Here is a 206938-nt window from a genome sequence, read left to right on the forward strand (position 1 = left end):
GTAAGTGACAAGGTGGGCCATGTTACAACAGCTATTACCTAAGGGAAATGTTGAACTTATCACTTGGACCCTCCTTGGGGTTCACCTGTGAGGTGCTTTCCTGAAAATAATGAGACCGGCTCTGCCCATTTCTGGTATCAGCGTGAGCTCCGAATTCAGACACTGCGCTCTAACAAAGGGCTTGCTGCATAAATCTCGCCACTAACCAGCATTGCCTGCGGTGCTGCAGCTTGCGTGAAGAGATGAATGCATAGGTAATTGAGCTTGACATTTCTGACAAATCTTCTATAAAAAATTCGTAAAGAAATCTCAGCAAAACTAAGAGCATATGCAATACCTTGACTTTCACTCTGAGATGCTTGATTTGTTCTTATCTCTTAGAAAAATCCCACAGTAAGTTCACACTGAAATTTACAGAAAATATTTTCTATTTTTGAAGTGCCATTTTATTTAAACATTACCCTCTACCAGAGCTGCTATCTGTAGACCACTCAGTTCCAAAGCCATATTCAAATGTACGTTGCAATTAATTAGCTGATAGCCCATAAGCCTAAATATAGGGTAGATGAAGGATTTAGCTGAATCAGAGTTTCTCAGATATTTTCGGAAGAATTCAGTCAGCATTAAGATAGGTAAACATAGGGATGTAAAAATGCAGGTGTCTATGTGTGAGCTAGGTTTAACGTGCCTGTTAAAGTCAGTGAAGCTTAGACAGCCAAGCACCTCACCCGACAGTAGACACCTATTAACTGAAATCACACCTTTGCTCCACTGTCTGTAGGGAGTTGAGCTTGATTCAGATGCTTGCTCCTAAATCTCTGCTGCCCTTTCAGATGCTCTAAAGCATCCCACGAGACCTCCACTGGCAGCTGCGTGAGTATCTCCCAGACTTGCACCATATCCCCCCTCCAGCCCTGGGCAGATGTCCTAGACACTCGATAACATCCCAAGCAGCACCAGACATCCAAGAGTAAAGAACGGAGCTGAGCCTTAAATCCACCCAGCTTTTAATAGCAGTGCAGAGGCCTAGCTCACCTTTAGACACCTGCATTTGAGAGTTTTAACCTTAAACAGAGTGTCTGAAGCTGATGAATGGAGGGAGAGCAATTGGATCTTCTTCCTTGAACAGCATCTTAAAAAAAAAAAAAAATCAATCCAGCAAAATACACCAAAAGCCTCCGCTAGAAATCATCTAGTTTATTTTTATTCCTGGGAGGTGTTCTTTTTACTTCTCTCCCCACTCAGTATTGGTTTAAGTAGCAGTTAATCAATCAACCAGCAGGCAAAAATCAAACGAGACTGCTAAGATTCAGTTGCACATCGCACCTCCACGATGCCAGGTGGGGAGAGAGGCCCAAGATTAAGAGAAAGTTCTCTCTACAACTCTCATTACATTGCAACTTTAGTATCATTTAGCAAACGTGATCCTTTTTATATAAGATTACAACCACAGAAAGGGCTTTTTATTGTGTGAGTTGCACTTACACACTGCCATCTTGTGTTGCTAGCGGATAATTGGTTTTGCTGAACTTCAGAGCCCAACACGCTCCAAATACTTTAGCAAGGATCAAAACACACAGAACAACATTCGTAAGGTGGGTTTCTCTGCCTGGTCCCCTCCAGGGGAAGGAGCGGAGGAAGGAGTTTTCGTTGCTCAGATTTGCCAACTCGAATTAGCAAATGCAGGTTTGAAAGAGCCTTGTTAAACCAGGCCTTTAACAAGGGTGAGAAACTCAGCTTCAACTCTGCAAGATTTCCAACTTCAGCTCTTTGAGCCCCACTAAACCTGAAGTTCCACTCGCTGTTTGCTCACAGGCAAGCAATTTGGTACAAGCTGACGAAATAACCCAGTTTTTCGCAGACATGTTGTGGGAAAATGAAATTGGAGCCCGCATGGAAGTACCTGACACCATTTAGGAAAAGCCAGCCTGGCTCAGAGCATATCACTCCAGGCTGCGGGACAGTCAGGCAGCTCTAGCAGCATCGCAGACTGCAGGTTGCCGAGTTTCCTTCTCTCCCTCCATTCTTCACACCCAGGCGATTTCCGTGCCCAAATGATTCCCAGGGACAGGGCAAGACGACTGGGCTCAAGATGCAAAAGATGGCATGGCCATCCCTGACTTTTCCCACAGCTTTGCTGCATAACACAATGCTGGGAGAGGGGAAATCATGGATAGGCTAGGATAAATTCATTGATGCCTTGGAGGTTGAGAAAATTTGTCTCTCAGTGTATTTCAGGGCTGGTGATGGAGATTGTGAGGATCCAGAATTTATTCGGGGGGGGGGGGCAGTTGTTCATAGTCTGATGCTGCCTACCATAAAAGGCAACTGAAAACTAGACAGTGTAGAGGGGCATCCGCACCATCTCCGTTAGGTATGTGCCTTAACCGAGAGACAGATCTGCACAGCACCTAATTTGGGTTCCTACTCTGAATAGCTCTCAGAGAGGCAATCTTCTTCCACAAGCAGCAGAGAGGACCCCAGGCTCCCAGAGAGCTGTGTGAGCAGGTGGTGCGAATACCCCTCCATAGTCTGTATTTGAGGACTAGGGTCTTCATAACCCAGAGTTCTCACCTGCCGTCTACCGTGTCATCACTTACCACAATAGTGGAAACCAAATGAAGTATCTTTACCAGTCCACTTCATAGGAGACACTTCAACTGAATATCAAAAGCCAGGGCCAAGTCACAAAGGTGGCTGAACAAGGAGCTTGGCAACTTAGGGTTGATGAGGCATTTTAGATTTTTTTTTTTTAAAGCAAAATTTGAAAATAATGTTTGGCACTTTATAATTCAGCATTTACTAGCAGGGAGTTCCTTGGCGCAAGGCAGAACCCATCTGTTCTGATCAATAAACCAAAGCAAAACAGGAGACAGGAGGAGTTACAAGCAGAAGTTACAGGAGGCCCGCACAGGTGAAGTTCTCCCACTACACTGAAACAGCATGATCTTCCCTTGCTGCTCCCAGCTATCACAGCCGCGATCTCTCTCCCCAATCTGCTCGCTCTCCTATCTGTCCCTGAGATCCCCTGAGAGGAAGGAGCACCCTAAGCAGCTTTGGCACCCTCATTGCGTCTCCTCATGATGCCACGTACAAGCTCAAACTCAGAGCCTCACCACCTTCCTACACCTACCAGCTGTCCTCTTCCTCGGTTTCATCCACAAAATGCTCCCCCAAATTCCTCTAATCCACATCCCATGTTTTCTTCGCTGCCTCCAAGGACGCAGACACAGAAGGGTGTATAACTGGGCACGAAAGGATTTGGGGAAGCCACTGACCAAAGCAATTTGGGAGCCACCGCTGAAAAACACATAGCACACATTCCAGCTGTGTTTTCAGAAGAAGCAGAACCTAACTCAAAATATTTTCAGCACCTCATTTCCAGCCACAGCAGAGAAGTTTTGGGGAACTTCCACCTCTTCCGATTGTCGTGCTTCAGGGATGAGCACACAGCACAAAGAATCAGTCTCGCCACTTGTATTAAATGCTGAGGGGAAAGTGCATGAGGAGCTTGATGGGAGAACTATATACAAAATTTGACATCTACTGTAAAGGAAAAGAGAAAAGCAAGAACTATTGTTCTTGCACATATTTAGGTGGACAACTTAATCCTTTCATAAAAAATATTTTCCCAAGATGAAATTCAAACAATTTTATATTTCAGCAAATCACCTCAGACACATTTAGCTGGATAGAAAGAAAAAAAGCCTTCTAATAAATGCAACATCAGAAATTTTATTTACAAATATACTGTAATTCAACAACCATTCTCCACTCAGTTTGTGGAAGAAAAAGTGATAGTTACATTTTCCAAACGGGAAAAGAGAACTCTTCCCCTTAAATGGATTCCACAGAATATTATGCCAACACCACTGAGCAAACAGATTATTCTTTGTATTTAAGTTTCAAAAAAGCACATAATTTTAGAAACCAGCATATGGAAAGCAAACACATTTGTGTGCATTTAAATGCAGCTTCATATTAACCTAGAGAATTCACTTTCAGTATATGTCAAAAATAAAGACAGCAATTGCAAATATATATTTATATTAGCTATTTCTCTAATGCTCATTTCAAGAGCTTAGAAACAAAATACCCTCTTCATATACCATTGGAAAGTCAACTAATTGATTATAAGCCTCAAAAATATTTTGAAGTTATTACTGAAAATATACTTATTCTCCCTTGTGCTCTCAGTACTTGAAGCTGAAAAAGTGAAAGCATTTTCCCCAGATATTTCCTTACTGCAATTACTTTCTTATAAATAAAAATAGTTATATGAAGAATACAATGCATTGCTATAAAGACTAGACAAGCAAGAGTTACTCTTAGAAAAAAACACACATACACACAATATATATATTTATAGATCTACATCAGCAGCAATCATCTCTTCTTTCATCTGCAACAGTGGTTTCATATCTTCATTTGCTTCACATGGAGGTTGGTTGTCCAGCTGTTAGAGACAGAAGGAATTCTAATTAAAGTCTAGCTACTGAAGAATCTCATCGACAAAAATTTAAATTTCCAAGTTAAAAATAGTCAGATAACGGTATTTCCAATACCTATTGGAAATGGTAACACAAACTAAGGTATAAATTCTGAATCTAGCAATCCAAATTTAATGAACAATGCAAATTTGAGTTTAATCCGATTATAGCACTGCAAGTATTTCAGGCCAAGTAATATTCCACAGAACATGCACCTTACCAAGTTTTTAAGAATTATTTTTAGTATGAGCATAGAGACAGGGTGACAGTTTTTCTAAATTTACCCTTCAATAATCAAATTGAAATTTGCTAAATAACTGTAACAATATTAAAAAAGAACTTTTTTATCCTCTCTCTGCATGTATTCGTGGGCATCTGCCAATACACTGGTGTTTCATTACAGTGTTTCAGGTTTAAACCAGAAAATTAACATAAAAATGTGCAAAAACATCACACCATAAAATTACACAGTGAATATTAATAATCCTACAGTTTGTCAAACCTTTTAGCCAATATGTCCATGTTCCAAACTAACGAATAATTAGCCAGGCTGATGTCAAATGCCAACTGCAAACAAAGTAATCTACATTACAGACCAGTGCTGTGCTGTCAGTATATTTTCATTGCAGTAATTGCATAGCTGGTTTTTGTATTATTCAAATAGCTAATTTCAATTACTAATCATTAATTTGAAAACTTTAGTCTGTTCCTACAAGTTCTTACAATTCCTGATTTACTCGTATCTCATACAATTATGTTTTGAGGTGCCCACTGGCCCAAGTAGACGCAGTCTGAAGGGAAGGGAATAGTACCGTTTCTCACAGATCAACTCTGCTTCTGAAAGGCACTGCTGTGATTTTATGGGCTGTAATGTCAAAGAGAGACTAAACAGCAATTTATCCATGATAAAGTTTTTGGTTACTTCCATCACCAAATTCTTGAATACTGTCTTGGCAGGGAATAATAAAAACAGATTTTTTTTTTTTTTTTATTCGGTACCATACTTATCCAACTCATCCAGCAATTTTGCCCCCAAAAGAAAAAATAAAGATAAAATAACATGAGCAGGCTCCAGATTGAATCTCCCACACATTTGGGTGCTTCAAATAGGAACACGGTCACTTCGGTGTAGTCTCGTCATCAACGAGGAGATAAATTCTCCGAACATTAACTCGGAGAGATATGACCCAGTGCTCCAGATCACCTCCGGATGGAAGGGGGTGATTCTCTTCCTCCTTCCACTGATCACTGTGGCGTCCTTGCACCTAACATTAGCCTCTGTGAATGCACTGTTAGCATCAAGGAGAGGTGTGGGGTTTTCTGGTTTTAGCTCGGGCACCACACAATCATTTCTGTGGTGCAGGCAGCTTTTCCTCTTCCTGGAAGCCAAAAAGAGCCTGAAAACAGCAATAGCATCAGATGCAGAGCTGCTCTTTTTTTCCTGAGCTAGGCTTCTCAGCCAGCAGATGCCCAAGTCCTGCTCAAGTGTTGTAGCATGAGTATCCTGTTCCCCTCACTGCCTTCTGGTCCACCATGAGAAAAAAGTGCTGGGCTCATGAAGAAACGTGGACATGTTTCCCAGGAAGTAATTCAGAAATGCTTTCTCTTAGCTGATTTTTATCATTCTAGAGAATTCCGTATTTGCTACATAAAAAAACCACAGCCATAAAAAACTCCTGAGACTTGTCAAAATTAGGAGGTTGTCTACTATCACCTATGACAGCAGAAAAAAACAACTCAGCACCATTATTCAAAGCCTTAACATCATGCTCCAGTACATCAGAATTCTGCAAACCATAATAAAGGAAAAAAATTATACTGCACCTTTTAATTAAGATCTGTAAGTAAATCAATTCCTCCTGAACTTGTACCTAAATGAATAACCAATCACAGACCTATAATTCAAATAATAATAGCATTGCAAAAAGAAACCAGCATTTGTGCCACCTGCACAGGATAAACTAATAGCTTTCCAGGTATGCGTTAGGATTGAATTAAATACAAATTCAGATTACTTTTTTAAAAAATGTAGACAATTTTTCAAAAGGACTTATCTGCTATCAAGACAAGCCTGTTCAGCAACTGACAACTCCTTGACACCACTTTCTCAGATCTATGAAGAAAGCAGGATGACTATACCGTGTCGTCTGCTTGAAGCTGCTTAATAACAAGGTGGCAAAATCAGCTACCAGCAAGTTAAAAGTTAGGAGTGACTACCCTACAAGAGACAGAAACTGGCAATCGAACCTTGCTGAACCTATTCTCTAAGATACCAACTTAAAGCTAAACGTGAAAGCTATCGAGTGGCTCAGCTGCGCAAACACTTGAGGTTTTACAGCACAAAGAAGAACTACAGGTCATGCATACTGCAGTTGGATTGCCTTACTTTTAAATCTGATATAGCAGTCGTTGCAGAAGAGTTTGTTGTTTCGGATCCTAACTTCAGCTCCAGAGCGGGATCCCCCAAGGTCACATCCACAGGCAACACACTGTATGACAGATGAATAATTAGCAACTCCTTACAAAATATTAAGAAACAAAAATGCTGTTCAAAAGCAGCTTGGATTAAGCTCAACAAAGCTTGAACCATAAACCCACAATCACTAGAAGCAAATATATAACGATTAGTAGATCAAAATGCAACCAACCCTGAGAAAGTATTATAAGGCGACGACTGGACAACGAATAGCAGACACACCAAGTAAGCAAACATGGAGCAGACGGTTTTTAGAGGTTAGTTCATTAAATCTAATTTGAACTTCAGTTTCTCTGAAAACTAAAACTGGCTCGACACGAAAAAAATTTGTTCTCTAGATGGCAACAGCAATTTTGGCACAGAACACCTGGGTGTGCTACTTGCAGATTTCCATGCGGCACTATACGCTGCTGGTGTCCTCTGCCCTTTGGCACTCAAAGCTGCAAACACTCAGGTACCCCCGATTTCCTGGGTTTGCATCATAGAAACAAGTTCTTATTTGGAGAGAAGGGGCCAATTTCATTTTTCTTGAATAAACACATGAATAAAGGGCTTGATGGCTTTCATGCTAACATTAAACTGTTTAACTACGGTGGCTAAACACAACTTTGCTATGAATGTGAACACTTCTGGAAGGACTGTAACCCAATGCATAACACTCTCCTTACTGAATTTACAAAGCAAAGCAAAGTACTCAGCTGACTACAGAAGGACAGATTGTTGCCTGCTTAAATGAGTAATGAATTTTTTGGATGGCAGTCTGTTCAACAGCTCATTAATCTTCAGAAATTTGGTATTTTCTTATGTAGGTTAGGAGCTACAGGTGGACTCCCTTGCACTGAATACACATTATGCAGAAAGGGAATGACAACCAGCCCCCCATGGATTACTCCAGTCCCTCCTGCTTAGGCAGGCAGGACTAGTAAGGGCTTAGAGTATTACAAGGGATTGACTCAAGGCGATGCATTTGAGCTGGGCGCAGAGGGCAACAGAGGGTTCTGTTCTGAACCAGACACAGAAGTCTTTTTCTTAAAGCCACGGAAGAAGCAGGGTCCAACGGCACCTCCAAATCAGTCTAATTCCTCATCTGGTCCTAGGACAGGGGAACTAGGAGTGCTTTTAACATCTTTTGCAGGCAGGCATTTATTCTTTCAGCTCTGCATATGCCCCAAGCTGACTGGAAATCATGTAACTATGTCTCGGTGCTGAACATGAGCTAATATACCTAGCTTCTGACCAGGGCTCAGTAGCACTAATATACCTAGCTCCTGACCAGGGTCGGTTTGCACTAAACGCAGCTTCTGGTTTAGTGCCGGGCTTTATCCTGCCAGTTTGAACACTGACAACATGCCTTTGCCCGGAAAACACCGTGTGAACACTGTCTGCTAGGATTAGCTTAGAAGCGATGGATCATCTTCAATGATTCAATTGCCAAGGTCCAGGCTGAGATTTTTTTTTTTTAAGGACCTAATTTCTCTGGGAGAGGTGGCTCAGCACCTTCTGACTTTTTGCTGTCTATTCGAAGAAGGAAGAACTTTGATCTCACAGTCAACGTGTCCATTTTACTTGTCAGAGTCCTACTTGTCAGCTCTGGCATTTAAGAAATAGTCCTAGAGTTGAGTGCTAAATGCCTGCAGATAGGACTGCCTCATGGAAATATGCATGCACCACGTTGTCAAGAATAGAAGGCAAAGCAGGTGATTAGTAGAGCCCCTGTGAGCATAACACGGAGTAGCCATGCGTGCTCCTGATTAGTTCCTGTTCCTTCATGATGTGACTCCCAGCTCTCACCTTAAAGCAATGTAAATGATAACAAAGACCAAGAGACTCAATGATCATGGCTGCTCCTTTGCCCAGAACGTTATTACAGTATGAACAGATTTTCTTCCCACTGACTGACCTAGATACAGAATGAAAATCCTTAAAACCAGCTTGAAAAGGTTTAAAAGACAAAGAGAAGTTATCAAAGACTTTTTAAGATTAAAAATAAAAACATACTAGTAAAAAGTGGACTATTAGGCTGCTTGGGGAAAATAAACTGAAAATTAATATTATTTACAGTAGATCTGAAAGCTAGGGAAAGCTGAAGTGTTATAATTTAGATCAAAAGTTATATAGGAACAAATGAAGAAATTCTGTCCCATGCTTGGGAGATATTTCATTGTATAAAATGCCTTCTACAAATAAACATAAAAAGTATATTGTAAAGTTTGGGGAGTAAGAATACAGGTTTTGTTCTCCTGTCTTATTTGCAGGGAATTATCCTGAAGGCTAAGTTTTAGTAAGCACCCCTGCCAAGTGCCACCATCTGCACCTTGTTAGATAACAGAAGGCTAGTCCTGGACATATAACATTATGTTAACTCTTTGAACATAAGCCATACAGAGGTCAGTTTCCATACATCTACCAAGATGTTAGCAAATGGAAGTGAGAACAAGATAAGCAAACATGGTTAAAGGTAATTTTCTTACATTATAAAGAATGTAGTAACCTAGCTTTTAAAAAAAAAAAAAAAAAAAAAGGGTCAATTTATCACAAAGTGCCTGATAGTGTAAGAGCTAGCATTCACACTGTTGTTATATATAATACATGTAATTGTGTGGGGATGATTCTCCATAGTCTTATTCCAAGGTATTTTTAAAATGTTTCAAGTGCATAAAACAGCAGAGTTATCTACCCTACCACAACAGAATTCCATTTTTGTTTCAAAGTATGTTGCAATTCTTGCTTTCTCCTCCTAGATTAAAACCAACATCCTACTCTGTAATTCTCCAGGGTCACGGGTTATAAGCATTCCTGAGTGCTCCTTGAGATGATATTGACCACATGCCAGGAAAGGGGGAGGAGAGACCAAGATGAGGGCCATAAAGCGTGGGTTCCAGGAATCTTTTGTTAAAACAAACCTAAGAAAATAAATGTCAGAAATGCCATCTGGAGTAGCCTTTTACTAATCATTTTGGTAACCAACATAGAGCTTGGAGACTGGAGATTTATTATTCCAGTTCCTTTGTTTTTTTAACCAATGTCAAGCAATGATGACAAACCTGAGGAATTTTCTGAATAACCGGAGCAGGGAGGTAATACCAGCCCGTATTTCCACCACCCCAGCCAGCCAGAAAACTCCAAGTACTTTTCAGTCTTGTTAATCAACATTATAGGCGAGAACACTGCTGTATAGACCACCGTGTCTACAAAGTCTGCTCTTTAGTGCGGCCCGACATATAGACCTTCCCAGCAGAAGGGCACCTGCTCACCTGCTGCGTGTCTGGGGCCCTGGCTGGGAAGCAGAGAGGGGAGACTGAGCCCGGGGGGCTGCCTGGGACACGGAGGGGGCTCTTGCAGAGGTGGCCGCAGGAGGGGCTTTGCTGGAGGAAGGAGTGCACATGTAGGCTCGGTTTGAAGTAGACACCGGGCGACTGAAATCTTGACTAGAGGACACAGATGAAGAGGAGGCAGACTGGTTCAGCCACGAGTGGTGCCTCCACGAGCTCGTTCTTGAAGAATCAAGATTGTCCAAAGACTCCCCTCTGTAACAGAGGTACACATACAAGTGTAAATGGCAGTACGGATGGAGCAGAAGAGCTATATTCTGATTTTTGAAAAAAGGAAAACATTATCCTAGCATTTTTAAGGTTTTCTAGCATGAATATGCTTGTCTGATCACCCTGTGCGCTATTCTTCACATACCGATTTAAAATGTTTGAGCCGCAAATTATCCTTTGTGTCCAGTCCTAGTCTCACGGGAAAAAGCAGGTGAGGCAAAAGAGAGGTGGCACTTAACCACTACAAAATAAAGGCAAAACACTCTTCATTGCAGCCTTATCAGGGTGAACTGTATCAAAATCCGCTGTACAGCAACGGACCTCAGATACCACGTTTGTTTTTGTTTTCTCCAAGGGATACCAGATCAAAACAGCAATCCACCCAGACTGGATAGCCTCATCCAGGTACAAGGTGTTGGCCCAATAGCCAAACACTCTCCTGACTGGTAACTCGGCTGTTTCCTAAGTGACAAATCCAACATTCATACGTTACTTAAAGCAAGAAACAAACTCCAGACCTTCTGATACGTTTCTATGTCAGAGAGATATACTCCTTAGCTGTAATAATCGATTTCCACAATAAATTGTCATACTGAAATTCTTAAGCACATCCATCAATGACAAGGCACACGATTGATTTCCATTGCTGGTATACCGACCAAGGAATAAGCAGCTGAGTTATTTACAGGTCACATCCACATTCTTTACTTTTTTTTTTTTTTACATTTAATCCCAGCTGTGATACTGCTACTTTCTTCTATCTGTGCTGCTATTCAGTTTACCTTACAGCGTGTCACAGACTCAATTTGTTTCTGTGCTCTGTAATACAAGCTGAAGTTTAGAATAACCAAACAAAAATATCTGATGAGAGACAAAGTTAATTTTTAACGTGATTCCTACCTCCTCATACTGTTGCTGTACAGACTAATGGGCTCCTTATGTACACTGGAACTGCGCTGCCTAATCCAGCTGCTGTCCGTGTGTAGAGATGTTTTCTTTCTCATTTCCTGAAGGATTTGCTGTCTCTCCAACTCTGCCACAGACAGGTTGTGCTCCTTCTGAGACTTCTTCTGCAAGTCACCTGTGTTCCAGGACCTCTCCGAATACTTGCCCTGCATACCTGTTTGGACAACATGCGCAAACTTCAGCTAGGCACCTTAAGGCGCAAAAGCAGTTATCATGCATTCAGCACTCTGGCTGTAACTCCAAAAGCAGTCGCTCATCACCACATTCACAAGTATCTCTGGTTCCTTTTCACAGTGGGGTGACCAGTATCAAACTTGGCAATACACCATTATTATTACAAAATGTTTTATTCACATTTCCATTAATGTGTCCTTTCACATGATGTTTAACTTATCTACAAATAGATATTTCCTTCACTTCCCAAGTGCATACATGTGTATACACACACATATATTTTAAAAAGGGCATGATCTCTTTTAGTGCCACAAGTTGAACTCTTCCTCCAATACAAACTGAAGCATGTATAGAATATATAATTGAATGGTGGCATACCGTCTTTCCCTTTAGGAGTTCATACTCTCTTTTTCTGTAAGTTGTCCCTCTTTTCAAGAATTCTTTCCTTATTCAAGGCACTAAACACATTGCTTTATCTTCCTTTATATAAGTGTGTGTGTGTGTATTAATCTTACAGGGTCTCTCTCTATTATTTGATGTTAACTAGCCAGTTGAAATGAGATTTATGGTATAGAAGGCCTTTGAAATTTTGAAAGGGGAAACAAACAAGCCACGTTTCTCCAATATGTGTTGACATGTTAGAAGGCAACAATTTATTATTTCCTGGATTCAGTAACTATTCTTTACAATAAGACTAATTAAGAAAATGATTCAGCAATAAGTCATTCAACTGAAATTTCAATCCCTTTAAATACTGCTCTGACTACACATTTGCTCTTGGTTTTATTGCTACAGATTACCATTATAAAATATTGTGGAAGTTTACTCCACATTAGTAACTTGCTCATTAGTTTCAGTGACCAAGCTTTAATGTGTGAAAGCAATGTTGTCAATCTGCAGTATTCCTCTAATACACCATTTACTTTTCTATGATTACTTGTGATTACTTTTTTAACCATGTTTTAGACACAGCAATAGCTTTCTGGCATTTTCTACTGTAAGATATTTGTAACTCTGGGGTGGGTTTTTTTTTTTGTTTGTTTTATACGCTTTCCTCTCAAAAAAGCAGTAATGTAACTGAAGGACAATTCAAGGAAGGCAGCAACAAAGTAGAGTCCGGGAGACAAGCCACTGTGACAGTATGGAGAGCTGACTTCTAGCTATGTTATTCCTACACCAAAAGAAGTTAAAAAGAGCAAGCAGTTGTATTAAATACATTATCATCTTGGTATGTGCAGCTTTTTTTATTGACAGAGTCAACATATCAAGAGCACATACATCTTTGATGATATACCTACGCGACTGGTTTAATCTCATACAAATATCACTCATCTAAAATTTAGGCATCTAAGATCCGTCTGTAATCACTGCTACGGCACTTCAAGAGAACAGTTAATCGTATTTGTCCTAGGCTTACATGTCGACTGTATGTACTTCCTCTTGCTGTTGAAATTTCATTAAATTTTGGCATAGTATGAATTTGAATTACAATGCAGCTATCAAAAGGCACTTGGACAATTAATTTTCTTAGAACTACTTCCAATACATCTGTTTTCAAAAAAATGCATTTTAAAAATAATGGAAATTAAACAGTACTTACCATTTCTGATTGTGTTGAATTCATTCAGTTCTGAAGTCGACTTGGACTTATTCCTAAGGATGTAGAAAACACTCATTTCTCTACCTCAACTAGGAGACCTCATCAGGAACAAAGTTCTTATCATTGCAGATCACAGATACACAGCCCCTTTTTTCACCATCCCTCCCGTCAACAACTTATGCTGTACTTAAAACAAGAGGCAAAAATACCCAAACGAAGACCAACAGGATATTAAGGGGAAAAAAAGATGTCAATACATAGATGTCAATAGGTAATCACTGATTAAAAGTTAAAATTATGTATTAAAAGTTCCCAGTGCTTCCGGTATAAGGAACTGATCATTGGTTTTGCTTCAACAAAAATACGTGAAAAACAAAGTCCTTCCCTGTGGAAGCTTTGCGAAGACTACAGTCAGACTGTCAAAGAAGTGATAACCTTCAAAGCAGGTTTATAAATGGGTTAACTTTGCGAGAAACTTAAATCATACTTCAGCACCGTTACTAGACTGTAAGCAAAACACCTCCTCAACCACTGCATGCAGATGGTTCTTGGGAAATTCATTATTCACTGATTATACCCCGCAACATAATTTTTTAATGAGTTTTAGCCAAGAAATGTCATTCAATATACAGGAAGAAAAATGGCAAAAAGCTGGTTTTCTGACAGTACAGAGCAGGAGCTTCAGCAACACCTCTGTGCTGTGTTATTAGTCTCAAGTAATACAGCCAGTTTCTTAGTTTAAAACACTTTGGAAAAGAACAGAAACCCTTTGCTGGGTCACAACTCAAAGCTGCTACAGCAATGTGTTTACACACACAGCATTGGCTGCATAACAGCGTTTTGAGGGAGTCTTATCCTTTGTAAATAAATGATGCATAAACTGCATCACATTTCTTGCTCCCTCAAGTTCTGATTGTCTGTCCTATGGTGCAGACCTATTTTATTATCTGTTTGAGAAGACGCAACAATTTCACAGTTGCTTGTAGTAAACAGGAGCTCCAAAGAGCAGGTCAGCCTTGCCTGGGATGCTTTTAGCACCTGAATGTCCTCCTCACACATATATCCAAGATGTAACTATTTAGTGCAGGCACCTTCTGAAGTTAGATTTAGATCTTCCATTAGTAACAGGTCCATTAGTTGCACCCTGTAAGTTTTGGGGTTCCTCTTAATATAAGAACAACAAAGGTATGCTCACTCCAACTTCAAGAACTGACTAAATATGCAGCAGAGGTGATCTTTCAGAACTACTGTGGGATGCCATCTAAGAAAAAGGCTTGATACAAACATTCTGGATTTAGGTTACTTCAGCATTTTTTAACTACAGCCCAGTTATTAAAAGGGAGAAGAAAAAGCTATCTATTCAAAGAGCCCAAATTTGCAGTGGCTAATATATTCTATTGAAATAAAAACAAAGCAAACCCAAAAAAACAACCATAAAACCCCCAAACCACTAAGCAAAACAAAATAGAAAACAGCCAAGGCAAGAGAGCGTAACTTAACAAGTGGCACATCTACTATCTTCCTCATAAATATGCTGCTGCTACCTCTCACTTCCCTCCCTGTTTACTCCCTCTTAAGTTGCACAATCCTGATTGGGATGACTGCACCTTAGTTTGTATAGCACGTTATGACACAACCACAATATTATCTGAAATTGTTTTCCAGCCAGAGAAGTCTAGTACCACCCACATATTTACTTGTTATAGTTCTGCTTCTCCCAGTAAAATCCTACTGACTGGCTAACTGTTGTTTACAGCACAGCGTATCATTTGCCAAAAGTTTGGCTGCTTGTTTTCTTAATATGAAAACATGCCATAAAAACTGAAAAATACAGCAGCAATACAAAGTATACACTTAGCTCCATGGCTAAAGTTTATTGGAAGTTTCAAAGCTTTCTGACACAGAAACGGTGATGTTACTGAATCTCAGTGTAGACTGTATCACACGTACCTGTCAGCAAATGACTGGCCAGGTTGCTCCTCAATGGTTTTAGAAACTTCATAACGCTCATAATGCCTATTAAAAAAAACCCAAAAAAACAAAAAAACAACAAACCAAGAGATACATTATGGTCATACACAGAAAAAGACATACATAGACATAAGTATTTCCTACTAAAAATATTCAAAACGGATCCTTAAGGGGAAAGAAAAGGAAAAAAACCCAAACAGTTAAAGTTCTAAGGAGGCTTAATTTTATCAGTCAGAAACACAGCTAACAAAAGAAGGCAGAAAAAGAAACGTTGTCAGAAAAACTGCCTGTAATCACATTTTTGTAAGTGACAAGGAATCCAAACCTGAGTATGCCAAAATGGTTAATACTTATTGCTGAAGATGCTTCAACCTACCTATCGATTCAATTTCTTATTACCTGTCAATGAGAGGATGGCCAGCTCGATCCTCTATTGTTTTAGATACTTCATAGCGCTCGTAATGTCTAGAAGCAAAATACAGATAAAAGAAAACACGTATTAAACAAAAATACATTTTCTAGAAATTGAACAAACAGTAAGTATACAGAGAGAAAAATTAGAAAGTTCAGATGTGCTGGTTAGAAACATGAAAATACATGAGAAAAAAAAACCCTGAAGACGTTTTAAGATGCTGCAAAAATTACAAGTATCAGTACATAACAGTAATTATCTCATCCGTTTCAAAGCCAGGAGGTAAGCTTTGTCCATACACAGCTTATGTTACATAATACACAGCTGTCCACACACAGCTCTAAAAGTTACGTGTATATTTTAGCAAATTGTGTAGGTGCAGTTGGTAACCCATAGAGAAGCACTCACTAACTTCCATAGACAAAGCTCTTCCAGCTGCCTGTCCCCAGCCTCGGTGCTCTTTGTAGCAAGTATCATACCTTCACAGATGTTTGTGTAACATTTCAGATTTCAAGACATATCTTTGGATATCATCGTAAAGCAAACATTTAACACTAGATATTTTAAACCCCAGTTTCACTGAACTTGTTCCTTTACTATTAAGCAAAGCCATCCTTGTTTAGCAAAACACATCCTTTGGCAGCAATGTCAGAAGCGATGAAATCCCCTGAGACTAAAGCATATATCAAGGATTTAGATATGCAGATATTGCAGCAGCTTAATAAGTTACCACACAAAGTCCTATTATCTTGCAATTGGGGCAAGCTAAAACTGTAGTGATACCCTGGCTCAGCTGCCAAGAAGAACCTGTTTAGCCATTGTAACAACTGTGCCTCTGCTTTGCTCAGCAGGGATCTCAAGCAGCAGTCATTTACAATGAGCTAAAGTAACTCCAGGTCTCGCAATCTCCCCTGCAAATATGTGCAACTTTATAATCATATTTTCTTCTCCTAGGACTTAACTTGATACCACTTCAGTCATCTCTTATTACTTATATAAGAAAAAAGGAAAATCCTCAAGAGAAACAGCAAAGCTAGTCATACACAATGCAGTAAGCTAAATGCACAAGAAATAAGGAAAAGTTACTGGTTTAATTCATTTCAGACAGATTAATCTCCCATGATGCCTGCAAAAGCAGTCTGAAAGCTTCTGGGCAAGAACATGCACTTGTAAACTAATAGTTGGGGGGTTTTTGGGGTGCTTTTTTGTTCTAGGGGTTTTTTTTGTTGGGGTTTGGTGTTTTTTTTGTTTTTGTTTTTTTTTACAACAAGCTGCTGAAGAAGGGAATGGAAGAAACTTTTTCATGCTCTAGAATAAATATATCCACAGTGGGTACTTCTAACAGGCTATGATATCTAAGCCAGTATCTGTTCACTCATATACCATGATACCCCTCATCAACAAATTAACCCAGTAGTGCAATTAAACTTTATTGTTGCATTGTCGAACTAAAATGAAAGAGGAGTCTGGGAAATCAGTCACACGTTTGTTGGAAAAGAGTTAACTTGGTGTTTCTTCTGAAAGCACTGTACGTTGAGCCACGGGCTCTCAATTTACAAGCTTATGCAGGGTTCTTACAAAACCTTCACGTTAAGTGCTTCAGGTCATCTTTGATTTGGCTGTAATTACTTTATTTACACTTCCTATTTAAAAAATGAGCTGAAGTGGGTTAACAGAGCACTTGATTCATGGGGAAAGACTTTATCTTATGCCTGATTCTTCTACCTTTAGAAAGAAAGGCTATCCTGTAGTATCTTGCACTGACTGATTTATCTACAGTACGAGTCTTACATGAATACACTTATATATTCAGGACATACGCACTCCCTTTAGAAATGTATTTGAACTTTTAATGCAGAAGGATGAGAGAGTACATCCCATCACAAGCGCACACCTTTGGTACTGAGGAGTCTCCACTGACACCTCCCTCTGCCTTTCAGCCTGTCGCCTCTGCTCCTCCACCTCTGCCCGCCGCCTCTGCTCCTCAGCATGCTGCTGTTCCCTCTCTTTACGTTGTCTCTCAAGCTCCAGTTCTTGGAGTTCCCTTTCTTGCTCAAAACGCAGGGCTGCTTCTTCCTGCATCCTCCGTTCCTCCTGAAGCCTCCTCTTTTCTTCTTCCTGGCTCAGCAAGCGTGCCGCCAGCTCGCTTCCTCCATCTCCTTCTGGCTCCTCAGGAGTATTCGCTTCAGGGCTTGCTCTCCAGCTGGACACAGACGGAGCCCGTGCAGGGACAGACATTGTGTTTAAGGTTAGAACAGTCTGCTCCTGTAGCAAAGAAAAAAATATGTTTTAGGCGAGGGAGCTGTTTTTTAAACAGGTTGCTCACTCAGAAAAAGGTTCGTTTATTCTATGAAGGAAGACTGTGTAAAAAGCATCCCGAACACTTAAAATGTAAGACCTAGGGTGTACTTTGGTTTCATTTTTTGAGTGCCTGCTAGCACATTCTCCTAATGCAAGAGCTTCATTCCACACGGCAGCCTTAGCGAGCACCACAGGCAGCGTGGCCACAACTATGTGAAACATTCTGCTTTCTAAGGTATCACATTTCAAGCCATCCCATCCCTGCTTAAATCGCCATGGAAAGCAAACTCTTCCATGATACCCAGCATTTCTCCCTACTGTTTTGACTTAGAAACCTGAGACCTACCTAAGAGTGTATACACTAAAGATATACACTGCACGTGTACATCAGACCAACAAATTTCACATGAATCATCTTGTGGAGGCAGCCCCCACCCTCCTCCATTCTCCTACCATTTGAAAGTCAAGCCTCAGACCTACCACCCTATGACTCTTCTCTCAGACATGAAAAAAGGTCTTTCAGTGGTCAAATATGTTTTAATTTCAGAGAACAAATACTGTTTGTCAATTAAGGACTGGTCCATCCAAACTTCTAATGATAAAAAAAAAAAAATATGAAATGGTTTACATTCTTGTACAAAGTCCTCTAACAGCTCAAAGAGCTTTATTATTAAATTACAGTCTACTTATTTGTGACTGTATAAACACAACTGATCTAGCTAGGATGCCTGAAGCAGCACTCGCATAGCAATAGACAAGAGATATCTCAGACACCTCCCACGCTCAGGAAAAAGCCTGTTCGTCTTCCCATAAGCACCAGCCACAAAAGTCAACATCTACAGAAACTACAGGCATTCAATATTTTGAAACATATGATAGCAAATCTGAAGTGATTTGACATGTAAATTTATCAGAGATAGGATGAACTGGTTGCCAGTAACAAGCCAGGCACTTACGAACATGCCTCATGATGAAATATTGAAGCAGAATTCCAACAAGTAGCATCAGGAGGTAAACATACAGCAAAAGTGACCATTTCATTCTGGTCACAATAATTAATATATGTTTTAACTTTTTGCCAACATATTTCTGGTGTTAGTTACCTAACCAATCCATAAGGAAAAAAGTCAAATTCAACAGGTCTCAAAACATCCCATTTACTCTTTCCTTCCCATTTTTGCAACCTCTTTCTATCAAGTCATAGACAACAATTTATTTTCCAAAATGAGAAGATAAATGACATAGCAAAATAAATTATTTGCCTTCTTGCATGCATCTACTATTAGGGGAAAAAGCCATCATGAAACTAAACAGTCAAAGGTGAAGCCATATTCATAGCCTACCTCATCAAAATACTTGGAGCTCTCTTTTTCAGCTTCTTGCTTAGCTCGTAGCCATTCTTCCCTCAGTTTTTCTTGTTCCCGTTGGTATTTCTCCTGTTAGGTTAGATTGAAGTTAAACATGCAAATAAGAAACATGGTATTTTTTGTTTGCATTAAAATGTACTACTGCTATTTAATGTGTTTTTTAACAGACCAGCGTGGTAAAAACATGCTTGAGCTACACTAGGACATAAGGTCTGCCACGAGTGAATGAAATCCTGGCTCAAATACAATCCAAAGGAGTTCTGCAATTGATTTTGGAGAATCCAGGCTTATTACACGCTAAGTCTCATAACAACTGACCTCACATCTGTTGTATTCCCCATCTTACAGTTTAGTTCCCATTTGAACAAAAATCAGCTAACTAAGGTATTTCTTGAAAGATGGAGTGATTATATTTAACTTGGAATTAAGCACATTAATATGGTAAATATAAAGTGATCACCAAGTGAAATATGAGACAGTAATTTGGCTTGAGCAAGAACTCTTGGTCTTTTGGAAGCTTATCTAAACAAAAAACCAACTTCTGGATCTCCAAGTTTGTTCTATGACTGGATTTGGTATGAAACCAATGTAATGTCTTAAGGCATTACTCAAGGTACACAATAAGTGTTTTGGTGGTTTTTTCAGTCACCACTTAGGTCTTGCGAAAAGCAAAATATTTAATGATGTCAAAAGTATTCCTTCTAAGATGTTGGAAATAAGCAAAGAAAGACTTTGCTTCCTTTCTCTGTTATTTGAAAAATTCATTCCTGGGATCACAGGGAAGAGAACATTATTACTCTGGCCAAATTTACTACTTCAGGGACTAAAAAAGCAGAAGCAAAGAAAAGAAAAATTATGGCAGAGGGCTGAGATTGCTCTCGAGAAAGGGGAGCCAAGGTTTACATTCTTTAAAGCCATCTCTTCAGGCATCAAATGGAGCACCCAAACGATAACAGAGACCACAAATATGTTTAGGAAGGCACAGCTCTTGCCTTGCACAGTTTGTAAGCTGAAAGGAATGACAGAAGCGAAAACATCCAAAAAGCAACAGAGTTGCTAAGCTGTACTTTGTCATCACCGTTGTCTGCTGAACGCACCAAACTTATTAAGAGGGCTTGCTTGTGCAGAGTAAATGACATTCACTGACGCCTCTCCTAGCCAACAGACTTTAGATAACTAACTTTAATTTCATTTGCAGAGATGTGTGCTTGTTTTTTTTGTGCTATCCTAAGATGACAAACATTGCCCCTTCCCTCTGCAACACTCCCCTCCATCTCTAGCAACTGGTTATCAAGGTGGTTTTGCGTTAGTAGGTTCAGCTTCCTGAATCACAGAGGTCCTGGGAACCAGGCTGATTCCAACTGATTAGCTGATTGCTAAACGACAGGATGCTGGCAGGCATCTAACTATGGCACTGGCTGCCTTCTCTTCATCTCTGGATGTAAGGCAGTATCGCTAATTGAAGGTAAAACTCATTCTAGAGACAATTTTCTTAAGGGGAAAAAATAAAACTCATATTCAAAAGTGAAGACTACTGCCCCTTAGGTCTTCGCTTCTCCTTTAAATTCTGTTACCAGTAAGAGCATACTAGCCTTGTGATGACTGAACGCTTCTGGCTGTAGTGAATACTCAGTCTGGGTTTGATTTCTTGTAACTCACTAATGCATTGTCCTCTTCTTGCTGAATAAAAGCTAGTGTGTGTAACTGTACAGCCCAGCAAACGTATCTGAAAGGCCTCTTAGGCCATCAGTAAGAAGAGTTGCAGGAGTCATGTGTTACTTTTCTTCCCTAACAGTTGCTGCACCCAAGGGATTGCCAGCCGATGATTATGAAGATTAATTATACCTGCAATAAACGGTCCTGCTCCTTTTGCCATTTTTCCTGTCGTTTTCGTTCTTCCTCTTGATCCCAAACCCGACGACTAGGAGCACTAATGGATGGGACTGGGAGCTAATAGAGCACAGAAATGAAATAATGTTATCTTCTTCCATGTAATCAACACTCTACATTTTAAAACGTATTTTTTTAAAGTGAGAAATAAAAGCCATTACAAACACTACAGCTTTGTAGTGACAAGGACCCTAAATTAGCCTTTTCTTCAAAGGGACAGAAAGCAACCATTCCATTACACATTGGAAAAATCTTAGTCAGTACTCTCAGATTTGATCACAACTTTAAAGCAGTATAAAAAGCAATAGAAAGCAGTGAGCTTCTTGAAAAGACCAGGACTATACAACTAAATAGTAGTTTGTAAATAGTACTTACATCAGGCATTGCAGGCTCTGGGCCTCCTGTGAGATTTGGAAGACAAAAACCAGAAATCATTAGGACCATACATACTCACTACGGCAAGACTTGTGTAAATGTGGAAAGTCTGAGCTTCAGACTAATTTTTGCTTCCCTAGTAAGCCATGCTTGCATTTTGCCCTACTGAACTTACTTGAGGTCAGAATTCATTAGGTGCTTTCAACTAATGTGCGCAATTGTTTAAAAGCTTTACATGCTTACAAGTGCCATCAGCAATTGCTTGAATTAGCAATACATCTCCCACTGTGGCAATACAGAGGTTCTTTGCTACACCTCTCCTATTATTATTATGAAACCCAACTGTTTAGCATGACCAATAACCAGAACGCTGCTCCAGGGTAGAGCAGATACTCACCTACAGCCCTTGACGTGAATTAAGAGCAATAGACATCCACAGGCAACTTCTCTACCACAAAACCATGTATTTTCCCTTTCCAACTGTCCTCCTTTCCTACTTCCAAAAGCACACTTGAATTTGGCGAGCATGTCACCGTTCATCACAAACTTTATGCTATTTGAGGCTATCACGCTTGGTCTTAGCTTGTACCAAGATGATTATTAGAGAGACATCAATTATGCTAATATATTAAAAGTCAAGAAAATGTGGAGAAGCACAAATTTAAGTATGATCCTTTCCCAAGCATCATCACTATTTTTGTTTGTTGCTAGTGTACTTGTTACTTAGCTGTCTAAATTTCAGTTGAAAAAAAATGCATAAAAGCAACAAGTTGCAACAGTTTTCTGAAGTATGACCACATGAAGTGGAGAAAAGGTCAAATTTAGAATACAAAAGACATCTAATGAGTCACAGACTAGTGTCCAATCTATATATGCACAATTTTGTCTACATTATCAGATCACAACAGCCACAGTGACTTGATCTCCTGCAATTGCGCCAGGAGATGCTAAAGGGAGGCACAGGTAGAACCTATCTTTGATCCTCTCTTTTCTCACCCCTGTAAGCTTATGCTGGCCTGTACAGGTTTAGAAAGAAGAATCTTTCATATCATTGTAAAGCTAAAGTGTCAAAAGTTTAAAATTAACAAAACTGTACTGAGCGTACACTCTAGAAATACGCCCTTCTCCCCCCATCCCCAAGCACGAGTGAAATACTTCAATGTTGCTATAAAATTTATTAAAATAAACCCCAAACTTCATAGCCAGCCTTTAAAAAAAACCAAAAACCCAACAACAAAACCCCCAACAAAACAAAAAAACACCTAACAACAAAATACCACCATATTGCAGATACAATGCAGCAGAAGTATTTAAAAGCAAACAGAACCACAAACACAGATTTATGCTGTGGCACTTCACATATCACTTCTGGAAAAAACAGAAGCCATCACGACTGAAGGGAAAGTCCTGGCTCCACTAAAATTGCTGGCAAAATTCACACTGAACTTCCAGTGGGCCAGAATTTCACTCTTTCAGGCTACAGCACAACAGCAAAGCATACATAGTCTGAAGACAGCATTAGACATACAACATTAGTGGAAGTATGTGAGTTGTGACATGCAAAACACCCAAAAGCAACCTACAAAACCAAAATTGAGTGCCTCATTTTTTGCCTTTAAAAGCTAGCATATTCAATTCAAAATTTATATTGGTCGTCTGGGGATCTTGTGACATCACCACATAGTGGAAAGCCAGCAGCTGCTTTTCTCCACCAATTTAGATGAAAGCACAGAGCTGCAACTCAAGATAAACTCAAATCCAGAGTTAAGTATTTTATCAACAGCTCTTTGAGATCTGCGCTAAGCCTCTGCTGGAATATTCAACGTTATTCTTGTTTTGTAGGTAGTAGCGAACCTGAACGGAGAGTGCTATCCTTCTTACTCCTACCCAGTGAAAAAAAAGTATGAACAACATAGAAGATACTTAAACAGCTATAGATATAAGAGAACACACAAAGACCCATTACCACAAAGGTAGACCCATGAATTGTAAGAATAACCTGATGACCCTGGGGAAAGAAGGGAAATTAATTATGTTGCTTTGTTGTAATTGCAACAAACAATTCTGAAGAGGTATAGTACCCAGCACCAGACTTGTTAGGAAGAGTGTGCAGCAGGAACAATTTCATGGAAGTACATGAAATGTTAGCTCTTTGGTTTACCTTGTTCAAAAAACTGTGACCGTCTTTTTAAGTTTTTCAAAGAAATAGGTTCAGATGCTATTTGAAAAATACAAAGAATACAAACAAGTCAATGAGGTGCTGCTTTTTTCTTTTTTTTTAAATGACTATCACCACTGGATAACAAACATTTGTTAGACCTCCAATCTGCAGCAACATCACTTCAGAAAAATAAAAAGCCCCCAAAACACAAAGGAGATCTAATCTTTCATAGCAACAAATGCAGTTTTTAGTAGGTTACATCATATACTGATTAGTATGTCACTTTATCACTAACGATGTCCAACTATAACAGCAGTACAAGCGTCAAACTTGGACTCAAGATTCTCCCTGTCTAATTTAAGCCACCTTGACCGAGATGCCAAATTGGATTAAGGAGCCTAATCACCATTTAATGTCATCAGAAAGGCATCTCCAGAGGGCAAATGATCTCTTGGGGGAACTCTTTTATAAATCCCCATGCACATTAAAGATAAAATGAAATACAAAGTTCCCATTTAAGGATTACTGTTCCATTAGGAAGTCTACGTACCTGGTTTCTCTCACTGTCATCAAGTAAGGCTATTAACGGTTCATAGCATTGTAAGTAATTATTATTCATACCAGAACCATCAACATCGTTCTCCAGGAATAAAAGTAAAATAATAATAGTAAAACAACCACTACCCCCAAAACCTCATAACCGAAATAGGAAAAAAAAAAAATTTGCATACTCTTTACACTCTTCCTGGGCAGTGAAATAAATTGATACTCATACTGACTCAGTCTCCACACAATGCAGTGGCAATTACAATAAATTGTGTGCCTTCTCCTTCTCTTTCACCCCTACTACACACTGAATTTACAACCCCTAATGCCAAGGCCGGGGGGCAGGGTGTCACTGCTTTGTTGTCAGTTCTCCAACTGCCTAACACGTCGTGGAAGCAAACTACACTCAGCTTGGATGCAACTAGGCCTCTGTGATACCTGTCCAGCTTTCAGTTCATTAAGGTCTCACTTCGCCCACTGTATAAAGCTTGCGATGATTACAGGTTTAGTGTCTGCTTGTTCCAAACCCACACAAATAGCGGATGAAAAGCAACGGTAGTTTACCTCTTTGCTCACTAGAGCCAAGATCTCCTTGCATTCCATTTGTCAACTTTGTTTCTGTATCCTGAAAAAATATAAAATAAAGAGCTTAGGTTCATTAGATTTGTGGAATTTTATCCAATTACACGTCTCCCCTGACAAGAACTGTGTATCATGAAACACTTCGGAACACTTTCCACAGAAAGATACAAAACTACCTAAAACTTCCTGAGTGTATTATAGACTAAAACGACTGCAGGCGTTTGAGGGGATCAATAACCAGCTGTGAATTGGTGGCTGAAATAAAAACCATTAGTTTGCAAGAAAATGCCAGAAGCCGAGATCTTCCTGTTTCAGCTCCTTGGCAGGCAGGGAGTTATTTGCAAGTGATTTGAAAGCACGTATACCCTTGTTCTTCAGAGCTGCAACTTTCATTTACACTAATAATGGAGGTAGAAGTCTTTTCTAAAGAATAAACACTCCATACATGTTAGTTAAAACATAGTCTGCAAGTATTTTAATACTTATCACTTAGCAGTGCCCACTCATGAATGGACAGTAGCAAGTCTTTAAAACATCTTATTTACCTTAATAAGTACATAGCTACATCTCCGTATTTGCAGTATCTTATATGTCCCTTAAGCAATACAAGCAAAGGAAGATTTCCAAGGTCTTTTCTCCATCCTCCCCCCATCAAGGCGTTACATTTTTACTTTCTTCCTCCCCCCAAATCCCATGACCCTTCAAAAACATACTCACAGAATTTTGAAGGCTGCTGGAGAAATCTCTTTTTGTTGATATGGTGGAAACATTTGAAACGTGTTCTCCAGAAGTTGCATCAATCCATTTATTTTCAGATGTACCTATAATGTTGGTAGCCATACTGGTGAGATTGAGGATTTTATGCCTTACATGTGGCAGGGAAGGCTGGTCTTTGCCCCAATCTTTTTGGTATGTGGAGGATCAAGAAATTAATGTAGACAGTAATGTCAAAGAACAGAACAAGAGTTAGTGAAAACACATTAAAACAACACAAAAAAAGCACATAACAGAAGAGGGAGAGACACAAATCAGGTGGAATTTGTGAAGACAGGAAAAAGGGCTTTTATGAGCAGACCGCCTTCCCCAAAAATGCAAGTGTTAGTCATAAGCCAGGTAAAAGTTTACCAGATGTTTTGCTAATACGGACTATAGCAGCTCAACATTACAGAGCAATTAGTATTCATTGGAAACTATTTCATTAGCATTAGTAAGAATCGAGAAAATCCTTCCATCTTCACTCACGCAAGGTACAATTTGACTCATACACTATCCAGGAAGCGTCACTGTCATGTCCGTGCTTGTCTGGAAGCACAGAGGGCAAAAAAGAAAAAGGCAGTCTAAACTAGCAAAATTGATGAGGCGAATACAAATGATCATCTTCTCTCAGACTCCATCGTTTCTTCCCACTACCTAAAATTTATTCAGTGAGTTTTTCTCCACTAATCTCACTCTTCATTTGTGCTAGGCCCTGTAGCAGTTGTGATTTGTTCTTGTCTCTTCCTCACCTCACTATTTTTTTCCCACTTGCTAGTAACTTATTCTACCTAGCTTCCCACTAAAACAATGTTTTGTATTTATACTGTGAAGGAAGTCATTGGTCACACTTCCAACTCTGGAAATTCTTTTGGAACTTTGAAAGGGTATCCTGATTAAACCCATGGCAAGTCTAGAGACGCTACAAAGCCTTCGGCCAGGATGGAAACCCTCACTAGCCAGAACGGGTAGTACCATTCTGGAGAGATTACAGCATCACAATATTTGGATCAATGGCCAAAATCATAGCAGAGAGGTGCTACATCACCCACAAGCTCATATGCCACCTGAAACACTCCCTGAAGAAAGGAACACAAGACCCTCCTTCCCTGAAGAAAGGGAGTTGCTGATTGAGGGAGAGAGGCTCTAAAAATTACTACCCTCTAGAGACCAGCCCCTCTTCATTTTTGTGGTATGGCAGGAAAGAAAATGTTATATCCCCTTGTGTGGTGGTTGCACACCTTTTTACCTGTGCATCCTCTCAGAAACAGGCCAGAGCACAAGAGAGAGGTCAGTAGTTCAATGCTTTGTAGACTTGCTTGTCAAGACATTTCTAATGCACGAGTAGTTAAAAAAAGCGAAGTTGTGTTAAAATGCAACAGACACGCTGGCAAACTACTTAGCTTAGATACATATTACTACTGTAAGGGTAATAAGGACTCTCAGCTGTCAGGTACAGCAGAGACAAAGCTTATTTGCCTTACAGAGCATACTGTATCTGCCCGACGAAAACAACTCACCATTCTTTCCATATCGTCTGACATCCATGACCAGGTTTCCAGTTTCTAGTGCTCTGCCGATGGCTTCCTCCCACTGACTATAGTCCATACGTGAAACCTTTGTGCCGTTGATAGCAATGATCTCATCATCTGCATGCAGCTGACAAAATGCTGCAGGGCTACCTGCAGAAAACAGGAGAAAAATAAAATTATGTCTCCGTTCACAATTACATTTTTACCACAGTTTATATTTGGGGAGGGGGATATCATTCAAAGAAATGCTTATTGGTGGATACTCAGAAAGTCTTAAAAAAAATCTACTACACTGTAATATAAGGTCAGTAAACTCAGTTAATATCAAAGTAATGTTTCAATTTGAAACTTATGAAAACGACAAACATCATCAGTCTTTTGGACTTGCAAGTGTTCACATTCTGCCTAGCCTATTTAATAAACAACCTCTGGGCCCACTCTTGCCTTCACTAACTCACCTTTATAATCTGCAACAGTGAGAGAGAGGCAGCACCACAGTGTCTGTAGCCAACGATTAGCTGAAATCCAGCCAATGTTTGGGTAATCCTCTTATTTGCCAAAAAAACCAGCCTCCACTTTGTTAATTCCAGTAGAACCTGGCTTTCTCATATTCTTATTTACATTTTCTGGGCTCTACTGACAAGAACATGCTGCTTTACTGCTTTGCTAAAATAGTTTCTTAGCTCTGAATTGACTGGTGATTGGACTCAAGATATTGCTGGGTGCTGTCCCATTTCACTTCTCTGGATTCTACTTATTTTGTCAATTAAGAGCAAATTTTATTGCAGTTTGGACTTTGAATTCTACTGATACTTTGCAAGACAGGCTGCACTTTATACTCTTTCATCTACGACTAAACATTGGCAAGTGATCTCACTAGCCTAAGGACAGAGAGTATACAGGACCAGTCAATAAACTTTTTTCTATTTAATTCAGAAAATGGACAAGCTGAGAAACTCAGACTTGCCTAAGTAAGATTTTATGAATTACATCCGAATGGTTCTTCCATTAACAATTATTCCCTTGGCAGAATATAAAATGGAAAAGCTAAGTGAAAACGTAGATAAAGATTGCATAATAAATCCTCACATTAATAAAACAAATTTGAGTTACACAATGGAAGTGTTTTTCAAAGTAAGTAGTGAAATCTACACATCATGTTTAAAATGTACCAAGAACAATGCTATATTACATTATCAGAAACAAATGTAGACAAGCATGACTGTAGAATTTTAGACACCGTATGCTTCATCCTGACCTTCTTCTGACTCACTAGTAAAATGCTGCTAGAAGTCTGGATCATCCACTAAGGATTCAAATAGCTTTTAATATTCCTGGCACCCCAGGAAGTTAAGAAATGAAGAAATATTATGTTTCCTAATACTGCACCAAACAGTGATCCATCATAGCTCACTAAAAACCAACACTAACTACTACGTTAGAAGAGCATAGCTCCATAGTCTATTTTTCTGCATTCTTCGTAAAGTATGGACTAAAAACTCCATTAGCAGTTATCAGTAAAATTTTCAAAACACTCCAATTACTTTTAAGCAGTATCATAGAAGAAAAGGTAGGGTTTTCATCTGGAGAAAGAAAACATGGGCGATAAACTGGAAAAAATGTGCATCTCCTTAGAGCCAGGAAGATGTTAAAGAATTAATGGATTTTCAAATCTATTAATGGAAGGTACTACCAAGGATACTATTGAAGATACTACCACTGAAGTTACTTTTTTCAACATCATCATATAACATTTGGAATTGTGTCTGATTTCAAAATCTAAGATCTTTAGTACCATATAGTTTGACTACATGTAGTCTGAACTTTATGCTCATGGTACAGGGAATGCTTTAGGCTCAAGGACAGACATCAGAACTGATAATTTCCCTGTTATGTGTTGTGACAGAACGAGCCCTAGGAACCAAAAAAGGTGGTGTTCATTTTACTCAGATAATTTGATTGGGATGAGACCCAGTTCAGAGGCGAGAACAGTACCTCAGCTCAGTTACGGTAAGCACATGAGGGAAAAAGTGGGTTACCAATTCAGATTTTAGGAAAGGAAGGAAATTTAAGATTGCATAGTTCCTCCTACAATATCACCAGAAAAACACATCCAGACCATACAGATTTGAATGAATAGCAGAAGTCTCTGGATTGCACATGTAGACCTAACACAGCCAGGACAACTTACACCACTCAATTTTTGGCACATAACTTTGCCAGCTACTCTTCCTTTACTGCCTCCACAGTCTGTGATTAGAAGGGCTTCTCAAGAGTGCAAACCAGGGTGCCTAAACCAGGGCACCTAAATTCACCTCCAGAGAAGTCTACAGAGACTAACTGGCAATTCAGGTGCCAAAAGTTGTATGGTGCCAGTTGCCTTTCTCTGTCCAGTTCCTCCAAGACTACAGTATTTACTGACACTTTCTTTATACCTATATATCCTCTCTGTATAGAGGATTTAGTTTACATTACATAACACAGGTATTGCTGTTTTTCATAAATTTCCGTGAAGGTAAAAGATTTTTCTTTCTTACTACTCCTCAATGAAAACAAAACCAATCAAATTCACACATTTTCCATGCGTATTTAGTTATCTTAACCTATCCCCATCTGTTGTTATTACAACAGATAAATATTAGCTCAGAGTCATATAAAAAAATTAAAACTTGAAGCAAGTGGGTCAAATTTACTTTGTCCTACTTGCCTGCAAGCATTTGATCGCAGACGTGTACTCCTACATCAACACCATCTCAAAAAATGATTGCAGATAGGGTGGGTGAAAGGGAAAGGACTGAAACAATAAAGATTATATGGCATTGGGGAAGCTGGCAGAACAATGTCTAGATTAATGACTTTAAGGCTTTCTGTTTACCTAATTTTTAGCGTAAAGGTTGAAAATTCCTGTAAAAAAAATGAGTGCTATCTTCTTTTATATGTAGTAAATGAGTCGCACCGAAACATGTGTTACGAGCTTAACTCTTATTAAGCTTTTTGAGAACACTTATAAGAAGTTAATTTTGCTTACCAAGTAGTTTTCTTAACAATTTTTTGAAGGAAAAGCATACGTAGAACATAGAGTCATTTATAAGTAGTAAAAAGATAAATGCGGATTATCACCTGAAGAAAATCATATAGCTAGTTAGGATGACAAGTATATCAAGACAATCAGAGAAAGTCTTCCTGGAAGCTATTTCTGGTCTCACGAAAGAAAAAAAGGTGACTGGGAACAGTTGGTACGGATTTGCCAAACCTAAATCACGCTTGTTCAACCTGGTTGTCTTCAAGGACGAACTGACTAGATCTGTGGATGAAGGGAGACTGGTGGATACCATCCACCTTGTCTTTAATAATGCTTTTGACACGATCTTCCACAGTATCCTGGTATCAAAGTTGGGGTGGTATTGTCTACAGGGCAGAATGACCAGATGGGTGAAAAACTGGCTGGGCTGTCAGGCTCTATGGGTAGCGGTTAATGGTTCATACTCAGCCTGGAGGCTGGTTACAAGTGGAGCTCCCTAGGGATGTATCCTGGGACCTGTCCTCTCTAACATGTTCACCAATAACCAGGAGGAGGAGGTGAAACACACCCTCATCAAGTTTGCAAACAACACCAAAAGGGAGGGGGTGGCTGATACCCTGGAGGGCAGGGCTGCCGTTCAGAGCAGGAACCTGACATTCAACAAGGGCAAATGCAGAGTCCTGCTCCTGGGATGGACTAACCCCAGTGATGGTACAGGCTGGGCCTGTTCACTCAGTACTTGTTAGGACACATCAACAATACTGTGTCCAGTTTTGGTGTTCGACTGCAAGAGAGACATCAATAAACCGGGGCAAGTTTCATGGGAGGCCACTGGGATGGTCAGGGCTGGAGCACTTGCCCTGTGAGAAGGGGCTGAGGGGTACGGGCTTGTTCAGCCTGGAGAATGGAGGCTGCAGGGGGACCTAATAGCAGTCCCCCAATACCTACCAGGAGGTCACTGAGAAGGGAAAGCCTGCTCTTTATTGAAATTCATGGCAGGAGAACACAGCACAGTGGTTATAATCCGAGACAAAGGTTGGTCTGACTGGCTATGTGGGGAAAACTTTCTCTGAGAGGATAATTATGCAATGCCCAGAGAGGCTGTGCAGTTTCCATCCTTGGAGGGTCTCAAACCCACCTGGGTAAGACCCTAGGCAGCCTGGTCTGAATTCAGTCTTGACACTTTTTTGAGCAGGGGTTTGCTCTAGGTGATCTTCCAGGGTCCCTTGTGTCCTATGACTTATCCTTAAAAATAGGAAACGCAACATTCAGAAGCGCCTAGCTGAAAGCACACCTTACTCTTTCAACAGGCTGTCCACCTCTTTCATCCTTCTTTACTTTAAAGGAAGCTACAGCTTTTGAATAAGGATACGACATGAGTCAGTTGTTGAAAAAAAAAAAAGATGTTAAACACATGCTATAAACAAGAATACCAAGATACAGTCCATTCTCCATTCAGTCTTTATACTTTGCGCCCTTCCTTGCGAGAATGGTAATGAAGCATAACCAAGATAACAGCCACGAGGCCTTCACCTTCTCCTTGCCTACAGAGTTGGGGATAGAGCCCACGCGGACCTTCGTGAATGGCCAGCAGGAACATTCACTGCCCTCAGGTTTCTCATTTACAGCTGGCAGCGCAAAGAGACAGACCTCTGCCTCCAAGTAACAGAATTAAACCAGAAGCTTAGCAGCAGGGAAAGCAAATGGGAAGTTATTCTTCATGCAAAGCAAATATTAATGGTTACAATCTAATTATGAGAAGCTATAGTGAAGAGAGGTTTAAAAATTGAATTTGAAATAAAAATATATAAATAAATAAAATAAGGCTGCTCAGTAAGTGCTGTTAAATGGTATTTTTTCCTCTCTGGAAAGCATAATGAAGGGCTAACTAAATGAGAAGTTTCCAGTTATTTCTCCTTTCTCAGGATGATCTTGTGTTAGCTAGAAGAAAGGGCACAATTCAATATTCCTCAAGTGTTACTGGCAATGGGAAAGATCACTGTTCAGAAAACAAGCATTACATACGATTTGCTTGGGGTTTTTGTTCTGTTTTGTTGTGGTTTTTTAAATTAAGAAAACTGAGCTTGTTCTCTGCAGAAGACTACTAAAGCTTAGAAATAAATTTTGTGTATGTTTCATTTCAAGACAAAAATGTTCGCTTTTCCTCAGTATTAACACATCTGAAAAAAACTGCACTGGAAATCAATTTAGAAGTTGCAACTGCTTAAAAATATTAACTGTCTCCAAAATTCAACATGACTAAGAAAGGGAAAATTGAAATAAAAATACTAACTCCTAACTAAGTTTCCTCCGCATGTGTTTACAAACCATATGAAGTGAAATCTTTTAAACTTAGCTGAAAGGAACAATCTGGATATTAGAAGTCTGCATGTGCCCCTTACTGCTGTTCTGTAAGGGGCTTGGTGAATGTTTGAGTAATCACGTTTATGCCTTTTCAGCAGTTATAGAAGTGTCCTTGATTAGGAAAATATGGTTTTGTTATTTCTGAATTCAACCTGTTTCAAGAGATGAGGATTCACAGAAAAACATTCACAAACTAAATATTGATTTTTCAATTCTCCACCTGATTTTTAAAAATATTTGCAGCATTCTTAACAGCAAATGCCTTAATTTAGAAGCCTCTGCAAACTAAACATAAGAACAAAAATTTGTGCAGTTAATACGCATTTACCTTCTTCAACTGTCTGTACAAAGGCCCCTGAAGAACTCCAAATTGTTGTAAACCCAAAGCTGCGACTGTGGCCAGGTCTCTGGTTTATACTGATTCTCATTTCACTGTACTGTTCCTGAAAAATAAAACATGACACTACAGTATCTGGTATCACAGGAATCTAAATGAGGGAAAGTTTATCTTCTAAATAAGTGAGGCTGCTCACAATGTGCACTTTAATCATCTATTATTAGCATCATAGACAAAGGAAACAGTATTGAAGCAGTTAACTAACATTTTTTTTTTATTCAAACAGGTATGTTTTCAGTTTACAGTTATATTTTCTCTACACATATATTTAGCTGTGCATTTCTCTTATTTTAAATGTTTTGTAACACAATGCTACAAAATGTAAGAAATTTGAAGGATCTAAAAAACCCCTAAATGGGTCTTCATGGATTATCTTGTGAATTTGTGGAATGCACTGCCTCCTGAGAGAGCATCAGTCAAACAGAGATGTGAAAAAACTAGATAACAGTAATTCATCTTATTTTTTTCTTGCACATCCTACAGTGGGCATCATCAGTTTCCTTTAGGCTCAATGCTGCAACTTGGTTTACTTGGGTGAACAATCATCTTTTCAATTTTGTGTGAAATACTACTAGCTTGCTACGGATTTTGTAATGGAGGCCTTAGATAATAAAACTAATCCCAGAATGAGCTAGAATCCAGATCTTCCATTCTAGTGGACTTTCAAGATGCTTTCAAAATCTGAATCAAAACCTAACGTTACCATTTTAAACTACAGAAATATTGGATTGGGAAAAACATTTTGGAGCACTTGCTTTCAATCCCACACTACGTTATGAACATGTGTTGCATACATTAACGTTTTAACGTGAACTCATTAAAAAACAAATACCTAAATGCATGCTATTCACTTCATTATCATAGAACTGACATTGTTATAAAAGGAAAAAAAGAAATTATAGACTTTTTCTATCAAATGCTTAAAATAGATATATTCCAGCAACGCGTGCATGGAGACCTCCGCATGTGCACTAAATTTGGTGTACTAAACGTACACCTACATTTCAGCTGCCTAGCAAACCAGCTTTCCTGAAGGGTGGGATTCATTTTCCCTAACTTAAAATATTTAGTAGCCTAGGTATCTAAGACAATTCCCCAAAGCTCCGATGTTGGTAGGATGCAACAGGCAGCTGCGGGGAGCACTGCACAAGGAGATGCAGTCAGCCAGTCTCCAGGCAGGACGCTTCAGCAGTACCCGAGCACTGGGTGCAGAAGACAACACTGCAAGGCAACATCCTGAGGTTTCGCCTCGTGTTACAGGAATGTTACTGGCAAAACACTCCCCGTTACAGCCCAGGGTAGAAATTAAGTCCTTTCTTCACAACCCAGCTACTAGCTTGCAAATGCTCCCATACAACCCAAGTCCTTAGGTGAGTAACAGTAGATTAAAAGTGAATCTACTAATAGGCAGGTTAGCACACTGGGCTAGAGCACATATGAAGCTTTTGAATTTGAGTGCGCTCCTGGAAATTACTGTTGTTGTTATTTTTATTGCCGCCATCCCAACCCGGCTCTTCTTCAAACCTACCTCCTTCACAGGAGTACTGCGACTTTGTACACTGAACTTCACCATTTGGACAGGTTGTCTCCAAAACACTTAGTACTCCACAAACCTGGTGTTATTGCCCTGATGACTAGTGAACTGTATCAATCTCTCAAGTCTCGCAATGATTTACAAACATGCCAAATGGAACTTGCATTCCTTAAGTTATAGCTTGTTTGAGGCACAACACAAGTTGTTTGGTTTTTCTAAATTTTTTTTATTTAAAAAACCCACATTACTCATTTGCAGGAAGGACAATTTATAATCTTGTGACTAATGACAGGAAAAAAAAAATGGACCTAATACATTTTGTTCTCATTTGGCTTGCTTAAAGTGATACAAAGAACCTGTATCTAATCCATCTTTTCACTGATTAGAACGGCAATTCCTCTGCCTGGTTTTGCTACAACACAGAAAAAAATATAATGATCGTGATCGCTTTCCTTATACAACAATCACAGTTTCAAAAAATTATGATAATTTCATTGCGATGGCCAAGGGGTATCAAGAGTATTGAACTGAAATGTGTTCCTTTTCCGCAAGTGATTAGAAGAAGAATCAAAGTGACTGAATTTATAAAAAGCTGGTGTGGGAAGTGATTTCATAGATCAGCATCCAAGGTCTTATGATCCTCACCCAAGCAACTGGCACAATTAACTTTTACAGCAGCATCAGGAATGCAAAGAATTAACCTCTCATCTGTCAACAAGTATGAACCACATCATTAGATATTACAGAAAGGTTTTAACAATTAAAGCTATTGCTGGTCATTTTTTACATGTGAAACATGCGGTCAATTGGAGGAAACACCATTTGAAGATACATATTCCAAAAAAACACTGAAAGACCCAACTCCTGGATAAGCACATACACAAAGAGATGGTGATTTGCTTTACAATTCATTAATGTGAATGTTAATTAGATTAATTTCAAGTAATTAACTATTTAAAAAAAAGGGGGGGGGCTCAAGCCACAACAGCTGGAAAAAAGTATAGTATGATACTAATGTTTAAGGCTGGCCTTTGAAAAGCTGATCTTTATTTTCCACCACCAGTTTAGAAGTGCAAATGAATGCTACAGCAGCTCAGATCATTCATCTAACTGACATACCTGACTCTGCACACAAAGTACTAATTTGGAGAATAACAAAAAACTTTGCAAGCATCAAACAATATTTAGGATAACTATTTTGAATCAGAAAGGGAAATAAAATTAAGAACAGGACACAAAGGGTAGGGGAAAATGCAGCAAAAGAACCAATTATTTTCTTTCCAAATATTCTCTTTCCCGAGTTAAATCAAAGGAAGTAGTAGTTCTTTGAGCTGTTTTCTTACTACCAAAATATACTTGCATTAGATGTTATTTTATTTATTCTTTATTTTACTCTGCTGTAGCATTCAGTTACACTAAGTAATCACATTATTTCCACACTTACCAGGGATTTTGAATCCTCAGGCTCTGGCAGACTCACATTTTCTGCAGAAGATGCAAGTGAAAGAGAATCAGGGGGAGAGCAATACTCTGGTTTAAGAATACTGCTTCCAGCATCTTGGTCTTGGGATTTTACAGGTAATGCCAAACTAGGAGGAGGTGTTGACTGAACACCTTCTTTTTCCTCCTCCTCCTCCTCCTCCTCACCTCTGCTTCTGAATGCACTAGCGGAGAGAGAGTGTGCAGAGTCTGGTTGTGAAAACGAACTGCTAGTGAACAAAGTCTGAGTTCTTTTAGCTTTTTCTACTTCTCCATTGTATTTCTGGGTATCATCCATCTAGGACAAAAATGACAGCTTGGTAAATACGTGCTTTAAAAAAAAAAATCCCTAATCTTTCAGCAATGTATATATTTAACAAAAAAACCTCTCCCTTTCATGCAAATTCTGGTTACTGTACCCATTACTAATTACCCACTTTAAAGAAGAGCAACATATTTTTTTCTCTTGAAGTGCTTGCAGAATACATAGTCCAGACTTTTTAAGACAAACTTGTTAAAAGCAGCTGCTTAGAATGATTTGCATTCTTACCATTTTTTAAATTGAGACAAATAGGGATTTAGGAGAAAGCTATGAAAATTGACATAGCAATTGGGGGGGTGGGGGGAATTTCTGTGTTTCAGTGCTCTACTGAGCAGGCAAATTTTAGGCTAGCATAAAATTTCACTTTCAACAAAGTCAGCAGAGCAGAGGAAACTTACATCACCTGAAAAATTTGTCTTTAACACTTAGTATAATTAACTTAGCTTCAGACAATTACACCCGACAAAGGCAGGTTTTTTGATAAGGAACACTAAGGAGACTTACTAGAAGTAATAAAAAGGTTATTCCACCAAATACATTTATCAGCCTTATTTCTAGGAGTGCCTTTAAGTACAGAAACATGAGCAAACATCTAAAGCCACAACAGAATTGCCTGCTCTATTAACACAGTCTTCATCAAAACAGCAGACGATTTTTTAGAAAACAGCAAATGTTAAAACTCTACTGTTCCCCCAGCTATCCAAGACCCCAACATTTACAAATATTGGGAATGAAGCGGAATTTTACCGTGAATGACCGTGGAAGTGATGAGATTCCTCTTGAGTAGACACCAAAAGGTCTTGGTGTAACCACAGATGTTAACCTAGAGGTATCAGTTTTCTGGTAACTTCTCGGGAGAGAAGCTGAAACCTGAGCTGACCCAGTTTGAGCATTCACGGAGTAGCGGGTAGACAAAAGAGCCGAGCTCTGCTCCTCTGCCAGGCTCTTCGGCGGAGCGCGAGCTTCCCGAGCGGCCAAGCTCTCCGGCAGGTTCTCCTTGCGCAGTTGGGCAGCATGCGCACTTTTGCTGTCCTTAGTGCTGTAGGAGGTAACTTCTTCCAAAAGGTAATCTTTTGCTGCTGACTGTCTGGAAGGTGCTTTTTCTTCACTAAACACATCGTCATTCAGTGAATACATCCATCTGCGTTCATGTTTTCGCTGCTCGTAGGAGTCTTGATCTCTGTCCTCCCTATGGGGACAGAACGCATTAAAATACCAGACAAAGTGACCTGACAAACAGGCGGGCCCTAAGTCTTTCGACTACTGAATGTTCAAGGCAGAGCATAAACCGAGAAACATGTCTCCAGTAAATGAAAATTAACGTCATCATTTAAAAATATTAGTATTTTAATATATATAAAATATATTTGATATATTTTTAAAATCTACCTTCTTCCCCCTCCTCCCCGTTTCAACACTCCCGTAACACTCAGGCATACTACTGTCAAATTGTCAGGTTGCCACCATGACAGAAATCTCTTTGCCAAGAAAATGATATAGCTGTTCAAGTTACATATCGTCAGAAATTTATAATTTATTGAGGAAAGAATGGGGAGGAGGTAGTCCCGTAACACTGCCTGAACTGTATAGCTCTGCTGATGTCTCTGCTCTATGAAAATGCTATACTGAACTTTAGATAACAAAATAAGACGGTATCCTGAAGGTCAGATTTTATTTTTTTTCCTGCTATTCATTCCTTTGTCATAAAGGAACAAGCACCACATTCAATACAATTAGCATCTGTATTTTTATTCAAGAGACTAATTTTTGTCCTCACAAATAAGTAAAAAAATACAGAAGACTCAAAACATTCTGTTTTAAGACTTATTTAAATTCCTTTTATGAATACATGCCATGTGCATATTCCCTTCATCTCAGCTATACATGCATTTAACAAAAAAACAGAAAAACAAACAAAAAAACCCCGCAAAAACCAAAAAGACTGTCACCAGTAGAAGTGGTACTGTGCTACTCAGTTTACACTTTTTATTCTTTGGAGAGAATCTTGTTCTGTAAATACCCAGAGGAACAATTGGGGATAGAGGGGGAATCAAGTAAAAGTTTACAGCTCTGTGATATACATTAAAATTCTGGCTATATTTATCCACAGTGGCTAAAAGAATAGCAAATGCAGTGGCAGAGGAAAGAGAAACAGTTAAGCTGATTCAAGAATAAAAAGGGCAATTATCCAGTTCAACACTATTGTTTTAATCTCTTTAAAGTGGATGCAAATACTGACTTCTCAATACATTTATTTATGGATAGCAGAGTAAAACAACATTTATAGAGCAAAGCTGTTTAACATTCTGTGAAAACAATGCATTAGCGGACCATGTTCCGCCCTTCAATTGCCTAGATTTCTACACTGTAATTTGCCACTAAAATTGTAGAGATCTCTGCAGAATCAATTGCAACTTGCCAGTAGAAGCTGCTCAAGAATTCAAGGGAATAAAAATGCTCAGATTTAAGTTCTTCAACATAATACTCCCATTAGGGCCATTACCTCTCCTGTTGCATTTGTTTCAGTGATTTGGTACTCCTTTCAGACACCTCAGAGGCTCTCCTTTCTATTTCTTCTCTCTCTTCCTTTTTCTTTTGTAATTCGGAAGTGAAGCTCTTTCTGCGATTCTTCCATTTTGCTAGATCCTGTAAGATTAACATGAACATATACAATCAGATTTTCTCAAGACCTCGTAAATCTACAGAAGCATCCCATCACATGCTACCTACTGTCCTGATTTTATTTGCATGTCTGCATCGCGGCCACATTTTCATGCACCTTCCCCCTAAATGATAAAAGGGTTTCTCATATTTCAGTTAGGGTTACAGGCTCACTGCCTGTTAAAGTTAACGGTTGTAATTACTGGACTACAAGTGGAAAAGTACATGTTTTGCCCTTTTTCCCCTCCCTTAACATTTTCAATTTTATTCTAGAATACTTCACCCAATGAGACATAGTTGAAAACTAATGCAAATGCCATCTGTATTTCTTTGTTGTAGGCTTTGGAGTTTGGAATTTTTATTTTTTTTTTCCAAATCACTACTATGTTAGACTGATACATTAGCTTGAGAATAAACATGCCTTAAATTCTAAATTGAAAACATATACTTCTATATTTTCTTCATTTCTGTAAAACCACAATGTGAACTGGTAATATTCTCCATGAAATACCAGAGCTGAGTTAAGAGACATACTGAATATTAGAACTGAGATGGCTGAGACGCATTAAACAAACAACTACGAACTTCTTGCTTGGTGCTCTGTTCTTAATTTCAGCTTCTTGTTGGTGATCACTGTCAAGCAGAGATTTTTAAAAAAAAAAAAGAAGAGGTCTTCAGATACCCTTATGATGCTGTGCAAAGCTACCACATCAGTTTACAAGCTGGATTTAAGACAGAATTATTAGGGGATAGAAGCCTCAAGAACTTGCACAAGGAAATATTATTTCCCTCCTTTCTCCCAAAGGATCAAATACTCAGACATTCCAACCGTTTCACAAAAAAAGTATTCACAAATTTCAGATAACACATGAAACTGTGCCCTAACTTCTCTTTATGTCCACAGAAATCAAGCCTGAAGCCTTTATTACAATACATACAAGTCTTAACCTGAAGCTTTAATCAGATACTTATGATGATATTTAAAGTAATTTCAGTTCTGCATTAAACAGACATCCCCAAAACCACTAGTAGTTGCATGAGATGGTTCATTTTAGAAGACAGCCCCATAGATTGCTGCACACATGCCAAAGCCTGTTTTCTAGGGACACTGAAGGGAGGCGGCACCCAGCCCTTCAGCAGGACACGTGTGGAGGGGTGAAAAGGAGCACGCACTTCTTGCCATTTTAGATCTTGTTCTTGTAACTGTTCTTTTATCCTTTGTAGCTCTTCGTAACGGATTTTGCGCAATGACTGCAGCTCCTCTGCGCTGACATCATTCAAAGATTTACTCCTAGAAAGAAAAAGAGTACTCGGCTTTATCACATCTTAGACATCATTTATGCAAGCGAAACCTTCAAGAGAGAGAGAGATTTGTATTAGTACAACTGAGCGCTCTTGAGTGTTATTTCGAATAGAGCAGAAAACACACGGGCAGCTGAACGAGCAAGGCTGGGACGTGCTCTAGTGCCGGCACTCAAGTCAGTAGTTGCGGATTTGAGCAAATAAAATCAGGTTAAGGGAATAAGCAGCTCTGCGGCAGCTCCACACTGATCACTGACATTGAGCTCCTCGTACTCGACTGCTACTTCTGTTTAAACTTGTTACTCTCTTTATTGACCTTGCTCCTTTCTTTGATCTTTGAAAGATGTCCCCCCTCCTCAAGTCCAAATTCCCATCCTTCCACTTCTTCTCTCCAGTAACAGCCCCAGAATCACCTCCCATTCTTTCCTTCCTTAGGCTAATCATAAAATCAAGTTAGTTATTGATGCACGTTTCTAAAAGATAAAAGTCATTCACTGCTAAATGCTCAGTTCTTGCATGTCATAGGCCCCACTAGCCTACGTTACTCCTCCCCACGCCTCCCTGATGCTTCCCATCCAAGTCGGGATGGCTAACACAGCCATTTTCTCACTAATTTCTTCAAACACAGCTACAAGTTTCCCCCATGAACTCCTACTCATTAGTTCCCTGTAATCTAAATTCCTCAAAGCTCACCTTTCATGCTTTTTTCCCCTCTCTCCAATACTATTTTCTCCTTTATTCTTTCACACTGCAGTGACAAACATAACAGGACTTTTAATTTAGGTATAGGACAAGACTCCTGCTCAGAGCTGACCACAAGCTTCTGAGACACCAAGCAAAATGCAGGTGTTTCATCACAGGGTTCAATGCTGTAATATAAAAGGAAAGCTAGGCTTCTGGTTTTTTATTTTGTGGTTTGTTTGCTTTTTTTTCCCCAAAAAATACTTTTGTTTGCATTTACCCAAACAAAATCTGAATGACAGAGGGGTGTAACCAAGTTCTAGGTCACTAGACTGGAAAATGTGTTACAAGGACTTGAAAATGTGGCACTTCTCTGATACAATGGAAAATCAGGTTAAAAGCAAAACTGATTCAGCACAGGGCCTTGCTATAATCTGTTACATACCAAGAGAACTCTGAACTAACAAACCAGACTCTCTCACTTCCTCCCAAGAGGCCCAACTCACTTTCATTGGTAACATAAAACCTTGGACTTTGGCCTCTAGAAATAAAGGCTAGGGCATTAACTCATTATACCTGCTTGCTTGTCTATTTTCTGAATGTGAAGAATGCCCAATTTAACAAAAATCTCCTGATCACTCTTGCAGAAACTCTTTTCTTGTACAGTTCTTTTCCTCATCTTTTTAATGGTTAAGTTATATCACATGTAGAAACGGTTTTGGGTAACCAAACTGTACGTAAGTATCAAAATTGTTCCAGATGAGTTCAAGAAAACTTACATGACTACGGTTTCCTTTTCTCTCTCTCAAGTTTCTATATCTGCCTGCAACAAAATAGGAAAATCTAAACCTAAATACAATATACCCTAAATACGGATATATTCATACCAAAGAACAGGATGTTAGTTTCAATTCTAGTCTTAACTTCAAAATCTAACTAGTGACTTGAGCCTTCTGAGTCTCCCTCCCCTAACATCTGACTTCTTCTGAAACATTTCCTGCTGCTTCTGAAAATGTTTAGTCATTTACCAGGTTTTGCCTCAGGGTAAAAATAAATAAGTAAATAAATAAATGTGCATTTAAAAAAAAAAAATCAGAATACCATGCATAGCCAAATACTTAACATGTCATCACACGGTAAGTGGAAAAATATTTCTCTTTGAGTCACAGTACATTGTAAACAATGCCTAAGTTCACATGGCACTAACCAATACGTTTACCACTGAGGATTCAATAACCTGGAGTATATAAAATAACCACAGAACATCCATCAATCCCATGATAAATACCATGTCGTTAGTTATTTTCAGATTCTAGCTGTACAGCGTTCGAAATAAAATATTTACTAATCTTCCTTTAGATTTCTGAATGTTTTAAAGCCTAATTAAAATACAGAACACCAAGTACTTCACTTCAGCAGGAATAAAATATTAGAGCTGATTTTCAAAGTGCCTGATAACCATAACATGGATACCCTAGACGCCAGAAAGAACTTTTGCCAGACCCATAGCTTTTAGTCTCTTACATTCATTACGTAAATTGCCCAAGCACAGAACAACAAAGCAGCATGCACAAGTTGTTTTCAGCATGAGTTTTTAGCTACTGTGCATGCATGAAAATTTAAAGAGGCAAAAATACCGTTACACTCTTTCAAGCTTTTATAAAACTTACCCTTGCTCATCAGAAAGCTTTTGAAACAGTCTGAGAAATCAGAAACCAAAAAAGAAAAGATTCAATGTCTTGATATTTGTAACAACATTAACACCACCAGTACACCAGCACTCTCACTAAGTGAAGGGGAAACTAAAAGCTTGAGGACCAGCCGGCATCGAATAGCACATCGGAGATCTGACACTAGTCAAAAAACACATCAGGACTTGAATGATGTGTAAGTCGGGCAGAAAACTGACAGAACAAGGCTGCCCACAAGTTTCCAACGCTTCCGATTTAGCAATACTGCATGAATAGAGCCCTGTATTAATTCTGCATCACATTCCAGTGCTGCTGACCAGCATGATGCTCAAAAGATACTCATTTCAAGAAATGAAAATTAATGCCAACTTAAGTCCCAACAAGAAGCCTAGCTTACAGAGGCTGTTTTCTTGTTACTTCAACCATCTCTGATACTAAATGAAAGTAATACTTGGAACGGATAAGAGTAAAAGGCTATATATAGAAGTTCAGTACATTAAATGGAGAACCAAATTCATCCAGTGTGATTCAAGAGGATTTTTAGTATTCTTGAATATGAGTATTTTATTCTATTGAATGAATTCTCAAAACGTGAAATATTTTCAAGCACTTCAGAAATATTCCTCAGTGAAGCTCGCACTCTGTTAACAGTATTAAGCTTAAAAATTAAACGCAGCAACGTCAAAATATCAACTGGAACATGGAAGTGTCTTAGTCACAAAGTAATGATGCACAGCTGAGAGAACTGCAACTTGCAATGCCGTATTTTCAGAGCTAAGGAAATATTCGAAACCCCACTCTCCCCCGGTAAGTACCAAATCCAAAGGAGAGCTAGGAAGTAATTAAAAACAGTATTCAGTCAGAGAAGAGAAATTTTGGAGTATACCAGGAAAGGATTAGGGGAAAGTATTAATCGGGACTGTATGAAAGCAGGGGGGAAATACTGGCAGAATAAAATATGTCACAGTGAAATTTAATATTACACGGACACACACCTTGCATGCACCGTGACTTTGGGCAGGCAAAACAACACTAATACTTTTTTTCAGCTCATCTGATCATCTCAAAACTGTGGTAGGACAGTTTACAAGCATTTTCAAACTTAGGTGCAAGCAAGAATATCAGAATGCCCATTTCCAGAATTCATGTGTTTCAGAAATGTTTTTACCAATTATATTGGGGGAAAAAAGACAGTATTTCTAGCCTCCAGTCTTTTGAATAATCACTATTCCTGTTCAACCATGGAAAGAAACTTATGCAGAACTTTGAGCCTGAAGGAATGATAAAATATTTTTTCTCTAAAAGAGCAGCCTAAAACTAGAAAACGTTGTGATTTTTTTTTGTTGAAAATATGGTATTGCAGTCATGAGCTTATATTCAAAGCAAATAAAAAGCTTGTCCAGGACGCCACGAACAAATAGCAGATTGGCACTCTACAAATGGTTCAGCACAAGACGATGCTTTTCTGAATGGAAAGGGTTCAACGGCACTCAAGCGCAATCCGTGCAGGACACAACCTGACCTCTCCACCATCTGCCGTTTCTTGTGTCTAACTTTGCTGGCCTCCCTGATCGCTTCCCACTTCTTCCAGTCTTCTTCACTGCACGGACCCGGGATGAAATTTACTGGCTGGACATTGCTTCCCACCTTCCAAGATTCAATCTTGCGGGTCAGCATATCATCCTTCTTATGGCGGGAAGATGGTGACAGCACTCTGCCGTTGCTCTTTCTTTCTTCCGGCGTCGTGTTTTTTTCCAGTAAACACAGAAATTTGGACCGGATCTCCTCTGGAAGACTCCACGGATCAGGAAAGAGTGCCGGGTGATACTTGTCTGGAGCGCCCGATAAAGGCACCTCTTTTTTCTGAGAGAGGATTTTACGGAAAATCATGTCATCCTTTTCCAAATCTGGAATCACAGGTTGGCCCTCTCTGGGTTGCAGAATTATCTCACCCTCTAGGGGAGGCTCCTGCTCAGAGAATTTTTTTAAATACCGGGGGTCTTGGAGAACAACTTGATTCACATGGAAAGCCCCAGTTTTCCGAACAAACAAGTCATCGTTTTCTAAATCTGGATACAGATATCCATTTTCCGCGTCTCCTTGCTTGCATCCTGGTACAAAGGAAATATTCTTTCTACATTTTATGAGCCTAGGGCCAGAAGTAGGATCAATTTTGGTCTTCGTTTCAGAAGACAAGTAGTCAGAGTATTTTTGCAGGGCCTGAAGTAATGAAAACTGACTGAAGCATATAAAACAAAAGGAGGGAAGTAAAAATATTATTAACTAGCAAGAGACAAGCAGATCACAATGTATTGTGATACACATTTGGTTTAGACTTGCAGTATCCCGAGCAGTACAACTACACCGCTTGGCATTCACCACCACTAACCGTAGCACAGCACACGTCAACCAACGTAAAGGTATCACAGCATACTAACCTGCTCAGAAACAGCACTCTTACATGCTCACACACAAAGGCAGTAACCCTATACAGCATGTTACGCTTTTGCATTTACATCTTTCAGAACACCGGCAACTTACGGCTACATTTAAAAACAAAACCAAAAAACCAACAAAATAGTAATAACCAAAAAAAAAAGCGCGACATCACAGGACATGGTTTAATTTCATTTAGCTGTTGCATATCCAGCCATTTCTTTTTGATGCAGCAAGAGTACAGCTCATGCAGCAATATCAACCTGGGCTGATCAGAAGCCTCCAAGATTTTTCCTTCTGCAATCTGTGACAATGAGCTTCCCACATATTCAGCAGTTGGCTTATAGCTCTGATCCCTTCTGCAACTGCTGTTCCAGTCAAAACTTGGTCTTGGTTGATTAGCAACAATGGAAGAGCTTTGTTTGTAAGCAAATTCCTTGTCCTCGGAATCTGATTTCTTTCTACTGTGCGGCAGCACAAAGAATGAGCAGAGGGAAAGAAAAAAAAAAACAAACCACAAAGTGTACTCATTGAGTAAAATGCACAGTGCCAATGGTGCAACAGTGTAATGGAAATAATATTTCAACTATTTTCTCAAAAAAAAAAAAAAAAGAGAGAGAAAACATATCCTGCTGCTACACTGGCAATAAAAATGAAAAATAAAAATAAAGTCATACAACTACACTTTATTTGTAAGTTTCGCACACAGAAGAGAAACAGGGGCATGCATGAAAACGCACCTGAACCCTTGAATCTCTTTATACCAGGGTTTGAAAGAGGATTTCTTGATTTTTTTCCATAGCAATTCTTCTTCTGGAGTCCAAAACTTAGGAAGAAATTTGTCAAAAGCACCCACTGTATTTGCCGCTGAAGAACTTAGCTTGCGAAAATAGAGATCATCTTTTTCAATGTTTGGGATGCCTATTTCTTCTTCCTCGTCCTCATCAAAATACCCAGATAATTCTGAAGGAATGTTAACTCTTGGTTTGTTTTCCTCTTTAGTATCCAACTGCCTCTGCCTCCTCTGGTTACTGTTCAAAATACCCAATCAGTTAAGATATTTTTAGGAGAAACTTGACATAAAGAATGCAAAAAGACATGCTTTTTGGCTCAGGAGTTCAACCTTGTGAATGAAGCAAATTAGTTCTCAATTCCATCACTGCAGCACCAGAAACAATAATATATATTAAAAAAAAAAAGTTAAATGGTTATATCAGCATCCTACCGCCTCCGACAAAAATACGAAGTTGGACAGAAAAGGCATAAAGAATTATCAGCTGTGTTAAAATGCCAATTAGAAGACTAACATTACGGAGTTATTATGGACTGCAACTTGGGTAATACAATAGTTACTGGATCTTGGATTAGTATCTCTGACCTCAGTGGTTCAAGCATTGCAGCTAGTGGACCAGCTGGATAACTTTCTTGTGAGCAAGATTTAGGAGAGTCATTGCGCAACACGAAATGATGTCCAGGTGCAGCAGAGCTTACAGGGCTCTTTTTGACTAGAAATCTACGTTTTGCTAAGTCATCCATAACCACGTCGGGCAGCCTTCTTTCAGCTTCTGAATCAGAGCCACTGTCATACTCATAGATCATCTGGAGGGAAGCTGGATTTGTGAGCCCACGTTCTGCTCTGCTATTTTGGCAGGAAGCTACGGGATTCCTTTCACGTCCACTGAGGTTGACCAAAACAGGAACAGAATGAAGACAGTGAAGTCATGAAGGCAATGATGAGACCCAAGAACTGCCCACTAATCTCATCTGTACGCACCAAGAAGCCGGACAACCGAAATTCATCACCATGTTTTGGAAGGTTTTAATGAGAACCTAAAACCGTATGTCTAGCTCTCGTGAAGTTGCATTTAAGATCATTTAAATACCCTCTATCTGGAGTCTGACCAGCCTCAAAACAATACTCAAACACCAGAAAACTAGTTATGTAGAAGAAAGTAAAAAAATAAAACCAAAACAAAAAACCAACCACACAACCACACCAAAACAAGCCCCCCATTAAAATATGGAAACTCAAATACTTTACTTTGTAATTGCAGCAACAGCAGCTTTTCTTTAACTAATAAAGAAATCATTTATTTAAGAAGTCCTAAATCAAAGTCTGCTTTACTAAGACCACACTCCAGTACCTTGAAAATGTTCCATCTGACTCGGTGAAGACGGGACTTGCCCAGCTCCTCCTGTTGTCCTCATTCTTCTCTGTCCTCTTCTTCCTTAAGGGTGCCGGCACATACGCCACCTGCTTGTTTTTGTTGGGTAAGAAGCGATTGAAGTCAGTGGTAGGTTTTGGTTCAATCACAGAAATCCTACGGTAAGACCTGTCATCTTTATGGGAGTCATGCATTTTGAAAGGCAGTTCCGAGTCTGTGTCACTGTCGCAACCTTAGAAGAAAGGGGAGAAAAGGGAAGGCACAAACATTATTCTCCAGACACAAGCTTCTAGCTAGAACTTGCACCAAAACGTTCTAAAATCAATTTAACTCCACATTCAAGACGATTCGGCTGCAAACTTGCTGAGCTACTGATAGGACAGCAGGAGAGGTATTTTTAGAAGTTTGTGGCAAAGCTGCGATAAGGTCCATTAAGCTGAGTTTGGTTTGCATACCCCTGCTACATTTGTTCCATTCTTTCACTGTCACTGCTCCCTGCAGGAAACAAAGTGCTAACCTCTAGATTGAAGACGTAAAACAGCACAAAAGGTTTTTAATTAAAAATATACTTGCCACTCAAATTTACTAACAAAGCCAAGTTACCAGCAAATAGCACAGCAACATGCTCATCTCACCAGATTAATGCCCAGTAGAAGCCCAGGGTATGTCACATATGTAGCATGGCTACATGTTGCTTTGCTCAGATCAGAAATGCTCCACGTGGCCTCGGCCCAATGGTTTTATGTTATTCACATGGAACAAAATCCAAAAGCTCACAATTTTTATAACTTCAAGTTAGACTACAAGCTTTTGCATTTTAAAACTGGGAGAGAAACACAGGTTAGAGTACAGCTATAGGGATCCAATGTCACAAACTTTCTTCTTGTTACCTTTCTTTCCATGACAAACTATCAAAGTAACAACTACTATTCAGTTTTTAACCTAGACGAGAAAAACCTTATTGAATATTGAATATTCACAAATGGAGTGAAGACATAGAGGTTTGACATATCCACACTAGGAACAAGGCAAGAGACTTTTGCAACTGTTGAATTTTAGGTGATCCCCTCAGGATCCGAATTCTAGCAATTTCCCTTCCTGAACTATGAGAAAATACCCCGCACATTAACACAACCTAATGTGGCTGTGAGAGCAAGACTCCCAACAACCCTTCCTGGGAAAATTCATGTGCGTGTTGTTTTGTTTCTACCAACTGTTAAAGGTCAATATTTGCTTAAGCAAAATGCAACTGTGGCAGTTGCAAAACTGGAGTTGCTTTTCAAGCCAATTTATGTACTGGGCACCCAACGTACTAGGTCCGTACATTGTCTTCTCTCACATTCGTAAGACGTACGTCAACAAAAGATTTAAAAGAGGAAAAAACATACCTTCACTGCCACCTTTCAAGGTTATATCTGATGAAAAGCTTGCGGAGGATCGTGAACCAAGAGAGTCCAAGCTATCAAAGGAATCGTCTCTTTTATGGCTAGCAGAAGACAAAAAGGGCTCTCCCCGGTCAATGTACCAAATATCACCGTACCCACTATCCCTGCCACTTCTGTTCAGGTGGCTGGACTCTTCAAGTGCCTATGAGAGTAAGTTTTGAAAGGTCTTTTGCAATAATATAAGGTGCAAGTGCTACTTGTGAGCTTTTGCTCAAAAATTTTTAAAATGCATTTTGAGTGCGCAAATGGACTTTACCAAAGACTACTGCAAACCCCTAGAAACGACATACACAAAAGCTTGGATAGGAAATTCAACACAAGGTCTTAAATTTCTCTTATTCTTAGCCAAAGGGAATCAAGACAAGGCTTTTCACAATCTACCACACCAGTAAGAGCAGGTGGATTCTGAATTTCATGATTATAAGGGTAAGCAGAACCACCAGTGTAAGGTAAAAATCATTCCTTTCACATGGACTTTGACAGCAAGCAAAACAAACAAAACAAATGACCATGTTCTCCAAACTAAGAATAAAATTAAACCCCCAAGAGATTGTTTAGAGTTGATGCTGTAATGTATAGGAAACGATAAAATTCAGGCTATTATGTTTACTGTTCTTTTTGGATTCCTTACCTTAGTCAATGCTTGCCCTAATAACTTCTCAAATGCTTTAAGATTGAGGTAAGGACCACTATAATGAGGGTTACTTTGAGCTTTTCTCCCAAGCCAATATAGCGTAATCAAAACCTAAAAACAAACAAATAAAAAAAAAATCAAATATAAACTGCGTTACTTTCTTCTCAAACCATGTACCAGTATAAAAGCATCTCAGCATGTTGTTAGAGATGTTTTCCACAATGAAGTGTAAAATCTTGTCTACAGCATTAGCTAGGATCTCCACTAAAACCAATTAAAGAGTGTTACGATGCATCTCATCTATCTCAAGTAAGCAGATATAAGTACTGTTTCTAATTACTGTATTTATTTGGGAAAGTAAGCTGTGTAGAGATCATCGTAAGATGGCATTAATTTGCATCAGATAAATGAACAGCTGAAGAAAAAGGTAAACATGATAGTGCCATAAACAGAAATGTCTTAAAAATATTTAATCAGAATTAGTGTGAAATTGTTTCAGAAAGCATTGAAGTAAGTGTGTCTTACATTTTTCACTCTTCTGTTGGTCTCCTCCGGTCTGAAGCAGGGCAGGGAATGAGAAAAACAAAACAAAACAACTTTTAAAATCTCTGACTTAAAATTTAATTATTATTCAAGATTTAAAAGGTTTCAGGCCCAATTAGAGGCTAGTATAAAATATGCAACTATGAGTGTTCCAAAAGAAATAAAAAGCAATTCACTTTGAATTCACAGGCATAACTCCGTACTATTTCAATCACTGCATATAAAGCAAGAAACTAGCTGATCTATTATCGTTTCTGATTCGAGAAGAACTCAGAAAGGCTCTAGGCTTTTTTAATTAGCTAAGGTTTTTAGTTACCAACAAAATAAAAGTGGAAAACAAGCTAATGACTTTAGGAAATATAGCCTCTATTAGCCAGGAAGATCTTCAGTTCCATATGAAAGCAGATTAAACTGTTACTTTTTTTCCCTGATTGTATTATATTTTCCAAAATATTTGACTCAGACAGAGAACGTTTCAGCCTAAAGAGAATTTTTCAGACAAAAAATGAGCAACTGAAACTGAGACATCTGGAGAGAGATGTTGTAGGGCTGGAAGGAGGGGTTTGGTTTGCTTTTATGTAAGACACCCGTTTCTCAAAAAAAATTAAATAAACACGCAATCACTAACATTAGTAAATTTTTAATATATATAGCCAATTTGTGGCACACCTTGGAAGTGCACCAACGCACACACTCACAGTCGTCCTCTTCTCCTCCCGCTCATTTTAAAAACAAGAAGAAACTTTTCGGATAGGAGCCTCCCAAACGTGGGGTACCACAGCCTCAGTCCTCAGGTGTACATATTCAGGGCTGGACTGCAGTCAGTAGCTGCACAACACTCCCGCCCGCACTGCCAGTGGCTATGGAAGGGCAAATGGCTTAAATACACCAAAACGATTTTTCGGCACACTGTTGGTTTGGGGTGGCTCAGTGGCAAGCTTCACACACAGCACCGTGAGGGGGTTCAAACAAAAAACCCCCATGAATTAACATACGGCGGCAGAAAGACCTACTCAGAACCCCCTAACAGGTCAGACCAACGATGTATCGGGGCACTTATCCTGTTTCTGGCTCTCTAGGAACAAGCTAGTCAAAGATTGCAGGGAAAAGGTAAAATAAACTGTTCAGGGCACAGGTAAGAGGTAGCAAAATGATGACAGGGCCCGGTCAGCATAGACGGCACTCTTCACGGAAATACGAAATTCGATGCAACGTGACAACCAGCAGGAACACAGACCACCCCTCCTTCTCTTTGCTCCTAGTTTGAGAGTGCCCGCTCCCACTCGGTGCAGCTGTAATTGCCTTGCCTGTCCCCCACACCATAAAGAAATCAGGCTGCCAGGAACACAAAGTCCTGAGATGGATCAATCCCCACCTGCAGCTTTCTTAATATCACATGCCAAAAGCACAACTGGTATTGTAGTCAGCAACCTCTTTCTCATGGATAAGGAGGAATCCTTCTCCTTCAATGTAAAATATTTACACTTTTTTTTTTTTTTTAAAAAAAAAACCCTTCCGAAACACATTGTTCTTTTGTCACTGGGCATGATATTGGAGAATTTTTTCTTCTTCTTCAGTACAGGGATTTCGTTGCTGGTGTCCATGCTGCAGGACACACCATGGCCATGACCTACTGTGCTGACCAGAGACAGGTTGGTTTCCCAAGAGGATGGAAAATTATTCTTGTGGTGGTGTCATTAGACTTCCTACACCTGACAGAGATCATTTTAAAGGTTTACACTCTCTAGCTTCAAGGTCTAAGAGCCTTTCATTAGGGCAGAATTTCTTCCGTTATTTGCAATTATAAAAGCAGAGGCCATGCATGCCCTTGTTAAGGATGCCTTAAAGTTTGCTTCCAAACTTTAGCAGTCTAGCAAGCAATGAAAAATTCTGCCCTTCGTCAGCTGGAGCCTGTATCCAAGATGTTGCCGGCCTTCATGCAGAGCAAAGCTACACGACTGAACATGATGGTGTCCACTTCTGCTTTCCCTGAGTTCTCTGGGATCATTTAGGTCAACCATCTGCAACAGGAGCAACATTCAGCCGTCTTTATATTTTAATATATTTTCTCTACTGGAATAAACATAAATACACTAGGCCTGCGTACTTGGGCTATAAACACTGCAAAACTTAGGACATTCAGGTAAACCAATGAGCATAGCTGAGACCCAAGGTGCAGGCAGCGAGATGTTTCACACACTCAAATGAGAGACCGTACTCCATTCACACGTTTGCTCGGCTAACAACGGAAGCAAACGGACAAGTTGTTTACTCTTTGTGAGCAAAGTGTCTTCACTTGCATTACTACTCTCCTTCTCTGAACTACGCCTATTGGTCTCTAAACCTTTTAAGCAACTTGTCATGATTGACATAGTCCAAGCAGAAGAAAAATCAAACCAAGAAAACCCTGGCTAATCTAGAGCAATCAGTTCCTCATTTGTATAGGCATATATTAATTCTTTGATGGCGCTTAACCAAAGAAAAGAAGGAGGATTCTGGATGGTTAGTGTATTGTCTTAAAATCTGTGTAAAACAATAGGTGTATAATTTTTTGCCAAAAGAAAATCCCGAATAAAGAAGCAATGCTGTTATCTTACTGCAAGGCCTTAAAAGTCATTTGTCACCTACAAACTTCACAGTTGCTTCTCCTCTGAGGCATGCAACTTGCAGAAGATGCAGTTTGGATCCACTTGCTATCATTCTCCGAGTGAAATAAGAGCCTTTTATATGTACAACCTGGCCAAGCTCACAATGGACGTCTGAGCTTATGCGCACAAGCCATTGCCCAGTTACCCTCCAGTATGTTGCATTTAAAATAGCTGGGCAAATGTCTATTGGATGGAAGTGTGATACAAACTTAAGAGCTTTGAGGAATTACTTTTTCCTGTGAGCATCAAAACAAAAAAAGCAAGATTTTAACTCAATTGCAGTAAATGAAAATACAAAATGAAATAATTACATTAAATAGAAGTTCTCCTTCATAAAGTGTTACCAAAATGTAATTACTATGCAGTACTATGCAAAGAATTCAACTGAGGTCTTGTGTATAGCTCTGAACAGCTACAGTTCACGGCAGGGGACAAGACAGAGGCACCAACTTCAAGCATAGCAAATTCTTTGCTGCTGTGAGAGGAGGCATGAACCTACCTTCTCTGACAACCTGTTGCTACCCAACAGTGAGCTCCTGCTCCCACCTCCACTCCCCTTCTCAAGTCTGGCTCTAAACACACAGGGCTGAAAACCTCAGTTTCTCACACGGTATTTGAAGCAATCACTTAGAAGATGGAATGCACGAACTTCAGCAATGTAGCCTTTAAGCTCTTTAAACACTCATTTTGAACACGCGTATAGCATTGAAGAGCACACACAGCACTGCTTGTAGAGACATTTGTCCTGTGAAAGCTATTCTAGGAACTGAAGGGGTATCCCACTTGCTGAAGTATCTTCATCAATGCAAATAAATGCCAATCCTACATTGGGCAACTGTGAAAGAAGTCTGTTTTTTGATGTTTTCATCCAAAATCGTCACAGAGCCCAGCTGGCGCAGACTATATTCTTTATGAAAATATTATTCTGTGTAACCTAATTTCTGGCTTGAATAAATGAATGCCATTACGCTGAAAGTTATAAGCAGGCTGCTGCTTTGCTCAGAAGGGCACAGCCAAGGCTGCATCTAAAAACAATCTGCTGAAAGAAGTGGGTTCCTGTCCAAATGACGATGCAACACCGCTTACCAAAACACTTCGTGTCATTTCAAACATTAAACTTCTCTGTCTTCCCAGAGGTTTTTACATCTCCTTTTACTAACAATGCAACTTTGCTAAAGATGCCTGAACTAAGCGAAGGAAGCTGCTAAGGAGAGCGGTTAAGATCTTGCAGAAAGAATGTTATTCCAAATACTTCATCTGCTCTTGCTGCAGTCTCAGCATTTTAGCATTCATTCTGAAGTTTAAAAGAAAAGCAACGCTGATCCTCTGTGTTACCCAATCTAAGCCCAATGTCAAACCCCAACCCAAAATTGTCAAAATTTTAAAACTACAACTTTAATTCACAAAGCGTGAACCTTAATTGTTGGCAGTGGTGTCAATAAAAGTTTATGTACAACTTCAAGATTAGCCATCCTGGAAAATATCTATCAAACACAGCATGAAAGTCTAAAGGCCACAAGATAACAATATGTGGGAGTTATTATAATAATTATGAAGCACAACTGCATAATTCCAAGTTGAACACTGATGCAAAAAGATGTGAAATAACCACCTGTAGAGAAATAATACCTTCTGTGTATATCATCTCATCTACGCCAATCCTTTAGCAAACAGAAAAAATACAAATGGGACAGAAATAGCTCTCACTTGTTAGAAGATGATACACTTAGAGACCAAATACCTCCGTTATGTTTGAATGCAATGCATATTCAGAAACATCACTTACGCCCAGCCAGCACGAATTGACGGATGTTTCTCTAATGAGGACCACTCTACAAGAATAAAGCAAAGTGACACGACAGATCAGCAGGCTCAGCCACAGCTCAAGGAATTTATTGCCAGCTCTGCTGTTTGCTCAAGGTTAAATAGCAAAATTAGTCAACCAAGGCCCTAGCCTGATAATACAAAGGCTTTGGCAGCAGCTCTAGCTTAAAGATTTCCTGGTCTCCCTTTCCCTTCCAGCTGCTCCTGTTTGCTGCCCCTGTGGTTATGCCAACACGACTCTGAATCACGCTGCGGTTCCATGTCATGCATCAGGACCAAAGGGCTGTGCCCATTTCTTTGTTTGGATTTTTCCTAACACACATTTTCAAACCCCAAATTAACTTGCTCATCTGTTTTACAGCACGCTCATACAAGCGACTGCATCAGCACCGCAGCAGAGGCAACGTGTTGCCGCAGAGGAGCGGGCAGGGGGCTTGGTGGAGGAGGACCCTGCTCCGCACACTAGTACCGTCAGAGTCCCTGCGTGACAGAACCCCAGCCAGAGGCACTCTGTGCTTCCCCTTCATCTGCTGACGCTTAGCTTTGAGGAGTGAGGGAAGCTTGCTAGTATTATTTTAATGCACTTTGAGGCACTTTAAAAATTAAAAAAAAAAAAAATAAAAAAAATAAAAAAATTGTACAAGCCAGTCGTATACCTTACAGTAGCTAGCAGACCGCGGTACTTTAAGAAATCATGAACTAGACTTTAACCAATTATAAAAGGTATCCATTGGCAATGCTGACACTTAAACGTACAACTCTCCAATGACTCCCTACAGAAGAGCAAAGCATTTTAAGTAACTATGTTTAGGTTGACCTATTTCAACACTTTTAACAAATATACCCTATAGTTTGGATTTTGCTTTCTTAACACATTTTATGGTTTGGTTCCCCCACGTCCTAATACATACTAAATTACAGAAACTATCAATTCATTGTCAAGTGTCAAATCTACTTTGACACTTCACTTAGTTATTTTCCAGGAATAACATTAACGTGGAGCTCAAGACCAAATCCAAGATACCAAGAAGTTGGAGCAAAATTCTGGAAGATGATTTTACAGCATCCCGTTCAGAAAGCATGGCTGAGGGTCTGTTTCTCATGTAGAAACATATTTACAGTATAGATATCAATCTATGATTTTTCTAAAAAAAAAGTTAGATCAGTGAATCCCCCTCCCCTAAATGACAGTTATCTGCCGAGAAAAGTACACGTGGTCATGCCCAAAGAGATAAGACAAATCTGAATCCATTTATGGGGAGAAAGAAGGGACAGAGACACTCCCACTGATAGAAAGGAATGTGCCAGTGACAAATGCACCCTGCTCAGTGCCAAACCCTTCCCTTGGTGACGAATACCCCAGAAACCCCAACAGCTGCCAAAGCTATCTGTTTTCCACCCCTTCCTCTGTACTACAGATGTCATGAACACAGGACCGTTCAGATTTCTGTTTAAAAAAGAAGTATCGGTGTTCTCCCTTTGAACTTCCATCCACCAAGGCAGCAGTTCCACCTCCCAGATGTCCTTTGAAGGACTTGGAAGAGCCATGCCCTGGCCTGGGAGCCGGAGCAGAGCAGCAGGCTGCAGAACAAGCCCGCTCCAGAGCTCCTCGCTGAGCTCCAAGCGCTCTAGCCTGACACCGACCAGCTTCACTTACACTTCTGAGGAGGACGTCGGAGGGTTTGAAGGATTCTCCGCCCCCGCCGAGGTATGCTGCGCAGGAGACGAATGCCGGTTGTCCAACTAGCAGCAGGCTTGTGCTAAATTTCAACCTCTTTGGCCACCTACTCAACTGCTATTAATATTGCTGCTATCGGATCTCACTGAATTCCCACATGCTGCTGAGAATAGAAAGGCTCCAGTGGAAGATGGGGCTGCCGCATGGGTACAGAAACATGAGGACATTCCTCCAGCAGTTGGATTCTTAGTGAACTGATATTCAACCCCAAGAGCCACAGTCCACTGCCGAGATTGCTGGAAATAAAACGGTCAGATTATGGCCGCAGCATTCAAGAACAGCTTTTGGAAATGGATCTTTCGATTTGCCTATAAAAAGCACATGTATTTTTCCATAGCAACATATCCACGAGACCCAATGCCACTTACATCCTAAAAGCACACAGAACCAGGTATAAAATGATGCAGAAGAAGTTTCTCCATGCCCCTACAAAACCACCGGCTGGCAGCAAGGAGCTCTGTGGGCCCTGATGACTGAGCAACCTGTCCCCACCCCGTGCCCTTGCCTACTATAATGAAGGGGCTAAGGGGTGGAGAAGAGATGCCCAAGAGGGGAAAGGTGGAGAGGGAATGCAGCCGGCCAACACCCTCCGTGGGAACACATCCCCGTCCATCGCCTCAGAGCCCGTCCTTTCCTACTGCCTCTTGAGCATGGCACCTCCTTGCTGATCTCACTCATTATGCTTCCACGCTATTCTTAAATCCCTTATCAAAACAAAAACAGGCACTTCTAGAAATGTGCATCAGGCCCAGCAAGTCACCAGACACTGATACTACCCATTTCCTCACGCTCTTTTCCAACCCCTCCCTGGGTGGTCCACCTCTGCCAGCTTCCTCATATCTCAGTCTAATCTACAGGTTCTCCCAAAGAGAAAACTAATATTCAGGATAGTGTAGGGCAGAAGGCATACCTGTCAAATAAAAAATAAAAATAAACCCCCCAAACAACCCCCAAAACCGTCCCCAGAAGAACAAGCCTGTGTGGAGGAGCCTGGCTGATAACCTGAGCACTCCTTGGCTCTCATCTCAGGGGTGGGCAGGGGAAGAGGGATGGAGCATTGCTGCAGCAACAACTTGCACAAAAAGAAGAGACTGATGGGATGCTGCACCTTCCTGCTCAAATTTTAAGCTATAGTAAAGAAAATTAAAGTATTTGTAATAATTAGTGTAGCTTTGTTGACTGGTCCCTTTTTGTGTCTTTTACTCCATTCCCAAAAACCCCTGAAAGTCAGCAGCTTCACTAATTACAGGTAATTAAACTGGGTATTTCTTCTATTGTTTTGTTTGTTTGTTTTTTCCAGGGCAAATCTAGATTTTTTCCCCAGTCTGTATTGGTTACTTTAAATTCCAAGTCTAGACTGGTACTTATGCAAGACTAAATAGCGGGTATTTTATTTCTGAAAGCTACCAGTCACATGCCGTATACTTTGGCCAAGAAGCACGAGAACATCCATTGACTTTTATGAGAAATGATAGACTCTCTGCACAAGGAATTAAAAGCTGCAGAGTTGACTCCAAGCTCACACAGAGTGTTAGGAGTTCTCAAAGGAAATCAAACAGTTTGCTCACATTCAAGAGGATGTTTGAATTTCAGAGGTGAAATTACTTGCTTTTCAAGAAAAAAACCCCAACACTTAAACACAGCAATTTAGACAGATGGATAGATAGCTATATCACATCACTATTTACACACCCTATAGATTTTTATAACTTCCAAAGCATTGGTCTTTAGAACTTGGGAGCATATAACTTTCCTGGATCACTCCATCTCTCCTTCTTTTACCTCCCTATTGCCCCTCCCTCCCTCTTTTAAAAAAAAAAAAAAAAAAACAAACAAAAAACAAAACCCTGTACATAATTCAGTTGACCCTGGCACCAGGGTTATAGTAAATGTTACCACTTCTACCTTCTTCCTTCCTTGTACCTTCTATAAGTGTTGATATTTTACACTCCCCCTTCCCAAAAATCAACAGACTTGAGCTCATCCTGTTGATCATCAGGATCTTCATCTACGCTAACTTCTCTTCAATTCAGTTTTGAAGCTCCTTTCCCTTCATCCCCCCTACCAAACTAGACCATCTTGTGTAAATTTTGTAGATTAATCTGAAGAGAAATCCATATGGGGAACACACATTTGTGCTAGCATTCTTTCCAAAAGGAACAGCTGGTATATCTGGGGAGTCACTCTGAAAAATAAGTATCAAAATAGGCAATAAGTGCAATGCTGTAAGTTTTTAGAAATATATACAAAACACACGAAGGTGCAACTGTTAACTAGCACAAAAATAGTTCAACAGCATTTTACAAAAAATTTTTCTGTATAAAGTGTATTATTTGCTTTAGCTAAGCTGCAGCAACCATGGCAACTCACAGTTAGCATTTTTTCAAGACAATACCGAAATTCACTTTTCCATTGCCTGATGCCTCTTTACCTTTATTAAATTAAATATTTCCAAAACTATTGTCCTTCTTACTCCCACTCTTACATCTAAGCGAAGTATTTCAACATCCCCTCTCCCCACACGCAGATACCAGAGGTAATTTTGTAGAATAGCCCTCAATACTGACTCATTTATTCCCTCTGAAGTATCGCTCAGACACCTCTGCACCAACTCAGGGTACGGATAAACAAGTTACTGCAAGGTAAGCTAGGGTAAAAAATTTTCCATCTACCAACTACTCCATAGCAACTGCCTGCATGCACTCTCTTACCCTCGACCCCCAGGATTAATACAATCGTTCAGTTTGGACAAAGCATTCAGAGGTGGTCCCTTGGGAAGAGCTAGGATTTGGCAGGTTACACAACTTTGCTTGCTCAGAGAGATAGAGAGATTTTTATAGCCTATATAACTGGAGAAGAGGGAAAAAAAAACCAAACAAACCCAAAACAAAAAACCACAACAACCCTCCTGCATTCAATCTCCTCCCTTGGTCCATGCCCAGAGAAAGATTTGGTAAATGTAATCCTTTGTTATTTTTGTGTCAAGCAAACAGGTGGTGATGTACAAGTGCCTTGTGTATAAGCAAAAGTTTACCACAGCTTATAACACTCAATAGCAACTTCAGGAGGTTTATTTAATTTCTCATGGTGTGCAAAAAAAGATAAAAACCCCCTCATGTCTATACTGCATAATTTATACCGGATATTTGGCAACATATCCACCGATAAAGAAAAAGAGATGACTGACAGTAACTTAATCCAGGTACTGCTATGCTCATGCCTGTGCCAACACTGAGTTTCACACGTCCAAATAGATATCTGCTCGGTTGCTGTTGTTCTAACACATACACAGAAAACAATTCAGCGCAGAGGTGACTCACTAAGAGTTAACAGCAGAAACTACAGATGCCCTATCCATGGCCCGTGAGTGGGAAGTAATCCAGACTTCAGTCCACTCCAGTCGCCATCTCTGCAGGGAAGCCAAGACCCACAATGCCAGGTATAAGCATGAGGATGGATATATCCTCCTGAGAGGAGACAGACCTCCTGCATTTTGGGGGTATGTGGGATATGCAGCACTTGGGAGTCACTTGCACAGATTTCTGATGGCTCATTTTTTCCCCTAGAGCAATTCCAATGTAGTGCTGGCCAAACTATTGTACAGGAGGACAGAGAATTGGGGCAGTGTCTACCCCAGCCCCTCTTTTTATTCTCAATTTTTGTCATATTATTAAAGAACAAATGCTTTAGCAGCTTAAAGGGGGATTACTAAAAGCACAGCTTTGGGGAAAGTGTTACAGAGCTAGGATTTTGGAAAGAATTTAGATTTATTTATGGAGATGGACAGAGCGAAGATGACAAAATGGAGGTACAAGGTAAGCGCAGTTTATTCCATGATAAAGATTCTGGAAACAAGTTAAAGTGATGTTGGCATTTGTTCTTAAGTAGAAATAAATCACTACTGCATGACTGCATCATTTAGTCTCTACATTTGGAATAAAAACTTTAAAGGACTACTGAGTTTTCTCAGTAATATTTTGGCAAAATATTTCACAAACAAGTAAGAAGCACTGAAGAAATTACAATGCTTCCTTTTTGAAATTTTGCCGTATTTTCTCTATGTTTCTTTGGGTTACCCTAGCAACACAGAGCACAACATCATTACTCATCACACAGAGCACAAAAGTATGAAATACAGACTGAACCTGACTTCTCTCTATTGAAGTCAGTTCTCTGTTAACTTCAGTTGATGCATATATGCCCAAAAGAAGTGAGGTACACAGATACAACTGAACTTTATTATTTCCTATGTTTTCTTGATCTGCCTTCATTTGTGAAAACATATTTAGAGCCAGGAAAGACCACTTCAATTAATGCAGAGTCAAATGTTAATCTATTCACCCTTATCAGAAAAGAATGCTAAAAGAGGATGTCTTCTGGGAGAGCTGATTCAAGGGAATACATGGCATGAAACAGCAACACAATTTAAAACAAAAACAAGATACAAAAACCAAGTAAAATGCACAAAGTGTACTACTCTTAGCAAAAATGTGCCCATTTGTTTTGGGGAACAGACAAGATCTAAGATAAGCAAATACTATTTTCCATATTTGCTACAATTCTCACCTCCTGTCCTCAGCTCCTGCAACATCCACATGTAAGGGAGCTACTTAAAGATGTAATTATTCTTATTCAGGTTCCTTATGGCTTCAGATTTATTTCTGTAACATTTGAAATGACTAAATTCAATTTGTTGCTATCAATATTACTGGATAAGTATTAGCTTTTTTTATTAGCTTTTTCTGAGGAAAAAGAATTTGTCCACACCAGTGGACAACAGTGCTTTAAGGCTACTTAGAGCAGCCAAGTCAGAGGGTATTTTTAAACATTTGCTCAAAACATTAAGCTTTTTGGGCCAGGTTTTCTGGCCAAGTTTTTAATGTTGGAAAAATGAATGCTTCGTAACTGCAAAGTGAGAGAATGGGTAAAAGTCCAAATACTTGCTTTGCCAGAATGTTAGAAAGTCTGTGTGGGAGGCAAAAAGGGGGATTGGGGGGGGAAGAAAAGTTAAGCTAGTCTGACCATATACCTCTGAAGTTGGAGAATTTACATCAATTCTGAGCATCCCAACCTACTGAAACCAAATGTGCTATTAGTCACTTGAGAGTTTCTGTTGTAAAGTTAAGAGGAGTCTGAGAATAAAAACTTGAACAAAATTAATGATATGGGAAAACAATCCCAGTCAGCGAACTATGGATGATCTCACACCTCTCTTCCACTGGTTCTCATGAAGTATGTAATTTGTACCACAAAACTGATGACTGAGGGGAAAAAAAAAAGCTTAAGACACCAATTAAGACACCACCAAAATGCTCCAACAAGCTATTACAACTAAGTCTGGTGGTAGGGAGGGAGTGGAACAAAACGATCCAATTCTGCTCCAAGTGAGGCCATGGCAGTATTCCCAACATCTTTAATGAGTGCATGAGTAAATGCTAAATTAGGAATCTTCCTTCTCACGAGAAAGATGATACTATATGCACCAACTCTTGGAAACTACAGTTAGCCATCTGCAGAATTTCACCAACTGCCTAGCCAGATGAAGCACTGGAGAAATAGGCTCCTTAAAACACCCATGGTGGTTGTAAGCTACCCTTCCCAGAAGTCAATCAAACCGCAGCGCCAGAGTAACACAAAAGTAACCCCTGGGCTCTGGAAGAGGCTATTCTACAAGTCCTTTCCCCAGCAACCCTCATCATTTCCACATAAAGACCGGGCAGTCTTTTTGACCCAGATAAGGTTAACAGAAACCTTGAGACTCTCATCTAGGAATCCACAGCTTCTGAAGACTAAGGTTCTCTTGATAACCCTGTGAATGACAATCATTATTGCATTTAATCACTGCAAAGATTAAATCAAACTAATGGTAAAACTGCAAAGTATGTCAATGGCACCAGTTTGCTACGAGGCTCAGCTTCGTAAGGGACAGTGCGCACATTGCGTTAGCGAGTGCTAAATCCAGACCTGCTACCTTGGAAGTGTCTATGGAAGCAGCCCTTTTGATCTCAATTTTTTAGCCCTATTTGATTCAGAAATCCCAACAACAACAGTGCTGTCACTATATTCACTGTTTTACAATTCAGTGAAAAGCCAAGACCTTATCATCCCCCAATTAAGACTGATAATCTAGACAGGATAAGAAATGCAAAGGCAGTTCGCTAAAACTAATCTGATGTTTCTCCTCTTGATTACCCTTAGTTCTAGCGTCGCCTACCTGAAACAAATTACAATTGGGGAAGAATCACACAGGAAGCCATCTCAGAGGTCTCATCACCAACGTGCACATTGCAACAGTGAGACTCAAAATAACTTCCAAGGTCTCCCTTCCTTTTCACCTCCAGGCTAACAGAGCTACAAGAAGAAATTAACTCAGTGCAATGGAGGAATAACCAGTAGCATCCCCCAATGAGGAGAGGATAAATCAGTCTCTGCTGATGGTTTAGGAACAGGTTGTCAAATGGCAGCAAAACTCAGCTGCTCCTTGACAGGAAGGCAACCACCATGAAGTACAGGAGAAAAGAACAGGATGGACATACCTTCACCCTTTGACCCACAGATAGCATACAGGGGAGATAACCTTGAGCATTGTAATCATGTTTGGTTGCCAGAAGGCAAACTGTTGAACACGTTTATCCACACAACACAAAGTTTTTTGCAATATAATTCACTTTCTTGCTGCATAGCATTATATAGGTGGAAAAGGCCATGAAAAAATAGCTGGAGTGCTCTTAACATATTATTCTCTCTACATTTTAGTGTAGATGCAGTTAGTGGCCCAATTAACCTGCTAGAATATACATTTTAAAAATAAATTCAATAAAAGTCACTGTTGTAGATTTTTTTTTTAGCAAGTGAAGGTACAAAGACATGCAATGGTCTTCATCATCAAGGAAATACATTTATGGCAGAGCAGTACAGTGTACAAGTTTTCTAAGATACTCAAAAATAGCTTATACTGCAGTGTAAGTTATGCAAGCTTCATCTTTAATAACATAAATCAGAACTATCAAAACCAGCTCATGATACAACAAATCAGCCACCTGTTTGATGCTAATTTATCGGAAGACACTGATTCAGAACCACTGCAGTAGTCAGATATTTATTGCTCAAAAAGAAAGAAGATGAATATGAAGTCTTCTGCCACACCGCATTTAAAGCTCTTTGCTTGGAAAACAGCACATTGAGTACATGTAAAAGTATGCACCCCAAAATTTTTTTCAGGTAGGAAAGAATCTGTGGAAGCTTTTGCTAGGGAAAGACATCCAGAACTGTTGCATGAACTCTGGACAGAATGTCATGTATGTAGTTATTCGAACTATTATTAAAAGTAACATAGTTATTACTTAAGCCCCTGAAGAAAAAACCCTAACAGACACAGGATAGACACACAGGTGAATATATTTGAACTTTTTTGTATAATAAAGTTACCAACAAAAAACAGGCAACGCTTCAAAGAGGAAAGCCACCAGGAAAAGAATAATAAATTAAAAGCACAGAGGTATCATTCTTTGCAAAGAGAAAAAACAAACTCCTGTCAAAAGCACTCCCAAATTGTTTCTCTTTTTAAGCAGTGACATTGAAATTTTAGCATTGATGAATGCTGATAGCATTATCTGACTTCTAAGTCAGCAGATTGGATGTGAAGTAAACAGGCCTTTTAAAACACATAAATGCACATTTAAATTCATTCTGTGTTGATTTACAATGTGTAAAATCTCAAATACACTCATTTTGAGTGTCATACCAGTTCCCCTCAAAAATATGTTCACTAACACATTCATGATTCCAGAGCAACTTACAGAAATAAAAACTGCTTTGAAATCCTGCTTTCTTCAAAAAGGCTTTTATTTTTGCTAATTTTGGCTTGCTTAGAGGATCCTGTGTTTCACGGGTACAACCGAGCCTTGCCAAAGTGCTTTCACAAGCTGAAGACTGGCCAGGGAGTACCACCAGTGGTAAGAGAGCTTTAGTCAAACCAAAAAGCAATTCTCCATGAAAAATTAAACATATAATTATCCAATGAACATAAGATCACAGAATTTACTCTCTTAAATTATTATTAATTTTATTTGCAGGTACAAAGATTAGAACGGACTGCAACTTGCTTTGTTTAATGAGCCAACTTCTTTTTCTGCCCTCCCTCTCGTACAAGGCTTTTAAGTTGACCATCTATACCCAGTTTGTCTTATACTTGTCTTTGTCCCTGTATCTTGCTGTGTTGACCATCACTGAAAAAAGAGCCCCACGCTTTCAAATCCTGGCTATAAACTAATTTCTGCTATATCCTCCACCACCAAGGAAAGTACAAGGTAGTTTTTTCTAGTAATTACCCACTAACAATTTTTTGTATGTAAGGATCAGGGCATTACACCCTTTAATAAGCAAATGCATGGAAACCTCTACAGCTACCTTTTGTAATACCATTAAAGACTAACCTTTTATAACCGTCAGCTGCCCCTCTACTTCAAAGCGCGCGCTCTTTGAGGCTGACCTGGTGTTGCTGTTTGTTTTGTGAGTTGCCTGGCAGAGACCTCTGAGCAATGGAGAATGAAAACAGTGAGAAAACATCTTCACCGGCTAGCCCAAATTAGCTGGAGAGTTAGCAGAAGGCTACTCCGAACGACAGCAGTGGTGGCACGCGGATCACCTGTAGCCAAGGAACTATAAACTGAGAAGATGCTACCTCCTCTTCATTTACAGTTAAAGCAGATTCTAGAGTATTTTACAGGTAAAGATTAATTTAATACACTTGTTTTGAAACTGAAGGGAGTCTTCGTAATTAAACATAGAGCATTAACAAAGAAGTCACAGTACCGAGAGCTGAAGTAACCTGAAGTAATTCGCTGAAGCACTCTCTCATGGGTGAAGGTAGAAAAAAACACTGTTTAGTAGTTTTCTTCCACCATTTTCACTGCTCCTTATTTCAGCTTATAATGAGCCCAGTCTCTCCTGCAACTGCAGATGCACAAACAACAGGAACATGTTCCATTAAACGTTGTATGCCAAAACCTACATGCAATTAAGCTTGACCAAACAGTTTCTAGGAGCTTGAACATATTTGCTTTCCTGACAAAAATTCTGCAAACAAAAGCTCCTTCTATAAGTAAGGTACGCGTGCCTTTGGTACATGTCCATCAAAAAGATTCCTTCCTTGGGACATAAAAGCAAGCTTCTCTCTCTCCTCTGACTGATCAAACAGCAATATGCCATTTTTACATGATGGAAACCACACAAACACATTCCTGGGCAACAGGAGACAGGAAGAAATTTCCAGTGTCCACTCCTTCCCCACCTCCCCTGAACCGGAATTAAGCCAATACAGAAAGTTTCAATTCAGGCTCCTCTTGGACCTGAAAAAAACCCCCCAAATCTGTAGGTATGCAAATGCAAACCATTCTGCCATATGAAATGTTGCACTTGAAAGTGAGAAAATGCATTTCGGTGATGCTGACAACTTGCAATGCTTCTCTAATACTAGTGACCAGCTGAGATCCATTTCTCCATCATAGTTATTAAAAGAAATAAAAAGCTTGATTCTTTCGTATTAGGCTTTGAATGAAATTTTGCTGCAATTTCTTTTGTCCTCACTACATTGTCCTCTAACAAGTTCTGTAGAGGAACACAGTAATTTAGGCAGAGCTCAGGTTATATGGCTACACCGAGCAGCATGGTACAGATATACTAAAGCTCCTGTGAAAAGGGAAAGATGGGTAAAGGAGAAAGCTGTGATATGATGTTACTCCAGCAGGACACAGTCACAGGTGCCTTCAACACACGCTCCAGATGCACCATGGTGGGACACAGCTCTGGGTCAGTGCTTGCAGTATTAGCAGAAGCAGCTGCTGTTAAGCAGCAGCTAGGTGTTAAGCCAACCCAGCACACCTTATTGTGCAGACCTACCTCCGATGAAGTAAAACGAAGGGAAGCTGCGTACTACCTGAACCAGTGGACTCCTTTCTTCTTCACAGACTACACTACCGGGGAAGAAGCATTCACTGGTTTTTGACCTGCTTCTACATAAGCATTTTCACTCATACTTGAGCTGCTTGAGGAAACCAAGCCTTTTTCTTTTATTCTCCTCATATATGGTTGTATTCAGTTTGAATTTCTATTTAGACAGTTTTTCAAGCCATTGCACTTTTTCCACTGTAAAATTAATCCTTTGGGAAAGGATATATAGCAAAGGTTAAAAAAAAAAAGTGCTAAGAAGTGAACTTATTTCACATACTAAGTTCATTTTTAAGATTAAGATTTTCTATCTCTTCTCAGCCTTATTTCAGTTCAAATTTGAGTTCAGTGAAGATTTCACAACTGCTCAGACTAAGCTCCAGTTTGAGAATGGACTTTGAATCCTCTTTGGATTCAGATTCTTCTTGGTTTTTACCTTGCCCAGCTTCCCCAACCTTCTCTGCCCTTTCACTGCAATGCCCCATGGTGTAAACACACTTTCTGAGAAAACCAAGAAGCACCAGTCCTTCAGTCCAGCTTTTCTCCTGATAAAACTCACACTGTCCAATAAAGAAAGTAAGTTTCACGCAACTTTGGCAGATACCTAACACAGCATAAGTATGGAGTGCCTGCCTTAGTTTATTTTGAGGGTCTGAACCAGCACAATCTTCCAAAGCGGTGCTGGAAAGCCAGGTGACGAGCTGGATGTGCCCTCCTGTGTACGCGGCCTCATGCACAGCTGAGAGCAGCTACTGCGTACTCATTGCTCATGCCACACCCAAGCAAGCAAAGCTTGGGAATGGCTTGCTTGGGCACCATGTTTGGTGCCATCAGTCCCTGGATTCATAATTTAAAATCCTATCCGATCAATTAAACAGAATACTGAACAGAAAACAGAAGAAGTAATTTACAAATGCGGCCACACCATTTTGGTGATGACCACCATCCTAGACTGACTATACCACCTGGATAACTGGAGATTTCTGTATAGATTATTTAATAACTAAACAAAATAGCTTGTTGAATACATTCACAAATTATTCAAACAGTATTAGAGAAGACTGAATTAAACTAAGGAATTTAGTCACAGCTCAAAGAGGAAAATGCTTCAGAAAGACAAAATGTGGTCTATAAAAAGAAAAGTGTCCTTTTGCAAAAGAGTTTTTTTCCTCTTGAAGGAAAGAAAACATCACAATGAAATGGCAAATACTAGTAAATCACCAGTGCTAAGTGACTTTTGTATTATTTCTCAACTGCAGTCAACATTCAATACAAGAGGCGAGCTCAGATTTCAAAGAATAAAATGTTCTGCACAGAGAAAGCAAGGGTTTTAAAGGACAAGCATAGCAGAGGAGTATCATTACTGATGCATCTTATTCTGTGCTTATTCAAACCGGGTGGGTGTGCCTTCTGCATAACCATCTGATGTGTGATCTTACAGTTACATTACCCATGCCAAAATCCGTAACAAAACCTCTTAAATTAACTGATCTTTTTAGAGCAAAAGTAGGTTTTAAGTAATGATGCTGAATATAGTATATGCAAATACATGTGCCAGCTTATTTCAAGAGATTTTCAGCCATTCTTACGAAGCTTTTACTAAAATTTCAAATGGCTTGATGAAAAACCATCAAATATTAAATTCCTAAGAATTCGTAATAATGTATTTCCCCGTGATTGCACAACCTGGTCACATATGGAAGTAGTCAGATACTGGTCTAGATTAATAAATCATTATTTTATTAATCTTTTCAGATACCTCTGCATACGATGTTCCACGCTCGCTAAAGCTTAACAACGGTAGATTGCTTGATTGATTTAGCAAATCAAATTAATTGCTTTAATAAAACTTGTGTCTGATTTTTTTTTCCTTAGTTTTGCTTCTTGGAGGAGGTTATCATAGATCTACAGAAGTTAAAACCAGCTTTCACTGGATGTGACCTTTTCAAAACCACACACAAGAATGTCCACACGGGGCCAGACCAAAACTCTATCTAGCCCAGGATCCCATCCTCCCGTGCAACCCCAAGTGGCTGCCTAAGGAAGAGTAAAAATAGAGCAGGCAAGATGCTTCTCCCTTGGGGACTGCCCAAGCTAGATGTGGTTTCCCCGTATTAAGTAACTCTTAAGAGATTTCTGTTCTGTGAACTTCTCCACTACCCGTTGAACTCAAGTAAACTTTTATCATCCACAGCACCCGTGGGCAAGGAAGCCTACTCCCCCCTTCATTCAGTTCATTGATTATTTGTGTAACATCAGACACAGCGACTAGTTGAACCACTTTGTCCATGCAATCTGCTAGGGGTTTTTTTTGTTTATTTGTTTGTTTTAAGTTTGCTACTTTGTCCACCTCTCCTCTTCATCCATCATCTCTCTCTTTCAGGCTCGGGACTCCTAGCGTGTTTAACTAAACCTGCGGCAGAAGCTATTCCTACTTTTGGTCAGAGAAACACCATGAGGATGAAGATCTTCCAGTTCCATAGATTTAATCTGGAGGGAATTCGGGGGAGTGAAGTGGGAGAGCAAGGAAAGGGAAAGTGATCAAAGTCCAAAGCTTCAGATGGTATTTACAACACCGGCAAACTCCAGATTACCTGCAGCAGCACAGTGATGTGCCATTGCTTTTCCTATTCCTAATACTTCTTAACAATGCTTGGGTTTTGTTTCTGGAGGGGAGTTTGGGGGGGGGGGGGGGGGTATGGTGGGTGTGTTTGGGTTTTTTTGTTGTTGTTGGTTTTGTTTTCTTTTTTCTTGGACTGGTACTGAACACTGAATAGATGCCTTCAAAAACCTCTCATAAAAACTCCTAATCCTGTTACCTCAGGCCTGAGCACTATGAGCTGTTCCAGAACTCATCATTTTATATACGAAATTGGAATTGTTCCGATTTTCCTGTTCTCACTTAAGTAACCCAAGTTTTTCTTCTATTTCATACATAAAAACCCCACAGTTTCTGAAAAATTAACCTGCAAATTACTATTAAAAGCTGTTTACTAGAGTAGTTGACACTGGTAAATTTGGACAGATTAGGATTAGTTTGTGGAATTGTGCAGTAATGCCCTAACTGCACAGATCTGTGATGAAAATACATTGCATCTTCAAGTCAAACCATACATAAATATACTGTGCCTTCTGTTAACACGGGCATTTTTAGCTAGTGCTTTACCAAGTACATCCCTCACCCCAGAAAACGATCACAGCTGAGAGCAGCTTACAAACATCAGGTCACAGAGTTAAAAAGAATACATTACTGCACCATAAATCTGACAAGCATATTTCAGCATTTATTCCCAGGGCACAAGTGGCTGTCTGTAATTTAATAGCCTTTGCAAAAGCAGAAGTATTTTGAACTTAGCCTCCCTTTCCCCGCCCCAGTTAAATATTTTATCATATAACGCATTGGAATCCACGTCAGTTGATGCATATCTGTACACACTGGGTTCAAAGGTGTGTACATGTTTACATTTGCAGGACGGTTTTTCTAGAAGGGAAAGGAAAGAGGAAATATCATCCACATTAGTCAACCTTCTTACTCTAGTCCCAGCAATCAGCCACAGCAGCTTTCAGAATTTTTCTTTCTGAGTCAGTTTCTGAAACCGCGCTCCCTTCCTGAGCAGATGGGAGCGCGGGGAGGGCGCAGTCGATACGCTGGAGGGCAGGGCTGCCGGGAGGACTGGCTCTGCAGGAACCTCATGACATTCAAAGAGGACAAAGTCCAAGTCCTGACCCCGGGATGGACATAACCCCTGCGAGGGCAGAGCGGGGTGGGGAGCTGGGCCTGGGGGTCTTGTTGGGCTGAATGCCAGCTAGCAGCAGACGCCGGCAACGTCGACCAACAGCACCTGGGGCTGTACGAAATGGAGCGTGGCCAGAAGGCTGATAGACCTGATCATCCCCTCTTTCCTCAGCGCTCGTTACACCATGTGCTGCACCCTCCAGTTTGGTGCCCCCCAAGTACAGGAAAGACATTGGTAAACTGGAGCAAGTTGAGTGGAGGCCACCAGGATGGTCTGGGTTAGAGATCCTGAGCTCGATCATCCAGCTTGTTCAGCCTGGAGAAGAGTTCTCCGGTTGGGTTTTCCTTTGTTGTTGCTGGTTTTTTTCTTTTGTTTCTTAAAGACAAGAGATCTCTATCATTTAAAAGAAACATGAAAAGATCATGCCTTTGAAATGTGGTTAAGCTTGGCTGCTATCTAGCACTCTTCATTTCCCCCCTCGCCCCGACTCTTCTTGACTTCTAACCATGTGGCAAGTCATGATTTCATTTAACTGGTTTCAGTGACAAGACGAAAACAACCCTGCAACCCTCTTGACATGCGCTTTATAAAAATATTTGAATTTGTTATTGCATTACCAATTACGTTCTGTAGTACTCACAGCAGAAAACCTGTTAATGCTACTTTGAAGGATACGAGTGCCCCAATTAAGCAGTAATAAAATTAGAGTTGAAATCTCTGAAAGCGGTGTAACAATAGTATTAATCACAGCTCAGAATAGAAATAGCCAAAATTATGGTTTTGTATGAAGTAGGATCCAGAACTGTCAACACACTGTTCAGCTTTACTTTCCCTATTTACAGAGTGTGATTAACAAACTCCCATATCCATGGAAAACTTCAAGAAGTCAGCTTCCCCCCAGTATTAAAATATAGGAGCTCTTCCTATTGAGTTGTCTCTCTACAGAAAAGCTAACTGAACTTCAGCAATTTAGTGGTAAAATACAATTAAAAATAATAAGATAGTGAACTTGCATACATGTTCTGTATAATTGATATTAACACAAGCTTATTCTTTTTAGAAGTCCTTCAACTTCCAACCTCAGACACAAGCATCTTTTTTGTATGAAAAAAAAAAATCACCACCAAAAAATGCAGGTTTTCTCTTTACCTTCTTTTGTAACTCACTGCTACTCATCCAAATTGCTTTCCTCTCTCTACTGCATTGTTTTATAAACTGCATTTAATCCTGGGATGTTAGGGGATTGATGTGAATGCTTAAAATGAATACAGGTGCCTCAGGTTTAGGTGGATTCCTGTGGTAATCCTAAAAGGTTAGAGACATTTCTCTTAACACAAAGCAAAAGAGCATTGAAAAAGTATTGCAAAGGCTTTTAATAGTAATGGTTTTGTACCCCCCCCAAAAGTTATTCCAGAGATACTTTTAAAATGTAATGGGATCAAAAATGAGAACTTTGAACAAAACAACACCTTTCAGCAGAAAGCTACTGTAACCTCCTTTGGCAAATCATTCAGTTTTGTAGCATAACTATTTAAATTCCAGTATAAGGCTATAGACCTGTGTCACTAGAGATACCTGAATTGCTCATGATACAACTAACACAACTAATGTCTTTTTTTTCCAACTCTGTTCAGACTCCTCCTGTATACTTGTAGGTACAGGTATACAACTGCAGAAGTGTTTCATTCTTACAGCAGAATCATCTCACAAAATAGACAAATGGTAAAAATCAAACACTATCAAGAGTATAATCCCATAAAGGAAGTGTAAATTATTGTTAGATTACTCAACAGAAAAAATGAACCATCTCAAATATTTCTCTTAATGACCAGAAACTTCACAGATAAAGTAGAAAGATTAAATAGTACCACACCCAACACTTTACAGACTTTACACCGAAGAGTTGAACGTCAGTTTCTTGCAGGTGTGGTCCAAAGTCTGCAACATATTTTATTGCCTACAATGGTTTTACGGGAATGATTTAAAGCTTATGCAAATTAATGACAGGAGCGTGAATATTTTACACTAAGCACAACGGTTTCACGACACTGATAAAATACACTCTATTTTCATTGTCTTTGCCTCTGTGCAACTGTCATCAGTATGAATAAAAGTTAAACGTGCGACATGCATGATCTTGAAATTAGTTAAATCCTAAACAAAATAAATACAGCAATTTCAATATTTAGACTACGGCTTTGCCAAGGAAGATTAGGTGCTGTAAATATTACCCATTTCTATGAAAATGCCCATAGCAAAAAGAAAATTTCCACACTTACAAAGTCATAGGAACATTTCTAGAGTCACTCTGAAGTGAGGGTGCTGCACTTTTCCATTTCAAGGGAAGTGTCATTAGGAAACTCAGTTACCACAATAAAAGCCTATTACAACCACATGTGTAAGAAATGTTATTTCCCTGAATATAAGGAAAAAAAAAAAGCAGCATTCATTGTTCTATTTAAATTTTGGTTAAATGGTTTGCATTTCAGCTTTCAAGACATACAAAATGCTGTCTTTTATTCCTTTCGTCTCAACTTGAATTCAAAGATAGTTTCTTAGACGTTTATGCCCAAGCCTGTGGGGTGATTGACTCTTCAGTCACACAGGTATAAGCTGGAGACCTCACACTGGCATAAGTTTTGGGCTAACTACTATCGCGCTTCTTGCACTGAAGCATTTGGCTTTCATCCAGTCCACAACTTTCTATTCTACACAAAATAAAAAGGCAGGAAAGGGTGGTTTTGTGTTGTGTGTTTTAGGTGTTTTGTTTTTTTCTTTTTTTTTGAAGCCAAATTAGAACTAGGTTTTTCAAATCATTAAAATGTGTGTTTCTTGGAAAAAAATCACCACAGCAAACTCAGGTTCAGCTCCATCACGCACTCTTATTATAAGCATGAAATTCTTGAGCAAAAAAAGATTTCAAGAAGATATAGTAACTCTGCAAATACATTAGATACGGAAGAAGACCTAAGTATGAATTCAGTATTATCAACAGCAAACACCAGTTCTGACCTACCTGTCCACAAATTGACTTGCCTTTTTTTTCTTTTTTTTTTAAGTCTCCATTTTCAGGGTATTTGACTCTGCCTCCTTTGAACAAAATATGGCAGTTCTTCTTGAAGCACAAAATGGGATACAAGTCCCAAAAGAGTATCTCATCATAATACCCCAAGCTTCCAGGTAAGTCACATGCCAGACAGTTCAAAGAGCTGAGCATTACTGGCAAAGCAACCATAAAAAATTCCTCCAAAGACTGAAATGTGGTACTGCTTTCACAATTAAAGCTCTCCAAAAATCAAATTTCTAAGAGCGCTGACAACAATCCTCCAGTCAAAAAGACCATCTTGTCAGTGGTTCCTACGCAGATTGCCTTTTTCAGTGATCTATTTGGCAGTGGCAACTTTCATCACATAGAACAGAAATTTCACTTTGTCTTCTGACCCTGCAGAAGAAAGCATCCTGAGCAGGAAACAGGAAACCCGGCACATTCCCCAGGACTAGACAGGAAGAACATGAAAGTCATGAGAAACCATCAACTTAAGTTAAAAAAAAAAAAAAAAAAACCAAAAAAACCCCCTCTTTTCTAATTAGCAACTAAAGGCTACAGTTATTTTCCTACCACATGAAGAACGGGAAGTTGCTAAAGGACTGAACGTAGCACTGGAAGAAGCTACATCTGCATTCAACCCCTCTCTGCTACTGTTCCACTGCTATTTTCAGGAACCCTATTATATCTGCACATTTAGTGGCTGCACCCAAAAAGACAAGTGAGGCAGTTTCATCACTGAAAGGAGGTGCCGGTGGTACTGTAATCTGAATGACAGGATAAAGAAGGTAGGTACTAGAGGATGCTTTGTGTTTGGCTTAACCTGGTGCTAGAAGGCTTCCTTTTCCAAGAGCCCCTAAAAGGAGATGGGTGCTTAGTAAGGGACAATAGTTGGGATATAGCAGACAGTAATTCTGTACATATGTTTAAAATAGTTTATGTTGGTATGATCGCTATAATCGTTCATTCTTATTTAATCATGAGAAAACCCCATGAAACGTATCCTGCTCCCGATGGATGAAGAGCGGCAGAACATACGCTTACGTCCACATTACTTAGCAACTATTCCATTTTATCAAGCTTTAGTTTAAACGCATCTAATCTCCGAACAACTTTTTTATGGTATTTTAAATTCAGAAAGTATTCTCTCTGAACTGAAATAGGAGAGCCTGTCTCAAAAATTCAGCTTCTGAAATGCTTGAACACAAGGATGAACATGACAGATACAGTTGTTACTTCTCTCCAGTTGGCTCTAGTTATATAGAGCTTTATGCTACAGAAAGCACAGCATTCAAATTTTTCTAGGGTTGTTTTTTGCTTTAGGAAATTATGAAAAATAATTGAGCTAAAGGAGCATTACATTGATAAGTTTAAATTACCCAGAAGATAGAAATGCCAAGGCTAGATTGAGAGCTCCATCACTTCATCTTATGTATGCGCTCAATCCCACTTCAGAAAGACTTCTCTGACAGGGTTTTCTGTTTGCTTCATAAGATTTACACTTCATTTAGTGTACAGGATTGATAACGAATACAAGAAAAAGTACAGCGCAGCAAGAAGTTGAAGGCCTTATCCAAATACCAAGCTTTGCAAGGTGCTGAGATACTTCCAGCTATCTTTGGAGACAATTTCTGAGTTTCACTCAAGACCTACTCTAAATAAAACCCTGTAGTAATAATATTAATAGAAGCCAAATATTTTAATTTAATATTTTATTGAAGAATGAAATTAATGTAGTAAAACTTCATCAGGACTCAGAGGCTTATGGCAACTTTAAAAAAAAGTCTGCTGTTTCAGATTAAGGCAGTGAATTGTTTCATTATTTTTTGCTTGGTTTAATGTTTTCATCTATTAACCTACCATTGTTTGGATTTATTATTAGTGTTTAATGAGATTCTTTACGTGGATACCCCATTTTACAGAATTAGAATTTTTTTCAGATAGAACAATTAATTTGCTTGAAAGACAAGACAAATTTTAATTATGACATCAGTCTGATTGTTCAGGCTGCCTCCTTTAAAACTGATAATTGAGATAACAGATTCCATCAGAATTGAAACTCTCACTTTTAACTCCATGGCATGATTTTACTAAGAACCCTTCCACAGCTGGGAACAACTGGGTGTGTCACCTCTAAAGAGCTGGGTAAGGAAGTGCTTAACATTTTTAAATAGTAACTGTGCTGACAACTGAGTCTCGCTCAGCTCGTATTACATTCTTACTTTGATAGAACTAAAAAAAACCCAAAACCAACCAAACAAAAAAACCCCCAAAAACCCACAAATGAAATAAAGACAACCTTGCATTAGTATATTAAAAAAAAAAATCCTAGGCTAAAAAAAAAATCAAATATAATGAAAGAATTGAAGAGGGACACATACGCATTTACACAAATAACTAGCCATGAAACAAGAAGATATGCACGTGACTGCAGGACACGGTATGTGAGGAATAAATCCATCTGGATAATCTTTATTGGAACACATGACATTACTGTACTATACCATTGAGCAATAACTTCTGCAGATTTACAGAAAGACTGAACTATAAGTCTCAGACATTAATCCACACTCCCATTTTCATTGGCAGAAAAGAAACCATCCATGCCAGTTCGTTTTTCCACATCACCTGACAACTAATCTCATTGCTGATCTGGCAAAGCATAAAGTTTGCAAGGTTTTGAACAGCAACCAGTAATTTTAACCAACCCTCTTCACACAAACTTCTAAACAATAAAATTTTAAGGAGCTTTTTCTTTGCAAAAAATAATCACCTGGAACCGAGAGTCTGGATATTTAAGAGGATTCTTGCCTCTCCTGTCCCAGATACTAGTAGTAATTACAGAAAAGGGTTTCACATTATGCCCGTGCATCATCTCAGTTGCAATAAAAAAACCAAAATACAAGTGAAAGTTGCAACCTCATTACCAGACAGGAAGACTATTTCTTAGTATAGCTTCTGGCAAGCCATGAGTAACAGAGGGTCTTTACCTTAACTCAGGTGACACAAGAATATTACACCTTGTACAAATAAAGAGTTTGGTATTTCTTAATGGCTTGACATTATTGTTGATGAGACAGAAAGAGTGCTATCGGTAAAGGTACAGTGAAAGGCAGCAAGCACACTCAGAAACGAGGTACGAGGAGAAAACAACTTTTCCTGCTGGGAAGGGAGCCTGACCAGGTGGGACAGGACAGCGGTCTGAGATGCCAATGGCCTGAGCGCGTATGACTTCCCACGAGGCAAGAAGGAGGACATACCACACGCAACTGCCAGGCAGCAGAGACAGGAGGAACAGAGGGAACACCTCTTCATCATCCTCACAGGGGAGGCGTTCCTCCTGCAGGACCTTCCCAGCACCAGAGGCATCGGAGCAATTAGACAAGTCTACAGAAGGCCAAGTGTGGCAGGGACAGAGATGCAACCTCCCAGCCAGTGTCAGAGACTGGTTTTGCTCTGACATAAGATGACAACTCTCATGTCCTTCTTAGCAACAGAAGCAGACCCACCCTTTCAATGGTACCTTCCTCTTATCTATTTTCCGCATACAAGGAAAATCAGGCATTTTCTTACGCCCAGCGGTACCTACATGTATCCTACCAGCGCGCTGTTCTCAGCCATCCCAGCCTGAAAAGCTGACTGTTTAAGCATCAGTTTATTTAATCTATTTTGGGTAGATAAAAAGCACACGCTAACGGTGGTGCAACACCAGAACGCAGCAATGCTGCCGAGGTGTCAAAATATACACTGCTTGAGGCACATGTTAATGTTATCCTGTACAACCTATCGCAGCTGGTTTAAGATGTGGGCCATTAGCCTCAGGTGATGGCGGCAAAATGAATTTGCTTAGGAATGTTAGGAAGCCAAAAATGAAATGCAATCTTTTATAAAAATCAGCATGTAAAAAAAAAAGTTTTCCCCCTTTGTGACAAGAAATGATTTACTTTTAATGCTGAGTCCAAGGTTAACAGAGGATAATGCGAAAGCAAGACATGAAACAGTATCCCTTTTCTGAGGCCTGGCATCCTACAAGTTCTGAAGAAATTTGCAATTCAGCTTGAATGTATGAAATAAGTAATTTCTATTAAATAATAATAATAAAAAAAGATCAGATGAAGTTCCTGATCAGACACAATTTCTCTCCTGACACACAAATGACTGTCTCTGGAAACCCTCTGAAGAGCAGCTTGCCCTCTGGGTAATCAAGTGATGCATAATTAACTTTTCAATGGAGAGAGTTATCTTCATATAACTTATTTCCTTCATTTCTTGGAATAAAAAACTTCCCTCCCATCCCTCCTCAAACTCCTAAACATGTCAAAATGTGCTAGCATAGTTAGGTTACCACTTCACAGCGTGCTCAGATACAGAAGTTCTGAGTTACTCTGTAAGCATTTTACACACACTCTGGGACTGTCATATGATACGTAACGTGTGGAAAATCAAACTTACATTGAAACAAATTAAAAGAGCACGGCTATACTGCTGGCAACTCTTTCAACTTTAACCCAGACTCCTTGTCCATAAGAAGTACTCAACAGTTAAATCTGGGGTTTTGAAAAACACTGATTAATCCATTGCCGAGTAGGTGTGATGTAAAACCCCCCTTGCCTTATGACGACTTCAAATTCCAGCCTTACTCTCAGCTTTCGGAGCCAGAAAGGGAACCAGTGGAGCTGAAAGGACCCCAAAAAACCCCAGTTACAGACCCACTGGATGAATTTCATGGCTGACCTCACCTAGGCACTGCGGTTAACGTAGGGACGAGTCAGACAACATACCTTGCACAACAGTTTGCTAACTCAACCTCTACGGGGTTTCAGCTTGTCGCTATTGACGCTGCTGAAGACCAGCTCCTGGCAGCCTCCAACCCTTCCCAGCTATACCCTTGGAGCAAACCTCCACCAAAGTAACTTTAGCAAGGGTTTTGTGGATAATTAAAGTGTGACAGAGGTTACCAACCCTCCAGCTTTCCGTATGACGTAGGAACCAGCGGGGAGAATACCAGCGCCCTGGAAAGGCACCAAGTCCCTAAACATCACATTAGTGAGAAATTATGTTTCGGGTGTGAGTCAAAAGATTGGAAAACACATTGCCATCTCAAGTATCAGACCTCGAAACGGTACGAACTTTCATTCTGAAAGCAGGCAGAGCGTATGTCAACATGCTACCACCCAATCCACCCAGAAGAGATTTCTTTCTAATTAAAGCAGTCGTGTGTCATTTCAGAGTATTTTTTTTTCCTTGTATTTACAGAAGGATTACTGCCTATTCCTCTTTGATAAAACTGGTAATTTAAGACAGGAATCCATTCTTAACATTTAACCTGACAGGTTTCCAGCAGAACTCACTAAAGCTTTTCTTTTTTTTTTTTTTTGAGACTCAACAATAAACTCACCCTTTGCACCAACACAGTAAAAACAGCTAATACTGTAACAAAGCAAGATGCCGCAAGACGATATTTTTCCACGACACATTTATCTTAAAACACCTGTTAAGCATCTACATATTAAAGCTCCACCTGAATCTCTCAGAAACTAGTAATAAAACTCATGTTAGGATACACAGCAGTCCTGAAATTTGAGAATCCACTAATTGTATTTCAGAACCAAACCACTGCTATTTCACAGGAAAACTCTCTTCTCTGTAAACATGACAATTACCCTTTGTGCAATTCAGTACTTGGTTTCTACTCACACGCTGACACACCCCCCCCCCCCCTTGACAGGAGATGTGACATTCGGTGACAAACACCCGATTAAAATGCAGAGTGGCAAGACCTGCGGTCCTTTAGGAACACCGTACCAGGTCCTCAGAGCCATTCAGGTAAGTATCAGAAGTACCACCTCAGCCTTTCAGATTCTACACCGGTAATGTCAAAGCATAAAGGGAAGTGATGCTTTCAATAGCATTTAACAGTTAATTTTGCTCGAAGTTTAAAATAACCTGAACAGCTTCCGTCTCATATATTAAACACTGTAAATATTCATTAACAATTAGTTTGCTTGTAAGGCATAATACTACTTCATTTTCTAAATTAAATTTGTGCAAATCTTATCTACCAGCCTTAACAGTGCTTAAGCCCTTACCACAGTATTCAGAACTGCTCGTACCAGATTAAAAGAAGAATTTTCCATAGGCAAACATTTAAAAAAAAAAAAAAGGACTGTGAAACAGCTTAAAAGGAGAAGGGGAGGGAAAAAACAAAACCACAAAACTCACTTGACTGTAACTCGATTGGACAAATCCTGAAGATCTCCTGGGTGAAAAAGCTGAGCTTCTTTCAGTCCAATATTTTCGCACGCTTTCAGAAAAACATTAATATTATCCTGCGAAGAGAAGTAGAAAGCAGTTGCTTAGTTAAAAGGACTAAGCAGGTTTTGCAAGATGATTAGTGTGAGCCTCTAAATGTCAAAGTCCAGCTCACGGAAATAATACTGAAAAAGCAATCTTCTGGATCATAAACACAGGTCGTTCCTCATGCACACAGACAGGCTGGTTTGCGATCTCGGTGACTGAGGGTACGTTAACGATTACCTGGCATAAGGCAGCGGCGAGCCAGTAGGCAGCAATCTCCACTTTGATGTCAGCTCTGCTCAGCAAACAAACGCCCTCTTCCTAGCTTTGCACGACAAGCCTCACCTCTTGCCTTTAAAAATAACTCCAGCTACTGACATTCACCACCCAGAAACTCTCGGCAGGGGAGGAAGAAGAGAAGGGACGCACTGTTTCTGTGCTCACAGACCGATGAGGGAATGCTGCACCTGGAGTCTCGGTTTGGTTGCTGAGCAAAGCTCCAGAGAGACAGAAACCAAATCGTATTCAGCTCTGCTGCTTCCTTACTTGGGGGGTTTTCTCTCCTTTGCGTTCCTCCCCTTCCTCTCCACCCCCCCACCCCCCCCAGCTCACACCAACATATTACAAAATGTAGGTGCAGTGTATTACAGCACCCACCCGCTGCACCTGCTGCAGATCAACCAATTAGCAAGAGCAAGGTTAAAAAAATATTAATAATAAATCCAATGATATAGAGAGAGATTATACAACTTGTGATCTCTTTCCACTTCATAAACAATAGGCAAGAAATTCCTTCTCGTTAAGGCGGAATGCTATCAACAACAAAAGAATGTGCCCTCTTGAGCACTTGCTCCCTTCAGCTGGAAGCCAAAGGGAAAGGTACACAAAGTTACTTAATTCATAAGCTACGCACAGCCCTGCCATTTGAAGGCTTTGTAAGTCAAGGTACTGGCATCAGAGTTTCACAGTATGGAAAAGCTCTGCTTCAGCAATTTAATACACTTTAAACTTTTTTTTTTTTTTTTACATATACTCACTGGATGTAATGATTATTCCATCATTTAAAATTTATTTTCAAAAAATCCACAAAGAAAACAGCAGCTGCTTCTAATACAGACTTTAAAAAGTAAAACAAATACTTTAAACAAAGTAAAGCAAAGCCAAGAATCCCCACAACCTTCTGTTTTGAAGGTCCCTAGGATTCTAGTATTTCTTATCAGTCTGTAAACATGGCTTCATTCAAGGAAAATATTTGAACAAGGTATTCCCCACGCAGGCTACGGGCTCCGCATTACCACATTCGAAAGATCCAAGTGTCTCACACGGTGAAGGCTATGTCCCAAATCCTAATGGGGGCTGTTCTGCTGGGGCAGGGGAGACAACATGACAACGATGATGGGGGACATGACACGGTGGTGGATGAGCGGAGGGGGCTGGGAAGGATAGAGGACAGGCAACCTCACCTCTGCCTCGGCACCAGCTCCTGCAGTACCCAAGGGGCTGCCTGCACAAGTGGCCAAGGTAGAGCTTCGTGCTGGGGATGCAGCCTCAGGAGGGGCATTTAGTCGTCCTTTCCATGCAATGTCTCTACAGGGAAAGCTGGTGAAATATGGCATTTTTAGTCTATTAATAATTGTCATATTAGCACCAAAACCTCAAGGACTTGAAAAGGCATCGTTTCTTCTGCATGCAAGAGACCACAGGTTAAAGTCCCATTGCAAGAAGGAGAGGAACTACTTGTTAAACACCACCACCACACATGCAACTATCAGGTCAGTATTTAGGGGTCTGGGGAGTCCAAGGAACAGGCAGGCAAGGCAAAGGAAGAAAGTGGCAGAGCAGAAGAAACAAGTAGTTACAAGGTAACGAACAGAACTGACACCAACACCGAGGCAGTATGTCCTGATGGGTCCGACCAGGCACCAAAACTCAGAGTAAACTCCCAAACCTATGGGTTACATCAACTGAACTGTGGAGAATGAGGACATTGTGCAGGTAAACAAGGAAGAAGACTCAGGGATTTAGAGAAATGGATGCTGCCTACACCCCGAGTGCAACGAAAACAAAGCAGAGGAGTTGCTCATCAGCAGCTGCTTGGCTGCACAACCACCAAACTGTTGGAGTACGAGAGAATTAGTTTTGAAGGTGTCACAGCAACTGAACCTATCAGACATCAACCTTCTGATAAATAACACTTACAGCCCCTGAGAACATCATCACTGACATGAGTCAAGACCTTCAGAAATGGGTCAGAGGCGGGGGAGATAACACAGGAGGCAGAACACAACTAGTCACAGCACTCACTGGTGTGCAGGATAAAACATGGTTCAAAATCTGCCTCCCCCCAGCTCCCAAGCCGGCGGTTTGATTACGCCTGCTATCTCACAGGTGACTGCCCCAACACCAGCTCTCCTCCGGTCAGGGCCTGGAATTCATCCCCAGAGCATCAAGAGAGGTTACCCAAAAGGCTGTTGCTCAGGTTTTGATATTGGCACAAAAAGGTATAATTTCAACAAATCAGCACTTCTAAATACTGTCCTTGCCAAGTTATTCTTGACCATCCCTAATCAAAGTAAATCACAGAAGTTACAGGTCTCAAAATAGCTAGCAGCAGTTTTAAACCCTACCAGAATAATGAACCTGAAAATGAATTTTAAATAGCACCACAGAAATAAGCAGAAAAAAAATGACAAGCTATCAACCTTGCAGTTAGATTTATCGTTAGAAACGTGAACACGAACTTTCTTCAGTGATTAATGCGCTCAAATATAGAAGCCATCACGCTATTCCTTTTACCAACATAACTGTACTTTAATAAGGCTAATGGTTGTTACCACTTCAGCTCCAAAGGGTATACTGCAATCTGAATCTCATCGTACTCCACAAAAAGGATTCTTTTTAAACATTCAGGATTCAAAAGCCTGCAGGAGCACAATGTACCAGGCCTCTCTCTTGGTGACCACAAGTCACCCAAGCAGCGTGCTTGAGAAAAAAAGGGTTTCATGCCTGTGTCCACACACGCCCTCTGCCACTGAGGTGTTCCCAATCTCTGTAAACGAGGGCAGGCTGTTTAAATTTCAGAAAGGTTCAAATTAGCAGAGTTGCAGAGAAAGAGGAGTATGAGGAGGAGAAGACAAGGGACCTATATAGTGAGAAGAACTGGAGAACTTGGTTCCGTTACACCAATAAAACGGAGCATGAGAGGCAATACTGCTGCCATCTACCAGCACAAGGGGAGCAACACCAGAAGGGGAGAGAAGAGCTGCCCAGTCCAAAAGCAAGGATCCACAGTCGGGCAGATCAAATACATTTAGGCAGAAAACATAAGGTTTCTGACTGTTAAAAAAGAAAGCTTCTGAACTGACTAACAGGGACAATGGGGACAAAATCAACTAGACGATTTTAATACAGAGCTTGATCAATGCATTTCTGTGAGCATCTGAAGTTGGAATTAGCATCACACAATTACAGGTCTTAAATCACAACAAAAATAAAGCCTGAAGCCTTAACCACAAAATTCAAGTACAATTCCCTTATGTTATTACTACTTCTAAGTGTTTTGGTGGGAGGAGGTACGGAGCTTGGAAGGAGTCTGGGGAAGGGACGGGTTCCCCCCCCCCCCCCCCCAGACTATTGCATGATGAAACAGCAGAGCATTTCAGATGCTCCCAGCATGACTTGAGATTCCCACACGCCCTACAGACTTACATTAAACGCACACCGCAGAATGCTGACTAGGTAGGGCGATTACCATTCAGCATTTCATTTTTGCCTCAAACTTCAAAGCAAACTGCACCCAAAAACTCCGCAAAGTTGTAACAGGGGAGAGATGGAGCCAGCAGTGGGAAGGAGGTCATCCACGAGCAGGCATTTTAATACCACCATTTGGAGGAATAGCAAACAATACCGCATGCTTTCAGGCATGCGCCTGCCTTTCTGGTCCCTACAGGGCATCACTAGCCACAAAACCTTCCCTCTGTCCAAGCATGCCCCTCTAACCAACATTAAGAAGGAGACAAGATGCCATGCCCATATTGAAAGTGAGATTGTGGTCCATGCCCTCCCTTCAATGTCCTAGCTGAGCAGGGCTGCCTTTCTCTCTCCTGCAACCTCATGGACATGAGGAGAGGAAAGAGCCGAGTCTTCCCTGTCCTTCCTCGCCACACCTCAGCGCTGCTTCTGCTCCTAGGCAAGGGGCAGGGCGGCTGCGCCAGGGCTCTGCAGCTCCAGCAGGTGAATGGGGTGGGAAGAGCCAGGCTGCCACTGCAGGGCTTGTTCCCATCGCTATCCTTCAGAGCACAAAGAAGAAAGAAGCCAGTCACTGTACGGGATAACATGAGAAGGTGGACACCTTCCTTTAAAAAACAATTAAACCAAGTAATGGAAAAATTGGGGCATCACAACTGGCAGTGGTGCTGTGTTTGCACCTGTCATCAGCTTCTAACGTATGTCACCATGGCAAGAACTTGAGACAAAGTTCATGCAGCACTATGAAAAGGAAGACAGCCATATAGCACCGATGAGGTGGTGGTGGTAGGGAAGTATATAGGTTCCTCAACACCTAAAAAAAAACAGGGAAGAAAGAAAGAGCACTTCTAAAACAGAAAAAAACCCATAGCATGAGCAACAGGGAAATGAGGGAAAAGATAAAAGAAGAGATGCAAAAAAGGATCAAGAAAGAGTTGACCTTAAGTAAAAAGAAAAAAAACCCCAACCTGAGAAGGGACATACAGTGTGTAAAATACAAAAAGAATTTTAAAAATCTCTAAAGTGAAAGAGCACGAAGTGAACGGTAATTAAGAAGCGAGGTCTCTATATAAGAATGTGTAAATACCATCTTATTTTGACTACTTATGTGCAACACAACATCACACTAAATTCGGCTTGTATATTTGAGCTGCAATTTAATTAAAAAAATAAACCCCTCATTATCATGATTATCTGGGTGGGGCAGGAATATTAATTTAAACAAGTGTGTAAATACATTTGCTTTCTTTAGGGTGCAGTCATGCTGTGTGGTAAGCCTGTCTTCTCCCTAGTTAACTGTTTCTCTGAGGCCCTACACATGCACCAAAACACAGCAAGATCTCGTAGGCATACAAGTCATAGCACATCTTTCAATTCACTTGGCATCTGGGAGAAAAACAATTTAATTAACATGGTGTTTTTCTGTTTTTCCTGGCTGCGTCGGCCAATAGATGAAGACAGTCCTCCAGGTTGTCTCCCACTCTTATGCAAATACCCACCATTTCAGTTAGAGCCCTTCGTTCTACTGCTAGTCAAGCTATGTTTTGGATTTTTTTTGTTGGGGATTTTAGGGGTTTTTTTTTCAGAGTATGAAGGGGAAGGATGGGAACGGAATTTCACAATGGCACCCTATGCTTGCAGGACCGTGAAGCATATTTGCATGGAAGTATTACAGCATCATCCAGACCATGACTTGGTGCCAGAAGTTGTTTTCAATTTCCAGGCTCCCAAAAAAAAAAAAAAAAAAAAAAGAAAAAAACCCCCACTCGGTACCTACAGTGCCTAGCAACAAAAACTTTTGACATTTTAGGAAGACCGAGGCATTTTTTTGGCTGCAGAATTCTGAAAATAATTTGAATAGATCATATTTAACAGGCATGTTTCTTAGTACTACATTTATGAAGACATTTGGAGTCATCTTGAAAGCTTACACTGTGCCTCCTTCAGCTCTGGATTCACAACAAACCCTCCTTAATGGCACCCGCATTCCCTTAAGTAATGGCCTATTTCCATTACAAAAAGAGGTATTTTTTTAAAGTAGAAAGTGTTTTTCATAGACGCAGCATTACACTGACCACTAACGCTGGCTCAAATCAGTTTAATACAGAATTTAGAGCTGCATTTTGCAGCAGCATCACTGCACAGCTCCGTGTTGTTTATATTTGGAGGTGGGGTAAAGGAAGAAACCTACAGCAGGAGCTCGTTGAACAGGTCGGGTAACTTGCTCTTCCTCGGAGGTATGTTTCGGCTATTAGCGCTGGCTGCGGGTGCTGGGTGGGGGCAGAAGGGGCCGGGGGGAAGAGCAGGGAACAGGGCTGAACCAACCTTGTGGTCTGACCACAGGCCTGGGAGCCAGGAACTCCCAATTACCACCTTGGCCTTGCACGCTGGGATGCTCAGTGCCCGTCACCCACTCGTCCCGTCTGTAGACTGCGATCCCAGCTCCTACAGCTCTCCATATTTCTCTGAAGGCTGCTAACGGGTTTGACCTTGAACCGAAAGGAGGAGGAGTGGGTGGAGTAGCTAAGCTACTTTTTTCCTCCCTTTTTGGGCCCAAAACTAAAAATAATAATTAAAACAATCATCCTGCAGGCATAATTTGACTTAGAGTAACCTCAAGGCTTCTGTTCGGTAAATTATCCCACCTATAACAGCATGCACGGAGCACTGTATTGGCCAAAGATCAGAAGCTGTGCTAATTGCTTTGCCACTCCCCTCCGTGTGCCCTTCGTTGTTTTTCCACATTGTGTAAAATAATAAATTACTGTGATCCTTGACACAAGGATTCCCTGCCCCAGCTCTACGCACGATTACAGACACCAACTCTTCCAACAATTCCCTTCCAGCCCTCCTCTCAAAAAGCAGGTGCTCCTGCTGCCAGAACGCAGGAATGAAACTTTCTCCATAAACTCTCCTGTTACCTTGGTGCTCCCGGTATCAATAACTGTAAATCACAGCCAGGAAGAGGAACGTTCCTCTTTGCCGTTGCACTTCACAGGTCTCACCAGAGTTCAACCATTACAGAAACCATGTTCTGAAGCAGCCTTAGACAAGAAGCATTTTGGTTTTGGACAAAAAGGCCCGTCCATTCCCAAACCCAACTCCATCTGGGATGACAGCAGCCGGTCACAGACCTCTGTAAGAGCAAGGTGTGTGTTGAAGGCTCTTCCCCAGAGTCTGTTCCTCAGCTCCTGACACTGCCCACTGCCATGTGTAACGGCCAGCAGAAGACCTCTCTGCCCAGCTCACCTCATTGCCTGCAAGCTGAGCTCCACAGTTTCTTTCCAACAGGAATAACGGGATTAAGGAAAACACACAACAGAAATTAATGGGGTTTTTTTGAAGCAGGACTTCTCAGGTGGCAGCTTTCAAGGTGCTTGACACAGGAAGGGATCAACTGTCCCCAGTGACTCAAAATCTCTCCCAGGCCCACGTCTCTTACCGTGCTACAGCGTTAACCTTCGCGATGGCATTACAGTCACGTATTAACAGCAACAACGTGTACCAAATGAGCCTTTTATTGATAAGAAAGAGTGAATATCAGCTTGTAAACCGCAGGTGTGTTTCTGGGATGTCACTGCTACCAAATAAGGCCAGCTAGAAAGGAGAAGGGCAAAAGTTCAGCACACGGGCACCCTGGGCAGACATGCCTTCTTAATCGAGAGAGCTCTCTGCACTTCACGGCTTCATCCCATTTTGGATGAGACAAAGGGAATGTAGCTCACCCACTCGCAGGCATTCTTACTGTAAAGAAAGTATAGGCTCGGAAAGCCAGATTGGAATAACCATCCCGGGCTATTTCTGTGTTTAGACAAGCCTGAACTTTCCCACCAGTTACATGCATTCCAGTCAAAGTCAAGGGGGGAAAAAAAAAAAATAATAATAAGAAAAAAAAAAAAAAATCAGGTGATGTGCTTTTCACCCCAAACGGTTTATACAAAACAGACTTTACAAGCGAAGTGTGTAAAATACACCAGTGCCAAGTCACCCCACTACACAGAACTGGAATGGCAGTAATCCACTTAAAAGTGAAACTCCCCTGAAGCCTAATGAGTAATAAAAGAAGTAAAGACCTCTTGTTCTTGAAACACTGAAAGTTTTGGCAGAGCTTGCTTACCCCTGCCCCCCTTTTTTCTATTTGTATACATAAGTTTTTCTGTTTTGCTCACACAGGATAACAATGATAGAGATTAAATTCAGCCCCTCTGTACACAGGGCTTGAAACACAGCAAGTTGCCTCAGATCCTCAATTCACATAGTCCCTGATTTTTAGACTATGATTTAGTACTTCATTCTTCTTAGAAGAGAATTTGGACGTTTCCTTTAACTTTGCTTCCTTCAGCAGCCACACATCTTTTGCTTCTCAATAGGAGTAGCATCCTACTACCCTATTTAACTCTTTCTGCCCTACGTGGGCTCGTCCCACGGCATAGAGAAGCTCCCCCTGCACGCCCGGATCAACGAGTGGGTTCGGAGACAATCTGCCTTAGTGCCAGGCTTCCTCGTGTCTCCCTCCATCCTCACGCCCCGCAGAAAGCAAGCTCGGTCACCGCAGCTGCAGCGTCTCGGCACCCTGCATTTGGTGTTGGCATCGTATTTAATAGATCTTTTACATTTATCACCGGAGGAAGGTGATTCAGCACAGGCACATGGGCGCGGAGGTGTTCAGACAGGCGTTAAAAGATGTGGTATGAGGATGTTGTACCAAACAGAAGGATGAGTAGCATAGCTGTACGGCTCCAGCACTGATACTGCAGCAAAAGCTATCACCGCTGCAATTAACATCTACTTTCTTTGGAAATTGCCATGAATTTTAAGCACCGCACATCAATAAGCATTTGACAAGCCAAAGAGAAAAGCACTGTAGTGTCCAGCTTATGAAGATTTAACATAGATAAACACCGACTGCCGCAAGAAATCTCAAAACCACGCTTCCTTGGCAAAGGCAGGAGAAATCAGATTATAAATGTCACAAGTATGATTTAAGGTGTGTACCTTTTCTACGTGGTTGACATTTTTTTTTTCCAGTTAGGAAGGAACATTTCTTTACAAACACAGAGAGTCATCAACTATTTAAGGAAATAAAAATAGCATACAAATGACAGAGTATACCACAGACTACAGCTGACTGAGTTGATAAATGGAAATTTTTTGCAGTTTGTTTGGCAACTGTATTTATGTATTTTGTTAACTGTTGGCAAGTTGAGGCAAAAAGGCTCATACTTTTTCAGAGCTTTGGTTTAGAGTAGGAAGAGGAATGAAAAATTTCCACATTAGAAAGTTCTTGCTGCCAATCATATTGCTTTACAGTTATTTTACTAAGACTTTTTCAATTAATTAATTAGCATTTTGACATCTCATGCCAGTAACACGCTGGAAGCATCAGTTTGGAAGACATGATCTCATTTAAAGCATCCCCAAAATACTACTTTTGATTCATGGAGATCAACCAACAGGCACAGCACTTACTGTCCCCTGACTAGGTATCAGAGAGAGCAGTTGAACCACCATTTCTTAGAGTTTGCACCCATATAATTTCTCCCCACTTATGTCTCCCAGATACATTTCACTTCACCATCACCCAAAACCCATCAAGTTCAATCCAGCGGCTGGGTTTCATTCTGCCTGATCGAAGTCTTGAGCAGCTACTAAAAATGTCACAAAGAGTTTGCATCAACCTCCCCTTTCCCCACACCCTACATTTCAAAGTGTTTAGGCAGCAACAGAAAACAATTAAAGGAAATTCAGAGCTAAGGCTGAAATGTACCATATGTTTTCAAGCAGAAGGGCACAAAACATCAGTAAGCCACTGCCGAGATTACATACTCTCACTATCAGGCATTGAAAGACTACAGAACAATGTCATCTCTATTAATAACCATACTTCCTTTCTAGCACACAACCCTCTTTTCTTAATTGTCTAGCAGAGGTATTTCCATAGAAGCCACATTCCTCTTTCCCATAAGACAGCAGAAGGAGTACCAGAAGTGATTTATAGTTCCACATACATTCCTATCAGGTCTTGCATCACCCCTGACATTTGTTAATTTATGGTTTTGGGTTCTCAGAACTCAGGTCAGACTTTTTTTTTTTTTGGTTCGCAATATAGACTGAGAGAATTGGACTGAGAGTCAAAATTTCACCCCTATCCTATTCTGACTTACTGATTGACCTGAGGAAAGCCACTAAAACTCCCTCTGCCCACGCTCTGCTATCTTCAGGTGTAGAACTGAAACCGTGGTGAAGACCTCTTTGCGAAGTACTCTGAGATCTAACATTTAAAAACTTTTTATGTAAGAGGTAAGACTTTTCTTAAATTCTTAAGTATAACGATCAGGTTTCTAAAATGCTTCATAAATTTACAGAGACAAAAAAAAAAGTCATAACCTTCAATTTTTTTTTTTTTTTTTTTTTTTTTTTTTTTTTTTAATTTTCATGCCCCAGTTTGTGTGCCCATCATTCTCCCAAACTTGAAGCAATATCTGCTTAGGAGTCTGAAGTAATGGCAACTGAAACTTCTGAATTTTGCAACGAAAACACACATGCTAATTTCCAATTGCATTTTTTGTAGCACTGACAAAAATATCACAAAAATTCTTTAAGTAAGAAATTTAACATGTTGTTTGATGGTTACATTTGAAATACCATGCTGTGGTATTTCCTTCACTTCCCAGGTGAAGAGATATTTTCTCAGACTAATATAAATTCTTTTATGTCCAGGAAACTTGTTTGAGCACTTCAGCTGGACCACTGATCAAAGAAAAAAGTTTCCCCTCCCATGTAATTGTACTTGTCAGAACAAAACTAGATACTTAAGGTGTATCCTAGTCACCTGTTTGGTAACAGTCAGGTAGAAGTCCTCATCTGGTTTAAGCACTTTAAAAATCTGAAGATGTTACTGCACTTATTGAAAACAATGCAGTAAACATACCACTACACATTAAAATGCTTTTCGGTATTTAATAAGACTATATCATTTGCCAGAGCAGACTGGATTCAACCTAAGCATAACAACAGGCTGAAATATCTAGAGGGAAAAAAAAAAAAAAAAAAGGCAAAAAGCATGGAGAACATACTGCCTCAAACTGCTCGTTTGGTTTGGGGGGGGGGGGGGCTGGTTTGTTTTGGTGTTTGGGGTTTTTTTGTTTTTAAGTATAGTAAAATATGATTATTAAAGTTACACTGTCCTTCCTGGCAATTACCATTTCTTTATTGAAAAAAATCTCTTGCTTCCCACAGGAAAAAGGAAAATAACACTTATTGGAAATTTCATTACCTGCAGCATAGAAAGGATATTGAACAAAAAGAGGTAGATAACTATGACTATAAAGAGGAACCTGACCTCATTTTGGCCGTCTGAAATGTTCCTGAGCCTGCATTAAACGTATAGGCTGCCTTATAAAGGAGAACACAGGTTGGATGAAGGGCACGAGTTCTGTCAGACCGCATCCACTTTCACTTTCTCTCCCTTCCTCTTCAGTTTTAGACGTATATAGAAGTTAAGACTAAAAGTCACAAGAAACGCTAATTGCTCTTGAAAAACAAAAATCTCTACTAACGCAAGCAAAGATTATGCCAAGTAACTAGAAGTTTCTTAAAACACTTGTCTTCTGAATTCCCCAACAACTTCCTGAGCATATTCATCAGGAAAACGGGCGATGATGCCTCTTTAACTTCGTTTACACGTTGAAATTATCAACTTTTCAGAAAAAGACGTGTATCTTCTTGTGCCTTGCCTTATGAAAAGCAATACTAACCAGCTTCCAGGTTTCCAATTTACAGTCCGAAGACAAATCAAAATCCCAAGATCCAGATCAGCCATGAGGGAGAGGGAGGGCAATGGAGGCAGGGCTCGAGGCAGAGCCCACAGCCGCCGCGTTAGCCGTGATGTATTCTGGGCCTCCTCAAAAAGGTGACTTAAACCTTCAGAAGAAAAAGCAACGCTCCACATCACTCAGTATTACTCCCTCATCACTGCAAAAAGAAGCATCAGACAAGCAAAAAAAGAAGAGCACGTCGAATGGTTATCAGCTCATTAGTCGGCTCTCAACCAAAATTTATGAGGCTATTTCTTATGAATGTTTTTGGACGCTGTTAGTTGCTCCACAACCAGCAAGGCCATCCGGGTCTGAGCCTTTATTTTTTGGTGTTTGGTAGCAAAGCAAACAACAGTAGCTTTTATGTAACTTAGTTCATGTATTTGTGTGTTTGCCCTTCCTCATTTGCCATGAAGAAAGGAGAAGTTCTCTTATACTCATTTTCTCATACCAGACAAGCTACTATTAATATTACTAATGTAGCTCATAGTAGTCCAATTCACAGAGCAGGAGTTTAATATTTAAAAATTCAAATTATTTAAAAAAAATACAAAATGCAAGAAGAAAGCAAGCATGGACCAATATAAACGCCATACTAAACACAAGGAGGTGAACAGCAGGAAAAAACAGTCAGGATTTTCAGCATGAAGGAATGAACTTTGGAAGTAGACTTGCTTTGCAAAAAAGGATTCTTTTTTAAATTGAAATAAAACCTCTGATATTAATATTATCACCATTTTTTTTAAATTTAATTGGAAAACATAACTAATTTGATTCTAAGTAATCTAGAGAAGGAACTTTGTAGCCAAGTCCTAAATAAAACATACAACTGAAATAATCTTCACTTTGCAAATATGGATTTTACCCGAAAAATTGTTTTAAAAGTGTCCTATCATAAAGTAAAAATGTCATCTGCATGCCATTCCCCTGCAACACAAAAACAAAACAAACCAAACCAAACCCTGTCAAGAAAACTTTCCCACAGAAAAGGAACTTCTGGCCAGCTCTACTTGATGACAAGAGATAAGAAAGTACCAGGGCGGATCCATGGTTTGCAAAGTGTTAGGCACAAAGGCTCAGAAAAATGTTTTTTAATGGCAGCATTTTTTATCTTCTCCACCCCTGTCTTTATCTCCCCTTTCATTTTGGTATAGCTTTCTTTCATATTTCTCCCTTCTTACCTTTATTATTCCCTACTTTCCTAGTGTAGGAGGTACATGCTGATGATCTCTGTAATAATGTGGCTCTCCCTCACTGTTTGAGGTGGTTGTCTTGGTGTAAGTGGAATTAATACCTTCTGATACATTAAATAAGTAAATTATAGAAGGTAGTGGTGTTATATTAGATTGCATTAAAGAGAGAATGATGTTTGAGTAGCACTTGTCAGAAGGGCATGTTGGGCCTTGGTGAACCAGGAAAATAAGCGTTCGGAAAATCCTGCCTGGAAAACCATCAAGACACTCTTCACCTTCAAGGAAACCTAATCCCCGCTAGAAAAAAAAATCCCACTCTACAGTATTTCAGATGCACATGTTCAAACCTGGGATCGCCTAGAGATGTGCAGTTTTATTCTCTCGTGTGAAAGGGAAACAAAAGTTCACCAAAAATCCCTCTGCCAAAGCTGAAGAACTTCACGAAGATGACATTTGGTGCTAATATTCATCTCTCAGTGCTCATTCAGCACTTGCATTGAGAGAGTCAGAGTTAGCAACATCTCTACTCGTTTGAAATGAAGGAACAACTTAAAAAAAGGCGCTAATGGCATTTCATTTACAGTTCTAAAAACCCAATAGCTTTCTACTCTGCCCTGTGGTTTGACCACAGCCCTCACACCTCCGATGTGATGATACGCTTCCCAACCACAGAGCAAAGCATTGCACTTCCACCTTACTCACAGGAGCTGCAAGGAAGGCTAGATGGTCTTGAGCAAGCAAATCCGTATGTTGCAAGGCAAGGTTCCCATTAGCTACCATTCTCCAAAGGAGGTATTGACTGTAACTCTGAATTTGCTTCACCACCTGGTCTCAGCTGGAAGCTTACTTTAACTAAAATTTTGCCTTGCTACAAAGCATAGTTATTTATCCTGAGCAACGAATTATCCTGACAGATACATCAAGATTGCATATACTATACAAAACTCATTCATCTTCCAACTGTCTCATGAGGTCTTATGACTTCCATCCGGGTCCATGACGCGTTCATCCAAGTGAGCTGGAAACGTCCCCAGGCTTCTGGGGAACAACGGTGCTGCAGCCAGAGATGCGCCTCAAAATGCTCCGCAGAGTCTTGTTGAAAAATACGTTGTCAGACCACAAAGTCTGACAAGTGGGTGATTATATCCAAACCATCTCACATGCTGGGATTCAAGCTGAAAAGCCCATATTTATTAAGAACCAGGTTTTCTTTGGGTTTGCTTTTGCTAAGCATTCATTTTATTTCCACCACCCCCACCCCTCAAGAACTCTAAGCAGAATCATTTTGCAGGATCTGAACCTAGCAAGATTTATCAATTTGAGTAATTTTCTTTAAATCCCATCTCTGTTTCACGTAAGTATGGACCAGAAAAAGTGGATTTTTAAGGCAGACTGCACTTTCACTACCGTGCATAATGAAACCCCAGCTTCCACAATCCTCTGACCTTTTGGTCACCCTTACCATGTCCCCCAGAAATGCCAGAGGGCTTCAGGAACTGCTGCTCCGTGCCGGTTTGCTTGCCTGCTCTGCTGTACTGGGGAAAATATATGCATTGCTCTTTACACAAACTGTGTATTTTTGACAGTTTGAAAGATAAGCAGAAATTAAATTTTCATTTTCTAGAAACTGTTTTAGTGCAGAGGTTTTAAATAAACGGAATTTTAAAAAAATGGACAAAATTAAAGCAAAACAAACAACAGCCACATCCCAGCTAACTCCCTTTGGGAAACCTACGGGAACATCACCATCTCTGAAACCTGCCGTGCGCTCTTAAAAATCAACCTGCAGCAAGTGGCATCTTTCTGTGACCACCGCTGGAGTTGGTCCTTTGCACCTTGCAGATGGCACACCTCATTCCTCAGGAAACCACCTCAAGAGCTGCATGGACGCTTCTTCGGTCACTCGTCTTTGACCACCGCTTCCCTGCAACAGCTCTGGTGCCTTACCCCCAGTGAAGCAGTTCAGTTTTCCAAAGCGGAACATAAATGAATAAACAAACATGGCTAAGATGATAGTTAGATCTCACCCAAACCACGGGAGGCACGTGCCTCAGAAGAGAAATGGAGCAGCGGGGCTGCAGTGCAAGCTGCTAGATGAAGATCAAGTTATGGCCGGGTCCAACTCTCCCTCCCAAATAGTTTTAACAAACCCTTCCACACAAGCTGCAGCCCAGCATTCCTGCACCATGCCAAACTGGGGATAAGTTTAATCAGTTTTTTTTAAGTTTTTTAAGGCATCAATTCAGCATTTTTTGTTAACTGAATGCCAAGTTTCATTTCAGTATTTCATCATCAAAACACATATATTTATTTATCCATTCCATCGTGATTATACCTGAACCACTGTGATCCACACCCAAAATCACTAGACAGCAGTATAATTAAACTAAAGGTGAAAGCTAAGGCTTATTTTCAGTTGCCTAAAATGTGGTTGGAATTTAGGCAATCCTGCTAATATAAAGCCCCTATTAGATTTTATGAGAATTAAGGTGTCACAAAAGCAAATATGACATAACAAATTAATAATGCATTTACTTCATTTAAAAAAAGGCACCTCAGTTCCCTAATTCAGTACAAAAAAAATGTATAGCACACAATATTCCATATAAAACCTTTTCCATGGGTTAAAACATCAGCTCTCTCAATGACTATCTTGAAGTGGTATTTTAACAACAATATCACCGGATGATCTTGGTTTACAAAATTCGTTCACCTTTCCTCCCCTCTCCTTTATTTTTGAAGACTTGTAGGAGCTAGAAACAACTTGAAGGAACAATAATATACTACAAGATATAAACTACACACCTAATGAATACTCTGAATTTTTGCATCTGGAAACAAACCAAAAAAATTCATGTGAAAACAAGAGTTCTTACAGTTATGATTCAAGACGACACTTAAGTCACCACAAAAACAAAATCTCGCCTATTGTTTTCTGGTTTGGATCAACTGGCTACTTCAGAGCCCATTTAGGCAATCAAACTGCTGATAGAATAACTGTGCTGTCGTCCCCAGAATGATTTTGGTTTAATTTGAATTATTTTTTGGATCCCTCATGGGAAAAGAATGTGCAGCACTCGTTATTCACAAGCCTAATACCCTGAGCTTTTCTGGGACAAAGGCAACTAATACTTTCTACATTCATTTGATGTGGAAATGCACGTTCTCAGCTTGTGCAATAATACATGACAAGTTAACCCAACCTTATGACCTCTGGCCAAGTTAACTACACTTCTTCCCTAATGAAATACACTGTTGACCAGCAAAAGCAGATGCTTTGTTGGCTCATCCCATTAAAACATATAAATGCAAGTATCTAGAGATGTTTTGCATTCTACTCCTATTAAGAAATCAGGTAGCTTTCCCTAATGTTGAGATTGCATGTTCACCATAAAGTGGGATCTTTCACTTGCTACAGGAATCATGCATATGCCCCTGTTCACCTTGGGTCTTTTAAGATGAGACCAATAGTTCTGGTGACAGGACTAAGTGGCCTAGATACCCTAGTGACATGAATAGCCAACAAGGCTTTCGTAGGAAAAAATTATGAAGAAAAAATTATTTGAATTCATTTACCCACAGAAAGGTTTCTGATGCTAAATGGCTACAAAATTTATCCTACAGTCTCTGACCAGCAAATTTGCCAGGCAGCATACGGGAAATCTTTTAAATTTCCTGTGTAAATGATTACATATATCTCCCCCCTTTCCCCCTGACAACATGATTTACAGCCAAAACATTGGCAAATCCCTCAACTGAAGCCTGAAGAGAGATCTTTCCATCATCAGAGTTATTTTAATGCAATCTAAGCTTTGCTGTGGGTGGGGAGAAGCAGATTCTAAAAATACTCGTATTACACAGAGCATTTCCAAGTCTGCCCCTTCCCTAATAGAGGGACATCTGAAATGGCTTGTGAATATAAAATAGGATGGTGGCCTTTAAATAAAAACAAGTAACACCATATAGGTTTGTGCACAGGAGTTGTCAGTGCTTGATATATCTTGGGATGATGAAGCTTCATGCAGTGACAAGCTGATTAAAGTTACAGGTCCAAATCACAGAACAGGTAACCTTTGCGGTCTAAGGCAACGTATAAATGGTACTATTTTAAACAAAAACAGAAATGGAACTAAAATCTTGAAAACTTAGTAGGTTTTTGTAGCAAGACCGTGTAAGAACAATACGCAAGAGAACGCTCATTAAAAACAAACAGAATTTGGCGTCATACCCCAGATATTAGATTTGATGTCATTACTTACCAAGCCAGCTATTGGAGTTGACAGACGATTGATCTTCTTAATGATGCCAGGTTTGATCTTGTTAATCAAACTAAAAAGAAGTCATATGATTTTCTGTTACATAATCAACTTTATTTAAGCATGAGCATCAATGCTTATTAAGACATACTTTGCATAGAGTCCTAACTTATATGACTTGAACCAAGTAAATTTGAACTTATTAACGCCCCCTAATTTTTTTTTTAAATCAGTTTTCCAAGAAGCGACAAGCAACAACAGATTGTAGAAGCAAAAGTGGGACAAGTCACAAACACACACAAAAAGGGATTTCTGAGAATGGCAAAGTCAGAAAGAAGAAAAGAAAATGCTTGGGTAGGCGTAGGCAAAAATGGATCTGTGTTTCTACTGCATGGGTGGTGATGTTAATCAGGCTCAAATTTCCCATTTAAAGTTTTTCTTCACATAAAAGTTCTGATGCAGATGATGTCGAAAATATATCAGAATATTAATTTTCAGAGTTCAGTGTGAAAGCACTGATATTGCTGTAAGTGTAAGAAATCAACTCAGTTTTCATAATGCTATCAAGCCCATCATGATGTGTGCAACAATCATTTTTGACACATATAATTTACACGCGCAAGTCATTTTCAGTCTCAGCCAGAAGAGATTGCACCTCATATCACTCTTACTTTATATAAAATTCATAATTAAACTGAGAAGATAGGGCAGACTAACGCATCACTCTTGAATACACAAGCCCAAATGCACACCTTGTCCTGCAGTGAGGATGAAGAACAGGATTCCTTGTACCTTCATACCCAGGTTTTCAGTCACGGAGGCAGGGAAATACTGTGGTTCACTGACTTATATGCTAGACCACAGGATCAACAGAGAACGGGGACCTCAGGACACCCTGCAGACTTCATCTGCCTATATAGCTTTGAGAATTTTGGGCTTGCTCCTTCTTCTTGTTGCTGCTTGTCTGGCCAGTCCCTTTACCCCAGAAAACATCAGTAAGGTTTTGTGATCTGCCCCCGTCAATGCAGAGTCAGGACCTGAAGTTTAAAACTCTATGTGGGAAAAGGCATTTTTTGCTCAAGCTGCAAATTTATTTGGAAAAGAAACAAAAAGAACAGAGTTTACCTATACACACTGGTATGGAAGATAGATTTCTAAGTGCCTGCAGAAGAAATGATGGCTGCAGGTCCTGAGATTTTTCAACTGCATGAAGTTATTTAGTAAACAAAACACGTGATGACTTTTCCACAAAAAAAAAAGTGATACATTGAGCCCTAATTTATTTATTTATTTATTTACCCACATTTTTATTTGCTTTATTGTACTTCAGAACACGAAGTAACATGCGATTGGGAAAACTTTAGTGACTTCCTTCCTCTAATGTATACACAGGAGATACGGTATAATGTAACAGGCTTCATTTTGTCAACCACTGATCAGGAGTTAAGATGCACACTCGGTCATTAAGTGGGCCAAACAAACCAACTGGACTGCTATAGCAATACAGGGTGCAAATGCAGGTCTTATCTGCTATAGTTTAAGTCAAATATACCATCTCCAGAAATAATACAACTGTGGACATTAAACTAGCCATGTCACAGGTGAACCAAGGAAATGGGCAATGTCATGTCTACTTTGCCTCCACTATTTAAGATCTTGCGCTCTATTGACTTTGGTGAAAACTGGACATCTGAAAAGCTTTCCCCATCTTGCTCTTTTCTGTTTCCACAGAATTTCTATGAAAATCACTTCTCCTTGTACATCAAGTATGTCAAGTTTAAAATTATGACACAGGAGGACAACTATATGATTTAGTGCAACATAATGAGGCATCTTTTGCTTTAAAGAAAGCTGCATGCCTCCTAAGGCAAGATGCTCAGCTGAAGAAATTACAGGATGTTTTTCTTGCATATGGCTATTAATTACAGATAAATTTAACTGATTTGAATTTGGCAGATGGAGGCTTATATTCCTTTGCCAAATAAGCGTCAACAATGAAGATATCAGAGGATTAGAATGTATCAGTTCACTGCCAATTTTTAAATGAACTATTTAAAAGTTACAGCTGAATACAATACATACATCCCACTACACATATACCTGAAGAAATACCTTCTTATTAAAAGTATAAACTATTTTCATTACCACATTCAGTCTAGTTAACATTTGATTACGTAAGTAATGAAAATACAGTGTCCACCTCTACAACATTCAATCTTCAAATTGAATCAACTCCCTCGTATCACAAAGGTAACTGCAGAAGCAACTAGCAAGATAGACTGGATGGGCAAAGGGCCCAAAGAGAAAAATAGAGGCAAGGACAGAAAACACAGTAATATTCACAGAAGGGAAAAATGTGGGAACGTTGCCTTTTTGCATTTGCTTTGATATCTTTGATAGTTTAAAAACAAAAAAATTAGAGAACTGAACCTTTATAAATATTTTCTGAAAGTTAGCTTGGCTGAAATGATTTAAGAATGTCTCTGAGATATATTTGAGATTTTTTTTTAAATGTCCCAGGTAGTCAGCCAATGAGATTTCTCTCTTACTGGCATTCTAATGACATTTACACCTGCCGTTCCTTAAACTACTAAGGGATTAGCACAGCTTCCAGTCCTGGAAACCTGTTCCAGTAAGTACAGAACCAATTACAGATATGTGGAAGAGACCTGACAAGTGGACATTTTACACCTCTGACTCAGCCTAGCAACGAAACCAGGCAAGTCCCATTATTGCCAAGCCTATAATAGATAAGCACAAGGAAGCTTTTTTGAGAAAGCACTCCAGAAAAAGCTGAGGTCAGAGTTTGTTGTTGAAAGCAGTAACTACGTCAGTCCAGATAGTACTGAAACCTGGACTGCATGTGCGTATACATGACAACATATTTCTACGTTATGCTGAGACCCAATCCATTTACTTTTATCATCCTAAAGTGTTTGGGTGTCCTGGTTTCGGCAGGAAACTGCCGAATGCTCTACTGACTGAACAGGCTGGAGGTGCACAAGAAGCTGGGAGGGGGCACAGCCAGGACAGCTGACCCAAACTGGCCAAAGGGATATTCCATACCATGTGACGTCATGCTCAGTATATAAAGCTGGGGGAAGAAGAAGGAAGGGGGGGACGTTTGGAGTGATGGCGTTTGTCTTCCCAAGTAACCATTACGCGTGATGGAGCCCTGCTTTCCTGGAGATGGCTGAACACCTGCCTGCCCATGGGAAGTAGTGAATGAATTCCTTGTTTTGCTTTGCTTGCGTGTGTGGCTTCTGCTTTACCTATTAAACCGCCTTTATCTCAACCCATGAGTTTTCTCACTTTTACCCTTCCGATTCTCTCCCCCATCCCACCGGGGGGGAGTGAGCGAGCGGCTGCGTGGTTCTTAGTTGCCGGCTGAGGTTAAACCACGACATTGGGTTTGTTTGTTTTGTTTTGTGGTTTGTTTTGTTTTTTTTTTTAAACAAGTATGTTTTTATAAAGTATGCCAAATGATATCCAATAGATTCTACATTATTGAGGTACTTGGATGTAACCATAAGAGCAGTATTAGTAAGTAATAGACGCATGAAATCAAAGGCCTGCCTGTTATCTTTAATTTACAATTTTGTGTAAAATTAACTTCTGAAATGTAGTACTTTTTAAAAGAAAACTTCTCTGGGTGTAGAGTTCTCTGGTAGGAACAGGTAGCTTTCAGGATTTAGAGAACAACTGGCACGCAGAGTTTACAATAATTTCTTATGGGTGGGTGGGGACGGGGAACAAAAAACCCAAACCCCAACAACAACAGGGGGTATACAGATAACCGAGTGCCTTACTCCCAGCCGTGGCCACACCACCTTGCACAAGCTGAAGAGAAAGCCCAGTGATACCATACCAACTGGCCAGAGGATCAGCATGACCCTCTCGCTAACACACGAGCAAGTGTGTAGGACAACGCGTGAAACAGATCTTGAGAGACGATGTTTAAAAGCTGTTCAACCTTCCCACAGCAAACAACAGGTATAAAAGAAAAAAGGTAATTACTTATTACAAAATATTTTTGGTACTTCAAAAAAAAAAAAAATACAGAGGCCAACAAGGAAAGAGGCCAACTGATGTTAAAGCAAAGGATTTTTATATCAGTAAGTCAATACTCACTCGCACAACAGGACTCCATTTTCCAGAGCTGCTCGAAAGTCTTTGGTTCCAAAGCTTTTCCCAGTAACTGTCTACAAAAATAAGAATTGGGAGTTAATTGGACACACACACACAATCAGGACTAGCAAGAGTATCTAAATAGTAAAAAACAAACAAAAAAATCTTTTCAATTCAACACTTAGTTCATAATATCTATTATTTTCTTATATTAATTTCAAAAGAAATAAGTACTTTAAAATAAGTTCTTTATGCCTCAAAAGAAGTCAGATCCAACATCTTCAAATAGTTTCCTCTAGCGTAAACCAATCTTCAGCTGAATTCTGTGGGAATACTTATTATTTTCTAAAGCAATACCAGCCACACTGAAAAACATAAAATAAATTTCAAACAGAAGTGCAAAAGAGAGAAAGTGTCTTTTATCTCCTACTTCATTTTACAGCGTGTATACTCACGATATCCGGCACAAAGTATTTTAATAGGGCTTTTTTTCCTGCCACTTGTACCTAAGGCACTGTGACTAAAGAACCACTCCGGCAAGTCTGTCCTACCACGTGCACATCAATTCCCATTACTTGGCAAGCAGTAGGACTACACTAATGGGACTACTTTTTATATCCAGAGTGAAAAGCAGTGAACAAGAACAATGTCTTATAAAGGACTTAAGATACCCAATGCCAAAAGCATCGCCTACAGGTTTTCAGCAAAGTTGTTTTCCAGAAAAAAAAGCTTTGCTTCTGGCATTAACTCCCTCCACCTCAAACAAGATCTTCAAAGCAGCACCTCCAAGTTTAAACTCTTTTGGATTCTTCCTACTAGATCCCCCCTCTGCCCATGCTCCTTGAAGGGACCAAATCGGGCAGATTTCTTATAAACACCCAGATTAGTAACCCACATGCAAGTCAGATAAGGAGGCAATATTCCCGAAGCAGTCCAAAAGAGGGTTTTACCCCAGTTGGGTATAGAAATCAAACACTAGGAAGGGTACTTATTTGTGCTTAGAGGCCACCAGGTTCAGTCACCGGCTAATTATGAACCTCCCTTTGGGGATCGTGACCATCCCCGATACTGCACAGGACTTCAGGCACACAATTAGAAGTGCTGTGGAACCTGTGTGCATCCAGACCAAAGCTACTGGTTACCACAGTAATTAAGGAAATTAGTAGTGAAACAAATGAGCTGTGCTTGGTAAAAGAGCAGAGGAAAGGATGTAGCTCTTTAAGGACCTGTTACATCATCATCCTATTATTTTTTTCCTAAATTGCAAAAGGAATGCATACTAACATCAGAAATGCTAGAATATAAGCAAGTAGTTTTTATATGTTATTTTTTAATTAAAAACCTGTAATTTCAATCTCCTTATTGAGAACAAATTTAGATGTTACAAAAATCTTCTTCAGGATTTAAGTTTTTTTTCTAGGATTTAACAAATAAGGTGAGAGAAAGAACTATGACAAACCAACTCAAGATAAGAAAAATTTCAACATTCAGGTAAAGGGGGGAAAAAAAAAAAAATCCAACCCCAAAACATTTAACAACAACAAAGGATGACAGTGATTCCCCTGGGAGAACTTCATTTTATACAATATTCCTTTAACAGTCTGTTCTTACAGAAGAGTAGATGTTGCATCTTAGCAATATCATTTCCAAGAATAATTTCAAAACACGGCATCTGAAAATTACCCTTATCTCAAGTAAAATACAGCCTTTTGCTTGCAAATTTGTATAGAAAGCTGTTCTATTTCATGATAATAATTTTGAGGAAACTAGCCAATGTAACATAACAGCACTGAAAGTTTAAATATAAATATTCGTGTTCCCTAGGTAATAGGGAATATGTGTTATAAAATAAGCCCTTCATTCTGCAAGCTAGAAACTTGAAGTTTGCATGTCATACAGCAGAACTGTACTGTAAGAGGGACTGTAGGACGGGGGTCTAGCTTTATGGTTATGCTTCAAACTCCAATCAATTCTTAAGAGTCCAAACATTATTCTCATTCTGGAGTTGTCGCTGACATCTATGGGAATACACAGTCCAAATGTTTGGTTTAATATAGAGAATTTACTGGTAACTCACGCATGCAATAGATGGTGAGATGTTTCCTTCACCTAGAGCTGGGCCAATCCCAAACGTGCAATGTCTTATATATCCGCAAACAACTTTCACACTGAAATTCCTTAAAAAAAAAAAAAAATCCTAGAACTGCAGCATGTAACTAAGGAGGTCACTCCTCAAAAATTATTCTCAAGAAGTCACAGAAGCTCCTGCATGTGTCACCGAAGACACATTAAACTTCCGCATAGCCCCTCCAGAACACACAAGTGCCACGCTGCAGTGCATAATTGCATTTTCGTGATGCATCTTGTAGTCTTTTCCAGGAAAAAAACCCCAACACCTCAGTCTCCAAAATGATGTGTGGAACATTTGACTGCCACGAAGTCTTCAGGTACATGACCGCAGGTAACTAGAAGCCATCCTTGAACAACAAGAGAGTCCAACTTGAGCACAAGGTTGTAAATGCTACTATTAAGACTTGCAGACCTCTTAATATTACATCAGAGGACATTATACTGGAAGCATTTTGACTAAGTTATTTGTGCAGCCACTGTGGCAATCAACACTGATTTGATATACAGGATGGAGCTGTCAGACCAATCTTGTGGCCCACAGATTTTGATGACTATGTGGTTTGTTGACATTAAAATAAAAGCATCAGTACTGCCAAGTTAAGTTTCATCAATATTGACTTTTAAAGGATAACTAATAATTAAGTAATTAAGAGGTATTCTCAAGGAACAATTTAACACTAGTGGCTTGAAACCGAAACATTTTCCAAGTTGCACAACACCTTGAATTTGTTGATGTCACAAAAATAAGTACTCCATTTTAAACCAAGCTTTCAGGCAGAGATGGAGGACTTTTCTCAGCACAGACTTTCATCCAGCTTATACCCATTGCAAGGCATCACGCTCAGCTGTAACTATTATAGCCTACACAGGAACTAGGTATCATTAAAAAAAATGGAAAGCCAGGGACTGGCTGAGAGTTCCCTGACTTTTAAGAACCTGAGATATTACAACTTCAAACAATGTCTATGATTTATGAGTCACTGTTTATTCACTAAAACTGGTTATACTGGGTGTGGTACTCTTATGTAATAGGCATAATTGATTTTGGACAATTTTTCAACCGCTTAGGCCATGTGAGCCACCAAATAATAAAGAAAAATATCTTTCAAAAGCAATTTTTATCCATGTTTGAACAACATCTCTTTTCAAATTATGTCTCTTTTCTCTCCTTCATTCAGCTGAATGTATTCTGCTTCTTTCTCTGCTTTTTTGATAGAAAGAGAACAATGACATAATTAAAGGCTATATCATAAAATCACATTTAATTGCTGCTATAAAACAGTTTGAATTTATTTTTGTAAGACAGCGTCCCCTAATACTCTGGTAACTTGCAATTGCCAGGTCCAAGCAATTTACTTCAAACAGTATGCAAATCAAGTCTTTACTTAGATTTAGACATTTAAAAAATGCTTACACACACATACAGAGGGCTAGTTTAATTTCAGGTTTGCTGTGATTCCTGTAGGAGGAGGCAAATCAAGAAATAACCAAAGATCAACCATTCTGAATATGGCATGACATCAAAATCATGATGGACTGAACAAAAAGCACATGGCACAGAAAAATATGCTAATTATATGCCTCAGTACCAAAATTAACATTGAGTACATTTCTTTGGATTGTCCTACTAGAGGCCAAATATAGCTGATCACTAATAGGCCTTCATTGCCTTAAAAGCTATTCAAAGTTGAAAGATTTTTCAGTGTTAATAAAAAATACTAAGGGAGGTCATGTCAAGTTGCTTCCATGGTTTACACTGGTTTGAACGGCTTTAGCAGAAAGGCAGCTCTACCGCAGGACGGTGGACATTTTCAAGTGGGCTGGTTTCCCATACATACCACCACATGCAACTCAAAGTGCAAGGGACTGGTAGGCTTCTCAATTTAACTTTGCTGTGGTGGAAACACCAAAGATAGACTCTCCCCATCCAACGCAAGACTTACACCACATACACAGGCACGCTGGCTAACCGATTCTCCATCACAAAAGCGTTAGCTGCTCAGAAACAAGGAGATAGGACTGCATCAAGCCCAACCTGTGACCTGAACGATACCTTGCTGCAGAGGAGCCGGGTACTCGCCATCCACCCGGCTCTGCAGTTCATGCTGGCCAGCCCTGCCCTCTCCATCTCTTTCAGAGCTCCTCTGCCACCGCCCCATGTAGACTACACCACCTCAGACCATGCAAGGACCCCACACACCCATTTGAGAGAAATGCTAACTGCACCAGTGAAGCACACAGCTCCCTGACGTAGGGTCATAGGTTAGGGATGGAAGATTCAAGAAAGATACTGAACCACATGTGATAGCAACAGCCTTAATGCAGGCTCACCCAAAGATCTCACAGGGCAATCAATTAATCAGACAGCAACCTCAAGGATACTACACTGATTTATGAACTTCAGGCCCCCAGCTAAGACTGCAGCAAGAAAAGCCCAGTTTATCATGTTGCAGAGGGCTGCTCATGTGCTGTAGGGAACTGGGACAACAATACAAATCTGATGCTGCCGTTCCATCCCCACTACAGAATTTCGGCTACGCCTGCCAGTTTCTGTCGCAGTGCCTGTCTCAGCGGATCACCTCACATATGCATCAATGTCTGAATTGCTACCTTGCTAACGGCCTTTCTTCCCCCTACCCCAGTTACCAAAAATCTGGATCAGATTACATGGCAAATGGCTCCATCCTTACATAATCCCAGCATTACATATCTCCGTTTACAGCACTCGCTTGGCTCTAACCGCCTCATCCAATGTATCACTCCAGAACAGTACTGTTACTGTAAGATGCACAAGAAGATATATAGGCTGCACCCACAGCCAACAAGCAAGCGTTCAAGACACTCCCAACGCTCTGGCATCTGTACTGCTTGGCAGGGCCTGGAAGTAGATTCATGACACATTTTTATATGGTATTTCGAGTCCGCTGCATTTTATATGCAGTTGTCAGTAACATGCTCTACCTCAGCTTGACAGATTTTGTCTTTTAGGGTCTGTCACGCCGGAAGAGTAACACCACCACAAAAAAAAAAAGTAAAAAAAAGAAGTAACACAAAAGCAGTAGGGATTTTTCCCCTCTTCTGCGTTCCTCTAGGAACTGGTGGTGCTTCTGGACTGTGACAATGAGTAACTGCTTTGTGGGACACTTCAGATGCACTATCCAAAGTCCTGCCTCCCCCTTTCATGGCTATTTGTAGTCCTGTTTAAATGCCATGCAGGAGATAAGCTTGTCCTTGAATGGCGTATGTGGTAGCTATCAACAAAAATGCTGCCATTACACTTTGGATTAAGGAGCTTGTGGTGTTTGGCCTTTGCAGACTTCCTGTCCAGTTTTCTCCTCCCCACTGGTTCTTCCTCTCAGAATTTATTAAAAAAACAAAAAACAAAAAAAAAACAAACAAACCAACCAACAAATCTAAAAGAAACCCTAGCATGGCCACAATTTGCTCCGGTAGTCAACTGATTTGTCCAAATCCCTCCCAAAGGGCAGATGGTAGGAACCATATTCAGAGGGTTTCTGCACACAATCTTGAACATGCAAGTGGCAAAGTCAGGCTGGCCACCATCTGGGTAAGAAAGCCTTTAGCGTTGCAGCGAACAGCCCGACCACAGCGGTTACTAGCTTTCTCAAAGTCAAACGGTGGAGAAGAGCGGCTCATTTCTGAAGCAAGCAGGATCTGTCTCCCTGAATCTTGGCCCCTGGGAAGATGTACAGAAAGAGTGGGCATTCATATCTTCCAGCCATGGGAGAACGCTGCTGGCATTTCACCTCTGGCAGCAGGAGGGATGCCAGGTCTAAAGCAGCCAAGGTCAGAGAGAGAACCGTGCTGCTGTCTTCCCTTCCAATCACAATTTAATTCAGGGTCCAACAAACTCCTGAGAGGTCAACAGGTGCTCAAGAAGCTGGTATTCACAGAGGCTTTCCCAGTCAGCTGTCCAGCGATGAACTTATGACACTGCCCAGCCTAACAACTTCACAGGAGTCAAGAGCAAGGCCTGGATTTCTACAAAAAGAAGCTCCTCATTTCTAGTCCTCACACCTCATTGCTAAAATCCATGACAGGCACGACTCCATTGAGGAGAAGAGCTGGGGTGGCTGGAAATAAGAAGAAAAATATCTACCAAGAAATCTGTTGTATAATCTAGCTGCACAGCAAAAGTAAGAAGGCTGAAGAGGATGAATATTTTTGCCATTGACCACTTACGCTGGTCCATGTGAATGCCCACCTTTGTATCCATAAGACTTCTGTTCTTCAATTGGAATAATTCCTGCTCTGTTGCTCAATGCAAAGCTGCACTCTCCTGTTTAACCCCATACCCCAAATCCCTGGCCATCATTTCATTTCAGAGAATGTGGAAATTTTTCAATCTTCAGCCAAAATTGCCTTTGATAACAAACCAGAACAAACACATATAAAAGGAAATGACTGATTATTGAAAAAGTCTTACTGTTATTTTCTATCATCAACATAATGATGGGGTCTTATTGTGGTATGCCTTCTGGACAGACATGCCAAGGACTCCTGAAATAACATACAACTACATTTTTACAAAAGATGAAGAAAAACAATGAATAAGGGGTAAGCAAAGAGGCACATGATTACTTGTGTGGTAGGTGCGAGAAGCATAGATCTCTGCTCATCAGCTGCTTACACTCTGTTTTTTCAGCTCTTCTGTCAAATTGCATATAAAAACACAATCTGAAGGATGGAAATGAAGTTTTTGTTCCAATATTGAAAGGAAACCCCGACTTAGGGGAACAATACTGCAGAAAGAGCAAGGATAAACATTTGGGATCAATCCATTCAGTCAAGCTTCCCCCCTGCCCCAAACAAGATCATCCCACAAAATAGCAAGATTAATAAGCTTACTGTTCTTTATACTGATGACTGTACTGACAGGTGTCAAACTAAGAAAACCAACATACGTTATTTTGTGTGATAAAAAAGGTCTCGCTGTATTTGCAGAGATGGGCAGCATAAACTAGATGGAGGTAGGTGTTCCAGCAGGACATAAAACTTGCAAACGCAAGGTGCAATTTGAGTGACTAGGAATCTCTGAAAAATCAAGTCACTGAAATTTTAATGTAATGATACAGTTACATCTGATTTATTTGGATACTATCAATTCCATAAACACTTTAAATGCACACCAGGTTCTAAAGCTGCCATCCTAATTGATGCATGCTGATTTCAACTTTAACCAAGCATTTACTTTCTCACATGTATTTGCAACTAACTTCAGTTAAATAAAAGTGGATGCTTGTGCACCTTCCCAAAACAATAGAAGAGTAAGATGATTTTTTTTTTTTTTTTTTTTTTTTTTTTAAGATTTGCCAGGTGAGCTCCATACTAGCTCAGTGGTTGGTGGTAAAAGACGGGTGGCAGTGGGCGCCTTAACCGTAAATGTTCCTAATTAAGCAGAGAAAAGGACAAAATCATCATGAGAAAACAATCCAAACATTCAGTTCACCCCGAAACAAGAAACCAACCACTGAATTCCTTAAATATGCAAAAACCTGGTTGATTAAAAGTTGTCTTTTCCAAGTAATTCACAGTGTAATGGTGGTGTACTAGAGCTGGGTGTTTGTTTCTGCCACAGGGGGGAAAAAAAAGAAAAAAAAAGTTAAACATACCCAGGGAATGAGGAATATGAAGGAACAGTTTCTAGAAAAGCAATCAACTGAGATAACAGAAGAAGTGGCAAGCAGAGGTTCCAGTTTCACTGCTTAGGTATCTTTTAATGATCATGTTTCATAACATACGCGCTCTCATGCTAGCCAAATTTTGAACTTGCCCATTGTGAAAGTCAGTCACTCCATATATAATTTTTTAATCTTTTTTTCCCGAAACATCTACCTCTTCAGCACTGCATTGGTTGTTACCTGACTTCAAGCTGTTAACGCCTTTCCAAGCTGGGGAATAAGCAATCAAGAGATAAACGAATCTGTTCATAGCTGTGTCTCAGCTGGAGTCCTACATAGTGTCCACCTGGGTCATAGAAAAAGGTTGCCCTGAACAGGAAATCAGTATGTTCTCAACATCTCCCTTAGGAGGTTGAAATAGAAAGACTAGAAGAATATCAGCAACAGCACAGCCCAGAAAGGAGGACTTGCACTAAGACTTACACACACCACAGACAGAAGAAGGTTTTGTTGGGCTGGTTGAGCAGTTCAGTCACAGAAGAAAACCATGATCTTCCTGCTGTCCTGAAACGGCACCAGAGCCTCCTTTCCCACTCTCTTCCCTTTGCCCACGTGAAGGGTCTGCATTTAGAAAGCGTCCTGCTATCATCCAGACTACCTTGTGCTTTAATATAGTACTAAAAATGAAAAAAACATCCCCACATAACTCCCTCACACATCCCACTGCCTCTCCTCTGCCCCAAAACGACCACAGCAATTGAGCCAGGGGTTCCAAGCACCGGGGAAGGGCACCACAGGGCTGGAGCCACAGCCTGCTGGAGATGAGACAGGGATAACATTTGGACTTCATGCAGATTCTTGAGAGGCTTAACATACCCAAAGATCCAGTGACTCAGCGCCCTGACAGCCAGGCGGTACGTGACCGATGGGATGGACGGCCACATGCCCCCACAAAGAACTTCAAGTTCAGACAATAATAATAATAATAATAACAACAACAACAACAACAACAACCACCACCCACCCTGAAAACCTCTATGCAAAGTCTGTCTATACCATTGCTTTTGCTAAAGGAGGAGAACAAAGTTTACGACAACTACAGTACTTCCATTTCAGGTGAACAAGATAAAAAAAAAAATTTTGTTTTTACAAGCTTCAATTAAACACATTACTTGAAATACTAACAGATAAAACGTTAGTGATACTAAAATCACATTTGTCTAGGGCAAATGTAAAGAAAGGATTGAAGCAAATACAAACTTGTACATTTTTGCTGTAGAGGTACTAAAATCACATTTGTCTAACATTTTAATCTATTATTTTATATTTGGTATTTTAAGTAATGTCTCTACTTCACTGTAACTGAAGCTTTGAATATTTTGTTCTTGTTCATTTAGAACAAAAGATAAATGCAACCTATAAAAAAAAAATCTTCTGATGTTTGTATTTCCTAAGTTTATAGCTCAGTTTTACTACTATTGTAATTGCAGATCAGAGGGTATATACTGCAAGTTTCAATACAGGCTGTCAGTTCACTAGCATTTATTTTCATAGGAAGGACCTTAAAGAAAACAGTATCTTTGCTTAGGCTGATTAAGAAAAATATGCTAAAACTCCGCTGCTATTTGCAAGCGGGTCCCTGTTGGGATTATTTATGTAAGTGGCAGAGAGATACAGAGATACCGAATGAAATGGCCAAAACCAGAACACACTTCTGCCCTAGATTACAGTTATCTCCTACAAATCGACTGCCTTGATTCTGGGTATATTTAATACTTTGATTTTTCATGTATTTTAAATATGCGTGGTTCTCCGGAGGGCAGCGCCAGTGCCATGAGCGAACCGGAGATCTAACCGCAAGGTCTTGAAACTACATTCAGCAGGAGGAAAAAGGCATCAGATAAAAGAATACGCACACAAGAGGGAAATGCTTTAGATCCAATTGCTTTCGCGTGTTTAGTGAGGTTATTCATGCATGGAAGTCATTTCTTGTTATTACTGGAGATTTGTCAGTCTTTTCAAATTTTTCAGCCTTCACTGGAAACAGTACTTTGAGCAGCGTACATACCGAGACGTGGTTTGAGTCAGCTTCAGCCAAAAACATTCACCAACACCCCCCCTTTCCCTCTCACGCATACACCCACGTGCGCACGCACAGGCTTTGGGGAACCAACAGCCTTCTCGCTGCGTCTTCCCTCCCATCCCATCCCCACATGCCCTGACTTTTAGATCTCCTTCTACACCCACAGGTTTCCAACCCATTTCACCAGGTTTACTTAGCTCATTAACAAGGCAACAGATGGACAGCGAGCAAAGAAATTGTGCGGAAACAAACATTTAACAGGGTCAAAAGACACCATAAAGGCAATTAGTGTCACATACAGAGTCTGGAGAAAATAGTCACGACACCACTTCCCAGTAAACTAGGGCACTTGGCATTAATTGCAGCACTTAAACGACGTAATTTAGAAATTTCAATATTACCTAGCAACAGTTATGTAGAAATAAACCATCAGGTGGAAGTCACTGAAATTAATGCTGACTTTGCTGACTTAGCTGACTTCAGCTGTAGAAATATTATGCTCTTCTCTGGAGTTAGAGTAATTCAGGGGGAAGGATTAGCTTATGAGAACTCCACTGATATGACCTGTTCAAATCAAAATAAAAGCAAGACTAAAGCTCTTGAATACTACCTGTGTTTTAGTAATTGGGTTTTTTTTTAAACTACATTTAAGTTTCAAGATGAGAGTGAGTAAGCAGTAGGAGAAGCTATATAGGACTGCAACATCAAGAAAAATGGTATTTTGGGGTTTTTTTTTTTGGGGGGGGGTTAGGAATTTTTAAAATCCGAAGTTTAAAGGAATATAAACACACACAAATAATTATATTGCGATATTTGAAATACACTGTGCGTACACCAAGTTACTAAGCTGGAAGTGAGACTTCTGAAGGCTCCACCTCCCAAGGCTCGTAGCGATATACTGCATTACAGGTAATGAGCTCCTTTATTACAGCATTGGACGGCAGAGGACATTGCCACTGCTTCGCAGCACCACCTAATGAGACACGCCAGGTACGACATACGACCAGAGGCTCTGTGCTCGTATGTAGTCCCTCTCCTTGGCAGGAGATGAAAGAAACTGCCTCTGGCAAAGAAATTAAATAATTGCAGTCAGAGGAGGAAGAATGGCTACAGAGAAAATTGAAGTCCAAGGGAGCCGCAAAAGGATGGCGTGCATTTGAGAAGATGACAGGAGCACAACTAGAGGAGGCAGAATATCAGTCTGGGCAAAGGAATAAGGAAGTTTAGGCTCAGTAAGTTTTGCTGACCAACTCTTGTCCCTGATTAGGTTTTTGAGGAGTTCTAAAATATGAACGCTGCCCTTTTAAAAGATTTAAATATAAAGGAGTATTTGATGAACACATAGCAAGTTACTGAAGTGTTTTTATACTTGGAGAACTCTTGCAGTGGTTTAACCTCAGCTGGCAACTGAGCACCACACAGCCACTCGCTCACTCCTCCCCCCCCCCCCCGATGGGATAGGAGAGAAAATCGGACAAGTAAGAGTGAGAAAACTCATGGGTTGAGATAAAAACAGTTTAATAATTGAAATAAAATAAAACAGTAGTAATAATAGCAATAATAATAAAAGAGTATACAAAGCAAGTGATGCACGATGCAATTGCTCACCACCTGCCGATGAATGCCCAGCCAGTCCCCGAGCAGCGGTCGCTGCCCCCTGGCCAACTCCCTCCAGCTTGTATACTGAGCATGACGTCATATGGTACGGAATACCCCTTTGGCCAGTTTGGGTCAGCTGTCCCGGCTGTGCCCCCTCCCAGCTTCTCGTGCACCTCTTTGCTGGCAGAGTATGGGAAGCTGAAAAGTCCTTGACTTAGTATGAATACTGCTTAGCAACAACTAAAACACCGGTGTGTTATCACATTATTCTCATGCTAAATCCAAAACACAGCACTGTACCAGCTACTGGGAAGTTAACTCTATCCCAGCCAAAACCAGGACAACTCTGAAACAAACGTGCTTTTATGCTTGATCACACAGCTGTCAGCTTTTCAGGGGATCCTATTCCAGCTACGCCTCCTTCAAGACCCTTCCATGATCTCACATCAGTTATGCTTCCACCCTGAACAGCAGCCTATTCTACTCACCCATTATTCGTAATTATCTATATATTTTCCCCCAAGATATAACTTCTTCACTGTTTGAGATATATTTGCCTTTACAAAAATAAAATGTCATTGCTAGCAGAAATCAGGGATCAGGCTACCATCAACCTCAAAATTAGGACTTCACCCTCCTTAAAGATAACACAAAAAGGTCCCTCTTTATGCACCACACTGCCCTGATATCTGTCTTTCCTATCTGAACATTTTGGTCTAGTCATTTGAGTATTTATTAAGCCAAATACACCCCTAGCAAACTCTGATTCTCCAGGGAACTCTTCTGCTTGGTTTGCAAAACCACAGATAGAAGAAGCGTTTGCAGCTGTCAAAGTCATAGGTGGGCCCACACAGGGATAACTGCGCACTTTAATTGAAGAATTAAGGTGAAGAGCAGGCATGAGAGATTGTGGTCCAGAAGGGAAGCCGCAAGTGACAACTGCTGCTCTTCCAAACTCTTCCAATGCTTCCCTCTTCCCATCTTTCCTCTTCAACATTGCCACTCACCACTCCGCTTCTGATCCAGGCTGAGCATCGATACAACTCAAGCGTGGCTTAACCACCTCCAGCGTGACACTTCCTCCAGCCATTTTATTGCTCTTCTGCAAATGCAGCTTTATTCGTTTAATTATTTAAGGAGCCAAACTGGTTTGACAGAGTGCTTGCCTCCTCACCTGGGTGTGTTTAGAGGAGCCCAAGATAAGATTGGCTGCCATGTACACTGCCCAGAGGTAGAATTTAATTACTAGTCGAAAGCCGCCAATCTCCCCCTTATTACAGAAGACAATTATAATTTGCTTATATTTATTATGACATCCATGCAGAAATGTTCATGACTCTCTGTAAACAATTCCATACCCTGCAAGGGAGAGGCAGAAATTTACCCCACAGTTTCCATATTCAACCCATTAAGCATTTAAAATGAGAATCCTCAATATCCATGAAATTGAACCCAATTTTTTAATATCACTAGAAGATTCCATGTCACTGAAAAATATCACTTATTTTCATCTGGAAAAAAGACAACGGTATATCAAATAACTTATCTGCATACAGCTGACACAACCTTTCTCAAAGAGAGATGCTGACCTCAAGTCCTGTGAGAAAAAACAGAGAGGTTCCAGCCTGTAGTGGGCTGGTTCACATATATTCACATAACCTCCCCCAATGATACAGCCGCAGTAATTAAAAAAGCCCCACAAAATGCACACAAGAAAAGCACTGAGATGCAAGCAGGCAAATTGTACCAGAAAATGTTCTATCCAGAGCTATAAAAACAGTCTTGGAAGACTACTCTGTTCCATTCATTTAGTAGGATTATGCTTGCACCTTGTAACCACAGAAAAGATGCACTTTTTGGATTACAAACAGATGCATATACTTTGCGCATTTTTTTGTCTGTAGCTTAACTTTCCTTTGTCTTTAAAAATAACAACACATTGAATGGAGAAACATTATCAGTAACCCATACAGTTTTTCATAGATAGAGAATATTTATGTCCTAGAAGACTGAGATTTTCTTCTACCGTAGGCAAGATGCCTCAAGCATTTCAGGTTCGAGCCACAATGGTTTCTATGACCAGCTGCCTTCCAGGGCATGCAGACTTCAAGAATGTCTGAAGTTTTGCCTAGCAACTGAGACAAAGCACAGACTGCCCCTAATGTAAAAATTTTCCTCCATACGTATTGCATGAAGTTATGCCAGTTTCTGCTGCTTGATCTGGTACATGATTACCATTTCTACATGAAAATTTTTACCATTTTATTTACAGCTCAGTAGAGCAGTTGAAGACACTTTTCCTACCATAACAAAAACAAAACTTGGAAGTGCTTTTAACATTAGGTCACTGCTTTATCAAAGCAGAATGATGTCTTCGGGGGTTTTTTTAATTCAAAATTCCAGAGAAAAAGGAATGGTACTTTGTATCATCATTGTTATTTCCGATGCAAGATTTAATTTTGTTTGGGGGCATCACAAAATTATGCATTTTATTGGACACACGTCCTCTTAAATATTTTCTGTTAGAACAAAAAGTTGGATGTAACTTCAGCTTGAAGCATTCAAACACCACTTGCACAACGTTTACAGACTAACAAAGGAATTATCCCATTGAGTTAAACTAGTTGTCCATCTCGCCCAGCATCCTTGGTCTGACAGTGACCTGTACCAGGTATGTCAGCACGTTAGCAGGGTGGGGAGGGAGGACACCAGTACTTTCGTATTTAGAGTAGAGGAGTTCTAGCCTTCTCTATAATTAAATGGTAAAACACACAGATAGGGAGAGCAACACATCTTTTCACAAACAGTTGTCTTGCATCAGAAATCATTACAGAAAGGAGAAATATCACCCACCGCTTCCTCCCGCCCCCATATACCTATTTTTTTTTAGTATTTGCTAGCTTTAAGATTTGTTTGTAATATACAGTAAGATAGAGAAACATGTATCCAGAAAAAGCTGGACACAAGTCTAACTTCTGTTAAGTCCAAAGTGTTAAATCTATACAATGCCTTTTTAATGAAGGCATGTAACCATGAATATGCTACTAAAAACTCAGATATTTTATGCCGGCCAACGTTCTCCAAGACTGGTGCCTCAGTTTGAGAGCCCGCATTCATATCGGGTGGGAATTCACACAGAATCTGGGTGTCACTGCAAAATTAATCTCACATCTCCTGACATATTCTGACCTCTGCTGTTATAAAGTGGAATTTATTTTGACAATCATTTTTTTCTTTAAAACACTGCCTTCAGCTGAATAAGAATTTTCAGTATCTGCAATTACCCAGGGTAAAGAAATGATGAGAAAAATCACTTTTATTTTACACCGTGAAGCACAAAAATAAAGTGCCCAAGTTTTTCTTTCACTCTCATGTTCCTATCATCCTGTAATTTATTATAAGCTGCATATTTGACTATTACATAAATACACATACCCTGTTCTTTTAGCATCTGGACTCTACATATGCTACCAAGCTGTCCCAACATCTTCTTTCTCCGAGAATGCATTGTTTTAGGCTTTTTACGACAGATACCAGCAAAACCACTGAGCACACCAACATACAGACTATCACTAATCTGAAACTATTCAAACAACTAGTTTTAGGCAGAACTTTTTTTTTTTCTTTCAGTTTAAGTTGTGTTTTCACTACAAAAATACTCTACAGTAGACTAGCAAGCTTTCTTAATTATGTACAAGTCTAGGACTCTATACTGAATTTTGACAGTACTGGTTAGTAAAGAAATCATATTCTAAATATCCCGTACACTAACATCAGTGAAAGTGTAAATCTGAATGAATTATGACTATATTGGTTGGCAAGATTTTGAAGGCAGCAAAACGCCACTTTTTAAGTCACAGGTACACTCAGGGGAAAAGAATAAACAAGGGGGTGTCCATCATGATGCTCTACTTCTAAACTTCTCTTTCCCTCCTGGATAAGAGGCCTCCTCTCCAATCCTGAAGATTAAGGCATGGACCTTTACTGTACTTATCACAAATGCTCAAAGAACATTTGCTCTTCCTTTCCCATCATAGCGCCTGACATACTTCAAAATAAAACTGCACCTACTTGATGATCTTAAAGGTCTTTTCCAACCTAAACGATTTTATGATTCTACAGCTTGCATTATTTCTGCCAGACTTGCTGATTTCCCATGGCTTGGGAGATGACAAAGTATTTGATCAAATATTTATAAACAGTATGAGTTTAAGACTGTATCTCCCAGTCAGATAACACTTTTGACTAAGGAATAGAAAGAGCGCGGCACAGTGCCCAACAAGTGTTTTAGCACCAAATGCTCTTTTTATCCTCATGTTTAACTAGGAAAGAAACCCTAATCTCAAATCAGCAAGTTCACCCTTATGCCAAGCACCTACCTCTTTTAGAGCTACAAGTAGGAATTAGTCTTGCTCAGTTCTTTGGCAATATTTCCTTCTTAAAAAAAAAAAAAAAAAAAAAAAAAAAAAAATCTTTTCACCAACAACCGTGATCTTTCCCAGCAATACTAAAATTAATGGGTTTTTTACTGTTCTGCACGTAACAACTTTATTTTCACCTTCACGCATATAGTTAAGTGATTTTTTTTTTTTTTAATCATTAAAGATTTTGCTTCTGCTGGGACAAACATATGGAAATTTGCCGTAACACCTTTATTGGAGTAAAAGTAGGAAATGCAACAGCCCAATATGAATAAACCACTGAATCTTAAAGGATCCTCAACTATAACTACAAAACGAACAGTCATTAAAACTCAGCATGGCACCTTACTCCATCGCACAGATGTCCAGAGGACAGCCTGTTAGCTTACACGCACAGTCCCCCTGTTCCAATAACCATCCTCACGTTTTCTTTTGCCTTCAGCTGCAAGAAGACTGTCAGCGAGGATGCCAAACAATGGGTTATACAAACTACCACGAGTGTCCTGTAGGTTTTAACATTACAATTGATATTTTAAAATATGGAGCTACTTTAAATAACGCATGTCAAGACAGCTCAGTTTCCCACTCAAAAATTTTATTAATAAAGACAACAGTTTTGCACGATACAAGGAGGAAGCCTCAGTTCTGCTCTCTGTGTATAGAGACTACCCAGCAGTACCTTGCAAGTGGGCTCAAAATTTTACTTATTGTTTTAAAGTCTATTACAGAATCTGGTATGTGTTAAACTAATCATAGTACTTTATTGATTTGATTGAATCTTGTATTTGTCCTGGTTTCGGCAGGGATAGAGTTAATTTCCTTGAGCGGCTGTGTGGTACTCAGTTGCGACTGAGGTTAAACCACAACAGTATTCTATCAAAAACGTGATGAGAAACTGAATAGCCAAAACTAAACAGTAGTATGATTAAACAGGAACTCTTTGAGAAATCAATTAGCAAAAATAGAAGTGAACAAAATTCACACAACTAGTATAATAAAAACAGTCAGACAAGTTACAGTGAAAAAGTAACTAAAGACAAAATGTAGAAGAAATTCTACGGCAATGCTAGACGAAAAAGAAAGGACAGATCAGGTATGATGAAGGTGAATAAATAGTTAATGACAAGATGGCTACGACATTTGGTTAAAGAGCTGTCAGATTCTTCAGAGAAGCATGGGACCGGGAAAACAATCACTGAGAGCAGAAGACAAGTGTTGAAGACAGCAAAGCCTGGAAGAATTTGCTTAATTGAAGTTGCTCTGTGTTCTAGAGCATGCTCTAAGCCATTAGCAATTATCTTCAATTCAAAGGGCTGGAAAGGTCTCATTGACTGAAAAATTAAAAATAAAGATCCCTTTTAGAGGTGTGACGACACGAGAAGAAACCAGAATAAGAGTTAGAAAAACATTTAGACTATTCTCCCCAACTTTAGTTTCTAGAAGGGTATTAAATATTGCTGATTCACCACCACCACCAAGCCATAGCTGTTTGGAAGGGATATAACACTTTGGTTTGAAAAGTCACGTATAAGTATTTTTTTTTTCCTGCTTTGGCAAATTAACTGGTCTGATACTGCTTTTCTTCTTGTGTAAGTGGGCTATAGCTGGACTTAAGTTATAGAATCATAGAATCATTGAGGTTGGAAAAGACCTCTAAGATCATCGAGTCCAACCGTCAACCCAACACCACCAGGCCCACTAAACCATGTCCCTAAGCGCCTCATCTACACGTCTTTTAAATACCTCCAGGGATGGGGACTCAACCACTTCCCTGGGCAGCCTGTTCCAATGTTTCACCACTCTTTCAGTAAAGACATTTTTCCTCACATCCAATCTAAACCTCCCCTGCCGCAACTTGAGGCCATTTCCTCTCGTCCTATCGCTTGTTACTTCGGAGAAAAGACCAACACCCACCTCGCTACAACTTCCTTTCAGGTAGTTGTAGAGAGCGATGAGGTCTCCCCTCAGCCTCCTTTTCTCCAGGCTGAACAGTCCCAGTTCCCTCAGCCGCTCCTCATAAGACTTGTGCTCCAGACCCCTCACCAGCCTCGTTGCCCTTCTCTGGACACGCTCCAGCACCTCAACGTCCTTCTTGGAGTGAGGGGCCCAAAACTGAACACAGTATTCGAGGTGCGGCCTCACCAGGGCCGAGTACAGGGGCACGATCACTTCCCTATGCAACTGGCAAAAAAAACTGGCAAAAAGCCTTGCCATTTTATTTAAAGACAGACAGATTGTGGAAATACAGTCTAGGTAAGGAGATCAAGAGGCCATTATGTGACAGTAGGAAGAAGATCACACATGTAAAGAGCAGGTTTCTAAGGTGTAACATCAGACTGGTATAAGGTACTAAACTGGACCCAAGAGAAGTTATTTCAGATTCCAGGACACTCTAGTGTGTTCTTTACAGAATTAGGTGATGGACTACAACCCTATTATTTATAAACCCAAACTGAGACGTTGCATGAGCATTATGGGGGGAGATGAAAATTCGCCATTCTAGTCCTAAATTGGAGCACTGGTCTAAAGTTCAGCAAGAGAAAATTCAGCAGAGCTTAGTTACAAAATCTTATTCTTAAAACAGGGCAACTGAACACAAAAATAGGATATTCCTGTACATCTCAAAACAATGTTAACTGGGGTTTTTTTGTTTGGTTGGGGTTTTTTTGTGTGGTGGTTTTTTTTTTTTTTTTTTTTTTACACAACAGACTTGACCTCAGTTTGCAGTCAGTCACCCCCACACCCTTTTATGCAGTGCCACTGCCTTAAGTGGTTATTTACCAGTTTGTATTGGTGCAGTACTTGTCCTACTCTTAGTCTGGTATGTGCTATTGCATGTATCACACTTCAAGACAAGACAGAAAAGAGGCTTAAGAGTATGAGGGCTAGTTATTATAAAGAAGACATGAGACTGAGAGGGAACACTTCCAAGTTTATCAGAGCAAAAGTTGTACTAATTGGTTTAATTTGCAACAATGAAGATTGTCACATATTAGGTAAGAAAAATTAACCATAAAAGTTACATACCGTAGACCAGTTTGCCAGTTTTTAAGAGGTTAAAAAAAAAAATGCCAGGAATGGTCTAGGTATAAGAATATCCGGTCTTACGAGACAGTAGTCATGAACTATGTGACCTCTGAGGTCCTTCCAGCCACATATGCAATTTCCACATGAAAGAGCTTATTACTCATTCAGTCTCATCATCTGAATACCAAAACCAAGAGAAAATTCTTAGTTAAGCATGTATGCATCTGCAGGATTTAGGGCATAAGACAGAACAAAGGGAGTTTCGGGGGGAGTTTTGGAAATGAGATACTACACAGCAACTGCTCAAAACACACGACAACCTAGATGTCTACACGTAAATCAGTTTATTTTAGGATGTATACTCTAAGTGTCAAGTCAGAAATGCAAACCTATAATGCCTACCATGACCTGACATTGTTAAAACAACAAAAAAGAAAAACTATATACCCATGGTGGGGGGACAGACAAGTACTCCCCCCTCAAGTAACTTAATTACTGACATCAGGATAATCACCAATTCTGAAGACACACAGTTTAAGTGGCACTTACACGATCATATATAACCCAAACACCAGAGTCTATTAACTCTAATGTTACAGTAAAAGTTGCATAAGGAACTGTGATTTATTAGAATTTAAAGGCTAAGGTACTGGTTGCATCCGATTCATGCTCTCTAATGAATTCTGTTCCTCTGTATGGCCTGTTAATTCTCATCACTCCCACGGGGGGGGAGGAAGAACTGACCGGTCTTTATGTGCAAGGTTATTCGTGTTACATTGCTTAGAGAAGCCCTTCATGGTCCAGCTGTGCTTCTTTAGTGGCCTGCTGCCCTGGAACCACTGGAGATGCCTGCAGAGATATGGGAGAGCGCAAGGTGGTGGTGCTGAGGATGCCTATGCACCGCTGGCACTTTCTACATTTCCACAGAGATTACGTGATGGTGTCAGACAACAAAAAAATACTGGTTTCCCTTTCCTTGATGGAGGATTGTCCTGATCTAATAAAAATGACTGACCTACAAACTCTGAAGGACAAAGGGCTCCTCCTGGGCACCTCCAATGACAGAGTTATGTGGGAACGGGGCAGGTACCAGTGGAGAGAATAGCTACAGCTACTGCAGTGTTTTCTTTGAAGAACTTCCAGAAACCATGTAAGGAAAAAAGAACAGAAACATATTTTTTGGAAGGGACCGTGAAAAGTAAGAGCAGGTCTGGACTTCATTACATAGCTACATGAATCCACCTGCTCAAGGTGTCATTTTAGACACACACATTAAAAAAAAAAAAATTCAAGTTTTTGCCACCTCAAGGAAGAAGATGCAAAACCCCACACAGCCTTGCTGCCAGAGGAACACAGAATAAAAATGGAGAACCCTGGAAGATGTGCTGTTCATGTTTGCATCTGAGAAATGGGGGGGGGTGGAAAGACGAGAACGGCCACTTTTGTTGTCTGCCCCATCCCCTCCAGTGTGCACTGACAGAGTGTCCAGCACAGCCCCTGCATAACCCTGCCTCAGGTCGGCAGTGGGGACATGACTCTTGCTACACCTTGGTCTCCTGCCTTTGCCTATACCCAGCACCAGAGAAGGCGCGAGTCTGGATAATTCCAGTTCCACTGCTGCTTCCAGCAGCCCTGTGCAACGTTACCGCTGAATTCAGAGAAGTTTCACAGAAACCCGGCAAGCTGAGACAGCCCCAAGGCCTGATGACCAAGTATTTCATGGTAATGGCAGCTAGCACAAGAACCTCAAAAAACCCCAAATATTAAAGTCAAAGCTGGTAGATCAGAGGTAGCCCTCCAAGGTTTTGTCTGGACAAAGATTTGTAGTAGTCAAGGTTACATACACTTTAACGTGTGCCAAATTCATACCGACATGTGTCTCTGTCAAAAGATGCATCTAGGAAAAGTGACTGTCAGTCTTTGTATTATATTTATCAATAGAGATCAAAGGACAGATTTGGGGTCAATAAAGTGAATGGCCCATCTTTCACTCAATGGCTTTGAAGAAGCAAATTAAAATTAAATAATGTCCAACAAAACCAACAAGAAGTTGTTAATATTCTTGCCTACATGCAGGAAAAAGTCTACAATATAACTACCCAAAACAGTTTTTACCAAAACAAAAAATGGGTACAATAAAACAATTCTGAAAAATGTATTCAACATTATTTGAAAACAGCTTATTCTGGAATGAAAGATTTCCTGTATAAACACTGTCATGGCAAGTTGAGAATCCCTGCAAAATATCTTCTGAATCCTTGGGAAGTCACAACACACTGCAATGGAAGACACTGTTATTTTAATCAAATCTGAAAACTTTGCACGAAGTGAAACTGGATTAAGCGGTAAACATTTTGCTGGCTAATTAAAGGTTTTGTGAGCAAACTCATGATTCCAACTTTTCTGCTAAAAAGAAAAAAAAATACTATGGCAGAAAATTCTTTGTAGCTCTTTACAGCGAAGTAATTTTGCAGACATTGTAAACACTTTTGTGCTGCTCAAAAATGCACAGCAGTGTGCAGATTAACAGAAAATAAATGACACAAAACATCAACTCAGCTCCTTTCTGTGTCTTGATCCTATTTTTTCACATAAATGAAACATTTTGAAATTCATAGCATCTGAACGCCGAATACACATTTTTTCAGTATGACATAGTGAGGGCTATTTTAAGACGCTGGAATGTCATTAATTTCTGCCCCTTAGCTCAGCAATTTGTAAATTATTAGCTCTAGAGCACCAAAACAAAGTAAAGCCTCTCTGAGCCCATTTCATCCAACTACTAGCATTTAATTTAAGCACGATTCCAAGATCTAATGCCAAAACCCAGAATATACTATTTATCATAAAATTGAAAAGGAAGCCTGATGTAGGATATATACCTACAGGAAGACAAGAACAACTTTTTTTTTTTTAAGCCTAAAGCTTGGCCCTTTTGGTTTCCCAAGATTACAAACAAGTACCTACATTTCTGCTGGTAACGAAGCCCCTGAGGAGCAAGTTCAGTTTGAGATGTCACTGTCAAACCTTTTTCCTATAGTGTCAATAGGAGGGAAGGGAAAGAAGAATATGATTAAGCATAATGTTATTTAAATATCTATTTTTCTGGTTACAAGAGATTCCTGTATTTAACGGCAGCCTCACACCTTAAAGAGAGAAGAAACTTGTACTATCAGATTCCTGTTCCTGTTGAGTTTTACGGGAAATAGCAAGTCCTTGGCTTGCACAATAGCAAGGCTGTTGTGCCCCATCACAGCGGGCTGCACAAAGGGTTACAGGACTGTGGCAGCTCTGTAGCTCTGGTTTCTGGAAAAGCCTTAAACTCTCAAGAGGTCATAAGACTCCCCAAACAGGGCTAAAAATGAAATTATACGGGGAAAAGCGGGGAGCTCCAGAAAGAGTACGACAGTGTGACTCTAGGAGAGAAGCTCTCCCGACAGCAAACCGCTTTGAATGGAGTGGCAGACACTACTTTGTGTTTGTTTTTTAAATCCATGAAACAGAACACACCTACCACTTCTTTTTTCATCCCGAGCAATTCATTCAAAGTCAAAGCTTTGGTCTGAAGCTTAAGGCCTTTTATTTTATTTAGTTCTGGGCTAGCCTTAAAGGAACACTGAGAGAGGTTTAAAACTGGCAACGTCATTCACCAGGAAATACAAGCTACCTGCTCTTAGGCACCTACGGAGTACACTTGTTTCAAGTTCTTCAAGTTTGAGAAAAAAATCTGGACTTCAAAAATTCCCCACTGTAATTAATGACTTGCTCTAACTTGACTTTAAATGTGTTTAATCACTATGAGTAAAAAAAAAAAAAGTTCAGCATCACCTGATATTTTAAAGGAACAGCTTTAAAATGGTACTCTTCTGTTTAATCAACTTCCACTTTGAGCCACAGGACCTTCATACTAGGCTTCACGAAGAAGGAAAAAAATAAGCAATGAGCACATTGACACAACTCCGAGACTTGGCTGAACTCCGAGAGAGGCTGAAGATTCACAAGTGGCAGTGAATGGTCCCGCTGCATGGTCCCACCACTCCTGGCCAGCCCCTCTCTGGTGGGGGTCTCTGTCCTCACAGCAGCAGAGGACAGAGGGCTCCTGTGGCCCCCTCTGCCCCCAATCCAAACATTTCAGTCAGATAACTTCAATTCACATGTATATGAGAATTAGGTTTTCAATAATTCTACAAGTTTTCCTTATTCAAAAGGACACAGAAGCCAAAGGAACATATAGGGGGAAAGAAATTTTGAAAAAGGATCATCTACAGTTCTCCACACTTAGACAAAGAGAAATAAAATTTATGCATCCAATTCCTAACTTTAAAAAAAAAAAAATCTAAAAGAGCTCATTTTTATTTTGAACAGTTACCTGGATTTTTTTATAAGTCCTTATCCACCTAAAAGAAATTTTAATGAGGAAGGTATCACACTGAAGCACTGAAACCCAAGCTAGATAATTTCCATAACCACAGAAAAGATATTTCAAGTTTCTTTTCCCTGGCAACTGTTTTTATCCCCGGTTGGAAGTATCTTCTCTCTCTTTTGTGCTTAAAGAAAAAAAAGTTCAAATACACAGGCAGGCTGCTGTAGCAGCTCTGAGTTGAGATGTTCCTGTTCACCTCAGCTGGGCAATTTCCTAACTCTGACGGGTGCCACTAAAGCAATCAGATTGTTTAACATCCTATGCAAATTACTGGAGATGAATGCTCAAATCCACCAGCACACGTACAAATGGAAATTAGCAAAAAGCAGCAATATGGCAATTCAGCATGATGCTGAATTTAATACAAACATCTCTAAAGGAAATCAACAGGAGATAAGAAGCAAGACAAACTTTGGGACTGTAGCGTGAGTTACAGCAGAAGGTCCACATGATGATATCCAAAACAGAAAACCCCACTCTATAGACTGCTTCTGTTTGTGTTTTTTTCCTTATCTGGAACAAAGAATATTTACCTGCTCCTAAAAAAACCAAAGCAAAACAAGCAAAAAAACCCCCACAAAACCTTCCCCAGCCATGAGTACATCTTAAAGTTGTTGTGGCAGACATGCAGTACTAACCATCTTGAACCTTCTCCCCCACAAACTTAATCTCTGCATAGCTAAACAAATATTAATAATTGAAAAGCACACAAAGTGATTTTACTAAGGGGGTAATATACAACTTCATTTCAGTTTAGCAGCTGATTTTTAGTTGGCGTTAAACCAACAGGAGCTTAAAAGAACGTACTGCACATGGATAAGGTTCTGAATAACCTTGCGAGTTACTAGTCGGCAGTTTGATGTGGCCCTCAGACTTCAAAAGCCCCTTTTATAAAAAAAGAGGACAAAAGGCAGAGAGGTCTTTATCATCATTTACGGTAAATAAGATAGACAAATCCACTACGTACTAGAAAGCTGATGTAAGGAAAAGACTGAACTTTGCATGAGCTTCATCAAAATTTTAGGAGCCCTGAATTACCCTGTAGGTTTTTGATTAGAAGACGACAGTAATTTGGAAAGGCAACAGCAAATAGTCCAGTAGCACAGAAGAATCCAGATAAAAAAAGTTTCTGCTACTTTGCTATCAGCTGATGCTTGGGAGGACACATCACCAGACTGCAACGGAGCATGTGTCCACGCGTTTCCTAACAACTTAAGCGAACAAATCCCACCCTGGGCACACACAGCTCAAACTCTCTGTTTTCTACTGCTCAGCTGTAAGGATTCCTATTCCCCCTGTCACGAACACACCGGCAGACAGGCAAAACTGACGATCCCTGGAGTCAGCGTTAGAGGAATCGCATGTTAAGGTCTAATCACTAAATACACACACTGCTGATAATTAGGCCATGTAGAAACATAAGGATCTTCCCCTTACCAGAATTCACTGATGAAAAGCCAGCAATGACATACGGCTTAAAATTAACGTAGTGTGAAATGAAAAGTATAAACCTTTAAGTGGAAAGCTGCCTAATGTAATTTTCACAATTACCATTTAATTTAAGAAGCAGATCAAAGACGTGCATCATTTACATTTTCAAACATTAAGTTTTAAAGATCAAAGACCTGTAGTATTTCCAGACTGCATATATGTGAGTAACTTGGTTAGAGTAATGAATCTATGCAGAGGGAGAACATGAGCTGCTCGTTTGCTCTGTGCAGCAGTTTCCCCATCGTCTGAGACTGTAGCAAGTGGTATGTGCAACAAGCATCATCAACAAGCACCCGTTGACACTATATATAAATAGAAGCAAGGGGCTTTGGGGTCTAAAATAGCATTATACCAATTTTCCGACTGCTGGAGAACTCTCTCCCTGAACTAGCCACTGCTGCGGAGATTTTTCACAACTCTGGCCTGACAGCTATGATTTAACAGTGCTTAATGACATCTGGAACATCGTATAAAGATTTTACTTCCTTGTAGTTTTAACCAAAACCATGTTTTCATGACAGTGCTGTAGCCTAATTATGCCAAAAAGTTAAATAGAAAGAAGTGCATTATGTAAATATTCCAAAACATGTCAGTTTAATTCTATGTAGAAATCAACTATCAGCAGCAAAAGTGATGTTTTAATGACCAATGGGAGTTGCTGCAACAGAACCTGGTCAAATTCAGTGTAAAGTAGAAAGTGTCCTGGCACCTATATCCAGAAAACAATCAAACTTTTAGTTCATACTGAAGACTCATGCTTACTTCTGAGCGCCTCCCAAAAAACGTAGCTTAAAACTCAAGATTAAAACCATATTTTTCTCAGCAGAAAACCAGAGAGCATCACGGCCATAAAACCTATGCTAAAAAAAAAACCCAAAAACCCCGATCATTTAAACTGAACAAGTAAACAGGAGCTGCTCATGGAAGTTGAGAAGATGGCCAAAACTTCTCTTACTAAGCTGAGGAATGTGACGCCACCACACGTGTCATGTGCAACGATATTTGGTACCTGATTGCTGGTGTTACAGTAACATTCAATCCCCAGAGTCTTCCTTATTGTACTCCAAGATCCTCAATACATCATGCTGCCAGTCAGACTGGTCCCAACCACAAGATGGATTTTTATCTGCATCTCCCTTATGTTACCTATTTCCCTTCCAAATCACGGGATTAAAACTATTTTAAAAGTAGATGGGAGGGGATATAGAACGCTAACACTTACACAGAGACTTTAATTCTTCTATCACGGTATTACACATCTAATACAGGAAAGAAAGGGGCATACGAAATCCACATACGTACCTCTAAACATGAGAGGATTTAAAGCAGCTTTCTCAAGAGAAGCTTCTCCAACAGACACTTCTCATGGTAAGGATGTTGCATTCTATAACTAAGACTACCAAGCTCTTTAAAAGATGAACAGCAATTATACTTTTACAAGAGTTGAGGAACTTGTGTATTATTAGTACTCTGGGAAACAGTCTCCCTGACACACAAAAGAAGTTATATAGAAGCAAGTTTCATACTTTAAATCTTCTCCCACAAAATAGAAAGGTGAGCAATATCCAGGCTCTTTAGATGAAGAAAATTATGAGCTGTGTCCAGCTGCAATTAACTTGTAGCATCCTAATCTCAAAGGATGTTTATGTTGCACAACGCTGTGGAATACGTGGGTATTCCTGCCAGACCTAAACAAGTTCACATGGATTTCTGTGTGACAGCAGCCACACCGCTTCCAATTCCCAGCCTACATCAGGCAGGTAGACACAGTCAAAGCACTTAAAGGTCTTAACCTGCATCTCTCACAAAAATTAAAACCACTATGTGCAATCTAAGCAACATTATAGGCATCAGCAGATGAAAAAAAAATTATTAAATTGGCTAAAAAATTGGTGCATGTCACATCTACCCCCATTAGCAGTCTGCAGAGGAGTGCCCCTTCCCAAAGTGGAGTATATATCCCCTGTCTCAAGAAGAAACAAAGACACGTACGCTTGTTTACTTGAGTGGAGAAGCACATGCTGAGGTTGGGATGAGAAGGATCCGGAGACCCAGATCTCTTCTCCACATCCTCCCCCTAGGAGCAATGTCTGTTAAACTGAGCCTGCACCAGGTTCATCCGTTCCCAGGCTGTGCAATACCGCAAGAATAAAGATAACGTGTGGCCGAGCTACAGCCACAGCATGGCTGGGTTGGGAATAATACTCTAAGGAAATAAAAAAAATAAGACCGAGGTGAGGAAGGCTGGCATACCTTTAAAAACAGCCGAGACACACCAATATCCTCTCCGTATTTCACTCCCCCGTATCTGAAAGGTAGCGTGACATTAGAGATGTCTTCTACCAATATCCTCTCCGTATTTCACTCCCCCGTATCTGAAAGGTAGCGTGACATTAGAGATGTCTTCTACTGCCTGAGAGACACCCTCCTCTATCCTACCTCCTCGGCTGATCACAGAGGAAAGAGAAAACAATCAGATGAGTCACCGCTGGAAATGTGCACGGCTGGATCGCATCTAACCCATCTACTCACCAGACACAGGAAACCAAATTACTGCCAGCCTCCCGACCGCGTCTGCTTAAGACGGTGGAAAACGCTGCTCCAGCCTTATGCCTTGTTACTGTGATCAGTAGATATGGTTCTTGCAAGAGACTTGCCCGCATGCAAAGACCAAATCCTGTTGCCGAAATGTGCACGTTAAGTAGTTTGTGTTCTGACAAAATTAACCATTATATTGAGAACCAGACACGATTTAATAGCATTATTCTTCTTAACTACAGTATATCCAAATAAGTTTAGGAAACGAACATTTACCTTTTTACTGTAATTTTCAAGGGCAGACAGTTTTCACAAGGAAAGATCAAAGATTCCACTGGAAAATGGAATGCCATAAGATTTTAGTTGCCATGTTAAAAAAAAATAATATATTTTAGAAATTCTTAGCTGGGGAGGTAACAAAGGGAAGAAAACAAAAAAAGAACCAAAGGTACACACATACACGCATTTTTTAGCCAGGTCTAACAGTAGGCTTCCATGCCCCAGGGTAGGTAAAGCAGATGAGATAGTGATTGTACAAATATGTAAGTGAAAAAAATTAAAATAAATGTAATAACACATTCAGAAATTTCTAACAGTCTGAGAATGTATTCCCCCAAACTTTTAAATGACCAAAATGCAAAACAAATGAAAAAAACCAAACAAACCAGATTTAAAAAGCCACTACGTTCTACAAAATTTCATAATTTAAATACTTACCAGGTAAGAATTCACTCCAGTAAGAAGGAAAAAGTGGTTATTTACAAATAACCTTAGGTGCACATTTCTCCTCTTCCCTTTCCAAGCCTCTCTCCTCTGTCATTTTGCCACAGCGCACAGCTCCCAACCCCATCCACCGACACCTGACATGCAGAACTTCCTGGAGTCTTTAACGATGCTCTCAAATGAGATTACAGCCCATGTCTGCAAGACCTACCCCAACGTCATAGAGGACTTTTGGATTTTATCAGATGCATGAAAGCTAGGTCATTAGCGAGCAACCCAGTCTGTGCATTTTAATGGTGATTTGTCTTGGAAAAAATCCGTCGACACTTAAGACTCGTAGTTGTGAAGCAATACCCTCCTGAATAATCATCGAGTCAATGTTTATTATATCAGGGTTTTTTTTTTTTCCCTCCACAGCACCAGGCAAACGTCTGTGAAAGATATCCATGTGTACCTGGAGCTCATGCCTTCATCCTCACCTCATTTTCATTCAGTCCAAATAAGAGCAACTCCATGCAAGCTTTTTATTGAATACCGAGAACTCACAATGAGGATGCCCACCTGACATTTAAAAAAAAAAAAAAAATTATGTAAAGGTGAGACCTTTGTAGTTAGTTAAGACAGTCGATGTCACTTTGTTATAACCCCTTCTATTTGCAAAAGTACTTGCAATCAAATGCCTGGCTCATTTTTGCTCAGGATTACATTTTCAGGTGCATCAAGAAGGTACATTTTGTCAGTGGCACTGTTTAGGCAAACAGAGCGTGGTGACACAAGGAAGAAGAGAGGTTTTTCCTAGCATGGAAATGCAGTAATGCTTAGCTTTGCCCCCAGCTTCACCTAACCTGGAATAGTATCCAAAGCAGCATTCAAGGCAGTGCAACAGCTGTTGCTACAAAACCCCCCACTCCTGTAGCGTCAAACCTGGATCTTAATTTTTCTTCCTCTTCTCCACAGCCACTTTGACATCTGGCTTTGTTTGCTTCCGTTCTTTATCACATCGTGATTTACTAGCTGACATGGTCATTTGACCACATAGAAAGTCCCAAATCAGACTCCACAAGCTAGATTTTTCACATTCCTTCCTGAAGGGAAAAATAATAAATAAATAACAAATAGCGGAGCCATAAAGTACCTCCAGGAAAGAATTTGCAAATAACACTGTAGATTAGATCTGGGATTAGATTGCACCCCTGAAGGGCAGGTGATGATCACTGCAGAACTGCTGGGCCAGATGGCCCAACACCTCTGAAGGACCATCTCCCAGCCAACGAAACCCCAACGAGATGCAAGGGCTGCTTCTGCCATAGTGGAAGTCAGTGTATAAGCATATCAAATGCTTTCAAATGCTTTGGCCCAGGAACTCTTGGCAGAGTTTCTATTTAAAACAGCTCCAACTGTATTTATAAGCCTTATGAAATTCATCCTGAAGAAGTTATTTATGGCTGGAAGCCAGCCTCCCTAATTCAGGTGTCTAGCTTATACCTCGACCCCGGGCGCCTAGCGAACGGCTCCCGAGTCATACAAGGAAGGGAGCCAGGCAACGAGCAGAAGCAGGCGACTTGAGAGGCCTCCAGGGAAAGAGATGGCTTGTCTAAATTCAGGTGTCTGCCTCTCTTCATCCCACTAGCTCGGCTGCAACCCAACAGCAAGCTGCCACCAAAAGGCCAACTCCGCCATCACCACCTCTTCCCTGGCATGAGCACTGGTGCCCATCTCGCCTCCCAGGAGCCAAGTGAGTACCAAACACCACAAAACAGGCCCAGTTTCCACCATCAGATGAACTCCCTGAGCCAAATCACCAGAGGGTCTGACAAACACCACTGCCACCACAAAAAAGGCAGGAGAAGGACATGCCAAGCACAGAAGTTTCAATGACACCTTGCTGTGATAAAGGCCCGGCACTAACACTAAACCACGTCGTTGTGGGACTTAACCTAGGAGGACAGCTTGGCCCAATGCCTAATGTTTTCACTGTCTGTGCTAGTTGAATTGATCCCAACCCAGATATTCCTTTAAAGCTGTGTTACGTGACAATGACTCTGACTTTTTTGGCCAACATAGTAATAACTATTTCCCAAAGTTAGTATATCGAGTTTCTTTTCTAGTAGTAATGACTGAAAGCTGAATCACATCCAGAAACAAAAGTTAGGACTTTCACATGAGCTAGTGCAAAAAAACCTGTGCCAACACACTCAGCACTGGCAAAAAAATAAAGCAAGTCTTATAATCCTCATGCCCTTCTAGGATAATCCCAGATGTTTTGTACCACAAATGCAAAACACTGTTGAAATTAAGTTTCTCTATTCAGTGTAACACAGATTAAAGTTTTACAGCTAAATATCCAACTGGAGGCTAGCACACTGAGTCAGATCCATACATCTTTCTTTTCGCTGGAAAAATAGAAATTTAGCACTATTCATAAATGCTAAATTTACAACTGTTTACAGAAGCTCACAGCATGAGGAACCAAAGAACCTCTTTTAAAGTAGCTTATTCACCACATTCCTTTAAAGTTAGTTTTTTACTTGGACTGACGGTATTCAGATATGTGAAAAACAGCAAAACCAAATCACCCCTCCTAAGGTAATTTGGATAATATGTTAGGTGTATCAAGCACATCTTAGACCAGCAGAAGCACTTCTAGTACACTGGGTCTGAGGGCACGTGCTGTTTTTCATTAATTTGCTGCAGTTGGAAAGCTCATTTTAAAAATTATAGTTAAGAGTTACGTTAGTCTCGTTAAGCAGAAAAGGTTGAGGGGTTTTAAAGAGGTTTTTTTTAAACAACAAAAAACCCTCCTCCAGGAGTGGATAAAGGAACTTTAAAGAGGAGGAGTGGTAGGTACAAGAAACAGCTGGAATGTATCTAGTTCTTACAACACAATAAAACCCAAGTGTTTTCCAAAGCTCAGCAAGGTCGCAGTCTAACATAATACATCCAAGTGCTCATTAAAAACTTAAAAATTTGGACCAAAAAAGTGTTTGACAAAGAACAGGTGCTAAAACGGAGTCCACAGTAAGGGGGTGGGGGGGAGGCACGGGGGAAGCATGCTGAACATGGAAATCGTCATCTTACCTCCTCCCCAAACTATGGCAGGAAAAAAAATACAGGACCTCACAAAACTGAAGAAAGGATCAGGTCACAGTTCAAAAAAACAAACAAACAAAAGGACAGGAGGAAAAGAACAAAAGTAACACCATGACTAACTGTAGTTGGTAACCACAAAATACAGAACAGAAGAAAAAAGTCCGGTCAGAATTGCCTGTAGATCCCCTTAAGCTGCAATGCATTTCACCAGTATAGAAGACATACCCATTTCTATAGTCAACAAGTTAATTCTTCCTCTTCAAGTGCCTGCAGATGCTGCTTTCATGCAAAATTTTAAAACAACGCTCAAAACTACAAAGAGAAACCATCCACAAAGGAAACTACACTGTGAACTCAGCTCAAAGCTATGCATGCCCATCGCACACGACTGCGTGAAGACAGACTTCGAGCATCTCTGAGAAATCTGAATATAAACTTGAAAATATGTAAACCCACCTTGCAGAAACCAGGAAGTAGATTTTACTCCCAAGCAAAAATCAGTCCCATTTTTCTCTCAAACACATCACCAGATGCACCACAGATACCTTTCCTGAGGACCGGCAGGAAGGGGACAAGGTAACAGAGAGAATAACGTTCAGCCAGATAAAACAGTTATTACTGTCACCCTCTCCCTCTAAAACATTATTGCTAGCCTGGTTATATGATATTCTGCCACAGCACTTTCATCGTCTGCAGCCAGTGGAGAACATTATTTCTAGGATTTACATTCCCTCAGTGTTTACTTAACAGCATGTATATTTATGTATCAATTCATATTTAAATATTAATTGGATACACTTAGATTTACTCAATGCAAGGGCTCACTGCCAAGAATCTATACGCAATAATGAAATATTGATGCATCCACCCAAAGGTGGGTTAAATACATCCCTTATGTAGACGTGAGCCAGGACTTTGGCAGCAGCGCTGTAAGAAGTTCTCCAGAAACAAGCCCACCCAAGTTTTATGACTTGACAGAATTACCCAGTATTAGACATGGTTTAGGCAACACAATATATAGATTTTGCCTTTTCATTCACACATTTTTCATTCTGACACCATCCAGGACATCGACTGGCTCTCTACCCACTATCCGAGAATACCTTATCCAGAACCAAGAAAAACCTTTTCATAATGATTAGTTCAACTGAAATAAAGGTACCTACAGGAAGAGGATTTGAACTGTAAGTTAAGTCTTTATCTCTACAGTTATTCCTCCCATCTGCCATACCAGACTGTATGCATTAGATTCGTGCTTTGGGGGAAAAACAGAACAAAATAATCACTGAGATAAGATCTCTATGCAAATACAGGGAAAACATCGCTGCTCAACCTCTTGCTGCATTTGCAGAAGCCATAAAAATATACAGTAGAAATGCAGATTTTGAACAGTTTCAACAAATAGAAACATTTGGGGACCACATGTCAGAGACCATTCACTGGATTTGATTGCTGTACTGTTGGTCCAAACCAAAACATTTCAGTAAGTAGTCCTGGCTCTCAAGTTTTATCCTCAAGCTGACTCTTTCTACCAAGCTACTCTGCAAATCTGCTTTTTTTAATCTTCTGAGCAGGTGGGGGTATGTTTCTGTGTGTGTATACAAACATTTGTTTTTTCCTGGAAAAAGGTGAAAACAAAAGCCCCCAAATAGTTTTTCAACACCCAACATCCAAAATGTAACAGATACTTTTAAATCACAAAGGAAGATAGTTTTGGACTCTGAAAAGCGCGCTGTAATGCAATAATAAATGAAGTTGTTAGCACACACAACAGCATTCAGATAAATTAGGCTATTTCGCTACCTATTTAATGGCGTGGCAGATGGGAGCAGCAGAGGTATCTTTAGTTGCCATCCAGACATGCTGGGCTCTCTTCCTCTAACGCTGCCTATCGAAAATGATAAAAACCTTATCTTGCTATAGAAATCCTAAGGGTGAAATACCTCTCTCCATCAACACCGGGTAGTGTTAGCACTAGAAAGGACTTCTGTTCCGCTGCAGTGTCCCTGCATGAGGAACAGCCCCAGGACTACAGGGTCCTGCTTGTGACTGAGACTGACGCTCTCGACGACGGTATCAGATGAAATTGGTAGTTTTCAGAACATCTGACTTTGACAACAGTAGATCAGTTATTAGGGGAAGAAATTCAGCTCCCGAGAGGCTTTGCAATAGCTTGTGATATTAAGAGTTACTTGGCCCAACACCTATTTTTCACTTCAGTGGATTTATCAAGGTTGCTCCACATGCTTTCGTACAGCTCTGCTCCTTCCCTCCAACAATGCATTCAGGCACACGCTCACTGCCCACCCTCCCTCAGACGGGATCTGTACATTTGACTACTTCAGGGAACAAAAAAAAAATTTCAAACATTATTTGCCTCAGGGCACTCTAACTAAAGATTTACAGACTTTGTGGGTCAGGTTTCAGGTTGCTTTAGCAAACAATTTCAAACCCTAGACATTTACCTGAGGATTAGGGTTCATTTAAGACACAGAACAGGAATCAAAAGCTGAGAAGTTTTACAAGAAAACAGCACGCGCCCTCTTTCCTCTGGAACTCTTAGAGGGCCATCACCCCTAAAATGGTGAAGGGTGTTTTTGGCGAGAGGGACCATGTCTCCCCTTCGTTCACAAGGATAAACTTTATGGTGGACTGCAGAGAGGAAGAGGCAGACTGCCCTCCCACATCTTGAGGCAGGAAAACAGACTCGGCAGTCTGGGATATTTAATAGCTGGGGGAAGAATGCTTTGGTTTGGAGGAACAGCCTTTGGCTTGCTTAAGTTATAATATGGAACAGAACGCAGTAAAATAATTTTAACCCAGCTATTTCTAGCTTTGGCAAACACAGCTCTACCTTAGAGAAACTATTTCTAAGTTGTGTTGTTTCAGTGTTCTATTCTAGTCTCAGCACGCACCATCTGCCCAGCTGAGGTGCTAAGGCAAGGCTGAGCTGCACGTGACTTAGACCCGCACCAGTTGTTACAGGCAGAGCTCAGAAGACTCCAAAAGTCCCAGATGCAAGAACCCAACACCACTAACCAGTGCTGGGTTCTGGATAAGGGACATCTGAGAAGAGCTTGAGTTTTGCACAGAAAATGGCTACTCTTTCCCCAAAAGAAGTAGGTGTCCTCGACAGCCAGCTCTCCCAGAGCGACTAACCACCTCCAGCTAGAGTAACAGATACCAAGACAAGCAACGTTATCTCACCCCCCAGTTCACCACAGCACACAAAGCACAAGAGGTTGGGGGCTACACTTGAAGAGGTCTTGCTCTGTAAAGACTACAGACCTGCCTTGTCTGCATTACCATAAGCTACGCCTCAACATGAATCTGAATTGAAGAACGAAGTCTTGCATTAACTAACACCAGATATCAGATGCAATTTTTTGTTGTTATTACTCTTAAGTTGTTGGGGTTTTTGTTTTGGGGTTTTGTCAGGGGTTTTTTTTGTTGGTGGTTTTTTTTTTTGTTTGTTGGGGTTTTTCTGTATAGCATAAGAACTAGGATCAAATGTTTGAGCTCCCACCAACCAGAGGCTGCCGTACAACATGGAGACTCCAGCTGGGAACAGGCAGAAGAGGGACCTGACCAGGACACAATCTTCACTCACCAAAAGCTTCAAGAACAGATGGGGTGAAAATTTTTTATGTTTTCGGGTGTTTTTTCCCCCTGCCCTGAGATCTGACATATACAGGTGCCCATTCCCATTACAAAAAGCCCTCAGCTTCAAGGTTTGAGCTCAGGTCTTCTGAATTTTTTTTTTTTTTTTTAAATCTCCGTATTGAAATACAGAAATATGTTAACACAGATTTCATTAGCAAAGGGTAACAGTTTACAAAGAGATTTTTGCTTGTTCTTTTAAATATAGCAGCTAGTGTTTGTATGTTTTCATCTTCCTCTAATGTTAGGGGGAAGCTGGCACACAAAACCTTACCAAAACATAAGAATTTCAAGTTCCTAAATACTTGGAAATCTGCCTTATCTTCAAAACTAATTGCTTAATCATTAGGACTCACCAAGTTTCACTCTCAACCTTGTACACACCACTGCGTTTCACCAAGACTCACAAAACCTTGGGACATGTCTCGTTACTCTAAAAATATCTTTACTCTTCTCATACAACAACGGAAATGGTTGGTCTTGGCTTTTTAATCCATCTGGATTTAAAGAGTAGAGAAACACAATGGACTCTGAAACGCAAACCTCATTTCATAGGGAAATAAATATTTACATTTTCCTTCAACATTACAGGATTCTTAACATCCTGTTTATCAATACCTTCAGGTTTTTAAGTTATTCAATTTACAATAAAAAGTTTCTTCCAGGGGTCAGTTTGAAAGTTACTTTAAAATGAGAGCAGTTTTCACGTATCAGAAACAAAGTATAGCCACACAAATTAGATGGGGAAGGGGGGAAGCTGAACATACTGTTTTTCCGCTACACACACAGTGCACACTTCACACTTACAGAGCTGTGCTAGTGCTCCCACGCGCTACTGGCAGGCAAAGAGGGAGCCTTTTGTAGGAATGGTACAACCAGCCAGCATCAAACGAAAATTAATAATAATTAAAACAAATCCCCAAACCCTTAAAATAGGATTTTCAAAGACGACATTACATCACCTCAATGAAACTATTTAAACTAAGCTTTGCCAATTTAAAGAAAGCAATGCAAGAAATGCATACGTGCGAGAGAACGCTTTAATTACCTAAACTCACAGCTAGCTCTTACAAAATTGACACTTGGGGAAGTGGACTGCTTTAATTACCTGCATTCACAGATGGCACTTACAGAATTGACACTTGTGGAAGTCATTTGCGACACCCTCGCCTACAGTGCTCTCGGTTCAAAATTCTCAATAGATTTTAAGCACTAGATGTCATCATTTTACAGAGGAAACAAAGCAGCCTGGACGTGGGTCTTGACAAGCGTGCAGAGATGGGGTGTAAGAAGTAACAAACACCCTTCTCTGAATATTTACTCTTTTGAAAGTTGCTAGCATGGCATTTCTTACAACTTAAGTTTCGCCTCGAGTGAATGGGTGCAAAAAAAATAAGCTGAAGTTATTTAGCTGCTAGAACACACGTAAGCCAGCACGCTGAAGTTCCTCTCTAAAAGCACACAACGACTCTGACCGAGGCTGTTCAATGTTTCTAACGTTTCTCAAGGCACCTTCCGCGCCACCCGCCCCGCTCACCCAGCCGGCACGCGCACGTACAGGCTCAGGCACACACCTACGAGCAACCTCTTTCCCCGTGCCTTAACATACACCGCGCCAGCGTGATTTTGGGTGGCGGTACAGAAACACCGATATCTACACCAAGCACCGTGTGCAGTCAGACACTCGTGTTTAAAAAATAGGAGAGAAGAAAATGACTGTAATTCCAGGTTACTCTCTGTCCTGAGCTCTTTTGAGACAGGAAGAAGAGTGCCTTTAATTCAGACGGTCTCAGAACAAGCGCTAGAGAAGTAATTTACAAGATGGCAAGAAATTATAAGCCTTAATAACAGGAGGATAGCCCTACCGGCCTTTAATTCGGATTTTGGGGAGGGGGCCGTTGGCGATACTGCAAAGACAGACCTCTGCAAGCTTTCACGATACCTTCTAAAAATAGCAGCCCGCAGCTGCCGACAAAGAAACAAAGTTTGGGAGCCGCGTCCCTGGCGCTCCTGCCCGACGACGGCGGCAGCCCCGCGGCGGCGTCCTCCCCCCTCGGCCGTGCGGGGGGCGCAGCGAGACCCCGCACTCGCGTGGGGAAACCGGGGCGACGGGCGGCCCGGCCTCCCCGCGGGGAGGGGGCTCGGGGGTGACACACAAAAGGACCGAGAGACGCCTCACCTCCACCCATCGCCGAGCTTCGGCGAACGCCGCCTGGCAGTCGCACTCCGCGTCCTCTCTCCCCTCCATGGCCGGCAAAGCGAGGGAGCGAGCGAGGGGGGCGGCGGCGAACGGCCGGTCCTCCGGCGGGGTGGGGGCGCGGGGAGCAGCCGCTGTCATTCAGCTGCCGCCTTTTAACGCTCCCCGCGCCGTCTCCTCCCCCTCCGCCTCCTCCCCGCGGAGCTCCCCCTCCCGGGAGCTCGCCGGCGCTCAGCGACCGCAAGAATTTGAAGGATCCGCTGGATGTAAAGCAACGCCGCGCCCCCCCCCCCGGGGGCGGCCGGATGCCCGGGAGGGGCTGCACACACACCACCCCCCTCCCCGCGGCGGCGGCTCCGTCCCGCCTGGCCGCGGCGCCCCTCGCCCTCCCGCCCGGCGGAGGCCGCCCCCGGCGGCTCCCGCCCCGGCGCATACCAGGAATAGCTGGGGACAATCGCACCTTTCAGGGCCGGCCACCTCCGCCCCGGCCCCCGCCACCTGCCGCCCAGCGCACCGCCCTCGCCCGGCCGGGACTACCCTGCGGGCCGCCGCCTCCCTCCGGCGAGGCAGCGGGAGCCCTGGCCCCGGCCGACTCCCTCACCTCCTCACCAGCGGGTCTTGCCTTGCAGTCATCGGCAGCGCCGTGATCCGGGGGGGCAAAACGACTCCACGCCCTTCCGCGGCGTTGTCCCGTTTGGGGACGAAGCTAGGAGCCTTTTCCACTGCTTGGGAAGACGTGAGAGGTCCACGCTTTGTTTCGAGCTCTTTTCACAAAAAATGACCGAGGCGGAGATGCCTGGGGCAGAGCCGGAGCCACACGGCTCGGCCCCTGTGCTTCCCTCCCGCCCTGAAGACCGTTTGCAGCAATTCTGGTTTTGCTCGCAGTACCCCCAGCTAGCGCCCATTGCTTTATTTCACTCGTGTCTCTGCCCCCGATACGCTGCAACAGTTTCTTTGTGAGCCCTCCGCTCCCCACGCTCTCCTGTGCTCGGGCTCAGAGCTGAAGCCCTGTCCCGGTGAGGCCATTCTCAGCCCCACGCCTCCCGAGGCCGGCTGGATGGCGTGCCTGGCTCTGGCGCCTATGGTAACCACAAACATTGGCCGAGTTGGGATTATGCTATGCCACAGCAAAGTTTCTTCCACCCTGACCTAGCCCCTCAAGCCGGGAGAGGGCAGGTATGCTGACTAAACACAGCAAAACCCTTTCCTCCAGTACAGGAGTAGACAGTAGACACATTCAGAGCAGAAAAGTTAATGAAATACCAGGGAAAAGAGCCATTTTCTGGAATATTCATGCACAGCGTCAGGGTTTTTTTTAAAAAAAAGTACTTGATTTCCTTTTAACGTTGTACTTAGGATGATCTTTTTCTATTTGAACTGTTAATATCTTTCTTTCCATATCTTTTCCGTAAGCAAAAGTGAGTTGCTGCACGCATCTACTGCTTGCATGGGCCAGGGCAGAATGCACCATGTAATTTTTTAAGGACTACTGAAAAAAGAAAGCTTAAAATTTGTACTGCACACAAATTAGCTTCTCCTAACATGTTTACTTGGGAGTACATCTTACTTCTGCTCTGTAAACAACCTTCTTAGAATAGGAAAGAAGATTTGAGAAGATCAATTCAACATACCAGGAAGCTATTAGCCATCAGTTTCTGTAGTACATGGAAATCAGCGTTACTGGTGGTACACGCAGGAAGGAAAACCCAGTGACTCTGGCTGAGATAAGTTCCACAGGCGATGTCTGCCATTCATTAAAGTTACAAATGCATAGAAATTATGTAGTTAGTTCCTCACAGTGGTATGATTTGAGACACCTACGCTACAGCGCCAGTGATGAATGAAACGATAATCAGAGCTATAATTTTGAATTTTTTCTCTACTCCTTTTTCCTGCTCCAAGCCAGAACAGCCCCAAGACCAAATACAAATGAAGAATCTGCCTTTTTCTTGAGTGGGAAGCGTGAGCATCACAAAACAACCTCTCATCTCGCTATTTAACATTCATGACTACAAAGGCTAAAAAAAAGTCTAAATAAAGCGTGTACGTGCTGCGCTGCTGGCTGACATCAGTTTGCGTTAGCTGTCATTACTAAACATTTTTCTGGAGAACTACTGCAGCCTTTCCCAGATTTTTAAGGTCTGCCTTTTCACTTCATATAAAAATAGGATGCTTGTCCCTAAGTAGGAGGAAGTAACTATAAATACTATAAAAGTTTAAATTTATTTGAGAATAAAATTCTATGAAACAGGTTTCAGAAGAGGTCATGTTTAAAAAACAGTTTCCAAGTTCTCGCTTATTTCTGGCTGTTTTATTTCACTTAATGGCAAATCAAATCACTTTTCGTGTTAATCAAGTGTCTAATGTTTTAGATTAAATAAAGTAATTCGAAGTAATCAAGTAATTTGATTAACTCCTCCTTTTAGTAAGCTGCATGGACCACAGCAGCTTTCAAGTCGAAGTTATTCACCAAGTAAAAAAAGTTCCAACATGTAAATTTCTTCCTCAAAGTGAATTTTAAATTGACTGTCACAGATAATTTGTCTATGAAAGCCCAAACAACCAAAAGAGTTTAATATTCCTTTGCGCTAACAAGGTAAGTCACCAGACTCCTAAATCAGAAAAAGACTACATATACCAGATACGACTGCTAATTGTTGGTATCAAAAGCAGCAAAGAGAATATTGTTCTACTCAACAATTGTGTGTGCTCCCAGGGATAAGTCACGCAACAGTTTATGTCATATTCTTTTCATAGAGAGTTCTATAAATGTTTGATACAATAATATTTTCTGCCAAGGCAGGCTTCTTCCCTTAAGGAAAGACCATATTTATTTTTTAAGTGTGGGCTGTTAAGTGTGAAATGTAAGTTTTAGAAAATAAACGACGACAGAAAACTCTTTCTCCTTCTTTCCTTAACTGAATCATGCAGCCATGACTGAAAGGAAAGGGCATTGTACTGGTTTTTAAATTCTTACCGTTTCTCAGTAAAATGCTTGTAATAACATGGGAAAGCTTACAGCAAGATACTTAAAAGAGCTTGAACAATCCTGAGTGCTTAATAGCACACCAGCTGCACTCAGCTAAAATTAATATAAGCGCTGAGCATGCATCATCGCTTCACTCCTACATGCACCATTTCCATAAGATGATGTGTAGGGCCGGCCCAGACTGCAGGAGCTGAAGAGGGATTTCCTGGCAGTCACTAGCGCTGCATGCCTGTGGCCAAACCATGCTCCACACGAAGGTGGCAAAGCTCTGGCAGGGCCGCACAAGTTCGGAAATACAGTGTTATTTTCCCATGGAGCTTGAGCTAATAAGCACATATTGTACAGATAAGGCAACGTCTGCGTGGGCATTGCAGAGCTAAAAGCACCGTGTGGCTCTGCGGGGCTCATCAGCCCCTGGTCAGGACCTTGCTGGACTATACAAGTCAGCCAAGTGTTCGTACCTCACTCCTTGTATCCAAGTTATACGGGTTCTGTCAATGCCAAAGATACTGCAGCATCTTGTAGATCCCTTTACTTCCTGTGCTCCTTAAGATGGTCACCAATGCCAGTGCCAAAACAGGGTCTTACAAGCACTGGAAGGCTGTTACACCGTACATGTTAGGCGAGATAGTATTTCTGTAGTGCAGTCTTTCAAAATTTCCATCTAGGAAGGGACCGCGCAGTGAGCAGATACAGTTTGGCATGATAACTGGTGCATTGCTCTTCCTTTGTCATCTCAAACTTTTGAGATCCTTTCCTAAAACAATGTTCACTAAAGAGTACTGTCTTATATATTAATAAAACGGAAATTAAGACTGAAAGTAAAACAAAATAGAAGGAAACTTTACCCTGCAGGACAACTGATTTGAAGACTACGTAAAAAACGCTGAGCAAAACTATCATATTGCCAAAATACTAAGAATTCTTATTTATAAGTTTTTACTTAAGACTCAAGATGTATTTTTCCAGTGTGACCATGAAAAATCCCACCTCAAATTTACTATTCTAACCTTGATTTCCTTTGTCATGAATTCACTTAATCAGTCCTCATACTCAATTAAAGCTCCAGTTCTGAAGTGATTTTGCAATAAATAACTGCACAGAAACAGAGCCCCTCCATTTATTACCTAAAACCAAAATCTTCTGATCATTGAAGAGCATATATGCTGTCAATATTTCCCTAAAGCAGACAACTGATGTAGCTTGTTTAACAGCTTTGAACTGCATTTCCTCTTCCTCTCTTCCCTCACCCCCCTCCCTACCCTAAAAGCACCTTATCTGTATTAACTATGGCTTACTTTAAATGTAATCCTCCAAGTCACCTTTAGCATAAAATATGCAATATCCCAATTAAATCGTGACAACTTTTATTTGTTTTTTCTGATATTAGCAGGAAGACAATGCAGCTGCTTTGGTTACTAAAGCCTTTGATTTTTATTTAAAAGCAAGTTTCAGGGCTTTACTAATGAGCATAGCAACATAAAGCAAGTCTTAACGATACTGCATTTTATTGGGATGAAAAAGTGCTCAAAAATAGAAACTTGTTAGTGTTGTTCTTCCCCCTCACTTTTCCAACCAGCTCACTTGTAGAAAACAGACTCTTCTTGTTAGTGGACTCTCCAGGTGACATGTTTTAGACAAACACTCTGACTTCTTCTTTAGAGTGCAAAAGATGTTCTTAAGTAATAAGACAGACTCGCAGGCCTCTTTCTTTCCTATAAAGGAGGAAAACCCTGCCAGATTGCTTCTGGCATAACCCCATTCGTTTTTCCTGCAATGACAATTGATAGAGAATGAAAGCACCCTCCGGAACACGGAGGGTTCAGTTTCCTTTGGCAGAGGTCTTGACTGGAAGCAAACCTGAATTATTTCACTTCAAAGCAACAAATAAGGAATATTTTTCTGGAATGTCAAAAACATGCACATTAACCAAAACCAACCTTCACAAGAATCCTAAAGCATAAGATTGCATAGCCAAAAAAAACCCCCACAACCCGCAAAACGACCAGGTTGTTACTAATTCAAGTGTAGAAATTGGTTAACAGTACCTTAAGATCCAGTGGGTAGGGTGGGAGGGATGGCACAGGGGAAGGGTAACACATAGCATTCAGTAATGCCACCTGACAAACTTAAAATAGATATTCCTAAAGGGAAAAAAAAAGTATATGACCATCATAGCTATCTTAACATCTGTAGTCTGTTTCTGTTCTTGTTACGCAAAACTTCAATACAACAATCATTACTTTTCTATCATTTATTTCAGTTAGGTGAGATACTTCACATTGCTGTATTCACCTGCGTGTGCCCTCCGCAGTCCTACCATTTGAACTAGCATTAATTACTAGTGTGGCTTTTCTGGGGCAAAAATCCATGTTGGTTTTCCACATACACAAATAGCAAACACTAGTTTAACTAAAGCTTTTTGACAATTTATTAACATTATTAGGCTTGAGAAACAAAATTAAGTTTTATTCAAAATGTAAAGATTAAGATAATTTTAAAATGTTAGTGCTCACCAACAGTAAGAAGAAACAGTCCTTTTTCTGCCTTTTTTCTTCCATATATTCCTTTATAAATAATGCACTGGAAAAAAATGCCTTTGTCTTTTGAGTCACCTGCAAAAGTTCTTATAATATTCTTGGATCGTTAGAATTAAAAGATGGAGATAGCCTCATATTTCAAGTTTTTACCCATTAACATACCACATACTCCACTCAAAATGTTATCTGTGAATGATACAAATGATAATCCTACTCTGAACTAGTTCATCATTATGAGGATGAAGTATCACAGACAGTAATTCCCAAAACTTTTAAGGGGGTGGAAGGGGAAAAACCCACCACATGGAAGTCTTGCACAAAACACATGCGTGTATATAAATACCCAAAGTTGCTTTAGGAACAAGCAGCGAGATATAGCAAGGACAAATGCAAAGTTTATTCCACGTATGCTACAATTAATCAACATGTTAGGGAAGTATCAAAATTTGTACTATTAACATATGGCAACAGTTTTATTGTTACAATACATTGCAATAGATTAGCCCCACTGGAAAAGGCTTTTAAGCTGCAGACAGTGCAATTGCATTAAATCTTAATTCTTCTGGGTCACGTTCCATGAATTTCTTGCAAACTTCTATTGCATCCTAGGGAAAAAAGTAAAAAAAAAAAACAAAAACAACCCACAAAAAACCAAACCACTATAAATCGTACTTATTAAAAAAACCCCACAACTTTAATATGAAGATATGCTTTATACAAACTATGCTCAAAATGGATTTTGCCATAAAGGATTACTAAACAGTGTGACAAGTCTACATAAACTGTATTTCTGATCTGAGTTACCGCTATTCAAGATTTACAGTGCTCACATGGGCAGCATAACAGAGCAAAAGTTTTATGCAAAACCATAGCAACAATGATTTTTGTGCCTGAATATTACTTTGTGCAACAGATGTGTTGCTTGTCTGACTTCCTAAATGCATCTCTGAAGTTTGCCTTTACTAGTACTGCTGTATTCAGAAATTTTTCCTTTGTCTCAAGATGACTTTAAGCTGTGTGGGGTAAGTGAAAGATTGTAAGTAATTCCTTCATCTAGCTTTAGGGTGCAATCTGGAGAACACATGTTATCAGTAAAACAGAAAAAAGCCACATGGGAAAAAAGGAAAACTTTATCTAACTTCTCCCCCTGCCCAAACAAGCACAAATTGTATGCAAACTTTACAGACATTAGTCTATGCTACTAAACTATTAAAAGGTTTTGTTTGTTTGTTTTTTAGTTTCTCTGGTTTCTTCCTTTTGCAAAGCTAATCCAGTCTGGATACCAGATCTATGCATTGCCTTCTCTCAGCTTCAACTTCGCATCATTCTGTGGGGATGACAGTTTATCCTCCCAATTCAGTGTATTCCTTTCCAATTCATTTCTCAACTAAACAGCTCCTGACACAAAGAAGCACCCAAAAGAAGCCACAAAACTGGAGAAGAATGATTATTAGCAAGTGTCAGAAAGGAAATAAACTTCTGTCTAGCATGGCACCTATCAAACTATAACTAAACCAAAAGGAAAGAGAATGAAAAATTATCTTAAGTTTTCAATCTGATGAATTCATCTCACGTAAAATTTGAAAGGAACAGGGGTATACGAAAATCTCAGCACATAAAAGTCTGTTTGATCTTCTGTTATGGTCAACCTTTCTGACATTTCTTGTTACCATGTTATGATACTCTGTTATCCAGAGTCACAACATGAGCATTCTGAAATACCTGTTTTAAAACTGAGTAAACCTAATTTTGTCTCACCATCCCACTCGCTCTATTCCTCATCCAATCATAAATATAGCAAGACTTTTGTATAAATATTTTTATAAATATTTTTAATAAATTCTGTGGAAATAGAGCAAGAATTTTGTATAACACCATTTAAGAAGGTTTTCTATTCCTACCTCTAAAAAAGAATCGTCACTAGTTTCCCCATGGTTTATTGGAAACGGCTTGCGCCCATCTGTTGAAACACAAAGCAGGATTGAACAACACATTTATAAAATTAGAAAAGCTTCATTTTTCCAGTTAAAGCTATTTGAACACATTTTTTGCTCTTCACTTACAAAAATGCTACCTCATTTTTCATAAAAGAATCACACATGCACATAGCTATTCCTGGTCTCTCCACTGCTGACTGCTTCAACAGGTATCATTATGTTACATTAAAAAAAAAAATCCAGTCAAAACAATGAAATACTTTTTAATATTTTATTTGAAAACTTTAAGGCTGTAAGTTGCAATTGTTTTAGTGGTGGTATAGTACTATAGTACTTCAGTTTTTCAAGTAGAGAAGAACAATTTCTACTACACTTAATGGATTTACCCAGACAGACAGCTGTATGTCTGTGGCCTTTGACAGCTGTGATCAGGGACACCACGACAGAACAGAATACCAGCCCCACCAGTTTGAAGAGTCTGGCATAACTGAAATGTTACTCTCACTTAAAATAAAAAAGCAAACAAACCCAATAAGTTTAAGTACTTTCACAGCATTTAAAAATGGTTGCTATAGTTAATTATTTTTTCTCCCATTTCCAATATAATAATGCTATCATTCTCACCATTTTAAAAATAATTTCATTCATAGAAGTATGTTTCAGGTTACTTGTGAAGACCTAACAGTATGAGAACATATGTCAGGGTATCCTAAGTATTTGCTAGACCAGATTCCCTTTTGGCTATGTCCTCCCTTTGAAAGACTTTTCCCTCCCCAAAGATTCCATCAACGTTGACAATACTTCCAAATTCCATTTTCCATAACCAAAAATAGATTTGATGTTAGAAAACTTACAGATTTACATGAGCAAGAGGTTGTTCATTATTGTAACAACCATGATTGAAGATACAATGCAAAACCCTCAGAATGTGCCAGGGAAACAGAACTGAATGCCCTGTACTGTTGCAAGCTAAGTTTGATTCAATTTTTTTTTTTTTTTTTTTTTACATACATCTTGGCAGAACAGCATTTTAATTTCATGTGCCTATAAATAATGTGTTTTCTATGGCAAAAACATCATAACCATTTAACATCCATGTGCTTCCTTAGCATTTTCTGCCTGCCAAAGCCCACATGCTGGCCACAGTGACTGAAGCCAGTGAATCAATTGAAAAACCTTCTCCCATTTTCCTACTTTTAAGTATTTTTTGCTTTCTTCCACTGGTACAGAGAAAAGTTATTTTAAGAACAAAGGAAATAGTAGTATTGGCATTGCACTATATAGTGGAGCTAAACACCTCTTTTTTTTTCCTTCCTTTTTTTTTTTTTTTTAAATTTAAGCAAAAAATTCAGGTGGGTTTTATCTTGCATCATATTTATGGAAAATAGCTAAACATGGTAATCATAGTCTGTAGTGTGCTTTTTAAGCAGAGCAAATTAATGCACAATGAAAAGGTAACATGGAAATAGTAGCACACAACCAAAAGAAGAGCAAGCCATCCATCACACCTTGAAATTTAGAGTCATAAAATATTTATATTGCATCCTACAGTAGTTGCCTCACTATTTGATCTAGTTCACTGACAGACATACAGCATCATAAAAATAGAGAAATGTGTGCCTATTGTTCATGACTTACCACTGATAATACCCCTTAGATCACCTTAATATTAACATAAGCACTTCTTATATACTGCTTATGTCCCAGGTTATGATTAGTTATCACCCGTTAAGGGCATTGCTTAATTACCTGTTGATTTTCAAAAGATGAAAATGTTCTCACCATAAAATACTGCAAAAATTATGTTAGGAAAGACCAGTGACTTGCAGTTTTTAAATCCTGATCTACTTGCTAGTTTTCTGAAGCGCCTGCAGCAAAACCTAGTTGCCCAGCAACATGTTTAAGATTGGAGTCATAGAATCATAGAACAGAATCATAGAATTGTTTAGGTTGGAAAAGACCTTTAAGATCATCAAGTCCAACCGTTAACCTAACACTGCCCAGTCCACCACTAAACCATGTCCCTAAGCACCACATCTACACGTCTTTTAAATACTTCCAGGGATGGGGACTCAACCACTTCCCTGGGCAGCCTGTTCCAATGTTTAACCACTCTTTCAGTAAAGACATTTTTCCTCACATCCAATCTAAACCTCCCCTGGTGCAACTTGAGGCTGTTTCCTCTCGTCCTATCGCTAGTTACTTGGGAGAAGAGACTGACACCCACCTCGCTACAACCTCCTTTCAGGTAGTTGTAGAGAGCGATGAGGTCTCCCCTCAGCCTCCTTTTCTCCAGGCTAAACAGTCCCAGTTCCCTCAGCCGCTCCTCAGAAGACTTGGTCTCCAGACCCTTCACCAGCTTCATTGCCCTTCCCTGGACACGCTCCAGCACCTCAACGTCCTTCTTGTAGTGAGGGGCCCAAAACTGAACACAGGATTCGAGGTGGGGCCTCACCAGGGCCGAGTACAGGGGCACCATCACTTCCCTACTCCTGCTGGCCACACTATTTCTGATACAGGCCAGGATGCCATTGGCCTTCTTGGCCGCCTGGGCACACTGACGGCTCATGTTCAGCCGGCTGTCGACCAGCACCCCCAGGTCCTTTTCCGCCAGGCAGCTTTCCAGCCACTCTTCCCCAAGCCTGTAGCGCTGCATGGGGTTGTTGTGGCCCAAGTGCAGGACCCGGCACTTGGCCTTGTTGAGTGTCATACAATTGGCCTCGGCCCATCGATCCAGCCTGTCCAGGTCCCTCTGCAGAGCCTCCCTCCCCTCGAGCAGATCAACACTCCCGCCCAACTTGGTGTCGTCTGCAAACTTACTGAGGGTGCACTCCATCCCCTCATCCAGATCATCGATAAAGATCTTGAATAAGACTGGCCCCAACACTGAGCCCTGGGGAACACCACTTAAGACTGGCCGCCAACTGGATTGAACTCCATTCACCACAACTCTCTGGGCCCGGCCATCCAGCCAGTTTTTTACCCAGCGAAGAGTACGCCCGTCCAAGCCATGAGCAGCCAGTTTCTCCAGGAGAATGCTGTGGGAAATGGTGTCAAAGGCTTTACTAAAGTCTAGGTAGACCACATCCACAGCCTTTCCCTCATCCACTAAGAGGGTCACCTTGTCATAGAAGGAGATCAGGTTAGTCAAGCAGGACCTGCCTTTCATAAACCCATGCTGACTGGGCCTGATCACCTGGTTGTCCTGTACGTGCCGCATGATGGCACTCAAGATGATCTGCTCCATAACCTTCCCTGGCACCAAGGTCAGACTGACAGGCCTGTAGTTACCCAGATCCTCACATCACATCACATTTGCTAACCTCCAGTCAGCTGGGACCTCCCCAGTTAGCCAGGACTGCTGATAAGTGATGGAAAGTGGCTTGGTGAGCACTTCTGCCAGCTCCCTCAGTACCCTTGGGTGGATCCCATCCGGCCCCATAGACTTGTGTGTGTCTAAGTGGTGCAGCAGGTCGCTAACCATTTCCCCTTGGATTATGGGGGCTTCATTCTGCTCCCCTTCCCTGTCTTCCAGCTCAGGGGGCTGGTACCTGGAGTACAACTGATCTTACTATTAATGCCTTCTTTGCCTCAGTCTTTAAGTACCTCAGCCTTTTCCTCATCCTTTGTCACTATGTTTCCCCCTGCATCCAATAAAGGATGGAGATTCTCCTTAGCCCTCCTTTTGTTGCTAATGTATTTATAGAAACATTTTTTATTGTGTTTTATGGCAGTAGCCAGGTTAAGTTCTAGTTGGGCTTTGGCCCTTCTAATTTTCTCCCTGCATAACCTCACAACATCCTTGTAGTCTTCCTGAGTTGCCTGCCCCTTCGTCCACACATCGTAAACTCTCCTTTTTTCCTGAGTTCCAGCCAAAGCTCTCTGTTCAGCCAGGCCGGTCGTCTTCCCCGCTGGCTCATCTTTCGGCACATGGGGACGGCCTGCTCCTGCACCTTTAAGATTTCCTTCTTGGAGAATGTCCAGCCTTCCTGAACTCCATTGCCCTTCAGGACTGCCTCCCAAGGGACTCCTGTCAACCAGTCTCCTAAACAGGCCAAAGTCTGCCCTCCAGAAGTCCAAGGGAGCAGTTCTGCTGACACCCCTCCTTACTTCTCTGAGAATCAAAAACTCTTACCGTTTTGTGATCACTATGCCCAAGACAGCCTCCAACTGTCACATTACCCACAAGTCCTTCTCTGTTCGCAAACAACAGGTCCAGCAGGTCGCCTTCCCTAGTTGGCTCACTCACCAGCTGTGTCAGGAAGTTTTCTTCCACACACTCCAGGAACCTCCTAGGCTGTTTCCTCTCTGCTGTATTGTGTTTCCAGCAGACATCTAGTAAGTTGAAGTCCCCCACATGAACAAGGGCTAGCAATTGTGAGACTTCTCCCAGCTGCATATAGAATATTTTGTCTGTCTCTTCGTCCTGGTTGGGTGGTCTATAACAGACTCCCACCATGATATCTGCCTTGTTGGCCTTCCCCCTGATTCTTTCTTACCCATAAACATCACCATCATTAAGCTCTAGACAATCAAAACACTCCCTAACATACAGGGCTACCCCAGCGCCTCTCCTTCCTTGCCTATCCCTTCTGAAGAGTTTATAGCCATCCATTGCAGCACTCCAGTTGTGTGAGTCATCCCACCATGTTTCTGTGATGGCAACTATATCATAGTTTTCCTGCTGCACAATGGCTTCCAGCTCCTCCTGCTTGTTGCCCATCCCACTGTCTTTTTGGGGGGAGAAACCCTAATTCCTACATGACCATTCTCAGGTGCTTCCATCGTTTCTAACACATCCATAACCCTTGTGTCTTTGCTGCTGCATGGATCTCCATGTCATTAGAGAATATCTGAGTAGAAATTGGTGCTACACAATCTGAAGAGGGAAAAAAATAGCTGTAATTCAGAAAAGAGAGACTACTGTTTTACAGTTAACTGTCTAGTGACGAAAGGTAGAAGAAAAAATAACCAGCCTATAACAAATCAGTTGCAGAATATTAGTATCTGCTAATATCCTGACTATTCAGTTTAAACTGTATCACTCTATTTAATAATATAGCTAATACTTCTAAAGTGGCATACAGTTCATTTATTAATTCCACAAGCAATTCAGGGACATAACAGTACTTTCCTCTCTGAAACTTCGAGTGTTCATCAATTCTTTCTTGCTTCCTCCTGTCCTTGTAAATCATAAAGGAAGTTTAGAGGCAGTCTAGTATTCTGTACCATTTTATCTTAATAGGAGGGAAATGAGGGAAGGAGAATCCGAAAAAACAATGGGAATGCAGCTGCAATTGTTTGACAGAACACCCCACCCCCCAGACCTTATGATGCAGTTGAAAAGAACCTAGGCCCTACATTACATCAAGTAATCTCTCTCAAACTTTGATAGTTAACAACATTACTACTTGTATTTGTTTCAAACAAATGGAGAGAGTGGATAAAAAGTGTTCTTACCCAATTCATAGAGATGACCACCTACGTTAACTAATGCAATAAAGTGAAGATCTACTTTTTCATCTATACTTGGTGCCTGCAAGACAAAACAAAACAAAAAGAAATTGTGTTCACTAAAACTCTTATCACAATATGATTAATGAGAACATATCATCATAATATGCAAAACACCTGGCCAACAGAAATCACAAGTGAGAAGCACATTCTGGATCTATACAGAATGGCAGAAGTCACACTGCAGAACATTTCGGAACATAAGGCAGCTTTCTGCAATGCACAGATCAGTAAATCCTTTCAGTAAAGTATCTGGAAGTACTTCCAATTACAGCTTTACATAAAACGTTTATTTTTCATTACTGAATTAGAAGTAGTATCAGCTCAAATACATTAACATTAAAAATAGATATTCATATAAATAGCAACTCCTTCACTAACCCATCTCCCATAACAAAGTGACGCAGGGCTGAACTCTGAACCTGTAGTATTTTAAAACTGAAAATATTCACTTGGTCAAAATAATTTTTTCCTCGTAAGCCATGTATAGTACAGTTAACCTGTTCCCTCTTCACAGGCAGTCGAAAGAAACAGTTCACACATCTTAGGTGGGGAGGAAGGAAAACAACCAGAGGTGCCTAGACTGAAATTTCAACGTGGCATTATACCAAGAAAGGACTGAAGTGCAGTGACAGCATCAAGTGACATGACATAAAAAATGGTTACAGTTGGTAAAGATCTATCTAGCCCAGTACTGTGTTGCCAACTACAGCAACCAAAAGCTTTTTCAGAAGAAAACAGGGCATGCACAGCACGGTACTCTGCCAGCTCACATTCCCAGCATGCATTAAACAGTGGTTTTTGAACTTGTGAGCCAAAAAGTGCATCACCACTGTTGTGTTCAACAGCAACTGATGGTCTTATTTCCTCATCAATCTGTCCAGTCCACATCTGAGCCTTGGTCCACAATTTAAGAAGGTACTGTTTGAGGGAATGGGAAACAGCACCTCAGGTTTTCTTAAATTATCAAGAAAATCTTGAGCATGCCATTTTCTTCCATCTTGTAATTACTGTTAGCCTTATATGAATTTCTTGAAGCACCCCAAAAATCTAAGAATTTGCCAGAAACAGATTAGAGCGTAAAATGAGTTGTAGAACCTTCCAGTCGCATCACGTTTTCAAGACTGGAAGCTTCCTTCTTCCTGATGGTCACGAAAAAAGACTTTAAAAGATGATCTAAATTGAAGACATGTAGCAAACAACCAGAACAATAAAGCAAAGGACAAGAAGTCACCGTAAGTCCTTCAATACATCAAGAACGCCAAAGAACACAGCATTACAGAGGAACTGCCAACAGCTTACAGAAATTCTATGTAGCAAGCTCAAAAACGAGGGAAAAAGAAAAACAAAACAAAAAAACCACATAACCTCCCCTCACCCTCATTTGAGATTAATCTCCATGACCAGTTAAAGTGTGAAAGGCATAAATACCCTGTTTCATCTCTGTTTCAGAGGGCCTAGAATGGAGAAAGAGCATTCCTGCTGCTGAAGATGAGGCAGCTATCAAAGGAACGAGAGGACCTTTCCACCAGATCTCCAAGGAGTCTTTTTCCCCTATCGCGTAAGTGAATTGCTGTTGAGAATTTTGCTTTACAGAAGGCCAAACAGAGACAGGGCTTAGAAAAAAAACCAAGCAAAACAAGCAGCCTCTAGAGTTTGGCTACCCAGTTGTAAACTTCCAAGGGCCACAGGTTTCCGTAACTTCCTGAAAACGACACAAGACAGTAGCTGACAACCAATGGGAATAACAACAAGGTGCCATCAATCAACCAACAGTTGAGAGGCATCTAAACCACGGTGCTATAAAAGCGTGCAGGCAGGCAAAGGTGAGTCCTTGCCAAATCCCACATTGCCACCTAATCCCCGTGTAGAGACATGACTTCATGGCTGTTCACTTACCAGTTAAACCTACCAACTAGGAAATCTGGGCTTAAGGAATTTCAGAGTTAGGAGAAAGACTACTGCCAGTTAGTCTCACTTTATGAAGGAAATGGCTTAGCATTTAACAGCTTGCATCTGAACATATGCTACCTGGGCTCAAATTGACATTAACTAGAAGAGCTCGAAGTATCACTATTATTTCAGAGTACTTTGAGATGTTCAGGATTTGGTTTTGATCACATTTAGAACAAAATACAGTTGTCCCTTTGACCGTTTTAAGGGTTGTGTTCTTTGCCAGCTTCTAATAAACACCTTTTCTGTAGAGGGACACTTGGCATGCTTGGAATGCCGAGCCTATATACAGCTAGAAGATGGATAGGGACGCCATCAAAAAAAAAAAAAAAAAAAAAAAGCATGATTAACTTTTCATAGAGTTTACTTGAAGACAGTGATGCTCCTATAGAATCCTGCTGAATTTTTGTACATGCCTAATCTAAATAACATGCTTCCATTAAGTGCTACTGCCACAACCCGTGAGGGATGTTGTTTTTACATTTTTAATTCCCCAACCTCATAGAAAGAATGAAAGTGCCATGCCATTATTAAAGTTTCTACCACATGTTCTAACGTAGACAGCCTCCTTCCTTTGTGATTTCTTTTCATCTAATGGAGATAGTAGTAAATTTACTACCAAGTAGATCTATTACATTTCTTCAAAAATTAGGATTTCAATAATTTTTGACAGGCAATTATTTGCATAATCATAAGCACAGAGAAACAATAGGGTCTGAATAGTCAAAATAACCTAAAACTTTGTATTATAAAAAACTGTTGCTTATGATTTAGGCAAACAAGTAACTGGATTAAACTTTCCCAATGTGATGAATCTGATCCAAAATCCCCCCGCCCCTCCTTAGGTACAAAAAAAGATATCCATTGTGTATGTGTGCATGCACACGTGCACACAGACACACACACGAAAAGAAGCCTAGTCAGGCCAATTTCTACTTCACTGGGAAGCTCTAGAAATTCTAACACTTGAACCACAAGATTTTAAATTTCAAAGGAATGGAAAGAAGAGGGAACGTCAGCTTAAGGGAGATGTCTTTTGTGGTCCCCTTGAAAAGCTACACCTTTGGCCAAATTTTCAGCTTTTAATGAACGGTCTGTGTGAATGCTTAAAAGAACAAGAGAACCTAGTTCTAAGGAGGCTGCCTGCATGTTCATCACTAGGTAGTGTTTTCAGAGCAATTACAGAGGATTTTCTCTTGATTAGTCTTCTTGTCAAAGACCACTGTAACATCAACATCAGTCAAAAGTGTTGGGATGACCTGTTCCTTTGATTTTTTTTTCCTCTTAGGAGCCCACTCAATGTGCAAAAGGAGACAGCAGTTTTGAATGACCACATGTATGAACCACAAGGAAGGAGAAAGACAGAGGAGTCTAAACGAGATGATTGTCTAACCAGGATTTGGAACTAACCTCTGGGATTCAAGACTCATTTTCCAAGTCTTCCAAAGAGCTGCAGCACTCAGTGAAAGAAAATTTATATTTCTTTCCTATCCGGAAAAGACAGAAAGAGGACAAATACCAGTATCTTGGGTCGCTTACAGAAGGCTATGCTATGGTTTCAACCTTAGTATAAGAAATAAGTTTTGGTAGCATGGGTTAGTGGACATCACTTTTCCAATTTCTCTCTTCAAAAGAAAAAAAACCCTGAAAAATAGTGACCAGTAGACTTGAAACTGATTTGAAGAGGAAAAATGCAAGAAGTTTAGCACTCAAAGTGATGGTTCTGAGAACACCTTCTCAGCTGTAATTTGTTCTCAAGGTACTGAGATAATGCTCAATGATAATATGGTGTATCTTCATGAATACCCAGTCTCGTATACAAAAGTGACAGCCAAGGTTGTCAAGCCCTCTAATCTTGGATACCACATTAAAAGCACCTAGATAGAATCATAGAATCATTTAGGTTGGAAAAGACCTTTAAGATCATCAAGTCCCAATTTTTCAGAGGATTTGACTGCCTTCTCTTGCTAACCTGGACATTCAAATTAAGTAATAAATAATTACTGACTGCTGTGAGAAATCAATTTTAATTGAATTCTCTCAGACCAATACCCATTAGTTCATGTTATTGAAACAGCACTTCTACGTTTCTTCTTCTATTCTTCACCAGCAGATTTCCAATCAGTAATTTTTTAAAATAGCACTTCCCAAAGTTTTTACTGTACAAATGGCAACCCTTTCTACTCCCTCTTGTTGTACTAAGAAACTCCTTGATTTTACCTTTCACCACTGCATGCTGCCTTCTCCTCATGAACTACAACAGTCGTCTTTCTTGTTGTTGCACTAACATTTAAAAACTCAGTGGTACACCTCTATATCACTGTTTGCCTAATCATACCAGCTGGTCTAATAAAGTATATTTCATCACCTACACAGTTTATCTTGCTAATGCGCTTAGGCCATTATCCCAACGTAAAAGTCAGTATTCAGTTTTCATGCATTTGAAATCTTTTGATCTTCAAATGTTGCTAACTTAGAACAAAACTGTTCAACAAATTTGATGTGTAACTGTTTTTTTTTCCCCAAAACAGCATCTCTGGGACAAACACACAATTGGGAAAAAAAATTTTTTTTGTCTTGTTCTCATGGACATACTGAACAAGTCCTTACCTCTATCCTGCTTAAAATTTATTTATGAAAGACCACATTATAAAAACAGGTTCGATGTTACATGACAGATTTCCAGCAACTTCTTCCAACTAAATCTTGTATTTTTATTATTCCCTTACGCTTTCTCTTGAGAGAATGGAGTGAAGCAAGAAGTCTCACAAACCAGTTTAGTAGAATGCTTTGCATTACAGGTAGTGACTGGGAAAGAAAAAAACACCACTTGTGTTAAGTCAAAAAATTGGCATCAAGAGTCTGTCAGGTTCTGGAAGAAGAGTGGTAAAGACTCATAAGGAAAAGACAACTTTGCAGAACCTTGAGGAATAAAAAGTTTCAGATGCATCCAATTGAAAGATCATGACAAAAGTAACTGAAGTCTAAGAGAAGAAAAAACCTTAGTGGTTTAACTATACAATTTCACTCACTGGAAGTTAGAAGATACTAAAGAAAAACATATTAAAAAATGAAGGTTACACAACAAAACATTAGGTATGGTTTGGATTCAATACATTTTGAAGCAAAGGGGAAAAAGTGATGCAATTGCTATTGGGTAGATTCGGTGTCTGTAATTCCCATTTTGAAGCATGGAACATGCTTGGGCAAATGTATTGTGTAGGCCTGTGAAAGCCATTTGAATCCTGGTTAAAATACTGCAATTAAAACAAAGACCACTGGAATGATGATCACAAGTTTCAGCAAGATTATTTCTGGCTCATTCTCACAGAACAGTGATATCTCTATTCATGCTCAATATACTGCAGTGAGTTTATGGTATTTGAAATGCTCTGGAGTTTCACAGTTGAACATACACAGCTAATTTAGATCAAGGTATCCCTTGTCCACAATGAAAAAGAATTTCTATAAGAAAGGTGCTGAGGGACTGTCTTGAGTGCTGACCCAAGAACAGACAAGAAGTTCCTTTGTTAAGCATTGCCTCATGTATTTTTCTACCATGCTGTCATGGTAGACAAGCTGTCTCAAGTTTATTACCTCTGTGTCAGGTGAGGTACAATTCCAAGCTGCAGGACAGTAGCATCTGATTTTGAACAGGAGAATGTCAAGCAAGAAGGTGAAATTCACAGATGGGCTCTATCAACAACCAGAGCATCCGGATACAGAATGTTTATACAAACACATATCTCCCTTTAGATCCATAAGCAAGAGGGATTATTCAGCAGTGTGCTGCTCTAAATAGGTATTTCTTGGGTTTTTTTTAAAGAACAGGAACTTTAGTCTGACGCAGAAAGTAAATGTGAGAAAAAAAACAGAGCATGTTTTCCACCTTGATAAGTGTAGGAAAGAAAAAAGAATTAGGAGATTAGCTTGACATATAAAAGGCAGCAAAACGATCCTAAGGCTAGCAGAGATGCTAAACTAAAAGAACAGATGAGCTGGAAGAATATGAGATTATTACAAGGATTGAGGAAAAGTCAACATTACTAATGAAGCATGTTGTTACCTACAGCTTAAAGTTTGCCACATCTACTGCAATTTATCAGGTTTGCATAGAACATTTCCAGACCGTATTTTCAATATATATTTTTTTTTAATAAGTTCTTAACTCATCTGGAGACCTTATCTAAAAGATCAAGGAAAGCGTTCAAGTAGGGAAAGTAGTTTTATTTCAGGAGCATAAATACAGTCTCCTATCATTAAGACTTTCACTCTTAATTTTGAAACAATCTATTTTTTGTCTGTCAATGTTTGTTTAAGTAGTAGAAATGTACTTAGAACTACAAGAAAGTTCAACTGTATTTTAAACACAATATACAGGATGTTTCCTCCCCTCCCTTAAATTTAAGTGCATAGATTTCTTAATAAAAGTAATACTAGAACATTTTCATACAATGCTGAGACCAATTCAGCCTCTTTGTACATCTAGCAGAATGGTCAGAGCTATACTTGTGGAAGGGCATTGACAGGACAAAATTTGAAGGACAAGGAAGTATTTATTATCAAGCCAACTGGGACAGCTTTAATCCCCATAATGCTGTCTGGTTTTTTTGCATATTAAACTAATTTACATATAGTTTGTATGCTCTTGAATCTTCTTGGAAAGGTATGTTATACAAAAGCGTAAAGACAAGAACAACATTTTAGTGACCAATAAATATCAGACTAGATCGTATTCAGTGATAAATCTTTGCATATAGGACTTACAATTTTAATCTGTCAGATGGAGACAGTCAGGATCTCCATGGAGTTAACGAGTAATACTTTAAAACTATTTTTAGTGGCAAGCTTCTGTTTTGCCAGATACAGTTGTGTTGAAGGCCAGTTATTTTTTGAATGATTGTTTTAAACATTTTCAAAGCAAATGCTCACTGCTAATGGATGAGGAGCTGTTTTTAGAAATTTTCTGAAGTAAGACAGCTTGCCAACAGTGGTTTTCTAGTATAATCACAACAGATTATGCTGTAATGTCCATCCTTGGATAAGTCATGGTTTATTTAATGTTGAAGTAAACTGATGGTCGATTAATGTTTTTGTTCTAGGCAGGCACACTCAAGCTCAAGTCCTCCTCAATAAGTCTTTTGTTAACAACAAGCTTATATAGGCCAAATTCATACAAGATCCCAGTTTCAAATTACAGAAATATGATGTAGAATTTTCCAAGTTTTGCTAAGCAAACAAAAAAGTCCCCAGGTAAAATGTCAGAGGTTTGCCAATGTTAATGGCATAAATATTAAATGGGGGGAGGAAGCATGAGTTGAGGAGAACTTAACTCTGTGCTTAACTCCATGCCTCCTCAAATCCCAAGGTATTTAACTAGTTCCAAATTATAACATCAAGAATGTACCATAGTTCTGAAGATTACAAGAGAGCTAGATACTTAAAAATAGCGATGATTATTCACATAAAGAGAAAGGAGTCTGGGAAAAGGTCTCATCTTGAGATTCTTATCAGGATAAGAACATAAAAGCTGTGAAGAAATGGAAGCATTCTGACACTAGTTTTTAATAGCAATAATACATTAAGAAGGATTTCCACATCTGGAAAGACAGATCTGTATGAAAAAGTTAATTATTTGGACCACAGTCAAAATACTTATTTCACCTCAGTAAAAAATCCACATACCTCAAACAAGAATTTCTAGTAACACAGGTGAAATGTGGTCATTACCAAAGAATGACAAAAACAAAATCACTGTCCCCATTTTGCTTTTAAGACCATTCACTTCCACATATCAAGGGTTTTTTTGTGTGTACTAAAAGTGTGATCACTCCTTAAAAGCAGGATGAAATACCACTAAATCATTCTTTCAGTTTAGTGTTTCTGATGGTGGTCATAGCACAGTTTAGAAATATTGGCTATTCTGTGCATGTAATTTTTTTTTCTACATTTTCAAGATATGTCTGTGCCCTGTGGGTGAAGAAGGAAAAAAGTGTAAGTACGGTATTTGATGACAAGCTTTTACTTATTAGAACGTCTTCACCTTCAACTGGATAAAGAAACAGATGTCAAGTGAGAAAGTAAGCCAGCCCCTTGGGATTACAGGAAACATTTCACCTTTACTGAAATACTCAGGGATCATTAAGCAAGATTTAGAATGAAAGAGAAGGAGACTAGGTTTAGGATATGAGGACATAAACCAGGTCTCAAACACAGAAGAAATGATATCATGTGACAAAGAATTAGAAGCCCCTTGGTTTAGCACATCCAAATGAAAGATCATGAAGATGAGGTGAAAAGAAGAGGCTGGATGTGGAGCCTATGGCGAAAAAAAAAGCCACTTCATGAAGGGCAGACTTCATCTATGCTTTGAAAATGATTTGGCATGTGTATTGAATCAAAAATACCTGGACAGCAAAGCATGGAGCGATGTACTTTTGCTGTCCAACGTGGGGGAAAGAAAAAAAAAAATAAAATAAAAGGAAGAAAGAAATCCTAAGAATGGTTGAGAAAAGGCCCCAACAAAAAATGATGCCTTGAAGACCGGAGTTACATGGCAGGCAGCCAGTCATGTCAGAGTAAGAAAAGACTGAAGATGGACTACACTTACAACAGAATGAAGCCCAACAGATGGAAGGCGTATCAAGGGCCGCCAACGACGAAGACGGATTGACGGACTGGTAGCCTTTGCAGGACCTACATGATTACGTTTGGCCCAGGAGAGGGATGCAGAGTGACACAATGGTGAAGCCTTCGTTCTGCTGTGGCTAACCTGAGGCTGCGATGAAGATGGTGGTGAAGACAGCGAGGACGATGACGACTACATAAACATTAAAAAAGAACATACTTAGCCCACTTAAACTTGAAGTAACATACCTAAAAAGGGAACTGCAAAGGTGTCCACTATTTATTATACTACCTTTAACTGATCAAATCTACACAGATAATAATCAAGAATGTGTTGAATTTGAATGAGAAGACAAAAGAACAATGAAAATAAGCAAAGACAAGGTCCACATCTGAAGTTTATCACCAGATAAGCTAGAGGTTATTCACACCCAGTGAACTTCATAATATGAACACAAGTTAGCTGACTCATTCAAGAGATAGACTGTTGGAAAGTGAGGAGGGAGAGGATTTAAGTATCATCTCATGGAAGAAAAAGTTGAGAACAGAGAGTGATCAGTTTTGTCTACAGCTACAAAAACTGTAAGCAACAGTTCTTTGGTAATTTGGGAAAGCTAGGTTGTGCTACTCTGGGATTTAAAACAAATCAAGTAACTACTGTAACAGAACCCAGAGTTTCTTTACTGTTCCATGTCTAACATAAAAGGAGAGTAAAGGAAAAGGGAAGCTTACCGTGGTGAGGTTTGCAACTTCCTAAGTTTTTCACCTATTCTTCTAAAATAGCAGGCCAGTGGCAGTATTGCCATTAACACTCAGGATCCCTTTAGTATCCGTGGAAGCAGTAGGACTATGTTAAACCATTCAAATTGTTACTATTAGAAGAAAGACCACAGAAGTATTAAAAATGACTCTCAGCTGCAACTGACAAAGTTACAGTAAATATATTAAGACCAGAAAGGACCATTGTGATGATTTAGTTTTGATCTTCTGTCCCACACAGGCCACAGGACCAATCAAGTTCAAGTTTTGTTTGGATCAGAACATATTCACAAACAAAACCAAACTTCCAAGCTTAACACTTTTTGTTACTACTGAAATAAATTAGGACAAGTCAAGATTTCAATCAATCTTGTCTATAGCTACAGAGACAGTAAGTAACATTTTCATACAGTTTACTGAATACGTTAGTGCTAAATGAAAAGGCAACCTTTCTACTCACACTTAATGATGATATGAACATGAAACAATGAATTACTTTAGTTCATCTGGTCACGATGTCAAACCAGGAGTTCACCTTCAGCTTATCATCCACCATTACTTTTTCCTCTCAGCTCATATAAAAATCCCCAATTTCACCTTCAGTCTTTCAGAGAATCCCTCACCTTCTGCCAGGAAATAAAGTTTATCTTTTGTGCTAATTACATAGCTTTTATTTGGCCTCAGAAAAATACTCTTGTTTGAAGCTAACCTAAAGGGCAATCCAGATTGTCCTGTGTTGGTGTCTTGTGCTTTTCTAACTCTTGATTTTACACTGCCTGTAGGTTTTGAGGTGTATTTTTACAGTGTCTTCCATGTCACTGATAGAAGTTTTAACAGTACAGGTCTTAGAACCAAACCCTGCAGAGCCCCACTAGCAAACAAAACTTACTCATCGATAATACCGCACTTAGCTGCACCGAGACCTGCCAGCTGCTTGTGAATCCCTTAAAGTTTTGCAAGCAGAATAGAAACTGCAGTTCCTTAAGATATGTCCCACATTATGCACTCAATGGAACGATTCTAGTACACTTCAAAAACTGAGCATTAGATAGCTTCTCTGAAAAAATTATTTTCACTCTGTTTAATCAATGCATAAGTGCCAATCAAAACCATTTACTTTCTTTGTATTATTTTTTAAGCAATTCACCTTCTTTCCTGTTCAAATTTTTTTTCTTTTCCTATCAAGAGTGGGACAATTAATTGGTTCTTTCTGCTCCTATATTCCTGACCTTAAAGAACAAAGACAGGGATAGGAATTCTTCATGAAGAGCAAGCACCAAGTACAGTAGAAACTGTAGAGCTCAGAGATAAGCATGGAGTGTTACCAAGTCTCATAACCTGCCCAGAGAATAGAGTTTTCCACTGGTTTGTCACAGGTTTTTTTTACCCATTAGCTTCTGATTTTCAACCATTCTGATCCACCCCTAAATCTCAGAAGCTCCACATAAAAGAGGACAAAACCAGAAAACCTCCAGCCCAAAAATGTAACTATATGAAGAAAGAGGAATTTAGCAATGACAATACTTCTAAGAGTCAGAGAAGCTTACAGGAGTTTAATGGCTATTTACTTCATCTGTACGACTGATTGTTTTTTCAAATTCTTCACTTGAACTGATTTAAACCGAGACATTTTACACTTAGATAAAGTACCAGATGGCTTTAAAAACTATTTATGCTCAGCTTGACTAAGAAAATTCCAAAAGACGACAGATAAAACACTGCTCCTAGAAGTCCTCACAGTCCACAGACCTCCCTGTGGAAGGAGGAACCTGGAGGATTAGAACCTGCTGCGGGGCAGAAATTTAAGAGCTTTGCTGACTAGAGTTCACGATAAAAGGCAAGACACACTACATTATGTTTTACAATTTTGTAAGCTTCTGCTATCAAAAGACAAGATTGTTAGTCTTCCTGGAATCTGCAATATAATAACCGTTTACTTAGAAATAGTTTAAAAAAGTGAAACTGAAAAACTTGAGAGTAGGAATTTACTGTCTTTGATGCATTCCATTGACTGGAAGCTGTTAAACTGTGTACTTTTGCTCTGAAAAAACCCTATCTGTTAGCACTCCTAATGTAATTACTATGAAACCATTAATAAGACTTTGAACAATACCAAATTTAAGATTTAACAGTCCAGTGATGACCAAAATATCAAAAAATGTTTTTTATAAAACCTTTTTTACTTTTGTTACCATGTTTACCACAATTCCTCACTGTTACCATTCTTAATGATTGCACTATACTTCTTTGTTTTCTGGCTAATATTTCTAAAACAATGAGAATATACTAAAAACGCCCCTTGCCTGAATGTAATGAGACCAGAAAAGACTTTAAGTTCTCAAAACTGAATTTACAACCTAGAATGCTGTTTAAGGCAACTATTACTAATATTTTAATATTTCTAGGTCAGTATTTGTCCTCATTTTAAATTCCATTCATTGAATCTTTTTATTCTTTATTTCCTGTACTAATGGGTCCCCTAGTGAGATCAACCAAGACAAAGAGAAACTTCCTTCCCACTGAAAATATACCTTTGCATTTGTAAGAGTGAAATTTCGACAGACAGTATATAGGAATTCTGGAAAAGCAAAGTTAATACTGGATTATGTCTAATTAAGAAGGCTTGCAATAGCCATAAAATTCCATGCATTGCTTTAATAATAAGCACAAATTAAACTGTGTCAAGTGAAGTTGTTTTCAACTGAATATAAAAAAATACATATTAAAATAGAATTACATGTCAATATTAATGTGAAATTAGAGTTAAATACACATCTCCAAATAAACGATACAAACTCATACATTTCACATTTAATTTAAAATGAGCAAGACAAATCATAACTTGAGACTCTCCATTCAAACAAGACATTAACAGCTGGAAACTGCAGAGAAGAGAGAATTAGACTAACTTCACAAGATGAAAAGATCACAGGAGCATATTTCTGTGCTGAAAATTGTAGCAGGTCAAATATCTGAGGTGGTAAAACAAAAACCCTGAAATAGAATTGAATGTTATTGTCATATAAGCCGGTAAGCACATTAAGTTTATGATTTGTAATGCAAAAAATACATTATAAACAAGTTAAAAGCCTTATGGAATAGGGAATGTTCAGGCAATTATCATCTGCCCCAATCCAAAACTCATTCTTATATATAGCTGTTAAAGTCTAGAGCCATTTAAATCTAAGAGCTCAGGGAAACACCTATAAAGTTCCTCAGGCACCAAGAGCTGTGCTTTTGCACATACCTAAAAGTGCAGAAGTTTGATAGTGCTGAGTAGCTCATGATTTGGCTCACACCCAAACCTGGTCAGGCTCTAGAAACAGGGATCTGTCTGCTCAGCTTGTCTGGGGAACCCAATCCAGCAAAGTATCTCAGTCCACGTCTAATGCATTGAAGACCTGACAGGACAAAGCGGCATCTGGTATTGCATGACCATTTCTTTCTAAGAAGAAATATTTATTACTGAGTAATTTGCTAGCGGTTATAAAAATCCATCTCTCTGGAAGCTCAAGTTCAGGTCATCCTCAGTGGAAAGTTCAAGCCCATGCCACCTTCTTCTAAGGAGGCTTCCCTATCAGCTGACAAACTATGCTGGGACTGGAGCTTTCTTCTTTCCTCCATTTTGAGGTTGTGTCACTGTGTAGAAAGAAATGCTAGTTGCACTAGGACATAGATCAAACGAGCTTTAACTGCATACCAACATCACTGGAAACTTGGGAAACAGAAGGAGATACAATACTTTTAATCCTGGTCTTTGTTTCCTATGCACAACCCAGGGATCAGAGGCCCTGCCACATGTTCTGCATCTGCTCACTTGAGTCGGTCCATGAGCGTGCAGTATCTCCTCCCAAAACAAACTGTTTGTGGCCTCGTTATACAGTTCCTGTACAGCAAGCCGTGTAGCAGAGATAGGGGAAGGTTGAACTGACAATAAAAAGTGCAACTTTTCCAGCCAAATGGGCAATACAAGAGCTATTATAGCTTTAAGATTATATTCAGAGAGGATGTACTTAACACCTATCATTTTTCCCCCACCACCTTTTGAGGCTTTTTTTGTTTTCGTTAAGTAATTGCTCATTATTGCATTAAACGCAATGTTTTAAAGGGTCTGTATTACAGTTGAAAGTGTAATAGCGTTTTGCATCCTTAGAAGTCATTATTCTTAGTGGGATTTTTACATGCAAATTAAATCTATGCATCACAGTCTGAAAAGATCCTCTTCCTCCTCCTTCCTTCACAAGTGTTTTTAATCTTTCAACAGCATTTCAAGCCTGTTTTGGTGGTGGTGGTGAAACCTTGAGAGACATTAAGTTCCTTCAAGCTTTTATAAGAAGATAAACAGCTAGACAGGGAAGAGGAGCCTGACAAAGGAAGTATTCCACAGAGGCAGAAGCTGCTTCATGAGCTCAGCTCCAACAGTACACCACAGAATTCACATGAACGAGACACATTATGAATATTTCAACTGCAGGAAAAGCCTTGTTCCTAACTAGAACTTCCTTACATGCAACAAAAGCCTGTGCAACATGCAGATTCTTTGGAAGTTAAGGTTCATAAACTCTACTCCTCACAGACCTACTTGTTTTGTCAACATTTCAATACATATTAATGCTGATAATTGTAACTGAGACTACAGGTTTGAAACTGAATTGGGCTACATCTGTTGGCTGATCAGCTTCTGCACCAGTAAGTTTCTGCAGCTGGTAAAAAGAAAATCTTTACAGTATTCTCCACATCAGTTCAATCCATGATTAAGAATGGATTCTTAAGTATCCCAAGAGTATTACTTTGCTAGACATATGGGTAAAGACAGAGCTTAAAGACAAGAAAAATGGTGAGATCAGAGCACCCAAAAAAATCTTTCCAAAATTAGTGATAATTTATCTCTCTCTGAAGACCTAAATTTAAGTTCTATGGCCTATGTTAGGCAAAAGTCAAGCTAGATTATCACAATGGCGACTTCTGTGATCAAAAACTAGTGGAATTACAAAAAAGAAAATTCCAAAGATTAGGGAGCTCTGCAAAACCTGAATTAACTAGATTTTTTCAAATAGTTTTTCCTCCACAAGATCTTTTTTCTTAAAATAAATTGAACAGCATTGTTGCACACCCAATTACCATATTTTTAGAGTGCTTCCTTGAGCAAAGTCGGTTGATGTAACATCAATTCTCTGAGTAGTTTTAGTCCACTGTCTAGCTTCAGCCATATTGGTAAAATGTTAGCAGCAGTCTTAAGGATTTTAAGTTCTTGTATTTTTTTTTTTCCCCAAATCAGTGGTTGGATAAAGAAAAAAAAGAGAGCCAAATCAGTTTCTCTTCTGCCTGAGGGAAAGAGGTTGAGTGTGAACTCAAACCATCACCTGTCATGATCAGCCTGCTAAAATGCCAGTGAGAAAACACATGGCTAGAGCCTGCTGCTTACTCTCTCTTATGCAGATAGTGCAAGACTGGCACTGGAAGCGTTACGGATTGGAGAGATGAAAAAGAAAAAAAAAACCCAACCAAAAAACCTTATGGCAGTAGGTTGGTAGAGATGTTGGATGCAAAACTGTAGAAATATTTTGTTACTTTATTTCTTATATACTTGTTATTTAAATCCATGGGCTGCTTTGTGGGTGCGAATATCCTCTATAGTTATGTTTCATCCTAGGAATCAGAGTTCCTTCATACAGATTTTACCCTTAAGCATAAGACACAAATCAGATTGATGCATATGTCTGAAACACTGACATTAAATAACAGGGCAATATGATGAGTCAAAGACTAACCAAGTAGCATTTCCAAAACATTTCATATGATTCTAGTAAGCTGATTTTTACACTTTTCACTGCGTAGGCTGTAAAAGAGAAAAAGCCACAGCTAACATTTTTAGGCAACATCACCTCCTTTACAGGACAGCTTACATGCTTGTTCTGTAATGCTAAGCTAAACAAAAATCATCTTACAAACAGTTATATAATTGATTTTATATTCTCCCGAGATGCAAATGTTTCTTTACAAGACTATGGATTATTCAGAAGAAACACTGAGGAATATGGGCTATTTAAGAAAAAAATCCCACCATATGTTCTTGGCAGGAGCGAGAGAGAAGCTCCTTTATGTTTCTTCTCTAGCAATAAATTGTAATGCCCCAGGGAGCCAGACATCTTTGAAAGTTCAAGTTTTATAGCAGTTGAGAACAGAGTGCATTGACTTTACTTAGTTCTTGCCAATGTTAACGACTGTTACTGTGATCAAAGTCTAACTTAGCACATTCCAAGCAAGATTATAGTTCTCAAGGCACACTAAACAAGTTTACAGACTACAGTTTGCAGTTATGGTTTGAGTTAAGGAAGAAATCAAGCTGTGGTAGCTTTTTTAGTGGCTGCCAACTTCAATCCATGTTAAAAATATTCCTGATCATACTTGTGAACAAAAAGGATATCTAAGTACACATACTGATGTGCACAAGTATTTCAGTTTTTTGTGAACGTCTGAGACCAGTTCTTACTTGTGACTTTTACATTGATAGAGTCAAACACCAATTTTGATTTTCAAAGGCTAATTTTTCCACCATCAGTATTTTTGATAGAGGTCTAATGAGGTGCAAGAATGTTGTTTTCATTTGAAGTGGCAGCTCAGATGCAGCACCTCAGTCTGCTCAGTTCTGAGCCTTATTTAGCCCAACATATAGTTCTAATAGCCAAAGCTGTCAGTTGGTAAATAGATGCATGAAGTGTACTTAAAAAAAAAAAAAACAAAACAAAACAAAACAAACCACACCAAACCACCAAACAGGAGGAGTTACAGAACCAAAGGCAGTATTTTCTGTGCTCCCAGAAATAGTTGTTATATTTCATACTCCAGTTCTGTTTTCTTCTCTCTTCCATAATAATTAGTAACTGAAACACTGTAGGTTAAACTTCATTTAAGAAAGAGGAAAGAAAAAACAGGAATTTGAGAGCTCCTAATTTTCTCCTACAAATTTAGGCCACGAACAAAATCAAAAGGTATTCTTATTATTCTCTAACCAATATCTAACACAGGTATTTCAAGTGGCCATTTCACTTGTATTTATTTGCTTGATTGAAACATTATTTTGAGCTATGCTGTAATAACAGCATAGTTATGTTTAAAGTTTAAAGACTTAAACTTCCCAAAGACCACAAATCACATTCTGCTAAGCAGTAATGCATAAACCATGCTAAAACTCCCCTGTCCAAAAAAATTTCAACCTCTAACACAAAAGTGGTTCCATATGCCGCAAGTACCGCAAGACATAATAAAAAGTTCACTCCATCATTTGAACTTTTTAACAAAAAGTGATATGGAAAGCCATTTGTCAGCAGTTAATGATACCTTGATGTTGCACAAACAGCCTGCCAATTACTTAACACCAGAACTATTTGAGTATTTGCTATCCACAGAAGCAAAAGCTGATCTAACTCTAGTCTGTTAAGCCTTCTCCTCTCTTCCCAGGAGTGGGCTTCTAACACCTCTGTGCCAGCATTAACTCCTACAAGGCTATAGGATGAGCCGTTTCAGGAAGCTGTTTGGGAAGCTGATGGAAGACAGAAGATACTGTAGGTAATCTGACAATCCAGAATGATTTCAACAGCCACAGACACAACAGCTGGCTAAAACTTCAGATACTATTACCAGAATAGTACTTGAACAAGAGCTAAGCATGTCAAAGCCTTTAGAAATGCAGAAATTGAATACAGATTATTCTCTAGATCTAATTCCTTGACTAAAGGCCAATTAATCTTTTTAAAAGTACTTTATATGATATAGCTTGCCATTTTCCTTACTGCAGAATTGAGCTGTAATGAAGCATAGTTGCAAAGTAGTGGATATGGATGTCAGTAATACGAGCGCAGAACAATGTGAGTAGCAAGATATTTTTATTATATTCACATATTAAAAAGGTCATTTATTTCAAGAATCAGTGCAGATAATATTTTCTACCTGGAATAACTTCCCTCAAGTTATCATAGCATATCATTGTTTACTTGAGTTAAACAATTTCTACTGGTTTATTTCTGTAACAAGTGTGCCTTCGCATCTTCCTCCTTTCCTAGTCTCTATACAGTAACTTTTTATTATTAAGGAAAATGAATAGGTAGGATACAAAGTAAGTTTCTTCCCCAACGCCAAATTCAAAAGAGCTATTTGCTCTGCAAAAGACTCTAGACCTGGAAGTCTCTCTCATGTAATGACATGTTTTTCTGTTTTCAAAACACTCTCCCCTCAGATTTTCTGATCTCTTACTTGAAAATAGTTACTATGATTGTTTTGAAAGAAAGCAACGCAAGATAGTAATACAAAAAAGAGAGATATGAACCTAATCCTGATCAGTGCTATTAATTGCTACTTTTCCTCCCTCAGATTTTGCCGTAACTTCTTCATTAATGATCACTGTAGGTTAGACAGCTAATGCGGATGGTCTAGCATCCACAAACTGTATTGCCTTTTTAATATTTTTGAAGGGTTGTGGTTTTTCAGGTTTTTTGTTTGTTTGGTTTTTTATAAGAGGGTATCAGAAATGTTAAGATGTGTGGTAGTACAGGAAGGAGGCACAGGAAGAACAAAAAGAAAAAAACCAAATGCAAAACAAACAAACAGTAAAACTCAAACACTGCTCAGTATGAAGCAACAATATAAGGACCACCTTAAAAGAGTGTGCAGTTCTGCAAAGAAGCAGGTTATATTTTCCACATCTTCAGACATCCTAGATATTGTGAACAAAAGTATATGCTCAGCAGAAGACTCATGAAAGAATAAAGAGGGTCTTGAGTAGCTGGCAACTATTCTAGTCTCAGCAATAGCTGCCTTTCAAGAGCTATGGCATAAAAAGGAAAGAGTAAGCTGGGTCCATGAAGCTTTATCATAAAGACCTAGATCCATTTTTTGGCAGCTTTGGATATGAAATACCTGTCACTTGAGAAAGTGTAAGCTTCAGCAGCATAAAGTTTAACAGAAAGACTGTTACAAGAGTCTTACATTAATTGCCCTCATTATGGTACTGGAACATAGGACCAGAATCAAACCACCCCTGAAACCAACACCACGCTTCTCCTGTGGAGTTATTCCCAGATCTTACGGCTTGCTAATAAAGTAATTTTAAACACACCTACATTTTTTACACATAGAAGTACCCATAGGACTGCTTTATCTATTTATTTGCTTTACTGTAGCAAAAAAGTGAGCCATGGAGTGACAGAATCCAGGAGTTTTAACACAGAACTTGAATCAAATCTGGTCCAAAACCTGGCCTGATGGATAAGCCCAAATTTACAATCCTTTCAATTTGCAAACCTGAAATGAATTAGCAAAATGAAAACTGCTTAACTGTTCTTAAAATTTAATCTCTCTGAAAGAACAAAACAACTTCTGTTTTTAAGAAAATATTTAAGTCATCTAATAAAAATTCAGTAAGCTTCATTAAAAACCTCACATATTTTAATACAAAAAGCCTCCCCAAAATACTCAGTTCTAATCCAGTTCATAGATGGCTTGTAAAAGTTTTGAATGCAATACCAAAAGTTACATAAAATGGCTAGGAACACAGCCTTTTTTTTGTTTGTTTGTTTGGAAACTAGGCAAATTAATCACAGCTATGAAACTTGGGAAGCCTGTTAAAGCACTCATCAAGGCAGACCACTCTATTGGCTCTCAGCTTCAATCCGTTTGCTTAGCAAGTCATCTTAATGCTTCATCTAAATAGATCACACATTAATGATAAATCCCAGAAGCAAACTAATCACCGTAACTCTTCTCTTCCAGCAATCACTAACTGGAATGTAGAATCTAGCAGTCCACTAATATTAAAGTTATACAAGTAATATCTTGTCAAATACTTTTTTTCCCCCCCAAATAGAACTCTTCTTCAAAACATAAGACATTTAAAAAAAAAAATCTGATTAGAGATTATCCGAAACCAGAAACAAATCCTACCCACGAGACAAGACAAATAGATGGAATACACAGCTACTAGGAAGATAGCATTGCTTTATTACTTCTAACATTTTAACTAACATTTTTTATTACTTCTAATTTTATTTCTAGACAGACTTGCTTTATTTCGAGGTTTGAAATACTCACATACATGGAACAGAAACAAAAACAGAAAATCCACTAGCATATTGTAAAAATGAAGTAGCCACTGAGATGATAAAAAAGCTTGCGAAGACTTAGCAAGACTGTCAGGAGCAATCAACAAATAAAGGGTTTACTTAGAATCATTAAAGGCTGAATCCTCAAATATCTGAGAAATCAGAGCCCAGAAAAAAAAGTATTATCCAAAGAGAACAAGAGAACCTGTCTGTACTCTCTGCTATTTTTAAGCCTTCTGCATCTCGAGATTACAGAAAATTTTACTTTTATCTCAATGGTGCGATGGTGCGTTTTGCATGGTAGAAGGGAAAAAAATAGAATCTTGAAAGCAGTTACAAAGCTTCTTAACCAAATCAGCAAAGCTGACTGCCATACATCCCACTTTTGGAAGTTGCTCTGTCTAACACAGTTGAGCTTAAGCAACATTTGCAGAAGAATTTGAGTGGACAGTAGTACGCAATACCTATCTAAGGCACAAAACTACCCACAGAGCAGGCTATTCTTAGGAAACACACAAGCAGAGTTAATCATCCTAGGCCTGCATGTTTTCTTAATCTTTAATTGTGTAGGAGACCTGGAAAGGACTTTTTGCTTGCAAAGCTACAGCACTTACTATCATTAAGCAACTATGTAAGCCACTTTATTCAAAGGAAAGATTTCTATGCAAAATGCCCTGGCTGTTTGGGCAGGGCAGGGGGGGAGAGAACAAAAACCCAACAGTCATAGGAAGGCAAACATGTTCCTTTCCAGTGCTCTGAAAGGAAGTTTAAATTCTCAGGAAAGTAATCATAACAATAACGGATATGCAGGAGGAATGAGATTCTCTTCTCTCTTGCTCCAAAGGTGCTAGAAATTATCAACTTACCCTGCAGGACAAGTCAACATCCTTGTATGACCTGCATATGCTAACTTCAGCATCTTCAAGGGCATGCTGTTCATCAGTCCCTTCACCGCTACATGAAGAAGTATACAGCAACATTCACAATGTACCATTGGAGGGAGAAAGGCTAGGAGATTAACTCACTCCAACTCTCAGTTACACTTCTCAGCATATTCACGTTTCAGATTTTGTTTTGCTTAAAAAGAACTGTACTTTAAAGTAAAGCAATTCCCCCTGTACAGATGAAAGGGGAGGCCTTGCTGCCAATTTAACTACACTATGGTAGGACAGGATCTTCAGGCAATTAGATGTTCCAGTAAGATAACTTGTTTATTTCTTCCCTCCTTGGTTGATGGATCAGAACTATTCTGAAAAAATGGTCCTAGCACATGTGTTCAGCCGTTGTACTATTTCAACTTTGGAAACAGAAAGACAGGAAAAAGTTATTTTGCCAGTCTAAGGAATATCCATATTGAATTACTTCCAGATTCAGTTTTGCAAAATGGAATAATAAATATTTGGCAAGGAAACTACTTATTCAGTATCTGTGTTTAGACACAGTTGCTAAGACAATCTTGTAAGTTTTTAATATGGAAAAAAGTCTTCATCTTTCCACACAATTATTAATCTTTTGTATTGTGGTTATCTTGATCAGGAAAGAAATTACTTTGTGGAAGTTCAAGAAGTTAATTGTCCCTTATTAGGAGATTCCATCATCACTTAGATGCTTCCTGAATCTTTACAAAGACTCTCGGGAACAACATAGCCCTTGCATTTTCTTTCCCAATCCCAATCATTCCATAATTTCTGCCAGAAGAATGCATAGACAAACCATTCCCTGGATGAATGTCACGGTACATCAAAACAACTAAAGAAGTTTTTTCTCTTTCACAAAGATCTTAAGAACATTCAGTCTTCAGCAACTTGTGGGAATAATCTCCATAGCCTCTCTCTTACTAAGCTTGCCAAGAATATCTAGGAAAGGACTCATTTGTAAAGAAAACAGACCAGATATTTTGGAGTCTCTCACTTAGAAAAGGGTGAGAAAGATGAATTTGTTCTCATGTTTCGTCTTGAAATATAGAACCGTGATTAATTTAGAGAAAGATCTAAGAAGAAAGAGTGGTGGTTTTTTTAAAAGAAAGTATCACAAAGGAAGTCGAGTATCTATAATAGAAATGGTTAAAACAATTATCTTAATTTTCATTTCCAGATGGTGGGGCAAGGGCGAGCAGAAAGGACTGCTTTGCTTTCTCCTGCATTGTTTAGAAGACACTGCACAAGCCATAAGAAGAAAGAAAACCTCACCTACTGTACTTCAAAAAACCAAAAGCGGATGAGCCACTGGAGTCACAGCCAAGCAAAGGAGGGTTCCTCTCTTTGTCAAACAAAGCAGTGCTAGCAACAATCTAATCAAATTTCTTTTTGTGGAACAGATACTGAAATCTGAACCGGAAAGACGGAAAACTGCCTTAGTATGACTGAAGCAGAAAAATGTTGAATGTTAAATTTATGTTTATTTTAAGTTTTTTTGTTGGTTTTGGGGTTGGGCTGTTCTTGGGTTGGTTTTTTTTCTTCCTTATATCACTCAATTTGTTGGGGGATAAAAGCTTATAAATATATGTATTAGTGAGAATTTATCTGAATTACTATTTGTATACAAACAGCACATACACAATGGCAAACCAAATATTGTACTATTTCTTTTCCTGAAGTAAAACTTTTCAGACTCTTTCATAAAATTTTTGTTCCATTTGTACGATTACTATGGATCTTACAGTCTTACCTACAAATTTACAACATCAAAACCTCAACTTTCATTAAAAATACTATTACTGGCCGTTTTACTCTGAAATGAAGCTTGAAAAGATCATCCATGTTATATAAAAGCTTAAAAAAAATCCATAAGCCAAAAAAACCCCAAACAAGCTTCAAGTTTGGTTCCCTCCCAACAATGCCACTTGATTTTGTGCCCTGATTTTTGACTAATGACACAATACTGCAGACCAAGCAATAATCTCCATTTCACTGTAAACCTTTAATATATGTTTTCATTTCAATTATATTCAACTCGAAGTAGTTATTAACAAAGATTTTTTTAAAAAATGAATACCTCAGTCTGACCTTCATGGGCACTGGATTCATGAGTGACACGAATAGCCTAAAATTAAAAGATATTTCAATCAGACTTGAAATGAGAGACTTTCAGTGTTTTAAGAATCACTGTATGCTCTTCATTTTATCAAATGCCATAGATGTAACTATTTTTGTTCAGTGCTTGTAATAAATAAAAAAATTGATAAACAAATAATTTCCACTTCCAAGGATCTCAGAAGACCAATATTTCAGTTTCATAACAGTCAATTCAAACCAAATACCTAACAGTTTGTAATGGCACTTTTACACACAGAAAACACCATGGGCAAGTGTTTTTGTTATATATCACTTCTTAGCAGACAAAATACTTTAGATAGAAACTCTGATCAGACATCTTGTGTCCAACATTTCTACAGAAAATGTTATCGAACCTCTACTGCTTCTGTTTGTCACTATTTCCCTCAGCCACATGTTAACACCCTTATTCCTGAGGGCTTCACAATAAGCTTAATTTGAACTCGGACTTGGAAGTCGAAGATTTTCATTTTGAGAGAGGATCATCGTTACCATCAGCAGCAATAGCACCGTTCTCCCCTTCCACTACTGGCAAAATGTTTCTGCCACATCCTTTCAAGCAGCACTAACGATCTGGCTAACCACACTATCAGCTACCTCATCTAATTGTTTGGGGTGGTGCAGTAAGGAGATTATATTTCAGCCAAATCAGCTCTTTGTGTGCCCCAAACTGCTAGAGCCAAAGAGAGATGACTAGAAGGCACAAATGAAAGGAGGCAGCAGAAGGACCATCCTTTCAGCAATAGCCCCAGATCAGCTTAAATTGACCATTAAACTGCATCCTGAACCCACCAAAAAGATTATGCACACATTTCTCATCCATTTCAAAGTCATTTTAAACTAAGCCAGTGCATTAATATGGATGAGGAACATTGACAAAATCCATTCTGCTGACTGAGCTATGGGCAGGCAGGAATACTTTAAACTACCAAAGCAGGGTTTTCTTTGTAGCAACTATATGATCACAAGCTCATGTGTAAAATCAAATTGTTTAAGTGCTTCACTGGATCAAGTCCTAAAGGACAGTACCTGCTCATGCAAGTAATTCTTATACCATTTTAAATAAAAGTAAAAACACATGATACTAACTTCATAAGTTTCTAGATATTTGGCCCTCTCTTCAGGAGTCATAGATAATGAATCTTCTAGGAACTTTTTCAGTGAAGAATTAGTTTCTTAAAAAAATAAAAAAGACATAATTAGAGTCATGCTTTAACTCCAACTTCATTCAAAGCTTACAGAATGCTTCATTCCAAGAAAGATTTAAAGATATAATTACATCGTATCTTTCAGACACTGAAGGCTGATTGCAAGAGGAATTGCTACCTGCTGCAGTTTGCAACACTTCAAGTGCTTTAGTTTGTGGATTAGTATGAAATACTGTTTTTATAATTATAGGTAGAAATGCTCTTTAAATAGAGATCATCCTTTATGAATGGTTATATTCAGAGAAAGTAGTACAAAACATATCCTTCCCTCCGTGCCTCCCCACAGTTAAGGAAAAAAAGGGGAAAGCCAACAAAAAAACCCAACCAATCAAAAAAAAAACAAACCACAAAGCTTACCAAAGTTCATTTTCTCTCTGTTGTTTGCAATAGCATGAATTAGCCCAATTGTTCCACAAGCATTGTTAATGGTCTGCTTCATGAAATACACTGATGATTTGACATCTTGCCCCTTAGCTTTTATTCTCTCTTCTTCTTCTGTTCTGAAGATTTCATACTAGAAGGAAAGTTACAGACATTTCACAAATAGTACAAATAAATACTGGCTACATTATTCAAGAAAAAATAATTTTAAAAAAGCAACAGCTAACTAATAAAAACCAAAACTCAACTTGTAATTTGAAACGCTTAACACATGTGGTCTGACAAGTGTATGTAAACTTACTCAGCTGAACAGCTCTATATTGTTTCTTAAACCAATGCCTTGTCACTGGCCAAAAACCAGTCACACTTGAAACATCATTTTGAAATATGTGTTATCTAACATAATTTCAAAAATGTTCAAAATATTTCCTTGATCTGTCATTTCCTGCACCTGTCACCATCTCTATTCAATCCAACAAAAAGCTTTTAAGGACAGGGGTCTCCAAGCGCTAAACCATAATACTTCACATGTTTAATCAGCATGAAGCATTCTTACAAGTTCCATTTTTACATTTCATTTTTTCTAGGAATATAAAATAAGATTTATATAATGCTCACAGCCTCAAAACAAACCCTTCAAAAGCCATATTCATACAGTGAATGCTTATTTTCTCTAGTAAAAGAAAGAATTTAGTTTGATTGAACAATCTAAAGTACTTGTTTTGTAAAGATCATAATTGACTAAAATCTGTTACACTGTGCAACAGTGTGTTGGTTTTGTGGGGGTTTTTTGTTGGTTGTGGTTTGTTGGTTCTTTTGGGGGAGGCTGGTTTTTTTGGTTTTTTGTTTGGTTGGGGTTTTTTGGGTATTGTATTTTTTTTTTTATTTTAAGATTTTCATCTCAAACAGAAAAAGAATGAAAAAAACCTGCAAATGTTCCAGACAATGCTGTTCTTTCTTCCTCCTTTGCCTCTTTTACTAGGTACTTTTGCAGACAAAAAAATACTGAAGTAGATGGGCTTTTTATACAAGTATGACAAAACTAAAGTTTGAATGCAGAATGTTATCAAGGAACTCCTCCTGAAAACCCATGAGAAGTTTCTCTTAGAATCTATGTACCATCAGTGACAAACAGAAACAAGAAATTTTGCCAGTATCATGATTCCACGCTTGCAGCTTGTCTGAATGGTCTAAGTAATAGCAAGAGCATTTACAAAGCATTTTAAATTGACATCACTTGTCTACAAGTTAACAAAAATAGCCTTAATTGAAAAAAAAAAATCATAGAGAATAATAGGACAAAACTTCAGGTTAGAGAAGGCAAACAATATAGCTGCCATTCACTCCCTGCCAACCAAAATAAACTCCATGGCAAAAATAAATACATAAATGTTGAGAATACTGAAAATATGATTTTGAGCAAGGGTTAGACCAGATTACCTCAAGAGGCCCCTCCTAACCCGAGCTATCCCATGGTATGTATGCATTGGACCATGCCCAAAATGCCCAACGCTCATAGTATTTACTCTGTCTAGAACCTACAATGCAGACTAAGAAAGTCATTGACCTTTAAACTGGACAATAACCCTAAGATTATCTGTATGCTAACAAGAGTATCTTGTCCTGAAGGCAAGTTCAAGCAAATTGGTATATAGGAAACATGAAAGAAAGGAACTTCTAGACAGAAGAACGAAAACATGATAGAAAAGTGTTTACAAAGGCAGCAAAATTAATAAAGAGGCACACTTTCATAAACGTAGACACAGCCAAGAAACATAAATAAATAATAAATTAAATAAAAGCAGAATATACCAGGCCATATTGAAAGGGAGACTGAGGAGGGGAAGAGTACTCCAGAAATATAAAATAATGCTCAAGAGTCTTGTGGAGTTCGCACCGAACAACAAAAGCTTCAGAACACTGGGACTTCACAAGAAAGATTCAGCCTTCACATACTCAGGCTAAACAGTTGATAGAAACACTTGTGTCCATTATGTTTCCGAGGGATTAACATGCTGGAGAAAAATATTTGGCTGGTGGTCAAATTTGATTGATCGATGCAACAGAGCATATGCTGTTTCTCTGGTTCTGTTTGTCATATGCTTCTTCAGGATGAAATTGGATACACCTTCTGGAACAAGAGGAAGGTTGCTCTTTCCCATGGGATGATGCTCCCATAGCATGATCCAAGAAAGGAAGTTTGCACAGGCAGGGAGGCAAAAGAAAAGTGACAGTCACAGAAGGAGCTCAGACCTGTAGCTCAAGCAGTCAGACAGAAACCACAGCACACAAAAAAACAACGCCTCAAAGGTGACAGAAAGGAAATTTCCTGAAGACAGGTGAGGACAGTTAATAGTTTGCTTAAATTCAAAACTATCAAGGTGGCTGAAATCAAGCCTGAAAAGGACTGCCTACATAGCTGTTTTGGAGAAACTGAGAATGCAAGGGTTTACAGGACCTAATGAGTAAGAGGACTGACCTAGTCACTCTTCTCTCTGTTTAAACAGGTTTTGTTATAGAAGTTAAGCTTTAATAGGTAACTGCTTTGTCCTTATAAACCATGTGTTCTTTTTGAGAGATACATTAAAAGGAAGAAGTTTGGGCAGATTCACCTCAAACTTTTTGGCTGACCTTATCACAATCACATAAGAATTCTATAAATTGAAAGATCAGTATGAATCACACGTTTCAACCTACATAAAACTCAAAGGAGATATGCAAGATGGATTTCTTCTCTATGTAGAAGCATATGACGACACAAAATAAGCAGACTCGAAGATTTAACCAAATCAAGTATTTCAAAGCCTAACATAGAGGAAGAAGGGGGGGGAATTCTCTTTCATCTTAGAAATATGTCTTATCTGTCCAAGAAGTGAAAGCCATATTGGTACTGATGACTGAACTGAAAGCGGACTGAAGTTTGGTCAGTGCAACAGTATGAAAACTCAAAAAGTAGTTGCATTTGATATAGTCCTACACCCTACCTCTTATTTTGATTATGCTATTGTAGCTTTCTGCTAAAAGTAGCAGAACTGAGCCATTTCACAGTGCATATTTAAAAAAGAAAAGCCTTAAACTGTCTGTAATAGAAAAATGTGAGGCATATTTCTCTGTGCTTCTACATTACCTTTTCCCACTCCAGCTTGAAAAGAAATTGGAAATATACATGTAAGGTTATCAAAAGAAGGTTCTGAAGGAAGCATTTTGTTGTTGTTTTTAATTAAGAAGTCTCTTGAATAAGTTTTGAGTCTCATCTTGATTCTATTATGACACCAAAGTACAAGATTCAAACTGTTCATTCCCATTTCAGGTACAACAAAAATGATTAGCTGATTATTAAATAAACATTTACCTTTTCTGTTATTGGAAAGAGAAGTAGCACTGCACAGACAGGTCTTGGCACCATGCTAAGCAGTTCTGGTTCCATACCATAAACATCTACAAATTGCCAGTCAGGATGTATACCTAACTGTTTGAGAAACTAGAAAAGAAAAAAATAGAATAATATTAAATGAGTACGCTCATATACTTATCTTTTTAGAAGCATAACAGAGTATTTACAATGTGAAATACATTGCAACAACCCATACTTTCCAAAATTTAAGGAGAATAAACAAGATTCAAGTTTTAATAAATAAGGCTGAATAAATCGTAGTGCTAACAAAGACACACAAAATCCCCATGTTTTATTTATTTAAACAGCTTTATGAAAGGGAAGTGAAAACACTCCCAACACTATTTCCTAAAGCATTAAAGCATTTCAGCCATTTTGAAAGTGTTTTGCCAGAAAATAGAGAAGTACTTAATATTCACTTTAACTAGAAATCATGGGTCAGAGCACGTATGAATAAACTTATATTATTTGACTCCATGAGTACTTCAGAATACCTGACACCAGTGCTTATATTGAGGCTGCTGGGTTTCAGCAATTCAAAAAAATTGTGATCTTCAATGGCCTTTTGAGCAAAGAGACACAAGATACATATTTTAGTAGGTGTACCTTTTAAGGTGTTCTTTTACATGAAAAGTCCTTTCAAACTATGATAGCGTAACATATTTTGAAGTAGACAAAGATTAAGTGCCAGACAATAATCATGAATCTTCAAGTAATTCTCAGTTGCTTCTTTAGAACTTCTGAACAGCATCTAAGCCAAAGGCTTTCTGATCATCTTTCCTATGCTACAGCTATATGTCACAATACAAAAAGTAATTTTGGGTCTTCTACCTAAGGTTAAGCCACTTAAGAAGGAAAGAGAGACTGTAGCACCTACTAAGCTTTGACACCCTTAGACTACAATTGGGCGCCCACTTTTTAATCAGATATTCTTCTTTTACTCAGATAAGTTATGTACCACAACAACAGTTGCAGAATTAATAACTATATATGATCTAAAACAATTTGAAATATTTGTGTTACCAGAGTCTAGAAGAACCTAACTGAATTCAGAAACTATTGTTACTATACACACACTGACCATTCATAATTATAAGAAAAAGCTAATTGTACACTGTGGCATACACAAATCCTATTTTGAAACACTACTTCTACTGGTAAAAGAAATACATTTTGCAGAAAAACTTAAAGATGTGGGAACCCTGTGTACTTTCCAAAAAGTTAACAGTTCACAACTTACTATCTCTCTGCTGGAAAAACCATATTCTATAGGAAAATCTTATCCAGTCACCTGGGGCTCTCGAGTTTAAAATAATAAAAGTCTGCTGAGAAACAGCTGCAAATTTAAATGCTTGGAAAAACATGCAGCAAGTAATAGTCCTCTATCCTCTCTAATGGAAAACCAATGAACTCCTAAAGCATTTCTTTAGCCAGCTCTCAGCAAAACCAACTCTGCGGTTCCCAATACTCTTCCCAAAAGTGATACTGTAGAAGACCAGAGTAATTTGCCCATTATCTTTCTTAGAAGGGAAAGACTACTTTAAAAGCTTCATCATACTTCCAGCCAACGCTATTTGAGGAAATCTATTTATTGATACATTTGCAGTAAAGATGCTTAAGAATCACATAAGATGATAAGCCTAAATGAAAGGCATAGATGACTCTCTCTTCTTTCCATAATCCACCTAGTGAGTAGGTTTACACATACGCACAAGAATTCAGTAACAGTTATGCCATGTTTGAGTAGATTCATACCTACATAGAAATAACTGTAAAAAAGACCCCAAATGAATATTTTATTAAAACAATACACAAGAACGTACAGTGAAATACAAGTGTCTTCGTCTAACACGAGATCCCTTCAAATAGCAGTTTCAACTTGTACTGGGCAAGAGGCAAGGTGGTTGTTTTTCAGGAGACATAGCCAAGGGGCTGACTCTCAATATTTAGAGATATAAAGGAGACAGTTTCTACAAAGGCTGAATGTATGGACAACAAGTATTTATTAAGAGTAAGGAAGATTTTTACCAGTAACACTTAGGAATATCTTCTACAAGGGGGCATAACGATAGAAAATATACATACCCTTAAGTTTATTAAGAGAATGAAGCTGCAGGTTGCAGCCAGTGTTTTGGGGAGGGGTGAACACAAACCCACACTTTACCATTTTAAATGCATTATTCTCTTTCTGTTTTACACTGCAAGACATGACATCAAAACCAAGGGCAAGTAAAGGCGATTTAAGTTTGAAAAAAGTGTAAAGAATATCTTGGAAAAATTAATACGGCTTTCTGTGTATCTACAGTAATAAACTATACAGTTCACAGAGCTAGTTCAGTATTTGATTCTGGCTGCATTGCAAAATATGGAGATTTTCTTTTCATAAGGCCATGTAAACACTTTTCCCCATTTTTCTCTTTTTCTTACAATACCTACTAATAATGAAAAACATGGACTGACCATAAATTCAAAGAGGAAAAAGAGGATGAGGGGAAAAATAAAGTGTCTTTATCAAGCTCTTAAGGAAATTTTGTTCCCTTATGTAGAGGTTTGTGGGACTGGGCACAAGTCATAATTAAGGCTTTGCAGAACCTACCCTTTTTGACTATTTTAAAAAACAAGGTAGTTTTGAAGTACAATAAGACAATTCACTCAGAAGACTGCTTATGTAATACATCAAGCTCTTTTGGTTCTGTACCACCTTTAAGTCTTGCCAAGATTGGGAAGAAGGCCAAATTATTACCTTTTAATGAAAATGGGGAAAAGGGAAAGTGTTAAGTGTTTACTAGCTGATGAAACAGAAGACAGTACATTTTGAACTCCTATTCTAACCCTCTAGGCTGTGAAGATAATTACCACTTTGTGAATGACAGAAAAAAAATTCTGAAGGGGGAGTACACATATGGGTGCATTAAAATATTATTTGTACTTCTAGTACTTTTCTTATGAAGCCAATGACTAATCTTTCCATCATTTTTACTGCTGTTATTCAGAACTGTGGGAAGAGTAATGCAACTGAAAAAATACCGCTTATTATTTTGCAAGATTACATGAAATAAGGGTGCAAAAACCCAACAAAATAAAAACAACACTCACTTAGAAAAAGACCCCACAACCAGAAGAGGCAAGTCTAGAAGGATCACATTAAGCTACTGGACAAATAAGTGATTTAGGTTCCCCTGTCCTGTTCTACACCAATGGGGAAAAAAAAAAACAACCAACCAATCAAAACAAACAAAAAACCCCCACAAACCCCAAATCAACAAAATGCTCCCTAAACCCAAGAAGAGCTACTCAAACTCCTAAATAGAATACTCAATGTAACTAAAACTCCACAAATATAGGGTGCCTTTCATTATTCACGTTACCATACAGCCCAGAAACTTTATAATCTAAGAAATTATAAATTTCAGTATACAATGAGAGTGATGACTAGAAGTGATGGTCAGCACTACAGGGAACAGCAAGAGCATAGGTTTGGTATGACAGGCAGTGATCTTAACACACAAGCAGCCTAACAACTTTATTGTAGAATAATAATTAAAAAAAAAAAAATACTAAGGAGAGACCCAAAATAGGCAAAGGGGTTATCTCTGTGTATCAAGAGGGTTTCATTCAGACCTGGAGAAAAAAAAAAAAAATAGAGATATCCTTCTGAAAATTTAGTAAGTAGATGATGAAAACTGGCAGCATAAGCCCCTATGTAAGAGAGACTGACAGATGGGTAACAGATGAACAATAGATGGCAGGATGGGAAGAACCCTTAAAACAAATACATGGAGCTTATTTTTAATGTGGAGACATGCAAAGAAAAAAAACGGAGTCCAATCAATGACACAGCCAGATAAGTAATCTTTTGCAATTGTGTTCTGAATGGATAAAAGCAAGGCAAGACTGTATTTAGCAAGGTCAGGGAGAAGAAATTTTGTAGGAATAAAAACAAGTTGTTAGGAACCAGAGCAAGTTCTTTAGAGGGACAAAACTCCATATTAGATATGACACAGGAAGGTCAGAAAAGAGAGGTCACAAGCAACAGCTTCAATTTTGGCAAGTTACCTGAATACCTTAGTTATAACTAAATTAAACCTCCTTTTTTTCCTCCCTCAGTCTTTTTCTAGCTCTTTCCTAGGCCAGACAAAGATGCTTGTACAAGGAGGAGTCAGTTATGCACCAGGAGGTGAAGCAACCCCTTCCCCACCGACAAAAGCATTCCTGTTTTAGGACAGCAGGCAGTATGATTTTTAGACAGTGTCATTCATAGGGAGGGACCTCTGCTGCTTTGCATTCCAATTACTCAGCGATTACCCAAGCAATTTTATTCTACAGATACCTATCGGATGGAGCAGTTAGGGTACTTTACACTGTATCTGAGGGCCCGCTCACTTTCAGCTGTTTACGTTCTCTTAGCTTATTGATACTACATACTCAGGTTAACATAAAATAGCAGCTTTATATTTCTTTAGATCTGCACAAGAGAGTGTTAGATACTCTTTTTCAGTCACTGCTTATCACATTGCTGGCTCTTCTTAATTTATATGTCTTCGAGCATTTACCTTAGAAAAGAAGATACTTGGCTACATTACAGAAGTCTTACAGGGGCTTAGGAAGAACAACAGCAACAACAAAAAACACCACATGTCTGTATCTAGCTTATTAACTTTTTCAGAACTTTATTTTTACTGATTGTTGTCATTTTTTCAGTTGTCTCTTTTCTTGTTATATTAAAATACCTTCCTGAAAAACACTTCTTGTTTTTTCACTGGTCCAGCTAACCATTAAACAAAAAGTCACTTCTGAAATTACTTTCCCCACGCACACCCCTTATCTGCACTTCTCATGAATTTCTCCTTTTTTCCCCAGTATTCCAGAAGGCCCTTCCTTCTCACCTGATTGTTACTGTTTTCAACTAGCTAAGGGAGAGTGCAGAGTGCTGAGACTCATCTCAGCAGTGCACAGTAGAACAATGAGAAACAATGGACATAGGTTGGAACACAGGAAATTTGAACTTGATAAGGAAAGCATTCAAAAATAAATTTAAAAAATAATTATTATGGTCAAACACTAGCACAGGCTGCCCAGGAGGCTGTGGAGCCTCCATCCTTTGAGGAATTCAGAACTTGACAAGTTCCTGAGCAACCTGTTTTTAACAGAACATGGTTCGACTACAGAACTCTAGGGGTGCCTTCCAGCCTACCTGATTCTATTCTAAATCACCACAAACTGTAAATCTGTATGTCTAAATGTCAGTTAATAGCAAAAACATTAAAATAAGCACATTTAGGCACGTTACCTATGTGGTATAACCTATACTGTTTCCATTGTCAGTACCACTACTTTAACCTACTAACTGTTAGGCACTGAAAGAAGCACAGAGCAGTTATCTGTAATACATGATTCTGCTCTGAGGCACGCTGGCTACCTTTAAGGTTAATGAAATTTATTTAATTAAAAAAAAGAGTTCATGCTTATTTATTAAAGAGCCTCAAAAGTAGAATGGAAACCCAGTGGACAAAGGCAACCTAGCAACATCTTGACCCAGATGACTTGACTTCAGCAGTTTAAAATAGTACTTCTGCCAACGCAGTTACACAGCCAGCAGGAAGATTTGATTTATGGGGTTGACAGAGATGTGGAAAGGGTAAGTGGGGTAAGAGAAAGTAAGGGTGTAATTCATTTTAACAGAAAACTTCTGAAGTAATTAATGCATAATTTAAATATTGTCTTAAGTAGCGATGCTCTTTTCCACTTTGTCTCTTGCATGTAAAAACAAAGTGAGGACAAACACTGAAACAAAACGGACTTTGAAATTTAGGTGCTATTAAAGTTGGATAGCATTTGCAAATATTTCAAGAGCACCACATTCTAAATGCTAAGGCATTATACTGAAGACTTTGAGTTTTCCACATTTTACTGTGCTATTTTTATACAAAGTTGGAACCATGAAAACATAAAACTGGCAAAATGCACAAATATTTCCAGACACTCAGATGCAAAAGTCAAAGAGCTTTTGTGGGGAGAACCAACTGTTATAATTCTCTTCTAAATGCAAATGCAAAGCAAGACACCAACAGAGTCTACATTTTATTGTACTTCTGCTCAGTGGATTAAAGCATCGCTGTATCACGACAAAACCACAGTTAAGACTTTCTTCTGCAAAAAACAAAATGTGCCTATGGCTTTAGGAAACTGGAAGGACTACATCTAAATAAACTAATGAAGACAATCAATATTGTAACTTTTTCATTAAAGCATAAGAATTTTTGGCACTGTTAAATTGAAGCTAATCTTTTTCCCTAGAAAGTAGTAAGACACTGCATAAAAAATGCCTGATGGAATTATCACCAAGAAAAAAAAAAAAACAGAAAAACATATTACAATTTATATAAATCCACAAATAGATGGTTGTATTCAGCCCCTTAAGTATCCAATTCTTATTAAACTAATGTACATTACAAATATGAATGCATAATATTTTGCTTTCAACTCTTTATACATCATTTCTAGAGGCATATTACAAAAACCTGCTTGTTTCAGAAGTGAAATTCCTTTACGGAAATAAGGGAACCACCCAAACAATATTTTATTGTTTGGGCATTATAAGGATATATTTCTTAACTCTTTCATTATGACATTTATGAAATTAAAATGAAGGGATCATTTTTCTATACATTTTAGAGAAGGCGTCTTTCAGACCATTAATCAAAATGACTGACGCAACAAAGTGGCGGCAGCTGTAGAAGCTTTAGTTCTATACAGCAAGTCAAAAGGCATACCAGAAGCAAATACATGGCTGTAACTTACGTGAGGTGCGTTGTTCTTCTTTACCAACTACTGCTCACTTAGAATGGCCACAGTATGGTCTTGCTCAAACAAGAGATGCTCCATTATAATAAACTTACTTGGGAAATTCAAGATTTACTACAAATTCTTCAATATCCTCAGTCACTGTATTTCAGGACCTCATAAAAAAGTTCAAGGAATACAGCCCATTTATCATCACTTTTTTTTAATTTTTTTTTTCCAAAATTTGCAATGAAGGAGGAAAAAAGAGAACACTTTCAACTTCATCAAAAATGTGAGAAATCTTACACCCACAAAATTCTTATCCTTCCAATTGTATTAGTTTCTTCAGGGTGTCTAAAAGAGCAGCACTGACTTACAGTTAGCGCTCCTGATCTTCACAATGAGAGGTATATATTTTTAACATATCCATCAAGCAGTTTCGAAACTTAATACTCATTATGCCCAGGCACTGCCATATATATTGAACCAGGCAGCAATGCAAAGCGCACAGAAAGCTGGGCTAACCAGCTGACCCAGGCTTCCTCCAAAACCTCCCTAGCGAGTGAGAGCTTTAGAATGCTCCGAACAGAGTCCTGAGGTGCAGCTACTGAGACATTGGTTCAAAACAGGACACCACGTTATGCTGTGAAAAACACTTAGAGACCTGTTTCTACGATCTAAACAATTATTCATAATGGGCACGAGCTGGATCAACCCACTTTTCCAAATAAGCTGTTATAGATGTTATTTTTACAGTGTACTAAAACCACCATTGGATTCTACTGATTCTGCTGGTCCTTTAAGCCAAGGAAAATGAGGAAGCAAGGAACAGCATCTTCAGTGCAACAAGATAATCTACCGCATGAACCACTATCACTTGTTTTCCACTCTGTAGCACACCATTCACTTAAACAGTGTTCGAGACAGTAAGAGTTTCCTTGTTACAATTTTTAGTTTATTTTATTGGAACAGAAATCAGAAACTCAGGAAAAAAGAGCACAATAAAAGGCCAGAAGTGGCAAGTACAAATAGAGGAATGAAGTACGTGGTTTTCTCAGCTTTCAATTACTGAGTAACGTACAAAGACAGTCAGTCTTTCCTTTCAGCTATTCATATGAGTAATGCTTTAAACCCCAAACCAAGTTGCAATTTTCCCTTTGTAACATATCTACCTATTTAAACTCAATCAGAGATCTATATAGCTTGAGATATTTTAAACTAGAAAAAGCCATTCAACAACTGATCTCACAGTGGACGTCTACAGTCCCTTCATATTTGTCCTTGTGCTTATTCTTTGCTATGCTGTGCCACAGTCTCAACACTTCCTCTTTGTTGGTTCTGTGGAAGGCTTTCTGGGGTATTCTCTTTACAGAAAGAGACAAACTGAGTCCTGGGCTTCCACTTTCTGAGGCTGCACTCATAATAACAGGCTGCTTTCCAAGCACGCACGCTATCTCCGCTATTTCCACTCTGCTTACAACAGAAGAGTTAAACTCCACTTCCCCACCCCCCAACTAAAAAAAAAAGTAAGCTTAGCTAAGCATTTTCAGAAGGACACCTCTGTTTCTTCACATCCAACATAATTTCACTCCAACACAGTACCTCATCTGTAAGTACTACCACCCAACACACTTCAGGAATTGTGGGCACTGCCTTTTCAATGACTTTGATCAGTAGGGCTTTCTTTTGGGAAAGCTTGTTGCGATAGCGTTGCAGAGTTCATAAAATGGAAAGACCTTTTAGGAAGATTAAAGTTTGTTTCCTCGAGATACTTAATTAATCTCTGTATCTGTCCGACACCCTTAAGAAATGTGTTCCGTAATTGGGTGAAGACTAGCTGTATCCAGTTTCTGCCATTTGTTCTGTTTCGTGATCTTTATTGCCCCTGTGACTTTAAAGCCACACCTGTCAAGGGCATCCATGGACTAAAATTAATTTCTTTATGTAGCTGACTCTCAGTACCTTAATGGCTTTAAAAAAAAAAAAAAAAAGTAGGATCAAAGGCCTGAAAATAATGCTGGAAGGTAACTAAGAATTGGCAAGTAAGCCCTGTGTGGCAAGAGGAACCCAAAAGCCACAGTCAGCTCTCAGTAGTTTAACTCTGAACTACCTGAAGCCAGTGCTTGAGCTTCATAATCAGATGCAGTCAATTACTCTAGCCTTATCTGGATATAACTAAGGCATGAGTTGACATGGTACCTTATCTAGGAAGTAAGGATATTTCTTAGAACATGTGAGATGAAGAAAGGTAAGAGAGATCGTGGGAGATCAAGAAAGATACCCACCAATACTACTTTTTTGTTTATCTATGCTCGCTAGGGAATCAATCAGGGGTTGCAAGCCAGATCGAAGGGACGTCATGATGAAGAACAATCAGCTTGTGTCTGATCTTTTCACTCCAAAAATTTGTATGCAGTCTGACTGTTTTGGTTTTTTTTTGTGGTAGAAGAAATTGAGAACAAGATACACAGCCAAACATCATCTGGTAAACAGTGGGCAGATAAACCCCCTTTTCTTGCTTTTTCTCTCCCATTAGTGGGGAAAGTCTTGTAAGAGATTCAGGAAGAAGGGCAGCACTGGTCACGTCAGGCCCCCCAGCTGAAGGTCAAAGAGAAGAAACCATTCCCTGTCATCACTGTACACAAAGTGGAGCTTTCAAAATGCTGAATCATCAACTCTATCTGTATCAGAGGTGGACTAACAACTCATTCTATCAGACTGTAGAAGTGGAGGGGAAAAAAAAAAAAGTATTGTGACAATTAAATTAGCACTGTATGGTACATTTAACTACGCTGACTTCTCTCTTAAAAAGATCACCACAGATATGTGGCTGTGGTATTCTGAGTGAGTCACTGCCATTGGAAATCTTTAAAGCTAAGAAAGAATTATTTAAAGGTTCAGAAACTGGCTGGTGAGGATAAACAGGAATATTCTAACACATATGCACAAAGAGAGATCCTATATACACTAACGATTTAGAAATTCCTAGACTTGTATTATAACATAAATGCTTTCAGATAGAGAAAAATTTTCAAGATATTTTGGAAAGATTTCACATACCCTACAACTAAGAAATACCACTTCTTCTCCATTATTGTCTGAATTTCTACCACAAAGACTGAGAGAGTCTCAAATTTGCAACTTACATTTCAAAACTAGAGAGCACACAGTACGGTAAGAACACATTAAAAGCAAATGAACCTGCATTTAGTGCATTTCCTTTCTAGTTACTATTAAAAAAGGCAATAAAATGATTGGTACAATAATCAAAATAGGCTATCCATTTGTTGAATTGTAATGACAGTTCTGACTACAATCTAATACTTAAGAATCCACGCATCTTACAGCTGACTGGAATTTTTGGGGGTTTTAAGAGTTCACTACCACACCTAGCAATAACGTTAACACTAAAAGAAGTACTATGTTCCAAGGATAGTCTAACACTCAACTAAAACAAATAAAATACAATTTAAAAAAAAAAAAAATAGCAAAAAAAACCAAACAAACCAAGAAACACATGGCTAGATGTCTGTGCAAAGAGATACATGTATTAAACTGCTACTAGAAACATATATTACAGCTCTTAGGGGCACACCATTGTTTTTTTTTAATCCTGAACAATTCTAGAATATTTTACAGAGCACAGCACAAAGTACCATAAAAAGAGTCTGTCCTTGCAACTAACTCAACAGGATTTTTTTAAAATGTGTTCGCAACTTCATTTGAATCTCAAATTACTATTATTGTTGTTGTAAGCAGGATATGAATAACTGGTGACTAATAGCCCTGCTGTTATACAGTTTACCAGTGTACTGATGAGATTAAAAGAACAGTGACTAATAATGAGAGGTATATGCATATTCAACACTGACCTTTTTTTCTTTTTTTTTTCCTTAACTTCTCAGTTAAGACTGGCAAAATATAGTGAATGTGGAAGTCTAACTGGTCTAAAGTGGCCTTTTCTGCACAGAAATATTAACAAGAAAATCCCTGCAGAGCAAGAGTTCCTATAATCCACGATCATCCACAATTGATAGATATCATCCATCATCAATGCAAAGCCAATGGGCAAGAGAGACAGGCTTTGAACACACTTAGAATTGTTCATTTAATGTTCTTCTAGGATTTTCTCCATATAATATAAACATGTAGCAATACAAAATAATTCAGATATTTGGAAAAAGTCACTAGTTTTTCCTCCTCAATTTCTACTTTACAGCCGACAGGACTTTATTTGTTCCATGATAAGCTCCTCTCAACATCTGGAAAGTGAGAAGTTAGAGAATTTGAAATTCTACTAGTCATTTATTCACATTTATTTTCTTCCAAACTGGAATTTAGTCTCTGAATTTCAAAATTTAAAAAAAAATCTAAAACATGAGGAAATTATAGCATACATTCAAGAAAAGCTCCCAGGAAAGGTTGTTAATTTTAACTCAGGACTGGGATTAAAAACTTCTCAAATTGCTCCACAGCAGCAACACTGTAAGAATTGTAAAATTATTTGTCCCAGGAAACTATAAAGCCAAGTACAAAATGACCCAGCATCAAATAACCCTTCACTCTCCTGCAGACTCAATTAGTATATTACAGCAACAACAAAAAAATACATTCTTCACACACAGATATTCCTGATTTCCAAAATATTCCAACAACATAGTTTTAAGAATGTCATCTTACCGATGGAAGCTTCAGAGTCTTTTGGCTTAAACACCATCCTTAACATTATCAATAGGCCTGCTGGGATCAACATCTGACCTCTTAATGCTTGCTAAATATACTCAAAATTATCACTGAGTACATGATGCAGGGCTGGAGTATGTGTGATTTCCTTTCGGCTAGTTTATCTAGCACTTAACATTGTTCTGTGGACTAGAACAAGCTTCCTTTTTCTAGTGTGGGTTCTACTACGCTAACAGAAACACCACCAACAAAATCATGTAGATATTGTCATGAATAAGTAGCAAAGTGCAAATATGGTAAAATGACATTATTTCTTACGGTCAGCCAAGGAAGAAAAAGACTGCGACACAGTGATGTAAGCAGATCCATACAAGTGCACAAAACCATCACGTACAGGTCCAGAACTGGCACACATTATATATAATAATGCTTTAATTAATGAATTAAAACCCACCTTGAAACACATCAGAAATTACATTACATTAATAGCCAGACCCCATCTATTCTCTTTTCCTTCACTGTTTTTTCTTTCATATAGTATTTTTACATGACGCTATGTACTCAGAGGTTTCAGGAGGTGCCAGTAAGGTCCAATATTAGAAGACTGCGCAGACACCCGTGGGGGAGGAAGGGGTAACTCTCGTTGGAGAAGCAGGAGTCTTTACTACATGAAAATGAAATGGGCCTAAAGCTGCAGAGAGACTAAAGGTTACCTCAAATAAAAGTTGCTTACCTGATTCGTGACCTGAAAAGCAAGCAGAAAACAGAGGGGAGTTAAGACCCCAGTTAGATCCGCGGGCTAAGACCTCCCCCGCTCCCTGCCCCCTCCAGCCGTCCCTCAGCCCGCGACGCTGAGCCCGGAGCGGCCCCGAGCCCTCTCCCCTCCGCCATCCTCCCTCCGGCCAGCAGCCAGGCAGGTAGGCAGCCCGCCCGCGCAGACCGGCAGCTCCCCCGCCGACCCTGCCCCCCGAGCCGGGCACTCACGTCGGGGTTGGCCTCCAGGGGCAGCCAGCGATGGGGCTCCATGGCGGTGGCGGCGGGGCGGCTCCTGCTGCCGGCAGTGGGCCGAACCTCGCAGCACGGCACTGACAGCGCCTCACGCCGCCTCGCCGCAGACCTGACCCGGGACCGCACCACCGAGCCGCGCGGACATGGGGGGAGGGGCGGAGAAGAAACCAACCCTCCCGCGCCCCCACGCGCACCTCTCCCCCGCTGCGGAGCGGCGGGCCGAGGCGGCGAGCACGGCGATGAACGTCTTCCCCCTGCGTGCTCCCGGGCAACGACGGCCCGAAGAGTTCCCGCTTCCCACCCTCTCGGCTCCCCCCGGCAATGGACTCTCCCAGCGGGGCAAAGGGTGGTGCCTCGACCGCCCCGCCCCGCGCTTGCTCCCAACCGCCGGGGCCCGCGTGGTGCGCAGGAGCCGCTGGGGGGCGCTCCGCCGGGCCCGGCCGCTCGTTTGCGGGGAGCGCCGGAGCCCGCTCCCGGGCCCGCTGCCGCCGGGGCCGCGGCGGGAACCGGCGCTGGAGGGGAAGCAGGCGCCAAGCCGCTCGAACAGCCGCGCCCCTCTCAACCGGCCTCCGGCAGCCAAACTGAACCGCAGCCGTTCACCGGCGGCGAGGTGCGTACGGCGTTCGGGAAAACGCACCCGTGGGAACGGGATAGGCCACGGAGCGAGACAGGACAAAGGGATTCAGACGGAACCGTAAAGCAGTGGCAGCAAGCAGCCTCCACGTCGCCTCAGGAGACTTCAGCACGTGTAGCAGCAAGGACACAGCTGGTGAGGTCCCCGTACGATCCGCCAAAGGTTACTCTAAGATGCATTAAAACCAATTAAAAATAGCATTTCTCTTCTAATGCTGGGAATCCCCTCATACCTTCCCGTCTCAGGAGCATAAACGTACCACTTCTTGGCCTTTTGGCTAAGATCAAGCGTAGTGTAATATATACATATCATATACAGTGTAATATATGTTTTAGATATGTACATACGTATCAGATTTAGTGTTACACCTTCTTTCAAGTTAATTCAGAAAAGCTAAAAATGAAGGAACGCATCATTTTTTGGCCCCAGCCCTCCCCGACTGCTTCTGCTCACCGCTCCCTACAGACTGTGGCTGACCTACGTGGCCCCTTGCAGCACCTGCATGAGACCTTGCATTTTCAGAAGAGGACGTTTGGACAAGGTTTTTGTAGAAGCCCATGAGCGGGACCTCCAGGCCTGCCCAGCATGCGACCAGAAAGATCTGGGGCAGCGGGAAGCAGGTGGTTGAGCGTGCACGTACGTCTAGGGTGAGCAGAGAGGCTGCAGGAAAGATAAGAGACTGCGCCAGTTTACAGGCAAATCAAAGAGCCCCACGAGAGAAGGAAGCAGTATAATACGAGCAAACGGTGTCTCTAGGTACTGCAGAGACGGGAGTACCAAAGTGCCAGGCGGCAGTCAGGGTAAGGCGTTGGGGATACCATACAGTCGAGGGCCCAGGCGCTGGAGAAACCCAGTTAACAGATACACTTTCTCCTGTCTGCCTGAAGAACTTCTTGAAGAACTTGGTGTGGCTCTTCAGAGTGTTGATGCAAATTACGCCCCGTTCTGTAAATGTTAAGTTTATGAAATGGAGTAAGTTACCTAGTGATGTTTTTATTTTACCCCCCGTAATCACTTAGCAGGACTACGGTGATGCTACATGCCTGTGCCTGAAGCTTCTGTGTTGACCTACCAACAATACTGTAGCGCATCTCTTCAGCAACCCAGCCCACTCGCAGCTCATGAGATTTGTCTTCTAGTTGCTATACCAAGTGTCTCCTCGTATTAAGTTCTCCGTCCTTATCTTGCTAAAAGATGGGCCTGTACTGTCAGATCACCTTTACAGTCTGCATCTACCTTCCTCTGCCACAAAAAGCTTCACAGAGCACACTTACAGAAGGCAGAATTTTCTAAAGACGCAGAGTTTAATTCTGTGGATGGGCGGGCAAGCTGAAATCTTTGCATACTTCACCACCTTCTGTTCCAAATTCAAAGAACTGAACGGGTGTTTACGCGTTGATGAAAAATAACTCCAAATTTCAGCAAATGATTCTGTAATTGCCAAACCGCCGCCATATTCAACTTCACATCTACCTCCGCATCTTGCAGAAAGAATGAAAAGTAACGTAACAAATATTAGTCATAGTGCTAAAGGCACTACTAGGAGACTTGATGAAATTGTAATATAAAATAATATGTAAAGTTCTCTAGATAACAAAGTACGTAATAGAGTTACCTAAGTTGAGAAGAAAGAGATTGTTAAGTCAAGTCCTTGCTATCACAGACAGATCTTACCGGTACCTACGTTGCTACTGTTTTGACAATCATGAGGTCATAAAAACATGTACTACTCAAAAACATTTGCATACTTAATTAGATACTTTAAAAGAGGCCAAGATCAGACAGACCATAAAAGTATAAAGCTCATAAACACACACCACGTTCCATCATAATTACTCTTCTCCTGAAGTATCTTCTAAATTCTTTCATTAACATTTACTGAAAATACATAATTTTAAACTAGCAAGCGCTACTGCGTGACAAGTTATGTTTTATTACTCTGTCACAGTCTTACAATAGATCTGAGATTGTAGCATTACAATATAGAAAAAAGCTAAAAGCAAATGTAAAACTGGTTACTAGAAAAATCTAAGAATACTTGCTATTTTTAAAAGGTGAAACTGGTGGAGGATCAGTGTTGTTTTAGGGCTCCAGCCACAAACTTACTTCAGTTCAGTTCAGTATGCAAAGCTTACTGAACATGGTTCAAGCCGTAGTTTTACAACAAATGGCCATTTTCCCATTAAACTGAAGACAGAGTTTATCTACACAGATCATCCATGAACCGCGCAGTTTATCTGCAGGTGTACAGGCCGATTCCACAATACACCCGTACAAAGCACGGTTACTCTATGGATCCAAGTTCAGTACACCGCGTGTACTGCACACACACGAACAGTGCGTGGTTTGTGTACCCCAGACACAAAGAGCACCGAGACAACCCTGACGCCAGATAACAACAAACGGAACTGAGTACACAACCCCTTGCGCAAGCCAGGTGTGACTTGGACTGGCGTTTCCAAAAGCCTCCCCAGACGATCCCTCACGCCAGCGCCGTTTCCCAAGCCATCGCTAGCCTAAGCACCGGCGCAGGGGCCTGCAGCGGGAGGGCACGGCCGGCCTGAGGCGAAGCGCGGGTAGGCCCGGCAAGGCCCCGAGCCACTATCCGCAGGTGACCTTTTCCACCCGCTGCCTGCAGACCCCGTAGTCCCTTAAAACGCTGTCCTGGTTTTACTTGCACCTATTTAAGAAGCGATTTACGTCGAGGAGGACAACACCCCCCCTCCCGCACCCGGCGTCCAGGCGGGATAAACGAGGCGGAGGACGCGGGCCCGTGCGCGGGCAGGCCCCGCCCTCCCCCAGGGGAGAACGGCGCATGCTCTCTGCCCGGCAGCCAATAAGGGAGAGGCCGCTGGCCCTGCCTCGCTCTGGTACCGCCCGCAGCCAATCAGGGCGGCGAGCGTTGTGTGGCGGAAGTCGGGCCTCGGCGGGTGCGCGGCGCCATGGCCGCCGGTTCTGCGGTGGTGCTCGCGCGGGCGCTGGAGGCGCTGGGTGAGGGGGAGGGGACCGGACCGGACCGGACCCCGGTGTGGGGGCGGAGGGGAGCTGAGGGGGAGCTGGGCCCACCCGGGCCCGCAGGGTGGGGTTGTGGAGGGGAGCGCGGCCGGCCGGGGGTGCGGGCGCTTTCCCCCCCCCCCCGCCCCCTCCTGAGGGCTTAGCTGGGGGGCCGCCCCCGCGGAGCCACCTCACCCGGGGCGAGCCGTTCCCGGTGGGTCCTGGCGAAGGCTTGTGGTGGGCCAGCGGGGTCTTCCCGGGCTGTCCGCGGGTCGCCTTGGGGGCTTCGCCGCCGGGAGGCGGCCTGGGCGTGGTAGCGTAGCCTTAGGGAGAGCAGCGGTCCCGTGCTGCTGGTGCCGGAGGGCAGCCCGGGGCACGCCCGGCTTCCCGGTAAGCTGGGGGACTCGGTGTGGATACAGCTCCACAGGGTCGGGGGTTTTTTTCAGGGCTGTCAAACCGTGCGATTGCATAGACTCTGTCTGGGGCTCTGAGGCCTTATGGAGTGGCTCCTATTAGACTTTACTTGAGATGATGAGCAGGTTATGTTAATGTAATTCAAGACAAACTCCCTTAAAGAAAGCTTTGCTTTTAAGGTAAATGCATGCATGATGACCTAGGAATTCTTCAGAGAGAGATTAGATTTATTACTATAACCCTTTAAGGATTTGCTTCTGTTCACGACTGCTTGTGTTTTTCAGATGTTGGTGGTGCAGCAGATAAGATTAATTTAATACCTCAAGACTTTTTTGCAGAACTGGTAAGCAGGGCGATAAATGCGATGTGGAAGGGCTTCTGGCACGCTTTGATTCTAGGAAACCTTTTTGTTTAAGCTCTTCTTGTTTTTGTCTCTTGCAAAGGGAACCTTATGTATGTGGTAGCTTGGATATACGTGACTCATAAAGTGGACCCGTCCTGCTAAGAGCAATAGGATTGCTTTAAATTTATGTTTTTATCACAAAAGATTTTAAAAAATGTATTTTTGCCTTTCATCTAAATGAAGTATCAAGCTAGCTTGTTTAGAAAACATTCAGCTTGTTTACTGTAGTGTGCGCTTGAACAGGATGACTGTTCAATTAGTATGAAAATGGTGTGTTAAGTAGGAATAGCTAGTGAGGTAATAACTAAAAGTCTTGACTGAGTTTATTTGCTTTTCTTGGATCTGATATAATTTTAAAATCAGTCATTTCAATGACTTTATTCTCTACCCTGCATTTAAAGCATCCTCCTGTTGTCCATTTTTGCATTAACCAGTTTTCTTTTTTGTTTTGTAATCTCCAAGTGTTCAAACTAGCTTTGTCTTTTATATTAAAATATGTATTAAGAATGTTTTCAAACTTACTTTCTTTACAGTGTGAACAAATAATTCAACATCTGAACCGTAAGATCCCAGGTGTAAATACAGCTGAACTGTGTCAGGTAGGTTTGGATACTAGCACCTATGAGCAAGTATATTAGCTGTATATGCTGTAAAGGATAGATTCCCCAAGTCAATTTTTTTGTGTGTGTGTATACAAAGAGGGTTTTATTAATGCATAATTTATTATTATTTGTAATTGTTTGAACGTTCTGTTTCTAGAGAATTCAAACATCTGGGATTGAGATTAATGTTGGTGACCTGGCAAAAATAGCTAATATTGTTTCCTTTCTGTTTAGGTAAGCACAAAATAATTTACTTTGCCTCATGTCTTTTTTTTTTTTCCCCTCCACACCAACTTAATAGTGGTATTTAAAAGTGACATCAAATGTGGGTATAAAATGAACTGATTTGGGAAAAGGGCGAAAGTTTGTAGCTCTCAGTACACAAAAAAATAATTTCTGGGCTTAGTTTATGTTCTTAAAAAATTTGTAGTTACTTAACATATAGTTTCACTTTTTGTAATTAAAAAAACCCCCAAAACTAAAGAGAGAAAATGGTTCTAAGATTCTGTCTGCAAGCTTTAGAACTACTGGCAAAATAAAAGAGGAAGTTAAGCTCAGGTCTAAAGCTAAGACAACTAGGCCTTTGCCTGGAAGAAGCATGTTCTAAAAACTTGATTCTTAGAGATTAGAAACCAGCATTTGTGCCCGTTTGAAGGGCACGCAGTTTTATCATGTTGAACTCTGCTATGATAAAGGTTTTTAGGTAGTATTTTCAGCTGTTGTTTTGCTGTAAGTTTTTCTATTTGCAGAAAGATAAAATTTTCAAGATCTTGTTTGTTCTTTTAATATCTAGTATCTAAATATTTGTTGTAACATTAATATGACTGAAGAAAATATACTAGTAGAAATTCAACATGCTACTTTTTCCTCTATAAAATGTAAAGCCCTAAATTATATTAGACCATGCTACTTGGAGGACCAACTCTCTTTCTTTTTTGTTAATGTCTCTTTAAGAGGAGTGGATCTGCATGAACAAACCTAGAGTGGGAATTTTTTTTTTTACCTGTTTCTGTAGAGGAAATTGAGTGGCAATTTTCCTCTAGACTTGCTGCCTTTTCAGTTGAGGGTTTATTGCATCATTTGCCTCCTGTTAGTACTGATTATACCATTACCTAGAGGTCCTTGCTTGCCTTTTGGTGATACTTAAATTACCTCTCCTAAATGTTTAATTAAACTGCCTTGTTTCTAAAGTAATAATGTTTAACTGCTCTATGCACGCATCTTTCACTGAATTATGCCTTTTTTCAGTTGCAACAGCACTTGGAGGCTGTGATTATTTTTGTTTCAATGTTGTGTGTTGTGCAAGCCCAGCAAAGCTTGGTCTCTGCATATTAAGACACATTAAAAGTCAAGTCATGTTGTTTCTTGCATGTAGATACAAAAGATTAGTAAAATATTCTGGCGAGGAAAAAAAATCACGGGCTGCCTAATTATTGTAAAGTATATAGACATGTAAAGCAGAAATAAAAATTGCCTATTTGGCGTGAAGTGAGAAATTTTATTAAATTCATGGAAGATGAAATTGATGCGGTCTTCTTTGGATATACCTATAGCACAGCAGCCAGAAACAATCTCTCTACGGAAGAACTCGTCACCACCTTGGGCAATGCAGTCAGCGCGCTGCCAAAACATGCAGTTCAAGTTATTCGTCATGTATGGAATGAGCAGGGCAAATCCATTAGTATGTCAGAAGATGCAAGAAATATGGCCACAGTGGGGCAGGTAACTAAATGACAAAGTGCAGTTGAGCTAACTACTACGTTTTCAGAAATGTCAGTGCTTCATTGTGTACATTGTATTGTCAAGCACATGGTGGTATCTTGACTGCCGAAAGCTTTCCTATATATATATATGTATGTATGTTTCCAAATGTCTACCCAGATAAAGAAGCATATACAATGAAGGTTGTCTAAATGCTGAACAGTTTTCTAATATTACTGTTTGGATGATAAAGTCACATTTCATACCTTCTTAAAAATCAGTGCTTCGTAGTACTATTAGGGAAGGTGAGTGGCAGTCAGTGTGGCAGACAAGTGTATTAGCTGTTTATGTAAATCTGTTTGAAATGTAATTTGAATTGTTGTTTGGAGTTGATAACACCAGCACTTGATTGTTTTAGGCTTTGTCTCCCTTAAGTTTAAACTCTTTTTAAAGATACTTTCTGTCAATTACCAGCATTCCTTTTTTTTCCTTTTTGAAAAAATAACACAGAGTGTATTTGCATGTTAAGATCTTTTTTCCTAACAATAGTTTAAAAGAGTACAGAATTGGGGGGGAGGGGGGAATCTTTGAGGCTTGATAGTAAGCTTCTGAAGGCTCACTTCACTTCTTTATTCAACAGTTCTGCCTATCATAAAAGGCTAAAAATGATAACTTACCTCTCTGAAATGTTTTTATGATGTACTTTGATTTATCTAAAATACAATTATGAAATGCCTTAATTTTTTTCCATTATTGCTATTATAAAATCTTTGTGCACTGTCTTGAGGTTTTTCTCATGTTTCCACTTGATTTAGAAACTTTAAAAAAAACCAACAAAACAAAACATGACAAAAGCACGAGTGATATACAAGCCAGGTCAACTCTGTGACTCAGGCTCCTCTTACTAGAACTTTAAATAGACTGTACTTGACTATTGACAGTGCTTGAATAAGGAAAACAGATTAAGTGAAGTAACTTACTAAATTGCTTATTTTTTCACTATTAAAAGGAAGGGCAGATGATTTTGTTTCACAATAGCATCTGAATGTGTATGTTTTGTTTCCCATTTGGATATGAGCCCTAGATGTCCTATATTGTCTGTAAAACATCCATCCAGCAGAATAGCAATGGTAGGCTAGATCTCTTCCTTTAACACTGCTTCCAATGATTTTCTTCTTTGTAGTTTGTAGATATTAAGTGGAAACTGGGAGTTGCGATGAGCTCTGACACCTGCAGGTCTCTGAAGTATCCTTATGTTACAGTGACGCTAAAAGTGGCAGACCCTTCGGGACAAATAACAGACAAATCTTTTGAAATGACGATCCCACAGTTCAAGGTCTGTAATCAGTGTTACTTGATTCAGTCTCTTAAAACAACAGTGACATTGTTGTGAAGGAGCAACTGTATACCTTGATGCATACGTTTGTGTTGCTTATTTACCAATACAGTCATTCAAAGATGAACCATTAAATAATTATTTAAAACACTGAAGTGAAATACTTATTTCATAGCATTTAGTTCTACATCACTTATCCAAAAATGTTAATTTAGAAGTAATTAATCTGTTCTCTTACAAATAAGCTAACAACTGAAGACATAAAGACTTTTGGACCTTTCTTGTCAGCTGTCACTCTGCCTTATTCAAAATGGATGGAATATTCTAAATCTATGGAACTGTTCCCCAGCCTCAAAATCTAGAACTTGGGTTAAGCCTAACATTTACTAATGATTAGGAATGGAGGTCAGTCTGCTTTGTCACCACTGGCTCTTAATTGCTATGCCTTCATCTATGAACTTATGTAACTTTGTTTAATTTTGCATAAATGTGGCACTTCTGTTGTCATTCCTGTTTAAAGGGCAAATACATCACATAGAATATGGTACAAGCTTACAAATAAATAAATCCTTGGAGTTGAACTGGCAGGAATTTGAGAAGGATACTGTGAATCCTTAGGTGTTGTGAAATGTATTCATTCTGGTTGAAACCTATTTAGTAATTTGCTGTTCAACTACTATCAGAAATGGATGCTATACTTGAGAAGCCTGGATTATTTCAGCTGGGGATAGACACACTTGCATAAGAAGGTTTTTTGGTGGTGGGTTTTTTTTGTTGTGGTGTGAGAGCTATTTTGTATTCTTCTTTCATAGCATCTTCTCCTATTAATAGGCTAACCCATGCAAATAAGGCATCACAGATTTAATAGTGAATGTGCCCAGATGCCAACCAGCCCACAAAAAGAAAAGCAGAAACTTTCAGTTCAAGCTGCAAATTGTAACTGAAGAGGGAATGTGAGAAACATGGATTGTGATTTTTGTCCAACATGCTAGTTTGAACTACAGTTCAAGCTTTTCTTCAAGCAACTGAAATTTACCTTAACTCTTGCTTTTTAGAACTTCTTCAGACAGTTCAAGGAAATGGCGGCTGTTCTGGAAACAGTTTGAAGAGAACTCTTTTATTTACACTGAAATGTCGGACAGACTTAGATCAAGTAAACTTTCCGTCCTGCACAGGGAATAAAGTGCCATTGTTCAGCAAGGTATGTATCCTTGTCGTCTTGACAGGTATTTGTCAACGTCATCCTTGCATTGCTGTGAAGATTTCTTCGCTTTTGAATACTTGAAGCCAACTCTGCAGTGTTTGTGAAAATGCATTCAGCTTTGTTCATCCTGGTAGACAAAAGATCAGGATGTGTACAGAGAAGCATCACTGTAGACTTTCTAATATCCAAGAGTAAGAAACTACACATTTAACTCTGGAGTGTGGAAAGACACCTGAAAATGTTGACTGGGAAGATACTGAGAGAAGTGTAAATCCTATGTTAACACTTTTGTCTGTACAATTGAGATGCCCTTGGACTCAACGATAACATTAAGTATAAGGAGTATATGAAGTTACACATAACAAGCATACAGTTATTCTTGAAGAATAGCAATGTCAGGTAGTTAGTTGCGGGTATTTGCAGACCTGGCTTCCAGTCGTCTTTTAATAACTGGAGAATGTACTTGTCCTAACAGCTTGTTTATTTCAAATACCTATTTCCCGCCACCTAGGCTTATAAAAACTGAGTTAATGCATTAAGCTTTTCTGGAGACCCAAAATTTATTCTCGGAATTGAAGCCCAGAGGCTAATTTTAAATAAAGGTAGAAATGTGAATTTAATTCAAAAGCATTTTAATATATTTTTGCCTTTGCATTTAATCCCATTCTAATCTGTGGCACTCTGCTTGATGTAGCTGCCTCACTCCAAGCTCTGAACTAGAAAAGTCAAGAGGAAACATGAAAATTCAGGCTGGAGTGTTAGCCAAGCACATCAGAGAAAGGACCACACTAAAAGTCAGCAAGATTTCTTTGCTTGTTGTATTGTGTGCAGGAGTCCACTGGACTGTGTTGCGAGCGCTTGCTCTCGGAGAATGTCCTGACCAGCAAAATTTTGACTTTGATTCCGAAGAATGGGGATATTTCCAAAGGGGGAGTGATAAATCCAGTGTGCTTGCATGCTGTCTTCCCCCCCCCCCCCCCTTAAGTTTTCCATAAACAAAACACGTCCCACTATATTTGCAGTTTGCAATAAAAACAATACTGTTGCATTTCAAGATGTGCTGGTGGTGTAGTAGAGCAAGTAAATCTGAAGAGAGACAATTCATACTGATAAGCAGACTGAAGTTTATGCTGCAACTTCAGAATGGTAGAGACTGAGAACCAGTTTTGCTGGGACAGTTCCTCACTGATTTCAGGCCCCCTTAAGTGAGAACATCTACCTTTCTAACCCACTTGCATTTTTTTATTAACTTTTTTAGAAGCTGGCTGAAAGTCATTGATACAGGTGATGCCTGCCTTTTTGTGTCATGAAAATAAACTGCAGCACGCAATCCTTTCAATAAAGAGAGATACACCCCCACTGTTTGGGCATTATGCATGGTGCATAAAAACAGTACTTGGAGTTGCTTAGAAGCCCAAATAAGTGGAACAGTGTCGGCTTTAACAAAAGATAGTGAAAGTTTTGGGCCGTGGCTATTGATCTGGATGATACTTCCTTTGTGCTGCTGAAGTCCGAGGTGTTTGCTTTGTGGCTGGGAAGAGCAGATTGCTCTTTTCTGGGGCCCTCTCAATGGAATGTCACAAAACGGTCTCAGGAACAGACTTCCCGTTTGCCTTTTCCCTTGTCCGTCTGCAAGGGCTCGGGGCTGAACATAGTGCAGAAAATCCTCCCTGTGTGTGTAAAAGTGATCTGAGCAGCTGATTTTTTTTTTTTTTAATATGGAGAAGTTGGACTGTAAGGCTGCTATAACTGGAAAACATTGTCATGCTTTGGCCTAGTGAATTAATTGGTTTACATCAATGCAAGAGTTCCAGAAAAAGAATACTTTTTTTTTTTAGTAAAGCTGGAGCCTTACAAATACTTCCCATTTGTTCTAATGCAATTAAGTTCTTCATATAGCTGGAAATATTTGTGCCTTCATTGGAACTGGATGGAAAAGATTTAATTAATCATGTCTTACCTTCTAGAAATGATTTAGTAGACGCTGGAAGGTAATGAGGAAACTCAGTTACCATTTTTGCTTGGTCCATCACCAAGAGGAGAAAGTTGGCAGCCTTTGAAAAGTCTAATTTACATTTTGTCAAGTCAAATATTCTAGAAATATTAATGAGTATTTTTGAAGTGTCCCTGAACTCCAGCATGTTGTAACTCTGGCTGGAAGATGCCTGGATGTGTGTACTATACTAGTTTACTGTCTGAGAATTTTCAGAGGTGTTTATGGACATCTAGGAGATGTGATTGAAAGTTGGCTATGTACTCAAACTTCTGAGATTTGTCCTGATCGCTATCAGTAGGAATTCCTATACTTAGTAATGGAAGAATTGAGTACTTTGCTAAAAAAAAAAAACCAAACAAAAAAAAACCCAAACAAAAACAAAAAAAAAAAAACCAACAAAAAAAACCCCCACCAAACTAAAAACCTAACAGTTTGCAGGGTAGCAATATTAACATGTGCAAACAAGCTGTTGAATTGTTTGTCTATATGTGCAGAAACCAGAACTTTTCAAAGAGAATCAGGAGTCCTTGCGTGTTCCTAATTCTACTTGTTGATTGATATGAAATTGTGTAACATGAATATTTTTGTAAGTCCACAAACGGTCATTAAACATATAGGTAACAAAGATAAAGATGGTCTGTCTTTTGTTTTAAGCCTACTGCATGAAAGTCTGTCTCGTAAATGCTATAGTGGGTGAAGTTCAGGACTAGACTATGACTAAACTTCTTTCCTTATTAGATTAGGATGAAGTTCAGACATACGCAGTCTTTCTCTGTGGTGGGGTACCAGGGAGCTGAGGGATAACTGCAGGCTGCAAGGAACGTTTGTATCAATTACTTACAGCTAGACAAAATGTTGTATGGAACCAGGAAAAGACAGGGGACATATGAGATTAATGAAATTTTGCAGGAAATTGCATTCAAGTGGTTTTCTTTCCTTAATTGTATTTAGGAGACAAGTAAACAATTTTTCTTTTCAACATTTGCCTGGAACAGAGCAAGAGGAAGGAAGGGGGGGGGGGGAAGGGTCTTACACAGTAAACAAACCCAAGGGAGGGAATAATGAAGGAATCTCCTGGCAATGACTGTCTGTTGTCTTCATCACGTGACTTTTTTTTTTTTTTCTTTTTGCATTAGTTTCAAACACACCAGCCCACTTGCAGAAAGCTATTTTGTAGAAAAATGGAGAAAGGCGCACAGAAAGAGTGCACAAATGGCTGTAGTCATGTCTGTGTGCTACTGTTTTAAATATTTAACTTCTGCATACTTTGGCCTAGTCATGGCCAAAGTAAAAGCATGTCTCTGTTCCTGCTTCTGCAAAATTGTACTGCCTTTCTTTAACCACGTTTTGAACGTATGTAACCTTGTTGTTCACTGTGAGCCTGTCTCCCTTTGTTCTTTTTACCTTCCCATTTTCAAGCCTTTGCACTCTTATTTGAACACCTGAAGATACGTTAGCTTGGACCAATTAAAAACAAAGGTAGAGAGATAATAAATTGGGGGAGAGGAAGAATGTTGTTTCTTCTTCCTGCTTGCCCTGTTCCCTATCGTATTTGACTGTTTTATTACCCTCTCAACTGTGGGTATAATGAGAGAGTAATTTCCACTCCTTTGCAGAGGCATGCAGGGTTCTTCTGTTTAAGCCCTTGCGGGTACTAGAATAATACGGAAAAGTGCCCGAGTCATTTAATCTACCTGCAGCAAAAAATGCCCCATCTCTGAAGAACCTTTGCAACAGGGGGAGGGACTTAAAATTCAGCAGCCTCTATCCTATCCAGTACCCTGTGGTTGATCGTGGTACTGCTCATTTCCCAGGCAGACTTTTGGTAAAATGTTACATGACTCTTGGTTGGGCTGCTAGCTTACCGGGCATTCACTTGATCAGGAAGTTGGATCTGTGCAGGTCAGTACATGACATAACGAGTGCCTCGACCTGGCTTGAGCTTGCATGGTATGCTGCTACAGTCCTCCCTTCCTGAGGCTCTATCACCTCATGAACAACTGGATTTGCTTGTCACTGTGCAATTTTGGCCAAATGTTTCCTTTATTTTTGTTTCTGCCGTACAGCACTGTCCATACGTACTCATCCGGTTCCACTCTTGGTGCTTGAGTGCGTGAAGAAGCACGCATGTTAGAGGGATGATGCTCAGCGCTCCTCATACCCAGCCCTGGATGCTTTGAAAGACTTCCTGACTCTTGTTTCCGAGGCTTTTCTGAGGGGAGGTGGAGAAATGACCTGCCATTTGAACTGAGTTGCTGGGATATGTCTGTTAATTATTTATGACTTTGTGTCATTGAGAAAGTAAGGAAGCTGAGATTGCTGATCTCTGTGAAGGCTAATTTTAGTGTTTCTGGGTTTCCTCTTCCCTGTACTGCATTTTCCTCCTACGGCTAATTACGGTCTAGCTGCCCTAACCTGAGAACCATTTCTGTTCAATATGTGTAGGTGCCATAGTTTCCAAATACTCTGTTAGCGTTTACATTACAAATATTGTCATATTGCAAAATTGGAAATTTCAGTGTCAGTTTTGTGCTTCGCACACTGAGCTTTGGAACAGTAAGCTTTAATATGCATATTAAAAAAGAAGGAAAATTCTATTATTTCATACAATAAATTTCTGTGCCATAAAGTATTTTAAGAGGACTTTGTCATAGCATCGGTCACCAGGTGGCACTGCTGCATACAGTCTTGATACACGGTAATCCTTTTGAGAGCACGTCTGGCGATGGGATAAGGACTTCTGGTTTTCTCCCCCGCGTAGCTTGTATCTGGAACTGCACGCATTCACGTCACCCTAACTTCCATCCTACTTCTCAGATTGTAGGGAAATACTCTAACTTCTGTGTTAATTATCAAAAAGATGAGCGTAAAGATTTCCAGTGCCATAAACAACATTCAGCATCTTAATGGTAACAGAATATATACCATACGTTGTATCTTTGCAGTAGCTTAAACCAGTAATTTAATTATACTAACACTTCTGCATTATGACTTGCTCTTTAAATAGCATCATGTTACACTTCTATTGGGATCTAGTCTCATTTCACATTTTTTTTCCCCGTTTATACACCTCATAGATTTTTCTGGATCTGTATCTTGTTCATAGAATAAGCATTTACATTTCTCTATCCAAGGTTTTTATGCAGTTTAACCACTCTAAAATCCTTCCTCCGTATTTTGTTATGCAGCCTAGTTTTCAGTGTCTTTATGCCACACTTAGGAATACACTTCTCTGCCACTGAAAGTGGCCCTGTTGCTTAATTCCCCTGTGAATTACCTCTGAATCTGAAAAAGAATGTTCAGATGTTGTTGGTACTACTGAAGCCGCAAAGAATTTTTCTGTTCCCCGTTAATGGGGCCAGAATGTCGTCACTGCTGTGTCTTGGGCAGGTTACAGGTGTGTTTGAAAAACATACTCATCTGAGAGCTTGGCCAAATTAAAGCAAGACAGGCTTCCTTCCCACTGATGCTTCTGAACTGGCAAGTACCGAGTGCTGCAACCATGCATGAAGCTTGAGAGGGGTGTTAAAGTTTACATTTAAAATGAGCAGAGGAATGTAAGTGCGTGTCTCCCATGAATCACTGGTGTGCTGTGCAATGCTGCTTCTCGCAGTTGGCAGTGTGGGAAGACAAGAGATGCTCAGCAGTCGACAGAGTCAAGACAACAGATGTCAATTTACCTAGGAGAGAGTCAAGGATGATGAGAAAGAGGATTAAGGGGTTCCCATCTGTTCTTTTTTTTTTTTTTTTTTTGCAGCTACGCTGGCACCATTCTTGGTATTGTGTTGGGACTACAAGTGCCCTGTTGTTCACGGTAAGCTGTACCTTCTCTTACCAGTTCAACCAGTATTGAGTTGTGAAGTTGCAATAACATTTTTCATAGTGGTACACTCTTGAAGTCTTAACGATATTTGCATTTTCCTCTTGAAGAGATGTAATTTGTGACCTTTGAAGAAGTACTCTTGCCTTCCAAAGTATCTCTAGTCCATATTATTTCTGCACCCTACTACAGATCTGTTAACCTTTCTAGCCTGTGGTTCATCCTTTGTAAGAATATATTTGTGAAATAATATTAAGATGTTCCTTTAGCTTTGGCAATGACAAGAAATCCTGTCTTAGTTTCCGTTTCTGGAGAGTTGGAGGGGACCAGGATCCCCTCCAAATCACAAAACGAGGTAGTGGGCACTGTCAGGGAGAGAAGTAGACTCCAGCAGCTGCACTACTCTCTTCTTCCTCATTTTTTTCTCTGTGTACGTTACTGCAGTGGTTGGGGAATAGTAGGGAAGTAAATGTCTCCTTTATATAAAAGCAGAAATAATTGGGAATGTGGAAGTTCTTGTTGCAGAAGTTGCTCTATCTCCTGTAATAACTAGCTTTGCAACTGGCCTGAGCTGCTAACAGCCACCAAACTCTCTATTATCTCAGCAACAAGGATTTTAGTAAGCTGATCTGATACCCTTTTCTGGGGGAGAAACCTTAAAAAAAAAATTTTAAAAAATTGCAAATGTTCTCACCTGGAAAGATGCTATGATCACACGTAAGCACACAGGGCTCGAGGTTAAAACTTAGTTTTAAAGAAAAAGCATTGTTCTTCACTGGATTCAAAGTCTGCTGTGCCAGAAAGTTTCATGGGATGACTGTTACAGGAAACAATGACAAAAATAAGAATCTGTTCCAAAATCAAATGCTTCTTTGAAGAGAAATACAGTAATTCAATGCATTGTCTCTCTTAATCAGTGCTACATTAAACTGAATAACGATACACTGAACACAGACATAAAATGTGGTGGGTCGCCTGAAGTTCTAGAGACGTTTATGAAATTTCTAGCTAGGGATTATTCTCTTACGAACTTTGCTCATTCCAGTTCCCCTAAATCTGTTTTGGAGTGGTTCTTATTGGCAGAACAAATTATAATCTGTCATTATGATCCAAAAAGATTAGTGCCATTTGAGAAGAAAAAAACCAACCAAACCTCCCAACCCCCTATCAGATTAATTTTTCATCATTTTTATTGTGTACAAATTGCAGTGAGTGTCTCCTGCTACTGACATGTCTCTACAAGACTGATGTCTTACTCAAACCTTTGGCATTACATTTTAAACTATAATAACCTCTACACATCCTGCAAAATACACAATTTTCATTATTTCTAGTGATGTTTTTACACACTTAATAGAGGAGGCACCAGAGTTTCTGTAGCAGCTAAAGTTTAAAGCCTTGGTAATACGCCCAGTCTACTGAACTTACTTTCTAATACTTCAATTATATTTCCAAAAGTTAATTCATTAGAGTCTTCAAATAAGACTGGGTAGTTTAAATCAATAAAATGTTTTCTAAAGTAAAAATGTCTGTATCTCAGATCTTACCAAAAGGTGATCTGAGAGTAAAATAAAATTTGACTAGTTAAATATAATGCGAATACGGTGGTGGACGTTGAAATCCCAGAGAGTTAAGTGACAGCATTCTTAGAAAAGCAATAGGATGAGAAGTAATTCCAGCTACAGAGCATA

The 206938-nt window shown here is 39.8% G+C and overlaps 3 protein-coding genes across 20 annotated transcripts; 1 reads left to right on the forward strand and 2 right to left on the reverse strand.

Annotated features, from left to right (window-relative positions):
- Window positions 1-3715: 3715 nt before the first annotated feature.
- On the reverse strand, window positions 3716-137394 carry LMO7 (LIM domain 7). 17 transcript variants are annotated; one of them, XM_076362691.1, is made up of 36 exons: window positions 137200-137392; window positions 100197-100267; window positions 96069-96138; window positions 78978-79084; window positions 49797-49827; window positions 49269-49382; window positions 48581-48779; window positions 47172-47424; window positions 46406-46705; window positions 45768-46058; window positions 45291-45491; window positions 44114-44830; window positions 42571-42600; window positions 40091-40208; window positions 38760-38902; window positions 37004-37445; window positions 36103-36232; window positions 35900-35940; window positions 32853-32967; window positions 27127-27288; window positions 25571-25755; window positions 24836-24896; window positions 23726-23782; window positions 21565-21590; window positions 21145-21249; window positions 19276-19368; window positions 17526-17896; window positions 15619-15684; window positions 15199-15264; window positions 13249-13301; window positions 11409-11628; window positions 10221-10493; window positions 8758-8866; window positions 6877-6979; window positions 6315-6361; window positions 4379-4456 (listed from the first exon to the last, which is right to left on the reverse strand). In XM_076362691.1, exons 1-35 carry the CDS (start codon window positions 137356-137358, stop codon window positions 6318-6320), a joined length of 5526 nt encoding a protein of 1841 aa, XP_076218806.1. In that variant the 5' UTR covers window positions 137359-137392; the 3' UTR covers window positions 4379-4456; window positions 6315-6317. The 17 variants fall into 17 exon arrangements, with proteins under 17 accessions (XP_076218789.1, XP_076218767.1, XP_076218783.1 ...); XM_076362635.1 differs by having other exon boundaries at window positions 35900-36232; window positions 45291-45488; window positions 137200-137393; XM_076362643.1 differs by lacking the exon at window positions 23726-23782 and adding an exon at window positions 23531-23572 and having other exon boundaries at window positions 35900-36232.
- Window positions 137395-143121: 5727 nt separating this feature from the next.
- Window positions 143122-190237, reverse strand: UCHL3 (ubiquitin C-terminal hydrolase L3). Its single transcript, XM_076362771.1, has 9 exons — window positions 190120-190237; window positions 189869-189880; window positions 177628-177756; window positions 174252-174408; window positions 173776-173861; window positions 172628-172675; window positions 150144-150219; window positions 144648-144706; window positions 143122-143351 (listed from the first exon to the last, which is right to left on the reverse strand). The coding sequence occupies exons 1-9, from the start codon at window positions 190159-190161 to the stop codon at window positions 143268-143270; spliced, it is 693 nt and encodes a 230-aa protein (XP_076218886.1). The 5' UTR covers window positions 190162-190237; the 3' UTR covers window positions 143122-143267.
- A 3461-nt stretch (window positions 190238-193698) lies between these two features.
- COMMD6 (COMM domain containing 6) lies at window positions 193699-203946 on the forward strand. 2 transcript variants are annotated; one of them, XM_076362819.1, is made up of 8 exons: window positions 193699-193768; window positions 194470-194528; window positions 195122-195187; window positions 195348-195424; window positions 196744-196912; window positions 198075-198136; window positions 199283-199428; window positions 203494-203946. In XM_076362819.1, the coding sequence occupies exons 1-7, from the start codon at window positions 193720-193722 to the stop codon at window positions 199407-199409; spliced, it is 609 nt and encodes a 202-aa protein (XP_076218934.1). In that variant the 5' UTR covers window positions 193699-193719; the 3' UTR covers window positions 199410-199428; window positions 203494-203946. The 2 variants fall into 2 exon arrangements, with proteins under 2 accessions (XP_076218934.1, XP_076218928.1); XM_076362813.1 differs by lacking the exon at window positions 203494-203946 and having other exon boundaries at window positions 198075-198227; window positions 199283-202058.
- Window positions 203947-206938: the final 2992 nt, after the last annotated feature.

The sequence above is a fragment of the Aptenodytes patagonicus genome, chromosome 1, assembly GCF_965638725.1.
Source record: "Aptenodytes patagonicus chromosome 1, bAptPat1.pri.cur, whole genome shotgun sequence".
NCBI classification, from domain to species: domain Eukaryota; kingdom Metazoa; phylum Chordata; class Aves; order Sphenisciformes; family Spheniscidae; genus Aptenodytes; species Aptenodytes patagonicus.

What these genes read in the sequence shown, in the direction of transcription:
- LMO7 (XM_076362627.1), bottom strand. Translation starts at nt 137,358, where the DNA reads ATGACAGCGGCTGCTCCCCGCGCCCCCACCCCGCCGGAGGACCGGCCG. An exon ending in GTCACAGTTTTTTGAACAAG is followed by an intron (nt 21,591 to 23,725) that starts GTAAACCAAAGA and finishes CAAATCTCACAG; the next exon opens with GAGGCCCAGAGCCTGCAATG. An exon ending in ATCATTTACATTGCTTTAAG is followed by an intron (nt 6,980 to 8,757) that starts GTGAGAGCTGGG and finishes TCTGTCATACAG; the next exon opens with TGTGTTGCCTGTGGATGTGA.
- UCHL3 (XM_076362771.1), bottom strand. Translation starts at nt 190,161, where the DNA reads ATGGAGCCCCATCGCTGGCTGCCCCTGGAGGCCAACCCCGAC. An exon ending in TCTTTCCAATAACAGAAAAG is followed by an intron (nt 174,409 to 177,627) that starts GTAAATGTTTAT and finishes CTTTCCTTCTAG; the next exon opens with TATGAAATCTTCAGAACAGA. An exon ending in CAGAGAGAAAATGAACTTTG is followed by an intron (nt 173,862 to 174,251) that starts GTAAGCTTTGTG and finishes TATTTTTTTAAG; the next exon opens with AAACTAATTCTTCACTGAAA.
- COMMD6 (XM_076362813.1), top strand. Translation starts at nt 193,720, where the DNA reads ATGGCCGCCGGTTCTGCGGTGGTGCTCGCGCGGGCGCTGGAGGCGCTG. An exon ending in AAGACTTTTTTGCAGAACTG is followed by an intron (nt 194,529 to 195,121) that starts GTAAGCAGGGCG and finishes CTTTCTTTACAG; the next exon opens with TGTGAACAAATAATTCAACA. An exon ending in ATACAGCTGAACTGTGTCAG is followed by an intron (nt 195,188 to 195,347) that starts GTAGGTTTGGAT and finishes TTCTGTTTCTAG; the next exon opens with AGAATTCAAACATCTGGGAT.